The sequence below is a fragment of the Aedes albopictus genome, chromosome 1 (assembly GCF_035046485.1).
Source record: "Aedes albopictus strain Foshan chromosome 1, AalbF5, whole genome shotgun sequence".
Lineage (NCBI taxonomy): Eukaryota > Metazoa > Arthropoda > Insecta > Diptera > Culicidae > Aedes > Aedes albopictus.
In genome coordinates this window covers 35,371,498-35,659,855 of record NC_085136.1, presented here as the reverse complement: position 1 = coordinate 35,659,855, position 288,358 = coordinate 35,371,498, and the positions used below count along the sequence as shown (strand labels likewise).

Below are 288,358 nucleotides of genomic sequence, written 5' to 3'. Positions count from 1 at the left end.
TGCCCAAACCACGACGTCAAGATCATCATAGGGGATCTAAACGCTCAGGTAGGCCAGGAGGAGGAATTCAGACCGACGATTGGAAAGTTCAGCGCCCACCAGCTGACGAACGAAAATGGCCTACGCCTCATCGATTTCGCCGCCTCCAAGAACATGGCCATTCGTAGCACCTTCTTCCAGCACAGCCTCCCGTATCGTTACACCTGGAGATCACCACAACAAACGGAATCGCAAATCGACCACGTTCTGATTGATGGACGGCACTTCTCCGACATTATCGACGTCAGGACCTATCGTGGCGCTAATATCGACTCTGATCACTACCTGGTGATGGTTAAACTGCGCCCAAAACTCTCCGTTATTAACAACGTACATTACCGGCGGCCGCCCCGGTACGATCTAGAGCGACTGAAGCAACCGGATGTCGCCACCGCATACGCGCAGAATCTCGAGGCAGCGTTGCCGGACGAGGGTGTGCTCGATGTGGCCCCTCTAGAGGACTGCTGGAGTACAGTCAAAGCAGCCATCAACAACGCAGCCGAGAGCACTATCGGGTACGTAGAACGGAGTCGACGAAACGATTGGTTCGACGAGGAGTGTAGAGCGGTTCTGGAGGAGAAGGATGCAGCGCGGGCGGTAATGCTGCAGCATGGAACCCGACAGAATGTGGAGCGATACAGACAGAAGCGGAAGCAGCAGACCCGTCTCTTCCGGGAGAAAAAGCGCCGCCTGGAAGAAGCGGAGTGCGAGGAAATGGAACTGCTGTGCCGTTCACAGGAAACACGCAAGTTCTACCAGAAGCTCAACGCATCCCGCAAAGGCTACGTGCTGCAAGCCGAAATATGCAGGGATAAGGAAGGGAGCCTCCTGACGGACAAACGTGAGGTGATCGAAAGGTGGAAGCAGCACTTCGACGAGCACCTGAATGGCGAAGAGAATGTAGGTACGGAGGACCAAGGCAGCGGAGGAAATGACTATGTTGGTGCAGCAGAGGACGGGAACGAACCAACTCCCACGCTGAGGGAAGTTAAGGAGGCCATCCACCAGCTCAAAAACAACAAAGCGGCTGGTAAGGACGGTATCGCAGCAGAACTCATCAAGATGGGCCCGGAAAAGTTGGCCACCTGTCTGCACCAGTTAGTAGTCAAGATCTGGGAAACCGAACAGCTACCGGAGGAGTGGAAGGAAGGGATAATCTGTCCCATCCACAAGAAAGGCGACAAGTTAATGTGTGAGAACTTTCGAGCGATCACCATTTTGAATGCCGCCTACAAAGTGCTATCCCAGATCATCTTCCGTCGTCTTTCACCTAAAGTAAATGAGTTCGTGGGAAGTTACCAAGCCGGTTTCATCGACGGCCGGTCGACAACGGACCAGATCTTCACCGTACGGCAAATCCTCCAGAAATGCCGTGAATACCAGGTCCCAACGCACCACCTGTTCATCGACTTCAAAGCGGCATACGACAGTATCGACCGCACAGAGCTATGGAAAATCATGGACGAGAACAGCTTTCCCGGGAAGCTGACTAGACTGATAAAAGCAACGATGGACGGTGTGCAGAACAGCGTAAGGATTTCGGGTGAACTATCCAGTTCATTTGAATCCCGACGGGGACTGCGACAAGGTGATGGACTTTCCTGCCTACTATTCAACATCGCCCTGGAAGGTGTTACGCGACGAGCCGGGCTCAAAAGCCGGGGTACGATCTTCACGAAATCCAGCCAATTTGTCTGTTTTGCGGATGACATGGATATTATTGCTAGAACATTTGGAACGGTGGCAGAACAGTACACCCGCCTGAAACGTGAAGCAGCAAAGGTCGGACTGGTGATGAATGCGGCTAAGACAAAGTACATGCTGGTAGGTGGGACTGAGCGAGACAGGACAAGCCTTGGCAGCAATGTTACGATAGACGGGGATACTTTCGAGGTGGTAGAAGAATTCGTCTACCTTGGTTCCTTGCTAACGGCTGACAATAACGTGAGCCGTGAAATACGAAGGCGCATCATCAGTGGAAGTCGTGCCTACTATGGGCTCCAGAAGAAACTGCGGTCAAAAAAGGTTCACCCCCGCACCAAATGTACCATGTACAAGACGTTAATAAGACCGGTGGTTCTCTACGGACACGAGACATGGACGATGCTCGAGGAGGACCTGCAAGCACTCGGAGTTTTCGAGCGACGGGTGCTAAGGACGATCTTCGGCGGCGTGCAGGAGAACGGTGTGTGGCGGAGAAGGATGAACCACGAGCTCGCTGCTCTTTACGGCGAACCCAGCATCCAGAAAGTGGCCAAAGCCGGAAGGATACGATGAGTAGGGCATGTTGCAAGAATGCCGGACAACAACCCTGCAAAGTTGGTGTTTGCTAACCATCCGGTTGGTACAAGAAGGCGTGGAGCGCAGAGAGCACGATGGGCGGACCAGGTGGAACGTGATCTGCAAATCGAGTATTATGGCGGCAAATTATTGATTCAGTATTATCATGAATTTGATGTTAACTAAATAAATGAAATGAATGATGTTGCATTGCCATAAACATCAAGAGTTATGACAATGTTCTATTTGAACCGGAAAACAGAATATATAGCATTTCGGGCACGTCGCTTCACCTTTTGTTGCATTCGCCAAGTGTAATACAAGTTGGGTATAGGCCGCTCAGTTAACTCGTGATAATTTCCAAACACTGGAATTTTGTGCAGGAATAGTGATGATTTCAGTGATGGTTGTAAAACATTTTAACCCGTAAACACTCGGAACGACCTTCTTTTGGTAGAAATACAATATCTCCTTTGTTTTCAAGCATTTTACCCTGGAGTCTTTTGACTGCAAGGGAAATATTTAGCATTAGCATTAGCATCGAACAAGTCGCACAAATTCGTAAATGGTACATTCCTAGATCGCTGTTTTGAAGGTTGCCTCCTTCCCTTCCGTTACCAAAGCACAGAGATTTGGGGCAACGGTCGAGAGCTGTCCAGGCCACGTCCTTGCGGCAGCTGAGAAATGGGAAAGGAAGATTAGTTGGACACCTATGAAGGGAATAGAGACCTCTACCACATTTCAGGCCTAGGTGTCACGGTAATTTGGAGGTTGCTTATGGGGTAAAATCCAAAGGATACGTTTGGTCAACGTTTAGGCACCAATTATGTTTTAAAACGATACCCATCGATAGCAACGAGAACTCTGATAAGCTCAGTCATAAATCACGGCTTCGGATGCGTATGCAACTCCACTGCGCTGCCGCTACTTCTAACATGAGAATATTTTCATCCAGATCACATTCAAAAACTTTCTTTAGATTTTGCAAAAACGAAAATAGGAGCCACACTACTAGCCAATCATACTTTTACCGGCCGAAATGAACTTTATCGCGACACGAGAAACACTACGGCCGAAATTCACGGCAGCCAAAAAAGCATATTTATTCATGGTGTATGAATTGGGTGATCTAGAAACTACTTTGGAATTGTTTTCTATAAGATCTACAGTACAGATCTTGTTCTCGGTAAGGAGAAACAAGAGCAAAGCTTGTAGAACTTGAATGTCTAAAATCCCGAATAATTTGGATGACCTAGATCACTTATTGAATATTGCTCAGAACTGCACTCTACGGCTCAAAAATAGTGTGGATTTTATTCCACGAGCATTCGCTACAATAAAAATATCCCAAGATTTACAGATATTGCGAGACTTACTTACTAAAATACATTAGGATCCATCTGAATGCCGGTGGACAAACAAATAGCAACACATAGATATTCGTACTAGTATGAGACACAATCGTGAAAGAATTATGCCGATAGAGTGAAGGGAAACAAGAGCAAAACCTGTAGACATTAAGGACAAGGTATTTGGAGTACATAGCTCACATTTTCTAGAGCACCGTTTTTTGGAACCGTTGAACGGATTTGGATGAAAATACATCACGCTGTTGACAACCACTGAACAATTAACATAATGCATTTTCAGCCATATCATTTCAACGGTTCTCAAAAACAGTGCTCTAGAAAATTTGAACTATGTACTCCAAATACCTTGTCCTTAAAGGTCCTGATTCCAGAATAGTTCGTATAACATAAAATGTCCCACCAGCGTTGTTGTAGTACATTGAGGCTCCATCAGCAGAATACACTACATTCCACAGACATTCATTACAATTAGCATGATACAGTATGTAGAACTTGTAAACCAAACTTAAAAGTGTATTGGAGGCATTTGTATTCCACGTAATGTTCAACTACCACAGTATCGAGTGTAGTGTCGTAATATTGCGAGGGGTTATGATTACATTTCTTGAAGAAATGATGGTAGATACTGTAGTTTGGATGACCTAGATCACTGTAGAACACTAATGAAATACGTGCTTTTCAGTTCATCTCCATCTCCATTATGACGTACCCAATTAGACAGCATCTATTTATTACGTAATGCTAAAATCGGCATGTTATGAACTAATTCCTCCCGGGATTTTTTTTCTGTAATTCTTTCTGGGATTCCTGTCGAGCTTCCAGCGGTGATTCCTCTCAGATTTTTTCCTGATATGTATATCTTCTGGAATTCCTGTACGGAATCCTCTTGGAATTTCTTCAGGGATTTCTGCTGGGATTGATTTAGAAAAACTTCTGAACGGAAAAATATGAAGTAGGAGAAATACGTATTTTCGGCAGTTTTGTTCTCTTCGTCATGGGAGATTTTTTGAAACCTGTAGACCTTTTAGTTGACCATAAATTATTCTCAACCAAACTGAGTTATATGCCCAAATTTCAGGCAATTTGGCCCACAATAAACCAATTGCAGTTTCCTGGAGCTCATCCACTCCTCCACAACTGCGTTCGAGTGGGCTGCAGGCAACTCCACTTCTTCAATCGATTCACTCTCCAGATCTCCAGCGTAATTTCGTCAGCGAAGTCGATGATGACCACGCCCACGTCATATCTGACATTCCACAACATCCAGGATGGAACCTTGCCGAACTCTTGAGGTTATGAGATAGCACTTGCGACCCACTTCTGTATTGCATAGTACTCAATTCTGGAAGTAGATTCCGAAATTCTTGTGCAAGTAGCTAGGCATCCAAAGACGCAGGAGCATTTTGGCAATAGCTCCGCCCAGCTGGAACAATAATTGAACGCGATTCTTACATCCAGGGTACATACTGCACAGTAGTGAATTCCCTACGATGGAGAGCTGTCTCGGTGATCTTGGTAACCGATAAATTAGCTTCTACATCGTCGACTTATCCTGTAGGAAGTCGAACAGGTGACTCCAGAGACAATTTACACCCTCAGTGTGCTTCAACTGTCATGATGGTCTTCATTCCAACGGGTCTCTGGGTGGTTTTTCCGTCTTTGGTAGTACAGGTCGGACTCGATTATCGGGAGCCGGGTTCTCGCGCTTTCCAAAATAGTATCTCGCAAACGGAATGCTTCAAGAAGCTGAAATTTTGACAGATTTTTAATCAAAGCTGGCTTGAAAAAATGTCGATATTTCAGCTTTATAGAGAATTCCGTACTGTAGATACATGGTTGAGGAGCATCAGAACCCGACTTCGGATAATCAAGTCCGACCTGTACCAGGCTCTGCCGCTCATATATACAGATTCATCTGTATTAAACAGCTTTTTAAACATCTGTACAGATAGCGTTTATATGCAATACAGATTTTGCATTTCTATGGGATACAGATTTTCCACCAAAATTTTATATGGGGTACAGATTTTTGAACAAGTGATCATCTGGCATAACTGCTGTCATGACTGCTACCACTTACAAACCTTTGGGAAGACTCTCTCGTCCAATTTTTTTTTTTTTTTTGAATAGCAAATCTGAACATTTTGAATGCCTCAGCTACTTTTAAGGCCATGTTCGGAATTCCATCCAAACGTGGGGCCTACGCTAAAGGTTTTTGAAATCCCCGCTAATTCTTCATAAGTGGCTCTCCCGTCACTATCCGCTACCGTCCCCGGAAAACATACAAAGCGATTCAGGCTCCTCAGGAGACTGTTGTATGGGATCCATTACAACTCGTGTCGGGAAGAGTAGACCGTTTTCTCATCTAACAATTTAGGCTAGTTGACATTGATGGGAAAACCTACTGGAGTGAACGGCTATATCATTGATCTTACTCAACAACCAGTTTAAAGAATAGAAGCTCAACGGAAATGCGCTGTCAGAGCAACCCACGATTTGGTTCATGATCAATCGTATATATCAGAATCTCGTCAATTACGATGCAATCAAAATAACCGGATAAATGTAGCACACATTACATTGATGGCGATCCTAAAGTCAAAATATTTAATCATGCAACAAGTTCCAAAAATGTGTTTTTTTTTTCAACTCGAGTACGTCGAGGCTTTCCGAATTGGATAAAATAAAGAGTGGCAAAAACATCGAACTTTACGCATACAAAATGATATGCAATGATTTTTCATTAAGTATACAACTTATTAGGGCCAGTGTTGGTAAAATCACACTCAAAGCAGACTCATGAACCGCTCTTGCGTGAGCAAACTCGCGCGCGATTCTGAATCATTTCCTCTCGCTCTCACGAGTCAAGTGCCGAAATCTCATTCGCTTGTAAAACGAATCCAAATCAATTTGAACGCCATTCATTGTTATTGTACGCTAGATTTGCTTTTGTTCTTTCATATAATCCTAAAAACTTTGATGTAAATAATAAGAACACCAAGAAATAAAGCAATGAGTGAAATCGCGAGTCAACTCATGCATGATTTTTTCAGCGGTGAGTTTGGCGAGTCAAGAATCACGCGTGAAACAACTCAACCATGAGATTTGAGAATTTGAGTTTTTACCAACACTGATTAGGGCATAGTATTCGTAGTGCAACTTATCTCAGAGTATCTATTATCTATAGTCTTAATGCAAGGTCTGGACTTCTACATTGCTTCATTCCAGTAAATTCATTATTTTTTTTATTTTTATTTACAAGGCTTTCAGCCCTAGGCTGGTTTGCCTGGGGTCACCACTATAATATTTTTTTTGCAGCTCATTAGTTCTTTCATATGACAACACTTGTCATATCATCGAAACGAATAAGGTTGACAGTTTCTGAAACGTTGGTTTGCCTCACTGGTGCCGTAACTATATGCTTCGGATCCATGAAACCTAAGCTCATACATTTTCTTAGTTGTGTATGAATTGCAAATCCAACTTTGAGAAATAAACCATGCAAATCCATTTCCTCTGTATTCATTAGCGCAGTTCATGAACATTATTTCCTCTCTCCACCCAAAATTTCCCTACCATAATTAATATTTTCTGTCTTTCGAAAGCACCTGTTCCCAAACGGAGCGACCTCGTTTTGCTCCAACGCTTTTCCACCCGAAATTACGAATTCCGTCCAACTTCGCTTACGGCGAACACAAAACTACACTAAATCACCTCCTTAGTACCCTTCTCCGGAATAAAGCATCGCATTCCTCGAAAGCTGAGTTTCTCTCGGAAGCCAAGCAAGCGAAACCGCCACCCTGCAGGGAAAAAGTAATCACAAATCAAACCAGATGTTTTCCTCCGCACTTCGTCGCACGCCGCTTCCCACGGCCCGCTTTCCGGAACTCCCAGCTGGGTGCTATATTTCCGTTCCAAACAACCGATCCGGCTGCCGTCCCACATTCTTCCCCGCATTTTATAATCCACTCACACTCGCCCCGAAATAGATGTGTATTTTAAAGTTTACTCGTTTACGCTCCGGTTCGCTTACATTCTGGATTGGACGCCTTTGCTTCTGCTGCTGATGCTCCTTCGCTACTCGCTTCACTGAACTTTCCACTTCCGAGTCGAATCTGGCCAAGCGCCAACCCGCCACGCCGGCTGCTCCTTTCCTCTGGAGCTTACTTCGTCTTTTTTTTTCTTCAAATTCTCACACTCATCTTCATCAATCTCTCGAGGAGAAACTTTTTTCGCGTTACACTTCTTTTCCCAGCCCCGCTTTTCCTCGACTTTCTGTAAACAATCACACAAATCCCAAATTAGCAACACTCGGGTAAACTTTTCAATTTTCGCTTCACGCTTTTGCCCTTTCACTTTGCTTTTCACTGCATCCTCATTCCACTTTGTTTCGGCTCAGCACTCTTCTTCAAGGGCACTCTTCGCTGGCTGTTGTCTTACTTCCTTCGCCGACAAACCCGACCGGAGGTTTCCTTTCTCTACAGCTAGAGGTTTTGCCTTTTTGGGCTTTTCTCGTTTTCGCTGTTATCAATTCCCATCAGGCTCGAACTTTTGCACTTTCCTCTCGAGGAACAACAGAGCCCGAGCACAATCACCACCAGCCAGCCAACTATGAGGGTTCGAGAGGTCACGTTTCCCTTAAGCCGATGATATGAATACCCCTGGATGTATTCTCTCGTCAAACGAATAGAAAGAAAAACATTCCTTTTGAACGACCACTTTTTTTCCTTTTCTTCACTCTCTCTCCTCCGACGCCATGAAAGTCAGAACAGCCCAGAAAATAACATCCTTCTTCTCGGAATTGGTTATGTCACAGAGCCTCCTCCACTTGAACTCCCCCGCACAAACACGCGCGCGCCGAGCCGAAAAGGATTCACTTCTTTCAGCCTGAATTCACCCTTTTCTGGTGGCAAAAAGCAACAGAGCCCCTGCCAGAACACTATCCGCACAGCGGCCAAAATATCCAAACATCACGTCGCAATCGGCGTCGACTTCACCGTGGTGGCAGTACTCGTCGTTGTCGTCGTCATCTTCGTCAGTAATGACACTCTTGCGCTCCTTTCACTCTCCTCCTCAATCAACGGAGAACGATCATCATCAACAGCAAGAGCAGATGGTCAGGACAGCAGCCAGCAGGAAAAAATCGAAAACTCATCAAAAGCTGTCACCCGTCACCCGCGCTAGGGGGGAAAAACCGCAGAAACCACGCGCTCACGAAAAACTCACGACCGCATCCGGACCGATTCGACGAGCGACTGAATTGCGACAGTTGCAGCCACCAGCCAGCTGCTTCCGTCGTCATCGTCGTCGTCGGCGGTTGGTCGTCGGGTGGTCGTCGCGTCGGATGGTTTATTGGGGGTTAATTGGTTCGGAGCTTGTTTCGGAATCCGTCCAGAACTGGTAGACGGATTTGGAAGGAACTTGCATACAAGTCGGGATGGAGAGCATGCGCTGTTCGCGTGAGTGGAGTTTTGTTTTGGCGGGAAGATGGCAACTAGTACTGCATTTGGGGAACGTTTTCCAACTTTGCCAGCCAGCAAGCTTCGCAAGACGACATCAGCTGTCTGTTTTGTGGTCGTGTGCCCAATGTGTTTCCTGTGTTTATTGTTTTGTGCCTGACAAGAAGCGATTGCTCTTCTGCAACGAAGAGATAGGAATAAACGCGAGGCTGTCCGCTAGACATTTCAGGTTCAGGAAATTGGCAACGATTTTCGGCAAAATGGAAGGCAACCACACGAAGCACACGAGGTACAGATGCGAACAGATTTTGGAAATTGAGCGTGGGCGCATATACTGCGGTACGGAACACAGCAAAATACGGACACAGTGGACACGTCTCTACCGAGATGCTAAATACTGGTTGAAAACAGCAAAAGACGAGGAAATATAAATAATACAAAGGTTTTATCACAAAGTCACAAACACTTGATCCTTCGAACCGGTTCCTAGTATTCAGTAGCATAATAATACAATAATACAAAGGGAGTTATTCGACTTTCAGTCACGGAAAAAGCGTTGATACTTCTATATCATTGCCAACGTTTCGATGCTTGGGTTTTGATCTTCCTCAGGGCTCGATCTTAATCAACTTGATCGAACCCTGAGGAAGATCCCAACTCAAGGATCGAAACGTCGGCAATGATATAGAAGTATCAACGCTTTTTCGGTGACTGAAAGCCGAAAAACTCCCATAGTTATCAAAATCCCAGTCGAATCATTCCAATATAATATAAAGGTTCTAGGGTATCGCGCCACTTGGGCGGTGGCTTCTATATTCGTCTGTTTTCCACTATAACTCAGTCAATTTTGAACCAATTGACTTGAAACGTTGTACACGGGTAGATACTATACCTATCTCATCACATTCCAAAAGTTGTGTCAATTGGTTCAAATTTGACTGAGTTATAGTGGAAAACAGACGAATATAGAAGCCACCGCCCAAGTGGCGCGATTCCCTATAACAAAGCCGCAAACACTTAATCCTTCGAGCCTGTTCCTAGTATTCAGTGGCATACTGATGAGATCTACCGAGGCATCTTCCCGCCAAGAATACCAATATTGTTCACTGTTGCCCACTCGAGGAACTACGACGCCTCAACATTTGGTTCTTCGAATCGGATTAAACTTCCTATGGAATGAATCCGAGCAACAGTTCCCGGTCCTCTTCGCCATTGATGTGACCAGGATGCTTGTCGGTGAGCGGATTCGACGGTGTCATCCTTGCCTGCGGGAAAGTCGGAATCATCTTTCCGCAATCGATTATTGATGTAATCGGATCCAACGAAACATATGCCAAATCAACAAAGCTGCCAGTCAAGGAATCGCAACCGGTAAGAGGGTGAATGACATCAAAATATACAGTTGCCGCCAGCTAAGATACCAAGAAGACGAGGAGCTCCATTGGACAGCAAGCCACGAAGCCTTCTGCTGGTTAAGTAGGTACACTACCCGCCAATAATATGGAATCGTTGCAATACTCAGTATTGCAGCACCCAAAAAGTTTGGCATCACCCAAAATAAGGAGGAAAAATAGAGTAAACCCAGAACCAATTAGGTTGTGGGTACGAGTTGCATTTTGAAAGAGAATTACGGGGGTCATAAATGATTTGTGCCTCAAAGACCTGAAATAATCACACTTTAGGGTGATGCCAAACTTTTTTTGGGTGCTGCAATATTCAGTATGAGTGTTGCAATATGCGATTCCATATTTATGGCGGGTAGTGTATATCAGTGCAGTGGAAGCAGAAATGGCGATGCTGATTCCTAAGTCGAGAAATCCAGTAGTCCTACCTATCACCGAATCATTTTCAACAATACCATCTTTGCTGCCGGCACCCCGACAGGATGAGGTTCCGTATTTCCCACAACCAGAAGAATCAGTTATGGATGAACATGAGACCCAACGATACATCATCAACAAACTGAGGAAGATGAAAGACGACGGATATTCGGGAGAACCCGTATGACTGAAACAGTGTAGATACCGTCTACCCCCGTTGGTTTGAACGACACCTCATGCAAACCAACGGGGTTCGTTTTTTAATTTGAACTTCCAGTAACCGTGTGGGCATCGGAAAACACACTGATGGTAACCGTTTTGTTTTGATTCTGCGTTCCGTTTCACCCCGTTCCATGAACAGAATGACGTTTGATCCATTTTTAGTTTGAACGATGTGCAGATTAGAGGGGGTCAAATTAAAAAGTGTTCAGATTAGATGAGGTCAAACCAACGGGGGTAGACGGTACTGCCGGATGCTACCATAGCCCGAAAGGATCTGAGTCAGGTGGGATGATACTTCCCATTGGCGCATATTAGCTCAAGTATCTACCCTCGGAATCAATCTGTGGGTCCACCATTCTTTGATGGAGCTATCCCACGCGCGTTGCCATTTCACCACGGTGGTCAATCTGGCAGTCCTCTTGTGCCGCGCATTTCGATGCACTCTATGTCCTCCCCGATAAGGATACCGACAGGCATCATACCTTTCAGCTTACCACGGTAGATGTCAGTACATAGCGGTGTACCCAAAGCCAGGCCACCGTACCTAAATACATATGAACGAGTTGACGCCAGCCAGAGGCTTGCGCTTACTTGCATGCACCACAGAACTACATATTGAACATCATCCGGGGTAGTGCCACTATAGCTATGGAAGCTCTTTTCCAGGCATAATCAACGTGGCTTATCGCCACAAGGTAAGCTTATCGTCGATCATCACACCAAGTGTTTGACGAAGCACGACGAAGAAGTCCTAGGACTTGGATCATGACGCGAAAAGAGCCTCTCAAAAATCCTCTCCAGGATCTCTGGAGACTGCTCGGTACAGGCCCGGATTAAGGATTGTGGGGGCCCAGGGCCCGAGCGGATGCGGAGGTCCCTTGGCGAAGGACATAAACAAAATTTCTTCGTTTTCAAACAGTACATATTTGAGCAATATGAAACAAAAAGTTGATGTGTAAAACCAAAAAAAGGTCTTTGTGGGGCCCCTAAAATGTGGGGGCCCGGAGCCAGGGCCCCACCGCAGCACATACTCTTTAACGCCTTTTTGGTTTGGCGTCCCTGATCTTCTCGACTTGCGATCTTTTCTTCTTTCTCTTCCGCTCGACTTTCGTCCAAGATTGGTCCTCCCCTTGTTCACTCTACTCTGCTGAGGGCTTAACAAGGGTCACAAGCCCCTCCATCAGGAAGTGATCAACCTCCGGGACGCCTGGCTGGGGCCCGACTAGCCGGCATTACTGCCGACTTTCGGGGCTAGTACTCTCCTAGCCTTTGTGGACACCGCCAGGCAGCTCCTCACCTGACGGCGGCCTCGCACGCTTCTGCGAGTGCTTATTAATACGAGCAGCCGCATCCATCACGCCTTTTGGACTACATGTGAAAGCCAAGGCCTCCGTCTGGGTAGACTTCGTATCCTTTTCTTTCACAGGTTCCGTCGCTGCTGCAGTCTTCACGAGTATCATGTGTTTCTGCTTGGCATCGTCCATCGACTTACGAAGTCACAACAGGGCCGTTTTCAGGTCCTTACTAATGTTGGACTTCGTGGACGCAAAGTCGACGATCATGGCAAGCTACTGCTCAGCCACCTCGATCGCCGGCAGTCCTTCTCTTTTTTGGATGATGGCCCTCATCAACCACGCTCCGTTCAATATTTATCTCCACCGGCAGACTAGCCGGGGAATGGATTGGAGCTCTCACACTGGAGCTGCGTGCGCAGCTTCCCGTTCCTGACTCCTCACTTCTCGTTAACGGAGACCTCGCCAAACCACTTCTTGCGAAGGGTTTAGCCTTGCCACTACCACTAGCAGCACTTGTTTGTTTTTGATTATAATTTGACTTTTTCTTTAACCCCACGAGTTGCTCGGGAAAGGAGGTCCACCACGCCAGAGACCTGCAGGTACGCCATAGCTGTTAACGATCCGTTAACGATCGATTATCTTTTTCATCCCCTCGATCACTCATTCCTCGGCACGAGTCGCTTGACACCTTGAATTGAGGTTAGTAGTCCTATTCTTAGCCAGCGACCACGCGGCTATCTACCTCCTCCACCTATAAAAGATACTACACTGGCTTCAACCAGAGGTTGCACAGACTGAACAATCACAAACATGAGACAACGGACAACACACTTACCACCCAGTGGGCCTATGGAAAATTTTCCGTTTGATGAATAGTTTTCACCGACTGGAGCGGGAATCGAACCCACACTCCGAGGCTTACGAAACGGTCAAACGACTGACGCCCCTAACCGCACGGCCACGAAGCCCACAACCTTTACAATATTGTACCAACCAGATCTATAGCAAACACTAACATTGCATTACATAACATAACATTACATTCAGGATGCTGGCTTCCCCCTAGAGGCTTCGTGGATCATCTTTCGCTATCACACACAGTTCTCTGTCATAGATCGTTCTTAACAGTCGTCGCATGCTCCCATGCGATTTGCCAGTTTCCGATTTTCCGGCATAAGCTATCCCATGTTCATTTCTTTTCTTAAATGTTATCCTACGTTTTATTTATACGCATAAAAAGCTGTACCACAAATGATGAGTGAGAAGTGAGCAATGCAGAATGATCAATGAGAGGTTTGAGTAATCTGTGAGGAGTAACCTGTAAACAGTGCAGAGTGTATAGCAGTGATGAGTGACGATTGAACTAGGCCGAGTAATAATAGAGGAGTTTGGTGTGATAAGTGAAGAGTGAGCCGTGATTAGTGAGGGGTGAGCAGTGGGGGAAAAGAGTGAGACAGTGAGAGCCGAGAAGCAGTGAGTGGTTAGTGTAGGGAGCGAACAAAGATTAGTGGCATTCCCCTTGGTTGTCTTTCCCCAAGCGTCGATGACAGCAAACATTATGATGACGAGGTGGGCAGTATTATGATACCTCATTGAGGAGTGGAGCTTTGGCGGAGCAAGTCGCCTGCATCGCGAGGTTCCTCATCATGTCAAGTGATTCTACTGTAGTTTACTAATATAGCTGAGAACGGATTGTTCCGGTGAGTTACGCAATATTGACAGTAAAATGAGCAGTGATTATTAAATATTGATCAGTGAAGAGTGAGGAGTGAGATGTTTGCAATTCGGAATGAGGATTGAGCAATGAAGAATGAGTATTGAGAAGTGAGTAGAAAAGAATGAGCAGTGAAAAGTGAGGAAAGTTAAACAGTGTAAAGTGAGGAGTAAGAAGTAATGGGTAGTATGCAGATCGCAAAAAATTTCTTGGCCTATCTCGATACGTGGAAAATTCAGACAAGGCATCGCTCAAGAAATAGTAAAGCGTCGCTTTATTTCGGATCAGTGTTTGGACGAAAAAATGATAAGTGAACCACTGGGCAGTTTTTCTTCCCTTCTGTTGGTTCTGTTTCAATTACCAAGCGGTGTATGTTCTCTCGTCGAGTCGCATGGTTCACGAAGGAACACAAAGAAGATACTCCGATATAGATAAGCTGCGGCGATGAGCGGGCATCGCTAAGTGTAACATTTATCGATGATCTCTCATCGTTGGCTTAGGACAACTGTGAATAATCGTTGTTTTTATCAGTTTTTAATGCGTTTTCGCTTTAAAAACGTGAACTACTATTTAATTTAACTGTATTCATGATGTTGCAGGTTGTGTAATCACAATAAAAAAATATGACGATAAAATATTCTCACCGTATGCATCGCTTTCATTAGCGTCATCGAGCATCTTCTCTCTTGATTGCGCTCTCGTATCGAAATGGACAAGAGAATTATCAGCATTACGAGGAGCGTTCCCGAGCATGTCGGTTCACGAAATGGTCCATTCGCGAATGTAGCTCTTGCATTCAGAGGTTCGCGATAAAAATCCACACACTGTTCCGAATCCTAGTACGGAGCTGGAACGAAACGTCAAATCAAATGGGGCTTGCTGTGTTGAATTTCTTGACCATTCCGGTCACGGAAAAATAATGCACTGAACGAAAATTACTTGAGCGATTCCGTTTGAAGTGCATACCTCACATAAGCAGGCGCCGACATAGTGCCGCTTCAAAGTGAGAGTGGGATGGGAGTGCGCATCCAAAGGATTTTCGTGGATTTGCTGTTGATATTCTTTTTTGCGGCTTCGCACACGCGCACTCTCAGTCTCACGCGTAACTATAACGGCACCCTTAGACACGTGAGAGGGTGAAGAGTATTAAGTGAGCAGCAAGGAAGGAGAATTGAAAAATTAGCAGTGAAGAGTGAGAAGTGGACTGTAAGGAATAGGGGTGAAGGAGTAAGGAGTGAGAAGTGAGGAATGGAGAGTGAGTAATGATAAGTGACAATGACGAGTTAAGGGTAAAGAGTGAGTGTAAATAAGGAGTGAGAAGAGAGGAGCGAGAAGAGAAGAATGAGAAGAGAAGTAAGTAGTATGAAGTAAGTAGTGAGCAGTGACGAGTGAGAACTAAGTAAGTCGTGAGGACTGAGAAATAATAAGTGTGGAGCAGTGAGGAGTAATCAATGAAAAGTGAGTACTGAACAGTAAGGAATGTGCAGCGTGAAGTATGAAAAGTGTGAGGAATAAGCAGTTAGAATGTGATGATGAAGAGTGACCAAGTGATGGATGAGAAGTGAAGTAAGCAGGTATGACCATTGAAAAGAAATCCACTTAAAAGTGATTCAGCCTGGGCCGAAGAGTGAAAAACAGTGACGTGTGAGAAGTGAATACGGCATAGATTCCAAAAATCCTCCGAGAATGCCGAGAATCTCTGTATGAATCTTGGACATATTGATATAAATATTGATATCACTGTGACATGTAACTTTACTTACTTACTTGATACTTGATGGGATACTCAAAGCATAGTTAGTGGGTCAATCGCTTCCAGTCGACCTGAACTCCTCAACTGCAAAAAGCCAACATGCGCACGGCCTTTCACGAAGCCGCCGACTCTTCCTGGTTCTCTGCTGAAAATAGTTTTATCTTATCCTTCCTCCGGCATACGATATACATACCCAGCCCACCTCAGTCTGTCGTGTTTCGTTCGCTTTACTATATCCTTATCTTTATATGTACACTAGCTGTCCCCGGCAAACTTCGTCTTGCCTACTGCGTTTTTTGAAGATTCAAGTCCCTGGCCAAGCGCTTAAGTCCCCGTTAAAAATGTATGAAACCCCGATTTTCAAAAACTCTCAATTTTCCTATGTTTTTGGCCTCATAAACCTTCCTTGGGTGAACACTAACAGAACAAAACTTAGACGACCCAAATCGGACCATCCGTTCGCAAGTTATGCGCGGTCCCACGTATGCCACTGCATTTTTATATATATAGATGGTGCAGTTCGTCATTCACGGGACGCGCCTCTAGATTCTGTTCTGCAGTTCATAAGACTCTCCGATCAAGATTTCTCAACGTACTTTATGGTCATATAAAGTGGTCGGAAGCATCTGAGTATTACACAAAGCGAGTTTTGTCTTCGCCCGCAGTCTACGTCCACAACATCAAACTTTTCGCCACCTGGCACTATTTCATCATCACTACTACCATCCGGCTGACCGACACTGACGGTTGAACACCAGCAATCATGTACTTAGTCTTTGTGGAGTTGATTGTCCAATCCTCTCAGTCACCCTCTCAGTAACTGGGGTATGAACACCACTTTCACGAACCGACGGTCGATCCCGATGATGTCGATGCCGTTCACGAGGCCCATGAGTACACCAGCTCTCCTTATCGCTTGTTCCAGTGCTATAATGTTGAACAGTAATTTCGAAAAAGCATCGCTCTGCTTCAGGCCGTCTAAGGCTACTAACGATGACGAAACTTGATTTCGTTGGAACTTGATTTCGATATATCAAACGTCACACAAACCAATCTAATCAACTTCGCCGGAAAACTATGCTCGATTATAAATTGCCCCTAACTCGTTTCTTTTTATTGGATCGTACGCCACCTTGAAATCAATAAACAGATGCTGTTTACGAAGACCTGTCTGATATTCACCGACGAATGACTCCTCAAACGCCCTCATCCTGTTAAACAAAATTCCGGACAAAATTATGTACGCTGAATTGTTAAATGTTTTTCCTCTGTAATTCGTGCACCTCATTCGATACCCTTTCTTGTATAGAGTGCAAATGAGACCATCCAACTAACTAGCAGGCAGTTCTTTCTCTTACCATATCTTCAATATAATACGGTAAAAGATTTGACACAGCTGCTCACCACCGTGTTTAAGAAGCTCGGCTGGGAATTTGTCCTTCTCACCAGCTTCCTGTTCATGAGTCCTCCAAGCTTTGGAGGTTCCACAGCCTGTAGTCATTGATCCGAATGTTGTCTGTTGCTCTTCTATTCCCATTATTCAACAACGCCTCGAATTGATTTGTTTTATCATTGTCAGCAAGTTTCCATCACGGTCTTTGTACATGACAGGAGAATGTGTTTTGTATCTCCCCTCCACACGTCCTTGACAGTTCCGTAAAACCTTCGCATATCATTCTGTTCCATACTCTCTTGCGCCTTTGCGCCTCATACGCCCCTTGAGCAATCAGTTTTTTCTACTATTGATTAAAATTCTCTATATAGGAAGACTGCGTTGTTCGTTGTACTCTTAACTCCGTCCAACTAATCAAACCAGAATCATCCCTTCCATCACGGAGGCAACAAATGGATGAAATTTGCAATATTTATTCATTGCTACCGATCATCATTCCACACTTGAAAGCTTGTCGGATCAGTGCCAATCATTGTTGCTTCGCTTCGGTGCGGTGTGATGGATGATGAAATTCGATTCTCCGCCAATATGGAGCTGCATGCCATTCCCTCTCAATACACAAACAGTTACAGAATGTCAATGTTCGTCTTCGATTTCCAATTTTCCCCACATTCGCACGTCTGTTCCACTCACCGAACAGCAGCAGGGAGCTCTCGTGAGTACGCCATGTGACTGGAAAAGTGCAGTTTTCTTTACCGATCACACGGACCGCCAAGATGCGGGCTGGATGGCTGGCTGTGGCTGGCTGTGGGGATCTAACGTCTTTTAGCCTCTGCTTCCGCTGGTTGCTTGCTCGGTGGTCTTGATGCGAGCAAGAACCACATACACACGGCGGCCGTCGTCAGTGTCGATATCAGGACGCGCAAGCGGGAGCGTAAGAGCAATCGATATCGGATAGCCTGTCAAGTGGTTTTTGCCTCATACTCGTCTAACCTCGCCGTCCTTAACGAGAGACATTAGGATATGTAGGTACGACCGCTGCTGCTACTCTATTGCATCATCACACACAGCCGGAAAGTCGGAAGCCAAGCAGCGCGCTCGTAAAACCACTGCCAATGCAATTTTCTGCTAATCCATTGGGAGGAAATATTGCCAACGAACGTCGATATTATGAAGGGGATGGTGGCATCGAGCGGCGGCGGCGGTGGTGTGGATATGGTAGCTGACCCACAAATTCATAAGTAGAAGAAATCGACGACGACGACACACGGATGCCTTCTGCTCCTATCTGGGTGCGGGATGTAATCATCTTGGGTTGGTCTTGCTGGCCATGGCCCCGGGCAAGATGATGATGGCACGGTAAATGGTTCTGCAGCAGATTTTCTCTCCTGATTCGATGTTTGTGAAGCTTTTATTTTGATGGGATTCACATTGAACAAATATGCTGAAGTGGGAAGGGAGAAATTTTAAGGTCTCGTATATCATTGTACCAAGCTTATACTTTAAAACTGTTTCTTATGTAAACTTAGTGAAAAACACTTGTTGAACGGCTTCGTCTTGTTCTCCTCTGATGAAGGTAGTACGAGGCCAGTTAAGACGTAGAACATGTACTGCGGGTTGTCCTTTGAGAGGAATCAAATGTAAAATATGCAGTACTTCGGCTTCGGCAATACTGTGTGATTGACCAGAAACTGCACAGAGAACCATTGCATTATTGAGTTGGGACTAGCTCACCTTTCGCAATGTGCACAGTTCGAGAGCTCTCAACCATCTTCTTCTTCTTCTTCTTCATGGCTCTAGATTCCCACGGGAACTTGGCCTGCCTCTCTTCAACTTAGTGTTCTTTGAGCACTTCCACAGTTATTAATTGAAGGGCTTTCTTTGCCTGCCATTGCATGAATTTTGTAAAGCAAGCACAATGATACACTATTCCCTGGGAAACGAGAAAATTTTCCCGACCGGAACGGGAATCGAACTCGCCGTCTCCAAATAGGAGACCCATAGCCTTAACCACTAGGCTAACTGGAAACCCTAATTTACACTAATTTTTACTCTCCGCTCAAGACTGATTCACTTTTATATGCATTCTTTTCTCAATGCTCATACCTGCTTACTTCTCACTCACTCACACTTCACTTTTCACAGCTCATTTCTTACAGTTCACTTCTCAATTTTTAATGATTACTTCTCACTGCTTACTTCTCACTGCTTGACACCACTTTCAGCACTTACTCCTACTTACTTTCCATTCATCTTTTTTCACTGTTTTCACTTTCACACTCATCCTTCACTCAGCACCAGGGATGGCATTCACCATTTGCAAAGAGTTACATTCACTTGCTACTATCTCAGTTCATAAGCATGCTATCAAAAAACAATGTATGGATGACTTTTACCTTGTAGTTTTATCTGGAAGTTTGCCGAATGTCATAAGGGTCGCACACGCATGCTTAATTCGTGAGTGAGCTATGAAAGCAACTCTCCACGCCGTGAATGTAAATTACATTCACGGCGTGGACAGTTGCTTTCACAGCTCGCTCACGAGTTAAGCATGCGTGTGCGACCCTTATGATATTCGGCAAACTTTCAGATAAAACTACAAGGTAAAAGTCATCCATACATTGTTTTTTGATAGCATGCTTATGAACTGAGATAGTAGCAAGTGAATGTAACTCTTTGCAAATGGTGAATGCCATCCCTGCTCAGCACTTCACGCTCATTATTTTGTAATTACTCTTCATTTCTCATTTCTCACTCCTCAATGCTTCACTGCCTATTTCTCAAGTTTACTTCATATTCTTCATTGCTCACTCCTCACCCTTTACTGCTAATTTCTCACAGTTTGTCGCTCCTCACTGCTGACTTTTTACTGCTCAATATTCTGCTTAGTTTTCACTCATCATGTTTCACTGCTCATTCCTCTCTACTCACTTCTCATTACTCACTCTTCGTTGCTCACACCTTATCCAGAGATTTTCTCATCTTACTCTTCACTGGTCAATAATTAGTCATCACTGCTCACCTCCACCACTCACTGCTCACTCCTCGGCCCTTCCTGCCTTCACATTTCTCACTTAACACTCTTCAATATTCACTGTTCACTCGTCACTAAACACAACTCACTGTTCCCTTATCACATCAAACTCCTCACTTATCACTCGGTACTGCTCAATTGTCACTCCTCACTGTCACACACTCTGCACTCTCTACAGGTTACTCCTCACAGTTTACCCCATTCTCATCTCATTGAATCTCTTTCCACATTGCTCACTTGTCACTCTTTATTATTTTGGGTCTAGCTTTTCTTGCGTATTTTATTGTTATAAATTAACAAAGAATAACGTTTGAGAAACAAAAATAAAATAGAATAAATTATGCCGAAAAATCGAACATGAGTTATCTTATGATGACAAACCTGAGCATGGGACAAATTGACTTGATGTTGTTTTCACGGAGTTTCCGAACAGGAGACCCCCCCCCCCTTTCCATCGCGCTCTTTCTTTTGTTTATCAATGAGAATGACTGAGAAAAAAAGAAAAAGCTAGCTACACCCTAGTTACTGATAATGGTGATGTTTCGAAGACATATTTCGGAGGGCTTTAGGACATTTCCCCGAATTTCATTACCCCGAATGACCCATTACCCCGAATGATTTATTCGCAAGCCAATCTGGACACCTGGTCTAGGTAACTAACGGTGCTCGAAGTTGATGGCCATATTTTCAACAAAGATTTTCCTTCTTTACGCATTCTTTCTTGCAATACTACTAAGGAACTTTTTGGCATTCCAACTGCTAATGTGATAATCAGATATGTATCCTTCTTTCAAACATAGGCTATTCTTTCTAGTTATTCTTTCAAGGAATTTGTTAGCGTTTCAACTGGTGATACTTTAATCAGAGATTTTTCCTTCTTTTAATCATAGGCTATTCTTTCAAGGTGTACTGTCATATAGAATAGTGACAAGACCACTAGTTTATTATTCTTATTAATCATTATTATTCTTCGATCATATGATCTGAAAGCAATAGTTCAATAATGATATTTTCCTTCTTGTGGCTTTTGGTAGTTCTTTGGTGTTCCAGGATTTGAATATACTCTCCTCTAAGTGATTCAGTTCTCTAAAAGGCAGAATGAAATATTATCAACCAAGCTAGTTCAATCCGGGGCTAACGGCATGGCTTTCCTTCATTTCAGCAATTAGAAAATAAATTATAGTGAAAAAAATATTCGGGTGAATGGGTCATTCGGGGTAATGGAATTCGGGATAATGTCATTCGGGGAAATGTCATTCGGGGAAATGTCATAGTAATTTCGGAGGTCTCGAAGTTGAAACTCATTGCTACGAGTATGTTTAGCTCAAGTTGCAAGTAATGTTTTTATTAACCTTCACGTAGCCGATTCCCGGCAAGTCATTTTCAAAATGCTGGCATTTCGTCCATTTTATTCCGCGTTCTTTGAAGTCGCCCTCAATCGATCATAAATTGGTGCTAGTTGAATATACTCAAGTGGTCATGCAATATCCGGAACCATTCCGGGGATATTCCGGATTGTGCTGGGGTCAGGGGGTTGCCAAAATGGCTAAAAGTTTATTATTTCATGTGTTATTCAGTTTGAACCATCGATTTTAAGCTAAATTTTTGTTGAAAACAGTGAAATAGAACTACGATAACCAGATTTGAATAAGTTGACCATTCCGGATCCCCGTGACAGGTTCCCCAAAGCCTCATTGGGGGCACTTCTGGTTTTCAACTTAGACATGCCTTGCGACATATCAATCTTCATGATTTCGAATGACTGAGTCAGAAACGATAGACTGAAGTCTGTATCTACTAATATGGCCACCTCGGATCATCCAGTACAGGTTTCACGGGGCTGTCACCGGGGACATGTCTGGTTTGCAACCAAAACATGTCGTGCGACGTATCAACCTTCACGATATCAAGAGATTCGGACATACAAAATTGACTGAAGCATGTATCAACTGATATGGCCCCTCCGGAACATCAGAAATAGGTTCCGCGAGGGCCTCTAAAGCACAATAACACACGAAATAATCACTTTTAGCCATTTGGAAAAACAGACAACTCTCCCTGACCCCATTACAATCCCGAATATCTCCGGAATGGTTCCGGCTATTACATGGCCACTTGAGTGTAATAATCTTGCACCAATTTATGACCGATCGAGGGCGACTTCAAACAAATTGGATGAAAATTGACGCTTTTTAAAATGAGTTGTCGGGGGTCGGGTACGTGAAGGTTAATAAAGAATTAATACATAAAGTATCAGTAGATCTCAGGGACGTTTCAAGAGGGTCGCAGTGTGTTCCTGGGGGCTCCATGGGTCTCAGGGGCGTTCCAAGGAGTCTGAGAGGTGTTTCGAGCCATTTCAGGGAAGATCTAGGGGGCCTCCGATGGTTTTTGGATTTCTCAAGGGGTTCCGGGGGAGTTCCAGAGAGCTCTATGGGTGTTTCAGGGGGTCTCGGGCGTTTCTGTAGTTTCGGAAGATCAGGAGCATTCCAGAGGCCTCAGGAATATTTCAAGGGATCTCAGGGGCGTCCCAGAGGCCTTTGAAGCGATTCAGGGGATTTCATGGGTGTTCAGAGGCACTTTAGGAATATTAAGGTGTCGCAGGATACCTTTGGAAGTACTTGGAGATCTTAGGAACGTTTCCGGTGGTCTGAGGGTTTTAGAGAATCTCTGGGGCCTCAGGGGCATGGTGGTCTCAGGAACGTTTTAGGCGTCTCAGGGGATCGAGTTTAAGGGGTTTGTTCGGACTAAACAAGAAACCTCTTTGAAAAATCGACTTTATTATTCGCCGGTCAAAGCTAAAATATATTGAATCCATCATACTTTGATATTGAATTTAAACTAGTGTTTACTAACAATTATTGTTTCTTCGTAGCCGTCACTCGCCCGATTCTAAATTTCCTCCACTCAGTTCGCGTAAACCAAATCCTGACTGTACTATTTATTTATTCATTTATTTATGGTTTACATTCATCTGACACAACACAGGTCTTAATGAATAACTATAAAACTAAAACACTTATAAAATATTTTATGCAATTCAGTATCATAATTTCTATTTTCTACTACTCATTTTAGTATCATAATGACCAACTTTTCCGTACCGGTTCATAATGCAACTGAAATGAGTTGAATAATAGAAAATAGTTGCATTATGTTCATAATTCAACTCATTTGAGTTGCATTATGAACATTATGAAACTCAAATGAGTAGCATTATGAAAAAAATCATTGCATAAAATTTTGTATGGAACTCGTTGCAAAACTCGATTTTTTCAACACTCTTCGTATTTATCCAACTCGGCAAGCCTCGTTGGATAAATGTACGACTCGTGCTGAAAAAATCAACTTTTTGCAACTCGTCACATAAATAACTATTATCGTCTACACAAATTTCAAAAAAATACTAACGTCTTTGAGACAACTTAAAACGAAAACTATCACTGGACATATTAAAATCAAAAAGGTCGAAAACTAGATTGAAAGATGAGCACATATATCTTATCGGATCATGTTCACCGTACTGCCCATTGCGCGCGCCTAGTTGGAGAAAACCACGTTGTCTGAGTCTTCTTTCAGGGGCATACATATTGATTTGCTCTAAGATTAAAGGCGAGTCGATTTCTCCCTTCAAAATTTTAGCGACAAAGACAGCTTGAGCGTTGAATCGCCTCTGCTCCAAAGTATTGAGCTCTAAAAGTCGGCAGCGATCTTCGTAAGGCGGCAAGTTTACAGGATCAAGCCACGGAAGATTTCGTAGAGCATATTTTACAAATTTTTTCTGTACCTTTTCAATACGTTTTATCCAAGTAGTATGATAAGGACACCAAACTACATTCCCGAATTCTAGAACTGAACGTACAAGTGAGCAATAGAGTGAACGCAAACATAGAGGGTCTCGAAAATCTTTAGATATTTTGAATATGAATCCTAACTGTTTGTTAGCTTTGGTGATTATGTCTGTGTAGTGTGTCCGAAACGTAAGCCCACTATCTAAAGTGACACCTAAGTCTCGAACATCCTCCATTCGTTGAAGTGTTTGTCCACCTATGCTGTAGTTGAAGATCAGTGGTTTTAGCTTTCGGTGAAAAGAGACTACGTAACATTTCCCGACACTTAATGTTAGAAAGTTTCGTACGCACCACGCTTGGAAATTGCTCAGTCGGTTTTGCAGTTCCACACAATCGAAGAGGGTTTTGATGACCATGAAGATTTTCACGTCATCGGCGTAAAAACGCGGCATCCAGGAGGCAGGAGTGTTGCAATTTCATTGACGAAAATGATAAACAGCAAAGGGCCAAGGTTGCTGCCTTGAGGAACTCCGGAGAGGTTACGAAATAATGCTGATTGTTCTGGTCCCATCCTCACACAAAGAGATCGCCCTGTGAGGTATGACCTAAACCAGCGGACAAATGATGATGACATTCCAATTTTCTCCAGCCTTCCGAGTAATATCCCGTGATCAACTCGGTCGAATGCTGCCTTCAGGTCGGTGTACACAGTATCTACTTGGAATCCAGAATCCATATTTTGTAGACAGGTTGAAACGAAGCTTACCAGGTTAGTCGAAACTGATCTTTTGGGAAAGAAACCATGTTGATCCGTAGAAATATAGTTACTGCAACTGGATAAAAGGGCCTCATTGATAATGATTTCCAACACCTTGGAAGTTGAGCACAATGAAGTAATGCCGCGGTAGTTCTCGATGTTAGATTTGTCGCCTTTCTTGAATACCGGAAACATTTCGGAGAGCTTCCATGCTTGAGGGAATTTCCGTTGTTGTAACGAAGCATTGAATAGTAACAAAAGCGGATAGATGAGCACGGTTGAACACTTTTTTAAAATGCAAGATGGAATCTGATCAGGACCCGTAGAGTAAGACAGTTTTAGCTTCTCAATGGCAGACTTTACTTGTTCAGCAGTTATTCGAAACATGCTAAAATCTATCACATCGCTTGGTGTCTCGTTCAGTGCTTCTAGGATCTGTGGTGCTGAAGCTGATTCGTTGTTGAATGCACATTTAAAATGAACGGCAAATAAATTGCACTTGGCCTGCAACGTGGTAGCAGTTTCATCTTTCAAGTACATTTCCACAGGTAAACCGTTTTCTTTTCTCTTGTTGTTTACGAAAGCCCAAAACTGTTTCGGGTTTAGACGAAGATTCTCTTGTGTACGTAACACATATCGTTTGTAGAGAATACGATTATATAGTCGATACCTATTACTGGCATGGACGTACAATCGCTTCTGAAAAGGGCATCGTGATCTGGAATAGTTCCGCAAAGCTTTCGATCTCAAACGCTTCAATTTACGCAATCGGAGATTGGACCACACAGGTTTGGGAGGCGCTCGACGGACAGGAACATGTTGGGCAATCACTCTTGTCACTTCGCTGGTAAAGTAATCTACTAAGTCGTCCACGTCGGCGGTACTTTCTAGAAAATTCCAGTCGATGCTACCAAGCGCTTCATGCAATGCTTCATAACTAGCACGGCGAAAATCTAGTGTAGAAGAGTCCAGGATATCTTCGAAAATAGTAGGCGGTGTTAACTTCATAATCACTTGAAGGGCTGGATGCACGGAATCTAGGTCAATTAATGGTTCGGTGGCTTCTGAAACAGTACACACGTCCAGACCAGCATCGTTCGATAATACTAAATCCAAAAGTTTTCCGTGGCGGTTAATTACATTATTGATCTGAGTCATACCATTCAAACTGAATCCATCCAACAGAATGGAGCTAGCTTCGGTAACGGTGGATTCTTGGACGTTGATAGAGGGGAAACCTTGCACGGGAGTAGACCAAACAAGACCTGATTGGTTGTAGTCTCCAAATTGAAGAACAACATCGGAAAATTTCAAATTGGCGACAACCGATCCTAACGAGATTACATGTTCTTCAATATCCGCACGGTTCGATCTACGATTTGGTGGGAGATACAAAACGCCGATGACGATAGTTTTATCTGGTGACCGGATTTTAACCCAGATTTGTTCGAGCTTTTCGCTAACGGGATACATATCGATACTGCAGGACGATCGAGTAGACACGGCAATAAGGACACCACCTCCACGCGATTTTGTGCTATTATTCTGGTTACGATCGTTACGAAAAACCGTGAAAGCATCACCGAAAAGTTGAGCCGAAAAAAATCGATCGTCTAACCAGGTTTCGGTAAGAACGATTATATCGTATGGAGAATCCGAAACATTAAGCATGAAGCTGTCGATTTTCGTGCGGAGTCCTCTTACGTTCTGGTAGTACACTAGTAGCCCATCAGTGCACACAGATTCCACCATTTCCGGAGCAAGTTCACTGGAACTGTGAGAAGGAAAATCAACAGAGCGGATGCTGTTCGTAGCTTGACAGTACTTGCCTTGAAGCGAAGGCTGGAAGACCCCATCGCCCACCCCATGCACAGGACCGGGACGACTGAAGAGCGCAGGCTGGAAGGTCTGGACTGCGTGGGTGGGATCCAGGATTTCCAAGGTGTTAAGCGTTGTGCGTCCCGATTGTTGGTTGATTTCGTCAGTAGGAGCGAGCCATGAACTGCCAGAAGGAACTTCATCAGTGCGGGTATTATTCTTTCTTATACGATTCATACTTGCCTGACAGCAAGGGTCGGAAGGCCCCTTCACTCGACCCAAACACAGGACTGGGACGACTAAGGAGCGCAGGCTGGAAGGTCAGGACTGTGTGGGTGAGCTCCAGGGCTTCCAAGGTGCTAAACGTAGTGCGTCCCGGGTGCTGGAAGGTTTCGTCATCAGGAACTGGTTGATCGTTGGGATTGATAAACGTTGTTCGGTTTGGTGTACCATCGTAGCTATCAAATGGAATGTCTTCAGAGCAGGTAAAATTCTTGTTTGGTGTGTACTTGCCTGTGAGCACGGGTTGGAAGACCCCTTCACCCAACCCAAGCACAGGACCGGGACGTCTGAAGAACGCAGGCTGGAGGGTCTGGACTGTGTGGGTGGGCTCCAGAGCTTCCATAGTACTGATCATCGTGCGTCCCGGGAGCGGCGAGATCAAACGTCGTTCAACAAATTTTATTCCGGGATCGGAAGACGCGCAGCAAATTGGTTTTTTTGGTTGGGCTCAAACAACCGCACGGAAACTCCTTCCGACTCTAGTTTAATTATGAAGTAACAAGTTCTACTAAAAAGCTCTTCTAAAGTAATAGTAAACTCCTTCCGGCCAATAAAAGGAATCTCCTACCACGCTTGAGGCGGATTTACAAACGGCAACTTTAAATGACACGAAAGAAAGATCCTCGATTCTTCTCCCTCGGGAAACTAACTTGGTCACTTTGACAACGGGCGAATGAAGATTAGAAATGTCCATTACGTATTTCTTTACTTCATCTTCACTTTGATCTGGCTTGAACGGAGTAACGTAGAATGTTTCCACATCGTTTGCAGATTGGGAACCATTCGCAACTTTCAAAGCAGTAATTTTAGGCCCAGAAAAAAACAGGATTCTCTCGAGATGTGCTGGGCTTATTGCCCACAATGGAAGATTTTGTCGGTTGTATGGGAACGGCCGGCGTAGAAACATCAATCCGTATACTATTCGTTGTGTTCTCGGACGATTCCGGACGGCTGGTGAGAATCTGAACCCGCTTATTGGATCCGACAATGAATTTGTCTGGCATACGAGCGATAGAGCTGTTCACTTCATCGAGCACCTCGAAAAAAGAAGTTTCTTCACACGATCGGGAAGGATTTACTGGATCATCAAAGGTATCGTCTAAAGTTAGCTCATCAATACGTTGCAAAAAAGAAGTGTGATCCATTGACTTTGAAATAGACTGAGAGTCTTGTTGATCTTTCGCAGGCTATCACCGTAATTGCCGAGCCGAATGTCCATTGAGTCCGTTCGGATTAACAACTTATATACGTAAACACAAACAATGATAACGTCACAATATCACAATACCGCATCAAATTTTCACAGTCCACAAGCACTTCAGCGACAAAGATTTACGATTGAATGGCACTGAATTGCAGTTCCTAAGTTCTAACACTCACAGATAAACCGAAACAAGTAATTTAACTCAACAAATAACGTTAAAAAACGATCGAGAACGCGGAGCTTCGGTCAAGCATACATATTGCATAGCAGTGTTGCCAGACTATGTAGCAGTATCAGTGACCTAACCATTAACCACAGACAATATTGGATGATTTAGGTATTGCGTGGGAGTTTTGTTGATATTAGCTCAACACAGTATTGGTATTTCACTTACAGAATGTTTATCTTCGTTTGTCCTGTGTTGTCGTAACCCAATTGGCCTGCCTGGTTCTCAAATGCACCCTCTGTTCAATAGACCTAGATCCAATGTGGTACCGTAAACTGGGGTGTAGTTGATCAGTAGGGTGAACCTGATCACTCAATTGCCCGCGACTATTGACTTTCAAGGAAGCAACAATTATATTTTAACCAACCAATCCAATGAGGTAACATTAAGATGGAATATCAGGTTCCTTGAAAGCCGATATCCGTGGGTAATTGAGTGATCAGGTTCACCCCACTGCACAGTGGCGGGCCTCCATACAAAGGTCGGACAAAACCTCAAATGCTAACCAAAATGGCTTAAATTCACAGGTTATGATGATTTTAGTGCCCTAAATCTATTTCTGATATGGAACTTTTCAAAAATTGTATTTTACTATACTAGGGTGGTACAAAATTTTTAAATCTGCTGATTATGGAAAACATGTAAGAAGTAATCGATAATAAGCTATCACGATGTGTTTTTTTGAACGTAGATTTTGATTAACCTTTTAATTTGGGAGTTCTTAAATCATGTACTGGTATTGAAGTTAACTATAATTGCTGTTAGGGTAGCCCAAAATCTTTAAAACTACATAAATCATTAGAAAAATTCGATTGCCTACGTTTTCTTTCAATGGATCAATTCAGATACACACCAATGTTGGCTGACAAGAGGTGGTCTATTCTCAGGGACCGTCCAAAGATCACGTGACGTTTTACGGTGGGTACACTGAGGTGAGCTAACGATTCAAAATAGGGTCAGATAGTCTCGTATAGTGAACTGCGTAAAATTTGAACTTCTTTTTATCAATCTCGTTTCAACGACTTCATATGTGCTCGTTCGAGTTTGGGTTGTAGTGTACATTGATCTCTGTTATCACGTGTCGATGCAACCAAAACAATCCTATCTATAAAAAAAATGGCAATACATATGCGCAATATTGAATGGAGTTGTTGAAAACGATCATCAGAGATCGGAAATCATCTTTTATAACTCTGTGTGTCGTTAAGTAGAAATGTGGTCTACGAAATCACATGAATAACATACAATAAAACATAAGTTTTTGAAAAAAAAAAAAAATCATAAAGGGTTTCACTCAAGAGCGTAAAATGTTCGTTTGATAAAATTGAGATTAAAATAACCAAATATTGTCTTGGTTATCGTGTTGTTAACGCGAAAAATATTTAACGTAGCGATTTACGCCGTTCAGGTAATCCTTTTTATATTTTATAAATGACAGTTGCTTTGAACTGTAGCGATGTGCGTGTAAAGGAGAAACGCGTAGATGTCGATGAATTTATGTCACTATATATTGAAACTACGATAAAAGTTCGTGAATAGATTGCTTCCTAGCTTTTTGTTTTTCAGATTTTTTTTTGTTTTTATTTTTATGGTTAAGGCTCAAGCATCCGTCATCATTTTTTGGAAAATGAAAAACAGTTTTGTCGCTGCAAATCAAAACAAGGATCATGAAAATATATTCAATGCATTATATTCCTCATGTGGAGTACAGTGAATATATTTTCATAGCAAAAACTTTTGTTTTGAACGAAAACACTGCTTTCAAATGTTTGATGATGACGATGATTTCAATGACGAAAAGTTCAACGTTAAAAGAGTTAGTTGTATTTGGTAAAGCAACGCCATCTTTAACAATTGAGATGTAGATAGTTTCTAAGTAAGTAAAGGCTTAATCATTCTTAGTCATCACTCCCCTCTCCCCCAGCTCAATGCTTTTTAACTGAAACACCCATCTTTTTGTGATTTTCTGTCAAAAAATAAAATAATATTGCAAAATAAATAAAATAAAAAAATGCCAGGCTGTGACCATCACGTCATCAATCATAACCCCCCCCCCCCTCCCCCCCCGCCCCCCATATTTCGCTCCCTTCCCCCTATCACCACGTGCCTTAGTGAAGGCCTCTTACTAGAATGAGGATTACCTGAAGTCAATTTGAATTATGTGAAGATAAAATTTAAACTTCAAACAATATCACTTCCTCCGCAACCATGCAGCTCCATTGTGACCTGATAGAAAAAAAAAATTCGTGCTTAGCGCAAAAATGCGCAAACAGTGACCCATATAGCCAAAAACTAGACAAAATTGCACTCAGATCCGGGATACGGCGTCGTTTTCTGATGTTTCCTAAACAAGTACTGGATCTCTTTAATACGAAGTTTTTCTTCAAAATTTCATTAAAGTCAATATTTTTGCATGTTGTAAAAACATAATAGTTTTGTGATTGAATTCCAAACAAACCCTTAAATGTAATGGTTATTTATACCCTAAAACACCAATAATATTGTCACATTATCCAAATATTCCTGAGTTTTACAACGAGCTCATGAAGTCAAGTACCACACAAAACCTCAACTTTGAAAAAATCAACAAGACTCAATTTCTGACCAAATGACTTGAAAATTTGGGGTTTTCTTAGTTGAAGTATCTATAATGGAAGAAAAATATTAGCAAAATAAAAAATTGAAGTCGATTTTTGAGGTTTTGTCCGGCTCCCGGCCACTGTGCACTAATCAACTACACCCCAGTTTACAGTACTTATGTGTTTTGCTCGAATTCATATTTATTAATGCTTTCTTGTTAACTATCAAATTCTCCGGATGGTTTTCAGGCTGGCACTCGATATAGTCATCTAATGACAAACTAAATTCCGCAAATTTCCAACTAATTTAACAATCCTATCAGAAAAAATGCGTCTACTTTGTCTCACTAGCTTTTCTTATTTTTATTTAATTAATTTTCTTCAACCTACGACAATTTCCGTCCTTCAATGTCCCTCATACCTAATTCATCTTCTATTTGACATCCACCCTGTCAGTTTTATGTTTGCGTTTGCCATACCTCCCATGCGTTCCTGCGTCATGAAACCAGGGGTTCTCAACAGGGTTTGATATGTATTTTAGAGGATCCAAAAGGGTTCCAGTCTCTAGGACATTTAAGGAAGCATCAGGGACGTTGCAGTAGGTCTCAGCGGCCTTTCAGAAGGCCTCTGGGGCGTTTGAGGGAATCCTATGGGCGTTTCATTGGTGTCCCGGGGGATTTCAGGATGTACATAGAGATCTCAGTATAGTTTCGGGGGATCTCCGAGGGTACCTGGAGGTCCAAAGGGATCTCATGGGGCTTCAGGGGATCTCCAGGGGATTCATGGAGGTTCCCAGAGGTCTCCGGGGCGCTTCAAGGGCCATCAAGGGTGCTTCAGAAGGTGTCAAGGGCAGGTCTCAGGGCTTTTTATGAGGTTTCTGTGGCATTTCAAGGGGTCTCACAGGTTCCACAAGGTTTCATGTGGACTTCAGGATGACTTCAGTCAGGACGACTTCGGTCTTTTTTTTTTTATTTATGTGTATTTTAACTTATGCTAATTCTACACTTACGACTTCGGTCTCAGCGGCGTTATAGGGGGGTTCAAGGTGTACCAGGAGATTTTGGGGCTCTTCAGGGTGTTTGAGGGGGTCTCGGGCGTTTCATGGAGTTCTACGAGGTCCCAGGGGCGTTTCAAAGGGATCCGTTTTGACGTTTTTTATTTTTTTTTAGTAAAATAAAGTGTTATATTTTTTGAATATTTAGATTTTGATTTTAGATTTTTTTTTTTAAATCATTCTTAGTTTTCATTATTATTTTAGTTAATTTGTAGCTTTTGATGTTTCTATCTTTTCAAGTAAAATCTTATTTGAATTGAATTGAATTTGTCTTTGAGTTTGAACCGTTTCATTTCGTAGAGATTATCCGTTTCATGTAAGGTTTGTGTCTAGGCTAAGCTAATGACGATTCATGTTACGTATCTTATAGGACTTTTTCGATGGCGCAAAATTGTTTTATGGCCATGTGCGATTAAATTTGGCGCACTTATAAATAATAGTTTGTAGATTGAATAGACGACTGCTTCAATACCGCGAAATTTACTTGACTAGAGAATTGGACTTGACTCGATCACATTCAGTTAGAGTCGGCTGGTGAACAGAAGTGAGCTTTGGCGACCTTCTCCCAATTTGTAACTTTTAAAGGTGTATAGTGTTTCTTAGTGTTGTAATTTAGTAAATTAGTGTTGTTTGAAGTGAATTTGTATTAAATTGTCTTTGTTTTTGTTTCGTTGGTAATTAAAATGGATTTTGTAGCCAGGGGCAGACACTCTGTTCGCTGTGTTTTGTTTTTGTTGTATAAAAGGTAATTAAATTGAATTCGTTTTAAGAGTATGTTATTTTAATTTTGTGTTTCGTCTTAGGACCTTACAAGGGAAGGTTACGATAGTGTCCCCCGGGGATTTCAACCGGACTATTTTTGTTGCATTCTACATGTAGAAATATGAATAAAGCCAAAGCCTTTCGGGTGATGGGCCAGTGGTGTAGTCAGGAGTGGCTCTCAAAGGGGCAAATTAGGCAAAATATAACATTATTGAAGATGCTCAAACGTCATCAAAATGCAAATTTCACAATGTATTGCAGTAGAAACAGGCAGAATATGCATGAAAACATGATTTCGTATCAAATTTAATTTACCATAGGCGTAGCCAGGGTAAGAACCAGTTGAAGTTATTTTAATAAAAACGTATCACCTTGTTTATCATCCATCTTACCCTGGCAACGCCCATAGTAAATTAAATTTATTACAAAATCTTGTATTCATGCATTTTCTGTCTGATTCTACTGCAATACATTTTGTAATTTACATTTTGAAGACGTTTGATCATTTTCAATAATGTTATATTTTGCCTAATTTGGCCCTATGAGGGCCCCTCCTGACTACACCACTGGCCCATCACCCGAAAGGCTTTGGATTTATTCATATTTCCACATGTAGAATGCAACGAAAATAGTCCGGTTGAAATCCCCGGGGGACACCATCGTAACCTTCCCTTGTTAGCTTGGACGCTTTTTATTTTGGGCTTTAAGCCCCTGATGCTCGTCCTCGCCCGCCTGTTCCTGGCAGTTAAACGGAGTCGAGGGGAATACTTCCGACCTACCTGCGTGCGGTTTAGGTACGATCGGGCAGATTACCGGACCGCCGACAGCCCTCCGCACCTATAGTCCGGCGAACATTCAGGACAGCGAACTAACGTCGACGATTAGCCAGGAGAAACCACTGTCGACGAACAAAACCTGCGCAGGTATGCCACTCATGACCATGAATACACACACATACAACACAATTTGACGCCAATGGCGAAAGATAATATACACGTTAATGAATTAAATTGTTTGTTTTGTTCTGATGTTTTAATTTGAATTGTTTTCTTCCCTTTTGACGATTATACAATAAATTCACTTAAAATACTTTCTTTCATTTGCTTGTTGTTATTTGTTCTATTTGCTTAGTTCCGTTCTTTGTAAGTTTCCGTCATTGGTGCAGTTTGAATGTTTGTGTATACGTTCTAGTACGTTTGAAAATTTCAGTCGAGCCACGGTCGTTCGAGAAAGCCCTTGGGAGTAGGGTCGTCTAATTAGTCGGGCAAATCAAAAATGAACCGGCGGTCTCTCGTACGCGAGAGTGGCGCAAAAGCCACCGAGTTTTTAGGTTCTCTCGAGCAAATTCGGCGAACGGTTACAATAGTCTTGGAGACAGGTTCGCCTTGACATTTAGTAACTTGCATTCGAAGCCAGCTGTCTCCTCTCTCTTTCTCTTGGACAAAATGTATACAGCCTAACCCTACTCTTCAAGGCCTGGAGTGAGTTATTCGATGTTAAAAGTAAAGAAGCCATTTTCATGGTCCAATGGACAGTTTTGAGCCATTTCGGCCCGTAAAAATGTATTTTTTAAAATACAGATTGCCATACATTCGATTGAACTCACAACATAACTAAATAAATCAAGTCATTATATTGAAAGAACAAGTATCTCTTCCGTAGCATATAATTTATCATCAACTAATCGTAATCGTCCGATTGCCTGACATCAAATGGCTCTCAATTGACCTCTTATTCCAAGGAAAGCCAATCCAAATGGCCAACTTCCCACAAAAGGTTAAACCAAGGCTTTATCAGATAAAAGATGACACTTGTAATGTAAATCCTATTTACTGCTAATTCAATGGTAAATCTATGGGTTTGGACTCTTGCTCCCTTTCATACCCAAGTAAAATCGCAAAACAATACCGGAATAATCTCGAACGAGATTTGATATTTCCTTTCCCCCATCCCGAATCAACAAGCAGATGTCGATTGAAACGGAACGAACCCCGTACGGCAAACTTTCCTCTTGGCTATCGGCCTTTTAAGTGCAGGAAATCCTTTCTTCTTGAGTCCTGGCTTGAATCTTACCCCTGCTGCCCTGTTTCGCCCAAGACGAGACCATCGTTGTCCTTCCGCCCGAGACATCCGGCTGTCGGCTTAGCCTGATTTGCTCTCTGAATAATTAAATCCTCATCTCCAAACCAGAGAGCTGTTGCTTCTGCTTCTGCTTGTCGTCCCTTGGTTAGGTTCTTCCCATTGAGAGGTTTCTTCCCCAAAGTATAAGAAAGGGGACAAGAAGGATCGTCACCGTTCGTGGTGGCCCGGACATTTCCTTATTTGCCACCGCCACACTACTCGCAGCAAGTAGGTAGATACAGCAATCCTTTTGCCAACCAACAAACCATTCGCCGGGGCACACTGTATCACTGTTTGGCCAACACAAACAGAGAGCAAATCTGCCATTGTCTTATCTTGAGGCGTGCAGCAGAGCAGATATAGTGCCCGGCTCTTGCTTGCTTGGATACAGTAGTGGAGTTTGCTTTAATTTTATATCGGCGGGGAAGATTCACCCTTCACCCAGCCCAGCCCTCACCTATTGCAATTGCTAAAGAACATACGAGGCACGAAAGCATCAAGTACTTTATCAAGGAGTGCGGTCTTTCACAGCAGGAGAAAGCGATATCCGATTCGAGTTCAGATGGGATCGCTTCCCAATAAATCCCCACTTGAAATACGACGTTCTGTGGCTGTAAATGTCCACATCTTTGGAAAAGTGATTAAAGACGTTCATCTATCGGATTGAAATTAATGATTCAATATGTGTCGTGTCATGGTTAGATCGGGATTAGATGTGGATTGGATTTGGATTGGATTTGGATTGGATTTGGATTGGATTTGGATTGGATTTGGATTGGATTTGGATTGGATTTGGATTGGATTTGGATTGGATTTGGATTGGATTTGGATTGGATTTGGATTGGATTTGGATTGGATTTGGATTGGATTTGGATTGGATTTGGATTGGATTTGGATTGGATTTGGATTGGATTTGGATTGGATTTGGATTGGATTTGGATTGGATTTGGATTGGATTTGGATTGGATTTGGATTGGATTTGGATTGGATTTGGATTGGATTTGGATTGGATTTGGATTGGATTTGGATTGGATTTGGATTGGATTTGGATTGGATTTGGATTGGATTTGGATTGGATTTGGATTGGATTTGGATTGGATTTGGATTGGATTTGGATTGGATTTGGATTGGATTTGGATTGGATTTGGATTGGATTTGGATTTGGATTGGATTTGGATTGGATTTGGATTGGATTTGGATTGGATTTGGATTGGATTTGGATTGGATTTGGATTGGATTTGGATTGGATTTGGATTGGATTTGGATTTGGATTGGATTTGGATTGGATTTGGATTGGATTTGGATTGGATTTGGATTGGATTTGGATTGGATTTGGATTGGATTTGGATTGGATTTGGATTTGGATTGGATTTGGATTGGATTTGGATTGGATTTGGATTGGATTTGGATTGGATTTGGATTGGATTTGGATTGGATTTGGATTGGATTTGGATTGGATTTGGATTGGATTTGGATTGGATTTGGATTGGATTTGGATTGGATTTGGATTGGATTTGGATTGGATTTGGATTGGATTTGGATTGGATTTGGATTGGATTTGGATTGGATTTGGATTGGATTTGGATTGGATTTGGATTGGATTTGGATTGGATTTGGATTGGATTTGGATTGGATTTGGATTGGATTTGGATTGGATTTGGATTGGATTTGGATTGGATTTGGATTGGATTTGGATTGGATTTGGATTGGATTTGGATTGGATTTGGATTGGATTTGGATTGGATTTGGATTGGATTTGGATTGGATTTGGATTGGATTTGGATTGGATTTGGATTGGATTTGGATTGGATTTGGATTGGATTTGGATTGGATTTGGATTGGATTTGGATTGGATTTGGATTGGATTTGGATTGGATTTGGATTGGATTTGGATTGGATTTGGATTGGATTTGGATTTGATTGGATTTGGATTGGATTTGGATTGGATTTGGATTGGATTTGGATTGGATTTGGATTGGATTTGGATTGGATTTGGATTGGATTTGGATTGGATTTGGATTGGATTTGGATTGGATTTGGATTGGATTTGGATTGGATTTGGATTGGATTTGGATTGGATTTGGATTGGATTTGGATTGGATTTGGATTGGATTTGGATTGGATTTGGATTGGATTTGGATTGGATTTGGATTGGATTTGGATTGGATTTGGATTGGATTTGGATTGGATTTGGATTGGATTTGGATTGGATTTGGATTGGATTTGGATTGGATTTGGATTGGATTTGGATTGGATTTGGATTGGATTTGGATTGGATTTGGATTGGATTTGGATTGGATTTGGATTGGATTTGGATTGGATTTGGATTGGATTTGGATTGGATTTGGATTGGATTTGGATTGGATTTGGATTGGATTTGGATTGGATTTGGATTGGATTTGGATTGGATTTGGATTGGATTTGGATTGGATTTGGATTGGATTTGGATTGGATTTGGATTGGATTTGGATTGGATTTGGATTGGATTTGGATTGGATTTGGATTGGATTTGGATTGGATTTGGATTGGATTTGGATTGGATTTGGATTGGATTTGGATTGGATTTGGATTGGATTTGGATTGGATTTGGATTGGATTTGGATTGGATTTGGATTGGATTTGGATTGGATTTGGATTGGATTTGGATTGGATTTGGATTGGATTTGGATTGGATTTGGATTGGATTTGGATTGGATTTGGATTGGATTTGGATTGGATTTGGATTGGATTTGGATTGGATTTGGATTGGATTTGGATTGGATTTGGATTGGATTTGGATTGGATTTGGATTGGATTTGGATTGGATTTGGATTGGATTTGGATTGGATTTGGATTGGATTTGGATTGGATTTGGATTGGATTTGGATTGGATTTGGATTGGATTTGGATTGGATTTGGATTGGATTTGGATTGGATTTGGATTGGATTTGGATTGGATTTGGATTGGATTTGGATTGGATTTGGATTGGATTTGGATTGGATTTGGATTGGATTTGGATTGGATTTGGATTGGATTTGGATTGGATTTGGATTGGATTTGGATTGGATTTGGATTGGATTTGGATTGGATTTGGATTGGATTTGGATTGGATTTGGATTGGATTTGGATTGGATTTGGATTGGATTTGGATTGGATTTGGATTGGATTTGGATTGGATTTGGATTGGATTTGGATTGGATTTGGATTGGATTTGGATTGGATTTGGATTGGATTTGGATTGGATTTGGATTGGATTTGGATTGGATTTGGATTGGATTTGGATTGGATTTGGATTGGATTTGGATTGGATTTGGATTGGATTTGGATTGGATTTGGATTGGATTTGGATTGGATTTGGATTGGATTTGGATTGGATTTGGATTGGATTTGGATTGGATTTGGATTGGATTTGGATTGGATTTGGATTGGATTTGGATTGGATTTGGATTGGATTTGGATTGGATTTGGATTGGATTTGGATTGGATTTGGATTGGATTTGGATTGGATTTGGATTGGATTTGGATTGGATTTGGATTGGATTTGGATTGGATTTGGATTGGATTTGGATTGGATTTGGATTGGATTTGGATTGGATTTGGATTGGATTTGGATTGGATTTGGATTGGATTTGGATTGGATTTGGATTGGATTTGGATTGGATTTGGATTGGATTTGGATTGGATTTGGATTGGATTTGGATTGGATTTGGATTGGATTTGGATTGGATTTGGATTGGATTTGGATTGGATTTGGATTGGATTTGGATTGGATTTGGATTGGATTTGGATTGGATTTGGATTGGATTTGGATTGGATTTGGATTGGATTTGGATTGGATTTGGATTGGATTTGGATTGGATTTGGATTGGATTTGGATTGGATTTGGATTGGATTTGGATTGGATTTGGATTGGATTTGGATTGGATTTGGATTGGATTTGGATTGGATTTGGATTGGATTTGGATTGGATTTGGATTGGATTTGGATTGGATTTGGATTGGATTCTTGATTCTTGATTCTTGATTCTTGATTCTTGATTCTTGATTCTTGATTCTTGATTCTTGATTCTTGATTCTTGATTCTTGATTCTTGATTCTTGATTCTTGATTCTTGATTCTTGATTCTTGATTCTTGATTCTTGATTCTTGATTCTTGATTCTTGATTCTTGATTCTTGATTCTTGATTCTTGATACTTGATTCTTGATTCTTGATTCTTGATACTTGATTCTTGATTCTTGATTCTTGATTCTTGATTCTTGATTCTTGATTCTTGATTCTTGATTCTTGATTCTTGATTCTTGATTCTTGATTCTTGATTCTTGATTCTTGATTCTTGATTCTTGATTCTTGATTCTTGATTCTTGATTCTTGATTCTTGATTCTTGATTCTTGATTCTTGATTCTTGATTCTTGATTCTTGATTCTTGATTCTTGATTCTTGATTCTTGATTCTTGATTCTTGATTCTTGATTCTTGATTCTTGATTCTTGATTCTTGATTCTTGATTCTTGATTCTTGATTCTTGATTCTTGATTCTTGATTCTTGATTCTTGATTCTTGATTCTTGATTCTTGATTCTTGATTCTTGATTCTTGATTCTTGATTCTTGATTCTTGATTCTTGATTCTTGATTCTTGATTCTTGATTCTTGATTCTTGATTCTTGATTCTTGATTCTTGATTCTTGATTCTTGATTCTTGATTCTTGATTCTTGATTCTTGATTCTTGATTCTTGATTCTTGATTCTTGATTCTTGATTCTTGATTCTTGATTCTTGATTCTTGATTCTTGATTCTTGATTCTTGATTCTTGATTCTTGATTCTTGATTCTGGATTCTTGATTCTTGATTCTTGATTCTTGATTCTTGATTCTTGATTCTTGATTCTTGATTCTTGATTCTTGATTCTTGATTCTTGATTCTTGATTCTTGATTCTTGATTCTTGATGCTTGATTCTTCATTCTTGATTCTTGATTCTTAATTCCTCGCGTTCTCCGCTATTGTTTTCTTCTGTCTGTAACTGAAGCGGTTATTATTGATTCATATCTCATCTGTCATCTGTCATGTGTCATCTGTCATCTCTGTCATCTGTCATCTCTGTCATCTGTCATCTCTGTCATCTGTCATCTCTGGCATCTGTCATCTCTGTCATCTGTCATCTCTTATCTCTGTCATCTGTCATTTGTCATCTCTCATCTCTCATCTCTCAACTCTCATCTCTCAACTCTCATCTCTCATTTCTCATCTCTCATCTCTCATCTCTCATCTCTCATCTCTCATCTCTCATCTCTCATCTCTCATCTCTCATCTCTTATCTCTCATCTTTCATCTCTCATCATTCATCTCTCATCACTCATCTCTCATTTCCATCACTCATCTCGCATCTCTCATCTCTCATCACTCATCTCTCATTTTCATTTCTCATCTCTCATCTCTCGTCTTTCATATTTCATTTCTCATTTTCATCTCTCACAGTAACTGGCGATGTTGTTGACAAATGTTTTGATGATAAATAGTGAAAATTCGGTGATGAGCAGGTTTAAATTGATTAAAATGATAATCTACGTTTATCAATGAAAACGATTACCAGTGCTGGTAATAAGGATGATTGCAAGTTGTTGAATACGACTGATGTGTTATTTGTGATCAATGAAAATAATGAGTGATAATCATTACAGCTTAAATAGCTCACTATCATAGACTTGCCTACCTAAGCATACACCACGGCATTAAAAGGTTACCTTACACCTAGCCCGAATAAAAAGCAACAAATTCTAATTCTAAAATATTCAATTTACCACCACAAAGCTTCAAGCCCATATTTCAGCGAGTTTGTTACTTGAATTTGCCATTTTCAGTACCCCGAGCCATCGCCAGTACACGTCCTACACTTACCGTTTTCCCCCCGCACTAATCCGGATTAAACTTCATCATACGACGTAAACCCTCGCCACAATTCCTCTGGCAACAAGTTTCATAAAATTGTGCAAGTAATGATGTGCTGCTGTTGCTTGTTCTCTTCGTCATCGCTGTCATCGTTTCCACAACCGCGCCACGCTCTTGTCGTTGAATCGAATTAAACTTCAACACCCGCACCACAAATATACTTATATCAGGATATAATACACCGCAGTTGTAGAGGACGACAGCTGTTGCCAGATTTTCGCGAAATAACCGGCAGTGCTCGTAAAGTTGCTTACTTTAGTGCCATCGAATCAATACAGTTGGCGTTAGTGCTGCAATGCACCTCCCTTCCTTCTTCTGAGATCCGCTCCTACCCTAGCGAAAAAAAAAACTTAATTGAGTGTCAAAGTATCGTTCTACTTTAGTGTGCAGCCCCCTAGGGGGAGGAATTATCCTTGTCAATTTCCCATCTCCGTGCGTTCGAATCGACTGCAACTAACGAGCTTGGAGGAAAATATTGATTCTGCGATTTGGCAGTGTATCATCGTTTTTCTGCAAAAATTTATGATACTTTTCTTATAATTTTTTTTCTTTTTGTCATTTTCATTCCAATGAAATTATTTTTTCTTATACTCACGTTTGTTTTCTTTCTGCATTGTTTTGCTACAGTTCTCTTGATTTGTAAGATGTACTACATATCTCGAGTATGAAAATTGATGCAAAGACAGAAAAATATACCTGAATATAGTTTACCCGAGGAAAATCTGACATCTGATTTGCTGGAAGCGGATGATGAGTTATTGGAAGCGGATCGGGATGACCACGCTATGAGTTGTTGGAAGTGGATCAGAATGATAACGCAATGAAGTATTGGAAGGGGATCGAGATGACCGCACTATGAAATGTTGGAAGCCGGTCGGGATGACCGCGCTATGAGTTGTTGGAACAGGATCGCAATGATCGCGCAATGAGTTGTCAGAAGCGGATTGGGATGACCGCGCAATGAGTTATTGGAAGCAGATCGGGATGAATGCACTATGAGTTGTTGGAAGAGCGCAATGAGTTACTGGAAGCGGATCGGGATGACCACGCAATAAGATGTCGGAAGCGGATCGGGATGACCGCGCTATGAGTTATTGGAAGCGGATCGGAATGACCGCGCTATGAGTTGTTGAAACAGGATCGCAATGATCGCGCAATGAGTTGTCAGTAGCGGATTGGGATGACCGCGCAATGAGTTATTGGAAGCGGATCGGGATGACCGCACAATAAGATATCGGAAGCGGATCGGGATGACCGCGCTGAGTTATTGGAAGCAGATCGGGATGACCGCGCAATGAATTGTCTGAAGTGGATCGGGATCACCTCGCTATGAGTTGTTGGTAACGGATTGGGATCATCGTGCTATGGGTTTTTGGAAGCGGATCGGTATGACCGCACTATGGTTGTCTAAAGCGGATCGGGATGACCCCGCTATGAGTTGTTGGAAGTAGATCAGAATTGTAGCGCAATGAGTTATTGGAAACGGTTCGGGATGACCGTGCTATGAGTTTTTGGAAGCGGATCGGGATTACCGCGCAATTAGTTGTCGGGAACGGACCGAGATGACCACGCTATGAGTTTTTGGAAGCGGATCGGGATGAACGCGCTATGAATTATCAGAAGCGGATTGGAATGACCGCGCTATGAGTTGTTGGTAGTAGATCGGGATGAATGCACTATGAGTTGTTGGAAGAGCGCAATGAGTTACTGGAAGCGGATCGGGATGACCGCGCAATAAGATGTCGGAAGCGGATTGGGATCATCGTGTTATGGGTTGTTGGAAGCGGATCGGGATGACCGCACTACGAGTTATTGGAAGCGAATCGGGATGCCCGCACTATGAGTTGTCTGAAGCGGATCGGGATGACCCCGCTATGAGTTGTTGGAAGTAGATCAGAATAATAGCGCAATGAGTTGTTGGAAGCGGATCGGGATGACCAGCAATGAGTTATCGGATGCGTTTTTGAATGACCGCGCTATGAGTTATTTGAAGCAGATCGGGATAACCGCGCTATGAGTTTTTGGAAGCGGATCGGGATAACCGCGCAATGAGTTTTCGGGAACGGATCGGGATCCACGCTATGAGTTATTGGAAATTGAACAAGATGGTTATGCTAGAGCTTTGCAATGATTTGTAATGGTAGTTAGGAGTATTCGCGTAAATTTTCTAGAAGTGGAACTGAACGACTAATATTTTAATCGGTTTGGAATGGATCAGGACGATTTGCACCCTGAGGTGTGTATTAATGGATCGAATAAGACACGCAACGAAGTAAAAAAATCTGAATAGATTTCGCATTGATTTCAATCCCAATAGGATTTGATTTGTTAAATTTGGAATGTACTTAGACTGAAATTGAGTTGTGATTGGAATCTGACTTTTCAATTTAATTTAATATGAATATGTATTGGATATGGACTGATTATCAAAAAATACAAAATATAAGTCGCAATATATAAATTATTGTTACACATGATCTTACTTCAAAGCTATATGTATGCTGAGTTCCTCCAGGAATTCCCTCAGATATTCCTCCAAGAATTCCTTCAGGGCTTCTTCCAGGAATTTCTTCAGGGGTTTCTCCAGGAATTCCGCCAAAAATCTGTCTCTTTAGGATTCCTGGAGCAATCCTCTTTGAGATTCCTCCAGGAATCATCTTTAGGATTCCTCCAGGAATCCTCTCTGGGATTCCTCCAGGAATCCTCTCTGGGATTCTTCCAGTAATCCTCTCTGGGATTCCTCCAGGAATCCTCTCTGGGGTTCCTCCAGGAATTCTCTCTATGATTCCTCCAGGAATCCTCTCTGGGATTCCTCCAGGAAGTCCCTCTGGGATTCCTCCAGGAAGTCCCTCTGGGATTCCTCCAGGAAGTCCCTCTGGGATTCCTCCAGGAAGTCCCTCTGGGATTCCTCCAGGAAGTCCCTCTGGGATTCCTCCAGGAAGTCCCTCTGGGATTCCTCCAGGAAGTCCCTCTGGGATTCCTCCAGGAAGTCCCTCTGGGATTCCTCCAGGAAGTCCCTCTGGGATTCCTCCAGGAAGTCCCTCTGGGATTCCTCCAGGAAGTCCCTCTGGGATTCCTCCAGGAAGTCCCTCTGGGATTCCTCCAGGAAGTCCCTCTGGGATTCCTCCAGGAAGTCCCTCTGGGATTCCTCCAGGAAGTCCCTCTGGGATTCCTCCAGGAAGTCCCTCTGGGATTCCTCCAGGAAGTCCCTCTGGGATTCCTCCAGGAAGTCCCTCTGGGATTCCTCCAGGAAGTCCCTCTGGGATTCCTCCAGGAAGTCCCTCTGGGATTCCTCCAGGAAGTCCCTCTGGGATTCCTCCAGGAAGTCCCTCTGGGATTCCTCCAGGAAGTCCCTCTGGGATTCCTCCAGGAAGTCCCTCTGGGATTCCTCCAGGAAGTCCCTCTGGGATTCCTCCAGGAAGTCCCTCTGGGATTCCTCCAGGAAGTCCCTCTGGGATTCCTCCAGGAAGTCCCTCTGGGATTCCTCCAGGAAGTCCCTCTGGGATTCCTCCAGGAAGTCCCTCTGGGATTCCTCCAGGAAGTCCCTCTGGGATTCCTCCAGGAAGTCCCTCTGGGATTCCTCCAGGAAGTCCCTCTGGGATTCCTCCAGGAAGTCCCTCTGGGATTCCTCCAGGAAGTCCCTCTGGGATTCCTCCAGGAAGTCCCTCTGGGATTCCTCCAGGAAGTCCCTCTGGGATTCCTCCAGGAAGTCCCTCTGGGATTCCTCCAGGAAGTCCCTCTGGGATTCCTCCAGGAAGTCCCTCTGGGATTCCTCCAGGAAGTCCCTCTGGGATTCCTCCAGGAAGTCCCTCTGGGATTCCTCCAGGAAGTCCCTCTGGGATTCCTCCAGGAAGTCCCTCTGGGATTCCTCCAGGAAGTCCCTCTGGGATTCCTCCAGGAAGTCCCTCTGGGATTCTTCCAGGAAGTCCCTCTGGGATTCCTCCAGGAAGTCCCTCTGGGATTCCTCCAGGAAGTCCCTCTGGGATTCCTCCAGGAAGTCCCTCTGGGATTCCTCCAGGAAGTCCCTCTGGGATTCCTCCAGGAAGTCCCTCTGGGATTCCTCCAGGAAGTCCCTCTGGGATTCCTCCAGGAAGTCCCTCTGGGATTCCTCCAGGAAGTCCCTCTGGGATTCCTCCAGGAAGTCCCTCTGGGATTCCTCCAGGAAGTCCCTCTGGGATTCCTCCAGGAATCCTCTCTGGGATTTCTCCAGGAATCCTCTCTGGGATTCCTCCAGGAATCCTCGCTGAGATTCCTCCAGGAATCCTCGCTGGGATTCCTCCATGAATCCTCTCCGGGATTCCTCCATGAATCCTCTCCGGGATTCCTCCAGCAATCCTCCGGGATTCCTCCAGGAATCCTCTCCGGGATTCCTCCAGGAATCCTCTCCGGGATTCCTCCAGGAATCCTCTCCGGGATTCCTCCAGGAATCCTCTCCGGGATTTCTCCAGGAATCCTCTCCGGGATTCCTCCAGGAATCCTCTCCGGGATTCCTCCAGGAATCCTCTCCGGGATTCCTCCAGGAATCCTCTCCGGGATTCCTCCAGGAATCCTCTCCGGGATTCCTCCAGGAATCCTCTCCGGGATTCCTCCAGGAATCCTCTCCGGGATTCCTCCAGGAATCCTCTCCGGGATTCCTCCAGGAATCCTCTCCGGGATTCCTCCAGGAATCCTCTCCGGGATTCCTCCAGGAATCCTCTCCGGGATTCCTCCAGGAATCCTCTCCGGGATTCCTCCAGGAATCCTCTCCGGGATTCCTCCAGGAATCCTCTCCGGGATTCCTCCAGGAATCCTCTCCGGGATTCCTCCAGGAATCCTCTCCGGGATTCCTCCAGGAATCCTCTCCGGGATTCCTCCAGGAATCCTCTCCGGGATTCCTCCAGGAATCCTCTCCGGGATTCCTCCAGGAATCCTCTCCGGGATTCCTCCAGGAATCCTCTCCGGGATTCCTCCAGGAATCCTCTCCGGGATTCCTCCAGGAATCCTCTCCGGGATTCCTCCAGGAATCCTCTCCGGGATTCCTCCAGGAATCCTCTCCGGGATTCCTCCAGGAATCCTCTCCGGGATTCCTCCAGGAATCCTCTCCGGGATTCCTCCAGGAATCCTCTCCGGGATTCCTCCAGGAATCCTCTCCGGGATTTCTCCAGGAATCCTCTCCGGGATTCCTCCAGGAATCCTCTCCGGGATTTCTCCAAGAATCCTCTCCGGGATTCCTCCAGGAATCCTCTCCGGGATTCCTCCAGGAATCCTCTCCGGGATTCCTCCAGGAATCCTCTCCGGGATTCCTCCAGGAATCCTCTCCGGGATTCCTCCAGGAATCCTCTCCGGGATTCCTCCAGGAATCCTCTCAGGGATTTCTCCAGGAATCCTCTCCAGGATTCCTCCAGGAATCTTCTCCGGGATTCCTCCAGGAATCCTCTCCGGGATTCCTCCAGGAATTCTCTCTGGGATTCCTCCAGGAAGTCCCTCTGGGATTCCTCCAGGAAGTCCCTCTGGGATTCCTCCAGGAAGTCCCTCTGGGATTCCTCCAGGAAGTCCCTCTGGGATTCCTCCAGGAAGTCCCTCTGGGATTCCTCCAGGAAGTCCCTCTGGGATTCCTCCAGGAAGTCCCTCTGGGATTCCTCCAGGAAGTCCCTCTGGGATTCCTCCAGGAAGTCCCTCTGGGATTCCTCCAGGAAGTCCCTCTGGGATTCCTCCAGGAAGTCCCTCTGGGATTCCTCCAGGAAGTCCCTCTGGGATTCCTCCAGGAAGTCCCTCTGGGATTCCTCCAGGAAGTCCCTCTGGGATTCCTCCAGGAAGTCCCTCTGGGATTCCTCCAGGAAGTCCCTCTGGGATTCCTCCAGGAAGTCCCTCTGGAATTCCTCCAGGAAGTCCCTCTGGGATTCCTCCAGGAAGTCCCTCTGGGATTCCTCCAGGAAGTCCCTCTGGGATTCCTCCAGGAAGTCCCTCTGGGATTCCTCCAGGAAGTCCCTCTGGGATTCCTCCAGGAAGTCCCTCTGGAATTCCTCCAGGAAGTCCCTCTGGGATTCCTCCAGGAAGTCCCTCTGGGATTCCTCCAGGAAGTCCCTCTGGGATTCCTCCAGGAAGTCCCTCTGGAATTCCTCCAGGAAGTCCCTCTGGGATTCCTCCAGGAAGTCCCTCTGGGATTCCTCCAGGAAGTCCCTCTGGGATTCCTCCAGGAAGTCCCTCTGGGATTCCTCCAGGAAGTCCCTCTGGGATTCCTCCAGGAAGTTCCTCTGGGATTCCTCCAGGAAGTCCCTCTGGGATTCCTCCAGGAAGTCCCTCTGGGATTCCTCCAGGAAGTCCCTCTGGGATTCCTCCAGGAAGTCCCTCTGGGATTCCTCCAGGAAGTCCCTCTGGGATTCCTCCAGGAAGTCCCTCTGGGATTCCTCCAGGAAGTCCATCTGGGATTCCTCCAGGAAGTCCATCTGGGATTCCTCCAGGAAGTCCCTCTGGGATTCCTCCAGGAAGTCCCTCTGGGATTCCTCCAGGAAGTCCCTCTGGGATTCCTCCAGGAAGTCCCTCTGGGATTCCTCCAGGAATCCTCTCTAGAATTCATCCAGGAATCCTCTCCGGGATTCCTCCAGGAATCCTCTCCGGGATTTCTCCTGGAATCCTCTCCGGGATTCCTCCAGGAATCCTCTCCGGGATTCCTCCAGGAATCCTCTCCGGGATTCCTCCAGGAATCCTCTCTGGGATTCCTCCAGGAATCCTCTCTGGGATTCTTCCAGGAATCCTCTCTGGGGTTCCTCCAGGAAGTTTAATTTTTAGAGAAGCAATTGTGAAACTATGTTATACGCCACACCGGAGAATTCGGTGGAAAATTCAGTTTTATCTTTAATTCTATCAACATCTTCTAGAGCAAACTATCCCATTCCAGGTTAAATGAAAAGAAAACTGATGCCACTTGATGATGATTAACCTGGGCTTGTTAGGGGAATATCTGTAAATAAAAAGAAAATCGCGTTAAGTACTGTTCCTTTGAATTCCACTAAGAATTTGCATCCCTTGACAGATACGTATTTCGACCTCAACTGTAAGGTCGTCTTCAGTGTCTTGTACTTGACTCGACAGTCTCGGTCAGTCGAGTCAAGTACAAGACACTGAAGACGACCTTACAGTTGAGGTCGAAATCCCAAGCAACACGACTTGTTTCAAAGCCAGTACCAGCAACATCAGTGCAATTTATTCACTGTTCTAATTAAGGACAACACAACACAATTGCTTCTTCTTTGGAACGCAAAAAGCGCAAATTTTATATCGTTATGCAACATGAGCCAGGGGAAATGATAAAAAATGAAAAAAAAATAATCAGACTCGAACCATGGACACCAGGTGTATTAACCACTCACCTTACATACTACACCAGAAGCTCTGTGAAAGATTTGCTGCTCAATGCACCATAAAAGCTACTGAAGTTACGCGTTACTTCATTGTACCGTCTTTGCCACAAGTTAGAAAGCTGTCAAAATGAAAAGACGCGCAAGTTTTCCGCAACACATTTGGAACTTAATCTGAACAAACAAAGAAGAATAAGGTGTTTCATGTGTGTTACATAGCACATTTAATGCAAGCTGACTGTATTGCCACTTGTGAGGAATATGTAAGCTCCGCCTCCATAAATCGATGTTAAATACGATGTTATTTGTAATTCCTATGAAACAAAGCTGCAACTTAACGATATTCGGAGTTTAAATGCAACTCAACTGACAAGATGGAAGTTGCGTGCGCTTTTATTGCAACTCTTTTAGACCAAAGCATAGAAAACCACATTTTGGATGATGTTGCAGGTGCTGCTTGGGATACGTATCTGTCAAAGGATGCAAATTCTTAGTGGAATTCAAAGGAACAGTACTTAACGCGATTTTCTTTTTATTTATTGATGCCACTTGCTTGTACGGTTGTCCGATGTCATAGCCGTAGCAAAAAAACTACTTCATTTCTATTTAGGTCCAGACTCAGGAGCATCCAGTCTGTTCCCAGCAGAGTGGCCAACGTGGGAGCTTGCCCTGAGAAACGTCTACGACGACGACAACCACATCAATGCGGTACTCGACGAGAAAGAAAGTGAAAATGGTCTCGAGATGCGTACATAATAGATACCGACTCCTAACGAGAAAATAACAATCAGTCTGGAGCGAGTGGAGAACGAGAAATGCAACGTGGAAGGATGGTGGGAAGTTTCGTGCTCCAAGAACAGAAACCAGATCCAAGCCTTTGGATGTGCTCGAAAAAAGAAAAAATCACACGACTTGCCTCCTTAACGTTCATCCAGGCGAAAAGAGAATGATTTCTGCTGTAATTCCCCATCGACGACGGTCGGAGCACAAATTGAATTGACACGGTGCTCGTTCCACCGGAAAGAGCAACTTTTCTTTTAAGCAAGTCGGAAAAAAAGCTTTCCCAGTTCCCAAGTTGGTAATTGTCTTTTATATCGATACAAACTCGACTCGACAGCTAAATGATGCAAATTTCGAGCTATTGGCCCGTTTTCTTGGGAAAAGAATGATCCAGCCAGGTATTTTCCCAGGAATTTCGCGTTTCAATAAACCCCAAACGCAAATCGCTTTCAGGCGGTTGCTCATCGTGACCTAATCAGTTGAAAAATTTCCAACCGTAAACTTTCGGACGAAAATCATCCACGGTTGCATACTTACCGGGGCACATCCTTTGGAAACTGCTCGCTTTCAACAAGCAGGTTGCCGATGGATGAATAAGACACACGCGACCGAGCCACGGTGCCACCACCGCCGACCGCCTCACGTCAAGCACCATCGACGTGCCCATGCCCGTTTTCGCAAGATAATAGTACGAGATTAACAACAACTGATATGATAAACTTTTCCTTCTTCATACTGAGGCAATCGGTACAGCGAGCAGATTGTTCTCTGCCAAGCACCGAAGTGCACATCGAAGCGCACACGTGAACGCAGACAAATACCCATAACTTACCATCGCGATATTTGCCCTGAAGAAACCCCGAACAAGACAACATGGCAACCAACAGCAGCAATAGCAAGGGATGTGCATGACTGCGGAATGAAGAGCTGCATTAAGGTTGCCCCGGTAACAAATACGCGTACAGCTGGAAGAACAATATCTGTAACAATGTGTTATCCGATAAAGTTGAACTGGTTGGATAGGGATGCAACGAAATCCAGAAAATTCAAAATTTAAATTTAAATTTAAAACAGAAAAATAGAAAACAGAGAAGAATATAAGAAATTAAGAAACCAGAATTAAGAACAAAACGAGGAATGTAAAATAACAAAGAAGTATGAGAAATTAAAAATAACAAACGAAAAAAATAAAAAAGAAAGGATGTGAAATGGAGAATACAGAATGAAAAATGAAGAATCGAGAGAATACAAAAAGTCAGAGGCATCAAAAGATAAACAAGAGAATAAGGAGAATCGAGAGAACGAAGAGAATCAAGACAATCAGAAGAACCAAGACAATCAAGATAATCAGAAAGAAACAAGACAATCAAGACAATCAAAACAAAGTTAATCAAAATAATCAAGACAATCAAGAAAATCAGAAAATCCAGAGAACCCAGAGCATCCAGATAATCCAGAAAATCCGTAGAATCCAGAGACTCCAGAGAATCCAGAGAATCTAGATAATCCGAAGAAACCAGAGAATCCAAAGAATCCAGAGAAATCAGAGAATGCAAAGAATCGGAAGAATCCCAAGAATTCAGGGAAACAAGAGAATCCAAAGAATACAGAGAATCCAGAGAATCCAGAGAACCCAGAAAATCCAGAGAATCCAGAGAATCTAAAGAGAGTCAAGGCAATCAAAACCAAGAGAATCAGAAAGATACAAGAGACTCAAGAGAATCAAGAGAATTAAAAGAATCAGGAGAATCGAGAGAGCCAAGAAAGTCGAGAGAATCGAAGTCAAGAGAATCAGAAAGAATCAGAAAATCAAGATACTCAAGAGAATCCAGAGACTTAAGAGAATCAAGAGTTTCCGAAGAATCCAGAAAATCCAGAGAATCCAGAAAATCCAGAAAATCCAGAGAATTCAGAGAATCCAGAGAATATAGGAAATCCAGAATATCAAGAGAATCCAGAGAATCCAGAGAATTAAGAGAATCCAGAGAATTAAGAGAATCCAAAGAATCCAGAGAATCCAGGAAATCCAGAGAATCCAGAGAATCCAGAGAATCCAGGAAATCCAGAGAATCCAGAGAATCCAGAGAATCCAGAGAATCAGGAGAATCCAGAGAATCGAGAGAATCCAGAGAATCCAGAGAATCCAGGAAATCCAGAGAATCCAGAGAATCCAGAGAATCAGGAGAATCCAGAGAATCGAGAGAATCCAGAGAATCCAGAAAATTCAGCGAATTCAGAGAATCCAGAGACCTCAGAAAATCAAGAAAATCAAGAGAATCCAGAAAAACCAGAGAATCCAGAGAATCTAAAGAATCCAGAAAATTCAGAAAATCCAGAAAATTCAAAGAATCCAGAGAATCCAGAGAATCAGGAGAATCAGGAGAATCAGGAGAATCAGGAGAATCCAGATAATTCAGAGAATCCAGAGAATTGAGAAAATCAAAAAAATCAAGAAAATCCGGAGAATCCAAAAAATTAGAGAATCCTAAGAATCCATAGGAATTCAGAAAATTCAGAGAATCAGAGGAATCAAGGAAATCAGGGGAATCGAGAGAATCCAAAGAATCCAGAGAATCCTGAGAATCGAGAGAACCTAGAGAATCCAGCGAATTCAGAGAATCCAAAGAAGCCAGAGAATCCAGGAAATTCAGAAAAATCAGAAAATTCAGAGAATCCAGAAAATTCAAAGAATCCAGAGAATCAGGGGAATCCAGAGCATCCAGAGAATCGGGAGAATCCAGAAAATCTAGTGAATCCAGAGAATTCAGAGAATCCAGAGACCTCAGAAAATCAAGAGAATCCAGAAAAAACAGAGAATCCAGAGAATCCAGAGAATCCAAAGAATCCAGAAAATTCAGAAAATTCAAAGAATCCAGAGAATCCAGAGAATCAGGAGAATCCAGAGAATCAAGATAATTCAGATAATCCTGAGAATTGAGAATATCAAAAAAAAATCAAGAAAATCCAAAAAAAAACAGAGAATCCAGAGGAATTCAGAGAATCCAGAGAATCAGGGGAATCCAGAGAATCAGGGAAATCCAGAGAATACAAAGAATCCAGAGAATCCAGAGAATCCAGAGAATCCAGGGAATCCAAGATTCAATAGACTCAAGAGAATCAAAAGAATAGATAGAATCCAGAGAATCCAGAGAATCCAGATATTCCAGAGAATCCAAAAAAATTCAAAAAATCCAAAGAATCCAGAGAATCAAGAGAAGAACCAAGCGAATCCAGAGAATCGAAGAATACAGAGAATTCAGATAATCGAGAGAACCTAGAGAATCCAGAGATTTCAGAGAATCCAGAGAATCCAGAGAATCAAAGATTCAAGAGAATAAAGAGAATCCAGAGAACCCAGGAAATCCAAGAACTATCAAGAGAATTCCGAGAATCGAGAGAATCCAGAGAATCCAGAAAATCCAGAGAATCAAGAGAATCAAGAGAATCAAGAGAATCAAGAGAATCCAGAGAATTGAGAGAATCCAGAGAATTCAGAGAATCCAGAGAATCCAGAGAATCAAGCGTATCAAAAGAATCCAGAAAATCCAGAGAATCCTGAGAATCAAGATAATCCAGAGACTACAGAGACTCCAGAGAATCCAGAGAATCCAGGGAATCCAGAGAATCCAGAGAAACCAGAGAATCCAGAGAATCCAGAGAATCCAGAGAATCCAGAGAATCCAGAAAATCCAGAGAATCCAGAGTATCCAGAGAATCCAGAGAATCCAGAGAATCTAGAGAATCCAGAGAATCCAGAGAATCCAGAGAATCCAGAGAATCCAGAGAATCCAGAGAATCCAGAGAATCCAGAGAATCCAGAGAATCTAGAGAATCCAGAGAATCGGAGAATACAGAGAATTCAGAGAATCGAGAGAACCCAGAGAATTCAGAGAATCCAGAGAATCAACTGTAACGGACACCTTCCTATGGCCTCGTACGATCGTGAGTGTTCCAATACTGATGAGCCGGACTACGAAGAGATGAGTGACCACGTGGATGATCGGCATTCTACGAACCCGAGAACGAACAAATCATTGCGACGAAAGGGTGTACGGCTCAAGGGGGAAGTCAGTTTGTGTTAGATCCTCAAGTAGGAAAGGTTTTGCTTTGTAAATTAAAACTATAAATAAATAAAAAGTTGATTATGAATTTTGATCGTTACAACGTGGGGGCTTAACCGGGATGCTACCCAAACGCAACGGGTCGCAACAGATCATGGAACGCCAGCAATAGAAACAGTTATACGAGGAATCACAGAAATTACTACAGTGCAAACTGGAATAACCAACAGAACAGGAACCAATCATTCCGCAAGCTATACAATCCAGTTCAGCAAGCTCCGAAGTTCAACGGGAATACTCTACACTATCCGGCTCCGCTATGTCTGAAGGATTTCGAAATCTACATCAACAACCTTAAACGTTATTATATCGTGCCTTACCAACAGTGGAACGAAATTTTCTACTCCTGTCTGGAAAATGATGCGCGCGATTGGTGTAAAGCGTTCGGTAGCAATTATATTCAATACGATCAACTGCGATCGGCATTCCTGCGACGGTTTTGGTGTCAAAATGTCCAACGGAGAATCAAAGAGGAGTTTTTCTACGGAACTTATCGGCAATATGGAATGAAGTCGAAAATGGCAAGCTACTTTTTGGGAATCTGGCGGAGATTAAGTCAGCTGGAGCAACCACCAACAGATTTCCACTTTGTTAAGACCATGGGATATCATTTTTCCTTCCGCATTCAACAGCGAATGATCGATCTCCACTCGACGGAAGAAGCGTACTTGTTACTATTGGATGAAGATAGAACGCTCAACCATTGTGCTCGATTGTACCAGGAAAGATGCAGATATATGCGTGAGAGCAAAATAATGGAACGGGGTAAATATATTGTCACCAGTATACTGCAGTAGTAGCAACAACGATGATGAAGACGAAGAGATGGTTGTGAACCAAAACACACCAGATAAACAAGATACAACTGCTGTGATAGTTAAATCTCGCAGTTGTAGAGGGGGGAGATGTAACGGACACCTTCCTATGGCCTCGTACGATCGTGAGTGTTCCAATACTGATGAGCCGGACTACGAAGAGATGAGTGACCACGTGGATGATCGGCATTCTACGAACCCGAGAACGAACAAATCATTGCGACGAAAGGGTGTACGGCTCAAGGGGGAAATCAGTTTGTGTTAGATCCTCAAGTAGGAAAGGTTTTGCTTTGTAAATTAAAACTATAAATAAATAAAAAGTTGATTATGAATTTTGATCGTTACACAACAGATTCAAGAGAATAAAGAGAATCAAGAGAACCCAGGAAATCCAAGAGCAATCAAGAGAATCCAGATAATCCAGATAATCCAGAGACTCCAGAGAATTCAGAGAATCCAGAGAATCCAGAGAATCGGAGAATACAGAAAATTCAGAGAATCGATAGAACCCAGATAATCCAGAGAATCCAGAGAATCGAGAGATTCAAGAGAATAAAGAGAATCAAGAGAACCCAGGAAATCCAAGAGCAATCAAGAGAATCCAGAGAATCCAGATAATCCAGAGAATCCATAGAATCCAGAGAATCCAGAGAATCTAGATAATTCAGAGCATCCAGAGAATCTAGAGAATCCAGAGAATCCAGAGAATCCAGAGAATCTAAGGAATCCAGAGAATCCAAAGAATGCAGAAAATCCAGAGAATCCAGAAAATCCAGAGAATCCAGAAAATCCAGAGAATCTAGAGAATCCAGAGAGTTCAGAGAGTCCAGAGATTCCAGAGAATCCAGAGATTCCAGAGAATCCAGAGAATCCAGAGAATCCAGACAATCAAGAGAATTAAGAGAATCAAGAGAATCGAGATAATCAAGAGAATCAAGAGAATCAAGAGAATCAAGACAATCAAGACAATCAAGACAATCAAGACAATCAAGACAATCAAGACAATCAAGACAATCAAGACAATCAAGACAATCAAGAGAATCAAGAGAATCAACCCAAGTAACAATCCTAATTCTATTTGGTTTTATTTGTTTTTATGATAGTTTTATCGCAACATTGCATATTCTAGTTGATCTTATCGGAGTTTTTGCTGAGCACAACTATTCTTCGTCAATATGTGGTTTTAAAAACACCTCTAAGAATACATGAGGTTCAGTTCATAAAACCATAAACACAACAAGAACTGTTGAACTTATTTTCAGTTTTATAAGGTTCTTGTAGTTATCTTCAATCATTCGTTCTTGATCAAGAGCAACTGTTCTCGCATGAGAACAGTTTGGTACATGAAAAATACAAGAAAAAACTCAAGCATCAGATTTTGATTCTCATCGTTCCATTATTGCTGCCAATCAAGAACACCTACCCGGAAACCCAACCGCGACGCGTGCAGTGCCAAGTTCCTCCGGTTGCAGCATCCGAAATGAGGTGGGTTTAGACATCCAGGACGTCGATTCCCGTGCAATCGCGTTTCCAATCATCGATCTTCAGAATCAACAACTACTTACCTGTTGGAAATGCTGACCGGAGGAATGAGGCACTGCACCGCATCAAGGCCGGTTATCGAAAAAGGTCTGCCTGGTTGGCAACGGTACCGGGCTGATAATTAAATTCATCGGACGAGATTCAGAAAATCCACTGCGGTGCGATAATTTATTGTTTGTTTACTATTTGACGTACATGATTTATGACGTTCTCGGCGGAGTTTGCATAAACCTACATCAAGAACGTTATAAACCTGAGTACTCTGGAGTAATACTTCTTACCCTTGTTTAAGTTGGAATAAATTTAAGACGTTCTTGATGGAGGCCAACCAGGCTGCATTGAGAACGTTATTAATCCTAGTATTCTTGAGTTATGCTTTTAGCTCTGGCATAAGTTGAAAGAAATTTAAGACGATCTTATGGTGATGTTGATTAAAACCATCAATGGTAGACCGACCACCGGCCTAGATTTCAATGGAAGCCATGTTGAGAAAACTCAAGAGCAATGTTCTCATGGCCAGGAATAATATTTTTAAATATTTTAGAAGTGCGTTATAATGGAAGCGCGTTGCAATTTTTGGAAGTATCTTGCAACATATATACGATGAACTTTGCTTGGCATTTGGCATCCTTGTTACACCACGGAAATATTTCCAATTTGTGTAATAAATTAATCCCGATTACAATAATGTGTCATTTTCATTGTGTTTTCAATTTCAATTTAATTCACTAAACTTTTCTGCAACAACACTGACAAATTTATTATCGTTTTATCGTGCACTTGAAGAATTCTACAAGGAGAGAGCAATTCATCTTGAGGACAACTTGGGAAGTACAACAAGTTTTAAGATAAATTTAAAAACAACTCTCCAAGAGCATCTTAGGATGGGCCTCTTTGATCTTATGGCGGGTTTATGGTTGAGTTGATGTCGTGTTGCAGAGCAATTTGGTTTAAGCATGGTTTTAAAGAACGGGTGTTGAAGAATACTTCAAAAGCATTATAAAATTAATTTTGTTACTTGGGAAGAGAATCAAGAGAATCAAGAGAATCAAGAGAATCAAGAGAATCAAGAGAATCAAGAGAATCAAGAGAATCAAGAGAATCAAGAGAATCAAGAGAATCAAGAGAATCAAGAGAATCAAGAGAATCAAGAGAATCAAGAGAATCAAGAGAATCAAGAGAATCAAGAGAATCAAGAGAATCAAGAGAATCCAGAGAACCAAGAGAATCCAGAGAATCAATAAAATCAAGAGAATCAAGAGAATCAAGAGAATCAAGAGAATCAAGAGAATCAAGAGAATCAAGAGAATCAAGAGAATCAAGAGAATCAAGAGAATCAAGATAATCAAGATAATCAAGATAACCAAGAGAATCAAGATAATCAAGAGAATCAAGATAATCCAGAGAATCCAAAGAATCCAGAGAATCCAGAGAATCCAGAGAATCTAGATAATCCAGAGAATCCAGAGAATCCAGAGAATCCAGAGAAACCAGAGAATCCAGGGAATCCAGAAAATCAAGAGAATCCAGATAATCCAGAAAATCCAGAGAATCCAGAGCATCCAGAGAATCCAGAGAATCCAGAGAATCCAGAGAATCCAGAGAACCCAGAGAATCCAGAGAATCCAGAGAATCCAGAGAATCCGAAGAATCCAGAGAATCCAGAGAGTCCAGAAAATCCAGAGAATCCAGAGAATCCAGAGAATCCAGAGAATCCAGAGAATCCAGAGAATCCAGAGAATCCAGAGAATCCAGAGAATCCTGAGAATCCAGAGAATCCAGAGAATCCAGAGAATCCAGAGAATCCAGAGAATCCAGAGAATCCAGAGAATCCAGGGAATCCAGAGAATCCAGAGAATCCAGAGAATCCAGAGAATCCAGAGAATCCAGAGAATCCAGAGAATCCAGAGAATCCAGAGAATCCAGAGAATCCAGAGAATCCAGAGAATCCAGAGAATCCAGAGAATCCAGAGAATCGAGAGAATCCAGAGAATCCAGAGAATCCAGAGAATCCAGAGAATCCAGAGAATCCAGAGAATCCAGAGAATCCAGAGAATCCAGAGAATCCAGAGAATCCAGAGAATCCAGAGAATCCAGAGAATCCAGAGAATCCAGAGAATCCAGAGAATCCAGAGAATCAAGAGAATCAAAATCAAGAAAATCAGAAAGAGTCAAGAGTCTCAAGAGCATCAAGAGAATCCAGAGAAACGAGAGAATCCAGAGAAACCAAAGAATCAAGAGAATCCAGAGAATCTAGAGAATTCAGAGAATCCAGCGAATCAAGAGAATCAAAATAATCAGGAAAAAAACAAGAGAATGCAGAGAATCTAGAGAATCCAGAGGAACCAGAGAATTCAGATAATCTAGAGAAATCAGAGAATCAAGAGAATTCAGAGAATCAAGAGAATCCCAAGAATCAATATTATCAAGAGAATCAAGAGAACCCAGATATTCAAGAGAATCAAGAGAATCCAGAGAATCAAGAGAATCATGAGAATCATAAGAATCATGAGAATGAAGAGATTCAGGAGAATCAGGAGAATCAAAAGAATCAAGGGAATCAAGAGGATCAAGAGAATCAAGAGAATCAAGAGAATCAAGAGAATCCAGAAAATCCAGAGAATCTAGAGAAACCAGAGAAACCAAAGAATGCAGGAATCTAGAGAAGTCAGAGAATCCAGCGAACACAGAAAATCAAGAGAATCAAGAGAATCAAGAGAATCAAGAGAATCGAGAGAATCAAGAGAATCAAGAGAATCAAGAGAATCAAGAGAATCAAGAGAATCAATAAAGAAACGAGGGAAACAAGACAATCAAAAGAATCAAGAGAATCAAGAGGACCAAAGGAATCATGAGAACCAAGTGAACACTAGCCTCTATAAACGAAAACGATTAATCCAATACTAATCAAAACATCCATTCACCAGCACCGCAGAATAACAGAACAAACAAACAACTTGCCATCCCTACCGCCCCTACTATCTTATCAACGTCTAGCACAAAAGCTTCCGTTCTGCTAGCATATGCAGCCTTGTGTATTCGTCCGAACAAAAGCGCAAAAAGCACATCAACCGACATCGACGACGACGACGATGAACAGCGGAACGAACGAACAAGCGGACGACGACGATGACGGCGGATGCCGGAGTCTCGACACCGGCGACGGCGACTGAAAATTGAACAATGATGGTATTAGCAAAAGCAGCGGAAACAGTAAATCAAGAAACGATAAAGCACATCCAACTATTGCCCCAAGGAGAAATGCCCCTCCTTCGGCGTCGCCGCCGCCACCATTTCTTCGCTTTCATTATGATGTACCGCAGCAGCACGAGCTCTCGATAAATGTGCTGCATGCTTCGGTTAGGGGAAACACTCCACCCCGCCCCGTGTTTCCCCAGATCGGAAAGTCACTACTTTTTGCAATTTCTGGAAATGAGCAAAAACTTTCACGCTACAATCTAGTCGAGCGGAGCACGACGTAGTCGACGACGACGACGACGACGATGAGGATGTTGGCGACGTTCATTTTCGACTTTTCAGCCAATAATGCCAGCTGCCATACATTCTGTGGAAACATAGGGAGGAATCGGTGCAATATGGACCTAATGGCTACCAACAAATTTTGCTAGCCTGCATTAAACTTCACGTGCCTGCTTGAGTTGAATTTTTCCATATGAAACTATTTAACCCCAACTTCTCCTACAATTTCGAACAAGCAAGGGGATTGAGAACACGGTCGCCATGTAGTAAGGGTTGGACTTAAGAACCCAGCACCAGCAGCAGGTTGCCTGTATTCACAGCTAATGAAGATCTTTATCCGATTGTGGAATCTAATGTTTCTTGTCGAACAACAAACAAGCGACAGGCCAACGCACACTGTGGCACAGCGGAACCGAACGCGAATCGTTCATAGTTTTTGCGTGCAAGATGGAGACGGAAGATTTTGAGTGATTGTGAACTGTACAGGAAAGGAATGCGAGTTTGATGACGGAGTTTCATTTAACGAAGGGTTGGGTTGGACCCATCCATTATTGGTTGGTTTTGTGAAATCGATGAAAAGCTTTGAACGATGAAGAGATAACGAGGAAACGTTTTATTTGGTAGAAGTGGAAGTATGGCCAGTAACAGCTGGTTGGAATCAACTATGTTTCTGTTGAACGCTTTTGCTTCATAATCTTTTCGAAGGAAGAACTGAAGAAGAATATTCGAAAATAGTGTCTCATAAATGATTATTTTGCGTTGAACCTGTTGTGCACCGCTTGAAGGCCGTTGATACGTATCTTTCCTTGTTAAATAAAGATCACAAAAACTGCAAATAAATTATGTCTGCATTGTAATAACCATAAGTGACCCTACTATTCATTGGATCAACTGTATCCCAAAAACGAAAATGACAATGTCCCCGTTCGTTGCAACAAGTGGTGACCAAGTCGCCGCTGCATCCTATCCCATTTTATTCATTTTATCTCTGGTTCCATTTTCAACAAAAGTTGCCCCATTCTCCGATATATGCTTCGTACGTCCGTCCGATGGGACCCCGAAAGGAAATGAGTTCATTAAAATGAGCACCGCACCGTAGGACGACATTTCCCCCTGACGGTTGTTGGCAGGACCGCCAGGCCGTTCGCTCTTATCGGTATGACATTCGCCCTTTAGCTCCAATGCGGAGACGACATGCCGCCATCGCCGGCGGTCGTGGGCATCGGAATCGAAAGCTTGGACCTCTTTTGAGAAGCAAGGCTTTGCAAAAAAAAATCGAATGAATATGACTTTTCTCCTGCACCATGAGTAACAGTAGGTCCTCACTTGGGTGAAAATGTGGTGCTAACTGAGCGAATCCCGTTCCTCCTCACCGACCGACAACGACGACCGGGGTGACAGTCTTTGTTAATGTCATTTCCTGGCTCTCGAGCGCGCAGTTTGATAGTGCGCGAATTTGAATGGAATGATATCACGTTTCTCCAACTTGGCTGCAAAAGGTCAACTTTGTATGCGATAACGAAGTTGGCGAGAGTACACGAACTTCGATGGACTTTCGAGCGTTCGGAAAAGAATAGGTACCGAATTGGGGAGCAAAGGGATGGGAGTTTGCAGAAAATCGATTTCAGGAAAATTGCTCCAGTAAGTAACGATGAGTATCATCCATCGCTGTTGGAGCAAATTTCAACGTAGCTTGAATAAATAATAAACTGTCGAAAATGGACATTCGGAAGCTACTTTCATGCAATATGCAAAAGGCCAATCAATTCGTTGATGCTGCATCGGATGTCCGTATGTGAGCTAGCGTAGTTCAGGGTGGATTTGATTTTTAACGAACACTGGCGTATCTAGGATATCTTTTCTGAAGAGGATCAAGCAAATTGACACTGCATTACGCCTTTTCACTTCTCTGCAAATGTCATTGTAACATGTCACAAGTGTTCCATGTTACGTAAATGCAACCCCAAAAGCATCCCTACTACGTATCAGCCTAATTAGCTTCGTCGGAAAACCATCACCGGACACCATTTCACTGAATCGCACGTTGCTTCAAGATCAATGAAAAGATAAATAGTGAGTCAGAAAGTTATCCTCGAAATATGTCTAGAACCATCCGCAGGTCGTTGATCGGGCCTGACGAAGATCAGTCTGAAATTCTCCGATGAAAGACTCCTCAAAAGGTCTGAGTTTATTGAACAGGATTCGCGGCAGTATCTTATTTTCTTTTCGCTTGCTTGTGTATCTATACACCGTGTTCTTCCATTACTTTCATTACTCCCTCTTACATTGAGTAGTATTAATGACACCGAAAAAAGCCAATTATAGATAATTATGGTAAAGTCAAGTGGTGATCAAACCTAGATAAAGATAATATCACTTCAATACCTAAACAATCATGATCAAACAACATAAAAACGATAATGACGTTTATTCGCAGTTTCCAAGTACTAAATAAGCGGAAACAGCGGACCCTTCTCTTTCGGGAGAAGCGGATTGCAAGGATATTTAACACTTAAACTACTGAGGGGGTAAAAACTCCCGCGAACTACCAAGGGTCCAAAAAAAGTCGGAAGTTCAACTTTGACAAGGCATTTCTCGGCCGTTTTTCAACCGATTTCAAAACTTTTTTTTGCGATGGAACCGGACAGGTTTCAAGATCATCGTCCATTTAAAAAAATATAAAATAGATGCGTCTACCCAAAGTTATTAGGCAAAAGGCACTTCCTAGTTTTTTTGAGAGCGCATTTTTTGCGCACATTGATCAATAAAACAAAATTTAAAGCGATGACATATGGTTTTTTCGACTCTAAATCATGCGTACAGCTAGAGTGAACATGTTTATGCAAAATTAGTGATTTTACAGTACACTGATATTTTACCTTACTCAAAAAACTGCTAAAATACCCTATTTTTCACATAAAATAAGCAATAAATCAAAATTTAAAGCGATGACATATAGTTTTTTTGGTCTTAAATTGCTCGTAGGATTGTAATCGACATTTTTGATGAACAATGAAAATGTTCTAATTACACTCTTATTTTGCTTTACCCGGAAAACTACGAAAATTCCATACTTTTTACACAAAGTAGTCAACAAAACTAAATTTCAAACGAGAACATCTAGTTTTTTAGCCTTGAAATGTTCGTAGCAGTGTGGAGGACATACTTGAAGAATAATAGTGATGTTTTCATTACACTCAAATTTTGATTCACTCAAAAATCATCGAAAGTACCACATTTTTCACGCAAAGTGGTTAACACAAATAATGGCTTACAATGCAAAGTAGTTTTTTACCTTTAAATTATTCGTGAAAGCGTACTGGACGTTCTTGACAAGTAATAGTGAGGTTTTCATGACACACTTAATTTATTTTACTCGAAAAGCTACAAAAATACCATAATTTTTATACAAAACTGTCAATGAAACAAAATTTAAAGCCATAACGTGTAGTTGTATGGCCTTAAATTTTCCGTTACAATGTACTGAACCTGTTTATGATAAAATGTTGATGTTTACGTTACACTTATATTTTGTTTTATAAAAAAAATGTACGAAAATACCACAAAAAAGCGAGTAAGCCAAAATTTAAGGTAATGATATGTAGTTATTCAACTTTGAATTTATCGTAGTAGGTAGTTTAGTGGATTTATTTGATCAACTCTAGTGAACTTTTTATTACACTCATATTTTATTTCACTCGGAATACTAGGAAAATACCACATTTTAGCGTTAGCGTTAGCGTAGTTACGGTATACTTCGTAGATTGGGTACTAACAACATTCATGTACCTTTTGCTAATCTTGCTCGGATTGCTTTTCGGAACAAGGCCGGGGAGTTAACTTTGCTCCAATTTTATGCAAGAATACAATACAGGCGTACCTCGATAGTACGTACCCTCGATAGTGCGTACCCTCGATAGTACGTACCCTCGATAGTACGTACATTTTGCCTCGATAGTACGTACACTAAAATTAAGTTAATTTTTAATCTATAAAAATGAGTTCGAATCATTAGTAGACGTAAAGCAGAGACTCCGGTACTATGAATTTGTGTTGTGCAGACTCCTATTACACGGATTTTCAGTAAACCATGGTTTCCCAAACTGTGGGTCGCGACCCCCCAGTGGAGTCGCCGGCCTTCATCCAGGGGGTCGCGAGGGTCAGTTGAATAATTTACTGTAACAGACAACAAATGAGGGAATTTCTATGGTGGGTCGCCGAAATCACGTCAACTGGCAAAAGGAGGTCGCGCACCTAGAAAGTTTGGGAACCTATGCATTAAACCGTTTTAAAATGTAGCGAAATGAAAGGCATGAACGAATACGTTTGATGTAACGATTGCAGTATTCTTCGCTTTACAGAGATATTTTCCTCCAGTCATAATATCTGGCATCATCATTCTGACGTTACATCCCAACAGAGGAGGACTGCTTCTCAACTTAGTGGTCTTCAAGCACTTGCACAGTTATTAACTAAACGCTTTCTTTACCAATAGAACGTTGTAATAAAATAAAAAGGCGCATGATGGTTCTATTTTGTGTGGTGACGAAGATTGCTCCCCAAAACATGAATCAAACCCTTCAAGTAACTTACCCAAAACCATTGATTTTAGTTCACTTACTTGTTATTTTTTTTTTTCGTTTTCCAACAATTAACTTTTTTTTGCGATACGTATAAAATGTTTGACTGTTTTTCATGAGTTCGGAAATTTAAACTACATTGAGTACCGTAGGGCACTGCAAGCCGCGGTTGCTGAGGAAAAAGTTCTTAGTTTTTGACGTTTCGTGGCTTTGTTGTTTACGATTCGGACTCTCGCAGCTCTCGCATTAAAAAAATCGCCAGCTTACCATGAGTGGTTGGATTTCATTCAAAATGGGGGGTATGCGTACCTGTGCTGTTTTATAACTGATGGTGGCTTGGAGTTCCTTCTGCGGGATTCCACAAGAATTTTTTTTCCAGTGCTTTCTTCTGGGATTCCATAAGCTCTTAATGAAATTCTTCCGGAAGTTTATTTAGGATTCCTTCAGAAGTTCCCTTTGGGGTTTTCCCAGAAGTTTTTTCTGAGATTCCTTAAGGCGAAACTGGAAGCATTTCCTCACTTTTTGGTTTTTGATTTTTTATTAAATAACGAAGCAATATTTTCAAAATCGGTTCTCGTACACATGTAGAGGATGGATCAAGGTATCTTCTGATTTTTTTTTGTAGTGAAAAATGTTTTTGGTTTTTGTTGAAACCATTTTTGAACGGAATTTCACAAAAAAAATGGTTTTAGAAAAAATGGAAAACTTTTTCAACACCAACAAAATTCAGAAGATACCTTGATCCATCCTCTACATGTGTACGAAAACCGTTTTTGAAAATATTGCTTCGTTATTTTTAAAAAAATCAAAAACTGAAAAAATGAGGAAATGCTTCCAGTTTCGCCTTAAGAGGTTCCGCCTGACATTCCGTCAAAAGCTTTTGCCAGGATTGTTCCAGGAAGTTCTCCGAAATTCTTCCAGAGATTCCTGGATTCCCGTAGAAATTAATTTCGAGATTCCTTCAGCATTACTTCTTTTAGGATTACCTTAGTAATTTTTCCTTAATCTTTTCCAGGTATTCCTTCCGTGGTTTCTCCACAAACTTATTGTAGAATTCCTCTAAGAGGGAGATATAACTAAGTTGCTTTTTCTGTGTTTATTCAAGAAAATCCTACAGAAACTACATGAGGAATTCCAAAAACAAAATGCTCCAAAAATTCATAATGAACTCCAGGAGGATTTCCATTACAAACATTTGAAAGAATTCCAGAAGAGTCTGCATGAATTCCTGACGGAGCCCTTGGTAGCAACCAAAAAGAGTTCCTAGATGATTCCTGAAAAAAGTTCACGAAGAATTCCCGAAATCAGTTTCTGAAAGAATTCCTAGAAGAAGCTCGAAGAATCTCTTATGAAATTCCAGGAATAAATTCTTACAGATAGTTGCATGGAGCTTTTGAAGGAATCTCGGTAAGAATTTCTGATACAATTTCCGAAAGAACTCCTGGAGAAATTCTGGGTGAAGTTGCTAGAATTTCCAGGAATACTATCTGGAAGCCCAAAAAAATTAATCCAGAGACATTCTAGAAGAAACTATTCGGAGAATCTCAGATGAAATTCCTGGAGGATTCCGGGGACTTCTTGAGAAATTCTGGAAGAAATCACTTGCAGTCCGAACGTAAACAAAAAGGTAACAAAAAATCAAAAATTCTTTAGCAACCGCGGCTTGCATTGTCCTATAGGCTGTACCAATTCAATTGTTTCTCGGTAAACCCGAATTGTGGAATTCGGGGAAAAAACATTTCGCTTTCTCGCTTGCTTTAGTGATTTCTTCAAATTTCAAGTTTCTTTCAGTTCCGAGATTCCTCTAGGTGTTGGTTCCGAGATTTGTCTAGAAATTCTTTTTGGGATTCCTTAGGGATTCTTCCAGGAGTTTCTTCTGCGATTCCTAATGAGATTCCAGGGTCTCTTTCAGAGATTTTTCTAGAGATTCCTTCCGAAACTTCACCAAGAATTTCTTCTGTAATACTTTCGGGACTTCTAGGATTTCTTCAGGAATTTCTTTCTAAATACCTCCAGAAATTTCGTTCCGGAAGTTCTCCATGAATTCATTCCAAGATTCCTACAGAAATTCTTTCTAAGATTCATCAAATATTTTTTTCCTTGAATTCCTTCAAGAATTCCGGGATTCCACCAAGAGCTCCGGGATAACTCTAGGAATCCCATCTCGTAAAAAATAAACTCTTGGAGGTGTTCTAGAAGGAGCAGTGTTCAGAAGATTTTGAAAATATCACGGCAATAAATATTGCAGGAGAAAATACTTCTAGAATGTTTCTATAACAAGATATAACTGATCTAGATCGATGTAATTATATCTAGACCAGTTTGCATGGCCCTAAAAGATAATTCAAATAAAATCAATATAAGTTCCCAGAGACGAGATGCCTCTACAAAGCACCCCCAGAGCACAAGAAGATTTTTACAATAAAGATAGGATCCTAAACAGGCAAAATTACGTAATTAATAAGCGGACCCTTAGGCCACATGTAATTTTTTGGCAATCCTGATGTTCTAGAAATAACATTCTTTGATTTGAAAATGAAATTTATAATAAAAATTTGTGATTCGATAGTACGTACATTTCGATAGTACGTACACTAAACGAAGCGGTGGTGTACGTACTATCGAGGTATGACTGTACTAGGAAAATACCACATTTTTCACACAAAGTAGTTAAAAATAGAACTGGGAAATCTCGGAAAAAAAGCTCTGGTAGGAAATATTTAGAAAATTCATGAAAGAACTCTGAAAATCTCTAAGAGAAATCCCGGAAGGAACTCTGGATGAAAACCAGCGAAGAAATTCAGGAGAAATATCGGAAAACTCTTTGGCAGAAATTCCAGAAATAATTATCGAAAATCTCTAAAAAATATCGAAAAAAACACGGAAGGAACTATTAATGGGAGCAAATAAAAGAAAAACACTGCATGGGAACTAGGATGGAAACTTGAGAGAACTGGAGAAAGCAAAAAAAAACTTCGAAAAAGCTCCAGGACAAAAAATAAGAGATTCGTAAAAAAATATGATAATATTTTAAATGATTCTTTGATGGATTCACTGAGAAAATCTATGGAAGGTTTTCTAAATGAATCCTTGGAAAAATTTATCAAGCAATCACGCAGAAAAATAACACTTATTTGAATCAAATTTAAAGCGACTTTGTTTCAAAGTCGCGAGGTTTGTTGAACCAAAACATTATTTTTTGTTTATTGGAGCATGCATATTGCCAATATGAGCAAGGTGATTTAATTTTACCTTCAGATTTTCAAGAGCAGATTTGGTCGTGAACGTTAACTCGCTATCAGTATAGCATATCATAGCAGTATCCGTGTTTGATTCTCGCTCGCCTTTTTTATTTCGCTTTCACTTTCAAACAAAACATTTTGTTTTTGAATCTAAGTCCATGAATATTTGTTTCAAAAAAATATAGTCTTTGAAATTGCAAAATTACTTACTTTCAAAGCAATGATGTAATAGATTCAAAGTCAACCAAGGTAGCTTTGATAGTTTTTCAGCAAATTTCCCTAATATTATTCCATGTATTTTTCGTGATTTAATAATTTTAAAACAAATACTGGCGTCTCAGTTATAATTTCAATGCAACGATTAAACAGTTTTAATTGTTTAGGGTGATAAATTTTTTTTTTTTCATATGAGCGAAAATCACATTTTCATTTTGGGGAAACTTTGATAGTGCTCTGAAAAACATATTAAATCCCCATAAATATTACAGATTGCAACGCAAAGAGTATCAGTATGATGGGAAAAGCCGTATGAAACATGTTAGGTTAATTTATTGTATCAAAACATGAATGATTTTATAAAATTATAAATAACAAAGTGAGTCAGTACTCCACTTGAGTGAAAATCTCAGTGCTTTTAGCTATCAAAAATAATTATCTGTGTGTAAATATATTTATTAAGGTACATCAGCATGTGACTATATGCTGCGCATAGTAAGTTCTCTTCATTTGAGTTGTTTTTGATTATTTATAAACAAATTTAGAAAACAACGAGTGTAATTGAAAAATAACTCTTGTTTATCAAACAAGTATACAGTGGTTTTTCGGTTTTATCACGATCAAAAAAAATTTTACCGTGATATAAACGAAACCGTGAATTTGGTGAAACGAGAAAAAAAATGTAAATTTTTCATTCAAAATCGTTCAGCTGTAATATATATGAGTCGTAGTTCACATTTTTTAACAGTTTTGGTGGACTGGGCAATGCAGTATTGATTTTATTTTGATTTCGGAATGTTTTAGAACAAGTGTGATAAAAACGAAACGGAAATCGTGATAAAATCGAATAGAAAAGCGTGAATTCGGGCGAGTAGTGATTAAAACGACTAGTGATAAAACCGAAACGCCACTGTAGTACTTTTTACAATTAATTTCATGGCAAAAAAAAAACTATAATGCATTGCCTTATATTTTTATTTGTTGACTACTTTGTGTGAAAAATGTGGTATTTTCCTATTATTCCGGTTGAAATAAAATACGAGTGTAATAAAAAAAATACTAGGATTGTTCAAATAAATCCACTAAACTACTACGATACATTCAAAGTTGAATAACTACATATCATTACTTTAAATTTTGGCTTATTCGCTTTTTTGTGGTATTTTCCAAGGTTGCAACCATTCATTTGCAAAAATTTACATTCATTTGCTATTATCTCAGTTCAGAAGCATGCTATCGAAAAACAATGTATGGATGAATTCAACCTTGTAGTTTTATCTGAAAGTTTCTCGAATAACATTGGGGTCACAAACGTATGCCAAAGTCGTTAGCGAGCTGTGAAGGCAACTCTCCACAGCGTGAATGAAATTTATATTCACCGCGTGGAGAGTTGCCTTCACAGCTCGCTCACGACTTTGGTATACGTTTGTGACCCCAATGTTATTCGAGAAACTTTCAGATAAAACTACAAGGTTAAATTCATCCATACATTGTTTTTCGATAGCATGCTTCTGAACTGAGATAATAGCAAATGAATGTAAATCTTTGCAAATGAATGGTCGCAACCTTGGTATTTTCGTACATTTTTTTATAAAACAAAATATAAGTGTAATTTAAACATCAACATTTTATCAAAAACAGGTTCAGTACATTGTAACGGAACATTTAAGGCCATACAACTACATATTATGGCTTTAAATTTTGTTTTATTGACAGTTTTGTATGAAAATTATGGTATTTTTGAAGCTTTTCGAGTAAAATAAATTAAGTGTGCCATGAAAACATCACTATTACTCATCAAAAACGTCCAGTACGCTTTCACGAATAATTTCAAGGTAAAAAACTACATTGCATTGTAAGCCATTATTTTTGTTAACCACTTTGCGTGAAAAATGTGGTACTTTCGTTGATTTTTGAGTGAATCAAAATTTGAGTGTGATGAAAACATCACTATTATTCTTCAAGTATGTCCCCCAAACTGCTACGAATATTTCAAAGCTAAAAAATAGATGTTCTCGTTTGAAATTTAGTTTTGTTGACTACTTTGTGTAAAAAGTATGGAATTTTCGTAGTTTTCCGGGTAAAACAAAATAAGAGTGTAATTAGAACATTTTCATTGTTCATCAAAAATGTCGATTACAATCCTACGAACAATTTAAGACCAAAAAAAACTATATGTCATCGCTTTGAATTTTGATTTATTGCTTATTTTATGTGAAAAATAGGGTATTTTAGCAGTTTTTTGAGTAAGGTAAAATATCAGTGTACTGAAAAATCACTAATTTTGCATAAACATGTTCACTCCAGCTGTACGCATGATTTAGAGTCGAAAAAACCATGTCATCGCTTTAAATTTTGTTTTATTGATCAATGTGCGCAAAAAAATGCGCTCTCAAAAAAACTAGGAAGTGCCTTTTGCTTAATAACTTTGGGTAGACGCATCTATTTTATATTTTTTTAAATGGACGATGATCTTGAAACCTGTCCGGTTCCATCGCAAAAAAAAGTTTTGAAATCGGTTGAAGAACGGCCGAGAAATGCCTTGTCAAAGTTGAACTTCCGACTTTTTTGGACCCTTGGTAGTTTAGGAGTTAACTGACTGCTGTGCCGTTCTCAAGAAATACGGAAGTTCTATCAGAAGTTAAATAAATGCCGCAACGGCCTCGTGCCGCGAGCAGCGGGAGAAATGACTACGTCAGTACAGCTGGAAGCACTAACGAGCCTACTTCCACGTTGAGGAAAGTTAAAGCTGCTATCCAGCAGCTCAAGAACAATAAATTAGAAAAGATGGTATCGGAGCTGAACTCATCAAAATGGGCCTGCCTGGAGGAGCGAAAGCTTGAGTGGAAGGAAGAGGTCATTTGCCTCATCTACAAGAAAGATAACATGTCAGAGTGTGAGAACGTCCGACCTATCCAAGGACCTATCACAACTCTGAATGTTGCCTTGGAAGTGCTATCCCAGATCCGATGGAAGCTAAGTGGCAACTCTGATGAACTCTAAGGCGAAGCTTCCCGTCGAAGTGGAGCACAGCAACGCGGCTACTACAAACCCATCTCAATGCCTACCCAAGGAACAATTGAAAGTCATAAATAAGCATGCATGTCGAACTATTGCTGGTTTATAACATTCTCAGCTGAACAAAACCAAATGCTGAATAATAAACTGAAGTGAAGTTATTTACACTGTAAATAATCCAAAGTGTAACATTTGACACTTATGTGAACGACGATTTAATTACAAGCTTAACAAACGTCAGCATTTTTTATTTGTTCGATTTGTTCTTACTAGCTTTAATATAAGCTGAAGAAGAACTTTTTTCTACACTTTAAAAAACTTATGTTCCTCAGTTTCCAATAGCTGATTATTGTAGTTTATATAAGTCGAACAAATGCTTTTGATTTTTAATACTTCAGCTATTATATTCAATAATGGTTTAACAGTAAGCTATATAAAAGGATTTATGATTTGTTTGTTCGATTATGACTCTTCAATTTAACAACAGATTCAAGTGATGATAAGAGAGTAGTTCTTTAGTATCAAATGTGTATTGATGTTTGTTGTACATCAATGCCAAATATTTGAAACATTTGCTAATTCATAGCAATTTCAAAGTTGCAGTCATCTTTACAACTTTTTTCGGTAAATATTTCCAACCTTCCATAAATCTGAATTAAAAAATCATTCACAGCTTTGTGAAGATGTTTCGCTCTCAGCAACCGACTTCTCAGTTCCAGGATGGCGTAGACGGCAAGGCAAGGTGATTGGGAGATCACGAGTTCAAATCCCAAGTTGAGAAAATTTTTAGGAGAGCTGGTGTGTTACAAATGTGTATGGATGAGACAAAATACATGATTGAACAATAATTGCACCTCGCACGTCAATTTGCTTTTTTTTATTTTCAGCAGGTTATCATAGCTGAATACAAGTTTGATTAGAGGCTGATATAACACAGGTTTCTTCCGGCTGTAAAGCCTGTATCGCGCTTGAAGAGAAGAATGCTGAATAATTTCTCCACCTTTGTTTGAACAACGCCTGATTACAAGCTGTGATGAAATAATGTTAAATTGTAATGCAATCAAATGCGGAAAAAAAATGCCATTGCAATGTTGGTTAAATGAGTGATTGTTCCTTAAGTAGGAGGTTATGATTTGTTTTGACATTCTCTATATCCTCTATATCCTCTATATCCTCTATATCCTCTATATCCTCTAGAACAAATTGTTCATTCTGCTTTTGAATAAGAATAACTAGCCACAGAAGTCTAATGTCGCAACTGTTCGTGTGGCTAACATCTAGTTTGCCACGCCCTTACAGCAGCAGTAGCAATACTAGAAGTGTCAAATAAATTTTGTTTACCAAAACAAAAGATGGACACTTAAAAACAGTAAATTATTACAATTAAAGTTGTTAAAAGAATTAAACAGGAAAAGTGGCTACAGCGCCATTGGAGTTCTAGTATATTTCTATTGCTTTTGACCACTACTGAACAAGGAAGTTTAATTACAACTTGAGGTCTTATTCAACTCCCGAATTCCCATAGGTTATGGGCCAGCAATAGTATTCTGGAAGCGTTTTGAAGAATCAAGTTTGAAATGGACGGTGGAAAGTTCAATATCGTGAAGCTCCGAAGCGGCGTATTGGAGACCTGGTGGTTCAAAGTCGAGATGCTGTTAGTCCGGGAGAACCTGTGGAAGTTTATGTCAGAGGCCGCCCCTGAACCACTGACCGAAGCCTGGAAGGAAGGTGACGCCAAGGCCGGAGCTACGATCGCTCTTCTTGTCGACGCTCTTCTGCCAACACCCCTTGTTCCGTGACAGCAAGACGTCCAAAGCTACCTGGGATGCGATCAAGAACCAGCACCAAAAGACAACGATGACGACCCAACCAACAACAGCTCAATGAACAAGCAACTTTATGACGAACTAATTCAGCACAATGCTGAATAACATTTGGATAATTCTCAGGTACAACCTTTGTTCGCGATTTGTTCACACAAATTTGGAGAAATTAGAAAGCATAGTGTTGTGTACGAACTGAACTGTTTGTTGTAAAAAGCGTTTTAGAAATGTATAGTAAAGCTGTTATTCAGCTTTAGCTAAAATGATTGAGAACAAATAAATTTCAAAAATTTCAATTTCTGCGAGAGTTTATGATTTGCACTTATGCTATGAACTATTATGAAATAATAACTACGCATAAATGAAACTAAATCTAGATTCGAACTCGAGATACGTCGATTGCCAGCTGCATGCCTTCCAATCAGCGCCATCCTAGAGATGATGAATTGAAACACTCAAATGAAAACATCCCGTGGTTTAATAATGATCTAACTTCGATCCCTATTCAGCAGTGGTGAATTAGCACAGAACCTCAGAACATTATGGTTAACAACCAGTGTTTGGACGAAAAAGTGATCAGTGAACCACTCGGCAGTTTTTCTTCCCTTCTGTTGGTTCTGTTTCAATTACCAAGCGGTGTATGTTCTCTCGTCGAGTCGCATGGTTCACGAAGGAACACAAAGAGGATACTCCGATATAAACAAGCTGCGGCGATGAGCGGGCATCGCTAAGTGTAACACTTACCGATGATCGCTCATCGTTGGCTTGGGGCAACTGTGAATAATCGTTATTTTCATCAGTATTTAATGCGTTTTCGCTTTAAAAACGTGAAGTACTATTTAATTTAACTGTATTCATGACGTTGCAGGTTGTGTAGTCACAATAAAAAAAGAATTATGGCAATAAAATATTCTTACCGAATGCATCGCTTTCATTAGCGTCATCGAGCATCTTCTCTCTTGATTGCGCTCTCGTATCGAACCGGGCAAGAGAATGAACAGCATTTCGGGGAGCGTTCCCGATCATGTTGGTTCATGAAATGTTACATTCGCGAATGTATCACTTGCTGAGCATGGACCATTCAGTGGTTCGCGATAAAAATCCACACACTGTTAACAACTGAATAACACATTAGTTCAGCTGCTGTACAGTAAAAAAAAAACACGTGTTTTTTATCCTTTACTCTGAGTCGAAGTATGATGAAACAAAAACGCTTATTCGACTTGTGAAAAACACATTATGCAGATACATATGCTAATTTGTACATTAACTTAACAAGAAGCAGAAACTTCTTGTTAAACTGCAAGTCAAATAGAAAACTTATTAAACTCTTGAAACGTGTTTTAAATTATGATTGTTAATACCGATACGAAAGGTTTTAGTGCAGCATAGTTTTAGTTCAGCTATTATTACTATAATAAAGCAATAATTCAAAATACATGCTTGTTTGTGGCATGCGATTGTTAGTTGGGGACGAAGGTGTCACTCCTGAAGAGACTTTGCTGAAGGCGGAGTACGACGAAACAAGTGAGATGGAGGCTCACTTGTTCCGGATGGAAGAACTTTTCTCAAGTCTGGCGAAAGTGGGTCAGGAACTGGTTGCAAACCTGAAAGTGGCCATGGTTCTGAAGAGCATGCCAGAGTCCTTCGATCATCTCACAACGGCACTGGAGACCCGTGCGGACAACGACTTAACCATGGAATCGGTGAAAAGTAAGCTACTGGATGGAGCGAAGCTCAGAAGAGAACAGAAAAGTCTCATCAAAGCGAGTCCATCCTACGTGTCGGTCCCGAGAAGAAGTTTATTTGCCATCGATACATAGGCCACATGAATCGTAATTGTCCGTCGGGGAAGAACAAAGAATGAACTACATCCTACACTAAACGAGATTATCTGATGACGAATAGCCAAGGTTCTGCCCGAGCAGAAGGGCATACCTTACAAATACCATGCGAAGAGCAACATGTGCTCTAATACCTAAAATTGTTATTGTTGCGTTATTCTACGAAATGTTAGGAGAACATCACAATAACAGTTCAAGGTATTTGAGCAGAATTTGGTATTGATGTAGTATTTGCTGGTTTAGCAGTGAAAATGACCGAAGAACAAGATTTGCTATTACATTATGAAATCATCGAACAAATGGTAAATGCTCCATAACAAGAAATGTTATTAGTTTGTTATTCAATAACTTTGGGATATCGAATACAGCACTTGAAATTTTAGGTCTGCATTCATTATTGAAATAACAAGACTTGTTATTTTCTAGGTGTTATTTATACAAAATTTTGGTATTCGTTTTTGTTATTTTGCCTCTTATTACCACCTAATGAAGGACATGTCAAGGTATGGTAGTATTTAAGATAAATACCATGATATGTTATTCTCTTGTTATTTTCTTCTGCTCGGGTGCCACATCCGGTGGACAAGGAGGTTCACAGACACAGCAGCCCAAGGGGAGAATAGCAAAGACCTCGCCGTTTGCGTTTATGGTTTCCCAGAACCGGAAGCTATTGAACACTTGGATAGTCGACTTCGGTGCAACCTCGCATATGTGTTGCGATACCGAACATTTTTCGATGAACTGAAGCAAACCATGGGCGTGACAATGATTCTGGCTAACGGCATCAAGACAGATAGGTTAAGGATCAGTTCCGGTCACTATTCTGTTACGATGAAAACAGAGATCAGCAAGAGATTATCCTCAGCGATGTCAACAAGCCGAAGCTACATTTGAGAGCCTCGTCAACAAGCCGAAGTTACATTTGAGAAAAAATCGAGGCTGCGTGATTCGATGCGGAGGCGTGGGTGGTAGCTGCAGTTACAAAGAAGAAAGGTAGACTGTATCAAATGAAGACTAGCACCGAGCGAAGTATGAAGGCTATGCACCACACGAAAAACTGAATCCATTTTTGGCATCGCAAGCAAGGACACCGTGATCCGGACGCTATTCTGCAGGTTGCTCGTGAAGGATTGGCAAAGAGCGTGGATATCAAGGAATGTGACGTTTTGCGGACCTGCGAATGTTGCGCTAATGGGTAGATTGCACGGAAGTATTTCCAAAACATCCTGCTATCAAGGTCCATCGAGAAGACTCCATTTGAGCTTTGGTACGGGAAGCAACCGGAATACAGTAATCTTCACATTTTTCGATGCTCAGCTAACGTTCATGTGCCAGCAGAGAAACGCAAGAAGCTCGAGATTGACAGCCACGATCAATATTGCTTTAGGGGACTTTCGAGGAAGTTTAAAGGGAGTTCTCGAGAGGGTTCAAAGCATTTCAAGGTATTTCTGGTGTATTCAGGGAGTATCGGATGCACCTGAAAACTTCTGAAAACCTTTGAAACCTCCAGAGCCATTAAGTCGCCATGAAGTCCCCTGGAATACTCCTGAATCGTTCCAGAAGTCCCTTAAACCAACAGAAACCTCTCTAAATCACCCAAAAACGTTCCTGACACCCTCTGAAACCCCTGGAAATCCCTAGCACGCCACTTAATTCCCATGGAACTTCCTTAAAATCCACCGCAAACCGCAGAACGCGTAAATTACACTCACTCCGTTGAGAGTCGCATTCTTAGCTCTGTCAACACTTTGGTATTCGTGTGCGACCTTTATTTTATTCGACAAACTTTCAGATCAAACTACAAGGTAGATTTCCTCCTTACACTGTTTTTGATACCATGCTTCATAGCTGAGATAATATCAAGTGAGTGTAGGTAACTGTTTGCAAGTGAGTGTTTCCGTCCCTGCTCTGGAATGTTTCTAAAATCCCTTAATATTCACTGTAACGCTCTTGGAATCCCCCCGAAATCCCATGGAACGTCGCAGAAACCCCCAAGAAACGCCAGTGGAACCCTTCTGAAAACCATTGAAACCCTCTGGAACGTCCTTGCTATTGCTGAAACTCCCTGAGGTCCCCTAGTACACTCCTGGAACACCTTGAAAACAACTGGGACACTCCTGAAATCTAAATTCCTCTAGAATGCCCCCCTGAAACGCCAAGGAACGTGGGGCCTAATGTAGGTGATCCGGTCTTAGTTGTTGGTGCATCATCATTGAGATCGTGGACGTGTAGAGAAGTCTATCTCCGGAAAAGACGTACGAGTGCGTCAAGCGATAGTACAAAGCACATCACGAGTGTTACGAAGATCCGCGGTGAAGTTGGCCCTATTACCCACCGTGGAGGGCACGGAACCCGAAGCCAATGTTGATGGTGGCTCCAGAGAGGAACCGTAGCATGTCATCTAGTGCGGGATGTAGCATGTCATCTAGTGCGGGAAGTGCCGAAAATAGAAGCCACTGCCCTAGTGGCTCGGTAGCCTATATAATACGGTCGTATTCGAATCTTTCATGAATGATCAAGCCAATCACAGCAGGAAACGTTGATATCAGGATGTAACACAAAATGATACCATACCATGGTACATTCCCTGGATATCCATCCACAATTACAATCCGATGAGTTCCCCTAGTGGCCCAAATGCACGACGATGCCGAGAGCATCGAATAGCTCGTTAACTTTACGACCGGATGTGCATCAGTAAATACTTTTATGTGAAATCTGATTTCCCTTCTGGTCCGCCAGGACACCCGCTAGGACTCACCAAGCGCGCCATTCACATCGCTTTGAATATCTATGTATGTAGGTGTACCCTTTGAAGCCAAGGCGAGAAACGACGAAAATTGAATAAAAATTTATCACCAAAGTGAGGAAGTGTACACGGCTTCCTTTTCGAGTCGTCGTCGTCGTCGTCGAGAAATAGCTGCAAATAGACCAAACACATTCATGAACCGACCGACCGACCGACTGACTGCTTCTCGAACTGGAGTCAAGTTTACCTCAATCAGCTGTTGTAGCTCAGGAGCAGAGCCAAAAAGGCGGAAAAACGACTGTCAATAGGAAGCAAGTCAAAGCAGCAACCAAAACTGGTGTCTAGTGCACGATAAGGAACGATTGCACAGGGACAAAAAAAAACGGGATGGAAAACTAACTTTTCGTGTCGTTGAAAACAGCAACTGGAAATAGTTCTGCCTGATGTCGATGTTTGTTTCTTCGTGCCGAAGAAGAATACAGCTTGACTTGGTAAGTACACAATTTTTAAATAAATACTCAGTGAAGTATACTTATACAATCAATTTTACAAAAAAAATGGATCCAGTCACCGCAATAAGCTACTTGATAATGAATTGGTGAGCTCGTTCTATATTATTTTTATTTTGCAGACAATTCACCAAAAATGTTTCAATGTTTTCTCATCAAATAAAGTAAACTCACCATCAAATGGCAATGTCACAATTGCTACTTGCACCAAATAAAATTTACAAGATTTTCCACCCATTCACACTCTGTCAAATGATGCATTATGCAAACATCTCCATTCAGTGGAAACGACAAGTTTATTGACATAACTCGCAAATTTCCCCCGAAAATAGATTTTTTTGTTCTATCGGTATGAATAAATACACATCATCATATCGCAGAACGTATCGTATCTACTCTACTTACGTAGACGTGCATGTACTTTCTTTGCATAGAAATTTCACCGACATCGACTGCACTGTAAAGATCGAGAATGGAATCGAAAAAACGGAAAAACTAGAATTGTACACATCACCAGCACAGCAACTGATTTAAGTTTTTCTCTTGTACTCGATGGAGGTAGTGCAACCACCCCTCTACGATGAATTTTCGCTCCAGTACATTTGGAGAATTTGCAAAATAAGTGCTAGAGTGGTGCTGTTCACTTCGTACGAGATTGTAGAAACAAGGCTGCGAAAATACATCATCGAGGTAGCTATATGTCGCTTAGAACTATCTTTAACTCATATGCACCAAGTACCCTATTTTAAGGACAGTATTTCTTGATGCCTACTTATAACCCAAGTAACACACTTGTCACCGAAGAGTCACGGCGGCGCAGGTTTATGTTGCGCAAAAGTCACTGTGACTTACTTCTAGCAAGTAAGTGTTTATTTGTTAGAAGTAAGTCACGGTGACTTCTGCGCAACAAAAACCTGCGCCGCCGTGACTTTTCGGTGACAAGTGTGTTACTTGGGAAGTAAGCATTGAGCACGCTAGGTAAGTACATTGTCTTCGGAGTAGCACCCTAAAGGACCACTACGTAATACTTGGCTGCAATTTCAGACTTAAGGGGTATCTTTTGGAATTCCTCCAGAGTGGTTTCTCTAACAATTCTTCTAGCCCTGGGGATTCCCCAAGAAATTTCTCTTTGCGCGAACCGTTTTTATTTTTATAGAAATTCACAATTCATCTAACAATTGATCCAAGACCGATGCCCATAACATCCACAAGATACGGATCTTCCAAATCTGAGTCCCGGTAAACCTCTTTGGTCTTTGGCTTGATGTTGTGTTTAATTCCCACTTCGATGAACTCAGATGAAACATTTCCAAAGATGAACTACAAGTTCACTGCATTCTACTGCCAAACCATTTTTGGCAAAATCCAGAGCTTCACAATTGAACCCTTTGAAGCCGGAATTTTTCCAGGCGTTATGTGTAGTTTTCCCTACGTATTTCAGTGGTTGAAGTGCTCAACAGCATGAAAAGGGTAGAATATGGTGCAGTTTTTTTTTCTGAATATTCTAGGTCATCCAAACTGTTCTTGAGTATAGATCCTAAAGTTTACGGGTGTAACGGTAACTTCTTTCATTATAGAAAGCTACGACTAGTAATATATCATGCCCAGTAAGTCTTCTGAAAGTCAGTATCAGGTCAGTCGAGATATCCTAGGACATCCAAACTGTTCTTGATAAGATTCCAATGTCTACGGGAGTAACGGTAACTTTTTTTGCGGCCACCTTGACAACCTCACCTACTCCCTACTGGGAGCAATCGTAGCGATCAGCGTGCCTGCTGGGCCTTCTCACTTGTTGCTTATCCCTTTTACAACATAAGGGTTCGCATGCCACTTACCTCTTGACCTCAGAGGCTGCCTACTCTGCCGTTCGGGAGAATTACGTTGGGCCTTCGCCGTCACTCCGCTCGCGTTGTCGACGCTGCAGGTGATGGCTTGGACGTCGGGGTGGAGGCGTCGAGATGCAATCCCGGCTATGGGGCACTCACGAAACAGACGCGGGTAATAGCGGATCTTCGAAACCCCACTGCCCATATTCGCATAGTCGATGTAAGCGCCACTGTACTTTTCAACATACTTTTGGAATTTTAACAATGAATAAATATGAAGTACAAGATTTTTTCTGCGTTGACATCTAATTAAGGGTAAGATCTTGTGATCTTTTGAATAAAACTGGTCACAAATATGCACACGCGTTAGATATAAGCTTTTGTACGGTGGCGTTGCCAATGGTGGTTCGACTATGCGAATATGGGCAGCCCAATTCGAAAACGACTCACAAATTCGGCGCAAAAGAAGAGTGGTCCGTCTGCTTAGCTTTGTTGTTTCACGGATTCACGGAAGTCACTCGTTCTCAGGCCCCCACTATAGAGTTAATTCACGGATCTTCGCACGTGTCGCCCAAATTAACCGATCACTCTTCCGTGATTGGGATGAATTCGCGGATCTTCAGGAGTAAGCTCCACTCCTTATACTTTTTGGCAATTTTGATTTCACTCTACTTTACCGCCGCCCACTCTATCTTACCGTTCACGCCCTTTCACGCTAGCCTGTGAATTCATGTCTGTAGAGTCCTCCTTCAATCCGCTATCTCTTTCTACTAAAAATGTAGTCGCCAATGATCCTAGTGGTTAGCTATTTAAGCAGGGAAACCACCGTAGAGTTGTGACAGCCCCTCTTGGGGACTGAGCGCAGATCAGCGTTAATCAAGAATGTTGATCTGATCCTACTAGAAAGAGTAAGCAGACCAGCATGAATTCGTTCAGAAATCCATGTTGGGCCAGATAGAGTAGGGTAAATAAAACCATTTAAAGACTAGCTAGATGATAAACAAAATGGTTTGTAACTAAAAGGCGAATTCGAGGAAAATTAGTTTCAAGCGAATTTGATGTTTAAACGTAAAGTGCAGTTCGAAATAAGTTAAAATTGTATATCGAACTGATGGTGGTAGTGGTAATTATTGGCAGCCGATTTCCTGAATAATCAAGGATCCAACTAGACCCAACCGTGCGCCAGAAAACCGCCATATCTGAAAGGTGGAATACCAAAACAAAAGTTTTTTCCTTCTTTAAATTAAAGGCTGTTCTTTTGAATAATACTAATATGTGTATAACAGTGGCATGCCAACGAAGGAGACAGGAATACATACCCGACCCACTAAACCGTTCCCGGCTAACCCTTTCGCAACAAGTGGGTTGGCCTCCGATAAGGAGCAGGAAGCTGCTCACGCAGCTCCAGCGTGGGAGCGCCAATCCATTCCCCGCCTAGCCTGCCAGTGAAGATATTATACGGAGCGTAGTTGATGAGGGCCATCAACCAAAAGAGAGAAGGACTGCCCGCGATCGAGTTGGCTGAGAAGCAGCTAGGCCAGATCATCGACTTTGCGTCCGACAGGTCCAACATAAGTAAGGACCTGAAAACGGCCCTGTTGCGACTTCGTAAGTCGATGGACGATGCCGAGCAGGATCACGTGAGACTCGTGAAGACAACAGCAGTAGCGGAACCAGTGAAAGTAAAGGTTACGAAATCAACCCAGACGGAGGCCTTCCAAAAGATGTGGCGGATGCGACTGCTCGTGATAAGCACACGCAGAAGCGGGTGAATCAGCCATCGGATGAGGAATGGAAGCGAACAGAGGGTTGCGAACGTTGTTAGGCCCTCAGCAACCACAGAGTAGGGTGAACCAAGGAGAGGAAAAAGCCGCAGGTCTAGGAGAAAAGGAACGCCAAACCAAAAGGCGTAAAAGAGCAGGTGCCAAGCGCAAGAAAGGCGACGCGCTCGTCATCAAGACCGAACAGTCAATGTACTCGGACGTCTTAAAGGCGATGCGAGGCAAACGCCAAGCTCGTGGATCTGAGACCCTACGTTCGCAGTATCAGACGTATTCATACGGGCGGGATGATCCTGGAGCTGAAGCACGATAAGAAACGCAAGGGCGGCGCCTACAAAAGTTTGACGGAAGAGGTCCTTGGCGAAGGGGTCGAGGCAAGGGCTCTTACAGCAGAGGCGACTCTGAAAGTCACTGAAGTCACTCTGAAAGTCACTGAAGCGGAAGAGCACGTCACGGCACTGCGACAACACTGCGAGGTGTAGGGGGCCACCGCAGCCGTTCGGCTTTGGAAGGGATCGGCAGGGACATAGGTAGCCTTGGTTCAGCTGCTTGTGGCGGACGCATGAAAGTTCGTTAAAGTAGGGAGAATCAAGGTAGTCTGATCCCCATGTTGAGGGCGGCTGATCAACGTTCGAGTGCCAGGGAGGGACTCTAAGATCAACTGTGAACTATGGTCTGGCTAGTGTCAGCTTGTCCATACGGGTGTCCAGTTTGTGCTAGTTTAGAGGAAAGGTGCTAGTTTGGACAATAACGGGAGTGTCATTTCTCCCACCTACGGGTTCTCAACCATTCCGTATTCCTTGGTGTATGTACGACAAAAGCAAACCAAATTTATATCGTCAATGCTTTGTTATTCATATGAGCATATCATTCGAGCTTGGAGGTAATGAGCAAGCATTAACGTTCCCAATTTCAGCATAAAAAAAGCATATCCCCCACTTCGTCACTTTCTTCGCTTCGCTTATTCAATTTACACTCCGGAATCATCCAATCATCATCGTAAATAAGCAGCAAATTCTTCGAACCGGTCGCGCGTCTTTGATCGCGCATGTTTGACTTGTCGTTATCCGGTGATGATTCCTAATCGAATTATTCTCGCCCGGCCTGACGCAGCGACGACGGCGGGCGCGGGCGCCTATCGACGGATGTCGAAAGCAAATATTAAATTATTTATTTTCAAAGTGAAAACGCTCGAGCCTTTGACTGGCAGGCAGGCAGGCAGCCGGGCGGCTTGCAAAAACTTTCCCCATTCAAAGTTGCGCCGGAAGAAGTGAGGAAAGAGCTTCCCAAATCGAACGGAAAAGACGACGACGTCGATGGCGCTGCCGCGACAACTTCTGAAAGTGTGCTGATTTTAATGAAGCGATTCATTAGTTTGTAGGGTGCGAGAAAGCTGGAGTCCTTGGGGAGTGCTGCCAGTCGGTCCCAGTCATCGTCGTCGTCGTCGTCGTCGTGGGGCCTATTTGGGTATCAAAGGATCTTGACGCCCGAGTTGTCGTTTCCTGTACGACACCAAACTTATAATTACTATTCAAATGAGGCTGACATGGCCGATGACTGTGTCTAGCAGAGCGGTGGAGGGGGACAGGAACCACACGGTGGTTGTGGTGCCTGAGGGATGTTTCCGGAGAAACTCCGACCACTCGGCGGAGGAGGTATGGCCATTTTGTTATAGATTTTAATCAAAAGTTTAATTAATTTGTACAATGCCAGGACCGGAAGGCCTTGTCATGCGGAGGCATTTGTCGAACGCTGTCAGTGATGAGATATTATTTGATACTTGAAGGAAACGAGAGAATGCTCGTCTTCTGTGTCGAATGAGTCGATGTGCAACAAATAGATAATTAAAAATAATGATTAGAAATTGAAAATCATGTTGATATCGACAAATCAATTATAAACAAAAACCACTAACGGTATTACAAGGAGGAATTCCTGGAGGAATCCCCGAAGGAATTCCTGGAGGAATCCCCGAAGGAAGTCCTGGAGGAATCCCCGAAGGAATTCCTAGAGGAATTCCCGGAGGAATTCCTGTAGGAATTACCAAAGGAATTCCCGGAGGAATTCCCGGAGGAATTCCCGGAGGAATTCCCGGAGGAATTCCCGGAGGAATTCCTGGAGGAATTCCCGGAGAAATTACCGGAGGAATTCCTGGAGGAATCCCCGGAGGAATTCCTGGAGGAATCCCCGGAGGAATTCCTGGAGGAATCCCCGGAGGAATTCCTGGAGGAATCCCCGGAGGAATTCCTGGAGGAATCCCCGGAGGAATTCCTGGAGGAATCCCCGGAGGAATTCCTGGAGGAATCCCCGGAGGAATTCCTGGAGGAATCCCCGGAGGAATTCCCGGAGGATTTCCCGAAGGAATTCCCGGAGGAATTCCCGAAGGAATTACCGAAGGAATTCCCGAAAGGAATTCCCGGAGGAATTCCTGGAGGAATTCCCGGAGGAATTCTTGGAGGAATTCCCCCGCGGGAATTCCTGGAGGGATTCCCGGGGGAATTCCTAGAGGAATCCCCAGATGAATTTCTGGAAGAATCCCCTCAGGAATCAGCGAAGGAATCTCCGGTGGAATTCCTGGAGCAATCTCCGGAGGAATCCCTGGAGCAATCTTCGGAGGAATCCCTGGAAAAATCTCCGGAGGAATTCCTGGAGCAATCTCCGGAGGAATTCCTGGAGGAATCCCCGGAGGAATTCCTGGAGGAATCCCCGGAGGAATTCCTGGAGGAATCCCCGGAGGAATTCCTGGAGGAATCCCCGGAGGAATTCCTGGAGGAATCCCCGGAGGAATTCCTGGAGGAATCCCCGGAGGAATTCCTAGAGGAATCCCCGGAGGAATTCCTGGAGGAATTCCCGAAGGAGTTCCTGGAGGAATTCTCGGAAGAATTTCCTGGAGGAATCCCCGGAAGAATTTCCTAAAGGAATCCCCGGAAGAATTTCCTGGAGGAATCCCCGGAGGAGTTCCTGGAGGAATTCCCGGAAGAATTTTCTGGAGGAATCGCCGGAGGAGTTCCTGGAGGAATCCCCGGACGAGTTCCTGGAGGAATCCCCGGAGGAGCTCCTGGAGGAATCCCCGGAGGGGTTGCTGAAAGAATTCCCGGAGGAATTCCTGGAGGAATCCTCAGAGAAATAACTGAAAAAATTGTCGGAGCAATCCCCGTAGGAATCCCTGGAGGAATCGCCGGAAGAATTCTTAGAGGAATTTTTAGGAGCATCCCTCGTGGAATATCTAGGAGAATTTCCGGATAATTTCAAACAGGAAACCTTGGGGTAATTTCCGGGTGATCGCCGTACGAATTCCTTCAGGAATTCAATTGCTTCTAATTGCTTTTTTCATCTAATAAACAGACTCTTTCTGTTTCCAAAAGTATCTCTTCTACTTGCTAAAAATGTGTCCTCCAACAGTTTCATATCAGAACATTTTTACCCTTCTTACACCCATAAGAAGGGTATAAATACCGCTTGGAAAACCGACTTTCGATCCGAGGCCCGCAGGGCCGAGTCACATATACCAATCAACTCAGCTCGACGAATTGAGCAAATGTCTGTATGTGCGTGTGTGTGTGTGTATGTGTGTGTGTGTGTATGTGTGTGTGTGTGTGTATGTGTGTGTGTGTGTATGTATGTTACAAAAAAATGTCACTCACGGTTCTCAGCCGTCTGTTGACCGATTTGAGTTCTCTTGGAAGCAAATGAAAGCTACTACATCCTAGTAGAACGCTATTGAATTTTATTTTGATTGGACGTTCGGTTACCGAGATATCTTTCAAAGAGTGCTAGGGAGTAGTACAACTTAATTATTTTAGATATTTTTGACAAAGTGTATCACCATAAATTTCTCAGCCGTCTATCAACCGATTCGGGTTCTTAAGGCCCGAAACGAAAGCTACTGCGTCCTAGAAGAACACTATTGATTTTTTTTTTCGATTGGACATTTGGTTACTGAGATATCTCTCGAAGAGTACTTATGAGTCATACATCTAAACTTTTTAAAATTTTTGACCAAGTGTATCATAAAAAAATATTCCGGCCGTTTGTTAATCGATTTGGGTTTTCTTGGCACCAAATGATAGCTACAGCATTCTAGTAGATCTCCCAGAAATTTTATTTCGATTGGACATTTGGTTACAGAGATATCTTTCGAAGAGTACTTAGGATTTATACAACTAAAACTTTTGAGATTTTTGACCAAGTGTATCATAATAAATATCTCAACCGTCTGTCAACCGATTTCGGTTCTCCTTGCACCAAATGAAGCTACAACATTCTAGTAGAACCCTATACAGTTTCATTAGGATTGGATATTTGGTTACCGAGATATCTTTCAAAGAGTACCTGGGAGTAATACAGGTTAACTTTTTGAGAGATTTTTGACCAAGGGTACCATAATAAATATCTTAGCCGTCTGTCAACCGATTTAGGTTCTCTAAGCACCAAATAAAAGCTACAATATCCTTGTAAAAGGCCCTGAAATTTTATTTCGATTCGACATTTGATTACTGAAATATTTTACAAAGAGTAATTCAATAAATTATTTGTTTTATTATTATATTCACTTGTTATCTTGCATTAGTTTTTGATCAGTATATGGGAAATTATTTTTCAATAAATAACGCTGACCTCATGCAAAGTGTACACTAGCAGGTTATTATTTTCAACAAAATTATAAATAACAAATTACAAATACACAGGAATTCTATGAAAACTAACAATATGTTAAATGAAGGCATTGAATTTATATATTGTTAGAAAAATGCAAGAACCGGGCAGCCAAAATAACTAGCTAATGCCAAAACTGATAAACTTAGTAGATATGTATATCATTTTTGACCTTTCTACACCATAACCATGAATACCAAGTACTTCGGAGTTAATTTAATCGACTGATCAAGAGATATAGACAAAGTGTATCTCGCTGATTTTCCTACTCATTTGTTATTCGATTCAAGATCTTTTGGCAGTTAACAAAAGATACAATATTCCAGAATATGTAAGCTATTTTTTAAACATTCCATACTAGATTCTAGAAGGTGTCTGGTATTTCTGGTAGTTTAGTCCATGGTCCATGATGCTATTTTGGAAACCAATCCACTAGATGCCAGATCCACAATATTTTCTAGAACTTTTGGTCAATTACACAAAATAAATATGTTAAATACAAATAATACAACAATAATTTTAATAAGTGTAAGAAGGGTTCTGTTCAAAATAGGTGGATTAAATCGGGTTTTTTTGTTTGTCTATATTTCACATTTTATCGATACAGTCGATAAACTTAGTTTTCCTATCAAGCACATGGTTGCATCTTGTAAGCACAAGTGCATCATACAACCTACATCTTCCGGAGCTGACTATTGGACACTTGCCAGGGTAGCTATCGGTCAATCATCTTGTCGATAGCCCAGAATTTCCCATCCGCTGGACGCAAGTGCTACACCAGCAGGTGGCAAAATCGTGCAACTCAAGTGCGGGAAATTCGATTCCAATTTGCATTTGTGCACCCTAGTTTGGCGCGGATCCTGCTGCTTCTCACTCGGTTGGATGTTCGTAGGAATGCGAATGGTTGGTTGCCGACTACCAACCAACAAGCAATGTTGTGGCTCACCCACCCATTCATCGATCCATTTCCCGATGACGACGACGCGAGAATGTTGTTCGAAGCTTCTGGCACGCAGGCAGGAAGTGACGAGGAAGCGGATTCTCCCAGAAATTGTCGCTAATGGATCCCGATTGAAATTCATATCTGTGAAAGGCAACATGATGGTGACGACGACGGCGACGATGTCGTCCTTGCCGCATCGGAATGCAAATTCGATCGACATTTGCGAGTTGTCTGCTTCGCTTTAGCTACGTTCTTCCGTGGTATCCATTAGGAATCTTTTTGGGGCGGCGGTGTGGTGTCTCTGAGGATTCCACTAGTCACACCATCGGGCAGGCGCCAACTTCGGATACCGAAAGTTTCTTGTGTCGATTTGGCACACACTTTTTTACTGATCACCCACTGCTGGTGATAGGGGAGCACGGTGCTAAATGTAATCACTAGTTTTTTTTTTCTTTTAATTCGTTGGAGAATGTTAAAATATCAGTTCCAATGAAACCGAAGCCTCGGAGAATCCAACAAGGTACCATTTTGTACCATGTCCCCCCCCCCCATGGGACCATTCGGTAGAAGCGCAACGGGTATCAATTGATGTCAATAAGGGATTCGAAGGAAGAAAATGATAGAAATGGAAAGAATTGCACCAGTAGCTTTATTCTTCCTCTCTCATCTGCCAGTGCAATTTTAATTCGAATTGACTCGCTTTTCATTTGCATTCGTGATTGCGTGCTTCCGGTTGCTAATGCTGACATGCGATCCCACTATCTATGATGTTGAGATGTCGATGCTGAGGAAGAGATGCGTTTCCTTGAATGCAATTATCTATAGGAAGGACGAACAGTACCGGAGAGATGAAGGGAGTTTACTCGAAAAGATTGATTGCGATGATTGAAATTGATATCACTTTTACATCGTTGTAGTAGCTCTGTTACATCAATCATAAGGTAAAGTTTAAATTTTGCTTACCGTATTTGATTGAAGAAAATGTGTGCTGTTAGTTACTCCACTGCTACGGGGATCATCATGTCCACGTAAATAATTATAGTTGTTGCTAATTACCTATGGGTACGATTGACGTTCCCATTCATTTGTCAGGCACGTGATTCGATTTTTTGTACTACTAAGGCAAGCCCAAAAGTTCCTTGTTGATGCTGCGCCGCCATGAGCTTCTGGGTCTGCCTCTGCTGCGATGTCCTGCTGGGTTCCAATCTAACGCTTGCTTGCAGATTTCGTTTCCACCCCTGTGAGAGTGTGGCCGACCCACCTCCACATTCGCTTCCGAATTTCTGTCGCTATCGGATTTTTACGACATCGACAACGGAGCTCTGCGTTGGAGATCCAATTGTGAGGTCACTATGCGCGAATAATATACCGCAGGCATCTATTGATGAAGACTTACAGCCGTTGAGTGTTCTCCGCTGATACACACCAAGTTGTGCTGGCGAACAGCAGCACAGATTTCACGTTCGAGTTGAAACTTTGGATTTTGCTGCGTCGACTAATCCAATTGTTTTGTCATACATTTTTTTAAACTCGTAAAGGCAGTCCTCGCCTTCTTGATCCGTGCAACTATGTCGATGCCCGCCATTTGGCCGATATTGGAAACTTTTAGCATTCTCTACTGCTTGCCCAGCTACCGTAAAACTGGAAGGGTTGACCGTGTTTACATCCAACGATTTGGTCTTGTTGACGTTGATGGTGAGACCTGCCGCCGGGGAACGATCGGCAAGATCATCGAGCTTACTCTGCATATCAGAGCGCCGTTGAGATAAGAGAGCAACGTCATTAGCCAGTTCAAAGGTTTAGGTGCCCTCTGCTAATGGGCTGCCACAGCATCCAACGATTTGGTTCACGATCAATCGCACCCAGCAGGATCTCGTCGATTACGATGAGGAACAGAAGCGGTGATAGTATACATCCTTGCCTCACTCCAACAACGACCCGGATGGGATCGGACAAGACACCTCTGAACGAAAATGCCTTGTACTGTGCTTCAATGAGGCCGACGATTTTCTCAGGGTCATCCTGAGGGCTTTCGACATGTTTTCGAGATTGAGACGGTCGAAAGCTTTTTCGTAATCAATGAACACTAGGTAGAGAGACTCTTCCCAAGTAACAATTTCATTTCTGATTAGTTTTGTTTGATTTTTATTAGAGTTTTATTACAGAAATAATAAAAACTTGCAGTTTTATGACTGCTTTTATGAAAACCATTGATAAAATGTTTTATAGTATACTTGAAGATATCCATAAAGACAGATTTTAAGAGTAAACAAAACTTTCCGATTTGTAAACCTTCTGGTAATCATTATTACCACAATAAAACTGTTAAAACTCTCAACAGATGGCGATCCTTTCAAATGACCATTCGAATGGTCTTGGAAGCCTTAAAAAGGAAGATGGCAGTTTACTATCGACTCTTCTGACACTTTAAAAGAGATGATGAAGACTCATTTTCCAGGGTCGATCTTTTACTCGGCTGAAGAGCAGGACTCAGACAAGATGAACCATATATGGTCGACAAATGCCTATCAGAAAGCCTGTGAAATCTTTACGCCATTGAGGGTCGAATGGGCAGCACGTTCTTCTACAAGGGAAAGAAGCGATTGTTCCGCTCTTAACCGAAATATTTAGACTCAGTATCACTTAAACTTACATACCTAAGGCGTGGCGTAAGGGTCGTGTTGTTTTTATTCCAAAAGCTGGTAAAAGAGATAAAACAACTAAAGCCTTTCGACCTACAAGCCTTTCCTGTGTTCAGTTGAAGACCATGGAGAAAATAGTGGATGACTTTGTCAAATCTACCAGCCTAGAAGAAATGCTTCTAAGCAATTTTCAATTTGCTTTTCAAACAGGTAAATCCATCATAACAGCGCTACAGTCGGTAGTCAGCAATATTGAGAAATCGTGTCAAGCCAAGGAAATAGCCGTGGTTGCTTTTCTCGACATTGAAGGAGCATTCGATAACGCATCCTACAGCTCAATGCGTTCAGCAATGGAAGCGATGGGCTTGGATAAATGCGTTATCGAATGGATAATATTGATGCTTAAAGATCGAGAGATCTCTTTCGTTCTTGGAGGTGTGCAACTATCAGTAAGATCGGTGAAGGGCTGTCCTCAAAGAGAAATACTATCGCTCTTGTTGTGGTCTTTGGTAGTGGACAAAAAGCTTATCAATCAAGGCTTTGAGGTTATTGGATACGCAACTGATGTAGCTTTTCTGATACGTGGAAAAAATGACAACACGATATCCAGCCGTCTACAATCTGCGTTGAATGTTGCCCTCAAATGATGCCGAGAGGAGGGATTAAACGTAACCCCTTCAGAAGCTGTAATTGTACCTTTTACAAGAAGATTAAACAAATCTTACTGGACCTTCTTTAGATGGAGCTCAAATTCCAGTTCTCGGTGTAGTAGAGTAGAAACGACGTCTGTTTCAGATTTGCACTAATATAAAAGTGACGTTTATTTCTCCTCATCCAAGGCTCAGCCTACTACATCTCTCCTTAACTTTAAATAAACTTAAATAGAGCGTGTAATGCATTGGGTAATAGTTGTGTGAATGAAACCTATTATAATGTTATTTTGTAAGTACAATTGGTCATTAAGGTATTATATACACCATGTGTTATTACTATGTGCTTCGGTTGGGAAGATTGACTACAGGATCTTATAATGAAATAATTGACTATCGACAGCTGATCTCTTCAGGATTTCGTATGTTATCGAGCTTGTAGAACTGGTCTTTGTCAGTATCATCCTTCAGGTTGGAATGGTAGTCTTGCGTACCTAGTTATGATTAGAAGCATATATCAGAAGAGTCATTTTCAACACAAAATAACATTTCAATACTTAACCTTCCACATTACTATTTCTTTTTTTTTTCTTCATCATCGGCTGAATATCTTACCTCGGTTATTCCACAAAATTGTTTAGTTATTCCCCTGGCCATATAATCTGAGTTTTCATGTGATATTGATAATTCGCAACAGAAACCTAGAATAGTCTAAATATTAAATATAACGTTTAATCCTTATGTATTTCAATGTCTTTGTACCAGAAGATAAATTGAAAATCAATCAACTTCCTTTATTTTCTGGTAGATTGGACTGCCAAATGGACTGAGATGAAATCTCCTACATTTGGTCTTTTTTATTGCAGACTGAAACATCAAGTTTCCTTTGCGTTTCCCTTTATCATAGATGGACTGAAGATCCACTTCCTACATCTCATGATAGACTGGAATGCCAAATGGACTGAGATGAAATCTCCTACATTTGGTCTTTTCTTTTGCAGACTGAAACATCAAGTTTCCTTTGCGTTTCCCTTTATCATAGATGGACTGAAGATTCACTTCCTTCATCTCATGATAGACTGGAATGCCAAATGGACTGAGAAGAGTCTCCTACATTTGGTCTTTTCTTTTGCACACTCCCTGCATTTGGATATAAAAAATCTGCTCAGAACATACGTGATGTTCTATACGCTTCAAGCTATGAATTCAGCTTATATTCCAAAACCAGGCATGAGAAACACTCACTCAAATATTTATTTGAAACGCTGTTTGCCTTTCCCTCGATCGAGACATTTTTTTTTATTGCTATTGCGTTCTCTGTTTTATCGCCAAGTTGTAGAAGAGAAACATCGAATAAATAGATTACTGGCAATCTTGAGTACGAAAAATCACACAAAGTATTAACATTTTGAGTCGATTGCAAAAGCTCTCGGTTTGAATCATTTATCTAGCATTGATTGGTTTTAAACCAAACCTTTTCATAGCCGGAATAACTTTCAGTGTAACAAGGGATGCTTATTAATTTAATCGGCTGAAATCCATTTAGCACCCAATTGTCTATACAATCTGTATAATCGAGTAAGTAAGTTTCCTACAATTTGTCCATTGAAATGGTTTGGAATATTAAATCCATTTTTTCGTATGATGTAAAGAGTATCAGTTCTGAACACCAAAATATTTACTGTAGGCAACCGGATTCGAACCAAGAACCTTGAGATCACCAGGCTCGCACGCTACCACTCGGCTATCGAACCGGTTATACTTCTTTTGACACTTAAGAAACAAAGGTAGCTCAAATGATATCTACAGAGTTGATTGAAGCAATGAAACAATCAACTTAGCACAAATGTTACCAATCCTTGCTTTTCTTTACTAGTTGATATTTCCCAAAGTTGAGATTATGTTCAAGCTTCATAACAATAATTTATGTTCTACATGCCTTGTCTTAGCAGAATCCAGTCTCTTTTCTTCGATTCTCTTAGTTGTACCGGCTTGAACTGTTACATGTTTCGTTTTTTAATATCGTTTACATGTTGAACTGGTTGAACTGTTCCTAGAACAGACACTAGGTCATAGTTTCCCAAACTGTGGGTCGCGATAAGTTAGCCGTGTAGCTAGATGGGTCGCTACCCGAAAAGTTTTTCATTATGCCAAAATCAACTATTGAAGTGTAATATCTTCGCTCTTATATGCGATAAAGTGATCGATATTCATCGGTATTGCTTCGATATTAAATTGTATATATAGTTGTGTTACAATGCCCGAATAGGGTGCTTACAGCAGACAACAAACCTATTACAATGTAATCAAACTCGTACAAGAACTTATGATATCAAAGTTATCAACATTCATGCTCATGAGAATAAAATCCTACTGCATCCACAATGCAAAATCTGCAAAGTTGTCTTCCGCGTCCCTTCTATTTTAACTTTACGATAAACGATATACTATTCTCCATAATATCTGCACGATTCCTAGATTTTGTGTAAAAAGGTCACTCAATGTTGGCGCATCACATGAACAGCGTCACCTAGGTGCGCTCAACCGCAGCTGCGGCGCGACGGCGTGCTTTCAATTTGTATACTTTTGGGTTCGCTTTATCATACAGCTAGCAGAATGTAGCTCAACGACTATTGTAACCACACTCTTAAAAAATTAGGAATTTACACGTGACGTAAACCATCAACGTACGTAAACATTCTATGACTGAATGGCAAATTTGACCCAATTTTACATTCATCATGTAAGCTCGAGTTGGCTGCCCAAAATGTCAACAAACCTATCTGATCAGGTAGGTAGAAACAGTTTCACATTTATCATCGGTTTTCCAACTCGGTGATACAGCCGAGAGGTATAGTGATTGCCTCTCAATCAGTAGATCAGTGTTCGAATCCAGGTCAACGTTTTACAATGTATTTTACTTTCATGTTTTATCTGGCGTTTCGATTTTAGCGATTGCTAGCTCGACTTTATTCGTGCTAGAAGACGTAAATTTGAGTGAAACGGGCCGCTCCTTTTATGTGCATCCAAGTGAACTTAAATTTACATGATTATTTCTAAGAGTGTGGTGCTAGCCTGTTTGAACATTGCACATTCTCACAATGTTGTCCATACTATCGCTGTCGCCCATAAAAGCAGCAGCTTCTTCCATGTATGTTTAGTTGTAAGCTTGTAACCGTATAGAACCACTATTGAGTAGGAGCACTGCCTCTCAGTGGTGCGAATAAAACGTGAAGCGTATCAGGATCACCATCAGGATCACCATCAGGATCTCAAAACATTTCAAAGTGATTTCATACCTGTTCAAGTGTTTATCAGCTTAAGTAAACTTCCTTTCTATGTAGGTAAAACTATGCGCTGTGCACTCTTCTGGCAGCTTACGTCAGTCCGGTTCTCTTTGGTTATTTTAAATCCTGGGTTGATATAATTCCTCCATATGGTCCAAAATCCGTCGTCTTCCTCCAGATCAAGTATATTCCTTCCTCTTCATGATTTCTGCATCTTTCTATGTTTGATTCTTGCATCCTCAGTCGCCAATGTAGTAGAGTAGAAACGACGTCTGTTTCAGATTTGCACTAATATAAAAGTGACGTTTATTTCTCCTCATCCAAGGCTCAGCCTACTACACTCGGAAGAAGTTAAACATCTTGGGGTAACTTTGGACAAAAGACTGAATTGGAATCTACATTTAAGCAATGTTTTAACCAAGAGTACGAATGCCCGTTGGGTCTGCAACAAAGCCTTAGGGGCTGTCCATTAATTACGTAAGGGTTTATGGGGGGAGGGGGGTTTTGGAAAATCTTACGCGCCATCAGGTATCAGGTATCAGTAGGTCGGCTCTAGAGGCACGTTCTCCTCCATTCGGGAAATTTGTGCCATCGCCATGAACACGAGCCTATTCATCATTTACCTGACGGAGAAGGGAAGGAAAAAGGATAGGACATGGGAAAGGACAGGTAAGGGAATAGGATCGTCATACTCGCAAAAGCGTACCACAATGGGTTCACATAGCGTCCTGAAAGGACACTGTAATAACGCATAAGCGTGCCACAATGGGTTCGAACAGCGCCCTGAAAAGGGCTCTGTGATAATGCATAAAGCGTAAAGAGAGCCTATAGCTCTTTACCACAGCGGGTCAAGAACAACAGAACGTCCTGAAGATTCAGCTTTCTGAAGTCAGTTTCACTTAGTAAGTGTTTCCCGAGTACTCGGAAACGCAATGGATCACTAAAATAACTAAAACGGCCGCTATGAAATGTACAGATAGCGCCACCGTAGCCTTGTGTGTTTGACGTAACTCGACTGCTGTCACTGTGTTACCGTCCATATACGGTGGCGCTTTTGTTTTGATGCGGTGACTTGCGGAAAAGTCGGCATCAATGATCCATTGCGCAAAAACTGGACAGTTACATATTAAATGATACGAAGTTCCATAATCGGATTCACAGCTAACACATGCAAATGAATCAGCTTGCTGAATATTCGCCATGTGATAACTGAGTCGGCAGTGGCCAGTCAATGCTTTGACCAGCATGCTGCAATTTTGCTTTGACAGATTTGTTAGATACATTGCCACCCCTAGAGATGGCTCAGTACAATACAATTTTGTTTGACGACATGACTCCAAACTGTTCCAGTATTGTTTGTGCTGAGTGGCAGCCCACGTGTCAATCCGAAGCTTCACCCAACACTTGGATACCGGAATAGCTGGCTTAGGGCCAATGAAGTCATGTGATGCTCCAGTGCGAGCTAACTCATCAGCCAATTCATTTCCAGCGATGGAAGAATGGCCAGGTACCCATACAAGGTGAACAGCGTTTGCTGAATTCAGCTCCTCAATTTGAGTTCGACAAGCGATAACTATCTTCGACCTGGAGTTGGCCGAAGCAAGTGCTTTAATAGCAGCCTGGCTATCTGAACAGAAGTATATTACTTTGCCCATAACGTGCTGCTGAAGTGCTGATTGCACTCCGCACATAAGAGCAAAGATTTCGGCCTGAAAAACGGTGCAGTGTCTGCCAAGTGAATAAGACTGATACAGCCTTAGCTCACGAGAATAAACACCAGCTCCTGCTCGACCTTCGAGAAGGGAGCCATCAGTGTAACATACGATGCCGTCTGAAATACTTCTCTCCAGATAACCAGATGTCCACTCTTCCCGGGAAGGGGATTTCGTGGAAAATGTCCTATATGGAAAATTACAAGCAATTGTAAGATCACTTGGAGCAAGGACAACTTTGTCCCAATTCACCAAAAGTGGAAACAACGAGGTGTGTGTTGATCTGCGGTTCACAGGAGTTTCCTCTAGTAAACCGAGTACCCATAGGCGGTAAGTGCAAGAAAGTGCTTCTTGTTTGAGATGAATGTGTAGTGGGGCAACGTCAAAGAGAACTTCGAGAGCTGCCGTGGGAGTTGAAGAGAACGCTCCAGACATCGCCATCAAGCACATCCTTTGGAGATGGCCTAACTCTGATTGGACCGTTCTCACTTCGCCCTTTTGCCACCACACAAGGCATCCATAGGCCAATATTGGCCGAACAACAGTTGTGTAGATCCATTTGATATACTTGGGTTTTAGACCCCAAGTTGTACCAAAGGTTCGCCGGCATTGCCCGAAGGCCATACAAGCTTTCTTGATTCTGAACTCAACATGAGGTGTCCAGGAAAGCTTGGATTCAAGAATGACTCCAACGTACTTTACCTGTTCAGTCACATTGATTTCAGAATCAAAGAGACGTAAAGTTCGAACACCATTACGGTTTCGCTTTTCCGTGAAAAGAACAATAGATGTTTTACTCGGATTTACCGAAAGGCCATATTGGCGACACCAACCCTCAACTACCTGAAGAGCGTTTTGCATCAGGTCGAAAAGGGTGCTGATGCACATACCGACTAACAATGTTAGGTAGTCGTCGGCAAAACCATAAGTAGGAAAACCGCTATTATTGAGTTGCCTCAATAGCGTATCTGCTACGAGATTCCATAAAAGTGGTGATAAGACTCCCCCTTGGGGGCATCCACAAACACTCAATTTCCTAATCGCCGCTTGACGCAATGTCGAGAAGAGATGTCGGTTTTTGAGCATTTGGTGAATCCAATTGGAAATCATTGGAGATATACCATGACCCCGTGCGGCTTCCAATATGGCATCGAAAGGCACGTTGTCAAAGGCACCCTCGATATCTAAGAAAACACCCAAGCAGGATTGCTTTTGAGCGAATGCCTTCTCGATATCGTAAACAACTTTGTGTAAAAGAGTCACAGTGGACTTACCAGATTGGTAAGTATGTTGGTTCACATGAAGAGGCACATTGGCCAGATGAACATCACGGATGTGATGATCGACTATGCGTTCTAAGCATTTCAGAAGAAAAGAGGTCAAACTGATAGGTCTGAAGCTCTTTGCTACTTCATACGACGCGCGACCCACTTTTGGAATAAACTTCACAGTAATATTCCGCCAGGATTTGGGAATATACCCAGTAAGTGCTCAACTTCCGTGCCGAGCAGACGCGTTCGTGTATCGCGATCGTCTACGGAAGCCAAACACCGGCTAGTTTTGTTCAAGTATCACCGAAGTACCGTTGAATCCGATAGTGAGATTTTGCCGTGAATAGTCGTGCCGCGTTTCGCGCGAAGTTGCGTGCAAATGTCCGCGATTAAACGCCGCGAAAACACATTTCGCATCGATTATGTGAATGTGCCGAAAAATCCAGCGTCAGAAGATGTTCACCAATTCGTTGGTGTGACCCTAGGGCTGAAACGCGACGAAGTGCTGCGAATACAGTATAGTCGCAACCTCGGCATCGCCTTCGTAAAAACGACCTCCCTCGAAGTAGCGCAAAAAACTGTCGAGGAGAACGACAACAAGCACGAGCTGACCATCGACGGGAAACCGTACAAACTGCGTCTAATGATGTAAGACGGGGCGGTTGAGGTGAGATTGTTCAATCTCTCCGAGGACGTCACGAATGACAAGATCGTAAAATTCCTGAACGCATTCGGGGAGCTACACTCGATTCGGGAAGATCTGTGGGACGACGGCCATCTCTTCTCTGGTCTACCCACCGGTGTTCGAGTCGTGCGCATGACGGTTAAAAAGAATATTCCCTCCTACGTCACAATAGACGGTGAAAGAACAAATCTGTCCTATTTCGGGCAGCAACCGACCTGCAAATACTGCAGCGAGTTTGTGCACAATGGGGTCTCCTGCGTGCAAAACAAAAAGCTGTTGGTCCAAAAGCTAGCAGTGAACAACGCTTCGTACGCGGACGTAATGAAAAACCCGAATGTTTCTCGTGCGAAACCATCGTCGACGAAACCCCTACCACCAACCCCACTAGCCCCGAGTCTAGACCAAAAGCAACAAACAACGACAACAACTACTCGCAACAATCCTCCCGAGCTGCCGGGCCCGTCAGCAAGCGATGCAATGCCACCTCCAGCGTGCGCAACGGATGCCGAACCCTGCAATATTCCGACGAAGCCGATCGCGCCAGAAGGAGACAGCGATCACTGGGTTAGAGTGACACGAAGATCAGCGAAGAAAACCGACGGCAACGAAACGGATTCGTCAACCTCCAGCAAAAATTCGATCAAACGTCCAGCGGGGAAAAAGATGCGCTGCGGAGGTAGCGATGACTCGAATAACACAGACACCCACCCCTAAAACATCCTCTTCACTAGTTACAACGTAGCGACAATCAACGTGAACACCATCACGAGCCCAACAAAACTAAATGCGCTTCAAACTTTCATTCGTTTACTAGACATAGATATCCTGTTTCTTCAGGAGATAGAAAACGAGCGTCTAGTTCTTCCCGGCTTCAACGTAATCGCTAATGTAGATCAGTCGAGACGGGGCACTGCCATCGCCTTGAAAGACCACATTCAGTTCTCCAATGTGGAAAAAAGTTTGGATGGTCGCTTGGTTGCACTGCGTGTTCTTGACACTACACTCTGCTGTGTCTATGCACCATCCGGTACCGCTCTACGTGCACATAGGGAACGATTCTACAACAACACGTTGGCCTACTATCTCCGTCATCACACCGAGCATATCATTCTCGCCGGTGACTTTAACTGCGTGCTACGTCAGTGCGATGCAACCGGAATTAACACGAGCCCATCCCTTCAAACAGCCGTTCAGCAGCTCCGACTACACGATGTGTGGATTAAACTGCGCTCAAGGGATCTTGGGCACACATACGTAACAGCGATCTCATCGTCTCGTCTGGATCGCATATACGTTAGCGGTGGGCTGTGCGAGCAGCTGAGAAACATTCATACTCACGCAGTTTCGTTTTCCGATCATATGGCAGTGACATCCCGAATATGCCTACCACACCTCGGCAACCCACAAGGTCGCGGTTTCTGGTCCCTCCGCCCTAATCTCCTTTCCAACGAAAACATTGCGGATCTTCAGCTACGGTGGCAGTACTGGACCCGCCAGAAACGCAACTACCGTACTTGGATGGACTGGTGGCTAGAGCTTGCCAAGCCAAAAATCGCTACCTTTTTTTGATGGAAATTGAAAGAAGCCTATGACGAATTCAATCATGCGCAGCAATCCCTTCACGAGCAGCTACAACGTGCTTATGACGGGTACTACCAGAATCCCGCAATGCTAGCCACGATAAATCGTCTAAAGGGGAAAATACTGAGTCTTCAACGTCGGTTCACTCAAGCCTTCGTGAAGATAAACGAGCGCATCGTAGCAGGAGAGCCTCTCTCAATGTTTCAGCTCGGGGATGCAAGAAGGAAACGTACAACGATATCCCGGCTTCACACTGACGAAGGAGAGGCCATAAATGGATCGCAAGCCATTCATGATCACGCTCTCCACTACTTTTCTGATCTGTACTCTGAGCCAGTAGCACAGACCCAGCAACTAGGAGAGTTCCAGTGCAACCAGATCATCCCCGACAACGACGTGACGAACGAGGCATGTATGGACCCCATCACCACGGCGGATATTTGGTCCGCAATAAAATCCAGCGCATCCAAAAAGTCACCTGGCCCAGACGGAATTCCGAAGGAATTTTATCTCCGCACCTTTGACGTTGTCCACCGTGAGCTCAATTTGCTGCTAAATGAAGCTTTGGCGGCAAACTTCCCTTCGAGATTCGTTGAAGGAATCGTTGTTCTTGTGAAGAAAAAGGGATCTGGCGATACTGTTGAGTCGTACAGACCAATCTCGCTTCTCAATTTTGATTATAAGCTCTTTTCTCGTATCCTCAAATCTCGCCTCGACAACGTAATGAGAGCCCATAATATTCTCAGTCCTTCTCAAAAGTGCTCGAACGGAGACAAAAATATACCGTCAAGGCGCCATTCACCGTGGGGGCTCCATTCACCGTGTGCCTTCGAATATTTTTTCATTATTTCCATATTATGATTGAATGATATGACAATTTCCCTTCAATTCCACCAATACAACACTAATGTATTGTTATCATGTCAAAACGCTCATTAGAAACATTTAAAAGTATCATTTTGACACTAAAGTGTGTTTACATGAAGCGGGTTTCTGCTCGTTCACTGCATTCATAGTGAAAAAACTAAAACTGCGCTAAGGTGATTTAAGCGATAAACTAAATGTAGTAACGTTTTTATTCCACCAAGAAGCAATTAAGTTCACATATCAGGTATGTATTTTGCATTACCGAAGTAAGTTTAACAAGAAAGTACGATTACTCGTACTTTTTAATTGAAACAAAAAGGCACGGTAAATGGGTACCCTAAAAATCAATGGTCTCCATTCACCGTGCCCATATATCTAGAAAAAATCGAAAATTTGAACTTTCGTTTTTCTAATAAAATCTTGCAAGTTAATTTTTGAAATGAATTTAAACGAAGAAAATTCCCTTGGCTGGGTTGTTTTGATGATTTTTAAACAAAGTAGAATAAAATTTCTCATACACGGTGAATGGGTCCCTACTACCACGGTGAATGGTGACCTACCACGGAATTAGGCGACCCTACTACCCTTTACTAATTGTACTATATCATCAAATTTTGTGATTTTTTTCAACTTCTGTGGATATTGCTTTCATTTTAACCTATAATGAAGGCAATTAAAAGCGGCACCAACAATGTTTATAAGACTGGTATCAAATTACAGCCCTTATTTGCCCCGAATCCTCTTAGATCCACGGTGAATGGTGCCTTGACGGTATTCCAGGCTACGCTGGCGATAAAAGATCGCATTGCTCATCTCACGTCTCGAAAGCAGGTAGCAAAGCTCATCGGTTTCGATTTTGACCACGCGTTCGATAGAGTCAGACACTCTTTTCTCTTCTCGAATATGCGTGCTCTCGGCGTAAACGGTCGGCTGGTAGATCTGCTCGTGCGGATCTCAAATCTCTCCTCATCACGATTGCTGATAAATGGTCGCTTAACATCCCCGTTTCCCATCCAACGATCGGTTCGCCAAGGAGACCCACTATCAATGCATTTATTTGTATTGTACCTGCACCCGTTGATAGTCTCCCTCGATGGTTTATGTGGACCCGACGACTTGGTTGTAGCTTATGCCGACGACATTAGCGTGATCACGACGTCGGTGAGCCGAGCTCAAGCAATGCGTGACTTGTTTCTACGTTTTGGACAAGTATCAGGCGATGTGCTCAATTTGCGCAAAACAATGTCCATTGATGTGGGCTTTATTAACGGACACCCTATCCAAATAGACTGGTTGCGAACCGAAACCCAAATGAAGATACTTGGCGTGTTCTTTACCAATTCGATTAGACGAATGGTGACAATCAACTGGGATGCTCTGGTAGGCAAAATTGGTCAGCAAATTTGGTTGCATTCACTTCGCACGCTCACGTTGCACCAAAAGACAATCCTTCTCAACACCTTCATCACGGCGAAGGTATGGTACTTGTCATCGATTTTGCCACTGTATAACAGTCATGCAGCTAAACTCACAAGCAGTATGGGAACTTTTCTGTGGAGAAGGCAACCAGCACGAGTACCGATTCAGCAAATGACGAGAGCGTGGGATCAAGGAGGAGTCAAGTTGCAGCTACCTGCTATTAAGGCGAAAGCTATGCTACTGAATCGTCATCTCAAAGAGATCGGCTCCATGCCCTACTACAGTTCCTTTCTGTTCCAAGCTATTCATCCTCCCCCTCCTGCTGATCTCCCCTGCCTTAAGTTTGTCCTGCAAACATATCCACGTTTGCCTCCTCTACTCCAGCAAAACCCCTCCTCCGATCAAATCCATCAATTCTACATTGACCAAACGGAAAAACCAAGAGTGGAGCTGCGCTACCCAACGGTAAATTGGAAAAAAGTGTGGCGCAACATTGGAAGCAGATTACTGTCATCCGAGCAACGCAGCAGTTGGTATCTACTCGTCAATGAGAAAACGGAACACAGAAGCTTGTGGTTCACCATTCGCCGAGCGGACAGCGATCAATGCGTGCATTGCAATACGGCTCCCGAAACGTTGAAGCATAAATTCACCGAATGTCAGCGAGTTTCGGCGGCCTGGAGACATCTTCGAGGATTATTAGCGACAATTGTGAACAGACCAAGAGAACTTTCTTTTGAAGATCTAGTACGTCCAGTTTTGAATAACTTAAGTAGAAGAAAACAAGTGTCAGTTCTTAAACTCTTTATTAACTATGTCACCTTCGTCATGAGCTGTGACAATGTAGTGGACGTAGCAGAGTTAGATTTTTTTCTTCAAGTTGAAATGTAATTAGTTTATCTGTAATTAGTTTTATACATGATCAACCAAATAAACAAGATTTTATAAGTAAAAAAAAAAATATACCCTGTAGCAAAACTGCAAACAAGTAGTTGTTTCAAAACATGTTTGAAATGGTCAAATCCCTTCTGAAGCAAAATAGGATAAATCCCATCTGCCCCAGGAGATTTGAAAGGAGCAAAGCTATTAAGTACCCATTCAATCGATTCTAAAGTTATGATACTCCGAGCCGAAGCTAAAGAATCATAACTACAAGAAAAGACATCAGGTTCATCCGAAGATGTAATATCCACACATCCGGGGAAGTGTGTACTGAATGAACATTCTAAAACTTCCTCATCAGAGGAAGTGAAATCACCATTTGGCAAACGAAGTTCGTTCACTTGAAAATCCTTAGATTTTGCAAGGATTTTGTTCAATCGACTGGCTTCACTCAGACTGGAAACATTTGTACAAAGGTTTTTCCAGCTGGATCGTTCAGCAAACCGAAGAGCTTTCTGGTAGGCCTTGCGAGCCGACCTGAAAGCCTCCGATCCAGCCGAACGTCGTCTGTTCCAACTCTTTCTACATTGTTTCCTGAGCTTCGCCAGATCGGAGTTCCACCAAGGGGTTCCTCTCGTGGTCTTCACAGACCGCAGAGGGCAGGCTTCTTCAAAAGCTTCCATGATGAAGGCCATTGTAGTATCAACGGCATCATCTAAATCACTTGGAGTGTCAATTGATGGTGAGTATCCATGAAATTTGGCTGCAACCAAATCGGTAAAGAGATCCCAGTTGGTTGACCGGGGATTCCTGAAACGCAAAGTTTGCGAAGTAACATTCACATGTTCAAACAAGATGTAACGATGGTCAGATAAAGATTCTTCATCTGACACATGCCAATTGGTCAGCTCATGACTAATTCTGCTAGAGCAAAGCGTTATGTCTAACACTTCCTCTCTACCAGATACCATGAAGGTTGGGCGGTTGCCTATGTTAAGTAATCCAAGATCTGTACTACTTAAGTATTCCATCAAACTGGAGCCTCTCAAATTGATGTCTGAGCTGCCCCAGATTATATGGTGAGCATTAGCATCACTACCAACAATTAGCGGAAGGCCTTTTGAAGTGCAGTATGCAATGACTTGCTTGAAAGCATCCGTAGGGGATGGTTCATCATGCGGTAAATAAACCGAACAATAAACGTATTTCCTGTTGAGGTTTTCAACAGATACATCTATTATGATAGCACATACATCTCTGGTAGTTAGTTCAGAGATGAGTGTAGCAACGATTGCGTTGTTGACAAGCACACATGCTCGAGGCATAACACGTGAGTTTGCCATTTCATTTTTACTGAAAGTAGCAAACACCGGATTCACAAGAAATCCTAAATAGAAATTCCCCTTACGAAAGTAAGGTTCTTGGACTAACGCCACTTGGGCTGTACCATTTTGCATAAGTCTACAAAGATTGATCGTTGCTGTTCTTTTGTGCTGAAGATTGATCTGAGCTATCCTAACCGTAGCCACTACCCAAACTAGGCAAGATTAAACTCTTAACAATCACAGCACAAAAAAGAACAGCAACAATAAAGCCAGATCGGTATCGATTTGAGTGCGCCAAAGGCGAGGATTCACAGAATACACTGTGTAAAACGCATAATGCGAAACCATATAGGTGAAAATCTAAACTAATTAATAACATCTTCATAATCCCGCCCTTATTCAGCCTCAAGTATGAGATTGAAGAAGGGAAGCTGATTGTCTCGGAGAAACACAAGGTCCACCGCGCTATTGCTCCGGTTAGCACAGTAAGGGCAAATACTGTGGAGGGTGCCCTGGTACTCCACAGGCTCCGTTTGCGATTAGGTTTTTATAAGACCCCCCTAACCATTCATTCCTAGGCACGGTAAGCATAAAGCCGCATAACACCATGAATTAGGGGTCACCTGATTAGTGGATTCCTACCACTGGAACAGGCGGTCCGTAGTGCTATTCTTAGCCAGTTGAACTAACCGCTACCGACACTACACAGCTATCTAGGCTGATCGGGAAAAGAAGTTAATATTGGTGATCAACTTCATACGGGCCCGAAAAGCCGTCAGGCTTTGAGGTTATTGGATACGCAACTGATGTAGCTTTTCTGATACGTGGAAAAAATGACAACACGATATCCAGCCGTCTACAATCTGCGTTGAATGTTGCCCTCAAATGATGCCGAGAGGAGGGATTAAACGTAACCCCTTCAGAAGCTGTAATTGTACCTTTTACAAGAAGATTAAACAAATCTTACTGGACCTTCTTTAGATGGAGCTCAAATTCCAGTTCTCGGAAGAAGTTAAACATCTTGGGGTAACTTTGGACAAAAGACTGAATTGGAATCTACATTTAAGCAATGTTTTAACCAAGAGTACGAATGCCCGTTGGGTCTGCAACAAAGCCTTACTGGACCTTCACTGGATCTATGCTGGAATAGTCCGGCCTAAAATTATTTATGCTTCACTTGGTAGCCCAAAACAAATGAAATGATCTCTCAAAAGAAGCTCAGAAAGCTACAAAAACTTGCTTGTATATTAATGACAGGAGCAATGAAAAGCATTCCATCAGTTGCTTTGGATGCCCTTTTCAATTTGCAGTTTATACGTTACAATAAAGTCGTAGACGGGGATCTTGTTGGACGAGCATCATCAAAGACTTCAAATTAAACATGGACATAAAAACAGTAAAAGATTGGATGATAACGAAGACTAACTATGATGTTCACTTCAAAGTGGTGAAACCATGTCACTATGTTTGGGATGCTGCTGGACCAAGTTTACGTCCAGGTTCTATTGTATTTCTCGCGTTTAGTATCATACGGGCGTATCTACAATGATCGATTTCTCTTCATCGATTCTGTCTTTGGATCATTCCGGAAAATACGACCAATATTCGAATGATCTATCTGTACGTTTCGGTGAAGGACAGCTAGGACTAGCATCTTAAACAACAAACAAAACCGAAAATTATTTGCCGACCAAGTTATTAGCTAAAGAGAAAATCTATGAAGGGAAATCGATCATTGAAGATACGTCCGTAAGACACTAAGCGCGAGATTTTATACTGATGGGTCCAAGATGGATGAAAATATAGGAGCTGCTGTTTTCGGCCACTGTATTTCAAACGAAAGTTCAAGCCATTTAAGAGTGTGCCCACATTCGTCTGAAAAGAAATTATAGGTTTGCCAAGTTTGCCTCAGAAACCTCCGTGAAGTTCCGTGTGGAGATCTGTAAAGCTCGGATCTGCAAAAGCAAATTTTGGACCCAGTTTGAGAAAAAATATGACATTTCTAGGAACCACCGGAAAGAAATGTGTATTGTTAAAGCACTTAAATAATCTTTGCTCATAATAGTATACAGTATACTGTTTCGATATTCACATGTCCAAAAATGAGTGTAGGATGAATAAAAATAGCAAAATCCCCCCACGAGCATAGCATTAATATGCTGCACATGTCGTGATGCCTCCGAGCCATTTCATTCAATTCATCGCCGAACCACAATTCCACATCAATAAAATTGATCGTTTTATCATTCCGGCAACTCACTCAGAAGTCTTCGTCCCTCCCGGAATGATCGACCAAACAAAAAAAAAATCCTAACGCAATAAGACCACTCACGCATTCACTTTGTCATTTCGTATCTCATCCCACTCATATCTAGCAGAGCAGCTCACCGCTGCTGGCGCTGGCTGCTAAAATGCTTCCACCAGTCCACCACAGATTGGTCGAAAATATTCCGGAAAGCTTCTCATTCACCAGGCAACACACTATTAGTCCGTCCGTTTTGGCTTGGGAGACCTACACACATCGCCTAGAGGGCTCCTAGTCGTCCGTCAGTAGCCGGTCGGTCCGGTCCGGATTGCCTGAATGGCGTGGTCGGTTTTGTGAATCGAACGTGGGTTGTGTCGGTTGGTCGGTTTGGTTGTATGGCTAGAAGCGACCAATAATTGTTTTCATTTTGAGCAGCAATCCGCTTGGGATGGCCCCGGTTGCCATTAGAGGCGGACAAGAATGGAATTCCGGAACAATGGAAACCATTCCCGAAATTTGCGGCACCTAATTTTCCTTCCGGGGGTGGGGAATTCGCTCGTGGGAATGGGAACCATTATCTCACAACTAAGATCCGTCCGAAGAGCGAAGAGGAAGAAGATTATTATTGGGGGTTGAATGGTATTTCTCGTCGTTCTTGTTCAGTAATTTGATTCAGTGGGAGCGATTCATTTGGCAAATTGGGTCGATGAAGACGGTCGTAAAATAAATAACAGTTTTTATTCGGAATTTTAGTCATTTCGAAATGTTCATACAATGTAAATCAGTACCCGTTCACAGCAATCAAAGCAATGTACGGTTCAGTTGAAAGAAACGAACTTTATCAGATAGTGTCAGAACATGGTTTTCCGGCGAAACTAATCATACGAAGTGTCTACCTCGTTTATAACACAACATGGATTATCACAGCTATATGTATAAAGTCAGTCATGATTATGCTTTACCATTATGAAGAAAAGACAATAAAAACTGATTTAAAGGATAGATTTAATTAGCAGCTCCATTAGCATTCCTTTGCCAAACGAGCAGCTTTTATTACATTACTTTGTTAAGATAAGATATCCACATTTCACATCTCGCGTTCTAAAAATTCACCCCAAAAAGGCAGACCCCGCAGCCAGCACATAAACATTATGCTTACAATTGCATCGACTGTAAACCAAACGTCGTAAAACCGTGCTGCAAACAGAGGATATTGTTCACACGTCTAAACAAAAGACATCACCCTGCCTTCGGTTCCCGAGGCATCATGATTTTGATTGCACTTTTATTGGCCATCCCTTGGTCTGGGTGGATTTTCTTTCCAAGTTTTACAAGGTAATTAAAATGCTGGCACGTTCTTGCCTTTGCCTGTTATCATCCAGTCAACGGCACACGCGCGCGCACGCTTCAATCCCTGGCGGCCGGCGTAGGGGTCAGACCCAATTGGGATGGATACTGCGCTGCTACAGAGAGTGCTCTTCAACTTGTACATCACGACTTTTTATGAAGTTTTTCCTCCCCGACCCCCTTCCTTTCCACTGGGCGATGGACGCGACGACGATGAATCCCTGAGCTCATTCCCACCCCTTCAGAGCCATCATCGCTTCGGAGGCATCAGGCAGCTGTTTGAAATTCCGAGGGTGCCATGGCTGTCAGTCTCCCGCGCGGTCCATTCCGCTTCTGATGTCATCCCGACAAGAACTCGAAGGAAAGAAGCACTACAAATCACTTCACTATCATATGTATATTTTTTTCAACGCAATGGGGGATTATCAGGAAGGTGCAGGTAGTGTGAGATTGGGAACCGTTATCGATAAGGAGAAACCAGGGCTACAATTTCTTCGACCCACTGAACAACATTACCTTGGCCGTTAAACCTTTCGTCTCTCCGGAACCAACAAGAAGACATTGCTTCAGAGAGGGGCTAGTGCACACCACATCCTCAAGGTTAGCTGCGTGGTCCGCAGCAACGAATATCGATGACTCGCTTCCTCAACATTCTATTGAGGATAATCTTTTCGGACACCAACCCCTTTCAGTTGGCTACTAGACATCGTGGTGCGTGGATGTGTATAATATATCTCTCGTGCGCATTGTATCCTATTGTGTCTAACCTCACTTTTTACGTTTCGCTCAGCCACGTGGCTGTCGGTTTCTGCTTTGATCGGTCGGAAAGTGTGAACAATGGAGGACGGTCTAGTGAAAAATACTTTAGCGTTTCAGTTCCCGCTAGGATCCCCAGTACCGACACTGGTGGATATAGCGCGTTTTATCAAGAATCTTGATGCGGATCTGGATTCAATGGAAACCAGCTACAAATTAGCAGAAGAACGATGTATCTGTGTAAAATTCAAGTCACTCGAAAGTATGAAGAAAGCCCAAGCTCAGATCCCAGAAATCGTAGTTTTTCGATACTCAAATGGCGAAAGAGTGGAAGTGAAAATGACCGTAGCGGGCTGTTGTACGAAGTACGTGCGCATCTTTGACTTGCCCCCAGAGGTGCCGGATTCGGAAATTGCTGCAGTGTTGGGTAGATATGGAGGTGTGAAGAGAATGATTAGAGAAAAGTTCCCGGCAGACTTGGGGCTGAATTTGTTCACGGGGGTCCGCGGAGTGTATTTGGACATAAAGAAAGTAATTCCGGCATCGTTGTACTTCCTGAACCGGAAGGGACGCATCTATTATGAAGGGTTGAAGCAAAAATGCTTCCTCTGTAAGGAGGAGGGTCATTTGAAAGTCGAGTGTCCTCTGAGAGCGAATGGCAAAACCGTAGTCGAAGAAAAATCAGTAGCGGAAAACTCCTTGCGTGGTGAGTCGAGTGAATCTGGTGCATCCGTGCTCCCAGTGAATGAAGATCTTCTTCGGAATAAGCAAAGCTATTCTGGAGTACTAAGTGGTGCCAAACCAAAGGTCGCCAAAGAAAGTGTTATGGCAAAAATGGTTACTCTTGTATCCGAGCGGAATAAGAGTTCCATTGGTGAAGCAAACGTGGAAAAAAGTGTCTCGGTTGAAAGTTTAGAGATGGATCCCGTGATGAGCGATGTGTCCAAATCTGGTATAAAACGGCAACATTCAACGGGAGGATCCTCTGTTGAAACTGATGAAGCCGTTAGTTCAGGATTCACAAAGGTTCAAGGAAGTCGGAAATCTACACGTACATCGAAAAAGTCGTTCACTCTACTTGAAGCTATTGCAAGTGTGCCATTGGCAGAACGCAAAAGCAAGCGGAGCTCCAGCAAATAGGTGGTGATTAGTGTTTGAGGTTAGGTTTTGTGTCAACACGTGATCGTATGAGATGAACTTCGTTCGTAAAGTTGCGACAATCAACATAAATGCGATAGAGGTACAAGCGAAGAAGATGTTGTTAAAAGAGTTTTTGATCAAAAATGATATTGATGTGGCTCTGCTCCAGGAAGTTCAATTCGAAGATTTTTCGTTTATGCCTAGCCATGTAGCCTTCGTCAATATTAGTGATACTAACAAAGGTACAGCGATTTTAGTCAGAGCAAGTTTGGAGTGTAGTGATGTGCTGATGGACCCAGGGGGAAGAGTAATATCAGTTGTGGTTGATGGAATAAACTTTGTAAATGTGTACGGGCATTCCGGTTCTGAATACAGAGCTGAACGGGATGATTTGTTTACTGATACAATTGCGATTCATTTCAATAAGGCCAAAGCACACAGCAATCTGTTGGCCGGTGACTTTAATTGCGTGTTGGAAGATAAAGATTGTAAGGGGAAAATGTACAACTTTTCCAATGGTTTGAAGTCCGCAGTGGAATTACTTGATCTGCGAGATGTAGCGATTACGCTGAAAAGTGCGAAACGTGAATACACCTTCTACCGGGGGGACTCCGCTTCTAGATTAGATCGAATCTACGTGTCGAAAAGTTTCGTGGGCAATGTTTGTCGGTGTACAGTGATGCCTGTCGCGTTCTCGGATCATCATGCACTGGTGGTAGATTACAAGATTTCGGCAGAGCAGCGAGCACAAATTCCAGGTAGTGGTTACTGGAAAATAAACGATTGGTTATTGAATGAACCGTTAGTTCAAGAGGGATTTCGAAGAGAATATGAAGAAATGCAGAAAAGGAAGAAATACACGGAAAGTGTTAGTGAATGGTGGTCGTACGACGTGAAGCGGAAAGTTAAACAGTATTATAAACGGAAAGCCTTTGAGTTCAATGATGCTAATAGAAGAAAGAAAGAGATCTGGAGTAGGAAGTTGAGCGATTTGTGTGAGCAACAGTTGCGAGGAGAAAACGTAGGAAATGATATAAGTGTTGCCAAATCGAAGATTCTGGAGGTAGAAGTAGACAGATTGAGGGGTTACGCGTGCCGGTTTCAGCCGGTATCGTTGCTGGAAAATGAGAAAGTTGGCCTTTTTCACGTTGCGAAAGTGCTCAAAAGGAAGGAAAACCCGGCGACATGGGCTCTCAAAGGTGAGAATGGTATGATAACGGGACTAGGAGAATTGAAAAGTATGGTAAGTGATCACTACGAAAAGCTTTTTAGTGAGTCCACTCCTTGTGAAGCGCGATGTGAGTCGCTAGACTATGTTGAAAAATGTTTTAGTGAGATAACCAAAGACAATATGTTGCGCCCTTTTACTGAGGATGAACTGCGGGCTACGATTATCGCCGCAAAAAAGAAAAAAGCGCCTGGTCCAGACGGGATAACGTACGAGTTCTATCTAGTACATTTTGAATTGTTAAAGCAGGATTTGTTAAGGTTGTTTAACGGTTTTTTGGATAACACGATGGTTCCTATCGAGAACTTTGCTGACGGTGTAATTACTCTAATCCCAAAAAACGAGAGGGCAAAAGATTTAGTAAACTTTAGACCAATTAGCTTATTGAACACTGATTACAAAATATTTACGAAATTGATAGCAAACCGGATATCACCGAATATTGGTGAAGTTATTGAAGAGGGTCAGACAGCAGTTGTTCCGGGAAAGTCATGTGTAGATAATCTGGATATTATGCGAACTCTTGTAATCAAAGCGCAACAGTCTAAAACCATGAAATTCGCGTTACTGAGTGTTGATCTGGAGAAAGCGTTCGATGTCGTTAACCATAACCGTTTATGGGAAATCCTGGAAAAATTTGGCCTACCTCATCCAATCATCACAGTGATAAAGAGGTTGTATGCTGATGCAGCATCACGAGTACTAGTGAAAGGGAGTTTGACAAAAAGTATCAGGATAAAAAGGTCAGTGAGGCAAGGATGCCCGCTATCCATGATATTGTTTGTACTGTACATCGAACCGGTGATTAGGCAAATTTATGCGGAAATCAGAGGCATTTTAATAGACAATAGATTTATTAAAATTAAAGCATTTGCAGATGATATCACTATCATCATTAGAAGTGATGAGGAATTCGATCTCGTTCTTAAGATTATTGATAGTTACTCTCTAAGTGCTGGAATCAAGTTAAATTTCAAAAAGTCAAATTATATCAGATTCAACAACTGTAAATTAGGCCCACAACAAATTTCGGAAGGAAACGAATTGAAATTATTAGGACTATTGGTGACAACATCTTGGAAGGAAATGGTTAACAATAACTTCAAAAAACTAATCGACAACTTGAAACATACAATTCATATGTTCTCAACAAGAAGAATGAATCTTATCGAAAAAGTCATAGTCTTGAACAATTTCGTCTTAGCTAAACTGTGGTACATCTCTCAAGTAGTTCCACCGAACAACAAACACTTGGCAGAGATAAAGATGATAACTGGTGATTTCTTATGGAGACACCATAAGATGTTCAGAGTTCAAAGGGATCAATTGTATTTAGACAGTAGTCAAGGGGGTTTAGCACTAATTGATCCTGAAACACAGTGTCAGTCACTTTGTGTTCGAAATTTGCTTTTTCAAAAAGAAATGAAGATTGATCATCCATTGTTAAAAATCAACTGTAGTAAAAATATGACAATTAATTCTAAAAAAATGTTTGAGACTGCTAAGTTAATTGGTTCTATGGAATATATTGTGACAAACAAGCAGATCTATAACTATCTCATCTCTGAAAAAACAATAAAAGTAAAAATCGTTGAGAAATATCCGGATATGCAATGGGAAGTAATTTGGGAGAACATTGCGGTTAATTATCTATCATCGCAAGCTAGATCTGTTTTGTTTGAGATTTTTAATGATGCGTACCCAAATAGAATCAAAATGTATAATCATAATTTTGCTAATGTTAGTAATTTTCTTTGTGAAGTTTGTCTAAACCCTGATTCGAATGTTCATAGAATTAAAAGCTGCATAAAATCTAAGGTAGTGTGGGAGTGGGTAACAGATGTTATCAAAAACAAATTCAAACTAAAAATAAAAACAGTTGATGAAATATTGTATAAAAGAGTAAACATAAAAGATTGTAAAGCGAAAAGTGCATTATGGCTGGTAGCTGAGGCTGTTGCATATAACATGAAAAACTACAAGCAAAGTAACTTATTTTGCTTCAAAAAACACATAAGAGAAGCGCGTTGGAATAACAAAAAGTTATTTGAAAAGCATTTTGATAAGTTTCTTAACATTTGTTAATGAAATGATATAAAAGATATTTGTAATTTAACTTAACAATAACAACATGTTTGTATGTAAAATACAATAATATGTATGCACCCCTAGGTTAAGTTTGTAAAAAGTAAATAAATGAAAAAAAAAAAAAAAAAAAAAAAAAAAAAAAAAACCCCCGACGTGTCGATCAAGCATATTGGTCTATATGCCGACGTGTCTCCGGGTGATTCCCCGCCTTTGGCAAAAGAACTCGGCTCTGCTGCTTTTAAACCTCTGGGAAAACTCCCTCGTCCATGCAATTCTGCATAGCAGACCTGAACATTTCGGGAGCCTCTGCAATGGCTACTTTCAAGGCCAGGTTCGGAACTCCGTCGGAACCTGGGGCCTTACCTACGCTAAGGGACTTTGCTATACGCGCAAGTTCCACATCGGTTACCCTCTCCTCATCGCCAGTCCCAGTCCCCGGCTGTTCTCATGGATCATCGAGCGGAAAAAGCCCCTCTGGACATCTCTGGAGATTGCTCTGTAGGAGCCATTACACCGCTCGTCTTGGTTATTACGACTCTGTATGCATCACCCATCGAGAGTCATCCGACCGGTACAAGAAGACGTGGAGCGCAACGAGCTAGGTGGGTCGACCAAGTGGAGGACGATCTGCGGACCCTACGCAGAGTGCGGAACTGGAGACAAACAGCCATGGACCGAGTGGAATGGAGGCGGCTACTATGTAAGGCAGAGGCCACCCCGGCCTTAGCCTGACTGGTAAGGTAAGTATGCATCACCCCACGGATTCACATTGGCACTCTGACAGAGACCCTCAAAGCAGGCCTTTCTGCTTGCCGTTATCTCGGTCTTCAGCACGGCTTTTACGGCGGCGAACACCACCCGCCGTTGGTTTCACTCTTCCTCAGATCGTGCTCGCTGCAACCGCCGCCTAGATCGCAGGCAGGAGCGGCGCAGGTCCGCAATCGCTTGAGTCCACCAGTAAGCCAGAGGTCTCCCATTTCCAGGGTTGACTCGCCCAGGCATGGTCGTATCACACGCACGCTACCAGCAAGGTTTCGCTCACGAAGGAACGCTTCCGTAAATACCCCATCATCCAAGTATGATTTTTTTTCTGTCTTTTTTATTCTGGGATTTTCTGCCGTAGGCAGGTTCATCCCGGGGCCAAAGTATGATGTCTTCCACCTGCGAGGGCTCGGCCTTGGACAAGCGGCCTCTTCTTCTACCCGCTGCCTGCTGTTGTTGTAGCCGATACTGTAGTGAACTTCGAGGTGTTCGCTGTAAGTGTAGCTATCGTCTACTCTCCAGTTCGAACTACTTGTTAGGCCAGGACTACAAAAAATAACGTGAATAATCACTCCGCTCCATTTCGACTAAAGGTACTCTTAGTACCGATAATATCCAGGTCGACATCTAGTATGGACAGTGTCTCTAACAGGATCTGACCTCGCTGGTTTCCCCATTCCACGACCCGGCATTAAAGTCACCCGCTATAACCACTGGCCTTCGTCCTGTTAACACGGTCGTTATACAGTCCAGCATCTGCGTGAACTACGCGATCGGCCACCGCGGAGGTGCATAACAGCTACAGAAAAAGAATCCGTTTATTATGGCGACCACGAAGCCCTCATAGGTTGTAGACACCAACTCCTGGACGGGGTATTTATCCGTCGTCCATATTGTCGCCATTTTTCTGGACCCATCCGCGACTCAGTTGCCGTTGCCGACAGGTACTCGGTATGGGTCCGCTATGATGACGATATCCGTCCTCCACTCAAACAAACCAGTTGCTAAAGGCTGGCCGGCCCGTTGGATGCCTGTTGTTCACGGATTTCCGGGTACAAATCAGACAAATAGGTGGACTCGTGCAGCCTTGTGCCTGATGGCCTTCAGTGCCACATCTCCTACACAGTTTGCTCCTGTCAGGGCCTTTGCAGTCCCATGACTTGTGTTCTGGTTCCAGACGCCTAAAACAAACATCCGGTGGCTCGTGGATGTCAGATACGCATCAGCCTACCTTGAGCCTCCCCACTTTAACGGACTTTTTTACGTTCGCCACAAGTAGCTGAACCAAAGCTACCTGTGTCCCTGCCGGTCCCTTCCGTAGCACGTCGCACTGTTGCCGCAGTGCCATGACGAGCTCTTCCACTTCGGTGACCTCGTCTAGACCTTTCACCTTCAGAGTCGCCTCTTGTGTGAGAGCCCTCACCTCTACCCCTTCGCGAAGGACCTCTTCCGCCAGACTTTTGTAGGCGGCGCCCTTACGTTCCTCATCACGCTTCAGCTCCAGGATCATCTCACCCGTACGAGTACGCCTGATACTGTGCACGTCGGCTCCTCACCTTCAAGACGTCCGAGTACTTAGACTGTTCGGTCGTGATGACGAGTGTGTCGCCTTTCTCACGCTTGGCACCTACTCTTTTACGCCTTCTTGGTTTGGCGTCCATGTTCTCCTCGACCTTCGGGTTCTTCTTCTTCCTCATACGCTCGACTATCGTCCAATGGGGGGTCCTCCTCTTGATTCGCCCTACTCTGTGGTTGCTGAGGGCCTTGCCACGGTCGCAAGCCGTAGTTCCCATCCTTCCGGGACGGGCCAGTCTTTTAAGCCCCAATCTTCCCAGCTTTCCGGGACGCCTGGCTGGGGTTCAACGTGCGGCATTACTGCCGATCTTCGGGGTTATTATCTTCCTAGCCTTGCGGGCTCCGACGGCTGCCTCACCCGCTTCTGCGAGTGCTTATCACAAGCAGTCGCACCCACCTCACCTTTTGGACTACCAGCGAAAGCGAAGGTTTTCATCTGAGTAGACTTCGTCACCTTTACTTTCACCGGTTCCGCCGCTGCTGCAGTCTTCACGAGTCTCACGTGATCCGGCTTGGCCTCGTCCATCGACTTACGCAACAGGGTCATATTTAGGTCCTTACTTATGTTGGACTTCGTGGACGTTAAGGCGATGACCTTGCCAAGGAACTACTCAGCCACCTCGATCGCGAGCAGCCCTTCTCTCTTTTGGTTGATGGCCCTCAATAACCACGCTCCATCCAGTATCTCCACCGGCTGGCTTGCCAGGGAACGAATCGGAGCTCCCACGCTGGAGCGGCGTGCGCAGCTTCCCTCACCTGCCTCCTCACTTCTCCTTGACGGAAACTTCGCCAAACCACTTCTTGCGAAGGGATAAGCATCGCCACTCCAGTTCGATTTGTTTGATTCTTAGTCTTCATGTTTAAATCCCACGAGTCGCACGGGAAAAAGGTCAACCATGCCAGAGCTCTTTATTAACGCGGTAAGGGACAAAATACTGTGGTGGGGTGCCCAGGTACCCCACAGCTCCGTTAAAAATCGAGCATCTTTTCAAGCCCCTCGATCACTCATTCCTAGTCACGGTTAGCTTGACACCTTGAATTGGGATTAGTAGCCCTATTCTTAGCCAGCGATTACGTCAGGCCACGGGACTGTAATCCCTGCTGCTCCTCTCTCTAGCCATTGCTTGTTGTTGTTGTAGTCGATACTGTAGCGAACCGCCAGATGATCACTGTGAGTGTACGCTAGGCATCTTCTACACTCCAGTTTGAAGTACTTGTTAGACCAGGACTACACAAAGTAACGTCGATGATCTACTCCACTCCGTTTCGATTAAAGCTACCCGAGCAGAGGAAAATATCAAAATGATAACAATGGAATCACAAAATCTGTTTTTATATCTTGGTTTGTTATTATTAACTTATTGAGACATTACCTTTCCATAACATGTTTTGTTGGACAAACTTATTTTGATATGATCGTGCTATTAATATATTTTCTTTAAACAACATTTCAATAACATGTTTTGTTGTAGAACAAGTTCAGTTATTATTGAATTTTTAAAACTTTTCAAATATTTGATCATGAATAATACATACATCAATAACATGCTTTGCAATCAGAACTACACCATTCGAGATTGACGTTGTTCACAGCATTTTGCAAGGAACTGTTGAGAAAATCATGTTTTCTGGTCAGTTACTCTTCCTCTTCTTTCTGACATTACATTCTAACTGTGTCAATAGGGAGCATCCATTGAGTACGTCACGCTAAAATTGGGGATTTTCGTCCCCCCCCTCTCCACTTCGTACGGGGTTTTCCTGTACTTAACACATTGCTTGTCACATTTTCACAAACCCCTCTTCCCCGTAAGACCTTATAAGATCTTATAATTCATTTTGTTTTAAAATTGTTATCAATAACTTGTAAATTCCAAAATTTGTTATTGAAATAATTTACAAATTCACTGTTATTAAGTTGTTATTGAAACCAACAAAACGTGTTATTCAACTGGTCTTCCAGGAACATTTTTTTGTTATGATTTTTGTTATTTTGCCGCTTATGACAGACAAGCTTATAACATGATATGTTATGTTAATAACACAAAAATAACTCTTTCTCGTTTCTCAGTTATTTTGTCAAAATAACATATTTTGTTATGCTGTAGATATTCTCTACTGCTCGGGTACTTTTGGTCCGACGATATTAGCCAGATCGACATGAGTTGCGATGGGGATTTCGATCGGGTTGCATTGTTCAGCGAAAAAAAAACGAAAAGTGACGCGTGTTTGGAGCAGTTGTGATGGGGATCTCGGTCGCGTTGCATTGTTCGAAGGAAAAAGTAAAAATGGCACGTGTTTGCGGCAGGTGCACATTGGCCTTCCTCGTGAAGTGAGGAAAATGGATGCACACTTGGTAGCCGGCGGTATTGCAGAGGATTGAAGGAGTCAAGGAGTGGTTGCGGTAATCCGAAACATGGAACTGGGTGAGATCAATCCGATTCTTTGCTTTTCATCCTAGAAGGAGTTGGGGTGGTTTTGCCAATGCGTTTTCATGAGGACTCGTGGAGTTTGATAGTATCCGCAAATTGGTCTTGTAGCTCTGGTGCTGACCTGGTATTGAAGCGATATAAATGTTAGAAGAAAGTTGTTGCAGCTCACAACAGTCATTCAGAAGACTGGAAGTAATTTGCTAAATGGCCTCGACGGCCGTCGATCACAAGTAACACATAGGACTACTCTTAGTAAAATACATAATTCGAAAATAGCTATGTGGGCTTGAAGATTTATTCTCCGTATACTCTAGGCTCAATACTGTGAGAGGCGCGCGACTATCTTCGTGAGTCGATCGGTTTTCTCGGTAGGGAGATGGGGACGCGAATGTTGAGTGCGTAATCAGAAGCGCAAGATAAATTTCGTGGGAAGGTCGCTTTTCACGGTTAAGTAAACGATCAATGCGGTGACGCGTTTAATAATGAAAGATCGTTGACGTATGTATATGCATTACCCTTACTACCACGACCTTACCCTACCCTACTAACAAATATTCCTTCCCGAGACAACTGTGGGAATGCTGTAGATTCTACGGTTTCTAGTAACAACGGTTCGATAACTAACATTCCTTTCTTTTCCCGATGACCGTAAGGACGTTGCCGTTATTGACTTTAAAATATTGAACTCTGGAATTGTGCACATTGAGAGTGTGTAGCTAGTCCCAAGCACCATTCATTGGTTCTCTGTGCAACTTCGATTGTTCTGGTCAATAACGGAGTATCAACTACGATATGTATGGTTATCTTTGATTTGCTTTGACGACATTAGCCAGACCGACATCAAGCATGACCAGCGTCTCTTGTCGGATCTGACCCCGTTGGATCATGAAATGGCTACCCCATTCCATGGCCCAGGCATCGGAGTTACCCGCCAATGATTCAAGTTCAGCTTGGTTACCTGCTATTGTGGATTGTCAACTGGCTCTTATGAAGCTCGGGAACCTTGGTCCTCTACTGGGGAGCTTACTGGAGATTTCGGAATAAATCAAACACTTGGGTAGACTCGTATAGCCTCGTGCCTAGCGGCCTTCGCCGTCACATCGCCAAAACAGCTTGCTCTTGTGAGGGCCTTTGTAGTCCCATGATGTGTGTCCTGGATCCAGATACCTGAAGCAAGCCTCCAATGGCTCGTGCAAGGTCAGTTGTCATACTCACCACCCCACATTGAGCCTCCCTACTTTACCAAGTAAATACAATATATCATATGGTATTTCCACATGGCATTTCAAATCGGGTGACCACCTTCAAAGAAAGATGATCAGGGCGAAAGTGCCCTAATCGTCATTCGTGCGTCTCGCCGCAGTCCGCCGCCGGGCGGTGTGTCCGGAATCCGTAGTGAAAACCGTCGACAGTTTGCTCTCCGGACGAAAATGAAAATGAGCTGTGAAAAAGCTGTCGACAACATCGAAACGCTGCGCTGGGGGTGTGGGTGCCCCAAAAGTGTTGAAAGAAATGGGCGCTGGCTCTGAAATGCAGGGATTTGCCGGGGTTTCGGTGGGAGTTTTACCGAGGGTGGAATTCCCCCCTTTTCGCTTTGAGACGAGAACATCACACTAAACGTAACGTGCAGCAGTTGTGTTCAGTGATTGGTGCGGCGAGTCGAGAGCGTTTAAATTTTATTCCGCCATTCAATTTGGAACGTGGTTCGATAAAGTTTACGGTGGCGGATGGCACAGATTGAGGGAATGTAATTAAGTTGAGCAAATAAAGTTTACGGTGTAATGAATGACAATGCTGTCATGAACAACGAACCTCTTTGGTTTTATCTGCTGAAGTGCTGACGTAGTAAAACCAAAACCAAATCACTTGTTCGAATACGTTCCAAATAGAGAAAAATAATTGCTCTGTAACTCTTTTTTATGGACGCCCTTCACCGAGTTCTGTATCAGTCTTTTCAATCTTTTGTCAACACAAATGTTATCCACTTGTATTGGTTAATGTCGAAAAGGACGTAATCCTATCGTAAAAATTCGTACTTTGCATAAATTATTCCTTATTTCATTCCCCTTCCAATGGTCATCATCGCCCCCATCATTTTCCGGACAAAATCCCAAAGCGAACACGACAGCAATATTAATTACAATAACCCACCTCAGGGGAACATTATCACACATACCTGACCTGAACCCGTATTCATCTGGAATGTCGCGAACGTGCAGAGCAAAAAAAAACGAGGTCGATTTTAAATATTTACCTCAACGTCGTCGTGCCCTTTCCATACCATCGCATCGTAAAGCCAATCCTCTCCCGGTAATAATGCATAAGGTATGCGGGTTTGGTAACTGCTACATCCCAGCGCTAGCGGATGTTTCCGGTGTACCACACAATCGCTCCTGGAATCACGGCAACAGCAGCGTCGCCATCATCAGGGAAGCGATTCCCCAATAAATACTTATCGCACGTGCTGTTCCATCAGAATGGCAAGGCGAGACACACGAGACAACCCTTGCGAACTGGGTGTAATCCCAGTGAAGCAGACCAGTTGAGAGCTAGTATTTTTGGAAATAATAACTATCGAGAGAAAATCATCAAAAAGAAATCAATCACTAAATGTATGCCCTTTGAAGGCAGGAGATTTTTCAGAGATTCTTCCAGAATAATTCGGTGATACCTTCAGGAGATCCATCAGGGATTCCTTAAGGAAATTCCTCAGGGATTTCTACAGGTGTTTCTTCAGTGATTAGTCCAGAAGTTTCTTCGGAGATTACATCAGGAGTTTATTGAAAGATTCCACCTAAAAAATCCTCTAAAATCCTAGTCAGGGATTCCTGGTCCTTTAGAGATTTTTTCAGAGTTCCTTCAGAGATGTCTTAAGCAGTTCCTTCAGAGAATCAGGGATGTCTTCAGGATGATTCAGGGATGCCTCCAACAGTTTCATTAGGAATTCCTTCAAAAGATCTCTCAGATATTCCGACAGGAGTGCCTTCAGAAATTGGTCGTCCCGGATTTCCTTCAGAGATTCTACCATGAGGAGACAAGGATATCTCCAGGAGTTTCAGAGATTGCTTTAGAAGGGATCTTCTTCCTTACGTCCACATTGGGACTTGGCCTGTCTCGCTTCAACTTAGTGTTCTTTGAGCACTTCCACAGTTATTGAAAGGCTTTCTTTGCCTGCCATTGCATGAAGTTGTATATTGTGGGGCAAGCACAATGGTACACTATACCACAGAGAACAGACATCCAGGCTAGAACAAATTTCACTCGGAAAGTTGTGTAAGGATTTGAATCTTTACTTGAGTAAGGTTGCAAACCAATACACGATGACAACATTAACGCCACCAAACACCATATTGCCACAGTCAGTGGTGAATTGAAACATTTCAAGTGGTGAATTAAATTAGTATGAGAAATTAACCGATTGCAGCGCCACGCTATTGCCACTTGTGTTGCCGATTTCAAATGGTCGTTAAATTCCTTACACAGTTTCGGAACTGGACTTGGATGTCTGTTCTCTGTGACTATACTCAGGAAGTCGGGAAAATTTTCCCGACCGGAACGGGAATCTAACCCGCCGTCTCTGGATTTTCGATCCATAGCCTTAACCACTAGGCTAACGGGAGACCCCCATAGTAGGGGTCTTCAGAGATTAGTCCAGGGTTCCTTCTAAGATTCTTCCAGGAACTCCTTAAGAAGTCCCTTTAGGGATTCCTTCAGAAGCTCTTTTAGTGGTTTCTTTCAAAGATTTTCCCAGGATTTAGTGATGCCTCAAAGAGATGCATTAGGAATTTCTTCAGAAGTTCCTTCAGGAATTCCCGCTGGAGTTCTTCCAGGGATTCTTCTAAGAATTCCTATAAGGATTCACATAAGGACTAAATCAGACATATCTCCAGGATATCCTTGAAGGATCTCTGAAGGAGTTTAAAAAAGCATTTCTCCAGAACCTCTTCCAGGGATTCCTCCAGGATTTTATTCTGGAATTCCATCGGGGATTCCTCCTGGAGTTATTTAGAGGATACCTTTTGGAATTCATTCAGGGATTGCTCTTGGAATTCCTTCGGAGAAACTTTCTAGAAAATCTTTGTAGATTCCTCCTTGAAATCCTTCGGGTATTTCTACTGGAATTCCATCGCGGATTCCTCCTGGAATTCCTTCGGAGAAACGTTCTGGGAAATCTTTGGCGAATCCTCCTTGAAATCCTTCGGGGATTTCTACTGTAATTCCTTTTCGCATTCTTCTTGGAATTCCTTCGAGGATTCTCCTGCATTTTTAGAGGATTCCTTCAAGAATTCCTTTGGGGATTCCTCCTAGAATTCCTTCGGTGATAACTCCTGGAATAGGACAGATCGGCGAAGTACTAGATTTGTAGTAATGAGCTGAATTTTGGTATGGTGAGAAGGTCAGTTCTCCGTTTCTGCAATGAAATGGTGCAAAAAGCGTGGGTATTATGATTCCTTGCCTAATTTGATGCTGTTTGAGCAAAACTTTGGGCAACAGTGTTGTTGTTTTCTCCATTTCTTGCAACATAAACAACACAGTTATCCAGTTACCACACGCTTTTTGCACCATTTCATTGCAGAAACGGAGAATTGACCTTCTCACCATACTAAAATTCAGCTCTTTACTACAAATCTAGTACTACACCAAACGTGTCCCATTTTTTCGATGTGCTGGATTCCTCCTGAAATTCTTTAGGGGATCCCTTCTGGACTTCCTTCGGAGAAACCTCCTAGAAAATTTTTAGAGACTCCTCCTTGAAATCCTTCGGGGATTTTTCCTGGAACTGCTGCACGGATTCCTTTTGAAATTCTTTCGGAGAAACCTCCTAGAAAATCTTTGGAAATTCCTCCTAGAAATCCTTCGGGGATTTCTACTGGAATTCCTTTGCGAATTCTTCTTAGAATTCCGTCGGGCATTCTCCAGGAATTTTTAGGAGATTCCTTCTGGAATTCCTTTGGGGATTCTTTCTAGTATTCCGTCGGAGATTCCTCCTGAATTCCTTCGTGGATTCCTCCTGGAATTACTTCGGGGATTCCTCCTAGAATTCTTTAAGGGATTCTTTCTGGAATTCATTCGGGGACTTCTCCTGGAATTTCTTCGGGGATTCCTCTAACCTTCTAGAAAATCTTTGGAGATTTCTCCTTTAAATCCTTCGGGGATTCCTCCTGGCATTCCTTCGGGAATTCCTCTTGGAATTCCATCAGGGATTCCTCCTGGAATTCTTCAGGGCATTCCTTCTAGAATTCCTTCGGAGATTCCTCCTGGCATTTCTTCGGAGATTTATCCTGGAATTCCTTCGGAGAAACCTCCTAGAAATTCTTGGGAGATTTCTCCTGGAAATCCTTCGGATATTTCTACTGAAATTCCTTCTCGAATGCTTTTTGGAATTCCTTCGGGGATTCTCCTGGAATTTTAAAGGGATTTCTTCTGGAATTCCTTCAGGGATTACTCCTGCAATCCCTTTGGAGACTCATCCTGGTATTATTTCGGAGATTCCTACTGGAATTCTTTCGGAGAAACCTTCATGAAAACTTTGGAGATTCCTCCTTTAAATCCTTCGAGGATTTCTCCTGAAAATCCTTCGGGAATTCCTTCTGGAATTCCTCCTAGAAATCCTTCGAGGAGCCCTCATGGAATTCGTCGTGCAAATCCTTTGGGGAATCCTCCTCGAATTCCATCGGGAATTCCTTCTGGAATTCCTTCGGAGGAACCTCTAAGAAAATCTTTGAAGATTCCTCCTTGAAGTCCTTTGGAGATTACTCCTGGAATTACTTCGGAAAAACCTCTAAGAAAATCTTTAAAGAAAGCTCCTAGAAAATTCTACCTGGAAATCCTTCGGGAATTCCTCCTGGAATTTTTAGGAGATTCCTTCTAGAATTCCTTCGGGGATTCCTCCCCGAATTCCCTCGGGCATTCCTCTTGGAATTTCTTCGGGGCTAAATGGCTAAAATTTTTAGCCTAAAAGTGACAATTCCGTGTGTTATTGTGTTTTCGAGACCCCCGCGGAACCTCTTCCAGGCGTTTCAGAGCGGCCATATCAGTTGATACATACTTCAGACTATTTGTTCTGTCCCATTCTCTATAAATCATGAAGATTGATGCGTCGCACGGCATGTTTTGGTTGCCAACCAGAAATTTCCCCGATGACGCCCCCGTGGAACTTACACAGTTAGAAAAAATCACCGACTCCGGTAATGTTTTACCGAAATCTCAACCGTTAAGTTTGTATTATAGGAAAAATTCGGTAAACGTAGCAACTTTTACGGAATGTCGTTAGAGTTTGACAGATAAACGATAACATTTTACCGAAATTTGTTCATTTTTTACAAAATTTCGTTGAAAACCCATGAGCGAACGCTCAGCAGTTGAGATTTCGGTAAAAATTACCGAACGCGATTAGCTGTGTATGCTAGATGATCCGGGTGGACATACTAGTTGATACCAGTTAAAAACCAGAAGTGTCCCCAATTAGGCCCCGCAGAACCTGTCACGGTGGTCCGGATGGGTCAACTTATTAAAATTTGGTTATCGCAGTTGTGATTCACTGTTCGCAACAAAATTTTTACTGAAAATCGATGATTCAAATATCCCCGAAATGGTTCCGGATATTACATTGCCACTTGAGTATAATAAACTTGCACCAATTTATGATCGATTAAGGGGAATTTCAAAAAAATCGGATGAAAATTGACAAAATTTCAGCATTTTCAGAATAAGTTGTCGGGATCGGGTACGTGAAGGTTAAGCAGTAGTAAACGATTGCAGTAGTAAACGATTGTCCGTAATATCCCATTAGATGGAAATCATACGGATAAACGGATTTTCTTCAAAATTTTCCATTCACAACGATCTGCCACAGCCGAAAACATCGAGTTATTGAAACACAGGTACTCCGAGCAGAGATGCCAGATAAACAGATTTTTCTGTATTATACAGATTTTTGACCTTCTACAGACATGATACAGAGTACAGAAAAATACAGATTTTTAAAATGTGACACAGATTTCTTCAGAAAGCATAAAACGTGAAATTATTTTCAGAAAAAATAATGAAAACTTTATAAATTGCAAACTTTAAGAAAATTATGAAAATTTGTATATTTTAACACATGTTTTAGAAAAATAAATACCAGTAAAAATTAAAAACCTTCTAAAAGTAGTACTTTTGTTTAGTTTTCTTTTGAAATCTAGGACTCTTAGTGCCTGCCATACCCTCAAATTCGACGATACAGAAATATATGTATTGATGCAGATTTAGATTTTTGATAAAATAATTTGGCACCTCTTACTCCGAGCAAATGGTGGTCGATTTCAGTTTTCCTGCAGTCGTGGAAATATTTTATTTCAATCACAACAGCAAGCATCCATAAATGACGTAATATTTCAAAAAAGAGGAGGTGTCAGGGATTGTGCGACGGTAGATCGAGTATTTGATACGCAACACGCTTCATGGGGAGTCAAAATCGACCATAGCATGCAAAAAAAAACCTTCATGACGTTGTATGTTAAACGACATTGAAAACATTAGCTTATTAGAATTTGGACACTGTGATAAACATTCAAATATGTCTACCCAAGTAACACACTTGTCACCGAAGAGTCACGGCGGCGCAGGTTTTTGTTGCGCAGAAGTCACTGTGACTTACTTCTAACAAATAAACACATACTTGCTAGAAGTAAGTCACAGTGACTTCTGCGCAACAAAAACCTGCGCCGCCGTGACTCTTCGGTGACAAAAGTGTTACTTGGGTAAAGTCTAAAGCGCATGTATGCGTTTGGGTCAAATTTGATAGCTTTCACATTGATTTACCATCAAATTCGACGCAATTGTATGTGTATGTACCATCCAAGTTGTAGTCTATCAAGTGCCTTTAATTGGGTTGTTTAGTGAATAAAATATTGCTATTTTTATAGCCTTATCGAAAGAGCTCATTTTTCTGAGTATAACCTGATTTTATTGGATTTTAATACCTTTGTTTTGATATTGAAATAGACAAAAAAGTTTTAATTTTCTAGATAAAATGACAGTTCAAGCGATAAAATGACAGTTCGACCCGAACAAAAATTTTTCTCCAAACAAACTTCAAATGCAATTTAAAAATAGTTCCCGGACTCGAAAAATTATGATATTTTGGATTTTGACTAATTTTTGGGCGGAGAATCCGATTATGAAATAATCCGGATACCCCTAAAGAACTTAATTGCTACACTAATGGTTAAGCACGCTCTGTAATGGTACTTTTGTACCTCATCACCCACTTAATGCAACTACATTAGTGGTATAATAAAACTTAGCGCGCTCGGCATAGTTCCATCATGCCGCTTATAGTGTTGCCACATATAATGCTAAGTCTGCTAAAACCAGTCATCTGGCTTGGGGCATGGGAGCCTCAGCTTCAATCATCAGTGCAATTAAACATAACTCGATTTACAGCATGAATGATTCAAGTACATATTTGGTAATTGTCCTATGCACTATGACCTATGTACTTAAAACGTAGCTTAAAATATACAAGCTTCTAGTCCAAATGCATAACGATAGTTCGATTTACTTTATTCAGGATTTTAACAAAATTAACAAACATTAACAAAAGCAAAAAGTTTTCACAATAAAAAAAGACAATTCCCAAACCACTGAATTTGACGTTAAAATAGTGCAATACAGAATGCCCTGCATCACAAAAGATACCAATTCTAAAAAACTATTGAATCTTATGTGGAGCCAGTAATAAAGTAACTGCTCAAAGCCTGGCTCAAAGCAATACGTTAACAGTACATTTCGCTGTTTAAAACAATTTGAAAACATGAGAATCTTCTGTGTCACAATAGAAAACCATCCCAAAACCATTGAATCTAATGTAAAATCACAGTTCAAAACAAAATGTTTTCGGCATATTTAACTGTTCAAACCAATACAAATACATGCATAATATCTACGGTATACAGGGGATAGACAAAATGATTGGGACAGACAAAATTTCCACTTTTCAAAAAATGTTCAAATAGCTGTAACCTTCCGAAAAATGCATCAAATATTAACGAATTTTTACTGTAAGTTGAATAACTAGTTGTGTATCAGTGGTCAAAATTTTGAAAAGATCGGGCTATTTTGCACGAAGTTATAAAATTCTAGATAAAGGTATAATTATCCGATAGTTTTCTTTGAGCTGTTATGTCTCCGGACTCAATGAACCAAATGCAGTGAAATTTCGATCATTTATGAGATAATGAGCTCTAAAAAACGTTAACCTTTTCTTGAAATTGTTAACAGGAAAAAAAGTTATAACGATTTCCATTTTTTTTTTTTTTTTTTTTTGTGAATTGGTCTATTTTTAATATGCATCTAATTATTTTTTTTTTCAATTTATTGCCGGCTATGTTATTACTTCCCGTCAAATCATATTTGTATGCAAGTCAACTAGAGGGATTTTAAATGAACTATTATTAGCATCTTGAATTTTGAAACGATGTTGATGTTTTGGATAATTTGGTATTTTAATAGAAAAATAATTTTATCGATATAATTTTCTACCAAGTTAAGAATTTTAAGTTAAGTCAAAAGTCAAAAGTGCAATTGATTGGCTCGGTAGCTTAGTTGGTAAAGCACTTGTCTAGCGAATAAGAGTCGTGAGTTCAAATCTCCCCTGAGCTTTGGATTTTTTCACAATTTAACCAATAGTTTACCCATCTGAACATATGTACGTTGAGTTATTTGAAAATCATAAATTATGATTATGATTATGATGCATAATTGACCACACGGATTGGTATTACCGAAAATTTGCACTTTGAGTGAGTCGTTATTTTTTTAATAAAATTGCATACTCTTAGGCGTTTTTGTGAGTTTTATAAAATTTATTCTTCCTCTTGGCGTGATGTCGCAACTGAACTGAGCTCTGAGAAACAGACTGTGTATCGAGTAGTAGGCACAAATCTAATCTATTCACCAGGAAATCTAGAAAAATCCCATTACGAAAAGTTCCTGGACCAACCGGGGGAATCGAACCCTCAGCATAGCACTGCTGTTTAGCCGCGCGTTTACCGATGCGGCTATTGAGCTCATATTTTACCACACTGCTATCTATTTCTGGAAACAAAAATAAAGTAAATGAACCATTCCAGCTGCCAACAACTGTGGTAGGTTTTCTAGAAAAATAAAAGTTCTCGTTGCCCTTCGAATGAAATCATTAAGTTTTAGCAGCTGCATGGTGCCAACCAACCAACGGCTGTGACGTTGTCTCAATTTACCAAAAAAAACCGAACCTTGGTACGTGAAAAATTCCAACTCTGTGGCATATCCAGGTTATTCGAGATATCCTAACAAACGGTGGGGAAAAATCAACAACAATACCTAACGGCTAACTGCACTGAATATCACAGAGATACATATCTCTATCTATACAAAGACTCGTACATAGGCCCTACTGCACTTGGCACACTGACTCGTCCTTTTTTTCGGGCGCAGAACTGCACACAGTTCTATTTTCCCAAAGCTCTCATTTCCCGAACCGTTTTGGAATCTTTTTTTTTTCACTCGGTATCTCGTCAATTCGAGTGATAACGTAGAGGGAGCCCCGGAGAACACAGAGACAGGACTAGAAAAAATCGAATCGAGTGACTGCCGTATTTTTTTTCTTTGCAGCTTGTCAGGTTTCGGTTGAAAATTGCATTCCCTGTCATTTGTACATGGAATGAGACTGTTGCATCAGTTGCATCACTACTGCTGCTGTGTGTGATGACCGTCTTTGGCGTCTGTAGCCGTCGTCGTCGTCATCGAATTGTTTAGGCTCTGGGGAGCCCTCCAGGTGGGGATTCTGCCTGCAGTTCTCGTTTTTCGTTGGCTGTCCTTGGCTGCTGTCGCGGTGCGCTACTGTTTGACTTGCTCTGCTGCTACTGCTGCACTGCAGCAGCTACAATTGGCGTTCATTTCCTGCAAAAATGTGCTTTTTTTTCTGGCCGGGCTTGCAGGGTTTCAAATTCTCCGACACATGTTTCGTGACTTTGGTTTGCAATTTGATTGGTTTAGGGCATTGTATCCGGAACGTGCAGGAATGACAGTAGTAGGACATCATCATCATCATCCCCTTTGTTGGTTGGTTTGGTGGTTTGTGATTGTGGAGAAACCAGCTATGAAGACTGTGACATGTCAATTGGGTTTTTTTTCTCGTACAGTTGGAAGAAGACAATGGAACTCGATGTCGGTTGGAACAACTCTTTTACAAGAAATACGATCAGGTATTTGGGAAAATAATGGAATACATGGGCAGAGGAAGCAGAATCCGTTTGAAAGCAACTTGAGCCGTTATCTACAGTACGATGCGATAGGCGTTCCCATTCATCAGCGAGGCACATGATTCAACAACTATTTCACTGTATAGAAATCCCCAAGGATTCACTTATTGCACCACCTAAAAATTTGGCATCATCCACAAAAGGAGTCAACATGGAATAAATCCAGAATCATTTGAAATGTATGTATAAGTGTTACATTTTGGGATAGAACTACATAGGCCATAATTGTTTAATGGTGTCAATCTTTTGAGGTGCAGCAACATTCCGTATGATTGAGCAATTTGCGATCCGATATGTTTGACGAGTAGTTACCTACAGTAGGTACAGTATTTTTTTCCGCTCTACTAACAAACTTCCACACGCTTCACCTGTACTCCAGCCCCAGATATAATGAATGCATGCGTGCCCCGTAGGTTCAGTTGCCACATCGTGTATTGCCATTATTTGTTTTAGCTAACATAACTATTTTTTATTGCGTTTCTTTAACATCCGATGTGATCACAGAGCACAAGTGGTCATTTTTCCATCACGCGTTCATTTAGAAATACACGTGTGGCACAGCGGATTTTTAAGAGCATGAAAGAGATCGGGGAACAATGCGGCCTTCACGAAAAGTATCGCTTTGAATCTTGAAAATCGAACATAACATTGGTTTTAGAAAGAAAATCGTGTTAAGTACTGTTCCTTTGAATTCCACTAAGAATTTGCATCCTTTGACAGATACGTATTTCGACCTCAACTGTAAGGTCGTCTTCAGTGTCTTGTGCTTGACTCGACTCAAGTCGACTAGTGGGTGTCGTGGGTGTCAAAGGATGTAAATTCTTAGTGGAATTCAAAGGAACAGTACTTAACACGATTTTCTTTTTACTTACAGATATTCCCGATACAACGTTGGGCAACTGCAAAATCTATAGTCATCCCGACTTGGTTGATCTCAGATGGTTGCATGTCAGTTGTGGAAGCATTTTATATGTGCGGGCATTGATGAAAGCGTCAATTCGGATCAACAATACATATGTAAAGAATATGACTAAGTCTACCGTTAATCGCCAATCAGTATTTACAGTTTGCGGCTGCCATGTGTTCCGTTTTCATTCCCCCGCCCGTAAAGTTGCGAAGAACCTGCCTCTCTGGAGCCACCATCTCCTCCCTGTTTCTGTTTTATGTGTATGTCCAGCAAATCCAGCTTTACCGCCGGCAGGATAACTCTTTCCGTAGTTTGGACCTCCGCACTTCTAACCTGTCCATCCTTCCCTTGTAAGACCTCGATGTTGCGGCCTCTTCCGCAATCCATGCATTCCGTTTGCTCTCGTCTACAATGAACACAAGCACTGCCGGTTCTAATTGCTTTGTCGTCGGCAGGAACTACTTAGCTTAGATCGTCTGCTTATCGTCGGTAAGTATTCACGAACCTATCGTTTCCAGAACTGTTTTGACAAATATTGGGTGAGCTTCCAACTATCCCTCAGTATCGAGCCCTCGGTTGGACGAATCCCTGGGGGAAAGTGAATCGTCGTCAACGAGCAAAAATTTCACAAGAACTTCATCACTTGAATGACGAGAATATTCAGCGATGATCACTAAACGGCGCTCCCAGCATACGCCAATGTGTGGCACCGAGGGTGGATTAAATGCCAAGTTGTTCTGGCGGTTTGTTCTGCCAGCAGATTGCTAGTTAGTTTGAGAGGACCAACGAAAAAATTGAGAGCAGCAAAATTAAACTTGTCCCGAGTAAGTGGAAAAATCTGATGAATAGCACATTCAGCTATGATTGAAGAACAAAAACTGATATTGGTTTGATTGATATAAGAGGTAAAAGAACAGAAATAATAGCAAAATCTAATATGGTGAACTACTCAATAATAGCTCGTTATGATATTACAAGATCAAAATAATAGCAGACAAGATTTGTCACTTTTTTTCTAGAAAAAAAAAATAAAAAAATGTCAGCAGCATCGAACCTACGACCTTAGGATTCACAGGCGGCGATGCTTACCACTCAACTGTGGCTCGCTGTTGTAAATAACATGGGAATAAGAGCATGCGGTTCTTCGTTTCCACAGTTCAGAAATGGGCACATGGCATTTCACTAACATTGAGCCATCTCTATGGGTGTATGTGTTCCATTTCGTGCAGAAGAGCTAAACTTGTTCTTATGTAGAAATTTTCAGCTATTTCGACAAAAACAAAAACTGATATCATATCACTTTGAGCTATTCGTGCGAAATTCATTAGATTTTTGAATAACTAATCAAAATCATATCGAGCTATGACAGCAAAAAGTGTTCGATTTGAGATATGCTTTAGATATTCTCGTTCCCCCGGGGTTGAGCGCATTACTGATGTTGAGAACCAGCTAGAGATCGTCAGAGAGAAGTGCTCTGGTAAGAATGATAAGCAAGAAGATGCTGTTGGTGAAATGCGACTCGATATGCAACACCACATGGAGGCGACACATCGTATGGAGAAGTTTAATGAATTGATCATCTCTGGAGTTCCATTTCAAAATAATGAGAGTTTGGCTAGCATTTTTCTGAAGAAGATTTCTCTCAGCATAGGCTATTCTGAGGATAGTTCCCCCTTCGTCGAGTTGAAACGTCTAGCCCGACATCCAATCACTAGCGGTGCGACACCGCCAATACTCTGCCAATTTGCTCACCGACTCACTCGGAACGAGTTTTACCGAAGATATCTTGCGAAACATAATTTGTGTCTCAGAAACATAGGATTCGATAGTGAGGACCGAGTTTACGTCAATGAGAACTTGACATGTAATGCAAGGGTCATCCGTACTGAGGCAATCAAACAGAAGAAGATCGGTCGTCTATAAAGTGCTACTACACGAGATGGGATAATTTTCGTTAAATTTAAAGGGTCTAGGGAGCTAGAAGCAATTCATAACGTTCAACAGCTGTTTTCGCGTAAAAGATTTTTTAGAACAGTAGCGGTATTCTTTCTCTTTATTAATAATGCAATAGAAGTATCTTATTTTCATTGATTAGGCTGGAACATACTATGCAAACGATAATTGGACTATGATTAGTTGTAAGTTTTGTTCTCTTCTACTTTAATCACTAACAATGCTGCGTCTCTATTTCTGAATGAAGTGGTCGTTAAACTCGATAATGGATAATACTCTGACCGGTAATCACAATGCCTTTAATGATCTTTTAATATCGTGTGCCGTCATGAACTGCGCTCTTATCAATGGGAAGTTGAATATCTGCCACATTAACGTCCAGAGTTTGTGTGCTCGTAAATGCAGCAAGTTTGAAGAATTGAAAAGGAATTTCGAAAGTAGCAAAATAGATATTATTTGCTTGACCGAAACATGGTTGAATGATTCAATTAGTGACCAAATGATTTGTTTCGATGGTTTCAGGCTAATTAGGAATGACCGTAATAGACACTGTGGTGGTATTTGTGTTTTCATCAGAAGTAATCTCTCTCGCCGTGTCGTGACTAAGTCCAGTAACTACGATCCTAATGATTATTCACAAAAAACTGAGTTTTTATTATTAGAAGATGGTGTTGGTGACCATTGCATTCTGCTAGGTGTTTATTATAATCCTCCTGACGTTAATTGCGCCGAAATTCTTGAAGCACACATAACAGACTACTCGCTTCACTATTCCTCGTCTTTCTTTATCGGAGATTTCAACACAGATCTACTCAAGCAAATGCCCAGAGCAATGCGGCTTAAAGACGTTCTTATCAACGTGGCACACTCAATAGTCAACCGCAAACCCACTTATTTCTTCAGTACTGATAGTTCACTACTGGATTTGCTAATCACTGATACTCCTATATCGGTAGGGGAGACTGAGGAGACTTGTTCCCCCCATATTTGCTCGGAATCAAAAACATTTTTCTTCTAGCATATTTTTCCAAAACTACTCCTGGACAAACGACTATATTTTGGCTACAAGTGATTTTGATTGTACATTGCATTATTTTTTAACGGCTGATGGTTTGTTTTCAGTCCTTCAGAAATCTTTTAGGCGATTCCGAAAAATCTCAATAACTTTGTGAAAATTGAACCAAATCGTGTCAAAATTTCACAGCACATAGTTTAAATAAAATACTTTCAACTTATTTATCCAAATAAGGCTGTTGGTAGTATATTTTAATTAATTCAGCTTAGTATACACAACAGTGACATGGGGAGACTTGCCCACCCAGCAATTTGGTTGCTATATCGAAATTGCAACTGAAATAGTCACACATATATAGCACCAAAGAAATTGTATTCAATGCACGAAACAGGCATATACATACGAAAGTAGAGGCCATACCGAAACATATATACGATTACTGCGATTCCATCCAACATAATTAACGATTTCTCGAAAAATTTCTACGATTTCGCCGATTTTATCCGTCTAAATATACGATTATGCATGATCTTATTACGATTGAGAGTACCAATATACGACTCAAGATTTTCAAATAAAAAAAACAATTGGTGTTCAATGGAAATCGAACTTAGGTCCTTTGATTGAGTTCTGCGCGTCATCTCTATTGGCTATATTGCCAAGTTGAAAATAGAGAGTTCAAAGTGAATGGCATGAAACGAATTAAAATTAGCATGACACGGTGCGAGACTTGTGGTGGGAGCGTTGTTTTTGTGCATTGAGTGGCACCAAAAGTGGTGCCCTGCAAGCGGCCCGTTGTTGGAATCTATATCACTTATTGAAAGCCATCTGCTAGTATGAAAACCTATATATTTTGTTGAAATTATTGCTACCATGGTTGGAATGTGTCAACAACAAAAATACAAATTTGTGATAAATACCTTTTTTCTTTTTCTTCATCATACAAATATGTAAACAAAACCATTTACGATTTTCGAGATTGAGATTCGACTATTAAAAGTGCAGTAACAATCATATGCGACTGTAAAAATGAATATACGATTTCTACGATTTCATTTACTTCGTATACGACGCAAGTGTGACGCAAACGATCAATATACAACATTGTTATAGTTGTATACGACTTCACCGATTTTCATCATACCTTTAGGTAGCAAGCTCGATTTAGCAGCTTCATATACGATGTAAAGCGACGATTTTCACGATTGAATGAAATCTTATATACAATGCTAGCGAACTTGCAGCTTGACACTAAGAATGTTTATTTTTTTCACGATTCTATCCGATTTTGTGCGATCCTACCGATAGTATCTCGCACCTTTTATGATCGGAGACGACTATATGAAACAAAATCGCAATTGAAATTTAATTTGGCATGAAATGCGATTTTACGCAATCATTGTCAACAAATATACATATTATTATACAATTGTTGTGGACGGAGATTACCTTTCGGAGATCTTTTTAGCAGACTCACCAATGTTCCCGGTAGAATCAGCTCAAAGCTGTAAATTTATTGTTTAAGAATAGATGCCTAATATAAAAACAATTCGTACTCACAATTGGTCTCCTTACTAGGCAATTCGAATCCTGTATATCGGTACAAATTAGGGCTCATATAGGGTAATATAGAATGATCTGTAACTCTAATAGGAAATTAAGTTAGAATTTGGCAATTAAATAATATAATTCTTAATTCACTTTTCAATTCTGCGTATACAATTCAGCATCCAAACAATGATTTGCAAATTCTAACTATCACGGTCTCTGACAAATCATAGCGATCGACTCACACATTCGTACCTAAACGCCAAAGCTTCCGGGGGGCGCTCCGATGGACGAAGTTGTCGCAACATCCTCCCCCTCGTGTCGTGCGGACACTGGTTCGACGACACCATATCCGCTGCGTTCACGAAGCCCCCCGCTATCTTCATCACCATGACCATCCTGTTGCACATCCTTGGGATCTTTGACATCCAAAACGGCCAGCTTGCAAACTGCTCTTCTCTTCAACACCCCTGTAGAGGTATTCACGTCCACCAGACGTACTGCTCCATCCTTGCCGGGATAGGTTCGGCTCACCCGTCCACGTATCCATTGGTTCCGCATCTTCCCGTCGACTATAACAACCAACGCTCCTTCCTTGATAGGCGTCACGTGATTGAACCATTTAGATCGGCGAGATATTACTGGCAAATACTCGGAGATCCAGCGACTCCAGAAAGCGTCCAACTTCTGTTGAATGAGGTCCCAACTGTTCTTCAATGCTTTTCGTTCACACGCTGGTGCTTTGATCGGTTGCCGCACTCCAGTAGAGCTAAGCATCATAAAATGATTAGGAGTCAACGACTCCTGCTCATCGCTGTCAACAGGCAAAAAGGTTAAAGGGCGCGAGTTGACCATATGCTCCGCTTCTGCCAACAGTGTCATGAAAGACTCGTCGTCCAATTTCCTTGATTCCGGTAGGGTTCCCAGTGCGGTCTTCACGGATCGGACCATGCGCTCCCAGCATCCGCCCATGTGTGGAGCTGAGGGAGGGTTGAATCGCCACTGGGTATTGGTGTCCGTGAATGTGCTGCTCAAGCTAACGTTGATGTTCCGCAACTCATCTTCCAACTCTCTACTCGCGCCGATGAAATTCGTCCCGTTATCCGTATAGACTTCTTGTGGTGCTCCTCTGCGAGCGATGAACCGCCTAACTGCTTTCTTACAAGAATCGGTAGAAAGTGAATGCACTACCTCCATGTGTATAGCCCGTACGGTTAGGCAAGTGAATATCGCTACCCACCGTTTGACTGCACTACGACCGATCTTCACTAGGTAGGGCCCGAAGTAGTCTATGCCCACAAATGTGAAGGGTCTAACAAATGGTGTAACGCGGGGCCGAGGCAGTTGACTCATCTTCGGGACAGCAGGGACGGCTTTGTAAACGCGGCACCACTGGCAACGTTTCGCAACTGATCTGACGCACGATCTTAGCTTCGGGACGAAAAACTTCTGACGCACTTCGTTCACGACCGTTTCATTGTTGGCGTGACGAAACTTTCGGTGATACCAGTCCAGTAGCAAATCCGTAATCGGGTGTCCTTTAGGTAGAATTACTGGGTACTTGGTGTCGTAGTGTACGTAATCTGCGGCTGCGATTCTACCATCAACACGGATCAATCCATGCTCATCCAACACAGGAGGAAGATTTGCCAACGAACTGCTTCGACCTAACGATTGTTGGTTTTCAGGTGTTGACTGCTTGTTGTGTGTCAATATAGCGACCTCATCCGGGTAACCATCTGATTGAGCGAGCCGCCAGAGACACCTTTCCGCACTCCGCAAATCTTCACCGCTGACACTCCATGCACCTTCGGAAGGCCTTCTTCCAATTCGTTGTAGAAGCCTATTACAAAACCCGTAGACATACGCCATGCTCCGTAACAGCCTTTCGTATTTTGAGAATCGCGAAATATCAATCATGGGAACTGACAAAAAATGACTGCACACGTAAGCTGGTCTCAATTCCTCTGACGTTTCTTCAATCATCACGAACTTGTCCTTTGGCCAATGATTCTTCTCTTCGTACAGAAAGGCGGGCCCTCGCATCCATCGGCTGTCGGAGTTACAATTCGGTCCTTTTCCCCACTTGGTGGCTTCATCTGCAACATTGATCTTCGTTCCCAACCATCGCCACTCTTCAGTTTTCGATAAGCTCAAAATCTCATTCACCCGAAACGCAACGTACTGCCGGTATCGACGGGTGTCAGACTTGATCCATGAGACGACAGTGCTGGAATCACTCCAAAAGTAGGTGCGTGTTACCTTTATGGAATGGCCATCCTCGATGGTCTTGCGCAGACGTGCTCCAATTACGGCTGCCTGCAATTCTAGTCGTGGGACGGAAACTAGTTGGAGTGGAGCTACCTTCGTTTTAAAGGCAACTAACGCACATCGTATCTGCCCTCGATCTCGAACACGGAAGTAAGCTGCGGACGAGTATGCTTGTGCACTCCCATCCACGAATACGTGAAGCTCCAGGGTATCGAAACAGGTAGGATCGTAACCCCGAAAGTAACTTCGAGGGATGCGAACGTTGTTCAACTCCTTCAGCATCTGCAGCCAAAGCTTCCAGCGCGAGAACAGATCTTCGGAAATCTGCTCATCCCAATCCATTTTAGCTCTCCACACGTCTTGCAGAAGTATTTTTCCTTGGATCACTAGTGAGCCCACTAGCCCCAAGGGGTCGTAAATCTTCATAACAAAGCTCAGCATCGTACGTTTAGTCGGCGCAACCTCACTTTCCGGGTCTCCTTGAAGATTAATCGTGAAGCAGAACACATCGTCACCTGGAATCCACGATATTCCAAGCACACGCTCGAAAGCGCTCTGACTGTTCATCGAAAGACTTTTCACTGCGGCTGGATTAGCTTCTCCGATTGCTTCCAGAACCGATGTCCGATTAGATACCCAATTGCGTATGCGGAAGCCCGCTTTGCTGTGGACTTCAGCAACTTCTAACGCTAGCTCGACGGCTTCTTCTTCAGTGTCGACGCTATCAAGATAGTCGTCGACGTAGTGCTTGTTTTTGATCGCCGAAGCTGCTCTTGGGTACTGAGCCTCATGCTCCGTTGCGTTGAGATTCTTCACGTACTGTGATTGGGCCGGGGAACACGTCGCTCCGAAGATAGCAACATCGGACGCCATCGTCACCATAGGTTCGTTCGAGTGATTGCGGTAAACAAACAATAGCGCGCTCCTGTCCTCCTTTCGGATTCCAACTTGCAGAAACATTTCTTGTATGTCGCCGGAAAAGGCAACTTCTCGCTCACGGAACTTGAACGTAACAGACAGCTGCGGAGTTAAAAGATCAGGTCCTTTCAGCAGCATCGAATTCAGCGATGATCCGTCAACTTTTGCCGCCGCGTCCCAAATGATGCGTACCTTCCCGGGTTTGTTCGGGTTCAACACGACGCCTAATGGAAGATACCAAACACGTCTGGGGTCGAAACTTGCCATTTCTTCATCAGTAACTCGGTGAATATAGCCCTTGGACTCGTAGTCTGCCACTTGCTGCCTCACACTGTCGTACAACTGCGGATTTTTCTCCAGACGTCTCTCCAAGCATTTCAACCGACGCTCAGCCATTGGTCTACTATCCGGGAACTTGACGACATCTTGCTTCCAAAGTAATCCGGTCTCGAACTTTCCGCTACCCGTTCTAACTGTTGTTTTTTGTAGGATTTGGCGTGCTCGTTGATCCTCGTTGCCCTCCAAGTTGGGTGCTACGGCAACTCCAAGGCTTTCCACGGAGAAAAATTCCCGTACGTAATCATGCAGGTCACGATCGGACGTTTCCGTGCAAATGTGCATCTGACGGTGCTGGAACTGTTCTTCTCCCCCTCGTACACGGCCGCAGATGACCCATCCTACTCGCGTCCTTGCAGCGATCGGTTCTCCCTCTGTTCCTTCCCGAATCTTCGTTGTTGTTAGTAGGTGCGAATTGCTTAATCCAGTGGTCCTCAGGCTTACTGTCTACGCGGGCCACAATTGAATTTCACAAGAAGGTTGCGGGCCGCAGGACATTTCAGAATTTATTTCGATCAAATTTTAATAAAGTTTCAGGATTTAACTTCGACATACAAGTCCTTAATATTCCACAGAATAAAATTTCAGAGTCGAACTTTTTTGAGCATAATGATTTTGCAGATGAAAATGGTTTTCAAAGTTCATTATACCGATTTAAAATAGCTTTTTGTTTATTTATCTTTTGCTTGGGAATTAATTCTTTACTTCTTAAAATGGCTTTATTGCTATTAGTTGTTGCAATCTCTGATATATATCACAATCAGATCGCGGGCCGCACTAAACCTGCTCGAGGGCCGCATGCGGCCCGCGGGCCGCAGTTTGGTGATCACTGGCTTAATCCAATCAACAATCCAGGAACGGCCTTGCGGAAACTCTTCACGGGAAGATGACGCAGATGCTTGAACTCCTCCGTCAGCTGTTCAAAGTTCAACGATTGCTCAGGCAGACCTAGGTTTTCAACGGTGTATACTTCTGACAAGTTGAAGCGCCTTTGACTTCCGGGCTCCGAAATACTGAAGGTTTCCAGAGCCGTTGTCGCAATCTGCTTATTTATTCCACTTGTCCAATGGATGCACAAGGAATGCGGCTTCCCATTCATCCCCAACTCATTCGCAATGGTCTGCTCTAGAAGGGTTGCCGAGGAACCGTCGTCCAAGAATGCGTACGTGTTCACGACGCCATTCTTTCCATACAACGTCACTGGTAGGATTTTGAACAACGTTGGTGAAACGGGCTGACGATGAATAGTAACAGTAGCGTCGGTGGAGTTCACAACCTGCCTCTTGGATGGCTCATAGTGAAGTAAGCGATGGTGACGTTTCTGGCAACTGTTGATCCCGCAAAGCTCGCCTTCGCATGGCCAGCGAGTATGCGACACTAGGCATCTCCTACACAGTTTATTGTCTTTGACAAAGTTCCACCGTCCATCTACTGAAAGTTTCTTGAAGGCTGTGCATTCCGCAGTAGTGTGTCCATCAGCGCTACATAATGGACAACACTTGCTTCCTTCGGCGATCTTTCCTCTAGAATCCTGGGCCTGTTCTCGTCGATTGCTAGCTACTGATTTGTAGGATGGTTTTGATTCCTTGCGCTCGTACGTAGCATGAGCATTCACGAACGCTTTATCCTTTATCTTCACCTTTTCTTCCTGCGTAGACTTTGCCGGAGTGCAGAAGTTTGTAACTCCACTGGTAGCGGTTGTGACCTTCCTCATATACTCGCTGAACCCGTTCAGGTCAACCAGTGGTAGAGTTTCCTGATGAAGCGCCCAGCTGAATTTGATATTTGCCGGAAGCTTGTCCACGAGCTCTTGCAGGAGGATAGGGTTGGAAAGATGGTTCTCCATTCCCACCGCCTTTAGGTGTCCACACAGGTTCTGCACAGCCAAACCGAACTGAATTAACGTCTCCAGTCTCTCTGCTTTCGGTGCGGGTGTACTCCGAACTTTCGCTACTAGATTGTGGACTATCTGCTCAGGTCTTCCATATAACGTCTGGAGGGTTGATATGACCTGCGGCACGGTAGATGGATGGAGGAGAAAACTACTGACAGCTTCCTTCGCAGCTCCTTTTAGTGATCTTTGCAAACGCAGCAAGTTTTCTGAAGATGAATAGCCACACGCCTCGGTAGAATGGTTGTAGCTACTGATAAAAAGCGGCCATTCTATGGGGTCACCACCAAATACTGGCAACTCTCGTGATATCACCTGCCTTGCTGCCATTTGATGAGGTGTAGGCCCCTGCGCCACCGGTTGAGGGTAGGCCGGCCCGAAAAGGTTGAAACCAGCTGGATCGTTTACATTAAAGCCTGACTGTCTTACTGTATCGCCAATAGGAGGCCCTAACTGGGAAGTTACAAATGGTGTATAGGGGGGCCCTACTCTCCTGTACTGATTAGCGACACTTGGACAAGGTGTCAGTCGACTCGGATCACCATCGTGTATTTGGCTTGTGTCGTTTTGCTCGATTTGAGAACTACTTACCGGAGCTGCCGGTGGGTTAGTACTCACTAGGGGGACTTGCTGATGAACTATCTCTGGAGGTGTTCCGAACTCTGCCGCGACTGGTGCCTTCCCGCTATGCAGACGCAGTAACTCCAGCTGCTCAGTCAGTTGCTGTTCCTTCGCCAGAAATGATTGTTTCTCCTCATCTCGCTTGGCCTTTTCCTGTGTGTACTGCTGTTCGTAGAGCTTCAGTCGGTTGACTAAATCCATTTCACGACTTCGCCGCACATCGTTATCCCTTCGGTGTTGTCTCTCTATGTCCTGCTGCTTCTTCAACAGTACTTCAATTTCTTGCATTCGCAGCCTGTCTTGCTCCCGCTGTTCCTCGGAACGCTTCAACAGATCAGCCAACTCCTGTTCGCGCTGATATCGATAATCGTTTACCTCTTCTTGGCGCTGCTGTCCGCGAGCATGCTGTCTCCGCATTTCGCTTGATTCGCGTTGCCACACTGCGTAGGGTAAAGACGGTCCCACTATCTTCTTCACGATCCTCGGACACGCATCTGTTTTTCCCAAATTCGGAACTAGCGAGCATGTAGGGTTCGCTTCTTCGAGGAGACGAATATACGGTTGAATGTTCACTAACGGTAAATTCGGGACACTTTCCGGCCGTTCTACATTTTGTTGCTGACCTCGCTGTTGGAAATCATCTTCGGCACCAGGACTCTCACCAATCGAAATGCTGTCGGTGGTACGCGGAACTGACTCCACTTCCGTTGTTCCAGCTTGATCCCGCTGAAGACCAACCTCCGCCACTCTGCTCATTTCCATAGGAGTTGACGAACCAACAGGCCCTGCAGGTCCAGTCGCTGGGACCTGTTGAAGAATTGATTGGTTTGACCCGACGGTGGGTAAATCGGACATTTGGTTGTTGAACCAAGCTTCCACTTTCTGCCTACTGCTTGCTTGACTTCGGCTGCTGCGGCTACTCCGTATACTAAACACCTCTTCGTCCTGCTGGCGAAGCAGCTCATGCTTCCGAGCCAAGAACTCCTTCTCGCGTTCCAACTTTTCGTCAATTGCCTTTTCGACAAGCAACCTCTCTTCTTCCAAACGTTGTAGTTCCCGAGCAATCTGAGCTCTTTTTGAACTGGCAGCACTCGAACGCCCGGTACGCGAGCTGGCGGGAGGAGGTGGATCCTTTGCTTTGCATTTACCGCAAACGAAATCGCTAGATTGTGCCGTAACTGTATCCACTTTCGCACACGAGAAATGGTACCAATGCTTGCAATTTCCGCATCGTACCATGTACAACTCAGTATTTTTGTACTTTTTTAAGCCAATTTTTCTAGCGTAACATTTGAAAAAGGCGCAAGTGAATCTTTAATTTTCTCCCACCACCGGATCTAGTATGACAAAAACTGCATTTTAACAAATTTTGGAGAGGGTGTTTTTTTGTTTTGCGTTTTAACCCTTCAGCGCGCGCGCTGTTTTAAAAAGTACAACACTACCAAAAAACCTCGCTTTTGGTATACAGCGCGAGCGCGGTGCAGTTTCGGTTGCTTGATGGCGCGCGTCCTGGAAGGTTAAATGTGATTTGACTATGACCGTATTTTAGGCATCAAATTCACGAAAAATGACATCCATAATGTCCGAGTTCAACATCTACTCGTGTTTCAAGATCACTTATCTTAAACATTCGAGTAGCGATGAACCCAATGTTGTCTTTTTTGTTTTGTTTTGTTCCTTTGTGTAAGTGAGCAAAAATATAAAACAAATTCCCTATAGTTTTTCGATTTCTTAATTCATCAGATATATGCATCTGGTGATCGTATGCAAATTTTAAATTGAATTGTGGACCGTCCAGTTTTATATGTTTGACATATATTATGAAAGGCCTTTGATCCTAGGATAGGATGCGACACGTAGTCAGTCAATTTGAGACCAATTTGCTGTCAAACGGAGACCAGTCGCTGATTGGTCGAAATTGATATCCGTTTGCTGCGATCATATCGCTTTGTTGTTGGCTTGGCCGTGTTGCTAGTTTGTAGGTTTAGCATTTGATACCAATATTTAAAATCATTGTATTTTTTTATTCAAGCCTTATCGCCTCAAATATGTCAGCATTCAAAAGCAAATCAACCTAATGTGACTCCCATGGCTTGGCACCGGTTAAAACCATTGATTTGGTGCAAAATCAATTGATTTTTTGATAGATTTCATCATAATTGAAAGAGCTTGCGTTTGAAAGCAATTTTAGTAGCAAGTTACGCTATTGCAATTGCAAATAGTGCTTTACGGTGCGAAATATGCATCAAAACTTCAATCGTTAAAGTTAAATAGTTTTAAAGATTTGGAATAAAGAAAAGTGGCAGCACTTGATTTTGATCGTTGACGAAATTGACTGACTACGTGTCGCATCCTATCCTAGGATCAAAGGCCTTCCATAATACAGGTATTCTTCGATATAACGTACCCTCGATATAGCGTACCCTCGATATAGCGAATTCGATATAACGTACATTTTGCTTCGATATAACGTACAACATTGAAAAATTTTATTTTTCCCACGAATAACCCTTAGATAAACTACGAAATCACTCAAATTAATGTTTTGTTGCAGCATTAGCTTTGTTACCCAGAATTAGCGCAATTTGGGGAAAAATTTAGTGTACGTTATATCGAAGCAAAATGTACGTTATATCGAAGCACAAAAAACGAAATGACTTTTTCGTCAAAACTCAAGTTTTTCATTATTGGTTTTGTGAATTTCACCGAAATCATTATTTGGGATTAATTTCACGTCGAATACATCAATACTAGCATAAAAAATATTAAATTTTTCTCTGCTTCGATATAACGTACACTTCGATATAACGTACAAAGAGAAAACTTTTTTGTACGTTATATCGAAGAGTACCTGTATATGTCAAACATATAAAACTGGACGGTCCACAATTCAATTTAAAATTTGCATACGATCACCAGATGCATATATCTGATGAATTAAGAAATCGAAAAACTATAGGGAATTTGTTTTATATTTTTGCTCACTTACACAAAGGAACAAAACAAAACAAAAAAGACAACATTGGGTTCATCGCTACTCGAATGTTTAAGATAAGTGATCTTGAAACACGAGTAGATGTTGAACTCGGACATTATGGATGTCATTTTTCGTGAATTTGATGCCTAAAATACGGCCATAGTCAAATCACATTTAAAACGCAAAACAAAAAAAACACCCTCTCCAAAATTTGTTAAAATGCAGTTTTTGTCATACTAGATCCGGTGGTGGGAGAAAATTAAAGATTCACTTGCGCCTTTTTCAAATGTTACGCTAGAAAAATTGGCTTAAAAAAGTACAAAAATACTTATATCTTTTGATAGAAACATCGTACAGCTTTGATGTCTTCTGACGAAATGTGTATTTTGGCAATATGTACAATTGCTCTGAACATAGTAGGCTTGAAAAAATGATAGTTTTTGACATATGACAAAAAAAAACGATTTCGGACTTTTTATTTCTTCAATAAGTTATATCTCTTCAGATTGAAGAGATAGAAAAAACTGCTCTTCGAGAAAGTTGTCGGGGTTTTTACCTTCTTCAACTTTGCAGAACATTTTATTTCGATATCTTTTGAAATAAAAAAGTTAGGTGCTGAAATATGAAGTATTTTAAGATTTGGCGTTTAGGACACTTTTGCATATAACGCGGCTTGGACTCACGAGCAAATGTCTAGAAGACATGAAGACTCTATCTTGGATGGTTTTTGAGTTATTAATTTTTTCCACTTAATGTTGGTCCTCGGACCATTGTGCAATGTTCCCGGTAGAATCAGCTCAACGCTGTAAATTTATTGTTTAAGAATAGATGCCTAATATAAAAACAATTCGTACTCACAATTGGTCTCCTTACTAGGCAATTCGAATCCTGTATATCGGTACAAATTAGGGCTCATATAGGGTAATATAGAATGATCTGTAACTCTAATAGGAAATTAAGTTAGAATTTGGCAATTAAATAATATAATTCTTAATTCACTTTTCAATTCTGCGTATACAATTCAGCATCCAAACAATGATTTGCAAATTCTAACTATCACGGTCTCTGACAAATCATAGCGATCGACTCACACATTCGTACCTAAACGCCAAAGCTTCCGGGGGGCGCTCCGATGGACGAAGTTGTCGCAACAACAATTCTGATTCAATATATGAAAATATACGATTTTTTCCACACAATGATTTACGACATGTGGTTGGCTGGGTGATCCCTCGAGGATTTCACACACATTATACACGTGAAAAATAAAATTCTATTCGGAAGCCCCTATTTACTTGTAATTCTGGTCTATTCAACGATAAAATGTGTCAGATAATTTTAACTTTAGTACAAACCATCAAAAGAGGGATCAAGTCTCCCCATTTTGAAAATACGGCATATCCTTAAAAATTTAAGGAAATCTTACAATTTCAAACATTCCTTATTCATCGAAAATACAAGAAAACTCTAAAAGAAAATGAATAGGAAGACTCTGGAATTATTTTCCCTTTAAATAAACCATGTGCTCAAAGGGGGATCAAGTGTCACCCATTTTTGAAAAATACATCATAAGACATGTCTCCATAAAAACACAGTTTTGAAAACTTTAACAATAATTTAAAGGCATTCTGTTGTGTATTAACTTGCGATAGATGTTTACCTGTCATTTTGTATGGAAATCGGATCTAGTTTTGTGTTTTTTCTTAAAGTTTCAGGTGAATTAAGAAAAAGGCATCAAATCTCCCCAGTCTCCATTGGCGTAACTAGGTCATAGCTCTAGGGGGGGCCAAGGCCATGTCGATATAGATTTTTTATACTGAAAAGATACTTTTCGCCTGAATTGCGTGATTTTTTTCCGAAATGGATTATTCTGGAGGGGGCCAGGCCCCCCCTGGCCACCCCCTATTTACGCCAATGCCAGTCTCCCCTATTGAGATTCAACCAAGTTTCTATGCCAGGTATGTATTTCAAAACACGACCTCATATTCACATCTTTAGATTTCAATCGAAATTCACAGCAGAACGGTTATTGGTGCAGAGACTATTACAATTTTGATGCACATTCACTTCAGTCCGAGTTTCAATCTTTGGATTGGAGTTATTTACAAATTAATGATCCTGATCTTCTGCAAAGTGTTTTGAATACTCGTTTCATTGATTTACATGATAGGTTCTTTCCTTTAAAGTTTAAAAAAATACAAGAAAAATCCATGGTTCAACACAGACATTGAAAGGGTATGATTGATAGAGATTTGTCATATCCCAAGTAACCAAAAGTTCCGCTTCCATTCACAAAATGCACTTTCAAGTTCCGCGAAGTTCAGATAAAGTTCCAAACGGAACTTTCTGGCTGCTTAAGAGGCTAACGATGAGCCTTGCTGGAACTTGGGTCACAAGTTCCGGCAAGGCTAATTGTTAGCCTCTTAAGCAGCCAGAAAGTTCCATTCGGAACTTTATCTGAACTTCGCGGAACTTCAAAGCTGCTTAAGATGCTATGTCGGAACTTTGTCGGAACTTTCAAGTTCATAGAAATTCAGTCCAGTAGCATTGTGTTTCAATGAAGATTAAATTTATTTCTTTTACAGAAAACAACTGTTTAAGCGTACACGAATAAAAGACAAATATGAATGTATCAAATCAATGTATTCATAGGCTTGAGCAAAAAAAAAAAAAATTGCCGCCTATCGGATTCGAACCGACAGTCGCTGCGTGAGAGCTCTACGCTCTACCACAGTACTACAGCTACGATTGAGTGGACAGGAGGTAAAGTCTGACTTGAATCGATTTCCTGTCGGCAGCTAGTTTTGCACATTTGTAGAGTAGTGAAGTTAGCTTGACTTTGTTAAGTGTCTTCAGCAGCGCAGCGGTAAGTCGGCAGGCTATCACGCAGGAGGATCTAGTTCAAATCTACATAGCAGCGACATATGTAAGAATATAATTATCAGTAGCAATTTCCAGACGTGAATCACAAACCCCCACCAACAGGGTGTGATTCTGAAAAACACATTTTTGTTTCTGCATGAATTTTGACAAAGTTCTGTCAGAAGCTGCTTAGAAGGCTATCCAGCGTGCTTATGTGAACTTTCAAGTTCCAAAATTACTTAAAAATGAAGCTGCTTAGAAGGCTAATGAGCGACCTCGAACAAGCTGCTTAGCTTATAAAGTATCCTTTTATCTGAACTTTTGGTTACTTGGGATCGTAATTGGAAAAGAACTAAAAGTAGTCAACACAGAGCAATTTACAATCGGTTGAGAAATCGCGTTAATTTTCTCATAACTAGAGCCAAATGTGACTATGACAGGAGAAGGCTTAATTTGATCTTACCGGCGAAGCAATTATGGGGTAATGTGAAAAGCTTAGGGTTGCCTAGCCGACACTCTTTGTCACCGAATTGCGATCATTCCTCCAATGCCATCAATGATTATTTTTGTTCTAATTTCGCGATTGATAACAGTGAAGGCTCGTATGTTCGAGGGGTGTCGCCTGGTTTTGAGTTCAGGGAAGTACGTGATGCTGAAATAATGCTGATTGGAAACGTACAAAGGTCATTCCCTTGCCTAAAAAAACAGGGGGTGAGTCTATTACAAATCTCAGACCAATAAGCTTGCTTAGTTCAACCGCGAAGGTATTCGAAAAAGTAATAAGGGATCAAATTTCAGATTTCATTGATTCGATGAATTCCGTTTTCAATCTGGCTTTAGAAAGCGACAAAATACTAAAACTGCGCTCAAATATTAGGGTTCATGACGATGTTGCGCGGGCAGTGGATAAGAATGGAATAACAGTGTTGCTTCTAATCGATTTCGCAAAAGCTTTCCATAGCGTCGTACATAGAAAACTCGTCAACAAACTAAGTTCTACCTTTAGATTTAGTTCTTCAGCAGCATTATCTCTCGGATAGATCTCAAGCTGTTGTTGGTAATGGTGTATTATCTGTTTTTAAACCTATAAAATCTGGAGTTCCTCAGGGATCGGTTCTCGGCCCACTTCTTTTCTCTCTATTCATGATCTGCATTCTGTACTTGATTTCTGTTCTGACCATGTTTTTGCAGATGATGTACAAGTGTACTTAACGGAGCAATTGACATTCCTAATATCAATTGGCTTCTTAAACGGTGTTGAGATAATTCGATATTCTGAATCTGCATGTCAAACTGAGCCGAAATCCAAATTTTCATGTATTTTGGAGTCCAGGAACCTATTTAAAAATCAATTTGAAGTTTGTACTGGGCGGAGCTGTCAAACAGTTGCCCAGCTGTCAAAAGGTGATTTAAAAAAATCTCTTTAAAAAGCTGAAAAAAATCACAGTGACTCAGAAAAAGGTGCTCTTTCGTATAAAATCAAAAAATCAATACATTTTTCAAAATTTAAAAACCCAATTAAACCACGATATGCAGAAGATTTTACAATGGTCACAGGATAATTTTTTGCCAATAAACCCAACTAAGACGAAAGCACTACTTTTACATAAATTAAAATCGCCACCTGAGACTCCTCTACTATTCATTGATGGGGTCCAAGTTGAGTTTGTTAATAAAGCTAATAATCTGGCGGAGACGAACCAGCCTCGGGCTGAAAGTCTCGATAATAAAGCTATCCACTTATCCGCGAGCGGTAATGGCGGCGGCGGGCACAGCTAACCGATTCGAATTTTGACGTTTCTTGGGGATCGCAATCGGTTGGCGCCACCGATCGGTGGGTGAAGGGGTGAGGAGGAGACTGAAACTGTTTTGACTTTCCCCCATGAAACGTCAAAATCTGAACCGGTTGGTTATGCCCGCCGCCGCCATCACCGCACGCGGATAAGTGGATAAAAAAAATAATAATAATCTGGGAGTGATCATTAAAAGTTCTCTTGAGTGGGATGGCCATATAAATTCACAATGTGCTAAAATATACGGCTCCCTTAAACGTTTAAATCTGACCACTAGACATCTGGATCGACCAGTTCTTCAAGAAAGTCACGGAAAAAACGATATTTTTCGAAAATTTAAGGTAAATGTCACGGACTACCTTCGAAAAATGCCAATGATATTCACGGTAACCCAAAACTTTTGATCGATGACATCAAGGATTAATTTACTTAATAACTTTTTTTTTCTAGATTTTTTAGCTAAGTTCTGTAAAAAGCAGTTGAAAGCTAATAGAAAATGGGTTATATTACCGCTCTCATCTTAAAATTTGGTCGACCCAATTTCCAGCGACACTGCCGTAAGTTTATATTCATTTCTTAGAAAATTTGGCAACTTTGGGTTAAGTTTACATTCAAAATTTTTTGTAAAACTTTCTTTTAAATCATGTTCAAAGTTTCTTTGACTTATTATTTTTTGAATGAAACCTAGGGTTTTGAAATCGGACGCAAATTGGCGAAGATGTGGTCCTAAAAAATGACATGTTTTTGAGGGGGTGACCCCAAACTTTTGATCGGGAGTGTATGTGCTTAAACCTGCTGTTGACGCGTTTCGTCCTGACGAACGCAATGCAACCTTGGTTGTCTTCACGAATCGTCGTATGCTTGTCCTGTTGTTCACCGAGATCCACCAATAGTTGCCTCAGCCAGATCGCTTCCTGGTATGCCTCGCCGAGGGCAACATATTCCGCCTCCATAGACGAAAGTGTTACGCTGGCTTGCCCTCGACTTGTCCACGAAATCGTTCCGCCGCAAAACATGAACGCAAATCCGGAGGTCACCCTACGACTGGTCACGTCACCAGTCCAGTCGGCGTCCGAAAAACCTTCTACCTTCTGATCTTCGCCACCTAGACTGTAGTCGATTGTGCCCTTGAGATACCTCAAGACTATCTTCGCCGCTACCCAATCTCGTTCCGTGGGTGCAGCGAATTTTCAACAAAACGGCCGCGCTGTTGGCTATGCCCGGGCGAGCCACTACAGCGAGGTAGAGTAGACTTCCGACGACACTTCGGTATTTGGTGGCATCCAGAAGCAACTCGCTGTCATCTTCACATTTTATGTAATCTGGATCCATCGGGACTTTCACCGACTTCACCTCGCTCATACGGTGTACTTCGAGTAGTTGACTGATGTAGTTCTGCAGCCGAATGGCGTACACTTCATCTTCACGGTGGACCTCCATGCCGCGGAAATGGCGGACATCCCCCAAGCAGGTCATTTCAAAGTCCTTCTTCAATCCAGCCGTAACCGCATCCAGTTCTTTGGAGCTTACCGTTGCCAGTAACATGTCGTCAACGTACACGAGCAGAAACGCCGTCTCGCATCCACAGCCCCGCACATACAGGCGGGGATCAGCCGATGATTGCCGTAATCCATAGAGGCTCCTGCCGGGAACAGAATACCCGGGCGGCTGGCGCATGTACAGCTCTTCCTTCTCAAGATGCCGTACAAGTATGCCGTCTTAATGCCCAGGTGTCTTATCGCCATCTTCCGCTTGGATGCAACGAACAGCAGTGTACGAAACGTTGCATGACGAGTGACCGGATCGAACTCATCTTCAAAATCCTCGCCAAGCTTCTGGGAGAATCCTTGGGCCACGACTCTAGCCTTATGCTTCGCAATGTTGCCTTCCTCGTCACGCTTTAGCTTGTACGTACACCCACCGCGTTGCAACGATCTTCTGCCCTTTCGGTGGAGTTCCCATGTCTCGTCCTGCATCGTATCCTACCATTCCTTGATCTGCAGCGATTCCTTCACGTTGATCGGTTCCTCCGATGCACACGCTACGTTGCCAGCAGCGTAATCGAAAACGTTCTCATGAAGCCTCCGTGGTGTTCTACCACACGTCTGGCGCTGCGATCAACGAACAGGATCCGTTTGGGCAGGCTCTCCATCGTCGTCCTCTGACTCTGCATTCGGGATAGGCTTCTCGTCTTCTCCAAGATGAACCTCCTCCTCAACGGATGCTCTCTGCTGTCCGCTGGCTTCAACCTTCAACAGGATTCAACGAAATACCGTTCGCCAATTCTACGAAGCGTGCGTCGCTACGGACGGCGATGAGGTCAGTCTCGCAATCCATAAAAACGGTAGGCTTTGTGACCTATCGAAGCCCACAAAACGGAGCTACAGGCTTCCCGCCGAACATGTTCTTTATTCATCGAACTTAATCCTTTATCTGTTCCGCTGCCTCCGCCTTGTGCTTCAACAAGTTAGACACCGCGTGTTGCCGTGAGTTGGCAAGTGTTTGAGTGAAACTGGCATCACCGTCATAGAGATAGGTTTTATCTGAACAATGGAATAGCCTACAACGATCTAGCAGTTGTTTTGGATAGGTTGCGTCTCTAGTAGGATCGATGTGAAAGATAATTGTTGTTATTTTTAAGTGTATATTATATGATTGCTTAAATATATTACAGCATTGAAGCTGATGTGAAGTACACACTGCTATCAATATGTGTTTCGTCGAAATAGAGACAACGTTCCCCAACACAGCGAAGCAACTATAATCGTCGATCAAGTGGAGCACGTCTCCAGTTAGCCTAGTGGTTAAGGCTATGGATCGCCAATACGGAGACGGCGGGTTCGATTCCCGCTGCGGTTGCGAAAATTGTCTCGACTCCCTGGACATAGTGTATCATTGTCTTTGCCTCACAGTATACAAATTCATGCAATGGCAGGCAAAGAAAGCTCTTCAATTAATAACTGTGGAAGTGCTCAAAGAACACTAAGTTGAAAAGAGGCAGGCCAAGTTCTAGTGAGAACGTCAAGCCATAAAGAAGAAGTGGAGCACGTACCGATTTCCACTCGGTGTCATGGTTTTCATCGGCCCACACAAGTCGATGATTATTCACATCTAGGATACGCTTCGATTTACGCTCAGCCACCGGGGGAAATACGCTGCCTAGCGGACTTCCCCTCGAGGCAACATTTACAAATAAGGTGCCGTTCCTCCGCTGCCCAGTCCCTATTATGACCAAAACGCTGATGCCACTGATGCTGGCAGAGTTATCGGTTCTCACCAGCGGCGGCCTTGTTGGAAACTTCAGTCGTTCGATGGTAGTACAAGCCTCCGTATACCGCTACCGCCTATCGTCACGACGTCTTCTCCTCCATCAGCAATTCGACAGCCTTCACTGATATCAGGCTTGTCGCTAGCCCGGGCATGAACTTCACACTCTTCATGTTAATCTTCACTGGGTTTCCGGAATCGTCAACACCCTTAATCACTCCACTGCCCTCTCCGAGGATCTTCGTCTTCTGATCGACCGCGAGCGTAATCCATCTGCCGGAGAATTCACTCAGCGTATCGAAAAAGTCACGATTATTGGTTATATGGACACTAGCCCCACTGTCAATGATCCGCGCCGACGACCGTGAAGTGTTCAACTTGGGGTTTTTCAAAAGCTTTATGAATAAAAAACACGTCCACTAGGTTTGGTTTTCAAAAGACAAGAGACCGACTTCGGCCTGCGTTTATTGGATCAACCCGAACAGTAACTTTTCGTTTTCTCTCTCACTTTGATACCATTAAAAAGTGTCTTGGGAACCACTGCAAGTTTGAGCACCACTGCCCTAAACAACGTCCGCCGCTGGAGTGAGCACCATTGCCCAATGCAGCTTTCATTGCACAGTGGTTCACGTTCCACTTTTTTCGGGTCGTTTTACCAAGGTGATCTACGGAGCAATTTCCATCTATTAGGTGGACTTTCAACCCACTTACCATTGGTTTTCAGCGAAAAGAATGAAGAAAACAATACAATAAAAAGAAAACTATAAAAACTTGATTTTGTAAGGACCATGCAATTAGGGGAATTTATTAATTACTAATCATAAGGAGAACGTTCAATTTTCTACTTGCGCATTTTATTGAGTGTATCTCACACACACTAGGAATCGTTCACGGAGAGATTGGAAAATGCTAAAATGCATAAATTCTTTACTAAAACCATATTCGATCTGCCCACCCCTTGAAATGCATATTTTGAGGTTTATTTAGCCAATGCATATATTGAGTTTTTGCATTGGAATGCTTATATCCGTTATATTTGTGAAAATGCATATTATGTTTTGTTTTTGTTTTTCTTTCAAAATGGGGTTTTAATAGAAAGGCGTACAAATTAGAATGTGTAAAACAGAGAAAAACCAACTTCATTTCCAATGTTTATTAGTTAAAATACAATTCATTTAATTCTAAAATATGAAAATCATTGATAAACAGCACTTAACCCACTCACACTCAGGACCCACGTAGGTTTGATTGCCGATGCTCCTCCACGGTCCTTATACGCATATTTTTCCCCATCTAAGTCATCGGGATCAATTCAGGAGCAAGAACTGGATAGCGCTGGATAGATTACTGATGAATTGCTTCCGGTGGTGCCGATATCTGATGTGGAAATACGAGAAAAGTTAATTCTCAACTTGTATGTCTATTGCTACTGTATACTTACCAAAAATGGAATAATCACAGTCGGAAATTCTTCGAATCGTCCGGCGGCAGAATGATCGTTATACACACTTTCCACACAATGTCAAAAAAAACATTTTCTTCTGGAAGAATCGCGAATAAATAAAAAACTACCAGTTTGGATAATTCGTTATGTTTCTGAGCAATGGCGGTTGGCAAGTTCCATATTTCAAAGTCCCAAGATTAATTGAGGGGCCCCATATCCACGAAGCCAATAAACATCATGTATGCACGGAAATGCATAATGTAAATTACGGTATGCATATTTTTTATTCATAGCAAGGAGTAAAACTTTGAAATGAAACAATATGATTAAACAATATGCTAATAAGTATATCCATTTTTCTCCGTGTTGCGGCCGATGCGATGCTCGTTGGTCGACTTCGATGGGATGCACTGGAGCGGGCTTCATCGGGAGGGGTTGGTCTTGGTATCCCCGGCGGGGGATACCGGTGCGATGATTCTGCGATTCCGGACAGGGAGTCCAGATCTACTGCGACAACTCGGCCCGTGTAACGGTGGGCCTGGCGTTTCACTTTTTTTCAGGCCCGGGGAGCGGTACCATGTGCACTAATTGTTCGCGAGTGTCTTGGTGTAGATCGAGCGGGGTTTAACACAAATTGGTTGGAATTTCAACAATAATGCTCCAACGGTCTCGCACTTGTGTCTATTCTAGGCTTCTCGACACAATGTCATTTTGGTGGTTTCACAAATCCACACCGACCAGATAGCGCACTCGCGACGTACGACGTACGATTTTCTTGCTTCAGACCGCGGAAATCACTTTTATAACGTCCACACTAAACCCACTCGATCGACCGGTTGGATTATTAACAAAGTCGTGTGGAAATCACAACCGATCTAACTATTGATTTAGAAGATCTTAACTTGAAACGCGTGGTCACAAATAACTACTGCGTGACGGACGCTGCCGCTGTCTTCGCTCCTCCGGGCCAATAAAATTTACTAGAGAGCTACATGTCGTACTCCAAGTCCTTTTATAGCTTCCAGAACTCCCGAATTCTCCCTATCTCATATCCGTTCCGGTGGTCCTTGCCCCGACTCCAGTGTGACGTTGACAGTTGATGACTGGGTCGTGACGTTTCTCCAAGCAGTGACGAGGGTTACAATATTTTTGGTTGGTGCCATTTTGAATTTGAAAAACTTGTATGCAAGTTATACTTATAAGAATTTAAATGGACTTTAAATAATTTTAATTTTCTTTATTTTAATTAACTTTGAAAAATATCTATGGAATAACAAAATATAATGTAAAAAAAAAAAAACAAACAAATAAATCGCTTTAATATTTGAAAAAAAATACTAATGCTGGCACCAACGTAGGCTAATAAATACAAAGTTAATGTGACTCAAACGTGCAGAAAGAGACGGAGAACAAACATTAATTTTGTATTTAAACATTTACAAACAATAATAAAAATAATAACAAAGAAATATTTCAAAAAAATAAACAAAATCAAACTGAAAACCATAGTTTATATTGTAACCAGAAAACGGTTGGTTACAACTTATCGTTTTTACATAACTCTCTCTGAAGGGGTTCTGGCTATTCACCCGAATATAACAATCCTTTTCCCTTAAGTACTTACATTAAACTACAAATGATTTGCAAAAAAAAATGAAGACTTTCGTGCTCGAGTTCAAATTATTACATGCTTCAGATTGTATTTGTTACAACTTTAGATCAACACATATTTGACATTGTATGTATCATTTGATAAGCTTTTTCAACAAATTCAAAATTAATAAAACAATTAACTTAGACAATATAGTTATTTCCGATCAGATACTAATACAGTGAGGATTCGCTCGTTGGGTCACGACTGCGCCCCGATTAGCGAATCGTGTTCGTTCGTTGGGGCAACTGACAACTGATCGAAATGCTCTAGACACACGCAAGTGACGAGAAATACGTCACAAAACACTCACATACTTGCGCAAACGGTCTGTATACAGGAGCTGCGATGCGACGACGGTCAGACGTCAAACTCGTTTTGACATCGATTTTGACATTGACAGTGCTTTTTAGTTGGGTTTTGTCCCAACCAGTGAACATCCAACCATCGAGACAGCCCATCTAACGAGCCGCCAACGAACGAATCGGGACTGTAGCATCTTAAATTTTACCATTTTCCTTTCCGTTTGTTTAATACATATCCCAGGACTCAATTCATTGATGTGTACATTGCTTCTGGGTCTTTCAAACATTTCAATTTTCTTAATCATCTTTCCGCTTTTTCGATCGCGAAACACTTCGCGTTCTGATAGGACTGGTTCTAATAAACTTTTGTTTCCTGGCAAGGTCACTTTCAGCTGCGTTCGTTTCATCTTCGAAACCGAGAAAATCTTCTTCAGTTTCGATTGATTCTTTCCTTCGTTTCTGTCTTTGTATCGGCAGCCGGATCGTCGATCTGGATTGTCGCTTATCAACAATCTTAAGTTGATTCCTATGCGTGTTGCAATTGTGCCTGCCAAAAGAGATTTCAAACACATTAGGTGATACTCTTTTGACGTATTTTACCTCTACCCATTTCTCAATTGCATGCTTGTCATTATTCTTATACCAAATCTTATCCCCTAGCGATAGATTGAGAAATGGATCCTGAGGTGGAAGACTATCATATTTCCTTTTACTATTATCATTGGGTAAAGTCTTCTCTTCTTTAGGTGGACCTAAAGAAGATGAATCTATTGAAACTAAACAATCGTTATATCTACGTCTGGGATGTAAAAGATCAACCAGAGTCTTTGGTTTGTAGCTCAACAGCTTTTCTGACGGAAACCTATCATCTGATGCCGAACAAGTATTTCTATAGTTTGCTAAGAAATATGTTAATCTATCATCATCATCAAGTGATTTTGTCAACGGGTCTAAAAGAAATTTCTTTAATACATCTTTCACTAGCCTAACCATTCTCTCCGCTTGTCCGTTGCTACTAGGGTTGTACGGAGGACTTTTCATAACTTTTATCCCCTGACGCTCCATAAACTTAACAAAATTACTAGAATAGAATGGTGGCCCTCCATCCGTTACTAGAACGTCAGGTAGTCCAAATCTAGAGAAAATAGCAGAGAACTTTTTAATCACTTTGCTAGCGTCTGTTCCATATTTCATTAACTCCACTTCACGCCACTTTGTATAACTATCTACAACTAATAAATAAGTCTTTGATTCAAGAAAAAAGAAATCAGCGTGAATACGACTAAACGGACGGTTTGTCGGAATCCATGAAGTACTACAAATCGGTTAAGGAACCACTGACATTTTTATGCATGGCTCGCAATGTTTTACAAACTGTTCTATGTCCTTATTTAAATCGAACCAGTACAAAGATCTTCGAGCAATTTGTTTCATTTTAACAACGCCGTTGTGGTTAGAGTGGAGTAATCTTAGAATATCATTTTTAAGAGAAATAGGTATGAACACCCGATCCTGGTACATCACACAACCTTCCACAATCTCTAAATCGTAACGTAATGAGAATATCTGATGCCACTCATTATCAGGCTCATTATGCACTTTTTTAGGCCAGCCGTTCTCAATGTGATCTGCGACTTTTGAAAGAAAATTATCCATTTTGGTTTGTCTTGCAATTAGTGAATAGTCCAACGGAAAATCACCGAAGTAGTTTATGCTTTTGATGCAGCCGCTGTCGAGCTTTGTAGGAACATCTTGATTCAAGGGAAACCTTAAGCAGAAATCTGCGTTTCCCATTTTGGCAGAAGGTCTGTAGCAGATATCAAACTCGTAAATGGACATTTCCATTACATATCTTTGTAATCTTGTTACACATAGCGAATGATTTCCATTTTTCCCAAAAATACCCAAAAGCGGCTTGTGGTCTGTATAAACCGTAAACTTCTGCCCGAAAAGAAACTTGTGGAATTTTTTTACTGTGCATACTAGCGCCAGTGCCTCTAAATGTAAAATTGGGTAGGTTTTTTGTTCGAAATTTAAAGAAAATGATGTGAAGCTTATAGGCTTCTCGTTGCCATCAACCATGTGAGCAATGACTCCTCCCAACCCATAGCTACATGCATCAGATACCACAATGATGGGTTTCGCTGGATCATAAAACTCAAGAAAATTTGCAGTTATCAAAGCCTGTTTGCTCTCTTCAAAGGTTTGCTGGCATTTTTCGTTCCATACAAATTTTGTGTCTTTCCGTAACAATGCATACAAGCAACTCAATTTGACAGACAAATGAGGTACAAATTTTCCGTAAAAATTTATCAAACCTAAAAATGCTTTGAGCTCAGTAGTGTCTGTGGGAACTTTGGCTTTTTCAATTGTCAATAATTTCTCTGGTGATGGTAGAAGCCCATTATCAGTGACCAGATGTCCGAGATAAATAAGAGAATTTACAAAAAAAAAACTTGCATTTCTTAAAATTAACTTTCAAATTAGCTTTTTGCAATCGTTCAAGTACTAGATACAAGTTTGATAAACATTCCTCTAAAGTCTCTCCCGCTATCAGCACATCATCTAAATAGCAGCGTATACGTTTTAATCCTAATAGAATTTGGTCCATTACCTTCTGGAATATGGAGGCGCTAGAGGATGCACCCTGCGGTAAACGGTTATAGGTATAAAGTCCTTTTATGGTATTTATCACAACGAATTGCTTTGATCTTTCAGAAAGTTTAAGCTGGGTGTATGCCCCCGCTAAATCAAGGCAACAAAACCATTTGCAACCAGCTAAAGATGCAAATATGTCTTGTGCTAGTGACAGCGGATAAGTATTTGGGATAATTTGTTTATTTATGGAGACTTTGCAATCGATGACCATTCTTATATCATTATCTTTCTTAGGAACAATAACAACCGGAGACGCCCAATCACTAACCTGGATCGGTGTAATTATGTTCTACTTTTCAAGTGATTCCAGGTGGTCAACAACCTTTTCCCTTAATTTGAAAGGCACGTCGTAGGCCTTCCTAAATATTGGTCTATTTTCCCTCAGGACAAGATCCGCTTCAAATCCTGTGATTGGATGTGAAAAATCACCGTCAAAAACTTTTGGAAAGCGAGATTTTATGTCAGATTCAATATTACCCCTGTCGATTTTTGGACTATTGTCAGCATCCTTATGTAGGAATAGAGCTAAATTAAATAATTAATCTGATGTATGATTGAACATGTTTTAATTAAAATCATTATTAGGTAAATATGAAATGAACAGTATGTTTTATATCAGTGTTTCTGATACAGAATTCAATTAGGCAGAAAAAAAAAGAGAAAGAAAAATGCATGACTGCGGCACAGCTGTCAGCGAACCAGGCGAGTTTGGCGGATTGCGCGAGTTGTCACGCACACCAACATACAAGACATTGGAAACGGGCCGAAAATGTGAGTGACATTGACACGGGCAGTTAGGTGAATGATGTTGTGATGTGTAGTTGGTGATTGTGGGAGGTTAAATAAATGAAAAATAGTTTGAAAAGAATTTTGTGTAAATTAGTAGATTTTAATTGGAAGAATCCCTACACCTTACTCATAGCGTTGATTTGCGCGGAGTTTCCAAAAATTCTCCTCCAGTTAGGGTAGAATACATCTATCCAATTTCTGCCGAATAACGGGACGAAACGCCTTGGAGAATCTAATATAATTAAAGTGACTTGTTGCTGAGTATGATTAGCCTTCACATTGACAGAAATCTCCCCGAAAATTGTTGATTGCTGTCCGTTTACCACCACCAAGCGACTGCTGCATTTAGAGGCAATGATATGACTAAAATGTGTTCTATATACCGCCAAACTGATAACCGTCACTGCTGCACCACAATCTATTTCCATTTCAAGATCAACTCCTTCTACTGACACTTTCACAATACACGGATCGCTGAAACGGTTGCTTGCAATCATCATACAGGGATAATCATCATCTTCATCTTCTGAATTTCTTATCTGCAGTCGCTTGAAATCGTAGCTGTTTATCTCTACCGGTGCCTCTTCTACAAAATTTACGTTTTTACGATTTTTCAGTTTATAACAATTACGCTTTACATGACCTCTTAATTTGCAAAAGTTGCAAATCACGTTTTGATGAGGGTTTCTGTCCATATTTCCACGCCCATCCGAATAGCTAGTTCCGGTTGGTATTCATCGCGCTGCCGATTGTAATTGTCATAGCGGTTCTGATTATATCGCGTACGCTCACGGTCTCTACTCGAGCTTCTACTTCCTGCCCTAAAACGCCTACCATAATTGCCTGAACCTTGCCTATCATCTCTACTCATATCATTGAAACTCGACCGATTTCCTAAGCGATACTTTACCGAGTTAACCTCCCTCGGATTTTCATCTCGTTCCTCTAATTCTTTAGCGCGGCACTTAACTAACTCAGTCCGAATAACCATCTGCTCAACCTCTTCTAGTGTCATATCATCTTTCATCAACAGCTTATGTTTCAGGTCCTGATCTCTCAATCCGAAAACTATTTTATCTTTGATTGCTTCGTCCTTTTGTGCACCGAAACCACAATGACTAGCTAATAACTTTAAGGCCAAAACATAGTTTTCAGCAGGCTCATCGATTCCCTGTACCCTCGCATGAAATTTATGCCTATGCATCATGTTAGGTTGCACTTTGTCCAGCCTTTCTTTTAACTTACTAATCATATCAGCATAGTCGATATCCGCAATCTCTATCCCCGGGTAAATAAGTTCTATCTCATCAAAAATAACCGACCCACTCAGCGCTAAGAAAAGATTTTTCTTGTTGTTATCTACAACGTTGTTCAACTGATATAGTATATTTATACGCTTCATGTAGCTGGCAAAGCTTGAGCCACGGACATAATGATCAATGCTCCCAATTAATGCAGACATTCTGATGAAAAAAAAAATCCAATTGTAAACACCCAAACACAAAAGAAAGGTTCAAAATGACTTACTTGATTTCCGCTTCTTACTCTTCTGCTCAGTTCAATCGAGTCGGTTGGGGTCCAAGTCACGACTCTCGTCTCACCAATGCTTTCTCCAACGTTGTTCTCGCAGACGTTGTCTCACCGACGCTCGCTTTTCCAGTGCTAACCTGAGTGTCGCGGACTGACTCAATATGCTCTCTCAGCGGGAGCCAAACATTGGGAGCCAAACATTGAAGATAGAGGTTATGTTAAACCTTGTTGTACCTGTGTGCTTGATTGAAGAGTATTGCTATCTAGGTACTGCGGATATAATCAAAACTGTTGTCACGATATCTCCATTTGCTGCTATCAATCCGTTGGAAAGCGAGGAGAAGAATAAATATTGTTTTGAGCCCATTTTAGCTAATTTTGTAACAACTATCCATCCAAATTTCCATCGCGAATGGAAAATAATAAACTTTGAACACGACAACAAAATTGGAATAATGGTGGATTGATCATGTTTACCATTTCCGAACAGCGTCGCGACGGCATGTTTGACAACTGCGCTGAGAGAGGTGTTTGCAAGAAAATTGAACGCTCGTGCGTGTTTACAAGCTGTGTGCCGGGAGTGTGTTGGTGTGTGTTGGCTAGCTTGAGAAATAAAACCGTTTCTATCCGCAGCACCTAGGTGCTAACCTAGGTGCTGCGGATAGAAACGGTTTTATTTCTCAAGCTAGCCAACACACACCAACACACTCCCGGCACACAGCTTGTAAACACGCACGAGCGTTCAATTTTCTTGCAAACACCTCTCTCAGCGCAGTTGTCAAACATGCCGTCGCGACGCTGTTCGGAAATGGTAAACATGATCAATCCACCATTATTCCAATTTTGTTGTCGTGTTCAAAGTTTATTATTTTCCATTCGCGATGGAAATTTGGATGGATAGTTGTTACAAAATTAGCTAAAATGGGCTCAAAACAATATTTATTCTTCTCCTCGCTTTCCAACGGATTGATAGCAGCAAATGGAGATATCGTGACAACAGTTTTGATTATATCCGCAGTACCTAGATAGCAATACTCTTCAATCAAGCACACAGGTACAACAAGGTTTAACATAACCTCTATCTTCAATGTTTGGCTCCCAATGTTTGGCTCCCGCTGAGAGAGCATATTGAGTCAGTCCGCGACACTCAGGTGCTAACCTTGCCGTCGCTTTCTCACCGTCTGTTATACGCTGCTCACGTTTCACTATATGCTGCTTCTGTGTGCTTTCTTTTAGCGTTCTCACTCTCTTACCGAACGTTACCACCGGCCGGATTCCTCGCTTGTCTGAGCTCTCAGCTACCACTGAACTTTGCACTATACCGTCTCGCCGACCGAAACACTTCGCCGTTTGATTACCGCTGCTTTTAACCGCTCACTCGTCACGTTTATTCTGCTCTCGTTGAACAATAAGCTGCCGTCTCTCACCGATGGGCACACTTTTCACTTAGCTTATCGCTGCTATCAACCACTCACTCTAACAACAATTTATCCAGCAAACCCCGAGCCAAGCGTCGAGCAATATACTATCTTCTCTCAAACTAGTTCTTTAGTCTCTTCAACTCCCCTTCTACACCTTCAAAATGGCGGACCAAGCGGGACAATGAAAACTGCGATGGCTACGCTGCTTTTGGCACACCATGCGGTACAAATTCCTTCCAAATTTATTTTCCGTACCTTGCACAATTTTTTTTTCTCACCTGGGCCCTGAGGAAGCCAGCTGCTTTAAATTCTTCTTCACCAGCTCACTGACCACCACGTACCGCTCAATATAACACTGTAGGTGACCAATTTTCTTCGCTACACGGCCCACTTACGCACACTTCCAGTTTTCAATAACCGCTGCGACAAATGAAATGATGCTTACTATCTTATACTTTTATTACTGTAAAATGTCTAAAAACTCTTTAAATAACTCAATTTGCTTTTCTCTCGTCGTCCACTTGAAGTGTTCAACTTGGGGTTTTTCAAAAGCTTTATGAATAAAAAACACGTCCACTAGATTTGGCTTTCAAAAGACAAGAGACCGACTTCGGTCTGCGTTTATTGGATCAACCCGAACAGTAACTTTTCGTTTTCTCTCTCACTTATCGTTTTTACATAACTCTCTCTGAAGGGGTTCTGGCTATTCACCCGAATATAACAGACCGAACACTTTCAAAACCGGTGAACGCAACACTTCTTCTTTCGCTCTGGGCGGCTTTCGCTTTGGGAGCTTCTTTTTCCCTAACACTTTTTCCCTTCTGCGCCTTGAACATTCGGCACACCGCGGTGCATATCGAGATAGGGCACAATCTTTCTACTGAATCGTGTATCATGTAAGTCTGGCGATTAGTTGCACGACGGGGTCCAACAGCTGAAGTCTACAGTGACAACGATAAGGTTTGCGGAAGTGCGAGACCTGAAAGCAGGGAAGCAAGTAATATTGATGAATGGAGAAACGGCGCGTAATCAGTGGATCCGTGGAGGTGTAGAAAGGACGATCATGGAAAAGACATCCGAGTACGTCAAGTCCTCGTGCGCACAGCATCAGGGGTATTATTATGACCTACGGTGAAACTAAATCTACTGGATATCGCAAAGAGTAGAGAACCTGAAAGTTTTCACCATGGTGGCTCCAGAGAGGAACAAGGACTTTCAGGCTTATTCTGTGTGGCGTGTGAGGTGAGACGGACGGTTTCGTCTCACGTGACGTGAGACAACTAATGCAAATCAAATGGGATCGAGTCGACTTTTGTCACCTCATTCGACTCGTCTCACCTCACACGCTGCGCAGAATAAGCCTATTTATCCAAATTTATGGGTGGGCGGATCCCCACCACAGTGTCATTGTGACCGTTTCTATTATCGTCTGGCGCGGAGAGCTGTATGGAGAGAATATCATTCTACCTACCTCAACCGCGCACTTCACACCGATCCCCCCGTAATACATAAATTTATCGGTTGTCGATATGCATCGCGTGTTAACGGTGCTGAGTGGGTGGAGAGAAAAGTGCATCCAGGCAGGACGCGCATATATTGTGTGTGACCTATAGCCTTAGGAAGGCATTCGCGATGGCAACACACACCTCACTTGAATCAGCTGGCTGGCTGGTTGGGGCTTGTTTAATTATAGTTAGTTTTGCTTCTGCAGGAAAAATAAACTCTGCGAAAGGGAAAATAAAAATCATACGTTCGACGGATGCTCGGGGCTGGCCTCTTTCTCTTTCAATTTTAATATTAATGAAATCGGACGTATTTTCCATGCATTTTAATTAGGATATATTTTTATTCAGGTGTGCCCCTACTCCCGGCACCGGGGCAAGCGCCAGGTTATTAGGCGCCTAAGGGAATGCTGATTGAACCGGAATGAAAACTCAATTTGAAGCCTTTTTAATAAAATATCAATCTGCAGCGATGTTTTATTCTCATCAATCGTATTTATAATATTCTAAATAAACAGTTTCGGTACCGGACAAAAACTAAAAAAAATAAAAACACTAAAAAGAAACAGATTCGAAAACACTATTATTGAAACGTCTGTCTGTGTGGTATTCTTATGCTACCTGAACATCTATTATACAAATGGCCGCAGCCTGTTCCCCAGCTGGACCCCCCTTCGACAAGCAACAACGATTCGATCCGCTTCCGTCCCTCGATTCCCCTCCTCTTGGACTAAATGCTACTCCCTGCGACCGGACTGTGATCGTCATCCACCGCCGCAGGCTGGCCGCGCTCTCAGCAACATCAGCTGCCGCTAGGTGGGGCAGTTCCGCAGGTATTCCGAATCGAAGTAGATCACCGTGATGGTGATGTCGTCCCGGAACAACCGGACTATGTCCTGCGGTAGGGACAGCATATGGGACAGTTTAGAATGTTCCACGCCGTACTCGGTGCCTCCGAGGGAGTTCCGAATCAGATGCGTGGCCGCGTTCCGATCCAGCGGTTTCTTCTGGAGGCCCGCTTTCCTGGTGCTCAGCATCTGGCTGATCTCGCCTAGGGTTATTTCGTGTTTCGGAAGTTTCAGCGGCTGCAGGAAGGCCTTACCGTGCATGTGTTCTCCTACCAAGTGGACAGTCTGCATGGGGCTCATCGTGTCCCACAGTCCGTCGCTGGCCAGTATCAGGAATTTATCACGCGGCGTCAGAATGTGATGGGTAATTTCCGGACAAGCGGTCAGATATGGCGGGGTGAGATAGTACGGGGCGATGACCTGCTCGCCGTATTGAGGAACTACCAACTGTTCTAGTTGTTCTCGGGTCCACTTGTAACGGAAGTCTCCCATCGCTCGAAGTGGGGCCAGCTGGCCGAGAAGCCGTTCGCCACGGATTACCGTATCCCGCTCGGTGGCCGGATGCTCGTTCAACAGCCGACGGACTTCGGCTACGTTGTCACTGTTGTGTTCGTTGGTGAGCTTTTTGGCTACCCACTGACCTAAGGGCATAAGAAGAAAATTAGAGATTTGCCTCTCGTAACTCTTTTATCTTAACTCACCTGTATCAGTGACCGTCCCCAGTACTGCACTACAATCCCCCGTGGAGGCGATGTGCAAGTGCGGCCCATCGATATGCGCCACCAAAGCCACCGCCCCACTCATGGCCACCGACATTGTCCTCAGGCTGGGATGGTCGATCGCCTCCTTCGACAGATCCTGATCCAACCGCAGGAACGCATTTTCCAGCACCTGGTGCATCTGAAATCCGGCCAGCGTCGTGTCGAACAGCTCATTGGCGAACAGGTTGAAACTTCGCTCGTAGATGTCTTTGATTTCGCTAACAAACTCCAACTGGAAAAAGAAGACTATAAGCTCGTCCCCAGGGGAAAAGGTCCATCTCTGGTCTCACCTTATCATTGTGGCAGTTGATGAACGAATGACTTTGGGCTCCGTTTTTCATGTGGACCTTCAAATCGTCCGGCGGAACCAACGAAGCGGCAATGTACCGCATCAACCGTTTGCTTATCACCTGGGAACAAGCCGGACCCCCGTGACCATCGAAGATTCCCAGCAGCAGGCCGGACGTGTGCACGCAGGTTCCCTCCGTGCGGGAGTCCTCGATGGGCGAGTTAGAGGCCAACTGGTTCGAGTCGTAGCACTTGACCGAACCACCCACAAAGTCCTGTGTGTGTTCGTTTGCCCTGAGTATGCAGTTGACCTGTAAATAATTTAACCACCTATTTAAATCGAGTCCGAATTTTCGTGACATTTTCGCTCCATCAAGCCCACCGTGCATCGCATCGTCATGTAAACATTGGCCCGATCGACGTAAGAAAACCCGATCTAAGGTTATGTTCGTTCAATGATTTTCACTGCCACTGGGCGACCGGATTCTACTTACATCATATGGGGACAGCTTCGGAGGCCCGGACGGACGGTAATCGGACACAGCCTGGTGGAAACTTCGGCGGTAAACTGCTGCGAGCAGATGGCTCCTCTGCACCAGCAACTTTTGCACCAAATTGGTCATTATTTCTGCTGCGCTGCACTTCTATGTAGGTACTCCGCAATCGGGGCTGGGAAAGACCCTTCTCTCGGTCCCGGTTGAATAACCTGAGCCCGCCCCGAGAACGCTGAGCCCTTCTTGGAAAATTTGTAACAATCTGCACCACACTTCACCGGCACACAAGTTTTTACATAATTTCACTAGAATCCGACCCACTAGAAGCGAGTTATCCTCGTTAATTTCGAGACCTTTTCCCAGAGCAATTTTTCATATCACGGATGCGTAAAAGCTCGATAATCAACACAGCTCGACCTCCAGCCCGACGAATCGCGAAAAAAAATATCACCAACACTCACGCACCCGCGACTTGATCAGCTGTCATTTGGTACACTGAAGCAAAGGTGCAACACTATAGACACTATTTATAGATTCCATAGACTCGCGGAGGCGAAGACAACTGTAGCCAAACGAACTGTCAGTTCGTGTAGCCAAACGAGCATGACGTCACGATTTCAATAGCGACAATGGATTGCGTGACGTCATATTCGCTCGGTACACTCTAAATTCACGGTAAAACACACTAAAATCGTATTGCTCAACCATGTCTCCGCGAGTCTATGGAATCTATAGTGTCTATAGTCCTAACCCGTAAAAATCAATAAATATCATCATCAACATTATTGTCACTTCATAAAATGGCTCATTGCGCATTTAGCTCGAAACTGGACTGCGCACTCAGTTTCCATAAGTGCGAAAACGTTTAAAAAAAGTGCGCGATTGTACCAAATCCAGTTAATGTTTTTGGCGCATTATTTCTTTGATTTGTGTTGAATAATTATTGTGCTCTCATCTCATGAACCTTGGAATACTGCACAATATTTTCTTCCTGCACAGCAAAAAATAAATGCAACCCGCCCGATGTACTAAATAATCAATGTAATCACGATTCCTATGTACGATTACATCGTTTTGATGTAAAATCTTTTTTGCAATTTCTCATCGTAATAGGCTGCTTTACCTCACGCAAATCTGCCAGGAAAAGGCCTACTTTTCCACACCACATTAGTAGTGCGGTAATGGTTCATTACAGCACTGATTTGCGTTGCGTAATGAACCATTACAGCACTGTTTTCAGTTTTGATCAACTTCTTGATGCTTTCTCGACGCAGGTTTCAAAATTTGTGACAACTGCACAGCATAACCTGCTATGATCAGACTTTCTTAAACATGGCTATGAACATCAGTGTGCAGTTTGATGAAAAAATTTTGTTAAAAACTATCCTCAAGTGGTAATTTATGAAATTGCAAAAAACGTTGTACGCATCTCGGTGCAGAACTCGATTTTTACAGCACTCGTCGTACTTATCCAACTCGGCAAGCCTCGTTGGATAAGTGTACAACTCGTGCTGTAAAAATCTTCATTCTGCACCTTGTTGCGTAAACTACTATTGTTCTTATGTGTACATCGTCCGATGTAATATTCATGCAACCGACGTATTGATCGGGTTGCAGCAGTTCTGATGTAATATTACAAACACAACAGTTTTTCTGTGTGGGAAATGTGTAATTTTGCGTTATGCAATATTTGAATGAGCCCAAGCCCTTGCAGCATAAAACCTATAAAATTCAATGATGATCATGATGATGGCTGTGATGATGACAACGAAACGTCACCATCTTCCGATGTAAACAAAAATGGCGATTGTTGTCTCATAAATCGATTCACCTCCAGCGAATGTTTCTTTAATTTTATCGCATTTTAAACCGCGAATATTGTTCCAAACAAAATAAACTATCGTTTACAAAGTGCAAGGATCACACCCGAGCATCATGTCTGCACCGCCAAAATTCCCCGGCACCGGGCTGGAAGAGGTGAACGTTCCCGGCCAAGCGTACCTCCGAGAGGCGTAAGTAGCATCAAAACAAAATATTTACTCACGCTCAGTATGGGAACGTTCTTTTTGGGTTTTAGACTGTCCTGTTGCGACGACCCGCTGAAGGCGATAGAAAATTTTCAGCTGGAGAATGGTATCCTGCTGCCGTCGTTACGACCAATGCTTCCGCTTCTGGATTTGCACGGTGTTCGGCGGCTGGATTTTCATACTTCGGTTCTGGAGGAATTGCGGGATAAGCTCATTGCACATATTAACGAGGTTGGCGCTAAGGAGGGACGCGAGCGGGACCGCAAGTTGAAGGAACTGCTGGTGAAGAGTTTTCCGGTTGTGCGGGTTAAGGCACTGCGACCGGTCGTGATGTGTATTCTGAGAAACACGAGTCACATCGATGATAAGTATTTGCGGATTTTGGTGCGGGACCGGGAGTTGTATCAGGACACGGATACGGAAGTGAAAAGGCAGATTTGGCGCGACAATCAGTCGCTGTTTGGGGACGAAGTGTCGCCGCTCCTGTCACAGTACATTCGCGAGAAGGAGCATATCCTGTTCGATCATTTAAATTTAAATAACTTGTTCTTCACGCCGACGCCGAAAGTTCGCCGGCAAGGGGAAGTCGTTCAGAAGCTGGCCCACATGATCGGGAACAGCGTCAAGCTGTACGATATGGTTCTGCAGTTCTTGCGAACGTTGTTTTTGAGGACCAGAAACGTCCATTACTGTACTTTGCGAGCGGAGTTGCTGATGGCGTTGCACGACCTGGAAGTGCAGGACATCATATCGGTGGATCCCTGTCACAAGTTCACCTGGTGCTTGGATGCCTGCATCCGAGAAAAGAACGTCGACATTAAAAGATCTCGCGAGCTGCAAGGCTTCCTGGATAACATCAAACGTGGTCAGGAGCAAGTTCTGGGAGATCTCTCCATGACTCTTTGCGATCCTTATGCGATTAACTTCCTGGCTACATCGGCTATTAAAATCCTACAACATTTGATCAATAATGAAGGTCTCCCCAGGGATAACACTATCCTGATTCTTCTGCTGAGAATGTTGGCCCTAGGATTGTCCGCCTGGATCATGATCGACTCGCAGGACTTCAAGGAACCGAAGCTGGACAGCCAGGTCGTGACCAAGTTCCTACCGGCGCTGATGTCCCTTATGGTGGACGACCAGGTCCGCAATTTGCACTCCAAACTGCCCCCTGATGAGCGCGAGAGTGCTATCACGACGATCGAACATTCCGGGCCAGCGCCGGATGCAGTCGAGGCTTACATCCAGGAAAGTTCCGTCGCTTCCATCCTCGCCATGTATTACACCCTACACACAGCTCGCCAGAAGGACCGCGTCGGAATTCTTCGTGTAATGGAAATCCTAGCTTCCTGCAAGGACGATCGAGCCTACGAAGATCCCTTCCTGCATTCGCTGATTGCCCTGATGATCCCCATGTCGGAGGAATTTGCCAACGAAGACTTCTGCACTGGCCTGTTCGATGAGTTCCTCTTCGCTGGGCTCACCCGCGACAATGTCACTCGGCATATGCTCAAGCTCCTATGGTACATCCACGCAAAACTTCCGCAAGCTCGACTTCAGACGCTGTTGAAAGCGCTACAACCGAACGCCCAGCACCACGAGAACGTTCACAAGCTGTACGAGAATCTGCAGAAACGGGTTATGGCGGCGCATCACCATCACCACCCGCACCACGAAGCATTGCCGGAACCGATGGAGACGGACTTTGACTCACCGCTGAAGAGCGTCCCGACACCCGGACCACACTACGTTTAATGCTGTTTAGAATCATTTGTCTTAGATTTTGATGAATTTAGAATTTAGATTACATTAACTAAAATTATATTAATACGTGTATTGCGTAAGAACGAAAATAAATACAAAATCGTACTTTATGCATGCACCTTGTATTAGAGGACATATAAGAGAATCAGGGGAAATAGAGGGTTAAACCACTTGCTTCGGCCAAATCTAGGTCGAAATTAGTTCAAACTTGTCGCCATCGAAACGGAGCTGAATTCAGCAAACACCTGTTTCGGTGCCTGGCATTCTTCCATCATTGCAAATGAAATGACTGACGAGTTAGCTCACATTGGAAAATCGTATGATTCCATTGGCTCTTAGGCCAATTTTTCCAAAATCAGAGTGTTACGTAAAGCATCGGATTGATTCCTGGGCTGCAACTCACTCGCCAAACAAAACTGTATTGTACTGAGCCCTGTGCAGTGGTGACGAAGTATCTAACTAATCTGTCTAAGTAGAATTGCAGTATGCTAGTCAAAGCGCTGACTGACCACTGCTGACTCAAATCAGCTACCACATGGCGAATATTTAGCAGGCTAATTCATTTGCATGCCATGGTTGTGAATCCGATTATAACTTTGTATCATGTGATAGCATGTAACTACACAGTTTTTGCGCAAATGCGCTTCCGAGTATGTAATAAGATAAACACTTATAAAGTGAAACTGACTTCAGGAACCTGAATCTCCAGTATATTCTGTTGTTCCTCACCTGGTGTGGCCTCTACACGGCCTTCAGATACTTTATACAGGAAACAGAAGCTTCTCCAAAAGTTGCTTTTAGATTCTTTTCTTAAGTTCTATTTTCCCAGAAGCAGTTTTTTTCTGGGATTTTCTAAAGGAATATTCTTCGAAAGTTCTTCCAAGTATTCTTCTAAAAATTTTCCAGTGGTCTTACCTTATTCCTACTATTATTCCTTCACGAACTGCTCCAGGAATTCCTGCAATAATTACTCCATGAACTCCATTGGACCTTGCTGAACCTTGCTGAAATGTCTCTTCCAGAGATTCCAACAAAAAATCATACAGAGCTTTCCTCAGAAATTGCTCCTAGTATTCCTCCATGTCTATGATTCGTCTAACGGATTCTAAAAATTTACTTACAGATCTTCTGGGAAATGTTTTGATTAAATTTCAGAAGAAACTTTTGGTGAAGTTCCTCAAAATAGAAAACATTGGTAAAACCAACAAACAAATGACAAATGGTAAAACCAACAAAGAAAATGGTAAAATGGATTTTTTCAAGATTCTTGAAAACCCCAGAAACTCAATCAACCTTTAGGACGCGCGCCGTTGTAAAAAAGTACGTGGCAGTTTTAGGATCAAATAGGGGTGATTCATCAGATCGCTCCCATAAAAACTTCAAATTGTTTTTTGAACAGGTTTCCGGGCACCAAAACTCATGAAAATTTGGATTTCGACTCAGTTTGGCATGTAGATTTAGAAAATGGAATTATCTAAACACCGCTAAAGAAGCCAATTATTGTGCTAGTTTTAGTGTGTTTTTTGAAATGCAAAACGTTCTTCTTCTTTTTCTTGGCGTAACGTCCTCACTGGGACAAAGCCTGCTTCTCAGCTTAGTGTTCTATGAGCACTTCCACAGTTATTAACTGAGAGCTTCCTCTGCCAATGACCATTTTGCATGTGTATATCGTGTGGCAGGCACGAAGATACTCTATGCCCAAGGAAGTCAAGGAAATTTCCTTTACGAAAAGATCCTGGACCGACCGGGAATCGAACCCGTCACCCTCAGCATGGTCATGCTGAATACCCGTGCGTTTACCGCCTCGGCTATATGGGTCCTATATACCCATCCCAAGTAACAATTATACTTTTGTGGCAATCCTGAAGTAATTTCTAGGATTGAATAATAAAACTTAGCAATAAAGCTCTTTGTTCTGCAAATCTGAGATTAAATAGGCATAAAATATCCATAAAACTAATCTGGCCCACTCTTCAGGAGATCTTCAAGGCTGCTTTTGAAGACTGCTTCGAAACTAGTTGAATTTATGTACTTACACTGATGAATGATTATAAGAACTTCATAAAACTTTAACAAGAATAGCTTGAGGCATGTTGAGCTGTCTTTCTCAAAAGTGCTAATAGTGCATAATAAATGAAATCTTTTACCTAAGCATTATTCAGATGCGAACTAGTTTTGTTTCATGGATGAAATGTTAAATGAACTGTGAATTAAATTCCATCAAATTGAAATGGCTAAAGCATTAAAATTGCCTGACAGATCATTGATGACAGGGAATCAAAATTGTCCGTGCCATACCCACTTTGTCGTTGATATGCCACCCAAAACATATGAAAATAACAAAGCGCCTCAAAAATAATATCATTCATTAATATACGAAGACATAAATTTCCTATAAAAACAAAAGTCTACGCCACTTTTTCAATTCTTTCTAAACATGGCTGCCGTTGCAAGCGAATAAAACTCATGCAGCCGCCATCAATTGTTATTACCTTTAATCCAAACCACCTCAAAACAATGATGGAACCAAGTCGCCTTGCATGAAATCTACAACATTTATTGAAGATTGATTTTACTAGTGATAATCTTAAGGCAGATTTTTTCGTCTTAAATGAAACTTATTTGTTTTATTCAAGAGTAGCAGCCTTTGACAATTGTTTGTTTACCTTTTTGTAGCTAGAAAGTTTTTTCTGTACATTTTGCGTCAGGAAGTGCCGCTTATATTATAGTTTCGTGTAATTTAAGTAAGTAGTGATGCACTAAATTTACTTGTATTACACTATTTAGCATGAGCATGCGAAGAGTCACAGTAAGTCAATGAGGTACATATACAGGTGGCGCAGATAAACATTGCAAACCACTAGTTGTCTCTTTTGTTCTACCGCTGATCGAATGCAACTCAATTAGTGACGTCACTAATTGAGTTGCATTTGATCAGCGGTAGAACAAAAGAGACAACTAGTGGTTTGCAATGTTTATCTGCGCCACCTGTATCTGTACCTCATTGACAGTAAGTACCCATTTATTTTTGATTCAAGTTACTGTGGCCTGTGTGAGTAACTGGCTGAAGGTTGGACGACAGCAGCAGGGGGGGAGGGACGAATGACCTTCGGGTTAAAGTCCCTCGAACCCAACAAAAAAAAAGAAGCAGCAAGCTACTCACATTTTTGATTGGCTATAAAATGAATATTTCGTCGATATGACTACTTTTGAGCACCAAAACGGCTAAATTAACAGTGAGCAAAAATGTTTGAGTGTTTATATTTGCATAAGAAAGCCAATTTATTGCATAATTTATTATTTTAAATAATAATAAGATAGTTCGCTGTTTTATTATTCCGCTTAGTTCTTGTTCCAGGGTAGAGGCTCTAGCTCAAGAATTGAAAGCTTTAAGAAGTTTTTAAAGGAGAACAACTCAGATGAATTCTACTTTGATAAACGAAGCATAAACTTTCAATAAAATTGGTTGATGTTATGTGTTGAAAATAACTTCAAATACGTCTTAAAACTTATTATAAGATTAAATGCCTTAGTGAATAAAGTTGTTTTATGCGCGATTTTCATAATTAACTTGAAGAAAACTTAAAAACCGCATACGAACGGAGATTATTTTGTCTTGATAAAAACAACTATAAATGTTTCATAAATTCTTCATGCTATGATAAAGCTTCTATAAAAATAAACAAATCTAAAAGGAATTTAAATTGTTACTTGGGATGGATATCCAAAACTGGCGATAGTTAGCAATCACGGTTAAGGACATATATGAGAGAATTTTAACATGGCCGCCGTCACAATAGCTGCCCCTTCAGAACTGGACTATAAATCCTCTACATAGAGATGAGTGGAAGTTACATATGTCGATTCGGCAACGCTGTTTGTTTTGTTTATAACAACTTCCAACACTTGCCACAAAGCTAGATGTTCAAACGTTTTGCGTGACTTTGTTGTGGTGCAAGTTGTTTTGTTTACGTTTGCTAATTATATTTGAACTTTTTTCCCCAAATTTTGAAAAAGATAACAGCGCAATCGAAGTAATCTGAAATGCCTTTGCAATGCGCGAATCTAAGGGGCTGTTCATAAACCACGTAGACCAAAATTTGGCAATCTCAGACCTCCCCCTCCCCCCTCGTAGACTTTTGTCCATACAAAAAAAATTGAGACTTGTATGGAGCGTAGACTTTGGCCAGACCCCCCCTCCAAAAAGTCTACGTGGTTTATGAACAGCCCCTAATCGGCAGAAGCAGAAGTGAATCAAGCAGCAGCAATGAAAGTTTTTTTCGAGAAGAGCAGCGACAAAAGTTTCTTCATGAGCAGAAGCTTTTGAAAGCAGAATTAATTAAATATTATCTTCTTACTAAATTTACATATGCCATCAAATTCTCGATAATAAAAATAAATATTTGTAATATGTTTATTGTCGATTGCAATACCGTTCAAACAACGCATTCCTACAAACGATAAACATGTTCATTTGGTTCACACTTTGACAGTTCTCTCTGCTCGATTGGCTCACAATGGTCTCCTCCGCACATATCTATTAGTGTGGGACACAAAAAGACATTTTACTCCTGTAAACTTTTTGAGTTCCATTTTGGTCCCATATCAACTGTGCAAAATTTCAGATCGATCGGAGAAACTATATTTTAGCGCCAGCCATATTAAGTTTTCATACGATTTAGTATGGGGAAAATCACTTTTTCAAAGAAAAATCGCCACAGGTTGCCCCTTAACTACTAAAAATAAATCGATGAATGATTTCTGTTGGAAATTTTACGGGGAACCAACCCTCCGAAGACCGCGAATCTAGTCGAATCGATCTGAGGCACGTGGAAAAAGTTATTGACTGAAAACCAAATGGCATGCAAACGCTGTTTAACATGTAAGGAATAACAATAAATAATAAAATCTCGTTATTTTATCGATCGGGTGAGGCCTAATAACTTTTTCCGCGAACGTCGCATCGATTTGCTGTCTTCGGAGGTCTGATTCCTAGTAAAGTATTCTACAGAAATCATTCGTCGACTTATTTTTAGGGATCTAGGGGTGACTCCTAGCGATTTTTCTTTGCAGGAGTGAAATTTCCCCATAGTAATTCGTATGAAAAACTAAGAATGGCGGGCGCTAAAATATAGTTTTTCCGATCGATCTGAAATTTTGCACAGTTGATATGGGACCAAAGTGGAACTCAAAAAGTATACAGGAACTTGAGTTTTTCCATTTTTTGTATTTTCCCATATGAACCGTGTACCAGGCTAATATCTATAATGTAGGATTACTAAACTGGACTGACTGTAATGGTGTAGGGATACCACTGATAGGTCATCTTTAAAATTTGTTTAAAAATCCAGATGAAGATTTACCAAGATGATATTTTTATATGTGGTACAAAATAAAAAGTTTTGCATGTTGGTCACAAAAAAGTTTGAGTTTTCGCGAAAACCACTAAAATATCACATCAGTTGCAATGATTGTGATCTAGAGTGCGGATCAATATCAAGTCGTTGCCTGTCATTGTCGTTTTGATATTGATTGGTCTGGAGTGATAGTGACCATCGATGGTGCAATATCAATAGTCACCTGACAAGACTGATATTGTGCAACTCTGGTCAAAATACAGCTGAACGCGCTCCCATCGTCAGTTGGAAAAAGCGTCGAGTGAGGACCTGCACGTAGGCTCTCTTCAAGACTCCCTATCTGGACAAACCTCAAGCGATGGAATATCCGAGGGTTGCTCGAGAACGTTATCCCGCAAGGGTCTGTCAGTGTCATATCAGTCACGCAGTTGCTCGTTGACCGATGATATGACCTTAGTATTCTTTGATAAGTATGTTAGGACTAAAATGCAACAAGCGGTTGATTGTGTGATGGAATCTCAATACCAAGTTATCTCAGTGCTATGTTGTTTGGACAACTATTAAAAACTGATTTAAAAAAAAATGGCGACGTACTTGCCGAAGATAAAAAGTGCGGTGAGTGCCTCTTTTTGGCACGAAATTGTGAAAATAAAGTGAAAAATTAAAAGTAGTGCTTCCCGACGGATGAGAAATATAGTTGTCTACCACAAGCAACCTTAGTGCATTTCTATAAGGTAAGCAAGAAAAATTTGGAGAATTTCTTCACCAGCCTCCACGCTATTCGATGACTGTGGTGAGGGGAGTGAGGTGTAAGGGGGAGACTGGCTGCCATACTCGCTGCCATTTTGAAACCCCTGCAACTATGTCCTTAAGAGCATTTGAGGTTATTCAAAAAGTAACTTTTTGAGATATATTTAGGAGAACTTCTTCTGAAACGTTTTCTTATTTTTTCCAGAAGTTCCCTACAAATGTGCATGTAAGAATTGAAATTATCTTAAGAATAGAAATTAAACGAATCTCTAATTGAACATAGGGTGACGATGGTGACGAGGGTGACACCCAAATTTCCTGAAACTTGGTCGTATGATTTATTTTAATTTGGAAGGATTTGAGGCCATGTTTGAGTTCAACTGCTTTAAAAAAACCATGATATATAGAACAAAACTGCCAAGAATATACAATTTCCTATATGTGCAATTTCCTAGAGGAATCAATTGGCGGATTTCTGAAAGAATTCATAGAAAAACTTCAAAAAGAGAAACCGGCAAGCATTCCTAAAAAAATTGTAAAGTTTTCATGGAAGAAATCTGAGAAAAAAACTGGCAGTATATTCAAGGATTTTTTTTTACCAAAATGTGTTATCAATATTATTATGGAAGTCCTGCCCGAAGAATTAAAAAAAAAAACTATATGAACCCTAGAACCAGAACTATTGTTGGAGAAATTGCCAAAGGCTTTCGGTACTGTCTCAGAAAAGAAAACTCCCACTACAAACCCTCTGTTATTCAATTCAATGCTGTCTTTATTGATTTTCCAGTTTGTATTTTGTAAGAGATTGTTTCTTTTTTTCATTTATATCATTTTTCATAGCAAACAAACCCAAAGAAAACGCCTTGCATACACTGTATTTTCTCAGATTTTTTAACCAACGCTTTTTTGTTGTTGTTGTTGGAAAACAGTGGCATTGATTCCTGATAATATCTTTGACGGTTTTGCATTCCCAGGTATTGTGTTTCACTGCTTTATTTTTGTTTGATTCGACCTTAAGCTTATTGGTTTTTTTGATGATGCTGGACTATTGTGATATTCCTAATTGTGTTTTATATGATGCATTCAGTTTGATTTGTTCCTTCGACTGTCTCTCCAACTCACCTTCCTACCGAACGAGTGAGGTATCGGTTTTGCAAATGCTCCGATTGCGTAAAAACGAAAAAGTAAGCATGCAAAGCGAAAATTTCCGATAAATTTTGTACAACGATATAAAACCATAAATGTGAAAATTGTGTTTTTCTTGATTTGCCTTATTGCTTACACGACAACGACGAGTTGACTAAAATATAAAAAGTGTATTATGACTATGATGATGATAGAGGTGCAACGGCGCAATATCCTGCCCATCCGTGCACGGAGAATGCTTTCAAGACTTAAATAATCCCAAGCCTGTAGTCGCAGTTATCCAAACGCCTGGTTTCTAGAGCAACTGGCAACAGTGATGTTTCTCCCGCTTCGGTTGCTGCACCGTCTCCTGGCTCTTCTTCTTGCGGTTGGAAATGTCCCGAATCAGGTCGTAGAAAATCTAGTGAGGTTTCAACCCGATTACGATTTCAAATGATTCAAACGATTGCCAAAGAAAAGTAACCAAAAAAACGGGAAACAGGTGAATGATAAAACTGAACAAGGTTATGGCTGTGTGCGACTTTGATAGAAATCAAAAATCCAATATGGTGTACACGAGCTCCTCGGAGTGCAAAGATGGCGGAAACACCGACAACTGACGACAGCACGACAAACAATAGCAACACACATACACGTGTACGGTACACTCACACTCTCGCAGCCGCAGAGTTACGCTGTACAGAACTGTTACGGCGCAGTTGTGGCCAATTCTAGCGATGTGACGAAAAGCGTGCGATTCGCAATTACATTTTTAGCGCAGCAAAACAACAATAGACGCAATTGATGGGAGGTTATGGAGTAAAACAAAAGAAAAACAATAGCTTGAAGCAAACTAAAAATAAATGTACACCAATCAGTTAAGCTTAATTTATACGCATTTCTTTCCAGTTTATTTGTTCGCTCTTTTCAATTATTTATGTAACAAATAATTAGCATATTTGCGTGTATGCGATAACCTTCTTTCCTTAATGCTAACGAGTGAACGTCTCTCTTTCTGGTTCTAAACTTGATCGATTCGGCTTAACGTAGATTTTTCCTTACTTCGATCGGTACTTCCTCGCATCGATAATGATACACAGCTTAAACTTAAATAATATTTTAATTTAATTAAAACGGAGATTTTCTTCCAGCTGTTGTGTCTCTCTAGTCCACTGCTACATGTGGTGTGTATGTTCGTGAGTGTCTGTGTGGTGTACAGGTGAAAGTATATGTGTGTGTGTTCTTTTCTGCGAGTAGAGTGTGGATGAATCTTGATCCGGTTTACTTCTGCTCACGGTTGTTTGTTCAGCACACTTGTACAGCACGGAGGATTCGGAGCTTTCGCACCTTCTATATCAGCGTACACTTGAGTTTCCTTCGTTTCGACTTGTCTTTGGCGCGTCCGTTCGGTGCTTTCGAGTCTTCCGTTTTTCGCGAGCGTATTTCGCGCATCAAGTCAAAGAACACCTGTTTTTATGGGAGTGTGGGAAGGTTGAGGAAAGAGAGTAAGAGAGACGCAATATTGTGAACATTTCCGACGATTAGGGTAGAAAAGGCGAGGTGAGAAAAGGTAGAAAAAGTTCGAAGTTCTAGACCATTTATCTTATCAATCTAATGTACATATAGGGTAAATCGCCAATTGTTGCATGACTTAAAACTTTCCAATTGTTGCACACCTTATAAGAAAAGCATGGAATGTGCAACATTTACATGACCCGACGCGATACAAGACATAACATTAATCCTTTTTACAATCGTTACGATTGTAAACGATTGAACGATGAGTGTTATCCCAGTCAACACACGATCGCATATGATGTTGAATAGAGTGCAAAAGTGGAGGCGATATATGCACACATATACGCGGTTTAATGGATGCATGTACGCATATGGCCTCCACTTTAGCATCCTATTCAACACCACATAAGACTGTGTTACCTGGGATGTCTTGTCTCGCGTCGCGTCTTGTGCATGTCAGATAGTTTTGTTCTAACGTTAAAACAAAACATAAAAATGAGTACTCAATGCAATGTGCAATAATTGGCGAGTTGCTAAGCCGTACAATAATTGGCCATTTACACTGTTTTTGTCCCGAAACCATTTGGGTGTATAACTAATATTTGTTGTTACTTTAACATGCATGAAACGTTTTTAAACTTCTGTCAATAAAATCTAGTTTTTTATTTGTGTTTTATTCTCTGTAAGTCCCGGGAGACCCCCGATGATAACTACCATTACTCCAAAGTCAGTTGTTCTAAGCAGTTTCAGAATAAAATAAATACCACACTGTTCGATAAGAAGATATTGTTCAATGACATCCATATTCCTTGAAGAAATTTGTATTGTCATACAAATTAGATTGTAATCATAGTTTCATACAAAATAGTAAAAACAATGTGTAACTTCACTCCTTTCAATGCATTTGTGCTAAGAAATTCGTATACAAATATGCTTACTTGTATACCAAACAAAAAAAAACATGGAACGGCCTCACTAAGCAAGCTTGGCCCATGGCTCTTTCACATACTGAAAGTGTCCTAGGCATCATTCCATTCAGAGCTGACTGTCTTTAATCAGAGGAAACATTCAAAATGCCACATACAATGTATACCGCAATTCCTCTTTTAATTTGTTTCTCATTTTCTCACAGAAATCTTTTCGCGAGTTTTCCCCTAAATTTATATTTATTTTATATTAATTCTGAATTAAACTATCGTTACGAGTTTATTTCTTGAATTTGAGCATTTAAGGTTCTGGTGCAATGTTAGACTGAGATTGCAAGACGTTTGTCCTTAATATTTGTTTGCTGGATTACTCATAGAACAGTTTTTCGAGATGTCCCAATTTTTCTCAGGATCGTCCGGTGTTCCTTTCGAAATTTCTCAAAAGGATCGTCCATAAATGACGTAGCATTTTAGGAGGAATGGTGAGTCCCTAAAAATTCTAAGAGCCATGAATTAGGTATGGTGAAACAGGCTACGAATTTCCAAATTGGGGCTACGTCTCTTCAATAGGTCATTGTGAAGTTTCTCGCAAGATTTACCTCGATTTCTTCCGACATTTCAGTGGGAATTTCTTACAAGGAACTATGGGGGAAGAACTCCATGAGAAATATCAGCAATAGCTGCTGCAAAAATCCCAAAAGGCATTCCGAAAAAAATATCTTAGTAGAAAGTATAGGATTAATTCAGAAAAACTCAGCGACATTCCAGGATGAACAGCGGAAGAAATCTTTTGAGAGAATTCCCGGGAGAAATTACGAGAGAAATCTCAGGATTTTTTTTTGAAGAAATTACTAAGAAAAACTGAAAGAAATCCTAGGAGGAGCTCCTGCAAAACAATCGTCAAAAACTCCCTAAGCCTAAGGAATCTTTTGAAGAAGTCAAACAGAAATCAGGGAAAACTACCAAGAACAACAAATGTAGCAACTCTGGCAGAAAATCCGGGGAGATCTCTAGAGAAATACCGAAGAGGAACGCCGGAAGGAATCGCAGAAAATCTTCAAGAGGATCCCAAGAGAAACTCTTAGAGAAATTCCGCGACAACATGTGCGATATATCTTGAGAGAAACTCTTGTGGAGATCTATGGATAAGTCCTGGAAGAAATCCCACAAAACCCGTTTATGGGTATGAAGAACTTCTGGAAAATCCCACGAGAGACTGGCAGCAATACCAAGAAAACCTCTGCAAGATATTCTGTATAGAAATTCTCTAGGATCTCCGTAAAAAATACCCTAGGAGAAGTCAATCGGAATTCAGGAAACTTATAAAATTTTCTAGGAAGTATACCGGAAAAAAATATTTGCATATTGGAAAATAAATGCCGGTAGGGTTCCGGAAGAGTGTCCGGGAGGAATTCAAAACGAAATTCCAAGAAAAACAACGTAGAAAAATACTAAAGGAATCTTGTGATAAATCCTCGGAGGTAATCCAAGAGATGTATCCGCAACATCTTATCTGAATCGTCGGATTACTAAAACTAACTGTTAGATCTAAAAATCCTCCTCCTGTTCAGCTGTGTATTTTTGAACAATCATCCGGAGTAATTTCAAACGTCTTCAAACGTTTTCACAAACATGCAGTAATAACACATAGTCAAAAGAGGTAAACACTACCAAGGCCGAGCGCAGAAGGAGGGTGATTTAGGGGGCTTAACCCGAACCCCCCTCCCTTCCCTCCCCACCATTCTGGACAGGGGACAGAAAAAACAACAATTATTTTCTCTCATTTGAAAGAACTACTCTTTATCTTTCCATTTCTAGCTTTGACTGCCTAGATAAATCGGAAATATTTTTTATGCGACAGATTAAACTTTTTCATTTTTTACGGTTTTTGTCCACTTTTTGTTTACCTTGTTGTTAGTAATGGCTGAATTATTGAAACAGTTTACATCACATAAAACAAATTCTAAACAGATGAAAAAATATGCAAAACTGTTACCGCTCAACAGCACAATTGTGCTGGTTCGTCACGAAAGGGATATACACAAACTTTTTCATTCATACCAACAATGTAGGTAGTGAACTCTACTTCTGGTTCGTTAAACATAATGCTTAATGCTTTATTTTTTATCTGCGCAAAACCTCCCTGAGTATTCAGGATTCAGGTAATCGAGTATTGTGTATTTCACTGACAAATTGCGAAATAAATTTGTGAGAAAAAAAAAAACACTTGTTTTGGTGTGATTCGGCAACTCCGTTTCGCTAGTCCGGCGCTTTAACCAACTAAGCTACAGAACAAGTTACGATTCTGTGTAATTGAAAGTCAAACTGGATTCAATGCACCACCCTAACCGGGTCCGTCTTGGAAATTATGAGCGCGTGCGAATTGTTTCTGCGAGAAGAAACGATGCCCTACGACCATGACCGAATGGTCAGTACGAAATCAGTATGCGTTGAGCACTCAACGCGGCCGCATGCTAGAAAGACCAACTACTGAACGGACGAATATTCTCCTGAGTATTTCTCTGTTAAAAATTCTCGGTTTTCCAGGTCTGTTTATTTAAGTAGTACACATCTTTTGCTTTAACTTAGCTCAGCTCTAGATTCTGTCAAACTCCTCCTCCTCCTCTCCTCTTCTTGGCGTAACGTCCTCACTGGGACAAAGCCTGCTTCTCAGCTTAGTGTTCTATGAGCACTTCCACAGTTATTAACTGAGAGCTTCCTCTGCCAATGACCATTTTGCATGTGTATATCGTGTGGCAGGCACGAAAATACTCTATGCCCAAGGAAGTCAAGGAAATTTCCTTTACGAAAAGATCCTGGACTGACCGGGAATCGAACCCGTCACCCTCAGCATGTTCATGCTGAATACCCGTGCGTTTACCGCCTCGGCTATATGGGTCTGTCAAACTAAGATAGCTCAAAGACATCAGGAAACAGTAAACGCTGGAACTCAATCGTATAAATAATTAAACCAGAGTAGAAGAAAAGAGCTCAATAATAACATATTCTGATATTAAGATCAAACTGTGCTATTGGTTTAATTTATATAAGAGATAAAAGATTTAAAAATAATATCTAAAATTTACTCTTGGAACATATTTAGATCATATTTAGATATTATAAGATCTAACCAATAGCAGCGAGCTATTCGCTTGATATTGAAATATCAAATTTTGATGTTGTTGAGATGCTCCAGGAATATTTTTCAAATATTATTCAGATATCAATCAAACCAATATCACGTTTTGATCGTCAGTACTTCACCTCTACCCGGGAACAGTCAACTTATATAGTTTAGACCGTGAGAAGTACGAACCGCAGTCAACCTCAAGTCACCTCATCCTTTGGAGCCAGAATATCTGAATGGAATTTTTCCCGTGAAGATCAAGTATTAGTAACAAACGCTTATTCTACCCATGATAGAGGTTTTTAAGGTTAGTCTAGTTCAGGGGACACATGGCAAACGGTTGGCGTAAAGTTGAAATCTTCTTTATTCCCAAAACTTAAAAAAGCATTAGACCGATAAGCCTATCGTCGGCAATGCTAAAAACTATAAAAGAGATATTGTGTGCGAAGGGAATTTGCGTATTTTTGGCAGTTTTGTTCTCTTCTCTAAAACCGATTGAACTCAAAACTAACTCCAGAACTTTCGTTCCCCACCAAACAAAATTTTACGTCAAAGTTTTAGGTCATTTGGCTGACAAAATCCATCAAGATGAAGAGAAAAAAGCTGCCGAGAATAGCCATAATCACCCTACATAAAAACTATGCAGCTTTTCTAAGCTCTATTGACTTTCCAAAGCGAAAAGTATACAAACTCAGGACTACACGTGTTAAGGGGCTATTAGACTGTTTGTCATAAAGACAAATATTTGTCATTGTAGCCCGACATTCATCCGAGGTTGCCATGATTTACGTTGAGTTGGTCATTTGTTGGGCTTGTTTGGCCAAATATTTGTCATGTCTAATGGGACCTTTACTCCTATAGATTGAAAAAACTTTTTTTTGTAAAAGAAATAGCTCAGAAAAAAAAACGTCGAAGTTGTTGCATATGCGTTGTTTTAGCAAGAATGGAATTTACTTTCAACTACACTCATTCCTGATGTCAGCGAGAAGAACTACAAATAAGTCCTTCCAAAATTATCATAGTGTCTTTCACAAAAAGATGAAATCAGTAACAAATTTTGAAAACGACGTATAAACAATGGTGTAGCATTGATTATACGTCGTTTTCAAAATTTGTTACTGAAATGTGAAATTGCAACCGCTTCCCTTAGATCAAACTTAACTAGTTCCTAGTCCAAGTAAAGTTCTACACCATGTCAATATCCTTGATGCAAAACTAAACTTAAGGTTGAAGGATTCATCATTGACATAATTGTCATCATTGAAAATTCGAAAGCAGTTTTCTCGGTCGAAAATTGAAGTTTTACATTGAAAATGTATTCACTGTACTTCATCTAGCATCCGCAATACAGTGAATACATTTTCACTGCAGAATTTTCAGCTTTGAACGAAAAACTGCTTTTGAATTTTCAATGATGACAATCAATCATGACAATGACGAATCCTTCAACCTTAAATACTCTTCTTGAAACACTCAATTCGCTCTGGGTTCGCTCATGTGCAATCAAAAATGGGGGGAACTAGGTCTAATATGGTCAAGTGAATCTATAAATCATTCGTCCTAGAATCACTTGTGCTTTTGTCTAATGGCGTTTAATAAATTAGGTTATGTTACGGGTAGGATGAACAAAAATTTAACGTGCTACCTGTATAGCAATAACCGGCGCAGTTCACAACACTCGTTCTGTAGAACGATTGAATGCATATTTCATCATAAACAAAATGTTAATCCTGTAGAAGCCTTCATTTCCCCCACCTGTGTATAATGTAAACAGTGTTTTCTTTCCATCAATTCTACTGGAACTTTAAATAATATTTGAAATGTCCGTAGAACACTGTTATTTCAATTAATATATTACTAACATCAACATAATTCTAGATGACTGAATACAGAACTGACTTTTTTATACAAACTAAAAGAATTGATTGTAGGTGATAACCGAGAATGTAAATTAAAATTTGTTAATGTTAGTAACGCTTAAGATTTAATTTTAACAAGAGAAAAAAACAAGCAACCAAAGCAGCAAACAAAAGCAACAATAAGCCAAATTTTCATTATATAGCAAAACAATCAAAACCAAATAAACCCACCACCAAAATAGAAGCGGTCTCAAAATTCCAACAAAACCGATAAGCGATCAAGACCTACCTTATCGACATTCTCGCGCGTCTTCGCCGACGTTTCGACGTATGGCACTCCCCACTGCTGCGCACGGCCCTGGCACTCGGCCAGCGGCACCTTCCGTTTGTCGTTCAGGTCGCACTTGTTCCCGACGAGCAGAAATGGGATATTTTCGTCGTTTTTCACGCGCAATATCTGTTCCCTGGAATTGGAGGGTACGATTTAATATAAAAAAAAACTAAGACTAATTCCACCCCTACAATTATTAATTGTCGACCGTCGTGACTCGTGACTTACCGAAACTCCTGTGTCGCCTGAAAGCTGTCGTCCTCGGTGATTGAAAACACGCACAGGAACCCTTCACCGCTGCGGAAGTAGTTGTCGCGAATGGCTGCGTAGTCTTCCTGGCCGGCCGTGTCCAGAATGTCGATCTGTACCTCTTCGCCGTCGAGGACCACCTGCCCAGAAGCGTAAGAGGGGAGAACGAATGGACGGGAATTAGATGGTTATCGCAACTGGCGCCAAAGGGCACCGAATCAGTTTTATATGTTGAAGAAGTAGGTATCATTAGGCCGACATCGTAATTCACAAAATCGTTCCACGTGCAATGTGCTGTATTGTTTACATGGGACAGTGGTGCGAATAACTGCTACATAATTAGTGAAGGAACATTCACTTTCTTCCCCATTTGCACGTTGGTGAATGCTGCTATTCAACAATCCCTCATTGAAATGTGTCGTTGAATTTAACGAGTAAGGCGCCGTCCACATATTATGTAACGCTCTAGGGGGAGGGGGGAGTATGGCCGAACGTTACGCTCCATTCAAAAATTTTCGGGTTGTCATACAAAAAAGCGTTACGGAGGGGGGAGGGGGGTCTAAAAATGTCGATTTTAGCGTTACGTAATAAATGGATGCTGCCTAAATGAGACGTTTCTGTGGGTTGTTGGACAATTTGTGTTTAAGGTAACAGGTAGTAGTCATAGGTGTAATCGATAATTATTTATTCAAGTTACGGTGAAGGCTGGGTATTTTGCGTAATTCAGAACCCATTGAGATCATTGGCCTCTGTCCAGCAACTCCTATCCCTACCTTCACGTGGCACCGATCGGACTGCGAGCAACCTGAGGAAAGATCGTGTAAGGAGGGGGTTTAAGGAGGTACCGGGAGATCTCAGGGGAATTTCAAAAGTGTTTTAGGCGGCCCCAGCGGGTTTTTGAGGGATACCTGGCTGGAATCTTTAGGTACGTTTCAAGGGGTTTCCAGAGGCTTTCAAGGGGATCCGATGGGATTCCAGGTTAGTTACAGAGGTTCTCAGAGGCGTTTCATGGATTTTCAGAGGGTACCAGGAGATCTCAAGAACATTTCAAGGAGGTTTCAGGGGGCACCAGGAGATCTCAGAGGCGTTTCAAGCGGTCCTAGTGGGGTATCAGAGGGTTGCAGAGGTCTCAGAGGCGATTCAAGGGGTTTTCAAAGGCCTTCAATGGAGTCCAATGGGATTTTAGGGGAGTTTCATGGTGTCCAAGGGGGCTCCAGTTGGCCTCTGCACACTTGATTGAATACCGTATTCGGTGAATTTTTGACGAAGTTAGAACAACTAAATATAGCAATGCCGAATTGTTTACCTTTTGCACCCGTTTTTGACAGTTGGTGTACTGAGCTTCAGTAAAATCGGTTACCGAGCCTACCGAAAAGGGCAACTCAGGATAGAGTATGTGGGGCGCTTCAGGGGTCTCAAGGATTTCCTGAGATGTTTCGGGGTCAGGGTCGTTTCAGGGGCGTTGCATGGGGCTCCAAGGGGGAATCGGTTCACGTGTACGAAGGGATTTCAAAGGCTTTTAATGTGATCTTTGGGTCGTATCAATGGGTTTCAGGGAGTTCCAGGCGAATTCAGGTGGTTTCAGAGACGCTACAGGGTTCAGGGGATCTCAGGGGCCTCAGAAACACTTCAAATGGTTTCAGTGGATTACATGGGAATTCAGGGGTCTCAAGAGACGCTTCATGAGGGATCAGCGGTGTTCCAGGAGGTTTCAAACGGAGTACCATGAGATCTCAGGGGCGTTTCATAGGGAAAGGTTTCAGTAAAGGGGTACACACCTAATTTGGAATGCCGAATCTCGGTTAACGAATGCCGAGATTTGCACAGCCGAGAATTCAGCTAAATGTTTTCATGAAATTCAGCTTACAAATGCCGTGAATCAGTATAACATACCTTGTTGCCAAGCAACCAAGCATCGTGTTAGCTGAGTCTCGGATAAAATTTAGAAACCGAGATTGGCACAGCCGAGCTAAGGAAATAAAACTGAGTGTACTATGAGAGCTCAGATGTGTTTCAAGAGTGTCTCAGGGCCACCTCAGGGGCGTTTCAGGGAGTCTCAGGCGCGTTTCAGGGAGTTTCAGGAGCGTCTCAGGGAGTTTCAGGGGGTACCAGGAGATCTCAGAGTCGTTTCAAAACGCCCTGAGACCCTGTGGAAGTTTTGTGGGACCCCATGAGGCCATTTGGAACGCTCCAAAGGCCTCCCGGAATCTCCATGAAACCCCATGAAACGCCTATAAGAACCCCTAAAACACCCCTAAGATCTCTTGAGTCCCCCAATACTACCTGAGACCCCCTTTAAATGGCGATCCATAGCCTCAACCACTAGGCTAACTAGAGACCTCTGATGCCTCTGACATCACCCGCAATTCTTCCCCCTGAAATGCCACAGAGACACCCTGCAATTCCACTGAAAACCCCTGAAACGCCCATGAGTCCCCTAAAGAATCCTGAGACCTCCTGGGAATTTTGGAAGCAGGCTGACAAGGGTGAAGGGGAGGTGGTTTTGCTTTGCAAACCTGAGCGTCTGTGTTTCAGGAAAAGCGGCTCAAAACAGCCAGCGTCTGTTCCTTATGTTAGGGGCGGCTGATCGCCGTCCGAGTGCCAGAGAAGGATTTTAAGCTCAACTGTGCACTATTGTCCTCTGGAATGTAATCTCAACTTCATAGGAGCACCGGCATACTCGCCGATATACTGAAGGACCGCGGCTTCGGCATAATAGCACTGCAGAAGGAGTGTTGGACATGATCCATGGTGCGAACGTTTAGACGTTATCATACACACTTAATTCAGATTGCCGGGATATCAGCATTTTTCCATTCTTTTGCCGAGATTTGCACAGCCGAGTAATCAGCAAACAACAATTTTGCTGAGATCTCAGCAATTTTGACAGTTCATTGCTGAGCTTCGGCAATCGTTTTGCTGAGAGTCAGCTAACAAATGTCACTTTTTGCTGGGATATCAGCTGATAGTTTTACTGAGCAGACGGCTGTGCGCGTTTTTGCCGAGCCGTCAAATCTGTTTTGAGTGTGTACCTTCTACCAGAGCTGTGTCATTGTACAGGTTGAGGATCAAGGGTCGATTTTTCCACTACCGCATAATCTACGTGCATATCCCACACTCCGGAAGCACTGATGATGACAAGGACGCAGCTCAAACGCGAAATACGACCGCTGCCCAACGCTGCGGTACCGGTACTGTCAACAATGTACGGTACCGGCGACCACTACGGTACAACCTAGAGCGACTAAAACGACCGGAGGACGCCTCAGCATACGCGCTGAATCTCGAGGCCGCGTTGCCAGACGAGGGCGAGCTCGATGAGGCCCCTCTAGAGGACTGCTGGAGTACAGTGAAAGCAGCCATCAACGAAGCAGCCGAGAGTCGACGGAATGAATGACGAAGAGCGCGACGGTTTTGGAGGAGAAGAACGCAGCGCGGGCGGTAATGCTGCAGCAAGGGATCCGACAGAACGTGGAACGTTACAAACAGAAGCGGAAACAGCAGACCCACCTCTTTCGGGAGAAAAAGTGCCGCCTGGAAGAAGCGAAGCGCGAAGAAATGGAACTGCAGTGCTGTTCCCATGAAACACGGAAGTTCTACCAGAAGCTCAAAGCATCCCGCAACGGCTTCGTGCCGCCAGCCGAAAAATGCAGGAATAAGGACGGAGGCCTCTTGATGGACGGACGTGAGGTGATCGAAAGGTGGAAGCAGCACTTCGATCAGCACCTGAATGGCGTGGAGAACGTAGGCACGGGAGACAACGGCAACGGAGGGAACGACTACGCCAATGCAGTAGATGGCGGAAATGAGCCAACTCCCACGCTGAGGAATGTCGACTTTTTTAGGATTCCCGGGTAAATTATTTGGAGAAATCTAGCCTTAAGTTAAATTCTGGGTGAAATCCGCAGAAGAATATCAGAAAGAATCGCGGGGAAATTCCTCGAATCATTCCAAGAGAAATCCCTGAAAATAACCTTGAAGTAATCCTGGCCTGGGAAGGAATCAAGGAAGGAATTCTGGGACGATTTCCGAAAGGAACACCTGGAGGAACCCCTGAAAGAATCCCGTTAGAAATCCTTAAATGAATCCTAGAAGCAATCCATTACATAATCCTGGAGTAATCCCTGAAAGCAATTCGCAAGGAATCCCAGGAAAAATCTAGGAAGAAATCAGGAATTCATGAATGAATCGTGAGAGGTTTCCTGGAGAAATCACGAAACATCAGTAGAATGTTGGGGTCAATATGGCCCAGACAGGCTCGCTGAACATGCACTATGTCATCGTGGTGCGCCTACCTTAACATCTTAGGAAGGTTTTAAAAGCTTTGGGATGGATTCTTTAAAAGAATCTTGGGAGAAATTCCTGAAGGAATCCCGGGAGAAATCCTTAACGGAAATCCGAAAACAATCAATGAAGGAATCGCGAGGTAAATGTGTGAAAGAATCCCTGAAAGAATCAAGTAGTAACACCTGAAAAAATCCAGGAGCAATTCGCGAAGAAATCCCTAAAAATCTAGGAAGGAATACCTGAAAGAAATTCCTTAAGTAACCCCGGGAGAAATCAATGCGTGAATTAATGGAGGAATCCCAGACGAAATCCCCAAAGCAATCCCGGGAGAATTCTTGAAAGGAATTCAGGGAGGAATTCCTAAATGTATCTCGGAAGGAATCCATGAAGGAAGCCCGGTAGAAACACCATGAAGAATTTAGAAAGAATTCATTTGAATTTCCTGAAGAAATCTTCACAAGAAACTTTTAAAAACTCTTAAAAGGAGTCCATCTAGATATTCTGGAAAAATCCTTGATAAAATCCCAGGAAAAATCCCAATACGAATTATTGTAGGAATCCCAGAAGAAATCGCTAGAGGAATTCCTAAAGAAATTCCTGAAGAATTCTCCGGAGAAATCCCAAAATCACATACCTTCCACCTGGAAGTCAAACCAGGAAGAATTCTTGTGGAATTCCAGGTGCAAAATCGGGAATAGTCCGTGAAAGAATCAATGAAGGAAGCTCGGGAGGATTCCCTGATGGAAGAACTGCTTGCAGAAATCCTGGGAGAAATCTTCAACGGAGGAATCCTTAAATCCCTGACAGCATCCTGGAGGAATTCCTTAGGAAAAAACGGTAAGGAGCAATGAAGGAATCTCCAAAGGAATCCTAAAAGTGGGCTTCGTGACCATGAGATTAGGGGCGTCGGTCGTCTGGCCGTTTCGTATGCCTCGCAATGAGGGTTCCATTCCCGCTCCAGTCGGTGAAGAGTTTTCGTCAAATGGAAAGTTCTCTACTGGACCACTAGGTGTTTCGTGTGCTGTCCAGTGTCTCGTGTTAGTGATCGTTCAGTCTGTGCAACATCTGCTAGCAAGAGGTGAAGTTTCTTTTTTAGGGAATTCATCCTAAGGAAACCAGGAAAAGTCAACGAAGAAATCCCGAGAGTAAAGTCCTTGTAGAAATCCCGGAAGTAATCCTCGAAGAAAGCTCGAAAAAAGCCAAAATTCCGGGATAAAACCCAGAAAGAATTCTGGTGGTAAACCTGATGGAACCTCAGGAATAATTCTTGAAAGAACACGAAAGGAATCCCAGGGGGAATCCAAAAGAAAGCCCAGAGAAAATCGTTGAAGGGATCCCGGGAAAAAAATGCCGGAAGAAACTTCAGAAAGAATCCCGGGAGAATTCAATGACGAATTCGGGGACGAATCTCTAAATGAATCTGCTCTCGGCGCATTCCTTGATGGAAATCCAGGAGACATTTATGAAAAAACAGTGAGAAATCAACTGAGGAATCCAAAAAGATTTTTGGAGGAATTCCTGAAAAAAATCTCGGGAGAAATCGTTTTGGGAATACCCAAAGAATATTCTTGGAAACCCCTAAGAATCCCTGGAGGAATTCCTGGACAAATTCTTAGAAGAATAGTTGCATGAATCACAGGAAGAATCCTGAGTGGAGTACATGGATGAATTCCAGAAGGAATACCGGGACGAATCCTTGTAGGATTCCCGAAAGGAATCGTTTGCTCCATTTAGTGAGCCAGTTCTGACATTAAATGTACACCATATACGATGTATGGGTCTCCTGAACAGCTTCTTCATGTAATTCTCAGGATATTCACTTCCAAAGAACTGTCCTATAAATAGGAAGCTGGGCATTTCACAAAATTATGTGAACCGGATCTAGATCCCAAAAAGACCAACCAAACCCATCCAATCCCCCGTCTTACCTTTTTCCGGTAACTGTCCGCCTTGGTCGGTTCATAGTCCTCCACGAACTCGTCGTACATGAACTGTAGTGTGAGTGCCGATTTGCCAACGCCTCCGCTGCCCACCATGATGACCTTGTGCAGCGCTGGTCCCGCCGTAGGTTTCTTGGACATTTTGCCGGTTGTTTTTTTTTTCTTCTCCCTTTCCGAGTAAATTTGCACTATTTCCAGGCCTGTTTCCGAGACGCACTCTACTGAACAAACACTACACTATACCGCGCTATCTCTCAGGATCACGCGACGAGGTAACACACTTGTGAGGTAATATCACTGCTGCTGCTGATTAGCGCAAATTCGTCAAAAATGCATTCAGTCTTCACGGTTCCTCTCTTGAACACTTGCTCGGTTGCGGGTGTAATTATAATATCTCACTTATCTTGCGTTGAGATGAACTTGTGGTCTTCTTCTTTCACCTGCCAGCGTGCTGCTCGACTACTACTTCACACCAGCCATCAGCGTCATGGTCGTCATCATCGCCGTCGGTTCATCCTGACCAACGTGATCTCCGCACACTTTCCTTGGACGCGAATCTGCCGAATCTGGAAATTGGGGAAGAAAAAAAAACTGAAGTTCAAGTGTTTAGAATTTATGGTATGTTTTCATTGGCATTGAACTGGTGGTGTTCAATGAACACCGGGCAACGCAATCCCGTCGAAGAGGTGTTGGTGGAGACGCACGATCATCTTGTAAGGGGTAAATTGCGTTGCCCGGGAACTTGATTGGGAAAATCAACAGACACGCGAAGCACGTGCCGAAATGCTGGTGGATTTTGGTTGTTTGTGGAAATGCTCCGGCGTGGAAAGATGAACGGTGCTTGTGGTATCGAACCGCAGATCAAGCTATTTGGAGTGGATAAGGTACCCGAAGAAAAATTTAAAATAAAACATAGCGATCGAAAGTAATTCAAGTGTAGTCAATTGTATTACACTTTACTCTTATTATCTATTCTATCAACGATGCTTTGACATTATCGTTGCAACATCTGGTTGCAACAACCAAATCAATATCAAATCAGCGCCAATTGCGATATAGCACAGAATACACTGCAGCATCAATAACTAGTAATCCTGATCATCTACGACAGTGCAGACTTAGGTAAACTTGATCAAAAGATCATCCCAAGGAACAATTTGTAGTTTCTAGCTTCAAAACTTTAAACAACACGACAGAAACGTGTTTGTTAAAAAAATATTGCCTTTTTATCTAGTGCAATGCAAGATTTTCTGAAAAATTTCTAACACCTGCTCAACTGCGAGATTTCTTTGAAAAATTGGCTTTAGTATTGAAATATCGTCGAAATTTCTCGTCACATAAAGACATGACGTCAATTACCTTATAGTATTCCATTCGGGCACCCGACCTGAAATGTGCAAATTTTCTCCTGCCTCTCGGACGTTGTTTCCGCACACGATCGATCCAAACATCACCGCGCCGGATCGAATTTGTTTGTGTTCTAAAATCCATTCCGTGCCGACATGTGTGTCGGATACAAAGTGTGCGTACATGGACCAGCTGCCCATCTGGCCCGGCCCGACACATCGGGGTTCAAACGGTTGAACTAGGTAGCAACAACGGAACGGCGGCAGCCGCAGCCAGCCGGTCCGCAACTTCGAGTTAGTTTTAGGATCGACCAACCGACGACGAGATGTGAATGTTTGTGAAAATCATCACGGATTTAATTTACGATACATCACAAGGCACGCTGAAACGGCGTTGTTTACTCTGGGCTATATATACTGCTGCTGCTGGAATGGAAGCCGTGGAAGAAAGTCAGCTCTGCCTCCTAAATGGCTTTCCAACGCATGATTAACACCAATAATGGACGGCACTGGCTGCGAGGATGGAATGCGGCCTCAGCTCATTTCGTGCAAGCCATTGCATTGTGATCCCGCCCGGTCTCTGGAGGGGAGTTCAATTAGGTTAAATGTATAATTGATGTAAAATAGTAATGGTCGTTAATAAAGGTTAACCAAGTGAACTGCTGCTTGACGAATAAAAGCCATACATTTTATGGTAGAAGGCGAGTAACCAATAGACAACAATGTTCCAAAAAGTACCGCAGCAAAGCAACCACCCTCTTATAAGCCAAGATACGGAAGCTATATTGTAGCGCAATATCTAGGTTAAAAGCCGGAAGTTGTGTTTATTAAAACGACACAAATGGATCGACTACCCGAATAAAAATAAATATCTATCGATTGAAAATACATTCAAATATATCACCTTTTTTCTGTATCACTCAATCAAATGCAACCTAGCATTCAATCACATTACAAGAGTATCAATCAAGATATTCGTCAATGGCTCCTTTCCACCCGGAAGAGCAGTTTCAATTCGGGTATCGATCAAAAGATTGCATGAATATAACACCCTGGGCAGAACGTCACGAATCCATCATCGGCCGACTTGTGACTGTTGTATATTTATGTAGCTATATGTACAAACGGAAGAAGATACGAAACGAGACAAACGAACTGGTAAACGCACGCAGCAGGATTGCCCCATTTCTGGGGGTACCCACTACTGGTGATGCACAGTGATTTCCCGTTTTTGAGTACTTATGCGTTTTACAGGCGGAATTCCTAGATCTGGTACTAAAGACCATGCTTGCTATATTTTTATAGGAGCTCCTCCATTCGAAACATAAAAATTTTCTATTAGTAATTTCGTATCTCTCTAGATTTAGATTTATTCATGGCGGGCTTGGTGGTCTCATGGCTAACGCTTCTGATGTAGACGGTCCTGGGTTCAATCTCTGACCCGTCTTTTTCATCCTACTTTGTATCTTTCTCTATTTTCTTTTTTTATACATAACTCATATACAAATTTTGTTCGTAGCCATTGCTAGGATTGTCTTGGATCTAACACTGTGCAATGCTGCATTCTTTGACAAGATTACAAACTGGCACGTGTCAGATGAGATTTCTCTATCTGATCATAAACACATAATCTTCAATTGGAGTGGTGAAGATTATTCTAGAACTGCATTTAGAAATCCCAGGGAGACAAACTGGAATCAATATGTAGAATTGTTGAATTCGCATTCATTTACAATGGGAGAAACTATTAATTCAACCCAAAAGTTGTAATCATTTTCTGAAATGGTAAATGAAATTATCATCAACTCATTTAACAGCAGTTGTCCCACCATACGATAGTCTTCTATAAGAGATGTGTCATGATGGAACTTTGGTTCGCCTGTGAAATTTTTTTCGTAAAATGTTCAATAGAGCGAAACAAACGGGAGATTGGACTCAGTACATGAAAGCCCTGACTGAGCACAACAACGAAATACAAAAATCTAAAAGAAAATCGAGTGCTGACATGTGAAAGCATAAACAGTACTCCTGTAGTTGCTAGACTACCAAAAATGCTTGCAAAAGATCATGCAAATGAATTGGGAAATCTGAAACGTGGCGAAGGAGGTTTTACTAAAACTCCTCGTGAAACTTTGGATTTAATGACGGAAACCCATTTTCCAGGTTCGGTTCTAAGTGTGGATTCCAATGATACTGTATCTTTGGAAGGTGAAGGTTGTCCTAGTATAAACTCAAATAATGCAGTAAACACCGGAGTCAAATAATACAGTAAACACCGTCTCAGATTTAACTGATGAAATCATCATTAAGGCCAGAGTGGAAATGCACTTTGATCTTTTCAGCCTTTTAAATCTGCAGTAGTTGATGGGATATTTCCAGCACTGATTCAAAACGGAGAAGCGGTGTTGGTTCAATCACTAATTGAGTTGTCCAAGGCTAGTTTAAGATTCAATTACGTTCCCTCAAAATGGAGACTTGTTAAAGTTCTTTTTATACCAAAAAAGGAGAAGCGCGACAAGACGCATCCGAATACATATTGGAGAATCAGTCTTTCTTCAGTTTTGTTGAAGATTTTTGAAAGCATTTTATCAATTCTTCATACATAAAAGAGCATCCCCTATCTCATTTCCAGTTTGCTTATCAATCTGGTAAGTCAACGGTTACAGCACTTCATTCACTAGTAACAAAGGTGGAAAAACCGTTTTCAGCTAAAGAGATAGCTCTATGCGTTTTCTTAAACATAGAAGGAGCATTTGATAATGCCTCCTTTTCATCTAGGAAGCGTGCCATACCATAGAGAATAAGAACTTCGACCAATGTATCATTCATTGGATTTATACTGTGCTTGCAAAAAGAGGAATCACCTCTGAGCTGGGAAGTTCTTTTATAACAGTAAGGGCAACGAAGGGTTGCCCTCAAGGAGGAGTCCTCTCACCACTAATGTGGTCCTTAGTTATTATAGACGATCTTCTAAGAAGCTTGAAGGAAAAAGGTTTCGAAGTTGTGGGCTTTGCAGACGATATAGTCATAATAGTGAGAGGAAGGTATGACGAAACAATTTCGGAGAGAATGCAAGGGGCTCTAAACTATACACATTCATGGTGTATTAAGGAGGGCCTTAGCATCAACCCGTCAAAACTCGTAATTGCCCCTTTCACTAGGAGAAGGAAGATCAACCTAAGAGCTTTTCGGCTTGGAGGGATATAAATTCATCCTAGTGATCGAGTCAAATACTTAGATTTGATTCTGGATGCTAAACTGAACTGGAATGCTCAAATTGAGTCCGTGATCGCAACAAGTGCGTTTTGGTTATGCTTCAAAACTATTGGCAGAAAGTGGGGCTTGAAACCAAACATGATAATGTGGATTTATACTGTCAAAATTCGCCCAAAAGTGACGTATGTTTCGTTTGTCTGGTGGCCAAAAACAGAACAAGCTACCACGCAATCAAAGCTTGCACAAATTCAACGTCTTGCGTCCAGGAGCGATGCGAAGCACTCCATCAAAAGCTTTAGATGCGATTCTCAATCTGCTACCTTTACACGAGTACGTGCAATTAGAAGCAGAAAAGGTATTTTTGCGACTTAAACGAGTTGAAAAGCTTATGCCAAGTGATTATGTAGGACACCTGAGCATTTCACAATACTTCCAAAATAGGCCAGTAATGTAAATGATTAAAGACTGGATAAAACCTGTGGAGAACCATGATGCTTCCTTACCTCAAGCCCAAGGAAGTATTTCATATTTCCCATCGAAACTATGTCGAAGTGCTTTTTCAATTCAGCATATACTTCGTTGATTAGGCCGTTATCCTCGCATCCAACCACAACGTCATCAATATAAATCAAAACGTACACCTTTGTTCAGAAAACACGTTTCGGAACGTAAGAAGGCAAAACGCTAGGCAAGTTTTACAGGCACTTTATTCGAGCACTACTTGAATTTACAGTTCACTTATTACTAAACATTCACGATTATATTCGCGCACTGGTTGAAACATAACTGAAGTTCCATTGCGCACTATGCACATATTTATAGTGCGCCGCGCGTTCTAAGTCGCGCGCAGCGCATTCTAGAAAGGTCGCGAACTCGCAGTACAATTCTGGAGCGTTGATGATGATGACGGCAATGATGATCGAACGGGCCACTAACTCCTTCGTGGGGCACTCACTGGAAGTCACTCAGTTTCACTGATGGCACTCGCATGACAGGTCACTGGTGTGCGATGCGGCTGCGGTTGCTGTTGTTATTATTGCTACCCGCGTCATATGCGAAAATGTTGATTTCTTTTCCAACATACCGCCGGCCTTGAAGGCTCGCCTTCAAAATTTTACATCTCCGTTGACGACGTTTTCCATCAAGCTGCGACAGCTTGATACGAAGATTGGGTGTTTCCTCTGCAAGATTCAAATCGGCTTCGTTGGTTTCATTGAATGACTTTTGATCTGACATCAGGTGGTGTGGAAATTTCCTTCCATTTAGCTTGTGAGTACAGAGCATAGCTGTGGTTGTAACTGGGAATGCACTTGATGATGGTGAGACATGCTTCGATTGGTTAGGCTGTTGGTCATGCAGACGCCCTTCGTGCTGCTGTTGGTGTTTCGGTGGAACCAAACCATGGAGTAGTGAGTTGTGTTTCTCACCGCATGATTTACATCCACCTGAATTACACTTATTGACGTAGTGATTAGGCGACAAATAGTTAAAACACAACTTCATCTTCCTCACGTGTCTTTTCCTGACAGCTGGACTCATGGTCATAAATGCATTGCATTTCCACAAATTATGATATCGGTGACTCTGACAAATACGGCAACCTACTGACATTGTTGCAGTCAATGACAGCTGTGTGGTTCTTGTAGGTTTACAGGGTCTTCCCTTTTCAACCTCTAGTGCTTCCAATGTGTGGCACCTTCTGTTGATAAATTGGACGATCTCTTCATACGTTGGTGATTCGTCATCCTGGATCTGGGTCTCCCAATAGCGGCGTGAGCTTCCATCGAGTTTACTGGTGAGGAGGTATACTAGAAGTGTGCCCCATTCATCAGTGGGCTCATTAAGCTGTTTCAATGCATTGACGTTTCGCTGAAACTCTGTCAACAAACGACGCAGCTCCCTCGGTGAATCCTCTGGTACCTGCTTGATGGTGAACAACGCTTTCAAATGCTTTTGCTTAATCACGCGACGATTTTCGAACCTCTCCACTAATAGATCCCAGGCTACTTGGTAGTTGACGTCGGTGATGTCCATCGCATCCAACACGCTAGCTGCCTCACCCTTGAGGGTTGATTTCAGGTATAACAGCTTCTGCACGTTGGACAGCTGCATGTTTCTGTCGATGAGTGCCTGAAATGCATCCCTAAATCCTGGCCAGTCCATGTAATAACCACCGAAGGTAGGCAACTCCAACGTTGGCAATCGCACAGCCACTGGTTGTTGAGGAATGGGCAGTTGGTTTTGAAGCTGAACAGCCAGCAACGGTTGCTCGATGCTACGACTAGCACCTTGTCCTTGCATTTTCCTAAGGGCGGACCGCAAAGCAACCCTTGCGTTGATGCATCGCTCCTCAAATGCAGCTCGCTTTTCTTCCTCCTCTTCAGCGTCGATGTCTTCACCTGCGTCGATGTTGTTCTGTACAGTGCTGTACTCAGCCCAACACTGGTCGATGATCTCCAGCCGCGTTTGAATATGATCCTCAGTCAGGCCGGACTTGGAGTCGATATCTCGGATGAACACCTCGATTCGTGTCAATCGTCCAAGAATCACTCCACGCAGTCGCTTGAGTTCTGACGCCATGCCGAGAGCTGTGATAATCCGTCGTTCAATAGGGTCACTGATATGCCGCCGGCCGGTGACGCCGTTGAATACCTCAGCTGCTTGTGTCTGAGTGGTTCAACCGACGACTGACGCGCACCGAAAGCACTGTCGCACACTGTAGCTGCGCTGTTACCGAATACTCGACGGAAGTTCACTTTACTTCGCGTTGTATAGCCCCGCGAACGCTAGCTTCTACGACTGCACTCGACTACGCGAAACTGAACGCGACGCGAACTTGCCTATAGCCTTCTGCTGCTGGATCTGCACGATCCGGCTCGAAGGACCAAATGTTCAGAAAACACGTTTCGGAACGTAAGAAGGCAAAACGCTAGGCAAGTTTTACAGGCACTTTATTCGAGCACTACTTGAATTTACAGTTCACTTCTTACTAAACATTCACGATTATATTCGCGCACTGGTTGAAACATAACTGAAGTTCCATTGCGCACTATGCACATATTTATAGTGCGCCGCGCGTTCTAGAAAAGTCGCGCGCAGCGCATTCTAGAAAGGTCGCGAACTCGCAGTACAATTCTGGAGCGTTGATGATGATGACGGCAATGATGATCGAACGGGCCACTCACTCCTTCGTGGGGCACTCACTGGAAGTCACTCAGTTTCACTGATGGCACTCGCATGACAGGTCGCTGGTGTGCGATGCGGCTGCGGTTGCTGTTGTTATTATTGCTACCCGCGTCATATGCGAAAATGTTGATTTCTTTTCCAACAACCTTCTTACCTCCTATCTGTACAGACAGGGATCAGCCAAACTCTGTTTGAACCCCATCTTCTTAAGGAGTTCATCGAGACGGCTATTCCAACATCTGGCGGATTGCCGGAGTCCATAGACGCTTTTGTGTAGGTGACAAACCATTTGTTCTCGACGTGGTACAGCGAACCCCGGAGGTTGACGCATGAAAACTTCCTCGGTGAGGTCGCCATGAAGATATGCAGTCCGTACATCCAAATGTTCGAGATGCAGTTTACGCTGGCTTGCAACATCTAACAGGGCTGTAAGCGTGGCCTGCTTGGCAACAGGTGCATAAACCTCCTGGAAGTCAACACCGGGTCGTTGGCCACAACCCTGCGCGACTAAGCGCGATATGTGCCAAACAACGTCGCCCTTCTCGTTCCGCTTAATGGAATACACCCATTTGCTGCCAATGGCCTTCTTCCCTGGTGGCAGCTCCACCAGCGTCCATGATCCAAGCTCTCGGTGTGAAGCAAGTTCTGCCTCCATAGCCTTCAAGCAAATCTTCTTCTGTGAACAGCTCACCGCTTCCTGATATGATGACGGCTCGGACTCTTCCTGCGCACAGACGGCATTCTCTTCCTCGATGAGTCGCACCGGCGGCTTTCCCTTATTGCGTCGGTGGGAACGGGGACGAATTTCATCGTCCCGAAAACCTACCAAGTCCGACTCTTCACTTCCACGCTCTACCGAGAGAAACTCTTCGTCGGATACACTATTCCGATCCTCTTGTTCTTCTTCGCTGAGATTTGAATCCGGATAAACCACAATGACTGCTGGATCGATTTCGGTTTCCTTACCGCGCATGACTTCTTTGATGGTTTCGTTTCCCGCCAGCTCTTCGACGAACCTTGTGTCCCGACTTATCACCACCGTGTCCGTATCGGGGTTGAGGAAACGGTACGCTTTCCTCCCTTCAGCATAACCAACAAAAATCATACGAACAGTCTTTTGGTCCAACTTCTTTCTGCGCTCTTTCGGCACGTGCACGAAGACCGGGGAGCCAAACACCTTCATGTGGCGGTAGCTCGGCTTGTCCCCATACCACAGTTCATGTGGCGTCCTTCCGGTGGCCAAAGCTGGAACACGATTCAGGATGTAGTTGGCCGTACATACCGCTTCATCCCAATACTTCTGATTCAGGCCCAGGGGACTGTTATGGTCTTCTTTTTTTCTTACCCAGCATTAAAACAATGCTGCTGTGCTGAAAGATAGGTTGTCAGCTTGAGCCGTACGCTTGAGCCTCGGTTATGTTGGCTACGAAAACATTGCATTGGTGGGATAGGGATGCCACTTCCTTGTTCAGGGCGGCCTCCGACAGCAAGCAGTGCGTCATCTCAATAAGCGAACGATTATTTCTCTCTGCCTTCCCGTTCTGCTGTGGGCAGTACGGGGCAGTCAGCTGCTGGACGATTCCGTTCTTGCGATCGGATGACCTTCGAAACTTTCCCAAACTGTGTGCGGACCATTTCGATGTATTCCTGGATCTTTTCTACGGCCTGCGACTTCCGTTGCAACAGGTAGACCACGCAAAAACGGCTCTTATCGTCAATCATGGTCATGATATAACGGTTACCGCTTGGATCGGAACTTCCATCTGGCCACATAGATCTGTGTGAACAAAATCCAGCACTTCCTTTGATTTCACCTGGGACTGCTTCAGAAAGGGCAAGCATGATAGTCCTCGCACACGATCACGCTGATGTCGTCTGGGTTGCGGTGCCCCAAGCGACGGTGCCACAACTGTTGACAATCTTCTCGGTGGCGAGCGGTTACTTGCAGCGAATGTTCACTCCGAAGCTTCAGCTGGTACAAGTTCCTGTTCCGGGTTCCAGTTCCGGGTGGTCAAACACCACCTCGTACCCTTCATCAACTATCTTGCTGACGGACAGCAGGTTGTTTGTCAAAACCGGTACGTGCAAAACCTTTCACAGTTTCAAATCCACAGATCCACCTTTTCCGTCATCTGCTTGAAGCTGTCTATCACCGATACCTTCGGAGAAGACCTTGTTCCCGTCCGCCAGGCGTATTTGTTCCCGGTGCGAAGAATCAACGACGTCCATCTTCGAGATGTCTCCGGTCATATGCGATGTGCAGCCGGAGTCGAGGAACCAAACGTCACCAGCCGCAACTGAACGCACACCAAAACAAATTTGTCCATTCGACTCCGCTTTGTTTAGCTTCTGCGGTTTTCCGCTCGTATCAACCCGGCTTGAAACCCGACTGCTGCCACCTTACTTTCCGAAACCTGGACTCTGTTTCCACTGCTGGTCCTGCTTGAGCTTCCGGCAATCCCGCTTGTATTGTCCTTCCTTTCCGCAATAATGGCATTTGAATTTCGTCTTGGCGACTGATTTAGCGGCCTGTAGGGCAGACTCGTCGTGAAGCGATGAGTGCTGTTCATGTTCGCATCGGCGTCTCCATTCCTCCAACAAACGCCCCTTGACAAAATCCAACGTCAATTCATCTTTCGCCCGCGATTCCACGGACATGATGAGCACATTGTAGGTTTCCGGGAGGCTCGAAAGGATGATGGCGATCAATCACTGGCCCGACAGCTTCTCGCCGATTCCAACGAGCCGGTTAACGAGCATGGTGATCTTTTTTCTTTTTTTATAGAAAGAGGAAATCTGCTTCTACAGATACCCGAGAGGTGGATCCTCAGGTGATGTAGGGTCGACACTAAAACCTCTTTCTCTCTCTTCCTTACCTTCGCGGTACGCCCGTTAGGGATGACTTCGAGAAGGGGGATAAGTACACTTTAATGGTAAGCGTTCCACCTGCTACCGTCTTAAGTTGTTCGCTCTTTTCGGAGACTCGGGCCCTGGCTACTTGGGCTCCTGGATGGGGAGGGGGAGCCAACTCAACTAGCTATTGTTCGGCTCGCCATTTTCTCTGTAGTTCAAGGACGATTCGAGATACCGTGGAAGAAACGGCATTCCACTTGTCCTCCCCCGTACACATCCTTTCAACAATGTTGTCGGGAGTGATATATCTACCTACCACATACCTCCTGCATACTCGACCTTTGCTCCACGAAGCGTGGGCATTCAAAGAGCACATGCTCCGCGGTCTCGTCGCAGTCTGCCCACTCCGGACATATAGGAGAACCTGTAGGTCCGAATTTGTGCAGATACCACCTAAAGCACCCAGGCCTGACAGAAATTGTGTCAAGTGAAAATTCACCTCGCTATGGGGCCTGCTCGTCCACTTGGACACGCTCGGTGATCTGCGACAGGTGATCCGCCATGTTGCCCTTGTCAGACAAACGCAACGAAATCAGCCGACGGAGCAGGTAAACTTTCCCCGACATAGACTTCCGCTCGTGATGTTGTTGGAGGGAATCCCACATCTCCTTGGCGGTCGATTTTTCCATCACATGGCATAACTGGGAGTCTTCCAGTGCCACGCCGATGATCAATTGGGCAATTCCATCCCGCAATGACAACCAATACAATCCTTCGACGGAACAGCAGGTGCATCCGTCTTCACGATGTCCGCTAGGCCTTTTTCACCGAGCAGCAACATAACCTTGTACTACCACAGGCGTCAGTTATGATCCCAAATTTTTCTAAGACTACTTGCTCGAACATTTTTCCCGGTAAATTCCGACGGACCGACACGATATTCCCGCGAACCAACTAGTTTCCGACAGTGCCTGGGCCCAAAACCTATTGGCCAGGTGGAAGCAAACGATATTAGGACAAACTAGTTCACTAAAAACGACGAAAAAAATGATCGAACGAAAAACGCGTGTGCTTTATTTATATTGAAAAACTTGTTAACAGAATGTTTTGTCTCTAGCGCAAGGCACCACGCCGAGTGTGCAGTGCTGCCAAAATATCAAGGATGCCCGTCGGCCCAAAGTAAATGAAATTCCAACATCGCCATCTGTTCATTAATTTCAAAGCACCTTACGATTCATTGAAAAGAAATGAGAAAAAAAAAGATAATGTCATAACATGGTTGTCCGGCGAAAATAATTAGGCTGATACGCGCAACGCTGGATGGATCAAAATTAAGTATGGATTACTGCACGAATTTATGCTGGCCTGTTTACTCTCACACGATGTATGACGTTTGAGAGGTTTCGGCATCGCTCGAATGTCAAATTTTCTGTGAGAGTAAGCAGGCCAGCATGAATTTGTGCAGAAGTTCATTCGGATTGCAGGCGAAGTGTCTACTTCGTTTGTGACCTTGGGTGGTTTGAAGCAGGGTGATGATTTTTCAAATTTAGGTACTATTCAACATTGCACTCGAAAGAGCGATTAGGCATGCAGAGGAATGGTACTATCATCAAACTATCACATATGCTCCTCGCTCGGCTTTGCAGACGATGATATTGATCTCATCGACATCGATCGTAGGGCAGTGGAGGAAGCTTATGCTTCTCTGAAAAGAGAGACCGCGAGGATAGGGTTGACCTCTCACTGAAAATTTGTTCATATACTTTCTGGGACAGGCTGTATGGAATATACACACTGAGCATTACTACATCTTAAAAGCTTTCTAGCTACTATTTCATTTAATTTGTGCACACAGTAAAATCAGAATAATGTAACCCGTAACGTGGGTAGATCACCTTATAATGGTGCGTTACGGCGTAAGATCTACCATAACAAATTTTGATTCCGTAATTCTTCAGTTCGGTTAATTTAAATGCAGGAAATTATAAGATCAAAATTCGGTTTAGTTTCTGTGTTTTGTTTTATTTTCGTATTTTCACTACTAATATTCCATTTGTTTCAGTATTATTTGCTAACTTTAATATAATAGGGGGATTCACTTAACTGCGTAAACTGATTAAACTGATTGAACGTCGCGATCACCAAGGCAATCTTTGAATATTTCATTCGCAAAATCATGAAATTGTTTAGTGAGTACCCCTAATAACTATTTCTCGCGTTCAGTATCATACGGGCGTAGCTACATTGATCGATTTCTCTTCATCGATTTTCTCTTCGGATTATTCCGGGAAATACGCTGAATGTTCGAATGATCTCTCGGTGTGTTTCGGTGAAGGACGACTAGAGCAAGCATCTAAAACAATAAAAACAGCCACAAATGATTTCCCGGCCAAGTTATTAAACAAAGAGAAAATCGATGAGGAGAAATCGATCATTGTAGATACGCCCGTATGATACTAAGCGCGAGATTTGCTTCAGCGCTGTTCAGGTAAATAAAGTTGTAATGAGCCATTTTACGAAGTGACAACAATGTTGATGATGATATTGGTTTTCACGGGTTATTGGACGCTACCTCCTATCAAAATTCATTCATAAAATCAGCTCGTAAAATGGACTATTGTAATGTAGGTCAATTAAAATTCTATATATGTAGGTATCATAATAATAATATTCATTATTCCAGGTAAAATCAGGTAATTTGTCAACTATATAAATTAATTATATTTTAATTACATGATATTTGGGATTTTGGGAGGGGTAGCCTAAGGAAGCTAAATGAACTGGTTTCTGGGCAAATGTTCATGGGGTGGCCAGGCTTTCTCACGAGATAACAACCATCGTCTTCCGAAGGTTTCCAGTGAATTTAGCTCACCCTGCTACAACAAACCATCAGGTAGATCATTCCCTTCCGGTATGACTCTGCAGCCATAGGTAATCCTTGCGCTGATGGTGGTACACAATCATCATCATCATCATCACAGTAAAATCAGAATAATGATGCCAAATGCGGAGGCAATCTAAAACCGGGAAGGTACTGTGGCGCCATTTAATGCTCCCCTAAGAGGACATAAAAATCGGATCGTAAAACTTCATACAGTCCCTTTTACACATTGTTACATAAGCTTTTCGAAGCATGTTAGTAGCGAGATGTCAAGAAGAAAATTGGTTATGTCAGATTGTATGCGTCAAGGGTTGCGAAATATGACGATTGAATGGTCGAATGTATCATTTCATGATGAAATCGTGTTAAGATGAGAACATAAGGACTGTTAACGTCATTTTGTGTAAGTTATATTACATAGACTGAGCTGTATTGAATATGTGTTAACAGTTGGACTTTTGGCTGTTGTCTACTGGTTTTTGATGAAGTTGAATTATTTGCTGATATAAAATGCAACTTTGTATGATGTACATACTTCTTCCGGTTCAGCTCAACTTGATGACTGAACTGCACCAAGAGCGAATGAGTCATTCTTTATCAGCGAACCAGCAATCACCTCCGCGGACGGACCACCATTCCCATCGGTAACGATGACGACAACGACGACGGACGCATTCTTTGCACATTCACTCACTCAAGTCGCGCTCGAATCTCCCTCAGAGCTGAATTCATTGCCGGTGCCTCCCGCCCGATGCAACCGGCAACTCAGTCATCCGAGTCTTCCAATACAGCAGCAGCAGCAGCAGCAGAGCGAACATCGGCCGGCGGAAGAGAAGGGGGCGAGACATTGAGTAATAAAGTAATTAAACATCCAGTCGCTTGGCGGAGTAGGGGAATTCCACCCAAGAGACTGAAAGGAGAAGGCACCAGCCCAGCAGCGCCAGTGGGTGAAGGGGCGCTCTGCTCCAAGACACGAGTCGAGTCAAACAATAACAGTGGAGCCCAACGACCAAGCTGGCTGGCTGTAAGGTCACATGATGGTTTCAGGGGTTTCCTCTGCCGCAGATGGTGGCGTCCTTTCTTCGCTTCGCCCATCAGAGATGGTTGATGGGGAAGCGTGGAGGTTGGGTATCGGCTCGACAGTGAGCACTGATGACGGACGGTGGTAATGTGTGAAAGCTGAAGCTTTTCCATCGTCGAGCCGTGATGCGCGATAGTTATCTGTTGCTTGACATCGTCGTTGTAAGTGTCTATTGTTTTTCGAAGACGACTTGCGATGCTGATGATGATGATGACGAGTGGATTTTTTTTAAATAAACACAGAAACTTAATAAACCCAGCGGACTGCGAGCGGAAGTAGAGCATTTCAGGCCAAACATTTCAATAGGTCCTATCTGCATTTGAGAGACTCTCTTTGTTCACTTTCTCTTTCAAATATTGCAATGTAATGGTACACTTTTCAACTATTTTTGCAGTACAAATCAAAAGACGATTGTTTTGACCATCGTTCAATGCAAGGAGATAATCAAAATACAAATTAACAGCTGAGATATTAACGAAAGAGAGAGAAACCAAAGAGAGCCTCTCTTCTGCAGATTGGACCTTTAGACATGTTTGGCCTGATTTGTAATAGTTGTAAAGAAAATTTAGGTTCATACGTAGATATTACAATTCGAACAAAAAATAGTCTCAAGTAATATTTTCAAGTCAAAAGTACTCCCGGAGTTCCTTAGAACCATCATAAAATCAAATTTAAGCTAGTTTGGTTTTATCGCGGTTTTTGCAGAACCTCTTCAAAATCAATTGGAGTTCAACACGTCACTCAAGAGTTTCTTCTGAAGAATTATTAATTGAACATGGTCACAAAGGCAAAAACTCACTTTTCCAAACTGGGTGAGGTGGCGACACCCGCCCAGCAAAACATGCGTCGCGCCCAATCAGTGATACTACTGCTTACTTACAACTCACAGTGAAAAGCGAAAGCCACGCGGATAGTATTGATTTTTCTTTCGTTTCTGTTTGCCCCTGTTTTTGCCCTCGCTTCTGTACCTGGGCGAGCTCGGAGTCGCTGTATAGCTTTTCCTCGTCGTCGTCGTCGTGGTCGTTTTACTTTCAAGGTTTCCACCACCCCCGCCCATAATCAACATCATCGTCAGGCGAGCGAACTGGCATGGCAGGAGATACTGCAACTACCCCGAAGTCTTTAGACTTCGATACCACGTGCTTCTTGCAGACGTAAAGGAAATTATAAAATTCAAACTAAATTTACGCTTGATTTTCGGCTGTAGAAAAGCCTTTCCAGGTAGCTAATTACCGCGCTTCGCTGATGCGTTGGCGTTTGAGTCTAATTGGTAGAAACTACCGGAGAGAAGAGAAGCGATAACGCGCGACTTTTGTTCAAGCTCACGCTGCTGTGTGTCATTACATAGGGTAATTCGCTAATTGTTGAACACTACCCAAATGTTGAACAGTTTCTGAATATTTTATTATAAATCTTACTTAAGTAATTTTCATCCAACGTAAACGTATGATGTAGAAGCATATACATGTGGGTTACGATATTGCTCTAATTAAGTTACAAAATTATACGTATTTTTCGTCAAAAAAATTGATTGAAAATTTTGTACCGCTGATGATACGAAAACTGCACAATTCTTAAGATTAATTTTAAGAAATTGCTGTTACGAACTAAGCTTTGCGGGCAAATCGACCACAAATATCAAAGGCACACCATAGTTACAAGAACTGGAAGGATGTCATTAACAGTTTAACATTGTTTAAAATGACATTTTCATTGTAATTTAATTTGAAAAAAAATATTTTCCTTATCACACTATCATTATGCATCCATGATCCAATTGTTGAACACTGGCATAACCTACGATGTTAGCATGACTGCTAGATTTTTTTTTCAGCTTACCTAACCGTACATTTCGTGGGGTTTCAAAGGCGTTCCAGGGATGTTATAGGGGTGTTCCAGTGGGCTTCAGAAAGATTCCAGTGGTTTTCAATTTGTTTCAAGGACGTTTCAGAGGTGTTCAAGAGGAATTAAGAGTGTTAGGGGGTCCCAGGAGTATTTCAAGGCGTTCCACGAGGCTCAGGAGCAATCCAAGGGTTTTCAGGGTCGTTCCATGAGTGTTCTTGGGGGTTGAGTGGGTCCCATGGGTTTCCAGAAGAGTTTCAGGGGCTTTAAAATGCGTACTTTTCTTCTGTCGTTTTCGCTTCTAATCAAATCTTTTCAGCCATTTTTGCATCTAGTTATTTTTAAACCGATTTCAGTCCACCTGAGCTCTCTTCAAATGTGCGATTCTTTGTCATTTGAATGAATTGTCACTAGCTCGGACTAGCTGGGCAAAAAACACAAAAAACCGGAAAAAATCCGCCAGAGTGAAAAAATATCGGATGTCGGGTCAAAGTCGGGTCATTTTTTATCAAATGTTGGACCACTGTTGGACCCACATCGGGTAACTGTCGTGTCTATGTTGGGTTTGGTGGCCAAAATAAAAACAGGTGAATGATAGGTTGATGTCGGGTTATACGTCATCAATTACGAACAAAGCTTCAACCGTTCAACAATTGGCGAGAACCGTCCAACATTAGGATGAGCTAGCTTAAGGAAGCGTTCAACATTTGGGTTACAGACTTCCCATACAAATGTTCTATTTTCTCTTAGAAAATGAAATTTAAGGGAATACAAATTCAATGGGCAGTATAAGGAATAAGTAGATCTAGACGTTCACTAGATATTTTTCAACTAAAGTGGAATTATGCACGGAAAAACACACGAAAACCAAAATGCCGGTACTAACCGTTCAACAATTGGCGAATTACCCTACCAGAAGTCGGAGGAAGTCGTAAAGCTCAAAATCTACATTTTTCCCACCGCTAGGTGGGTCCAGCCAGAAGACCGAGGCGGAACAATTACAATGGTATATATCATTGTAAATGCGATTATGGACAGTTCTCATCCTGGAGCGCCAAAGTGACAGCGAGATCTCAGGTTTGAATTCTTGGTGGAAAAGCTTTGTCATAATTTTCTGGTTGGGTGGCTTTTAGGGGAAAAGGTAGTTGAATGTGCCAGTGAGATAAAACGGTTCATCACATAAATGTGTAGGATTTAATCCAAGAACATTACTTTCGTAAGGGAAATTTCTATCTAGGAAACCATGTAAACCCAGTGTTTGCTATTTTCAGCGAAAATGAAATGGCAAACTCGCGTATTATGCCTCGAGCATGTGTGCTTGCCAACAACGCAACCGTTGCTACATTCATCTCTAAACTAATCAACAGAAATGTATGTGCTATCACAATTGATGAAGTCAAACTGGATTCGATGCTCCACCCTAGCCTTCGATCATGTGGTCAGTGACGAAATATGTTTGGGTTCATTCAAATATTACGTAACGCAAAATTTGGCAATTTTAGACCCCCTCCCTCCCCACGTAACAAATTTTGTATGAGAGATTTCGAAATTTTTTATGAAGCGGAACACAGCGCTAGACCCCCTCCCTCCCCTCTTAGCGTTACGTAATATTTGAATGAACCCTTTCAGTAGAGCTTCAATATCAACATTCTAAAAACAATACGCTCAAACTGGTAGCTCATTGGCCACGAGAATGCGCGAGATTGACATCTAAGAGCCGAAGGAAAGATAAAATTGTGAAAGACGGACCCGGTTAGGGGGGAGCTTTGAATCCAGTTTGACTTGCTATTCCGCAAAATCGTGACTTGCTCTGTGGCTAACCAGTTAAGGCGCCGGACTAGCGATACGGAGTCGTGGGTTCGAATCCCATCAACTTTTTTCACACATTTATTTCTCAAGTTGTCAATTAAACGCACTTTGCCATCAAATGCATCAAGTTCTAACGTCTATAACCCTTTGCTGGGGTGGAAGCTCAGGTAAAATATTATCTCCTGGGCGCCCATTAAAAACACCACCCCCGGCGAAGACTGGCGCTCGAGCCTAGCTATTTAGCACTGTAGTTGGAGGAAATGCCAATGCAGAACCCGTAGCTTACGGGAAGGTAAGCCCAGCTCCCTGGGTTAGTGGGTTGGTGTCAGGCCCTGCGAGCCAGCCGTAAAAAAGACTAGCACCGGAAAATCAACAAGAGAAGAATGCGAACCAATACCAATGGCGACGACCACAGCGACGAAAAGGGACTTGCGATTGGAAGCTCGGTACGTGGAACTGCAGATCTCTCAACTTCATCGGGAGCACCCGCATACTCGCCGATATACTGAAGGACCGCGGGTTCGGAATCGTAGCGCTGCAGGAGGTGTGTTGGACAGGATCTATGGTGCGAACGTTTAGAGGTAATCATACCATCTACCAGAGTTGCGGCAAGGGCCGATTCTTCAACATTAGCATAATAAACGTGCACACGCACAGCCCTCACTCCGGAAGCACTGATGATGACAAAGACGCATTTTACGCGCAGCTCGAACGCGAGTACGACCGCTGCCCAAACCACGACGTCAAGATCATCATAGGGGATCAAAACGCTCAGGTAGGCCAGGAGGAGGAATTCAGACCGACGATTGGAAAGTTCAGCGCCCACCAGCTGACGAACGAAAATGGCCTACGCCTCATCGACTTCGCCGCCTCCAAGAACATGGCCATTCGTTGCACCTTCTTCCAGCACAGCCTCCCGTATCGTTACACCTGGAGATCACCACAACAAACGGAATCGCAAATCGACCACGTTCTGATTGATGGACGGCAATTCTCCGGCATTATCGACGTCAGGACCTATCGTGGCGCTAATATCGACTCTGATCACTACCTGGTGATGGTTAAACTGCGCCCAAAACTCTCCGTTATTAACAACGTACATTACCGGCGGCCGCCCCGGTACGATCTAGAGCGACTGAAGCAACCGGATGTCGCCACCGCATACGCGTAGAATCTCGAGGCAGCGTTGCCGAACGAGGGTGTGCTCGATGTGGCCCCTCTAGAGGACTGCTGGAGTACAGTCAAAGCAGCCATCAACAACGCAGCCGAGAGCACTATCGGGTACGTAGAACGGAGTCGACGAAACGATTGGTTCGACGAGGAGTGCAGAGCGGTTCTGGAGGAGAAGGATGCAGCGCGGGCGGTAATGCTGCAGCATGGAACCCGACAGAATGTGGAGCGATACAGACAGAAGCGGAAGCAGCAGACCCGTCTCTACCGGGAGAAAAAGCGCCGCCTGGAAGAAGCGGAGTGCGAGGAAATGGAACTGCTGTGCCGTTCACAGGAAACACGCAAGTTCTACCAGAAGCTCAACGCATCCCGCAAAGGCTACGTGCCGCAAGCCGAAATCTGCAGGGATAAGGACGGGAGCCTCCTGACGGACAAACGTGAGGTGATCGAAAGGTGGAAGCAGCACTTCGACGAGCACCTGAATGGCGAAGAGACTGTAGGCACGGAGGACCAAGGCAGCGGAGGAAATGACTATGTTGGTGCAGCAGAGGACGGGAACGAACCAACTCCCACGCTGAGGGAAGTTAAGGATGCCATCCACCAGCTCAAAAACAACAAAGCGGCTGGTAAGGACGGTATCGCAGCAGAACTCGTCAAAATGGGTCCGGAAAAGTTGGCCACCTGTCTGCACCAGTTAGTAGTCAAGATCTGGGAAACCGAACAGCTACCGGAAGAGTGGAAGGAAGGGATAATCTGTCCCATCCACAAGAAAGGCGACAAGTTAATGTGTGAGAACTTTCGAGCGATCACCATTTTGAATGCCGCCTACAAAGTGCTATCCCAGATCATCTTCCGTCGTCTTTCACCTAAAGTAAATGAGTTCGTGGGAAGTTACCAAGCCGGTTTCATCGACGGCCGGTCGACAACGGACCAGATCTTCACCGTACGGCAAATCCTCCAGAAATGCTGTGAATACCAGGTCCCAACGCATCACCTGTTCATCGACTTCAAAGCGGCATACGACAGTATCGACCGCACAGAGCTATGGAAAATTATGGACGAGAACAGCTTTCCCGGGAAGCTGACTAGACTGATAAGAGCAACGATGGACGGTGTGCAGAACAGCGTAAGGATTTCGGGTGAACTATCCAGTTCATTCGAATCTCGACGGGGACTACGACAAGGTGATGGACTCTCATGCCTACTATTCAACATCGCCCTGGAAGGTGTTATGCGACGAGCCGGGCTCAACAGCCGGGGTACGATCTTCACGAAATCCAGCCAATTTGTATGTTTTGCGGATGACATGGATTTTATTGCTAGAACATTTGGAACGGTGGCAGAACAGTACACCCGCCTGAAACGTGAAGCAGCAAAGGTCGGACTGGTGGTGAATGTGGCTAAGACAAAGTACATGCTGGTAGGCGGGACTGAGCGAGACAGGACAAGCCTTGGCAGCAATGTTACGATAGACGGGGATACTTTCGAGGTGGTAGAAGAATTCGTCTACCTCGGTTCCTTGCTAACGGCTGACAATAACGTGAGCCGTGAAATACGAAGGCGCATCATCAGTGGAAGTCGTGCCTACTATGGGCTCCAGAAGAAACTGCGGTCAAAAAAGATTCACCCCCGCACCAAATGTACCATGTACAAGACGTTAATAAGATCGGTGGTTCTCTACGGACACGAGACATGGACGATGCTCGAGGAGGACCTGCAAGCACTCGGAGTTTTCGAGCGACGGGTGCTAAGGACGATCTTTGACGGCGTGCAGGAGAACGGTGTGTGGCGGAGAAGGATGAACCACGAGCTCGCTGTACTTTACGGCGAACCCAGCATCCAGAAAGTGGCCAAAGCCGGAAGGATACGGTGGGCAGGGCATGTTGCAAGAATGCCGGACAACAACCCTGCAAAGTTGGTGTTTGCTAACCATCCGGTTGGTACAAGAAGGCGTGGAGCGCAGAGAGCACGATGGGCGGACCAGGTGGAGCGTGATCTGGCGAGTGTTGGGCGTGACCGACGTTGGAGAGCTGCAGCTGCAAATCGAGTATTATGGCGGCAAATTGTTGATTCAGTATTATCATGAATTTGATATTAACTAAATAAATGAAAAATGAACCCTTTGCTCTAGCAGAACTTGTCACGAGTTGACTAATTGACATGTGTCAGATGAAGTATCTTTATCTGACCATCGCTACATCTTTTCTGAATACGTGAATGTTACTTCGCCAACTTCACGTTTCATTAATCTCCGGTCAAATAACTAGAATCTCTTCATTAGTTTGGTACGATCAAATATCATGGATACTCACCATCCATTGACACTCCAAGGGATTCAGATCAGATGCTGCCGTTGATACTACAACGGCCTCCATCATGGAAGCTTTTGAAGAAGCTCACCCTCTGCGGTCTGAGAAGGCCACAAGAGGAACTCTGATCTGGCTAAGCTCAGAAAGAGTTGGAACAGACGACGTTCGGCTAGATTTGGGGCTTCCAGTTCGACTCGCAAGGCCTACCAGAAATCTCTTCAATCTGCTGAACGAAGCCTTGTCAAGTCATTCCAATTCCAATCATTTTCATTTTCATTTTGCAGCAGTTGGTGGGGCAATAAGAGCGCAAGTCAATCCAATGCCGAAGATCAAGGAGGGGTAATGGCCGTAATAGTCCGTGCGGACCACATGAACACCATCGGAAGGGTAATGGTATAGGTTGGGGAAAGGTATTGGACTAGACTTGAGACGCAATAATGTAAATACGATAGAAAGTGTGAAATTGGTTTCTGTAGTAAGGTTCATGTTGTATGTTAGGTCCTTGTCAGTTTGTCAGTTAGTTGCCTTAGATTCCCAAACTTAAGTAGCGTTACTGTTTTGCCCCATATCAAATATGTAGTCTCTACTCTATTGAAGTGTTATATTAATTTGTTATGTTCATTATGTCAGTAATTGCTGGTCATAATGTTTTTGCGTCATTTATTGCAGAATATTACTTAAGATGAGTAGTAATTTTCGTCCAAAATGTCCAGACTAATTGATCTCATTGATAACGCATTAATCATTTACACCTAACAGAATTCGCTCCTAGATCCTGGCAATATACGGCTAAATCTTCGAATTGTTCTGTCAGTCCTACTAGTTTTTATTGTAGAAAACATGTCACTCCCTCACTTTTCATATAATACCAACATTTAAAAACGTTAAATTATCTTCCTTGTCATGCATAAGTAATGTTGTCCAGCTTAGTCAAAGAAGTAGGTAATTAGTTTTCGTCGAGTCGAGACGCATTGACGTCAACAAAGCATTTTATGTTATTGATCACGCGTTAGTTTCGGAACTAAAGCAAAATTAAGTGTTGCAACTCGCGCCGGGAGTTAGTATGGACTTGAAAATATCAATGCTATTCGGCTGCAAAATTCGACGAGATAAAAAACTTCCACAAATTTGCAAAAAAGAGAATTAGAGCTTTTGAAAAGAAGAAAACTACTTGAAAACTAGTTATTCGCTCGTACCTACGCGTAACGTTAGTTAAATTTTCATTTACAATGCGAAAAACCGAAGTACGATTTCCCATCCACTTAGTTTTCTGATAAATTCTTGTTTCCCGCCGTATGTTAGTTATTTACCTTTGCACGCTTAGAATTCAGGTTCCATGGAGAGTATTTTACATTTGTTTACTTACATATGTCGATGATACTTCCCCCATAGATTGTGTTTGTTAGCTTCTGGTTGTCTTTCGAAGATCATCCATATGTTAATCTGAAAAAGCTTGTGCTCATGCACCGTTCATGTTCCGCAAGGATCCGAACCATGCAACAAAGAAGGAAAAATTGATTAGTAATTTTTATGTGTATAGTGTTTGTGTTATGAATAATAGCAGTAATTGTTTTAGTATTTGTGTGTATGTGATCAAACAGGAAAAATAATCGTCACGAATATCAATCATAATTTAATGTATTTGATGAATAATATTAATTATATTTCCAAGAAAATAAAAAAAATTGTATTTGCAGCATAGCTGGGCCTTTAAAAATTTCAACATTTGATTAGGATGCCGAACCATCTGGGCAGTGGCAACTATCTCGGACATCCCCCTGTCACAACCCAATCAACATCGAACCAACTGACCCAAATTCCCGTGCTTGGATAGATAATGCAAATATCTCACCGCGCAAAAGAAATACGGCCAACCAGTACAACCGGCCGAGCAGCAGCAGAAAGATGCCCAAAATAGAGGCCCCTCCCTAATGGTCCAACTACCCTATATCGACTAATTATTTCCTCAATGTGGTCCACGTCGTGTCGCAATCATGTGTAGCTATACTTTTTCTTAAACTTTATAACTAAATATTGAAACTAATACAGTAATGAAAATGATGTTTAGAGTCGAAATGAGGACAGATCTGTAATACAATTGATTTAATAATTAAGTTGTTTTTAACATTTATTCGCTTTATTAAATTCAATTTTGACTGCGAGACGATGGAAGGTGATTCACACAAGAACGCTTATCGGATGGCACTTTATCCGATGAAGTCAATCGAAGTATGATTCCCCTTCCTTTGCTTAAATCCGCCACCCAAAGCACGCACCCAGTCGGCCATTGAGGAAGCCGTTGGCTATAAGATTGAATTATCCAGGGACAAACGGCTTTGATGGGCACTCTTGTCGCACCCATTAATCTAATGCTGTTATATCAGAAAAAAATACAATAAAGTAATATATATATATATATAAATATGTTTTAACAACACTAGCAACAATTGAAACAAGAGGGCCCTCAGAAGACACTCTTCCCTAGACAATATTGATCCAAAGCCCATATATATAACTGTGTGCTACGTTAGTCAAGGACGAAGTAGTCAGTTTTTGTCGATTTCGTCAAGTATGCGTCTTAAGTCTTAAGTCTTGAGTCTTGATCACCCGTTGGCTTCGAATCTATAAGCAAGCACTATTAAATGCTGCACTTTCGCACTATTGGTTTCGGTTTCTTAGTTATTTCAGATTGATATGGCAAGAAAACATTATTAATCATTCATTAGACATTAAAAAATTATTAGGGTTTACTCACAAAACAACTATCACATATAAAAATACTGATATTGAAAATTTAGATGAATATTAATCACAAGTAAATACAATGTCAGCACTGTGAATGAGCAATTTGAATACACGAGATACTACTATTTGTTGCATATTTGAATTGATTGTTGAAATTAACCGAATAGTGGAAAGCCCAGACAACAATTCCAAGTCTGCTGACTCCAGAAAGATCCCAAGATTCGTCACAAAGCACAAATGTTTTCATTATGATTCACAACGACTCTCGCAAATCTTCCCGACTCAACCGACTGGAACTGTTTTCTGAGTATAGAAACTACTGAGCCCTAGCAGGTCCCTCCTGTTTATCGAGCATTTCTGATAAATCAGCCATACTCCATCTGTAGCAGCCGGTTCGCAATGAACCGTTGGAGGCGCATTAAAGTGTTAAAGGTGATATTTTCATTACAAGAATTATAATTAACGTCCTTCACTTTAATACCGTCAAACCCTGTGATCTTGGCTAGGGTAGTCATTCCAATTCCAATCTGAGAAGTTTTGGACCATACGTTTCCAAAGCGTTCAAGAACCCAAAAGCGGAAGAATGCCTGCAATACCGGCAGAGGTCAACGAGTTGCAAGAAGGGATTCTGCAAATCACTTAACTTCTTACGCGACTGGCCGCTCTAGCTCCCACGAACATCGAGTAAATTCTAGAAGCACTGTCAACCAACATCAGGGAATTCACCTTCGATCCAGACAACGGGATTACATTTGAAAAGTGATTTTCCCGTTATACGGAGCTTTTCCAGAACTACGCTAAAAATATGGATGATGCCGCCAAGGTTCGGTTTCTTCTAAGGAAGCTGCACACCACATCCCACAGCCGATACGTAAATTACATGCTTCCGAAGTAACCTAAAGATCTGCAGTTTGCCGAAATCATCTCACCACTCTAAAAGATATTTGGCATTCAATCCTCGATTTCCATAGACGGTTCCAGTGCTGCAGCCAGTCAAGTCCGAAGCTGATGACATCATAAACTAGGGCAGCATGGTGAACAGAGCGGTGGAAGATTTCGAATTCTAGAACTGCAAGATCAACCAATTCAAGTATCTGGTTTTTATCTGCGGACTGAAAGTTCCTTGGCATGCAGATATCCGAGCTCGACTCCTATCACGCATTGAAGGCGAAACTGTGAAATACCTGGTAATTCTTCAAACACAGATCAACAAATTTCAAAGAATCGTGAACTTGAAAGCGGACACAACGATGATCGATCGAGCAGCCATCAAGCTTGAAGCCATCGGTTCGTGCGGTATCGTAGAAGAAAATCGGTAAGCCTCAGTCGAATTTGATGAAGACGAAAGAGAAGACCCCATGTTCACAATGCGACAAAATGCAATTTGTTCGTGATTGCCTGTTTTCTACACATCAATGCAAGACGTGTAACCGGACTGGCCATAAGGGGGCCATTAAGTTTGGAACGACTACCGTCAATGCAGTTGCAGTTTCATTTCAATTGGATTCAGCTAGCGATATCGCAGTGGTCTCCGAGTCAACCTGGAAGAAGCTCAACTAGCCAGAAGCAAAGCACCCTTCGATTAAGACTGTCAATGCATCCGGCGAACCTCTGGATCTAATAGGCGAGTTCACATCACATGTGAAGCAACTATCAACGGCGTTGTAAAGTAATCGAAATCTTTCGTAACATCTTTTCCGGATCTCAACTTTCTGGGCATCGAATTGACTGCACTTTTGAACCTCTGGTCAATTCCGATCGACGTAATCTGCAACTAAATTGGATCCAAGGACAAACGAACTTTCGACAAAGAACTCGCAACTCGGAAACACGGTATTCAGCATCATAGATCAATCCGATGCATATCTGCACGACGAAGTAGATGATGAACCCAAGAAGCCACTATCAACACTCATAGAGGATTGTTCCGTTTCAACATACTCGCACCGTGAGTCAAGTCAGTTCCAGGAACCTTTCAACGTTTGATAGACAGCTTGATCGCAGATATCCCCGGAATACGGTCGTTTATCTATGACCTGACTGTTTTCGGAAAGTACTGGAAATCTCATGCAGAATCTCTCAACAAGCTGATCGGCTGATTGCAAGAATGTGGTTTCTGAATGCCAGCAATCTTTCGATGAATTGAAGAGGATTCTCCAGTCCAACCTGCTGTTAACTCGACCCCCAAGCTACCGATAATTGGAACAGCAGATGCATCTATCACTGGAATCCAAAATGCTCCCAGAACACTTACACTTACTCCAGCGGATACAAGTTTCGGTCAATCGGAAAAGGAGAGTTTTGCTCTAGTGTATATATGCTGTTACAAAAATCCATAAATATTTACTTGAACGAAGTTCCGCGCTACATACCGATCAAAAGCCTCTACTATTGATTTTTGGACCCAAGAAAGGAATTTCTCTACACACTCCAAACCAGCTAAATATAACGATGGGCACTAATACTCCTGTACTATGATTTCAAGATTGAACATGTGTCAACAAACGACTTTGGCTGTGCGGACATTTTTTTCAGGCTCATCAACTGCAGTACTTGACCAGAAGAAGAATACGTAACTGCAGTTATCCTTGAATAAGACATGTCAAGCATCCTGGTAGACACTGTAAGCAAGCTACCAATGCAATGTCGTTTGACTCTCTTCAGAAAGCTACCAAGTCTAGTAAACACACTACAGCTGATTTCGAAGTACATTCAAGAAGGATGGCCAAAGAGTCCAGCTACAATTCCTGATCCAGATGTTGCTCCTTACTACCAAAGGCGTGAATCACTAAGTCTGATCAACGGTTGCGTGATGTTCCACGACAGGGAAGTAGTTCCAGGCAAGTTTCAACATTAAACTTTGAAACAAAATTAAAAAAAAACAAATCAGAAATTCCAAAAATGACTGCTCGAGGAGTCCCAGAAGAAATTTCTGGGTGAATCTAAGAAGCGACTCCGGAAGAATTAATAAAAGAACTGTGGGACGAATCTTAGAAAGAATTCCTGGAAAAATCCCAGAAGCAATTCTTAGAGTGATCCCAGTAGGAACTCCTAGTTCATCCTAAAAAAAACTCCTGGAGGAATTCCGGAATGAACTGCGGGAGGAACCTGTGAAGCTACTTCTGAAGGAATCTCAGAAACAACTCCTGGAGTATCATTAGAAGAAATCCTCAGAAGCAAAAAAAACATGAGGAATTGTAGAAGGAACTCCAAGAATAATCCCAAAAGGATCAATCCATCAATCCTAGGAGAAAATCTTGAAGGAACCCTGAACTCCGTAAGAAAACCCGTGAATGAACTCCCGGAGGAATCCTCAGAGTCTCAAAAGAGGAATCCTCAAGGGGGGAAAATCCATAAGGAACTCCTTGCGGAATCTCAGAAGGAACTTCTTGAGAAATCACACATTATTTTGTATAATCATAGAAGGAACACCTAGAGGAATCGAGGAAGAAATTCCTGAAGGAATCCTTAAAAGCAACACCTGGAGGAATCACTTAAGAACTTCTGCAGAAATAATTCTTATTTTGATGAAATACTTGGGAAAATCTCGAAAAGAATTCCTGGACGAATCTCGGAATGAATTTCAGAAGGTACTCCTTATGAAATCTCCGAAGAAAATCCTGGCAAAAACCTGATATGTATTCCTCAATAAGGAATCCTTTCTAGGTTTTTTCAAGGAACTTCTTTAGGAATTAATCTATTTGAAAATTCCTCCAGAAGTACCATCTGAAATTCCTTCAAGAGTTCTTTCTAAGATTCCTTCAGGAATTCCTTCTGTGATTCCTATAGGGGCATTCCCCGAGGAGATCCCTCGGGAGTTTTTCGAGGATTTCCTTCTAGGATTTCTCCTTTTGACGATTATAATTTATTAGATTCCCCCTGGAGTTCATTCTGTGATTCTTCCAGGACTTTTTTCTTTCACATTCAGAGTTTCCTCTAGCAGCTCCTTCAGAAATTGTTCCTACATTCATCCGGAAGATCCCTTAAGGATTCCTCCAGAATTTCCATTCAAAATTCCTACAGGAGTTTCTTTTGGGACTTTTCCAAGATTCTCCTGGATTTCTTCAGGAGTTCATTTTACTACAATTCCATCCAGAACTCCTTCCGGTTCCTTTAGGAGTTCCCTTCTGCAATTCCTGCTTTTTCCAGTTGCGATTCCCTAACCTCAAATCTACCTGTTCTACAAGTATTTATTTTGAAATTTTATGCACAAATGAGCTTGTAATGGGTGTAGCGAGACGCCACCGCTTATTCTACTTGAATTCCTCCGGAAATTTATTCTGGAATATTCTCAAACGTTTTTAATGAGAATCCTTATTCAATTACTAAAAGAGTTTCGTATGGAACACTTCTATAAAAAATTCCTCCAACAATTTTTTAAGGAATTCCTCTACAAGTTTTGTAAGGATTCGTCCAAGAGATCCCTGGATTTCCACCACTAGGCGTGCCAATAGTACTATCTCGGAATTACTTTTCGGAATCAAGCTCGGAATCCCAGAAAAAAAAACTTCTGAGGACATTCGAAAAGGAGGAATCTGAGAAGAAGCTCCTAATGGGATTTCTTGAGGAACTAAGGATTAGCTGAATGAATCTCATAAAAAATTCAGTAAAAATCCCAGATAGAACCTCTTTAAGAATCTTAGTAGAAATTTCAGGAAGAAATCTATAGGTAAGATGATAATTCTGGAATCACAATTATCTACTGAATTTTCCTCAAAGTCATACAAAATAAGTCTAATAAGTCTACTGGAATTCCCCAATTTTCCATAGGGTTTGCTGGATAACTTAAGCAGAATTCCTCCTACCATACACTTACCGAAAATTCCATCAAGGCTCTTTGATCCAACCATAGTTTTAACTACAGTCCCTTTGAAAGTCTCCCATGAAGCGAAAATTCAGTCAGTATTCCCCTGGAACGTCTCAGAATTACATTGGAATCTCATAATTTAGATTTCCCTCAGAAGTAACTTACAAATAAATAAATAAATTAGCGCATACTACCACGCGGGTGAAACACACATCAATCATAATTCCCATGGAAGCCAACGAAATTTTTCTTTCGTTCAAATCATAAACAACAAGGCCACTAAATGTCAAGGATTTCTGCACGAAATAATGCTGACCTGCTTACTCTCACGGAAAATTTTGACGTTTGATAGGTGCGGCAAATGAAAGTGGTTCATTCCTTGTTACGCAATTGAAGATATTGAACGTTCTTGGTAAAAAGCCTTGCCAACTTGCTGGCCAAGTCATTATCGTCGTCAATCCCGTTCTCCCTGAAGAACATATCAATATGTGCAAGTAAGAAATGAATGATATATTAATAAGAAGAATTGCGATTTTATAACATTGAACTAATAATCATAAGAACAATGACACTCATTTATCTGTGGAATGGGAGGTTCTCAAACTCTATTTCCAAAGTGAACGTTTCGAATGACTAAGGCGTATTATGTGATTATTATCTCAGAAAAACGTTTCAACCAACTCGTACCGCAATGAGTACATCGTCACAGGTGTGAAAAACAAGTGACAATGACCGCGGACACGTCATTCAGAGTGTAATTCTCACATTACCATGCAAGCATACCGCGCGATAATCGAACAGCCAGGCACTCAAGTTGCTCAAATTCCCTCTGCTAAAGAATGATGTCACTTTTCGCTCGCGCGCATCTTGTATATTCGTTAACAGACCTCAGTCAGTGGCTTCAGCTGTATGTATAAAACACAATAAATTTCAACTGGACAACACCTCCGCCTTCTCGTTCAGAGAGAGAGAATCATTCGGCCAAAATGTGGGGTAGCCCCTGACATAAAAATCGCCGCATACCAACGGCAAATTTAGCATAACCGAGTGTGGTGGCACTCCACAATAATGGAGCCAACAACGAACGCAGCGGATACAAACGACTCGTTGTGTCCATTCCATCTCATAGTCATTGACCGTTTAACAGCAGAGCCGCGTCGCCACAACCATTCGACCAGCCCAAAATTGAATCTCGGAAACTAACGGAGAAATTTTGCCTCAGCATGTACAAATATAGTACAGTGGCTGGTCTTTTTTGGCATCCTACCCAGATAAGCAAAATCGAACGGTTTTACTGCAGTTTATCTCCCTTGAGTACGTTTAGTAGCAACTTGCCACTCACTATTTAATCGAATATTCCAATAAGATCGCTAGTAATATTCTGTAGAGTTTCAATGTTTGAATTGAATATGAAAGCCCTTAATTTTAGTTATTTCATTTTGTTTTTGAAAGTATCATTAACGATTTCTAGCAAATTAAAACAGAACCCAGAATCTCGTCATTCTACTATAGATTTTTGCTGCCTTTTTTTAGTCCTATCGATATCAAATAAAGCGTTCAAAAATAAACCAATACTGTAACTGTAACGCGTGCCACTCTGCTGAAGTATCTCTCTGATATCACTTTGCATATTTCAGATATTGCAGTAACGCAGAGCTACTGAACAACGAGCATGAACCAGACGTCACGAGTTTGACGTTGCTCGCTATTTTGCATAAAATAGTAATACCAATTCCTGGAAAGCGCCACAACGATTTACAATGAAGCAATTATCCAACAACATGACTGCTTCAAGTTTTGTTGTACACAAATCTGTTCCACTCAAGTTGTCTGTCGATTTGTCGGTTCGTCATCGATGATGCTCCACTCCAGTACAGATGCATAATTGATGTTCGACAATAATGAAGTTATCGCCGCAAACCGGTTCCCCAAGCTGTCAAATAATTCACCATACCTCTCAGTGGACATTTGCTATTTTTAGACAGCAGGTCCAGCAGATGCACCCGGGCCGGATTGTAAATGTTTCAACATTGCCATGGATCCACCGCACACTTTTACTTTTAGCCTCGCTTTTAGCAATAACCTTATCCTCGCTTTGAATGCCTGCAAGTCGCCAGGTCACAAAAACAAGCGCAAAAGTTCAATTCAGCCATGTCGGATCCAACTGTAAGTAACGTAAGTAATTGTACGCCGTACCTCGCGAACAAAAATGTGGGGATGTGAAAGCCGAACAACCATTGGCATTCAGCAGAGTTCAGCTCGCGCTCATATCATATTCATGCCGTATGATGTCGTAGTCGTCGTCGTCGTCAATGCAGTGGGCTTTTGGGTGGTGGCAACTGCAGCAAAAAAAAAAAACAGCATACGATGAAGAGCAAGAGGAACAACAAGTAAGTAAAGCACACAACAACGTCATGACACACCCCGCGGTCCGGGATCATCGACGACGACGACCGGTTTGCGTGCCAAAAACTGTGTCGTGCATGATCTGACGGCGATGGCTTGAGGCTTTTGGGACCGGGTGGATAGCATGTAACTCTGATGAATCGTCCAAGCTTACATAGAGTTTTACATTCATCGGCTACAGCAAAAATAGAACAACTTTATTCAAACTTGTAGAAGAGTTCAATTTTGCAAAGTTGAAGAAACCTTATGTTAGGAAAAGTCACATTTGCGTTGGTGAGCTCGTTCCATACAACTTTTTTCCTGTTCTACGCATAATTATTCCATGTTCATAGGGATTCCTTGTTGATCCAGTCTACTGTATAATTCCAGTGAGACACTCTTGAAAAATCTTTAGATAGGACTCTCCTAGGAAGAAAACATGAAAAAAAACTAAAATATGCTGAAGCAACCTCTGAGGAAATTCCCGAAGGACAAAAGTATTTTTGCAGACTTTATTCAATGGAGTCACCTTTAAGGTTTTCTTCAGCAAGTTAGATTTAAATTCCTTCAGTGTTTTTCCTGCATTTTTAGTGTTTTCGCCAGAACTCTTTCTTGTAATTTATCCGAGAATGCCAGCGTCACAGAATATTCGCTCCAAAGTTTTAACTAGTAGGTCTTGCAGAAATTTATATGCATTCCTTTCAGGATTCATCTAAAAAGATTTCCATGGGGATTGGGTCGTCCCTTATTTTGCAAAAATTAGAAATGTTATAAGTTTGTTGTTGGAAAATGATCGTTTTGACTGGTAGATGATCATGTCAAAATTTTAAATCCGTATCTTAAGGCGAAACTGGAAGCATTTCCTCACTTTTTGGTTTTTGATTTTTTATTAAATAACGAAGCAATATTTTCAAAATCGGTTTTCGTGCACATGTAGAGTATAGATCAAGGTATCTTCTGATTTTTTTTTTGTAGTGGAAAATGTTTTTCGTTTTTTCAGAAACCATTTTTGAACAAAATTTCACAAAAAAATGGTTTCTGCAAAAATGGAAAACATTATCCACCTCAAAAAAAATTCAGAAGATACCTTGATCCATACTCTACATGTGCACGAAAACCGATTTTGAAAATATTGCTTCGTTATTTTATAAAAAATCAAAAACCAAAAAAATGAGGAAATGCTTCCAGTTTCGCCTTAAGGCTAAGTGGTCCCTCAAGGGGCCTATAGTTGTCAAAAATTGTATGGGACCAAAACACATGAAATATTATTCGACGAAATAAATACGCTACTACTAAAACCGATGATTTTAGGATCCCAAAGGCCCAAAAATGTGCTTAGAATTGCGATATCTCCACACGTTTCTGAGTTAGTGATAAACAACGACAGAAAAATCATCATTTTTGACATTTTTTTAGATCACAAAGGAAACCTACCATAACTAACTTAAAAACGAGCACATTTTGGCCCTTTAGGGTCCTAAAATCATCGGTTCTAGTAGAATAGCACATTTATTTCGTCGAAAAGAAATTTCGTGTTTTCTTGGTCCCATACAATTTTTGACAACTTTACGCCCCTTAAGGGACCTCTTAACCTTAAGATAATGACTTCAAATTTTGACACGATTATTTCTTAGCTAAAACGATCATTTTCCAGCAAAAAACTTATAACATTTCCAACTTTTGTAAAATAAGGGACGGCCTACTGGGGATTTGCCGGAAATGATTTAGGGATTTTTTGAATTCTTCGAATACAAATGGAAATTTAGAGAAATTTGGTTCAGAATTCTTTAGATATATTTTTCGGAGAGTTTCCTTCAGTAATTGACACTTGACATAGGAATGCAACTAAAAACAATATCGTCTGACACGATGACATTTATCTAATTCTAGCATTTTGCATAGATTGACAGCCAATTCCGATTATGAATGTTGATATTAGGTTATTCTTGCATGTTGCATTGAATACGACACACATTTGGCCAACACAGCTCTCATTATGCAAGAAGACAGGAATTACAAAAGCCGAACCGTCTCCCGAAAACGCTATCGTGGTGAAGTGCATTCGTTTGATATTTGTGTTTCGTACAATAGTTGGATTGCTTGTGTGGAGATAGTTGGATTGCAAGACTGGGGATGACTCTACGTAGTTTATGGACAGCGCTATGTTTGCTTGTTCCGCTCCAATTTTCTTTGGGATGCTATATAATTCTTATTTCATGGGACCCCATAATCTGGATATGAGTGAACAAATTATACATCTCTAAAAGCAGATTTATTGAATCTGTTGCAACTCAATGTGAGACAAATTCACGTGAAATGTGTCTGACGACAACAAGTATCGTACAATCGTTGTATAATTGTGATACCAAGAGTACAAACTGGACTTCCTCACATTTCGCTAGTTCCATTTCTGATTCTTCATGAGCAATGCCGAATCAAAGAGACGAAGATGATTATCCGGCGCCCGCTTTGTGTTTGTGCACATTCTTTGCCTCCATAACAAAAGAAACGTAGTTTGTCGTCGCAGTCAAAATTTGTGCATTAATGCACTGAAGCAAACGAAGATAACTGTGGGTTTCCCTGGCCATATACATACGTATGATACATTCTTATCGTAAGTTTTAGGAGAACGAGTAGGTATACCCGAGCAAAGGCGGATAACTAAGTGATATCACTTTGATAATAAACTATGTTATCGGTATTATCATTTTGTTATTTTTGTTATCATCTTTTCCAATTGATGATAATAAGATGATAACAATTTTAGTTATCAATAGTTTTGGTCTGTCGCGATAACATAAAAATACTAAATGATAACAAAATATGGTTCCAGTTTCCAAACGCACATTTCAAAGTTTTCCCAAAACTGAGGGTCTGGTGGACCTCGAATCTTAAAATAGATTCCGCTTTCCATCTTCCATCCACGACTGCAGTACGAAAGCGTAGCCTCCCTCTCACTGAGTCCCGTTGGTATAGGGGCTATCGGCTGCGACCAGTAATCACTCGATCAGGGTTCGAGACCCACTGGGGCGCAATAGTTGAAAACATGGGTTATAATTATAAGAAACTTTTTTCAGCTGCTTACTATGACGGTAAAGTAGATTTTTACTATTTTGGTCGATAAAATAGCCCTGAATGATAACTAAATGATAACAAAACCTGTTATCAATCAGCTGTATTTTTTCGTGTTGATAACTGAATGTAATATTGAATAAAATAGTGTATAACACAATTAGTTATCAACCTGAACTCAATGATAACTCAACTTCTTCTTACCTTTTTGCTATTGGTGGAGTAAATTTGAGTTATCATTTTTGTTATGTTGGCTCTTAATTCAACCTAAATGATTGTTATCATTTCGATATCCGCCTTTGCTCAGATAGTGGGAACATCTATGATAAAGCAATACTTCAAAGATATGTTACAGTGCATCGAATACTTCCCTTTTATGATTGCAAAGCAGTTGATATCAGAATAAGTCTTATTTAAGGTGAAGGTCGCTAGCGGTCACTTTCAAAACAATGCAATTTGGCTCGTACTTTCTCGAGCACAAATCCGAAGACTTGGCAAACGCATTGGTCTGAAAATGCTACTTGGTGTTCACAGCGAGTAAGCGAGCAACGAGTAGCACTTCTGGATCAAGTTGCTTGATGAATGTCCAGATTTGTGCTCGAGAAAAAATGAGAAAAACTAAAGGGGGCTATCTTTGTACTTCAGCAATCTTGTCCTTGAGCAAATATGTGTTTACTATGTAAACTGTATGGGCGATTAACAATTGTTTTTTCCATTGTGATTGTTGTTCAATGATTTCACAGCGCTTAGGTCCGATATTTTTTCACTTCGGCTTAACCATTAGCCAGGCTTACCCATATAGTTAAATCTGGTTTAACGCTTAAGCCAGAGTCAAGAAATCGGCCCTTAGTATAGTAATGACACAATAATAATAATAATAATAATAAACTTTCTGTGACCACAACTCAAGAACACTAAAATGAAGATATTATTTATAGTTGTCTGCCATATGTTTGTGTGACTTAAAAACTTGGCGATGTATCAACAAATATCAAACACAATAATTGATAATAGGGGTATTCACGAAACAGATTAAATTGCTGCGTAAGGGAACGTCCATAAATTACGTCACGCAAAAATTGCCCATTTTCAACCCCCCCCCTATGTCACACTTTTTGTATGAGACCTCTAATATTTTTGTATGGATCGTCACACTTTGCTGAACCCCCCCTCCCCCTAAAAGCGTGACGTAATTTATGGACGTTCCCTAAGCCATGATTTTCCGCTTGTTTGAAATGTTTCACGATTTTGCGAATGAAATAATCAAAGATTGCCTTGGTGATCGCGACGTTTAATCAGTTTATTCCTTGGTTCAATCAGTTTACGCCAGTGAATCAAAATTCAACCATCGTGCAACAATAACGACAATGTCGCAACCTTGTTGTGACATTTTACCCAATGCGACATACGTTTGTCCCAACTTGAACAGAATAGGACAAAGATCGTGGAACACGAGTTTAGAGATTTTTAAGCTTTGCATTGTGATTTTCGAACGGTAACTTCGAGTCGGTAAACACTGCAACGGTGCTGAAAATGTATCATCAAAAAGTTTTGATTTTGGGTTAGTAATAGTTGGTTATTCACGAGTTGAAAAGTACGCAACAAATTCAGCTTCCGTTTTGTCTGCAACAAAAAAATTCGAGATCATGTCATTATCTGTTACCAGTTGGGATAAAGAGTAATCGTCGCCTCTTCTTTGTTGCTTGTTTTGTGCCTCTTTTGTCTGACAATTCTCTTCACTGGTTTACGCTGTTTAGTGAATCCCCCTAATGTTTCTATGATTGAAATTTTCTGCGCAATTGCATAGGGTTTTTTTTTATCTAATTTCCATCTAACTAAGCACCGGCCAATAATGATCGAATTTATTCATACACCTCGCCTAGTGCATCCTGGCCAACTTCGTATCAATTACTAATTTATAAATAAGCTTCCATATCACGTAAAGAAATATGTATTGTAAAAGAACTACCATTTCCTTAAAATAATAAGACTAAATAATTGTCCCTTGAGTTCTATTTCCGTTTGAATTTGAAACGGGCCCATATAGCCGAGGCGGTAAACGCGCGGGTATTCAGCATGACCATGCTGAGGGTGACGGGTTCAATTCCCGGTCGGTCCAGGATCTTTTCGTAAAGGAAATTTCCTTGACTTCCTTGGGCATAGAGTATCTTCATGCCTGCCACACGATATACGCATGCAAAATGGTCATTGGCAGAGGAAGCTCTCAGTTAATAATTGTGGAAGTGCTCATAGAACACTAAGCTGAGAAGCAGGCTTTGTCCCAATGAGGACGTTACGCCAAGAAGAGAGAGAGTGAATTTGAAACGTGAAATTTCGCGTAATTATTCGATTTCCAGTGCTTAAGAAACTGGGTATCGATAGTCTATATCTTTTTACTCCCATCTAATGAGGCATTGTCGAAGGTAAGTCAGAATACCAGTAATGATAAGCTATTTTCCTATTGATGAGACGGGAATTAGCGCATACGTCGAAATAATTGTTTACCCAGGTTGAGTTTATTATTTTCCAGGATTTTTCCAAAAGTTGTTTGTGCATGAAGACAGGTTCACTCTCCAAAGAATGCATTTTTACTGCGAGTAAGCATGCAATCGGTGGCATTTTCCGCCGAATTGCGATAACCAGATTTGTACTCGAAAAAAAAACCGATAACTACTGTGCCGAATCAAAGAATTTAGAAATGTGCATCTCAAAGAGATCCCTAACAGGGAACTCCCAACGTTTTTAGCTAGGTATTACGACGAACCCATTGTTTGGTAGGGGAGGGGGGCGTCTACACAGATTTGAAGAAGACGTCCCAAGCAAATCGGAAGCGCTGTTAGTCGTCGCTTGTTAACCATGCTAGAGGACTAATTCCCATAACGTGTCTGCTAAAACCGTCCCATTCGATCTTTCACTCCTAGAGGTGGTCTCAACTCGTCCCATTTTTTGTTGACGTTGACGAACTAAAAAGCTCGTTATAGCTGCCACACTAAACTGCCTAGCGAAATGGTAACCACCATTAACGCAGCAAATTGCAACAGTACCACCAATTGTGTGGCACTATTTGTGCAGTATGTACCAGAAGCAGTAGTAAAACCAACCACCGACCGCACCGCGGCTCATCCAACCAAACCTAAACGTAACGAAACTAAACCAGACCAGAAATCGGTCGCTCCGGTGTGGTCTGGTTTGACTCTACGAACAACCAAACCACCAAATAGCACGGCGCGGCGCGGCTCCCGGGAAAAAGGAAGAAAAATTAAACGAGGTTAATAACAAGGTTAATTGTTCATTCCCAAGTTGCGCTTTTAAGCAGCCAGTCAGTAGTAGCTGCGCGGTATGTATCTGTGTATACCTACCAAGAGTAAAGTAAGTAGCTGCCGGTAGTCATGGTTCATGGTAATGTAGCAACAACTTGAACAACGGTTTCTCCGTTCCCATCAGCGTGTAGTTTCCTAGCCTGGCTGGCTGCCTACATGTGTACCTACTGAAGAAAGTTTTCGTTTTCCGGAGGCTCTTGAACCCACTACGGGACGGAGGCAGCCCAGGGTGGATAGTGCTGCACAGTTCTAAATTTGGAACCATGCAACAAGTATGCCCGCTCCATGTCTACCGACATCTGCTGGCGGAAACAAGTCCATTTGGGGAAAACAAAGCCCTCGCGCTTCGAAAGTGCGCGAAAAATCAATAAAGCTGGGTGTTGAATTGTAAATTATCGGTGGTAAGGGTCGACGGCTGTGGCTGCGATGGACAAGACCGATTGCATAATATCCCATCCGGACGGGCCCGACTAAGATCGCATCGTTACTGTCTGTCACAGGTTCCGACTAGGTGAGTTTGAAATCGAGATCTGAGGCCACGCACGGGTGGATACTTGGAAATCCAAAGCTGTTATGTGTTTTAGAATGGATCATCAGTAAAGCGAGGTAGCTGAAAGTTATTAAAATGATGAGAAATTTAGTGACCAATCTGACTTAGTTAGTATCATAGATATATAAGTTCTATAAATAAATTGTAATATCAGATAGAAATAATCAGTACGAACACCACAAGTCTGTCCAAGATATACATGAATAAAATAGCACAATGTTACTTGAACTATTAAACGTGGATCAAAACCTGGAAAAGTTCAAACCCCTTAGTCTAAGGTAAGAACACCTCAGTACAAAATGCCTATGATTAGGTACGACAAGATTGTTCACCAGCCTGCAATCCTCTCGTCTAGTGCCCCTTACATATGTGTGCCATTTGCAGCTCTGCTCGGAATTCGCACAATTGCACATGGTGTTGTTAAGCCTGTGCAAGTTGCTTGACCAAGCCGAGCCTTATCTTCGATATGTTATGACTGCGCTACTCAATGCTTGAAATGGTAAGCAATTTCACTTTTCAATATACAACGCACATACCGCATACCACGCCACGACGTTGGGAAGCTTCGAGTAGGTAATTGGCCATAATGGGTACCGGCGAATAGACGCATTCATAAATGGACCCACTCCTATTCCAACTCATTTACGCAATTCAAATCTCGATATGACTGACAGCCAGCAAGTGAAAAACAAACCAAACATTTCCCTCCACCACATAAGGGGTAAGGTCTGAAGAGCCCTCTGTAGTGTAGAGAGGCTACGAATGTGGAGTATGTTTTCGGAAGCATCTCCGGCAGTGTTTCCGCTATGCCGAAGTTGAACGGACATATTCATCAGCTGGTCGACGGCCTTCGGATAGTCCCACTTGTATGTATGCCGCCGCGCGTACAATCTCCTCATGTCCACGACGACGCCTCCCATGCGAACGCGAATCGGTCTTGTGGCACCCCGTTGGGCACGTGTGTGGTTGGTTATCGTGATTTCGCTAGAGACGTTCGGAAGGTTCGTTGTAGGTCCTCAGATGGAAGCAGGTTTGTTTCTCGCCGTCATCCATCTATGACCACTGAACCGATGTGAATTTGCATGCATTACCGGTTGTTCGGGTTGAAAAGGGCGGGCTTTTCGGACCCGTATGAAGTTGATCATCAATATTAATTCTTCTCTCGGTCAGCCTAGATAGCTGTGTGTAGTGTCGGTAGCTCTTAGTTCATTTGGCTAAGAATAGCACTACTGACGGCTTGTGTCAGTGATTGGAAGTCCACTGGTTAGGGACCCCTAATTTATGATGCTATGCGACTTTGTGCTTACCGTGCCTAGGAATCCATGGTTAGTGGGGGTCTAACAAAAACCTAGTCGCAAACGGAGCCTGTGGACCTTACGTTTCTTCGAGATAATCGCTGTTCTTCTTTAGTCTCAAACTTGAGGCTGTATAAGGGCAGGAACCAGAAGACGACACTTTCATATCTGCTCTGGACCCCGAGATAGTGAAGTTTGAAACTTTACTTGACGACTAGCGCTACCTAGCGGCGAAATCACCAGATTGTGCTTGACTTCCTAAAGAACTTTGCCGAAGACGACACTGTTCTATCTGCTCTGGATTCCGAGATAGCAGAATTTGAAGCTTCACTTGACGACTAGCGCCACCTAGTGGCAAAATCACCGAATAATTGGTGAATCACCAGATTGTGCTTGTCTTCCTGAAGAACTTTGCCGAAGACGACACTCTTCACACTCAATCCTGAATTGCCTGTTCAGCACTTTTTTGACGAAAATAGAACAGCAGAACTATTTCGGTAGCTTCGGTAATCGATTTTACTGAGGTTCAGCACTTCAACTGCCAAAACCGGGTGTGGGCTTTGTGGCCGAGCGGTTAGCGGCGTCAGTCCTTTAGCTGTCTCGTAAGCCTCGAAGTGTGGGTTCGATTCCCGCTCCAGTCGGGGAAAACTTTTCGTCAAACGGAAAATTCTCCACTGGGCCACTGGGTGTCATATGTGTTGTCCGTTGTCTAATGTTAGTAATGTTCAGTTTGTAGTGGCCGTAAGGTCGAAGACAGTGTAATTGTCTTTCTTCTTCTTCTTTTTTCTGGCCAACTAGCACCGTTCGGCGCCAGTTGTGTTTTACGTCGGCTGGGTCTAGGAGCTAAGCCTTAAATTCCGACGCCCCAGGGAGACAGCCACCACACCTGAGGACCCTACATATCGAACCCATTAACACATGGGCCGGGACCTACGGCTTTACTTCCTATACGAGGGAAGGCGTGATCACGGATTTTATGTCTCAGAAAATCCCATCGGCGTCGACGGGAATTGAACCCCGGCCGACTGGGGTGAGAGGCAACCACGCTTACCACTACACCACCGACGCCGACGTAATTGTCTTTTAAAAGGTAAACAATGCAGAATAACTGTACCGTATTACCCCGCTAATACGACACCGACTGTTGTCGAAAAACCGGGGTAAACTTTTAATTCGACAAACTGGTCACCCTACACCACGTTGCTCATTGAAATTTGGCAACTCTATTTTTGTTTTTGTTTTGATTTCCGGATTTGTTATGAAACATAATTTCAACAGATATTGCGGTGGTGCGAATGAAAAGCTCGTTCTTTTTACGATTGTTGTCATCCTCAGTCGATTCCGGTTGGTCTCCAGGCGGTTTGGGCGTCAAATAGGGTATCGGGATGCTTCGTTGGCATAGTTCCCTCGTTCGGCCTATCTCAATGTAAACCAAAAACTCAAACAAACACGCATAACTGGATATCGGAAAAGCTATGCGCAAAATAACTGTAACAGTTTGTTTCAATTTTAGCACTTTGGAACATTAAAATTGAATGAAAATGTCACTTTGTTTAGCTTTTGTAGACGCCATGATTCTTCGGCTTAGTGGGTAGTCTATACACATGATCATAAATGGCATGATTCTGAAACATTTCGAATTGGCTTTTCAATAACTGAACGTTTGATGCAACGGTCAAAGACGCTATTTTGAACTTGTGTATTTGTTTTCAACGAATAATAACTATTTTACAAATTGAATGTGGGCCGAATATTGAGGACATTTTTTTTTCACTACGTACCCAAATCTTGGCCCATCAGTAAAGTGACGTCAAAAACAGCGATAAAAAGACGTCAACAACATTTCTTGCGTAAGAACCAGGAAGAAAGATTTTGTGTGCGGTGACTGTAAACATATAACACAATAATAGGGTTGCGTTGTTTTAGTTACTAGATTAAGAAAGAACTTTAGTTTACGTGATTTATTTATAGTTTTTTTTTTTGATAATTTGGCTATAATAATATAATTTAAAAGTAAACAGAGATAATACTTCAGCACAAATATTGAAAAAATGAAATAATTGGTGGTACTAGTGCATGGAAAGCAATAGGCCAACGTTGTATCCACTAATAGGCCAATTTTTGTACCATAGACCAACATTGCATACCATCGCATCGAAGCTTTTGAACTTAATTGAGTAAATTCTTGAATATTTACGTTAGTTTACTTTCAATTGGTGAAACATGCATTGCCTAGAGTGTGTAATAGGGTCGACATATTATTTCTAGTGCTATTAATTCATGAGTTATGGTCAAAATTGTCAAGGCGGCTTGCGAATTGGGCCAAGGAATGGTACATATACCCTAGCACCAAAACAGAACTTCTGGAATTAGCGTCTGCAAGAAGAGCTGCTGCGGGTGCGAGTATAAGCCCAATATTGAACTGTTTTGCATTTTCAGTGTACATCGCTGTGACATTTCAACACTTTTTAATTCGACATGTGTTGAATAAGCGGGGTACGAATTAAAAAGTATCGAATTAAAACGTGTCGGACGAGCGGGGTAAGACGGTATTCAGCTGTTCAATTTTCGTCAAAAATTTACCGCACACGGTATTCCAAATTAAGTGTGTTCTCTCTGCTCTGGATCCCGGCATAGCGGAGTTTGAAATTTTACTTGACGACTAGCGCCACCTAGCGACGAAATTACAAACTAATTGGTGAATCACCAGATTGTTATTGACTTCCTAAACAACTTTGCCGAAGACAACACTCATCTATCTGTTCTGGGTTCCCAGGTAGAGAAGTTTGAAACTTTACTTGACGACTAGCGCCAGCTAGCGACGAAATCATAAACTAATTGGAGAATCACGAGATTGTTCTTGGCCTACTGAATAGATTTGCCAAAAACAGCATTGTTCCAAATAAAGTAGATCTTGAGATATCGCATGTGATAACTTAGTGTACATGGCGACCATATTCTACATAGCGCCTCTAGCGGCCAGATTGCCAACTAATTGGATGTTAGTTGGCATTGTGTGGTAGATATATTCTAGTGCTACAACTTTGCCAAAGAAAGTATGGTACTATCTTGGATTACGCCTGAGATATTCGCCCACACCCCCAATTAGGCAAATCCTAATAAGCTCTGGGATTCCTACAACACGGACAGCAGTGTAACATGAATCCGTGTAATAGGTGACCGTGTAGTAGGAGTCTAAACTGTAATGGTTTAGCATTATGCAATCTACACAGTGTATTCTGTGTATCATCGCCTTTGACGTTTTCCAATCGATACCGATCTAGTTTCATTGCTGCTGTTATTTGTTATGCTGTGATTGTAAAGAGTTTAAGGTGTTTACGAATTTTTAAGATTTGTGCTTTTGAAAGCGTGAGTAGGGGTGCAAGTCGGCCATTGTGGCAGCCATATTGGTACTCTCTGAAGTTTCTCCTTAATCTTTAAAGTAGCTACGTTTAAGCTGTTAGTACACAGGGTCAAATATTTGTCCAAAAAGAAACCAATGCTCAAACATCTTATTTGACTCGATCGAATTTTCATTAGTGTCAAACTGATGTTGTTTCTTGAGTTCTTTCCTTGTCAAATATTTGACCCTGTGTACTACTGGTCTTAGTATAGTCTGCAGCCAGGATCGGTATATTCGCCTCACTCCATTCATATTCACTCCTCTTTGCTGAAGCGAATCGAGAAAGATGCAGCAAACGGATTGTCGTGATCAAACACGCAACCCCATCAGCAGTGGGAAGCGATGTGCAAGCTGCTTGACTTGGATATTCGTTGCCGTTCGTCGCAGTTTGGATCGCAAGCGAATGAATGAATGGCGAATGGTGAAGAATGCTGGTGAGCGATCGAAGCGGCTATTATCATAACTAGAAGAGAATTTCTGCATGTAATGCATACATTTTTAGTTTATTGTTGTTGAAATGCTAGATTAGCAAAGAAAACAATTCGAAAACATCGAAAAATCGTATGCACAATATCAATCGTTTCACTCACGAATCGCATCACCGCTCGCTCGCTTACGATGCGAATGTGGACGAATGAGTAGGGGCATCTGGGGTAATACGCACTGTCGAGGCAAAACGCACCCCCTTTGTTTTTCAGGGATTATCGGTTTTAGAGCTTTGAAACCTTATCAGTCTAATAGAACGTCTTAATAAATGAGCATCTGGAAAATTTTACATATCTGCGTTACGTAATTAGTGAGAAAAATGAATAAAATTGAAAAGCACGATTCTGATGTAATTTTCCCGATCGTTTGTCGAATGATTTGATGGTGAAAACCGACCAAACATCTAATGCTGTTGTGTTTATTCAGTTCATTGAGGGCAATGTTAAGCATAGGAAAAATAACTTAAACAGTAATCTACGTGAATTATATGTTTTAAACTATTTTAGTTTTTGCTATTGATTGGGGCAATATGCACTCCATTGGTTGGGGCAAAACGCACCTATAGAAAACAAGCTATAATAATATCTATGAGTGCTCTGTAAGTAATCGCAAACTAAATTGAGCTATTGTTTGTCTTAAAACCTTATAAAACATGCATTTTGTCTAAGAAGTAAAAAGATTTCTAAACTCGACGGTGCATCTTGCCTCAATGTTGTGGTGCGTCTTGCCCCTTTGTTTGAGTGCATCCTGCCCCATTGTTGTAGTGCATTTTACCCCGAGCAAGGGTGCATACTGCCCCGCATAAACATACGAAGCCGTAATGTTAGTCTTTACAAAAAACGTTATTTTCAAGAGCTGAACTGTATTAAGGCTGAAATTTTGTTTGGTTTCTCTTAGAATGAAAGTATATGCAATGAATGCATGCATTAAACCAATAAATTATTGCCTTTTTATATGCATTTGGACGCATCTTCCTTAAGGGGTGCGTATTACCCCAGAATCCCCTAATTTCCAAGTGTGGCTTCCCACCGTTCGCCGGAGTTTGCTGTCGTCGCTGACAAGAAAACATACAAACTAAAGTGACAACCGTTCGCTGCTGACTGTCTTCGAATGTGGAAGAAGATGAAAAGTGGAAATCAGAAACCCTGTGCAGTGTGACTTAAGTCCATGAACCTTACTTTCGTAAGGGGAATTTCTGTCTAGGAAACCTTGTGAACCTGGTGTTTATAACTTTCTAATCTAATCTAATCTAATACAAACGCAGCCAGTACGAGAAAGCATCCTGGAAAGCAATCGAGTTAGATCATGCCCGATTACTTTTCTTGTCAATATTGAGGCTTGCAGCATATCAAAGATATGACACAAGCGTCAAAGCGGCCAGGCCTACTGCGTTGTATTTGCCGCAAAGATGATTCTTTGAAGTACCTCGAGTTTTGAATGATTGTTCTTTCGTCGAAGTAATTCTTGAATCTACAGGGGAGGAAGGATGCGTGGACATACCGTACCAAACGCTCCACATTGTATATGGTCAATATGGTTGAAATATATGTAAATGAATGTGTCATATTGGATGATATGTTATGTAAATTGGAAAGGTCTCACCCATTTATTGAGTAGCTTTGTAGTACGACGTCGATCCTACAATTCGTTGATTCAGGAATCCGCTGCGACACTGCTATCACTATAGAAACATTCAAACAGTAACTACAACTCACACAATTTGTCATCGCCAGACCATATGCCGGGTGCGTACACTTTCAAACTTAACTTATCTGAACAAAAAAATTTCTCTATACAAAAACACGCGAACATTTCATCTAATTCACATTATGAACGACACCAATAGGAAAACAAATTGTGAAGCATCACCGCAGGTGGAAACTGATTTTCATCAACAGAAACTGTTTCAGCTCGAGATCCATGATATACAAGCGTCAGCTAAACGCAGAGAAACACAAATTCTTCACAGCATATCTTCTGAGGCGCTAAAAGATTTCTTCGATATTTTTTCAAAGGGAACTTGCACTTTCCACCATTTCACCAGAGGAATCCTTAACTCAAACTTATTCTTCAAACGTTCTTGCACACTAAAACTTCCCGGCTGCACACGGGTAATGACGACGCACTAACAAATCGACGGTAGCGCTATCAAACCGACACGAGAAAGGTGGCCTCCGGCTACTGACTGGCAGCATCGTCACTGCAAATCACACTCCAATCACTTTGCAAGCGCTTCTCAATGGAAAACTATCCGGAAGGCATAGCGCCACTATTAACGATTCGGCCGGCTGATTTAAAACAACGCGGAGACGAAAAATAATAGCTTTCAGTAAAAAATCAAAAGCCAAACTCACGCGTCATACCTCGAGCATGTGTGTTTGTCAACAACGAAATTGTCGCTACACTCATCTCTGAACTAAATAGTAGAGATGTATATGCTGTTACAATTGACGTATCTGAATCCTCGGTCAACCAACTGGGATCTCTGTGCTGTGATTTGGTTACGGCCAAGTTTCATGGATACTCACCATCTATTGACACCCCACTAAAGTGATTTATTTAGATGATGCCGTTGATACTACAACGTCCATCATCATGGAAGCTTTTGAAGAAACTTGCTGTCTTCGGTCTACGAAGACTACAAGTGGAACTCTGATCTGGCAAAGCTATGGAAACAATGTAGGAAGCGTTGGAACAGACCCACGTTCGGCGATCCGACTGGAAAGCCTTTGTACAAATATTTCTAGTTTGAGTGATGTTAGTCGGTTGAGCAAAACCCTTGCGAAACCTAAGGATTCCGGAGTAAACGAACTGCGTTTGGCAAATGGCGATTTCAGTTCCTCTGATAAGGAAGCTCTGGAATGCTAATTCAGTACACACTTCCCCGGATGTGTGGAGATTGCATCTTCGAGTGAAGATTATGTCTTTTAGTAGTTACGGTTCTCTGGTCTTGACTCGGAGGATCGTAACTATAGAATCGATTGAGAGGGCACTAAATAGCTTTATTCCTTTCAAATCTCCTTCCGAAATCTTGGCGGGATATTACTGTTAAGTTTATTCCTAAATTGGGTCGTGCCTCGTATGAAAAAGCAGAGTTGCTATTGAGGCAATTCAATAAAAACGGTTTTCCTACTTATAACATTGTTAGTTGATATGTACATCAGCACTCTTTTCAACCTGATGCAAAGTGCTCTTCATGTAGTTGAGGATTGGTGTCGCCAATATGGCCTTTCGGTTAATCCGAGTAAAACATCTAATTGTTTTCACAGGAAAGGCGAAACCATAATAGCTTGCGACTTTTGCGTCCCTCGATTCTGAAATCGATGTGACTGATCAGGTAAAGTAAGCTGAAGTTATCCTTGAATCCAAAGTTTCCTGGACACCTCACATTGAATTCAGAATCAAGGAAGCTTGTATGGCCTTCGGGCGATGCCAGCGAATCTTTAGTAAAACTTGGGATTTAAAACCCAAATATGTACATCAAATGAGTTTACACAACTGTTATTCGACCAATATTGGCTTATGGATGTCTTGTGTGAAAGCAAAAGGTGAAAGTGAGAACGATCCAATCAATATTAGGCAATCTCCGAAGGATGTGGCTGTTGGCGATAGCTGGAGCGTTCTCTTCAATTCCTACTGCAGCACTCGAAGATCTCTTTGACTTTGACGTTGGTTCACTTCACATTCATCTACAACAAAAAGCACTTTCTTGCATTTATGGACGTCCTACTAGGTTAACTAGAGGAAACTCCTGACCTCGTTGTTTCCACTTTCGGTAAAATTGAGAAAAAGTTGTTCTTGCTCCAGTTGATCTTGAGTTGGTTAAATATTTCATGAAAATCAATGTTAAAGTTCTTCAACTTTAGTGTTGATTAAAATTATTCTTGATCGGTAGCAGAAAATCATGTTTTGCAAGCATGCGACCCCTTTTATAATTTATCTGTTTAACTAACAAATCGCAACATCCGTCATGAATGTAGAGGACGTAACCTCAGTCGTTTGTTTAATAATGGAATATTTACTGATGAATTACAACACTCATTGCGATAAAGCTGATAAGATACGATACCGCTTCGCTCATACCCAAACGGCCATAAGTCTTAAAGCAATGAATCATTCGGCGCCACTTATGACCGACCAGCTATATCTATAACAATGCGTGAGTGATCAACGGTGGTCGCGACGAATGGTCATCATCGCTTATGCAACCGCGCGAATTCTTAAGCCTAAACTATCCTAACCATCGTACAAACACGTCGTGACACAAGAAGGTCCAGTTATCCAAACAATAACACTCTCGGATGATATGTAGCACTCGCAACGGAAGGTGAGGAAAATAAACAGAAACTCGACTACTGCTGTGTTCCTCCACCAATTCGGGGTGTCCACGAGTATCACGAAAAAAAAACTCAAATTTCTAATTGAATTAGCCAGACTTTGCTGGAGAGAGATGAAATGGTGCGATGCGATGATTCGCGATGGTCACACAGGGAGTTTATTGGCATAGCAGCGACGTGGCGGCGGCCGGCACCGAAACGCTTCACTTGACTTCGTGGTCAATATTTTCCCGCAGATTGCATTGATTTATCGACTTTAGGCCAATCTTCTTCGACTGGTGTGATTTAGATGAATCAGTATAGTGTTTGAAACGAGGGCGTAACTGTCGTGATGGATTTTCCATCATGGGAATTCAAAAGCTTCTCTGAAATAATTTGAAGGTTCATAAATTCCTACGATTAGGCACTGAAGGTTGGTTAAATTTTAACCAATGAGAGACATGAGTTTTTGCCATACTCGAACTACAGGCAATCGGACTCGAAGACTCAAAAGCGTCTTTCAATCATAAAAAGTAGACCAGCGTATGGAATGATATCTTCCAGTATCAATACGATAGGTGGTATCATATATGTTATATAGATTACAATCGATACCATACGTGTTATGATAGTATGTTTGATTAATAAATGATAACCAGTATCATAATTCAATTGAACAATATCGTTATATTGAGGTTTTCTTCCTTGTTCAATCCACAACACCGCAACACCCGAACCGATCGGTTCGATCATCTAATCAGGTTTGTATTAGGCAATGTCCTCTATGTTTGGTCAATGTACTGTAACGTGTTTGCTCATCGGGTGGGATTTCAGGGTCGTTCGAAACTTACTTTCCTCATACACAAACCGTGGAGCCGTATCAATTCGAGCAGGAACGGGTGGTGAAAACCATGCCCAAAGAAGTTGCTGTTGTAGAAGCACAGATAACTAATACTGCATGAAAGCTAAAGTAAAAAGGGGGGGGGGGGTAACACCCGACACAAAAGATCTAACGAACAGCGAGGAATGAATGTCCCAAGCTGGACCAAAACGAATATGGTAAGAAGTGAAACTTATATAACCCAGGGCTGCTTTCTTAAATAAGCTAACGCTGAGGCTAATACGTATTTACAATTTTATTAACATAGTATTCTATGACGTCACATGGGGTGGGGTTCTTACTTGTGCGCTGCAGCGGATCCGGAGTGTGGGTTACATAGCTGGCTTACCGGCCTTCTGCCGGTGGGGTTCGAGGTTATGTTCGCCTTTAGATGTGATCCGGCCCTGGGCCGGCGGAGTTGATGGTAGACGGATGGTTTCCGATAAAGCTTCGACCATCTGAGTTCCAAACCTAGGAACGGAGAAATTCGGGCGGTTGGACGGCGGAGAATTCGGCCGTTTCCCAAAGCACTGTAGCATGAGCTCTCCGCAGAGTGTTCCATATCAAACAATAGGTTTCTGACGTTGACCGGGTTTTCAAAATGGCGGTTGGAGAATGATGCCGCCAAGTACAGGTGGCCAACGACGCTCGTCCTTGACGGAGCCGGTCCGTCCGGAAGATCTGGAGCTCTGTCTTGGAGAAAGACATAGAAAAGAAAAAGGCCCTTTTCGCTGGACCTGACCACCACATTAATCACCCGTGACGTCATTCCTAGCCTTTACACTTGTTGGCACAGTTGTACACTAAAAATTTACCTTTTTCTTGTTTTAAACTGTCCTTGTGTTTCGTTCTTTTGTTGTCCTTTGTCTAACTGTTCGTAGCTATAAGTTTTTAATCAATTAGTTTTAGGTTATAATTTTCCATTTTGCTCACACTAACCATTTTTGATTTTTACATTTAACACAGTAGTTTTGACATTTACACAGTAGTTTTTACTTTTACTAACACTTGTGCTTGTACTTTTTAATCCTATTTTAAGAAAAGAAAACCAAGAATTAATATAAACTTCACCGCACGAGGTTCTTTTGTTCTGACCTCAAGAAACTATTTCTACACGCGCACTGCACTGTTCGAGGATCAATCGTGGACAAAGAGAAAGATGTTGGTCAAATACAGCCTTTTATAAGAAATCCGTTTTCATATTTAAGGTTGTATTTGACCACTATGCTTTTATGCTGCATTTTGGCAACCATGATCTATCGGTGCACCATCTGTGGGTTGGTACAAGAATCGGTCTAGTAAATATTTTTAGGCCTTGTTCACACTACTCAGATTTTGACACACTCTGACCTGGCATGATTGGAAAGCGGAACGCTCACTCACTCGCGACGTATCGACTATAGTGAGTTCGATTAGTTCCTAGTGGTACTTTTCAAAAGGGTATATTGGGGTTCGGGAGGAGAATAAGGATTGATGGTGGAGCCAGCAAGAAACTATGGAACCACCGGTTACAGTACTCCCCCACTTATCAGAAAATAATAAAATTCCCATTTCGCGTGCTTTTTCGGCTCCACAAGGTGACTTTTCGTAACTGATCCATCTCCATCATCACCATTAGGTATCATCGCCTGCGAGTTCGGTGCCTAGCTCTTCCATGGATGCCCAAAGCTACACACTTAGAAAAAATCATGTAAATTTCCGTCACTCTGGATGCACATATTCAAGCAATATGACAAAATTTAAACGCCCAACTGACGTAATTTTCTATCACATTTGACTGAATATTTAGTCATATGAAACGTAATGATGCACGATTCAGAAATTGTTTACGTCACATTGAACTCAATTTTACAAGAATGACGTATTATTAAGTTAGAAGTCCTATAAATTTACGTCATTAAATTGTTTACGTCCTGTGTAATAAATTTACGTCACGAGTAATTTTGATTTTTTCGTAGTGTGTACACTTTCAAACGAAAGCAAACGCGCACTTCATTCGTTCAACCAGTCAGGTTTCATTTCATTTGATAGAGCAAACAACCGCGGAACCACGAAGGAGAGAGTGAGGGTGTTGTTGGCCCGGTATCAACAATAACAACAATGGCTGCGTGTAGCAGCGTGTACCATAGTATAGTAGTTGAATTTATGCGATTCACATAATGAACCAAAGTCTTGTACCACCAGCAACAACAACAGTGATGGTTAACCGACTCATTTGTTGTCGGGGTCACACAAAGCAGCACATACTAAGCTCCCCCACCGAGCTGCTTTCCCTTTCTTTGGTAAATGGCGTTCATTGTTTTTTCGAAACAGAAACGAATTAGATTTGCGATGCGATGAGCTTATTCCATTTATACTGCTGGGAGAATTTCCACCGCATCTTAGAAAAGTTTTTCAGCATCTCATAAACATTGCTCGTTATGTCTACATTTGCAACAGTTAAGTTGTTCTGGAATGCCAGTAACAGTTTTTTTTTATTCCTACAGGAGATACTTCACGAAATTATCCATGGATTCGATCTCAGATTCGTTCAGGAGCTTCTGGATTCCTTTCAGAATAATTTTTGTATTGGATTAGAATGACAACTGCTGTGGAAACAGGGTCGCGATTGAATCCTTCCCTGTTCCAATAGATTCCGAATCCTTCAAGAGTTCATTCTGGGAATCCTTCAGGAATTTCGTCTATAAATCTTCTGGAAAATCTCTTATGGATCTTCTGGAAATTCTTCAGGAGTGTTTTTTTTTTTATTATCCAGAAGTTTTATCTGCGAATCCTTCAGAACTTCCTTTTGAATATCTCGAGAAAAATCCTATATAAGTCCCTTCTAAAAATTACACAGAAATTTCTTCTCGGAGCAATCCTAGAGTTCATTCTGAAAATCTTCCAGGAATTATTTCGGGAGTCCACTAGGAGTTCCTTCTAAAATTCTCTAGGACCATTAGTTGTGAAATAGGAAGTGTTCATGGTGTGGGCTCGGAATCCGTTTTTAATTTCTATTTCGCAGAACCATTACCTGTACTGTAGATTAGTTTAAGTGTTGGTCTATAGAAAGAAAAGAAAATCTGCTCCACGATCAGTGGTGTCTCGTAACCTCACTTTTTACCTGTTCAACGACCCTAAAACTTGCAATTGCGGGGGATTCAAGATCAGAATCAAATTGCAAATGGACGGAAACGGCTATTCTCGTCATTTTTTTTACAAATTTTAAGCCAGTTTGTTAAGAAAATTCAAGAATTTACATTCGTTGAACAGGTAGAGTTGAGGTTAGGGAATCGCCACTGTCTACGATGTATCATGTCGCCTTAGTAAGACTAAGATGAATGCTACGATGCCCGTGAAAGATAGTCTGGACCAAGGTCTGGACAGTTTTTGACCGACCCGGCAGATCAATTGAAACTCGAGCTCGAGCACTTTGGAAACCTTTTCGAAGTATCGGCAACGCCATCAACACCTCAGAATTATCCGCCAAGGGTTCGACGCATTCCCGTGTCAACAGCGAAGCTCCTTCATTGCAGGAGATAGAAACAGCCATCTGTAACATGAAATCGAACAGAGCCCCGGGGGTCGATCTCATGTCAGTTGAAATGCTCAAAGCTGACCCTGTAGTATCTGCACAATTGCTACATCAATTATTCAACATCTGTGAAACCGCGACATTTCCGGCCAACAGGATGTAACCCGTTCCTGATAAAGGTACCCAAAAAGGGTGACCTGACTGTATACGATAATTGGCAGGGCATCATGTTACTGTGTATCGTTCTCAAAGTCCTCTGCAAAGTGATCCTGATTGACGGAGAAAATTGACGCAACTCTCCGACGGCAGCAAGTTGGATTTTGTTGCGGACGATCCTGTGTGGACCAGATTGTAACAGTCCGTATCATTCTAGAGCAAATCAATGAATTCCAAGAGTTTCTGGATTCACAAAACAATTGGATCTCCAATGTGGACCGCCATCGTCGATGTCATCAAAAGCCGATAGCGACAGAAGTTCTGGAGCGGAAGTGGACGTGAGTCGGCCACACTCTACGCAGGCGCGGAAACGAAATCTGCAAGCAATCGTTAGATTGGAACCCAGCAAGACATCGCAGCAGAGGCAGACCTAAAGGCTCATGGCGGCGCAGCCTCAACAACGAAATAAAGCAAGTCGACAGTAATTTGAACTGGCCACGGGTCCAGGCGATGGTGGGCAATCGCCGAGGATGGAGATCTTTCAAGTCGGCCCTCTGCACCACCATGGGTGCTCAGGACTGAAAGTAAGTAGTTTAAAAGTTCATTCAGGGACTTTTTCAGAAGTTTCTTGTAGAAATCCTCCAGTACTGCCGTGAATCGCATATCTGTCCCATTTGCATAGGAAATCCAGCAAAGATGGGACTGATATGCGAGTAGTTCTTCGAAGAATCCCTAGAAATAAATAAATAATTAAATTTTAAGACTAAGCTCCAGAAGGAATTCTTGGAAAAGTTACAGACTAGACTCTTGTAAAAATCCCCAAAAGAACTTCTGACGGAATTCTTAGAGAAATCCCCAGGAGGAATCCATTAAACAACAAGGAGCAATCTACAGATGGCAGGAATAATGCCAGCAGGAACTTTTGGAGTAATATACAGTTGGAGTTCTTTGAGTAATCGCAAGATTGACTTTTTCCTGAACGACCTCCCCCAGACAGCATTTCTGGAGTAATCGGCATCGACCGCTGGAGTACCTGCAGTAATCCCCAGACGGAATTTCTAAAAGAAAACCCAATAGAAACTCCTGGAGAAATCATCAGATGAAGTTCTTGGAAAACATATCCGGAGGAATTTCCCAACATAATCCACAGGAGGAATTTCCAGAAGGAGAAGTTATCCCAGCACAAAATGCTAACGGGAAACGAGAAAAAATGGGTTATTCGATAACCAGTGGGTGAATTCCGGCGCACAATTTCTTCGAAGAGAAGAAAATTTTCTTACTGGTGGGCAATGGAAGAAAATTTCTTCTCTTCGAAGAGATTGTGCGCCGGAATTCGCCCACAGGGGTGAAATGTTTTTCAAGTCCTCAGATCCGACTTCAATCTGTACCCAATTTGATTAGTCCAGCACAGAGCCGTAGCGTGGTCCCATGGCGCCCTTGGCAAGCAACCAGATTGGCGCCCCACATTGTTAGTTTGCACGAAAATGTAGTTCTTATTTTTCAAATCTTATTTCTCTTATACGAGATAAGTACGTACATATTTTGCATTTCAAGAATCAGACCAGCACAATAATAAGAAATGACACATCCTTACATAAATGATGCATAAATTTCTTCAAGGCATCTTACAGTGTTTATTATTATTATTTTATTTTTCGAATTTTTCGTTCGACGGAATTTTGTTTTAGAAAATAGTTTTAAGTAACTTATAAGGATCTATTTTATCAATTTTCGGCGATTAAATCAATTCTGAAGTTAAATCGAAATATTTCCCAGAAGATACGTTAGAAAATATTCAGTAATATTTAGACAAACCTTGGACCAAGATGAATTACTTGAAAAATTTATATATGAGTTTTTTTGGAATCTCTGAAATTCTTCCTGATAGAATTACTGAACAAAATGATGCAGGTATGTCTGAAGAAATTCTGCTGGAAAATGAAATGAAAATCCGGCAGATATTTCAGCAAGAATATCCAATGGAATTCATGTAGTAACTCTTGCAGGAATTCCTAAAGTAGTTCGGGAAGAGATTACTGAAGGAATGCCTGTAAGAATTTGTGGAGTACCACTGGAAGAGTTTCTGAAAGAACACTTGAAAGAATTTTTGAAGGAATCTCTGCAAAAGTTTTTCAGCGAATCTCTTGAAGATTCTCTAAAAAAAATCTATAGAATGTTTATGAAGAAATCCCTGAAAAGCTTCTGGAAGGTTTTCAAAAGAATCATTTGGAGAAATTTTGTATAAAATCAATGACAGATTTTCGAACGGATTATCTAGACAAATGTCTAATAGAATTCCAAATGTATGATTTATTGAAGGAACTTATGAGGAAATTTATAAATGGTAGTAATTTATGGAGCAATCTCTACTAAACATGGGACAAATTTGGAAGGAATCAATGGAAGATTTTCTAAGCGATATAAGAGCTTTATTCTTTCATAAGAAATCTATAGAAGACTTTCTGAAGAACTAAGTTCAAATTACTTAATTTAAAGAAACTTATAGATGATTTTCTAAAACAATATTTATCTGGAAGAATTCTCAGATGCATTTCTGGAGGGATTTCTAAAGGAATCTTTGCAGGATTTTCTATAGAAATCCATGGAGGTATTACTGAGGAAGTCTATTTAAGGGTTTCAAAGTAATCCTTAAAGTTATTTTTGCAGGAATCTCTATAAGAATTTCTGAAGGAAACTCTTGAAAATTCCTAAAGAAATTAATTGAAGGTTTTCCAGAAGAAGTGCAGGAAAAAGAGATATTAAGAAATAGAAGATTAAGGAATTTTTGAAGGAATCTGTGGAGGAATTTAGGAAGACATATCATTGTAGAAAATTTACAAATTTATCACTGAAAGTTTTTTTGAAAGAATGTCTGCCGCAATTTCTTGATGATTATCTAATTAAATCCGCAGAAAAATATCAGGAGGAATCCTTTCTGAATAAATTCCTAGATATCTTCCTGAATGTTTGAAGAAATAAAAGAAATATTTCAATGAATTCGGTGAAAATCCTCGGAAGTAACTTCAAGACATTTCCCAGTAAGAATGTTTAGAAATTTTTAGAAAGATACTTTCACCAGAACTATGAAATCTTTGTTCATTAAAAAAAACTTAAATTGTTTCTCAAAATAAACTATATGGTAGATAAATTCCCAGGTAACATATTATCAATCTCAAACACTCAAATTGTGAAAACTTGATAACATTCAAGAAAATAATAGCACCATCCAGTTTTCTTTTCTAGCCTTAGGCCTTTTCGACGCCCCTCTGAGGCTGGCGCCCTTGACAGGGGCCAACCTGGCCAACCGCACGCTACGGCTCTGGTCCAGCACTATTTTTTTAACATTTCTCATGGACTTTTTACAGTTTCCCTTGCAAATTTCACCAGGTGTTGTTAAAGTAATTTCTCTAGAAATATCTTCAATGATTCAACAAGAAACTCTTTGAGAAATAGATATTTCTCCAAAGATTCCTCAAGAATTTATTTGTTCTTTAAGCATAAGCTTATCAGGAAATTCTGTCAATATTTTCGCCAAACAGCTTATAGCTTCTTTTCATACATGTATTAATTTATACCTATTTATACTATCCACGACCTTGAAAGTGATCTCATTTGGGGATTGGCGATTATGTCAGTTTTGAGCAATTAAGGACATCGCGATGAATGCTCTTATACAATGATTTTAACTGAGACTAGTGAGTTAAGCAGCAGTTAAGAAATATGAATAGCATGTAGAGTATAGTAATGTAATTGGAACGATGTATTTTAATGGTTATTTTTAGCCGTACATGTATGGTAAGTTATACATACTAGTATAATAAAGCTTACGACGAAAATTATATTCCGATTGTGAAGTCAAGTAAACCCAGTTATCTTCGCATGCTTCAGTGCATTAATGCACAGATTTTGACTGACGAACGAGAACGATTTTTTTGCAAAGAAGGCTAAAGAATCTGCAGGCACAAAGCGAACCGGAAGTGAGCGTCGCCGCCGTCGAATGTCGTATGATGTCAGTAGGTTCGTCATCATACATAATTTCACACTGCTTACACATATTACGTTCCGGCAGAATTTGATGCAGGATATACAACAAACAATTTGCCAGGAATGTTATTAAAAATAACCCAAACATTTTTTCGGAAAATCTAATGAATTTTGTCCAGGAATCCCTCCATGAAAACTTTCAATGTATCCTTCACTACTTTAACCACAAATTTGGAAAGGAAATGGAATAGAAAATAATCAAATCAATCATCAAAAATTCTCCCCCAAATCTTCCAGAAAGTCTTTTCAAGTGTGATCATTAGGCCTGTCCAGCTTTTCAAAAATGTTCTCTGATTCTCAAGTCCACCCCCATATTTTGATTGGCATCCTAAAAGAAGTAACTGGTCAAAATTTCAGCCAAACCCATTGAAATTAAGAGGTGCATCAAATCAATTTTGTGTTTTTCGACTATTTTTGAATTTCAAAAAATCATAACTACACTAAAACATGTCAAAACTTGATTCTTTCGGCAGAAATTGAAAGCTATACTTGTTTGCTACAAGTTCTCCGAACCACGTGTGCCAATAAAGTTGAAGGAAACATGTGTAATTACCACATTTGTAATCAGAAAAACCCTAAAAAGTTGATTTTTCGATGATTTCGTGTTGGAACACCCTAATATACGTAATAAGTTTGATATTTTAAAACGGCATCATATTCTCTCATGTTTTTTGGTTATTTGCTTCTTTGATACCAATGCTGTAGGAGTTGAGCAAAAAATATTAAAATTCGGGAAAGCCAAATGTGGCCTAAAAACTAGCTTTTTGGAGGCAATCACGCTGTGGCGCGAAATTGTACTGAACGTAGTAGCTTTGCTTCCTTGTAGTTTGCCTTGGCTACCCCCTTCCACGGGTGATAACAAACAAGCGTGATGACAGGTGTTGGCTATCATATCAGTGCTGACGCGATGCCACTTTTTGCGCGCCAAAGCGTGATTGCACCCGAAAAGCTAGTTTTTAGGCCACATTTGGCTTTCCCGAATTTTAGTAATTTTTGCTCAACTCCTGCAGCATTGGTGTCAAAGAAGCAAATAACCAAAAAACATTGGTGAATATGTTGCCGTTTTGAAAAATCCAACTTATTACGTATATTAGGGTGTTCCAGAACGAAATCTATCAAAAAATCAACTTTTAAAGGTTTTTCTGATTACAAATGTGATAATTACACATGTTTCCTTCAACTTTATTGGCACACGTTGTTCGGAGGAGTTGTAGCAAACAAGTATAGCTTTCAATTTCTGCCGAAAGAATCAAGTTTTGACATGTTTTAGTGTAGTTATGATTTTTTGAAGTTCAAAAATAGTCGAAAAACACAAAATTGATTTGATGCACCTCTTAATTTCAATGGATTTGGCTGAAATTTTTACCAGTTACTTCTTTTAGGATGCCAATCAAAATATGGGGGTGGACTTGAAAATCAGAGAACATTTTTAAAAATCTGGACAGGCCTAGTGATCATAAAGTTCTACATCTTCAAGTAGAGCTCGCCCAAAGTAATTCCGCCAGGTACTGCTTTTAAAGTCCCGTCAGATATTTTTCAAAGTTCTTAGAGTAATACCTTGTAACATCACTGAGAAATCCAAAAGAAACTCTTTCAGAAATTATAACATTTGTAATTTTATATCCTGCCAGAAAATAATAAAATCTCTTTTAATTATTTCTCTTAAAGTTTGAGTTGAATTGAATTCTAGAAAGTTCTAGTGCTTCTAGTCATTTCATTCAAATGTTTTTTCTCGAAATCAGTGAAATATCTTTAGAATGACAAATTTCATGTCTAACATATGTGGATTTGATGGTAAAATATAATTCCATGATAATTCAAACATTTTATCCTATATAAAATGTACCTAAACTGTATAACAGGCAACTATTGAGTAGCCCCTCGGTACAATCCATGTTTCAGCTATTTTTCTTCTCAGGTTTTCAGGACCATTTTTTGGAGACTCTGATTCACCAACTTTTTCTTGGTGCAATCAAACAAAATAAAAATACAAATAAATAAATAATAAAACAAGAATCCAGGGAGGCGTTGTCTGATTGTCAATAGCCGCACACGATCTGGTTTACCTCTCCCGTTCTTCGCCTCCCTGGTTCTTCCCTACCGTCAATGTATTGTACACATATCCAGCATACAATCCCAGTCGTTCAAGAGCACCACCTAGCGGTCAACCATCCGCCCAGGGTAGAATCTTCCTCCGGAACATTCGATCCACCGAGCAACCAAAACTTCGTCGCCGATTTTCCACAGTATAAAACACTTCCAAATCGAAATCTTTTCACTTTTCGGTTCCGAATCTGCGCGATTATTAATCGGAATCAACCACCCAGCAAATCAGACGCGTCACTATACACTTACATTTTTCTTTTCCTTCCCTCGGATGACTGCGTGAACCTTCTTTCCACACAACGCACCAAAACTGCCACCCCAGCAAGGAATCGGTCGAGAAAAAAAAACACCAATCTTCTCACCTTAGGTCAAAATCGGAAACGACACCGTTGCACTTTTCACTTCCTTCGGCACTAGAGTAGTTCGAAGACGACGACAAGGGTCACGGGAACACGAATATTATGCACCGCGAAGGAACCTCCGGGAGATCCTCAACTAAACGCAAAAAAAACTTTCTTCCGCTCACTCACTGCGCTGATCTGCCACCAAGCCAACCACCGACGAGACGACCGTGTCCGTGTCTGCTTCGTTCGAAAGCGAAAACCGATTTGATTGGATTTTCCTTTGCGTGCGGTGGACGTTTTTGTAGGGTACTGCAAGCACCTGATCTAACCTCACTTTGTCTGACAGTTCAGCGAGCTTGTTTACAAGGTGTTAGAATTTTTAACCAGCGGCGAAAATGAAATTTACGTTTTCCGTCCCGAAACCATTATGATAAGGAAATATCGATTATATTCATATCTTTTAGTACAAAATTATTCGTCTAATTACCGTTTAACTGAAATTTTATCAAAAAACAGTTTTGCTGGATCTCCGCCAGAGACTAAGTCCATGTAAACAAGCTCGCTAAACTGTCAGTGCACGGCTGCGTGACGTCATCTTGCAGTATCCTGTTGCGTTGCTCGCGAGGGTTGGTTGCGTGTGTTGGTGAGAGCGCAGTGCTTTTTTGAAAACGTTTTGACAGCACGCGTTGACAGTTTACACGGTTAAAAAGAACAAACCAAAATTTGGTTATCCTTCAATGTCAGGGCTGCCAGATTTAAACTTATGGACTTCGGCACGAATCATAGGGGCAAGACACTGTACAAACGAGAGCAACTCTGTGAGCCCTAATAAAAATCAGGCCAAACATGTCTAAAGGTCCTATCTGCAGTAGAGGGGCTCTCTTTGATTTCCCTCTCTTTCGTTAATATCTCAGCTGTTTATTTGTATTGTGATTGTGTCTTTGCATTGAACGATGGCCAAAATAATCGTCTTTTCATTTGTACTGCTAAAATAGTTGAAAAGTGTACCATTACATTGCAATAATTGAAAGAGAAAGTAAACAAAGAGAGCCTCTCAAATGCAGATAGTACCTTTTGAAATGTTTGGCCTGAAATGTATTATACACTGGTGATTAGGTGAATGATTGTATCATTCCGTGTTTAATCAAGATGATAGCCCGAAAGGGTTGTTAAGCACGTTGTATCATATTTTTCTATTAGGAAGATTCTGTTACTCTTTTTATCGATAATCGACGAAATTTCAGGCCAAACATGTCTAAAGGTCCTATCTGCAGTAGAGGGGCTCTCTTTGATTTCCCTCTCTTTCGTTAATATCTCAGCTGTTTATTTGTATTGTGATTGTGTCTTTGCATTGAACGATGGTCAAAACAATCGTCTTTTCATTTGTACTGCTAAAATAGTTGAAAAGTGTACCATTACATTGCAATAAATGAAAGAGAAAGTAAACAAAGAGAACCTCTCAAATGCAGATAGGACCTATTGAAATGTTTGGCCTGATTTGTTGAAAGACATCCGCGGATGTCTTTTTCAAGGGCCCTTAAACCATACACTGAAATAAATTTTGTTGTTGTTTCCACCGAATCCATGGTAAAATTAAGAACTGTACCAACAATTTTCAACCGAATGCAAAATTCTGTTAATTGGGTTGTTTAGTGAATAAAATATTGCTATTTTCTATAGCCTAATCGAAAGAGCTCATTTTTCTGAGTATAACGTGATTTTATTGGATTCCAACACCTTTGTTTTGATGGTTGAATCAACAAAACAGTTTTAATTTTCGTGGATACAATGACAGTTCAATCGTTAAAGTGACAGTTCGACCCGAACAAAAAAAAATCTCCATACAAACTTTAAATGCATTTTAAAAATAGTTCCCGGACTCCAAAAATTATGAAATTTTGGATTTCGACTAATTTTTGGCCGGAGCATCCGATTATGAAATAATCCGGATACCCCTAAAGAACCCAATTGGGTTTTTAAATTAAGAAAAATTCAATGATTTTTTATTTTTAAACGAAAGAGCACCTTTTTCTGAGCCGCTATGATTTTTTTCAGATTTTTAGAGATTTTTTTGGTACCTAAAATCAATTTTGAACAGATTTTTTAAAAACACCTTTTGACAGCTGGGTAACTGCTTGACAGCTCCGCTCAGTACAAAATGCGACGAGGGGTGATTCGACAAATCGCTCCCATACAAACTTCAAATTGATTTTTAAATAGGTTCCTGGGCACCAAAATTGATGAAAATTTGGATTTTGGCTCAGTTTGGCATGCAGATTCAGAATATGGAATTATCTCAACACCACTAAAGAAGCCAATTGTACTGAAACATTGTCAATATTACCACAGACGAATTTATACAGACGTAAGAGTGCGGTTCAAACCACTAAAAAATTTCGGTACCATGTTTTCCTCTTTTTCTTTGGGCATGAGTTTTCCGAGGGGACTTGTGATTACCGTTTTGACCTTATTTTTATGCATTGACCTACCCCTCCTCATCAAGTTTTGACAGTTTCTACCCTTTTTCGCCTGCTTTCGCCTCGCTCGCCTAGCAATGTTTTGTTTACATTGTTTATGTTTGAAAACATGGTGCACGGACTGAAAATTTCATTTAATGTCGTTTTATTGGTTTCGATATGCATTTACCTGCTGCTGTAGAAGGCAGTTCCTCATCCTGGGCTTCAGTGGAATGTTCGTGCCCAGCGGAAACCGGAAAATATCTTCACCGAAAGCCGATATTCGTCGTTGGAAATGGTAAGCAAAGAACCACCCTTGCTGCTGAGCTGCCGCCAGCAAATATCCCATGGATGAGATTACACCAGTTCTGGCTGCGCAATCATATTTCATGCAATCGTTGATCAATCCTTTTTTATCCTATTCGTCCTGTTTATTTCACATGTGGGCTCGGGTTGGACGAATGCTGGAAGCTCGTGCCGTGTCCCAGTGCATGGTGGGCCAGAAGGACGCCCTGCGGGCTGCCGGCCTGGTGGTGCAGATTGTGCATGAAGGGAAGATAGCCGGGCGGTGTATTCTGTTGACCGGAGAGCCTAAATCGGGAAAAACGGCCATTATTGTGAGGATGCCACAGGCGCTTGGCAACGAAACACCCTTCACGAGGATATCCGGTTCGGAGATCAGTGGAAATTCAGATCGATCGTCCGGCTTCCGGCACGGGGCAGAAGGTTGACAATTAAGATCACGTATATAGAGACAAACTATAATCTCGGAAACAAGATCATCCAGTACAGTACTTTATGAAGGAGCAGATTTAAGCTGGGGATGTCATTACGATTGATAAGGCTTCCGGGAAAGTCAGGAAACGGACGTGAAGGAGTTACGATGCCACAGGAGCTCAAACAAGATTCGTCCAGCGTCCGGAGGGAGAGCCACCGACGAACCGACGTGACAGCTAGAACAAATAAATTCAAATTTGTTGTCCGCGACGCCATGATGAAAAATAAGCGAACACTATCGCCACCTCTATAACGGCCCGCGATGGTTTGATAGCTCGACACCGAACCCCCGTGTGTTCATATAGGAAACGGTTCGCGTCTGCGCTGATTTGACAGAAGCGATCGCTCGCTTCGGTGGTCGACCGTTAAATTTGGGGGGGACACTTTTGAATCACCACTGTCACGTCGGTTCGTCGGTGGGAGAGCTGCAGGAACACAAGGAAGTGGTTCACACGGTCACGCTTCACGAAATCGATGTAATCAATAGCAGGACACGGGTTCTTGTTTGCAGGTTACACCGGTGAGAACAAACAGGAAGTCCTCGATCAGATCATGGAATGGTGCAAAGAGGGTAAAGCGGAAATCAATCCCGGAGTGTTGTTCATCGACGAGGCCCATATGTTGGATATCGAATGCTTTTCCTTCCTGAACAGAGCTTCGGCAAGCGATATGGCCCCGGTCGTAATCATGGTCATCAATCGAGGCATTATCAAAACCCGTGGAACCAACTGTCGCAGCCCGCCCGGAATTCTAATCGATCGAATGAGCATCATTTGAACGGTTCCCTACTCAGCGAAGGAAATCAAAAAAGTTCCAAACTGCCTCTTTTCGCTTAACAGTCCCATGTGATAGGAAACCCAACAAAGATAGGACTGTTATGCGAATAGGGGCAGTAAATGTTTGGTTATTGGAAGGATTACATACCAGTTTGTGCAACGCTATTCAATCGGCTTGGTCAGCAAGAGACGCAAGGCGGCCACAGAAAAGGATATTCGGAAGGTGTATTCCCTGTTTCTGGACGAAAAGCGTTCCAGCAAGATCATGGTGGGGCTGGCTCACCGACACTTCCGGTCCGCTTTAGTGCTTTATGCATCATTGTGGCCAGGTGTTGCTCTAGTTTTTCCAACTGTATTGTAAAGCATGAGCGGTGATCCTTGGCATTCTTGTGTAAATTGGGGTAGGTACTCGAAATGTTGATCGATCACCGATTATTACTGGCAGATGCAGTGGAAAGTTTGTCTTAATACGTATCAATCGTCTCTGACAAACGAGAAAAACTGACTTCACTGATTACCTGTCTCTGAGCCAAATTTGGTATAGAGTCTTCAGTCTACGATTAATCGCTTCATGTTTGATTGAGGCTCCAATCCAATGGGTTACATAGCCGCTATCCGAATGAAGAGAGTAATGTTCCGCGTAATAATCACAAATCAAAAGAGGTGCGGTATATTACGTGGAGCGGATATACTGAATTGGGTACCAGACCAAGTCCCTGCTGGTTGGCACGAAATAGGTGAGCCATAGACAATAGAATCGTCAATGTCGTAGGGCATTGTATGTGACTATTGTCGAACCAAATTGTCCAATCAAAATCATAAGCGGCGTCCACTTAGGGAACGTTCAAAAATTACGTCCAACATTTGGGGGAGGGGGGGGGGGTCTAGCAAAGTGTGACAGTACGTGTATTGGGTATAGGGAAATTGCGTGACAGAGGGGGGAGGGGGGGTCTACAAATCCCGAAAAACGATGGACGTAATTTTTGAATCTTCCCTTACACTAAGCGCATAACTATGTTAGGGTCAAGATTAGGGTGAAATCATTGGTAAAACATAATAACACTCTTTTAGTTTGTGTAGTTAGTTGAACTAGAGTTAACTTTTTTATTGAGACATTTTCTGTAGGTTTATTCTGGATTACAATACAATAGCTGCCCTTTAACTGAATTATTTTATAACAGTAAACAGCATTATTCCTTCTTGATTAAAGATGTATTAAAAAAAGCATTTCAATGTGGACATAGAATTGCGAAACTATACATCTGATCAGATATTTTCCCGGTATTAAATTTGTGGAAAGTCAAACACTTACAGAACATAGTTTGTGGAAGATGGTTTCTAATTCTGTGTAAGACTTGTTAAAACGGGATGCCTGATATGTACTGCGGACAAATGGGCTGGAAGTACTGAGCAATCACAATTACTGTCGTACTAATCATATTAAATGCATGCTTTTCTACTTACATCCCGAACGTCGCCAACCGGCAAAGAGGACATGACGAAAAAAACGCGAGATGGCCCTAACAAAAACGGGAAAGGCGATGAACATGGTCACCGATGCAACGATATGGAAACAAAATAGATGAGAAATTATCGACCAAATCATAATCTATGAACATATCGCTAATGTTCTTTATCATTCTTTCTTTTTCTCGTTTCAGCAACAAAATCGAAACCTCTCTACTATCTCTTCATTTCTGCCTCTTCCCATCCTATTCCCACATCTTCTTATATCCTCTACCCCATCTATTTAATGTATCTGACACTTGTTGGGACTGGTAACGCCAGCGCCTGCCTGTGGAAGATCCCGGTGTGCTAATTCGGTGTAGGACATGTTAACGGGGGAGGCTTAGTAGGTCCACATCTGCCTACAAGCAGATGGGCTGACAGTTGTCGGCCTGGGTGTGGACTGAGCAATTACAATTACAAAAAGCGTTCCAGCAAGATCATGAAAAAGAACCAGGACGAGTGCTATTCTACGACGACGACGACGACAGCTTGTTACAGGTGGAACAACAGGCAATGGAAGTAGAGACCTACTGACTAATCAATCGTTGTATAAGGTAAGATAAGCTTTGCAACCATTCGAAAAGATATGTGTTTTATGTATGGATTCCATACTAATTATTATAACGATGCTTACATACATTCATGCGTGCTGTTAGTCGTACAAAGTAATAAACTACGAATTATATTATTATTTATCATGTCTTTGATATCTAATGATAAGAATGATTTTAGATCGTTTTGAAATATGGCTGAAAAACAAACATATTTTCTTCATCCATACATATATTACCCGTTGCAAGAAAATAGAGAGCGAAAAAGGTGCAAAATCGCTAATAGACCCCCGCTGGTATGTTTAATCGTTATGGTGTCTTCTACAATAAGTGCGCGAATTGGCCAAGGAATACTGCGCCGAAAACACCGAAATGATTTTCCTTACAGGCGGAGATGTATGGGCGCTTGCGCGTACAAATTTTCGCGCAACGCATAATATATTAATTTAGAAAAGATCGTGGTGCTCGGTATTGTGATGCCCTTTTAAATGTACTTATTGAACTATCATTTAGGTAATAAGAAACAAGATGTTGTTTCTAAATTGCTTCATTGCTTGATGTTTCCGGTGCAGCCTGCCCATAATCGCATAGTTGACGTAAGCGCCATTGTAGTTTTCAGCACACTTTTGAAATTTTAACAATGATTAATGAAAAGTTTATGATTTTTTTTCACGTTGATATCTTGTTAGTGATTAGATCTTGTGCTCTATTGAATAAAACTGGTCACAATTATGCACATTTGATAGATATTAGCTTGTGAGTGCTGACATTGTCATTGGTGGGCAGTGCATATGATTCTGTTTCGATAGATTTATTAGGTACTAGCTGTCCCGGCAAACGTCGTACTGCCTGCCTACTGTGTTTTTTCACGCACAGCTCCATAGGAACGTCTCCCGTAAATTCATGTGTATGGAACCCCGAAAGCCCACCTTTGCAGAAATAGAAGGGTTCTCACACCAAGCTAAGAACCTTCTCCGGCTCCAAAAAGTACTCACATACAAAATTTCACGCCGATCGGTTCAGCAGTTTCTGATTCTGAATCCATAAGGGTCAGACAGACAGACGGACAGACAGAATTTCATTTTTATATATAAACTAGCTGTACCCGGCAAACTTTGTCTTGCCTACTGTGTTTTTTAACGTTTCATATCCCTAGCGAAGTCCAAGTCCCCGTTCAAAATGCATATAAACCCGATTTCATAAAAACTCCCATTTTCCCATGTTTTTCGCCTCATAAACCTTCCTTGGATGAAAACTAACTGAACAAAACTAAAACGACCCGAATCGGACCATCCGTTCGCAAGTTATGCGCGGTCCCACGTATGCCACTGCATTTTTATATATACAGGGTGGCCACCCAGTCGGGAATTCCGGGAAAACCGGGAAAAGCTCGGGAATTCGAAACCACCGGGAAAAAGTCGGGAAAACCTCGGGAATTGTTGCTAGCCACCGGGAATTTCCAAAATTCTAAAATTTGTACATTCTCCAGAAGCATAAGTACGTGAATCTGTGGGAAATGCAACCAACAACTGTTGAACTATATAACATGCCACAAAAGTTCAGCCTATTGGACGCAGTGGCTTAATTTCCCCAACAGGGGAGGAAAAAAAAATATAACATAGTGGGTGAACTGGCGTAAAAACCATTCTTGGAAATTAATATCTTGTCGTCGAGCCATGACAACCAAAGTTGATCATAGTGATGTTACCTAACATCACAATTTGAACAATTTCAAAGATATTCTAAAGAACATTCTGATGGAAAGACTGGTTGAGACACATTCAAATATTTATAGATTCATGTGTCACTTATACATTTCAGGCTGAACATGTTCCAGAAAACATCAAGCCTCTTATAAAAGTTTTATAAAACATAACAAAAATTATAACTTCTTTCTAAAAAAATATCCTTGTACAATCTCTAGGAGAATACTTGATATAGCCTTTGTCATTTGAGAAATTTGGACAGGATGCTGATAAAAAAATTTAATGAGTGAATGAATTGTCCCAACAATGAATTAAAATTAAAAATTATGAAAAACTGGATGAGTAATTCTGGTGAAAACATTCTTACAATATAAAAATAGTTAGTGAAAAACAATTGAAAGAATATTTGAAGGGGTTTTTAGCTGGGTGTTCTAGATACTACACTCGAAATACAAAACAATACTTCATTTAACTTCAAGAAAATTGCAGTTTGTCAACAACAATCAAGGCAGCTTACATGCATATCGTTAGTTTTCGTTTGGTGTGTAACTTTTGGTTTTCCGGACAAACCTTGAATAAAGGCTGAAGTTGAGGCATCGTACACAAATTACGTAACGCTATAGGGGGAGGGGGGGAGTCTAGCTTAGCGTTACGAGCCATACAAAATATTTTTGGTTTTCATAGAAAAAGCGTTACATGAGGGAGGGGGGGAGTCTGAAATCGCTGATTTTAGCGTTACGTAATTTGTGTACCATGCCTGATGTGAATGTTTCACTAAAATTCAATTCCAATTTTTGTCGAACACCTCGAAAGAAGCGCAAAAACTGCATTAAAATGGCTCAACATGCAAATTGTTGCGTGTTTTTTATGTTTCTATATGAAGAAAACTGAATTGAGCTTGCGTTTTTCATTGCGAAAAAAATATTATTTCCAGTTACGCTCTTTTTTCACTTTAATCCGTTACAACGCTTTGTTTTGAATTTGGGCTCGCTTTGACAGCTCTTGACAGCGAAATCTCGGCTTGCCTTGACACACACATTTTTCATGTCGGTTTCTCCCTCCCAGGTTTTTAGTATCTGATGGAATTCCTCAAAGCACGCCTGTTGTAGTTCATAAAAGTATTTCGAATATTTTGTTTGAAAGATTTCTGTTGTTTTTCATGAAGCTCTTGGATGTACTCATTTGTTGAACTTGTGAATAGAAATATTTGGAGAAAACTGGAGTAAGTTATCGGGAAACCCCCTTTTTGGTGAAGCTTTAGCATAAGTCCCTGGTATAACTCCTGGTTCAGCAAATTCTCGAGAATTTTGAGTGTTCGTAGTTTCTAGTTAAACTATCAATTGAAATTCTCGCGGGAGTTCCAGTGAGTATTCAAAAGCATCTGGAGTAATATAGTTGTATGATTTAATTGTTATTGTATTTATTGATCGAACGTTTATAATTTTCGGGTCAAGGAAAAACAACTAAGGAATTTTACATGGAGAGCATCAATGAATAGTAATTATTGTGCATTAATTATACTTATTAACTATTGGAAAATGGGGAGAGAGCCGAAGAACGAACTACTTCGCTTGACGGTTGAAACGAAAAAAAATGAGTTTATTAACTAGACGGTACAATTCAAAAAGGCATGGCCTACCATGATTGACATCATTGGGTATTGCGAGTAATGTTCGATATTGCATATGCTAACACTCCTCCTCGAACTGACTTGGCAATAGCCCTAACTGCTTGTTCAATATTTTAATCCTACACTGTTGCAAAGGCTTAGTTAGTATATCTGCAAGCATATTTTCAGTTGGACAATATTGCAAACTAATCTGTTTCTTCTCTTGCAGGTCCCTAACATAAAAGTATTTAGTGTCGATATGTTTGGATCGTTTTTCAATTCTATCACTACAAACTAACTTTATACAACTTTGGTTGTCTTCGTAGGTTGGTACTGGTGCCGATACGTCCTCGCCGAAATCCGCTAGCAGCTTCTTCATCCAAGTGAGCTCCTGGCAAGCCTCTGCCAACGCCACGAACTCCGCTTCTGTGGAGGATAGCGCAACGCAGGTTTGCTTCCTGGATGCCCAGCTTATGATACCGCCTCCGAGACGAATCAGGAAACCGGTGTTGGATTTCCGGTCACGATGATTGCCGGCCCAGTCAGCATCCGCAAACAGCTCCAAACCCGAGTTCGACGACCCAAGGTGCAACTTATAGTCGTATGTAGCCTTCAGGTACCTGAGAACTCTTTTGGCCTCCTGCCAATCCAACTGCGTGGGGCAGCTCGATTTCTGTGCCAGAATCGATGTGCTGACCGCTATGTCCGGACGTGAATGGACAGCCACGTACAACAGACCTCCAATCAGGCTGAGATACTGCGCGTTGCTCGGCAGCCGATTCTCCTCCTCCTTCTGCTGTAGGTAGGCTGGATCCAACGGTATCTTCGACGGTTTGGCATCCTTCAGACCGTGTCTCTCTACAAGCTTCGTGATGTAGCTGCGCTGGTTTAGCTTGAATCCGCCGGAATCTCGCTCGACTTCAATGCCAAGGAACTGTTTCACGTCCCCCAGATTGGCAACCTCGAACTTCTTCCGCAGCTCTCCGAAAATCGTGGCGAATTCTTCCTCGCTCCGAGTGGCAATCAGCATGTCGTCGACGTAGAGCAGGATATACGAGACCGATTTGCCTTTTCGCCGGACGTACAGGCATGGATCCGCTTCTGAAGGCTTGAACCCCATTTCCCGGAGCACCTCGTCGATCCGTAGGTTCCATACACGAGCGGATTGCTTCAGCCCGTATATGCTTCTCCGCAACCGGCAAACTGTGTTGGGGTCTCCCGTGGAGTATCCTTCCGGCTGCTTCATGTAGATGGGCTCGTCCAGCTTCCCATGAAGGTACGCAGTTTTGACATCCACATGTTTCACCAGCATTCGGCGCCGGCTTGCGATGGTCAAGAGCGAACGAAATGTGGCCTGTTTGGCGACAGGAGCGAAAACCTCGTCAAAGTCGACGCCAAACTTCTGCGAGAATCCCTGGGCCACCAGCCTGGCCTTGTGACGGACGACGTTCCCCATGGTATCCTCCTTCGTCTTAAACAGCCATTTGCACCCTATGGCTTTGCGGTTTGGTGGCAACTCGACCAGTTCCCATGTACCGTTCTCGATGTGGGATTGATACTCATCGTCCATCGCAGCTCGCCACAGGTCGCCTTGTTGACCATTTAACGCCTCGGATGGGGTACGTGGATCGTTGGTCTTCGTCCGGTTTGTGACGACGAATCCCTGCTGCAAGCGGCTTGCTTGAGCTTCAGGACCATCATCGTGCTCGGCGGTTGCCGTGCTGTCGTCAGGTTCGCCTGTAAAACGGGTGGAGGGTAGTCCAGTGGTTTTGAAAAAATAATCTCTCAACTTGCCTGTAAGGAAGCGCTCCCTGCCGCTTCGCCTCAACGCCGGTGACTCGGGCGGATTTGAAGATGTGCGCGACGGGAGCGCAGGAGTTGTCACAGTGTCATCTGGAATAGGACCCACGGTATCGCTGTATTCGCTGTCGGAATCGTCTTCGTCGAATGGTGTTGCCGTTGCTTGCTCGGTGCTACCTTGCACGGTAGGTTCCCTTTCGCAGGCAGCCGGTTCCCACGGGAATTCGCCATCCAGGTCCAGTCGAATCGTTTTCCGTGCTTCTGTTGCCTTGACATTGCTAGCGGCCTGTGCCGCTCCTCCTTCACGGATGAAACTTACATCTCGTCGCTTGATTACTTGCTTCGCTTTCGGGTCCCACAGGCGGTACGCTTTGGTGTCTTCATCGAACCCAGTGAGAATGCATTCGTGCGCCTTTGCATCCCACTTCTTACGCTTCTGTTTCGGTATGTGGGCCATCACGGACGACCCAAAAACACGGACGTGTGCTAGACTCGGCTTCTTACCGCTCCATATTTCCTCTGGTGTCTTATCGTGCCCCTTCGTCGGAGAACGATTCACTAGGTACACAGCTGTTGCTGCCGCTTCTGCCCAAAAACTTTTCGGTAGGTTTGCTTCAAAGAGCATACACCGCGCACGCTCCACAATGGTGCGGTTTACACGCTCCGCCAGTCCGTTTTGCTCGGGCGTGTAGTCGACCGAAGTTTGGTGGCGGACTCCCAATCGCTTCAGATGGTCACCCAAAAGCTTGTTGGTAAACTCTTTCCCGTTGTCCGTTCGTAGCACTTTTAATTTCTTACCAGTCTGTCTTTCAGCTGAGCGCCGGAAATATTCGAAGGCCTTGAACACGCTTTCCGCCGACTTCTCGTGTTGATCGTGTTGACGTACGTTTCCATGGACCCGTTGGTTGCTAGGGACGCCGTAATTAATTTTCGCAGCAAACCAACTTTTCGCGTGAGCCCCGTGTCTTCAAACGCCGATTCCAGCTTGGACCACGCTTCCTTGGCTGTTTTCGCTTCACGCACGTGGACGTAGTTGACTGGGTCAAGCAGCAGAATAATTTTCCCCCGCGCTCTTCTGTCCTTCAACGGGTCGACGGCAGGATCCGTTCCGTCCGCATTCGGTGTCGGCTTGACTGCTTCCCACAGGTCTTCCAGTTCGAGAAACGTCTGGACCGCAAACTTCCACGTGGGCCAATTTTCTCGCCCCACTAGACGCTCGATCGACGGCAGACTCGTTGAACTGTGCACCTTTTGAGCGTCAGCACCATCACCAACCTGCTGGGAATTTCCTGGCGCGTTCATCATTCGGACAAATTTCGCGATTTACTTTTCGAGAAAAAAAAAATGGCTAAAACTCTGGCCCATAACCTATTGGAAAATGGGGAGAGAGCCGAAGAACGAACTACTTCGCTTGACGGTTGAAACGAAAAAAAATGAGTTTATTAACTAGACGGTACAATTCAAAAAGGCATGGCCTACCATGATTGACATCATTGGGTATTGCGAGTAATGTTCGATATTGCATATGCTAACATTAACTTACTTACTTACTTACTTATTAACTAATGAATTGGCAGTTACAATGATAATGATTAAAATAGTTTAGTATAGTGATCAAAGGGCTAATTTAAAAGATGCTGCTGTCGGTTTCGCTTTAGTTTCTATTGGAAGTCTGTTCCAGATAGAAACACCGTGAATTAGAATACTCTTTCTGGTGGTAGTACTATTCAAGGGGACTACGAAGTTCATAGTCCATAGTTCCATTTGGCTTCTGGGCAGGTGTTGTAGGATATAATATGGTGCTGTTTTGAGCCAGACTTGTCTCATGAAACAACTCATCCGGCGGTGGTAGTTATCAGGAAGGTCGTGGCCAAGTACGGTGTTTCTGACGGGAATCGTAGATGTCTGGCGCGACATATTGTAGACAAACCTGAGACAGGCTTTGAAGCATTTATGGAGACGTTCCTTGAGTGCTGCTGAGATTCCGGGGAAGTAGACAACATCGCAATATGTTAAATAATTTCCAAACAATGAATCTGCCTCTACATTTTGGGAAAAATATTTTCTCAAAAACTAATCTTTCATAGATTCCTGGAGAAATTCCTGACATATCCGAAAATGTAATCAGGAATTAAATCTCTGAGAACTCAATATTGCAATCGCTGATGAAATAACTGAATCCTAGACGATTATCAGACAAAATCGAGGATTTCTTCTATTAGTTTTCCAAACGAACTTGCCAAGCATTTTTTAGAAGATTTTTGGAATATTACTAAGAAATCCTCTTATAAGTTCGTAAATCCTATAATCATAGTATATTCTCTCTATTCAAGTTAATATGAATACTATGTTAAATCCAAGGATTTGAAAATATACAATATTAATTCTCTTAAATTTTTCTTAGTAAGTTACGTTTAATTTTCACTGTAAATCATTCTATTTTAGAATCGGGGAAAATTTCAAAAAGCTATCGGGAAAACCGGGAAAAACTCGGGAATTTTATTTGCCGCTCTGAGTGGCCACCCTGTATGTATAGAAGTATATAGATTTGAGAAAATAAATTATTGTAAAATACCGGGAAGACTTAAAAATAGTGTTTTACGAGAACGATTCTTACTTTGCGAAAGATTAAATAATCGAACTCAAATTTGTAACAATGATTACTAACTTACTAACAATGATGCACATATAATAGCTTACTAATGCATTGAAAAGTAGTCTCTAAGAGGAGAAAAAATAACCTGATATGTATTTACGAAGTTATTGTCGTCGCGGTTGAAACCCGAAGATTCCCCACACCCGACAATCGAACTTTCTCAAAATCCATGCGTGAAACCTAACGTCGGACGTAGTGCGCTGGACAGCGGACCTGGCCCTTTATCCAGCGCACTATGCCCGACGTACGTCCGACACACGGTTTGGCAGAAAAATCGATTTTCGCGTGTCGAAAATTCCGATTTTCAACTGCACGAACAATATAAGGGTTAATCAGAAGGTCCACATTACCCTAATTTTAAACATTCCAGTGAAAAACACAAGCATAAACATGTCATTTTTAAATTCGTTTCACCCATTCCTGACAACCATGGACATTCATCACTCACTCCGGGATCAAATAAACTGCCAGTTCAACGATATTTCTTGGAGAATTAATCCGTCGTCAAACAGAAATCTCGCTATCGTTACATCCAGAGTTTCTACCTACGCTATAATTTCTAATGTTGTTACTATAATCATACGTGTGTTAATGTTTTAGAATATTCAATAAATAAAATGGGGCGTTGGGGTCTTCAGGCGATTTTGCTGTAACATATCCGACAAAAGCCAAACAAAATAACGACTTGAGCTAAGTCTTAAAACAGAGGTTTGATCTAATAGGTTTACACACGTTCTACCGAATTGTATGGTCATGCAAGAAATTTACTATTAAAACAGTTCACTTCTGGAGCTGATCCAGATGTATCAGTAGATTTTAACGATCTAATTAGAATATCTAAATTCGTTTCAGAGGTTTAGACAGATTTGCTGGTTCGTTGCAGAGATTTAGACAGATTTGCTGGTTCACTAAGTCCCCCCCAAATTGCATAGTGATGCAAACATTATCAGTCTTTGATACTGACCACCTTTACCAAGAATATCTAAATTCGTTGCAGTGGTTTACGTTGAGCACATAGTGGCTGAGGTGCGATGCGAAGAGATAAGAGATCGGATAAGCGTCAAAGCACACTCTGTGGAAACTATATGCAGAACGCATGAACCGTACATAGTAGATGAGTTGCGATGAGTGCGGAGATGCGATGGAGCTGCTTCGACGCATGTGATCGCAAGAGAATGCTTGTCGGGTCGGGTGTGGATTTTATGATTGCGCTCGACTTTGCCGGCCAAGCTCTTTACACCCTGGATCTGACGGTAGGCCAAATCCTCGTTGAATCGCAAATGAAATTGAAAAAAATTAATCGTCTTCGTCACACATGATCACATGCGCTTCCAGCCGGTTCGTTTACGCGTACTTCACGAATTCCACTATGTTGTCCGGATCGAAAATGTTCGCCCCGTAGAATGGATGAAAGATCTCCGGAGTTTCCATTCTTCCCGGTGTTCCTGAATTCTACCCGACCGACTTGAGTTTCGGTGCTGCTGGGGAGGTAGCAAAAACACAGAACTTTTTTTTTATAAACAAACATGTTGATGACAAGTTGCTTGACAGTTTGTTCAGTTCGCCCGTTTAAGGGGTCCAGCAAAGCGCGCTAATTACACTAAGCGAGAGGGGCTTGCCAAAGGGTGAAAATGAAAGTTGTACCGAAAAAAACGATTACTGCTCCGTCTGTATCTTCGTTTGTGGTAGAACCAAGAATGTTTTTAGTCAACAGTAATACACGCATGGTAAGGGGCTGTCCATAAACCACGTGGTCATTTTTTTGGGACTTCTCAACCCCCCCCCCCCCCCGCCCCCGCGTGGTCATTTGTCCATACATTTTTTTTTATTCGTCCATACAAAATGCTCATAGGCCGAACCCCCCCCCCCCCCCCCCTCATGACCACGTGGTTTATGGACAGCCCCTAATATTGACAATGTTTCAGTACAATTAACAGAATTTCGCATTCGGTTGAAAATTGTTGGTACAGTCGCAGACAGATGTTCTAGCTCGAACAAATTTATTCAAATTTTCTATGTAAATTTTCACTAGCGACACCTAGGCAACCGATTGCCTAGTGCAGTCGCGAGCAGTTGACAGTTTGAGAAACCACGTGCTTCCAGCGCTTACTTACCACCCAATTCACCACCCACCGAAAAATAAAATCAAAACAAACACTGTCAAAATCATTCCTACATTTGCGTCACATTCACAAAGATTTCCCAATGCGAGTGAAGTTCATCCAAATGCAGTTTTATTCAAGCAAATCTATGTAAAATAAAAGTAATAATGTGTAAAATATTTTACAAGAGTCCTGCGCTGATTTGTGCAAAAGATTTTAGACATTAAATAAAAGTAATTTACTCTGCACAAATTACGTGGAAACATTATTAGCGTGCAACACGTGCGGTCTTTTCCCGCCATCCGGCTGGAAGACGACCGTGGTGACAGTTGTTGGTCGCAACGCACATGTGAGGCAGCGATTAAATATGAACGTCGCTAACGCCATCTGTTCGCTGATTGCCACTTGGCAATTTGTGGCGGCCATGTTTTTTACACAAGCTGCTGAGTCAAACTTGAACGTCTGTCTGCGGTACAGTTCTTAATGCTACCATGGAATCGGTGGAAACGACAACAAAATTTATTTCAGTGTAGACTTAATACCGTCTACCCCCGTTGGTGTGAACGACACCTCATGCAAACCAACGGGGCTCGTTTTTTTAATTTGAACTTCTAGTAACCCTGTGGACATCGAAAAACACACTGATGGTAACCGTTTTTGCTGTTTTGTTTTGATTCTGCGTTCCGTTTCACCCCGTTCCATGAGCAGAATGACGTTTGAACCATTTTTAGTTTGAACGATGTGCAGATTAGAGGGGTTCAAATTAAAAAGTGTTCAGATTAGATGAGGTCAAACCAACGGGGGTAGACGGTAGTAAGATATAAATGTCAGGAACAAATTCAGTTCAATTTGTGACGCCAGTTCTTCCCCCATGTTTCCCCCAGTGAATCGCCCAATGCTGGCTTGCTTAACGCGACGCTTCTAATGTCACTTTGCTCCGCCATGACAACGAGGAAATCGGTTGTTTATTTATCTAGGGCCGGGGAAGAAAACTACCACTACCTTGCCTTTTTATGTAAACAAACGATTTTCTCCTCATCTCACCAAGCGTCTCTACAGTTGGAGGTAATCTGGATTAGCCTATGGTCTATGGAATTACGCCTTCCACTCAACCCGTGATTTTCAATAGTTAGAAAAGTGATATCAATGAAAGTTTGTGAGTATTTAGTAGGAAAATCTAGGGCTTGTTCATAAATGTCATAACGCTGGATGGGGTGGGTGGGTGCCCTTCAAGGCGTTACAATCCGAACGAAAAAAAAATCTGCCCATACAAACAGTGTTACGAAGGGGTGGGTGGGTGTCAAAATAGGCCAATTTTGGCGTTATGATATTTGTGAATGAACCCCTAGCATCTTTTCACTCTTACAATCACTTAAATTGTGTACATTTTGTCAGTTACGACCTTTTCGCGAATTTCTCCGGATTAAATTTGATTTTTTTTTCTTGGCTGCTTTCCGTTCCAAGTGCGTACCAAACTTTAAGCGTGTGCGGGTTTATAGCTCTGCACTTTGGGAAAGGTGTTTTGGTTCAGTGTGCTGTTTGGAATTGGATTCTGCAATTACCCAGCATCATCAAAACTAGCAACGCAGTACTAGATTATTGTTTTATGTTTTCTCCGGCGTGCTTCGTGTGATTTCCTCAAACATGTCCAAAAAACAAAAGGTAATTTCGCGGTTTTAAATATCAATTTTTGTGATTCATTGATCCTAAAAATAGTATAATTTGTCGCAGCTATCGAACGTGAACGCCGCGCTCACGGCGGATTCCATCAAGGCGCGTACCGAATCGTTGGAGTCGAATTTCCGCTGGTTGGAGTTCGATGACAATTCGACACCTAAGCCTCCGATCGATCCGGATACTTGGCTCGAAATCGGTCCGCGATTGCAGACGATCGAACAGGAAAGCAAATTCTGCGACGAAAAGTTGCTGCGGGAGGTGCTACAGTTGCGTTCCTCGCTGGACGATCGGGACCAGGAGCAGGTGCGATGGGCCCGCAACCGATCGAATCCCTTCGAGGTTAAAGCCGGACAGTTCATGACCCGAGCGGCGGTTAAGATTGCGAACGTGGATGCCATGTTCGGGTGGCAGCTGTGCCAGCGCGATGGGAAGGCAGCGGAGGAAGATCTGATGTACTTTGTGGACGTTTTTGGCGGGCCGGGCGGATGCAGCGAGTATGTGCTGTGGCGAAACGACAGCTGGAACGCCAAAGGGTTCGGATTCAGTACGAAGGGCGATTACGAGTTTCATCCGGAGATGTTCCGAATGGGGGCTCCGGAGAGTTTCGATCCGTTCTACGGGGCGAACGACGATGGAAATATCTTCGATCCGGACAACATTGCGGCGTTCGTGGAGTACGTGAAGGCGCAAACGGATCGGCTGGGAGCGCACCTGATCATGTGCGATGGAGGGTTCTTCGTGAAGAACAACTGCCAGGAGATTATTTCGAAGCAGCTGTACTTGTGTTTGGTGCTGCTGGCAGTGGCGGTGATCCGACCGGGTGGAAACGCCATTCTGAAGGTGAGGATTTGACATCGGGAGAATCTGGTGCGATTGTTTAAAATTATTTCTGTTTTAGGTGTTTGATCTGTACACGCCGTTTAGTGTCGGGTTGGTGTACATACTGACCAAATCGTATGGAAAGGTGTCAATCGTGAAGCCAGCTTCCAGTCGGCCGGCCAACTCCGAGCGGTATCTTGTTTGCCAGAATCGGTTGAACCGGGAGTCGCTGTTCGCAAGGTATCTGATCTCGATCAATCAGGTCCTGTGGGAGAACAAGCACTGCGATCACGACATCATCCACCTGGTGGCCCCGAAGACGATGGAAGAGGACACCGATTTCTTCAACTTCATTCGAAATTCCAACGAAGACTTGGCCCGCCGACAGATTCAGGGATTGAAAGGCCTGATCGACAACGTTCGAGGAGGCGGCGTTCGTCAATTGGACAACCGGATGGACCGACAGCTGGTTCAGGAAACGCTGTGGCGTCAGTGGAAGTTGGACCACAAAACGCGCCTCTCGCCAACGGATGGATTCGCCAAATGTGCGCCGGATTACGCGTTGGAATGTGTGGGCAAGGCCAGCGTGGAGATGTTCGGAACGGTCGATACGACGCTGTGTGGCAAGCGATCGTTGAGCAAGTCGTTCGGGAATCCAAATGATTGGTTCTTCATGCCAGTTGATGTAACGGCCGACCAGGGCAAGAGTATCCGGACGGTGTTTCTCAGCAAAGGAAACGGTAATGTGTTCTATTATGATCGAGAAAGGGCCGGATGGACGCAAATCAAGGAGTTCCAGGTAGTTCTGTCGCCCCGGACGGTCTTGTACGGTGAAATTGTGGAGGAAATTTCCGCCAAGGTAAGCCACCGTAGCAGGGCAAGTTACTGTATTCTCTGACCATCTGTCTATACAAATTTCCCATTCTTTCCGTCAAATCCAGGATAAAAAGCAGAAAATCGTGCACGCGTTGCACATCATCGACGCCATCCTTCTGGGCGGTCTGGAAGTTCGTGGCCTACCGCTCGACAAACGGAATATCCTCTGTAGTAAGTTTGCCAAAGCCATGAACAGACCACTGGCCCACCAGAATGCTTCCGCTGTTCGGCCGGTCCCGGTGCGGTGTAAAACTTTGCTTCCGATGCTGGAACTGGATAGCTTCTTCAGCAACGTCTCGATCCACGAGCTGATCAACGGCGCCAAAGTGCTCGGAAGCGATTTGGATCGTTTCGACGGGGCGGAAAGTAAGCGGTTTTACATTCCCCGAGGGTTGCTTTTTGTGCGGAGTGTCCAGATCGGTTCGAAGGGGACGGAAAAGCAACTGGATTTTGGAAGGGCTTTCGCCAGTCGGATCCTGTGGGCCTGGAGCAAAACGAGTCAGATCTACTCGTCGGCGCAGCGGTTCGAGGCGCCCAAAGAGCCGAACCTGGTCTATCGGCAGGATTTTGATGAATTTATTGAGAAATGCGCCGATAAGAAGTGAGTGACGGGAAGCGGCGCTAGGCAGAAGGTAGTTTCAAAAGCAAACTACATAGTTTTTGAATTTGAATTTCGCGGTATGTATTATGATTTTGTTGTTCTATACATGTTCTCAATGTTAATGTACTCTACTTGACATGAAATAAATGCTACTGTACCCCGATGAGTAAGGGTGAACTATTTCCATATTACTTATGGATATCATGATAACACATGATAAACAAAAGCAGGTACGAAATAAAACTTGGATTACGGCTCTCCATCCTCGTATTGTTCGTCATTCTTGCAACATGACCTGCTCACCGTGTCCTTCCGGCTTTTGGCCACCATCTGGATGCTACCCAAGTAACACAGAAAACATCTTTGAAAATAGAATTTGAAAAAGATGTTGTAGTATAGTACTATATCTGTATCTGTACACATCTTGTGTTGAAATCATGTTTTAACTATGTTTGGCAATAACAAGCTACTGAAAAATCTTATCATCTTCACTACAAGCCAGAATAACGTAAATTTAACGTTGATTACACAAGATATTTGAACCATCATCTTCCTTGAAATAAATAAGACATGTAAAACATTAGCAACACTTAGTTATAACTTTTGGATGCAAACATGTTATAAATACGGGTCTGTGTCATTTGGCATAAAGTCATTTGGCATAAGGTCGTTTGGCATAAGGTCACTTGGCATAAAGCCATTTGGCATAACGGTCATTTGGCATAATGGACACTTGGCATAACAAAGAAGGGTGCATTTCGATTATGCCAAATGTCTATTATGCCAAATGACCGTTATGCCAAATGTCTTTATGCCAAATGACCTTATGCCAAACGGCGTTATGCCAAATGACTTTATGCCAAATGTCCCGCTCCCTATAAATACGTTACTTTTACGTACTAAATACGTTAACTCACAAGTTTATCAGTTCGCTATCATGTCACGCACTTGAGCATTATTTACCCGAATAACACATATGTTGTAGATGAGTCTATATGACTCCTATATGACCAAATTTGGTCACATTAGAGTCATACCGACTCATGTATGACATGTGTGCTACTAGGGTATGAAACTTGCTTGCTCTTGAAAATACAACGCAAATTTATTAAAATAGCACTCGACATTTTTATGTTATGCTTGCTTTGATCCCGCTACGAGTATGCTAAACGGGTATGTTTTCTAAAGAAAACTTGGCATATGCCACTGTTGCCATGGCTCGAAAGATAGAATCCACCATTCAACTTCGCTTAAATGTCACTTGTCACCTTATAATCACTGTGAGTACTTACGTGTCGGCTAAATCTCGCTTACAAGCACAGTTTTAACACTATTTTTGATGCCGTGAATCATTCTACAATAATTTATTTGCATTAGGGTAATGGTTCCCTTATTAAGCATGTGGCTCCCATTTTCATCCTACGAAAAACAAATAAATGAAGCACTGTTTGTTTTGTTTCTTATTTTTGTATTTTTTGTTAGAAGTGAGCACGCATGAAAACAAAAAGAACGGAATCAATCGGTGCCGTAATCGCTTGTTTTCGAATAGGATGAAATTGGGAGCGTGAGATTACTGTTGGAACACAAACCCTAGATATCGAAATTACACTCCAACTTTGTTATTGTTGTACCTATGTTCAAAACAGGTTATCCAAAACCAAACTTCACATCGTTGTGTGCAGCATTGGAAATGAATGTTCAAAATACGTTACTATGATGTTTTTCCAATGTATTTCAATCAATTCAAGTGGCATTCGATAAACATGTTATGTAGATGTACAACAGTTGTAATTTAAACGTATTTCTAATAGTTTGAGTTCTTCCCTCTCAGGTCAGACAAATTACAGTGCCTGCTAAAAAGTTTCACAATACCATTTCTATATACAGCCTGTTGATGTTCATCTACGGATGTTTTCCCCAAAAATAATACATCTGAAACAGTTTAAACATTAAATTAAATTATATGATTCGCAAAATGATAACGAATACAAATTCTACAGACTTAAAGAACATGATCAATATAACATTATTAAAAATAGAATTCCGAAACATCCTGACGGTACTGTAGCAAGAAGCCACCATGTTGCAAGTCTGAAAATTTGTTTGAAAATCTCACACAAAGCACAGAAAAAACAAAAACCTTCCTTCTTGTCTTCAATCCGACGGAAGGCGAATGAATTCATGAGAAGAAAATGTGTTTATTACACCATAAATTTTAAATGGCATAGTTAAAGGCATAGTTACGATGTTTGGCGATAAATTGAAGGCGTGAAATTTTTTGAGCCATTACTTGGAAGCTCATGATAGGTGTCAGATTTATTTGCCTTTGGAAAATTATGATTCTCCTGATAACAACAAGTAAGTATTTACGATGTTTGTTGAGAACATATTCTATACTTAATTTTATGTTATAATAATGTATTGAACAACATCTTCAGTATCATCAATGATGTTTTATAAGCCGCCATTTTTTGCGCTTTTTCGGTGATATAAGCGTACGAAAATACGTTTTCCATATTCGACACAGAACATGGACTTTTGTATGAAACATGTATTATATACACTACTAGCTGTCCCGGCAAACTTTGTCTTGACAAGCTGCGGTGGTTTGACAACTGTTGAGGTCATCACAGCAACGCACTCTAGATTGATTTAATTTTTATCACGCTGAATCTGTTCCCGGCTCATCAAAAATCAGTATTTTCACAATTTTCATACTTTTTAAGTGATTTTCGTAACTTTTTTTGCATATAAACACAGCCACCCTGAATAAGAATTAAACCATGCAAGAGTCATCCTGATCGGTTCAGCCGTTCTTGACTTTTGTTGCCTCAAAGACAATTCAAACTCATTTTTATATATATAGATTGTAACAAGTTGTGTTACTTGGGTAGGCTCCCCGTTGAGTCCTCGGTAGAGTCGTTATTCATCATTCCAGATGTCTATCATCGGCGTACGGTGTGAAAGTTGAGCAAATCGGCCGTGACCCGCACGCGAAGCCGAACCGGACGGGATCCTACTGGGGCAGCCGCGAAGTCATCCGGCCGGAACGCACACCGGGAGCCGCGCAACGGACGCGATGACCGCAGGCTTGGTCTTCTGCCTTGAGGCCAGGAATGACGACATGAGTGAACGCTGAACAAGAAACCTTATGTCGTTATCCATCACACCACACCCTTCTCCTGCACACCGATGTATTTGTACTGGCAATGATCCTCGAGCTCAAGCGTAACAAAACCTGCAAGGGCGCAGCCTGCAAGTGTCTTGTGAAAGAGGTCCCAGGCGGGGGTGTCTAGGTGAGGACTCTTACTGCGGAAGCGACTCAATCACGGCAACCGCAGGTGGCCACCGTAGCCGTTTAGCTATGGGAAGGCTCGGCGGCAGGGACACATGTGGCCTTGGTTCAGCTACCTATGTAGCGTACTCGCCATAGTTCGCTAAAATAGATATGCTGAAAGTGGGCTGGTAGCTATGTTCGCTGGGCATACACGAGCCATCAGAGATTTGCTTCAAGTCTCTTGAAGCGGGACACAAGTCCTGGAACTGTAAAGGCCCTGACAGGAGCATGCTGGACATGTGATGGCCACAATGCGATGGTCGCAAGGCTGTGTAAACCTTCCAGAGTGCTTGATTTGTTCCAGAAATTCGCGAACGGGAAGCACCCAACAAGAAGTCCAAATGTGCCCGGCCTTCAAGAGAACCTCAGCCGATAAGAAACAGCAATTGCGTTGCAGTCATACGCTGCGTGCGGGACGGGTATCGCCGCCCATACCAAGTACCCGCCGGCAACTGTATCGCGAAATGCTTCTAAAATGGCAACGATATGGTCAACGGCTAAATACACAGAGATTCCAAGAATTTGTGTCTAGATCCCACGAGGGCTTCTTTGTTTCCAAATTCAACGGGTCTTCTTTTGAAGCCGCGATGTGCATCCGCGGTGATTAATCTGAACTGTTCACGAAGATGCTGCTCTGTATGATGGTCGAGCTAACAAAGCAAAGGCTGGTGGTAATAGCTGATGTCTTCAATGTCTGGACCATAGAATATTCGGAAACCGTTTCACGAACAAACCTCGATACTGATTTAGATAATGTCGGTTCTAAAATAAGTCGATCATCGACGTCACTTTTGTCGTCTTGACGTAACATGAACTGGAGGGTAGGATACGCCTACATTCATACCGGCCACCTGGCGATTCGCTACAGTATCAATAACAGCAGGCAGTGGGCAGAGGGAGAGGCAACTAGATTCAGCCCAAGCCTTAATAGGTAAAACGCATCATACGAGGTATTTAATGAGGCGCTCCGCCATCAGCGAAACTTATTCCGTCTAAGCCAGTTGGTAGTGCGGCCAGCGTGTGCATGTGATGCCGCCATGCCTACACGCAGAAAAATATATATTAAAGTCTAAAAAAAACGACTTTGAAACAAAAATAAAATACCATTGATCCACGGCCTAAGTGCGATTTTTATTGAATCAATGACAGCAAGTATTAGCTTTAAAGCATTTATTTTGTTGTTTTTAAGTCTAGCTCTCATTAGCCTGAATGTAAATTCAAAGTGCAAAATATTTGATTCTAATATTAAATTTCATTGAAACAAATATATTACTACTTTACTTCAAAAATATTTATTTTTGAATCAAAAAACGCAAATTTTTGATTCAAATACAAAATTTATTTATTTTAAAAATAATATTATTTGATAGTAATATATTTAAAAAAGACCATAAAAATATGTTTTAATGGTTTATCTTCTTTGATTGATTGCGATCTAATAAATATTGAGAGCATAAGATCGGAATGCTCTCATTAGTTATGAGATCGTATTCAATCAAAGTAGATAATCCAATAAATATGAATAAGACTTCTAGGGTGCAATATCTATATATATAAAAATGCAGTGGCATACGTGGGACCGCGCATAACTTGCGAACGGAAGGTCCGATTTTGGTCGTCTTAGTTTTGTTCTGTTAGTTTTCACCCAAGGAAGGTTTATGAGGCCTAAAACATGGACAAATTGAGAGTTTTCGAAAATCGATTTCCTATACCTCTTCCACCGGGGACTTGGGCTTGGCTAGAAACTTGAAACGTCAAAAAACGCAGTAGGCAAGACAAAGTTTGCCGGGTACAGCTAGTTTACTATATTTACATTACTAGGCAATTTCAACAATAGTTTTAAAAGTTGTTCAGTTTTATATTTTTCGATGATGGACCGTATCCTTTTGCTGTTGTTTGAAGTACGTAAGCTCTTCTGCAGTTGCCTCTTGGTACATTAGCAACCGCCAGCAGAGATGGAGGCGGCGTAGTTATAGATGCAGATTCGGCGGATGATTCAATAGATAGCGGAGGAAGATTCTGTCAAACAAAATGGATTTCCTTAGCAAACATATTTTATGAACAGCAGTTACTACTACTGTAGATGCTTACCTGGGATTTCCTTTATTACGACATGATGCACCTCGTCCTGTCCGCTAGCAACGGCTGCGGAATAAGTTCCTGGACTTCTTATCCCGTGATGATGTTATCTAGATAAAGCAATATGAATTTTATAAATAAATAATAAGTTGTACTTTATTGTACTTACCAATGAAGGCACTCACTGTGTCATCCGACCAACCACATGTTTTCAATAAAATAAATGTTTCTTATGTTTTAACTACGATCTCTTCTTCGACAATTTCATCGAGCAAATTCATTTTTTCGCTTTATGACAAAAAAAAAAAACAAAATGGCAGCGGATAGACTAGCCCAAAATGTTATATTTATTTCAAAGTAGTCATTTTTTTAAATCAAAAACACAACGACTTTGTTTCTAATACATTTATTTTAGAATCAAAGTCGTCTAATATTAGACTCAAATATCAATATGCTTTGATTTAAAAAACAGTATTGAATTTGAATCAAAGTGGTTATGTATTTGATTCAAATATGCGACATTTTTCTGCGTGTAGGCAAGTCTACCCTAGGAATGAAAGACCACAGGGGTACTGGTGAACTTAAGCTCAACGACGCACCTGTGGACGGATTAGACGTCGGGTGGCTCAAGACGAGATTAAGGATAAACAAAAATACTTGCTATGAAAGTATCTAATCTATCAGAGCGCCAATACAAACTTGTGGTGTGATGCTTACAGGATCATGATGCAATTATGGATGCTACCAAGTATAGTCTCCAGATGCTGGAAAGGATCATCGAGGCATTCTTTCCGCTCCATGACCAGAGTCTTTGGCTTCCTTTCGTAGGGCTGGAACTAGTGGGAAGATCATCAATGAGCAACTTGTGATGATTGCAAAGCCTTTTAGCGTACCTTGTACCGACTTTTCGATCCCTGTAAAGATCAAACGATCGATCAACGATCAAACCTGACTTATACTGCCCCTCTTCGCATGTCAGGTATCAGGTATCAGTAGGTCGGCTCAGAGGCGCCTCGTCCACATGTTCGACCTGTTCTTGGAACGGGTATAGGCTGAGAATAAAACTCGCAAAATAATCTTTAAGTAGATATACCAAAAGAATAAACTAAATTTAAATTTCCCACCGCACATACCCCATAACAACTTGCACACAAGGCGCTAACATCGTTCCCGGTTTATGAAGAACGAAAGACGACTCCAAGCCATCCACCGGCAGAAACCATATCAGGCCAAACATTTCAATAGGTCCTATCTGCATTTGAGAGGCTCTCTTTGCTCACTTTCTCATTCAATTATTGCAATGTAACGGTACACTTTTCAACTATTTTTGCAGTACAAATCAAAAGACGATTGTTTTGACCATCGTTCAATGCAAGGAGACAATCACAATACAAATAAACAGCTGAGATATTAACAAAAGAGAGGGAAACTAAAGAGAGCCTCTCTTCTGCAGATAGGACCTTTAGAAATGTTTGGCCTGATATAACAAGAGCATGCGAGAGCCAGTCTTGCGCAGCTCTCTCTTGCTCGACTCTTCGAAACTACATGCCACCGGCCCACCGGTTCCCCGATTCATGCGAACGATGGATGCTGTTCCCAAACCAACAGTTTTCTCCCTTTTTTGCCTCCGAATGGCAGTGTTCATTCGAATTCATTTCACTTTACTCTGTCGCTCATACGTTCCCTACTCGTCTAGAACCAGCAGCAGCGTTGTCAACGTTTCTTTCCATTTTCCACTTCCCGCCTGCTTCTCACGCGTACACGCACGCTAAGCGCAATCGACTAAAGTCTTTAAAATCATGTTGAAAATTTACAGTTTTATACTTATGACACACATGTGATACAAGAATCACTGTACAATTGCGCTTGAAATGAGTGCCATACTGAAAATTCTCTCAGTTCAAGTCACTCTTGTCAGAATTTTCTTGACACTGCGTACCGTTGTACAGGAATCACACTCGTATCACATGTCTGTCCGGGGTATTAGAATGCTAAAAAATGTATGGTGTATCGTTGTTGGAAATTAAAGGGTTATTTAACAATATCTAAAAAAATGGAATATGGAACATTGATTGCACAGTATTTAAATAAATACTTTGCCAGCTATGCTTACCGATCAGGTTCTCAAATGTGGGTAAATGATTGTTAGCATGCTGCTCGGTATACTCTTTAGAGAAAAAACGATGGATACCAGAGGCACACAGCTAAACGCAAAGAGCTTCTTCAGTGGAAAGTTTACATGTGTGTAGCAAAACCAGAAATGAATGAAAGCTTGGACTGTGGCTTCTCGGTTTGTCGTTCTACGTAGGCTGAGAACAACTTGCGCAGCTAGAATATATTTTGGCACACCCAATGTCGTGCGCGCTTGTTATGCATTACATCCAGCGTGGATGAAGCTGGGGGTGCCGAATGTGCTCTAACTCGTTGGCAACGGTTTCCAAATTTTAAATTCGAGGTCATGATACGAGCTAAAACAATTTATGGAGGTGGAAATTTCAAACATTTGCGGAAAAGAGAGCATGTTGGACATGATTGAAAAAAAAAACAAGTATCGTCGGTGTGTGAAGAACGTTAAAAAATGACTTCCACCGAAAATGGTTTTTTTTAAAGTATGTGAGATACCATACTTCGGAAGTCGCTCAAAGGCGCATCTGAATGCGAATGGCATCATTATTTGCGATGAAAATGCGGAAGATATTTTTCAGAAAATGGGTAACAAACAAGAAGATAACAATCAGCTTATGCTAAAAATCACAATACTAAAACGAAAAAAAAACCGCAAGCATAGTATAAAATAACTCTAATGTGTTTACATTTAGTAAAATAGTAATCTGTAGAACAGGTCAGTCTGCTAGTCACGAGCCGCCTCTGGGTCGGCTCCAGAGGCACGTTCTTCTCCATTTGGGAAATTTGTGCCATCGCCGTGAACACGAGCCTATTCATCATTTACCTGACGGAGAAGGGAAGGACGAAGGATAGGACAGGGGAAAGGACAGGTAAGGGGGGAATAGGGTCGTCATACACACAAAAGCGTACCACAATGCGTTCTGAAAAGGACACTGTAATAACGCATAAGCGTACCACAATGGGTTCATACAGCGCCCTGAGAAGGGCACTTTGATAACACATAAAGCGTAAAGAGAGCCTATAGCTCTTTACCACAGCGGGTCAAGAACAACAGAACGTCCTGAATATGTATTCAGGTTTCTGAAGTCAGTTTCACTTAATAAGTGTTTTCCGAGTACTCGGAAACGCAATTGGACAAAAACTGGACAGTTACATATTAAATGATACGTAGTTCCATAATCGGATTCACAGCTATCACAGGCAAATGAATCCAAACTATTCCAGTATTGTTTGTGCTGAGTGGCAGCCCAGGTGTCATTCTGAAGCTTTACCCAACACTTGGATACCGGAATAGCTGGCTCAGGGCCAATGAAGTTATGTGATGCTCCAGTGCGAGCTAACTTATCAGCCAATTAATTTCCAGCGATGGAAGATTGGCCAGCTACCCATACAAGGTGAACAGCGTTTGCTGAATTCAGCTCCTCGAGTTCGACAAGCGATAACTATCTTCGACCTGAAGTTGGCCGAAGCAAGTGCTTTAATAGTAGCCTGGCTATCTGAACAGAAGTATATTACTTTGCCCATTACGTGCTGCTGAAGTGCTGACTGCACTCCGCACATAAGAGCAAAGATTTCGGCCTGAAAACGGTGCAGTGTCTACCAAGTGAATACGACTGATGCAGCCTTAGCTCACGAGAATAAAAACCAGCACATGCTCGACCTTCGAGAAGGGAGCCATCAGTGTAACATACGATGCCGTCTGAAATACTTCTTTCCACATAACCAGATGTCCACTCTTCCCGGGAAGTGAATTTCGTAGGAAATGTCCTATATGGAAAATTACAAGCAATTGTAAGATCACTTGGAGCAAGGACAATTTTGTCCCAATTCACCAAAAGTGGAAACAACGAGGTGTTGATGTGCGGTTCACAGGAGTTTCCTCTAGTAGAACGAGTACCCGTAACCGGTAAGTGCAAGAAAGTGCTTCTTGTTTGAGATGAATGTGTAGTGGGGCAACGTCAAAGAGAACTTCGAGCGCTGCCGTGGGAGTTGAAGAGAACGCTTCCGACATCGCCATTAAGCACATCCTTTGGAGATGGCCTATTTTTGATTGGACCGTTCTCACTTCTCCCTTTTGCCACCACACAAGCCAATATTGGACGAACAACAGTTGTGTAAATCCATTTGATATACTTGGGTTTAAGACCCCAAGTTGTACCAAAGCTTCGCAGGCATTGCCCGAAGGCCATACAAGCTTTCTTGATTCTGAACTCAATGTGAGGTGTCCAGGAAAGCTTGGAATCAAGAATGACTCCAACGTACTTTACCTGTTCAGTCAAATTGATTTCAGAATCAAAGAGACGTAAAGGTCGAACACCATTACGGTTTCGCTTTTCCGTGAAAAAAACAATAGATGTTTTACTCGGATTAACCGAAAGGCCATATTGGCGACACCAACTAACAATGTTAGGTATTCGTCGGCAACCATAAGTAGGAAAACTGGTATTATTGAGTTGCCTCAATAGCGTATCTGCTACGAGATTCCACAAAAGTGGTGATAAGACTCCCCCTTGGGGGCATCCACAAACACTCAATTTTCTAATCGCCGCTTGACGCAATGTCGAGAAGAAATACCATCGGTTTTTGAGCATTTGATGAATCCTATTAGAGATAAGTGATATTTCAAAAAACGAACATTAGCGTGAATTTTTCCATGCACAAAAATGCACGCTAATTCAAAGGCTATTCAGATTGCATTTGCAAATATTACCCATTTGATTTGGGTAAAACTGCTAAATAATGATAAAATTAACAACCGAGGTAGGAGTGCACATATTTTCCCCCAAGTTTCACATGTACATCTACAAAAGAGACACGTACACATTTGAACGTGATTACCACTATTTGAAATCATTGGAGATATACCATGACTCCGTGCGGCTTCCAATATGGCATCGGAAAGTGTTAGACTTATGTCATTGAATTACAACAAAGACAGTATCCTTTTTAGTACAGTGTATTTTTATATTTCAAACACGCGCACACACACACTATTACACTAACTCTGTAAACCACACGAAGCATAAATAAAACCTCATTCCAAGTTCGTTTGTTAATCGTACCACACGTTCTTTCTCTGTACTGCGTATATCACAACAGAAAGCACGTTGTCACCCAAACAAGATTGCTTTTGAGCGAATGCTTTCTCGATATCGTAAACAACCTTGTGTAAAAGAGTCACAGTGGACTTAGGGGCTGTTCATAAACCACGTAGACCAAAATTTGGCCATTTCAGACCTCCCCCCTCGTAGACTTTTGTCCATACAAAAATTTTGAAATTTGTATGAAGCGTAGACTTTGGCCAGACCCCCCCTCCTCACCCCTAAAGTCTACGTGGTTTATGAACGGCCCCTTACCAGATTGGTAGGCATGTTGGTTCACATGAAGAGGCACGTTGGCCAGATGAACATCACGGTTGTGATGTGAACAAGACTTAACAATTTCTGAGTAAGACCAACTCAGCAACTGCGCAGAAATCTTTCTGGATGTATCAGCCTCATATCCAACGTGAATACTTTCGAATTTACTGAAACAGTAAAATTGAAGGACGAAAAAAAAAACAATTAAAATATATGCAGTTTATTGTCCTTTTAGCTTAAAACGCCTCTGCGGCGTTTTACAATCGAAGTTATAATAAGGTTATAACAAATAAAATGATGAATGATGTCAAGATCAACTTAAGTCCTTACAGCTAGGGAATTCGAGAAAAACAAAAGAAACAAATGATGCCACCACATCTACGTGGGCATAAAAGCTGGTCCCGGCGAGAGCGGGACTTCCAGTTGCTGTTGCTTCAACGAGATCACCTCGTAGTAGGTCTGACCGTTGATGACATCGTAAGTGGCCGGAACGTCGGCCAGCACTTCCACTATCTTGCGCTTCTGGCCACTACCAGCCACCACCGGAGACGATGCCGGACTGATTGGTTCCAGTTTGAGGCCGTGACCATTACTGGTTCCGGGTTGATCCTGCTGTGGTGTAGTTGCCGTTACGGTGGGTATATTGAAGAAAATTTTGCGACCCTTCGGTTGGAAACCCGGCGGAATCAATCCCGGCGAGTTGTGCATCATCGTGCTGGATAGGTCCACCCCGATCGGGAGGATGTTCCGGTTCTCGTAGTAGTACAAGCGGCGGGTGTTGATGATGTCGGCTATTTCCAGCTGTTCTGCGCCCTCGGTTGTGAAAGTCACAATCGCGCCGGGATCGGCCCCGCGGGTCCTGGCAATGTGCGCCAGGAATTCGCGCGGCTTGCTGGTCATATTGAACAGGACAATCAGATCGATTTTCCGAATCGCCAGAACTGGCTCTACCTGAACCGTAACGATCAGAGTGTTGAATTGGCCGCTTTGGAACTGCTGCACGTCCTGGGCATAGTTGCCATCTGGAATATAGCGAGAGAAGAGTAAAAGTAACAATCTTTATCCTCTGAAATACTGAATTTACACTTACCGACGATCAATTTTGGCTTCGATTCAGGAACCTGACGCAGGAGCTGCTGAATGACCACCCCGGCATCGATGTGTTCCACCACGATCAATATGCTGGCATCATTTCTCCTCTGTAATAAGATAAAAAGTTAAAAATAAGGAAGCGATTTGCTAGACACCAGGCCTACACTCCCAAATTACCTGATAGAACTCCTTCAGGAAGTTCTCCAACGTTCGGAACTTGGGATGCGGCGTGTTGTAAACTCCCACCCGAAGCTTGTTCAGAAAGGCCTCGACGCTCAGATCGGCCTGAACAACCACGTCGTTCGCCCGATGGAAATATTCCAGCACCGCCAGGATTCCCTCCCGTTCCAGAATGTGGTACGCCTCCAGCAGCCGTTCGGCCATGTGGAAGCTCAACATCACCTCGTGATGGTCCTTACGTAGAATCCCCGTCAACAGGGCTTCCTCGTACCGGATTCTATCCATCCGGACGTTCTCCATGGCCATTCGATCGAACTCGCACTTTGCAACCAGCTTGGCCGCTAGCAGCTTTTGCAAGCACGGTTGCATTACCTGTTTGAACTCCTCCAGCAGGCCGGTCAGCGATTGCCCAAGCGGTGTCCAGATATTGCTGATTTCTTTCTTATTCATTAGCCAATCTTCTGGCGCCTCGTGAGGATTGCCCCACTGCAGTTCGATGTTGGAAATGAGCCACGACTTGAGCAGATTGGCCTCCACCGTTTTTCCGGAAGTCGTCGAAACGCACAGCACTCGGAAGTTCTTCGTGTACTCCAGCAGCTTCTGGATAATCTTCGTGTGCTGACGCGGTTCCACCTGCGGATCATCTATAACAATCAATTTAACTTTGTCCATGACCGGAATTTCCTGAGAGGCTCGATTGATGTCCATCAGCATCATGGTGGTCGAAGTGAAGAACACCCGCTTGGCCATCCACATCCGGGTACGTTCGTGAGGTTTCATGTGCATTTCCACGACATCCGTCGGCAGGAACTTCATGAACTGTTCGCAGGCGGCCTTCTGTTCGTCAATCATTCCTCGCTTCGGCGCCACGTAAATCACCTTTCCCAGCGGATACCAACGGTAGATGTTGTACATGGTGACCGCCGTGACGAACATCTTTTCCGTCTTGTTCGGGAGGATCACCAACGAGTTGTGATACAAACACTTCTCGGCAATAAGCGGCAGATAGTCGGAACTGGTGAAATCGATCGGAAACAGCCAGTTGGTCCCAGCATGGGGATCGAATCCGGCGTGCGGATTCAGCGGCGCTGCTGGTACCGCAGCAGGCGCCGCTTGTGTTGGCAGATCCGGACTCCGCTGCGGCTCTTGCGAATCCTGCAGACAAGACCCACCAGAACAGTTCGGACTCTGTGAGTCCATGATCACCGATGAGTCCATTATCGTATTCCAGTTTTTGGCACTTCCGATGTCGAGTTTTCTTCTGACCGGCAGCGAAATATTCAAAACAACGTTTGCGGCACTAACAAAAACACACGTGCACTCCGGTGGGTGGAAGATCGGTTTTTGTCCGATCGAGCGCCGGGAGCAGAGCAGGCAGGCAGCAACGTGTTTTCGAACATCGAAAGTGACAGTTCGAAAATTTGAAACGTGGGTGTGCGCTGGCAACACGAAATCCTGATTCTGCTACATGGGACAGGGGAATTTCTTCTATTGGTCGAATAAGCATTACACGCTTGTCGAAATCTATTAAAGAACAGATTTCGGCTCGCTTGCTTCTAAAAAATTTGTAAAAAATGTCAAAAGTGGGCGATGGTTTGCTATCGTTTACTGAGTTAATTATGGACAGACTTATTAGAATCCCAAAATGACCGCCACAATGGCACCTACACAGCAAAAAAAAAATGCAACCCGCCCGAGTAAAGCCTGGAACACATAGCGTCCGTTCCATCGAGGTTTGCGTTTTTTTACAGTTTTCCCATGGGAAACCCGAATAAAAAATACAGTAGAAAAACCGAACGTTGTATTGTAACAGTACTATTTAAAACCATATTTTTACAGTAGACATCACTGTAAAAATAAAAATACAAAAACAATAAAATATAATGTAGACACCCATACAGTAAATTGTAAATAAGATTTTTACAATATACTATACGGGTTGTTAAGTATCGTAACAATATAAAAAAATATTTTTCTCCATATACAGTGAGGATTCGCTCGTTGGGTCACGACTGCGCCCCGATTAGCGAATCGTGTTCGTTCGTTGGGGCAACTGACAACTGATCGAAATGCTCTAGACACACGCAAGTGATGAGAAATACGTCACGAAACACTCACATACTTGCACAAACGGTCTGTATACAGGAACTGCGATGCGACGACGGTCAGACGTCAAACTCGTTTTGACATCGATTTTGACATTGACAGTGCTTTTTAGTTGGGTTTTGCCCCAGCTAGCGAACATCCAACCATCGAGACAGCCCATCTAACGAGCCGCCAACGAACGAATCGGGACTGTATATTTTTTTGCAAAACCATACATTATATTGTAAATGAATTGTTATAAATTCTGATACGTGGGTTTTAATAAACCGTACATTGTATGGTGCACGTATGGTTTCAAACAATAAAATGTACTGTTAATAAATTGTTTTTATTTGTAATTTTACCATAGATTTAACACTAAGATATTAAGGTCAGGAACAAATTCATTTCGATTTGTGACGCCATTCGCTCCCCCAGTATTTTCGCCTGCTCGGCATTTCGCTTGAAGCGTCGCGTTAAATTTTCAATTCGCCGCCCATTTTCACTTTTCTATCAAAGCAAACTTATTCCTGAAATATCGTAACCATGATAACGACATTTGCTTGTTTGTTTATACCAAAGCTAAGAAAAAATAGTTGGGAAGCAGCGGATACTTTTCTGCCTTCTGGTATGCACTATGCAGCTGGACGGCTGTCCGGCACTGATGGTCGGAGTGGACTAGCAGCAAATAAAAAGGGATGATCGTTCTGCCCAGATCTTGGCTGGTGTCGAGAGAGATGTGATAGGAACGACTCTCGAGATTCATGTGGCAGAAGAGCTGGCCGGCTACGTGGCAAACTCCCTGTGGTTTAGCTCGAAGTGATAAACTGTTCTCGTATAACGGCCAAGCTTGAGTTCCAGCGGCACCGTGAAACCTTAATCTTCGCGTATGCCATCATTTGCCACTTAGAGCAGTTCTTGAAATAAAAAATAAATAAAAAAGCCGACAAAACCTTCAAGGAAGTCCTCGACTGATCCTGTGAAAGATTTTCATATATATATATATATTTCTGCAATATTCCTTCCGATGTTTGTTCACTACTTTATCCAGTAAATTCATAAAATTAATTTAAAAGACACACACATCGTCTTCAGCCGGCGGCGGAACAGACAGAACGAAACTTTACGAACGATCACACGAAGCATGGAATACAAAAAAAAATATTCTCGAGAAAAGTTTCATCGCCCGGAGCGGGAATCGAACCCTCTCCCAAGGTGTGTTTTGAAGCTTGGTGACCGTAACCACACGGCTACGAGGCTCCACACTTGTTGTGTATGACATTTTGTATAAACAAAGGAAAACATGATTAACAGTTGAAAGCGTCAAAAGCGCCGCCTCCTAAGGCGCATTCGTAAATCACGTACTGGGGGATTGGGGTCGCTGAAATATGACGAAACTGGAGCCACGGGCGAATTGTGAGTTGCATATTGATTGTTGATTTTACTACTGGATATACATTTAATTAAATGGTTTTGGAATGGTTATCTTTTTTATGTCGTATTGTTTTACATTGCATAAAACATATAATGTCATATTATCTTGTCATTTTCCTCCTGTTAATGGCATCTTAGGCTTACTAGCATTATGAGAATGCGCTTTGGGAATTCTCCAGAGCGTTTTGGAAAACCCTTCATATATTGGATTGGCCACGTCTAAGTCTGAGTCGAGGTCTGAGTAGTCTCTGATTGCATTAACAGTTGAAGCTTAGGCTCCCATGCCCCACCAGCCAGATAACCAGGTTTCGCAAACTAAGCATTATTTGTGGCAACACTTTGAGCGGCATGATGGAACTATGCATAGCGCGCTAAGTGTTATTAGACCACTAATGTAGTTGCATGAAGTGGGTGACGAGGTACATAAGTATCATTACAGCGTGCTTAACCGTTTTTGCAATATTGAGGCTCCAGTTTGACCAAAGTTTGAAATACACGGGGAAATATATAACAACTCATGAGAAAACTGTCAAGTTTGATTTAAGTATAAGTTAGGTTAAAAAGCGAACCCACAAACGAACCTAAATTTCTTTCAGTATTCAGTCCAGTCCATATGTTAAAGATGGCTCTACGTCAAAGATAAAGTTCGTCAATCGTATTCCTCTCAACGCACTTCACATACCTAGCCCACCATATCTCTTAGATCTGCAGTTCTGGTTTACTACAGTAGACGTTCGGTCGGTGCAAACGGTTTAACTGCAATGCTTTTTAACTGCAAGTCCGGTAAGTGCAACAAATTTGCAGTTATCGCACCGCCAAACGTCAAAATGGTGCGCCATGTTAGCCCTAATGAACAGTCGAATGAATTTTTCGTTCATTTTACGTCAATTGACGGCTTGTTGACACTGTCAGGCGTTGCAGTTATCGAATTTTCGTTCGCTAAGTGAAACGTAAACATGTTGCAGTTATCGAACGTCTACTGTATTTATTTAAACATTTTATTGACTTTAAATTGATATTTCAACTTATTCACTTTAATTCTTTCCATTCATTTGCATAAAAAAGTCACAAACATCAACAAAACAAAGCACGGAAAAAATCTAAAACTGAATAAATAATTAAAAATGTACGGAAAAATAATGTTTCGGAAAAGTGCATGGTTCAAACGTACACGCTAAGAAAATGTTACTCTAAAATGAGTAAGATTCACACAAAACTGAGCTAAACTGGAACAGCTCAAAAAATGAGTAAATTGCATTTCCAGCGATAGCGCTGGCCCAAGTGCAAAAATCCAACTGGTTTAAGCCGTATAATATTCTCCGCATCATCAAGAATATTATACGGCTTAAACTGATGAGATTTTCGCACTTGGGCCAGCGCTATCGCTGGAAAAAAAATTTACTCAATTTTGAGTTGTCCCACTTTAGCTCCAAAATGAGTAAATTTTCTGACCGTGTAAGAAAAACAGTACATATAATAAATTGTTACATAAAAATCGAATGTAAATGTATAGTAGCTACAATGTGCGAAGCTTTTAGCGAACCATTTCATTACAATATACATTATTGTAGCTGGTACACTGTATGGTGCAGGAATGGTTCTCACCAAACACCCTATGGTTAGTTTTTATCCGGGAAAGTGCCAAACTACTGTCACGCATACGCAAACGGATGCATTGTGTGGGGCACTTAACACACTCCGGTGTACTAATGTCGTTTTCGTTTTTGCGGAGGTGCTACACCGCTTCGTGCTACACTTTTTGCAGAATAAACGAACATTTTCGGTGCAGTTGCATTGGTGTGCGTGTATAAACACCAACATATTGACAACTTTGCAAACGCTGATTGGTGGACACGGTGTGCACCAGCTACATTCCCGATTTTTTGAGTGCTACACTATCATGCGCGGTGCAGAAAAAGTGTTGCACCGGTGTAGCACGAAAATCAAAAACGAACATTTTCGATACAAAAGTGCTACACCGGTGTAGCTCCACCGCAAAAACGAAAACGACATAAATAACAAGGTTGCGACCATTTATTTGCAAAGATTTACATTCATTTGCTATTATCTCAGTTCAGAAGCATGCTATCGAAAAACAATGTATGGATGAATTTAACCTTGTAGTTTTATCTGAAAGTTTGCCGAATAACATTGGGGTCGCAAACGTATACCAAAGTCGTGAGCGAGCTGTGAAGACAACTCTCCACGCGGTGAATGTCATTCACGCTGTGGAAAGTTGCCTTCACAGCTCGCTCACGACTTAACTTTGGAATGCGTGTGCGACCCCAATGTTATTCGGCAAACTTTCAGATGAAACTACAAGGTTAAATTCATCCATACATTGTTTTTCGATAGCATGCTTCTGAACTGAGATAATAGCAAATGAATGTAAATATTTGCAAATGAATGGTCGCACCCTCGATATTGATATTAACACTCACGGGCTTGGGCGTGTCAAATTTTCATTCATGAAATGAGCGATCAGCTGATCCGAAACGTCTCGTAAAATGGCTCATTTTCCGTGTTCTCGTTAGAAAGCTCAAATTGTTCGACCAATATGTCCGATGCCCCAAATCAAAATCTAAACTTCAGCCTCGGTTACACTGCAGTTCGTCTACGCAACGCAACCGATACCGAGCCGAGCAAAAACCACTAAAAAAAAACTTGTGATTGGTGTTCTTTTGCTGTTTCTTCGAGTGAAATTAGCATTTTGTGGCACTTTGAAATATCTCTCAATATTTCGTAAAGGTAAGCGCTTCTGTTTTTTAATGTAAATGCGGAAAAGGTTGAAAAAATTAGGATTTTAAAACAATCAACCCAGGCCTTGCTGCTTTGCAGTTCTTTTCCTAAGCGCTTAGGGTAGTGTGGGGCTCCATCACTGCCTTCACAGTTATTCATAATATGTATGATATTATATTTTATTATATTATATATTATATATTTTTTCAACAGTTCCCCTCAGTCATGCCACCGAAACGCAAAGCAGCAGTTCCGAAGGAAAACGTTCCCCCGAAGCGCGGTAAGAACCAAGCGAAGGAATCCCCAAAACCCATCGACGAAAAGGTCAACAAACTCGTGGAGGTTCCAGATCCCGTAGAGGACGGCACCGCCGCCCCCTCCAAGGTTGATGTCCCGTCGCCGTCGGTCGTCAGCAGCGCAGCAAGTGCGACGAAACTGTCGGATAGTCTGTTGGAAAGCTTCGATAAACATCCCCCGGGGAAGCTGCTGATCGCCGGAATGGTCGCTTGGGAACTGACGGGCGGAAACAAGACGAAAGCGGCGGCGACCAATGCAAGACCAAATCTGTTAAGCTTCAACCGGTTCACAGCGGAAACGGTGAGCTATCGGTGCCAGGGAATAATTGGCGTTTTGGAGCCGTAATTAATTAACTAATTTTGTTTTTGTATTTCTAGTATCGATCGGCTGTAAGTGGATGTTGCTCGGCACACTCGGTGCTGATAACCTTGGATAGAAAAGCGCTAGCGTTTGGTAAGTTTTGTTTACTATTGCCTTAATATACAGCAAAACATCGAGATAAACGGGTAATTCAAGTGAGGAACGAACATTATCGAATGCTTTTTTTGTTTGCAGGACGCAATCAACACGGCCAGCTTGGTCAATCCGATTTGAGGATATTCGAGAAGCCCACACCAGTAAATGGGCTGAAAAACGTCAATGTTGTTCAAGCCGCATGCGGAAGGAATCATACCTTGTTCCTCACCGACCAGGGCATCGTGTACGCTTGTGGTGACAACCGGAACGGCCAATGCGGTGTTGGAAACACAAACTCGCCAATAGTGAAAGCGACCCGATTGAAGTACACCGGCCCACCCATCGTGAAGGTGGCATGCGGGGCCGAATTTTCCATGCTATTGGACGTCAATGGGGACTTGCACTCGTTCGGAATGCCCGAGTACGGCCAGCTGGGGCACAATACGGACGGAAAGTATTTTATCACGGCCAATCGGTTGACGTTCCACTACGAGATGTCTCCCAAGAGGCTGGAGACGTTCGTGGACAAGACCAGCGAAGGCCGCATCGTACCTATGGAGAACGTTAAAATTGTGGACTTTGCCTGCGGCAATAACCATACGGTATGTGTTGATTGTTGTGGCCTTTCTCTATGTAGGGTAGCGACCGGTATTTTGGGCACTCTTCACTATAACTCAGTCAATTCCAAACCAATTGACTCGAAATTTTGTACACGACTAGATACTATACGTATATCATCGCGTTCCAAAAATTGTGTCTATTGGTTTATAATTGGCTGAGTTATAGCAGAAAAGTGCCTAAAATAGGACCCCTGCCGAGATGGTTCCACTTCCCTAGATGAAATTCTCTCTATTTGCAGGTTGCAATCGATTCGAAAAATCGAGCATTCGCCTGGGGGTTTGGAGGATATGGTCGGCTTGGACATGCCGTGCCACAAGATGAATGGGTTCCTAGGTAAAGAACTATGTAAACGGATTTACATATATGTAGAGCAAATTATTGCTAACCTCTTTCGATCCCACTCTCTTCCTATCAGATTTATTAAACGGTTATTTGACTTAACTCAAACAACCTATTTATGAAGAAGAAACAATGTCAAATAATGCTATGCTACATAGGTTCCCCGCTTTCCCCCTTAGACTCAACAAATATTTCGACACCCAGAAGCGCAAGGTGCTGCGTGTGTTCTGCGGATCGACCTTCAGTCTTGCCACGACCGACATCGGCTGTCTTCACCTGTTCGGACGGAACAACGTGAATGGCGAAGCCAGCATGTATCCCCGACCGGTGCAGGACTTTACCGGTTGGGACATCACCACCATTGGCGCCGGATACTCGTCGATTTTGATTTCGGGCGAGGATTCTCTGGTTGCCTGGGGAGCCTCTCCAACGTATGGTGAACTGGTAAGTCCATTCCGTCAGACGGAGATGAATTCTCAGATTGGAAACCATTCCGTTCCTTTTCAGGGCCTGGGTGACGCGGTGAAGTCGTCT

General features: G+C 42.2%; 10 protein-coding genes across 13 annotated transcripts in view; 4 read left to right on the top strand and 6 right to left on the bottom strand.

The window, feature by feature from the left end:
- The window catches only part of LOC109406629 (uncharacterized), a 246,946-nt gene extending 237,865 nt beyond the window's left edge, over nt 1–9,081 (bottom strand). Inside the window, exon 1 of the mRNA XM_029854731.2 lies at nt 7,723–9,081. The gene's annotated coding sequence lies outside the window, so the exon portion shown is untranslated. The remainder of the gene's footprint in view (nt 1–7,722) is intronic.
- Nucleotides 9,082–133,016: 123,935 nt separating this feature from the next.
- Nucleotides 133,017–136,571, bottom strand: LOC134288259 (uncharacterized). The gene has a single exon (XM_062852539.1). It carries the CDS (start codon nt 136,569–136,571, stop codon nt 133,017–133,019), a length of 3,555 nt encoding a protein of 1,184 aa, XP_062708523.1.
- Nucleotides 136,572–161,442: 24,871 nt separating this feature from the next.
- Nucleotides 161,443–163,845, bottom strand: LOC109428518 (pyruvate dehydrogenase [acetyl-transferring]-phosphatase 1, mitochondrial). Its single transcript, XM_019704314.3, has 4 exons — nt 163,389–163,845; nt 162,897–163,205; nt 162,547–162,838; nt 161,443–162,486 (listed from the first exon to the last, which is right to left on the bottom strand). Exons 1-4 carry the CDS (start codon nt 163,515–163,517, stop codon nt 161,810–161,812), a joined length of 1,407 nt encoding a protein of 468 aa, XP_019559859.1. The 5' UTR covers nt 163,518–163,845; the 3' UTR covers nt 161,443–161,809.
- A 1,325-nt stretch (nt 163,846–165,170) lies between these two features.
- Nucleotides 165,171–167,289, top strand: LOC115260966 (negative elongation factor B). The gene is made up of 2 exons (XM_029862335.2): nt 165,171–165,400; nt 165,466–167,289. Exons 1-2 carry the CDS (start codon nt 165,324–165,326, stop codon nt 167,168–167,170), a joined length of 1,782 nt encoding a protein of 593 aa, XP_029718195.2. The 5' UTR covers nt 165,171–165,323; the 3' UTR covers nt 167,171–167,289.
- A 6,746-nt stretch (nt 167,290–174,035) lies between these two features.
- Nucleotides 174,036–248,036, bottom strand: LOC109428515 (ras-related protein Ral-a). 4 transcript variants are annotated; one of them, XM_062844360.1, is made up of 5 exons: nt 247,670–248,036; nt 188,637–189,214; nt 182,401–182,561; nt 182,131–182,305; nt 174,036–174,832 (listed from the first exon to the last, which is right to left on the bottom strand). In XM_062844360.1, the coding sequence occupies exons 2-5, from the start codon at nt 188,787–188,789 to the stop codon at nt 174,728–174,730; spliced, it is 594 nt and encodes a 197-aa protein (XP_062700344.1). In that variant the 5' UTR covers nt 188,790–189,214; nt 247,670–248,036; the 3' UTR covers nt 174,036–174,727. The 4 variants fall into 4 exon arrangements, with proteins under 4 accessions (XP_062700344.1, XP_062700341.1, XP_062700343.1 ...); XM_062844357.1 differs by lacking the exon at nt 174,036–174,832 and adding an exon at nt 175,290–175,878; XM_062844359.1 differs by lacking the exon at nt 174,036–174,832 and adding an exon at nt 175,290–175,878 and having other exon boundaries at nt 188,637–189,205.
- On the bottom strand, nt 189,111–195,790 carry LOC134288257 (uncharacterized). The gene is made up of 2 exons (XM_062852532.1): nt 194,863–195,790; nt 189,111–189,214 (listed from the first exon to the last, which is right to left on the bottom strand). The coding sequence occupies exons 1-2, from the start codon at nt 195,788–195,790 to the stop codon at nt 189,111–189,113; spliced, it is 1,032 nt and encodes a 343-aa protein (XP_062708516.1).
- Nucleotides 248,037–250,660: 2,624 nt separating the features above from the next.
- LOC109431845 (ruvB-like helicase 2) lies at nt 250,661–252,603 on the top strand. The gene is given in 3 exon segments (XM_062852526.1): nt 250,661–250,946; nt 251,421–251,487; nt 251,489–252,603. Coding segments are annotated over 3 exon segments (999 nt in total). The 3' UTR covers nt 252,135–252,603.
- A 12,642-nt stretch (nt 252,604–265,245) lies between these two features.
- LOC109428513 (cap-specific mRNA (nucleoside-2'-O-)-methyltransferase 1) lies at nt 265,246–267,859 on the top strand. Its single transcript, XM_019704309.3, has 4 exons — nt 265,246–265,368; nt 265,438–266,223; nt 266,282–267,061; nt 267,144–267,859. The coding sequence occupies exons 1-4, from the start codon at nt 265,351–265,353 to the stop codon at nt 267,681–267,683; spliced, it is 2,124 nt and encodes a 707-aa protein (XP_019559854.3). The 5' UTR covers nt 265,246–265,350; the 3' UTR covers nt 267,684–267,859.
- A 10,915-nt stretch (nt 267,860–278,774) lies between these two features.
- Nucleotides 278,775–281,255, bottom strand: LOC109430090 (Fanconi anemia group M protein). Its single transcript, XM_029855373.2, has 3 exons — nt 279,851–281,255; nt 279,672–279,780; nt 278,775–279,603 (listed from the first exon to the last, which is right to left on the bottom strand). Exons 1-3 carry the CDS (start codon nt 281,069–281,071, stop codon nt 278,960–278,962), a joined length of 1,974 nt encoding a protein of 657 aa, XP_029711233.2. The 5' UTR covers nt 281,072–281,255; the 3' UTR covers nt 278,775–278,959.
- A 4,733-nt stretch (nt 281,256–285,988) lies between these two features.
- LOC109428509 (protein RCC2) overlaps nt 285,989–288,358 on the top strand; it is a 2,761-nt gene continuing 391 nt past the window's right edge. The window contains exons 1-7 of the mRNA XM_029854926.2: nt 285,989–286,120; nt 286,325–286,708; nt 286,786–286,861; nt 286,964–287,466; nt 287,724–287,818; nt 288,004–288,268; nt 288,332–288,358. The exon at nt 288,332–288,358 is cut by the window's right edge and continues 391 nt beyond it. Of these exons, the coding sequence (XP_029710786.2) occupies nt 286,337–286,708; nt 286,786–286,861; nt 286,964–287,466; nt 287,724–287,818; nt 288,004–288,268; nt 288,332–288,358 (1,338 nt within the window). The 5' untranslated portion in view covers nt 285,989–286,120; nt 286,325–286,336. The remainder of the gene's footprint in view (nt 286,121–286,324; nt 286,709–286,785; nt 286,862–286,963; nt 287,467–287,723; nt 287,819–288,003; nt 288,269–288,331) is intronic.

Coding starts and splice junctions, on each gene's coding strand:
- LOC134288257 (XM_062852532.1), bottom strand. CDS start 195,790: ATGGCGTCAGAACTCAAGCGACTGCGTGGAGTGATTCTTGGACGATTG. Junction 189,215..194,862: donor GGTTGAAAAGGGAAGACCCT/GTAAACCTACAA, acceptor CCCAATTTCCAG/ATTCGGCAGATTCGCGTCCA.
- LOC109428515 (XM_062844357.1), bottom strand. CDS start 188,789: ATGTCCAAGAAACCTACGGCGGGACCAGCGCTGCACAAGGTCATCATG. Junction 182,306..182,400: donor CAGGCGACACAGGAGTTTCG/GTAAGTCACGAG, acceptor CTCCAATTCCAG/GGAACAGATATTGCGCGTGA. Junction 175,879..182,130: donor CGCGCGAGAATGTCGATAAG/GTAGGTCTTGAT, acceptor CCATAAAAACAG/GTGTTCTTTGACTTGATGCG.
- LOC109428518 (XM_019704314.3), bottom strand. CDS start 163,517: ATGACCAATTTGGTGCAAAAGTTGCTGGTGCAGAGGAGCCATCTGCTC. Junction 163,206..163,388: donor CGAAGCTGTCCCCATATGAT/GTAAGTAGAATC, acceptor AATTATTTACAG/GTCAACTGCATACTCAGGGC. Junction 162,487..162,546: donor GGGGACGGTCACTGATACAG/GTGAGTTAAGAT, acceptor TTATGCCCTTAG/GTCAGTGGGTAGCCAAAAAG.
- LOC109428513 (XM_019704309.3), top strand. Junction 266,224..266,281: donor GTGGAAACGCCATTCTGAAG/GTGAGGATTTGA, acceptor TTTCTGTTTTAG/GTGTTTGATCTGTACACGCC. Junction 267,062..267,143: donor TGGAGGAAATTTCCGCCAAG/GTAAGCCACCGT, acceptor CGTCAAATCCAG/GATAAAAAGCAGAAAATCGT.
- LOC134288259 (XM_062852539.1), bottom strand. CDS start 136,571: ATGCACATTTGCACGGAAACGTCCGATCGTGACCTGCATGATTACGTA.
- LOC115260966 (XM_029862335.2), top strand. CDS start 165,324: ATGTCTGCACCGCCAAAATTCCCCGGCACCGGGCTGGAAGAGGTGAAC. Junction 165,401..165,465: donor CAAGCGTACCTCCGAGAGGC/GTAAGTAGCATC, acceptor TTTGGGTTTTAG/ACTGTCCTGTTGCGACGACC.
- LOC109430090 (XM_029855373.2), bottom strand. CDS start 281,071: ATGGACTCATCGGTGATCATGGACTCACAGAGTCCGAACTGTTCTGGT. Junction 279,781..279,850: donor TCCTGAAGGAGTTCTATCAG/GTAATTTGGGAG, acceptor ATCTTATTACAG/AGGAGAAATGATGCCAGCAT. Junction 279,604..279,671: donor GAAGCCAAAATTGATCGTCG/GTAAGTGTAAAT, acceptor GCTATATTCCAG/ATGGCAACTATGCCCAGGAC.